The 288,358-nt window shown below is 45.9% G+C and overlaps 4 protein-coding genes and 1 pseudogene across 8 annotated transcripts; 1 reads left to right on the forward strand and 4 right to left on the reverse strand.

The window, feature by feature from the left end:
* Window positions 1-1,584: 1,584 nt before the first annotated feature.
* On the reverse strand, window positions 1,585-32,785 carry Impa2 (inositol monophosphatase 2). 2 transcript variants are annotated; one of them, XM_032885896.1, is made up of 8 exons: window positions 32,466-32,785; window positions 20,371-20,504; window positions 13,834-13,941; window positions 11,366-11,411; window positions 9,658-9,766; window positions 4,798-4,906; window positions 3,479-3,630; window positions 1,585-2,329 (listed from the first exon to the last, which is right to left on the reverse strand). In XM_032885896.1, the coding sequence occupies exons 1-8, from the start codon at window positions 32,565-32,567 to the stop codon at window positions 2,214-2,216; spliced, it is 876 nt and encodes a 291-aa protein (XP_032741787.1). In that variant the 5' UTR covers window positions 32,568-32,785; the 3' UTR covers window positions 1,585-2,213. The 2 variants fall into 2 exon arrangements, with proteins under 2 accessions (XP_032741787.1, XP_032741788.1); XM_032885897.1 differs by having other exon boundaries at window positions 13,834-13,938; window positions 32,466-32,784.
* A 50,215-nt stretch (window positions 32,786-83,000) lies between these two features.
* Window positions 83,001-96,300, forward strand: Mppe1 (metallophosphoesterase 1). 3 transcript variants are annotated; one of them, XM_032885818.1, is made up of 9 exons: window positions 83,001-83,281; window positions 87,328-87,436; window positions 91,104-91,207; window positions 92,009-92,083; window positions 93,710-93,818; window positions 93,953-94,021; window positions 94,099-94,221; window positions 94,897-95,037; window positions 95,944-96,300. In XM_032885818.1, exons 1-9 carry the CDS (start codon window positions 83,010-83,012, stop codon window positions 96,124-96,126), a joined length of 1,185 nt encoding a protein of 394 aa, XP_032741709.1. In that variant the 5' UTR covers window positions 83,001-83,009; the 3' UTR covers window positions 96,127-96,300. The 3 variants fall into 3 exon arrangements, with proteins under 3 accessions (XP_032741709.1, XP_032741710.1, XP_032741711.1); XM_032885819.1 differs by having other exon boundaries at window positions 93,956-94,021; XM_032885820.1 differs by lacking the exons at window positions 94,897-95,037; window positions 95,944-96,300 and having other exon boundaries at window positions 94,099-94,531.
* Window positions 96,301-97,658: 1,358 nt separating this feature from the next.
* Window positions 97,659-241,596, reverse strand: Gnal (G protein subunit alpha L). Of its 2 annotated transcripts, none has more exons than XM_032885456.1 (12): window positions 241,032-241,596; window positions 191,239-191,311; window positions 190,151-190,205; window positions 189,870-189,989; window positions 135,851-135,948; window positions 114,107-114,161; window positions 112,525-112,598; window positions 111,607-111,665; window positions 111,109-111,229; window positions 105,372-105,502; window positions 102,041-102,108; window positions 97,659-99,306 (listed from the first exon to the last, which is right to left on the reverse strand). In XM_032885456.1, the coding sequence occupies exons 1-12, from the start codon at window positions 241,387-241,389 to the stop codon at window positions 99,160-99,162; spliced, it is 1,359 nt and encodes a 452-aa protein (XP_032741347.1). In that variant the 5' UTR covers window positions 241,390-241,596; the 3' UTR covers window positions 97,659-99,159. The 2 variants fall into 2 exon arrangements, with proteins under 2 accessions (XP_032741347.1, XP_032741348.1); XM_032885457.1 differs by lacking the exon at window positions 241,032-241,596 and adding an exon at window positions 191,535-192,345.
* Window positions 117,092-119,789, reverse strand: Chmp1b (charged multivesicular body protein 1B). The gene has a single exon (XM_032885459.1). It carries the CDS (start codon window positions 119,484-119,486, stop codon window positions 118,896-118,898), a length of 591 nt encoding a protein of 196 aa, XP_032741350.1. The 5' UTR covers window positions 119,487-119,789; the 3' UTR covers window positions 117,092-118,895.
* Window positions 234,735-235,224, reverse strand: LOC116884325 (annotated as a pseudogene).
* Window positions 241,597-288,358: the final 46,762 nt, after the last annotated feature.

Here is a 288,358-nt window from a genome sequence, read left to right on the forward strand (position 1 = left end):
TGACTGACACTCCGCTAAGGATGGCAGGGTTTTATCATTTGGTTAATTGATAAAGACAGGTCTTTCCTTTACGGCAGTGGTTCTCAACCTTCCCAGTGCTGTGAACCTTTAATACAGTTCCTCAGGTTGACCCTGAAATTATTTCTGTTGCCATTTTATAACTGAGACTTGGTTACTGTTACAAACCATAGTATAAATGTGTGTTCTGATGGTCTCAGGTAACTCCCCCCAGAGGAGTCGTGATTCACAGGTTGAGAACCACTGCCCTACAGGATGCTATCAGCGAAGCTTTTGAGATAGAGAGGGGAGTTATGGGAAAGTGTGTGGAAGCTGATTAGAATTCTGAATCACTGACCACCAGGCAAGATGGATACTGTTTGAAACAGAAATAAAAATGTCCTGAGTGGGAGGTTGGGTGGGTGACCTGGAGCAGCACAGCTCTGTTCCTAGCAGGTCCCTCAAGGAATGAGTGAAGGCAAACAAGCAAGGGTCCCTGCCTGGCCCAACCTCAGGGCTTCCCTGTTCCCCAGAGCCCTCTCTTGGATTAGCGTAGACACAGCTTGTGTGAGTGCTCTGAGGACCCAAGGGCAGTTTGTTCCTGAGGATAATTTATTTGAAAATAACCCTCACAATCATTCAGCCCAATTCATAATTGTTGAAGGGTCTGAGGAATTTCTTGTGTATCTGTGCAATTGTTAAGTGCTGTTCTGAGGGGAAAAAAAAAAAAAAAGGCACAAATGCCGGCCTACTGGGGTAAATCAGGAAGCATCTTATTGGCAGGCACGGCAGCACATGTCTGTAATCTCAGCAGTGATGGGGAGGGAGGCAGGGTAGAGCCTGGAAGATCAGGAGTTCAAGGCCATTCTTGGTTACATAGAAAGTTCCAGGCCAGCCTGGGGTTCATGAAATTCCTTCTCATAGAAACAGAACAGTTCGCCCATGGAGAATGACTACGTATATACAATCCCATAAAGAAAGAAAGCGGTTTCTGGAGATGGACCCGACGGCCATCTCAAAGGGGCTCAGCTGCTTTTGGGTGCATTCAGTAGCTTGAAAAGACCAGGGCGACTGATCTCAGGAAGAAAATGGACGGAGAGCTCCGTGTGGCCGGTGCAGCCACAGGTGACAGACCGTTTCCTCAGAGAGAAAGGGTGCTTGACCAGCACAGAGCTCATGTTATAGCAGAACAAGGGAAACACGCAAACTTCCTACTAATTAAGAAAAATGCTTTTTTTAGCACAGAAGGGAGGAAGCGCTGTCTCCCTGACAGCCCCTGTGGCCTGGCAGGTGTAGAACTGACCGGGTTCTCAAGATAGAAAAGGCCCCAAGGCCTTGCTCGCCCAGATGTTTCAGAATCATCTGGGCCTTGTCTACCGTCACCCGGCTCAACGGTCGAGGGCCACAGCTTAACCTGGAACCAGAATTCTGGTCCCTCGTGCTAGGACCTCACTCAGTGGTATACAGTCTGTCTAATCTACACCAGGGCCTGAGTTCTACCCCAGCGACCCCCCCCCAAAAAAAACTTCATTGTTTAAAAAGTTGCAATTCCTAAAAGATTTTATGTTTATAAAAACGCTCGCCACAAAATATTTTAGCATTGTTTTTCAGTTTCTCATTTTTTCCATTTCAAAGGTCTGCACACAGCGTTTTAGTTTATACAGTACACGTACTCCCTGAAGGTCAACTGAAGGCGGTATAAAAAAAAAAAAAAAGGCTAGAGATTATCTCCATGTGGTTAAACAGAGCTTGTAGATCAGGAGACTGATATTTAGGGAAAGTTTTCACCGTTGCCACGGTCGGTCGGGGTTGCCAGACACCCAAGCTGAGCAAAGACCTGCAGGGTAACAGCAGGAGCAGCCCGGCCGGAGAACCAGGGGCTGGAGGAAGACCCAGAGCACGACACTAAAATTCTGATTTATTGCATTCTGTATCACCACGGGCAGGGGAGGGCCTGAGAGCTCGTTCTAAAGCTTTATTACCTGAGATTTGCATTCCGAACAACCAGGATGGGTGACTAACACACCTCACAAGATTTGGGTTTGGCTCTGATGAAAGACCATGTACCGACCTGGAAAGGGGCTACCCGAGATTAGAGAGGATCAGCTAAGCACCGAGGCCCGGGGACAGCTATGGTAGACTGTCCCGGAACTCAAGCCCCCGGGACAGCTCTTTCCCAGGGAGCTGCTCATGTCAGCCTTAGAGCTCTGTGCGGCTCACTTCTCATCGTCCCGGCCGTAGTTAATGGTTTGTAGGGCCTGAGCTATGAGCACTGCCATCTCTCTGGTGCCAGCAGCCACCACTCTGCACGACATGAGGTCAAGGGGTCCACCTGTGGACAGAGAGGAGGGCAGGCATCTGAGTTAGGGAAGCCTGTACGTCAGTCAGTCTTGCAGTCTTACACAGCAACTTCACATGTTCGTGCAGAGGAAAACAGTCCACAGGCGAAGGCGGGGTCCCTACCAGCAGCCAAGGAATAAAGCCGGCTGTGTGGGAGGCACGGTAACTCTTGATACCTACCCTGCCCTAGAGGGAACAGAGCCAGGGCTGCACTGAGCACTGAAGTTGACCCCCCCATCTTAGAGTTAGGATGGTTCTGTGAAATGTAAAACTGGGAAGAGACCAGGATGGGGGTGGAATATCCTGTATTTTGACACACATCAGAGGGATGATGCACTTCCCTGACTCAGTAAGCCTGGGAGGGCCACGCCTGTGTTCCCAGATGTCCCATGCCCCTTCCTGGGTGCACGATAAAAATGTGGATTTGGGCCTCAAGGTGCTTTTTAGTGTGAGCTCATCCTGTACAGTTCACTGCCAAAGGCCAGCACCACTTCGCTTCTGTACATCGCCAGGAGATTCAAGTCTCTCGAAAGAGAAATAGGACAGAGGTAGAAGCTAAACTGCAGGAGATCCACGTCCTACACCCAACAGTTAAAAGTGGGACATAGCATTTTCAGTAACAAACTCTAAAATCAAGAAGGGAAAACGAGTCTAAACATCTCTGTCAGAACTCAGGGGAGGAGGGTTTCGGGTCTTAAGTGGATGAGCAGACGCGAATGGGGCTCAGGTATGCTCTATAAAGACAGACCAGTGCCTGGGACTCGGAGGCACAAAGGCAGAAGAACAGGACAGTTCCTGCTGGGCACTGGGCTGTCCTGGCTCTGGGCTGAGATCGTGGGGAAGTGTCTGCTCTGTCTAACCCACGGGATTGTTGCAGAAGCCACGGGAAAGTGTGGGTGGTGGTGAGTGTGGAATGTGGCTGCTTCTGTTACTAGCCAAGTGTCGGAAGGGCAGAACCAAGGCCCACCATGGATGGCCACTGCTTGCCACGCACCCTGGTGTGGTCTCCATCTGCAGAATTCAGAGGAAGTGGAGGAATCCAATGTGGTTCTGACCTTGGGTACATTATTCAGTGTCACTTGCTTTGGTGTCTGCCACTGGGTACAGTGAGGGGAGGGTGGCCTAAGGCTATAGAGCTCACCTGAGGTGTCAATCACAATGCCACCTGCTTCTCTGATGATGACTGTGGCAGCTGCCAGATCCCAGCAGTGGAGGCCGAACTGGTAATAGGCATCAGCAGCCCCCGAGGCCAAGTAGCAGAGCGCCAAGGTGGAGCTGCCAATCACTCGGACCCTGGGGGGGGAGGGGAGGACAGATGCCGGTGAGTGAGGGGACACCCAGCAAGGCATGCTTGACCCTGACCCCTCACCCCTTGCTAGGCACATTCAGCTCTCAGGAATGAAGTCACGGGACTCTGCCAACAGCTCAGGCTGCAGAGAGCAGGCCTGGAGTGAACGGCCCGGGGCAGATGACCTTTCCACAACGACATTAGCATGTTGCATGCACTAAGACCCGGTCACGAGGGGCTCCTGAGTGTGAACTGTGGCCAGGGCAGCCAGAGAGGCCTGAAGTTCTTACTCTACTGAGTATTAGAAGGTTACACGCAGGGTCTTCAAGTGGCTGGTGGTTGCCACATAGATGAGGGGGAGAGGAGGGTGAAGTAATTTTGACCTAAGCACGTAGGAGAAATAAATAACCAGAAGTTTATCTAGCAGGCCTGCTCAACCTGCAGCCTGCAGATCCCATTAGTCCTAGGCTAGTTATGAATGTGACCCAACCTGTGTATAAACGGAACGCCAGACACAACCTCAAACGGTCAGACGCCGTGGTTTAAAGGAATGTGGCCCCCGGAGGCACGTCTATTTCAGTACGTGGTCCCCAGCTTGTGGGACTTTTGGAAAAGATTGGGAGGTGTGGCCTTGTTGGAGGGAGTCTGTCACCAGGGGCGAGCTGTGACGTTTCAAAAGCCTGCCCCATTCTCAGTTCTTTCTCTTGAGTTTCTCAGCTGTTGCTCCAGTGCCACATCTGCCTGCCGCCACGTTTCTCATCATGGCGGTCGTGGACTCTAATCCTCTGAAACTGTGAGCTCCAAATAAACCCTTCTGTAAGTTGCCTTGGTCATGGAGTCTGACCATAGCAATAGAGAGGTATCTAAGACAGACACCCGTGGTCCAGCACAAGGCCACTGAGGAACTCTAAAGATCCATAAGATTCACTGATCGAGGGACCCATGCTTCACTACTCAGCTTTCCAATACAGACTAGGACACAGGACCCATCCGTTTCCTGACACCTGACAGCCAGAGTGTTCCGTGGATGATGGTGCATGGCGTGCCTCAAGCCTGGTGCCAGCAGCCTCCTGTCCTACCTCTCGGTGCCTCCTCTTCACATGCCTTGGGAGTGTTTAGCCAAGAGCATAATTGGTTTTCAACCCACTGGCTACGGGACTGAGGACCTGTACCCATGAGCCTTGGCGTGCAGCAGCCGCTCCATGTTGCTCAGGAATACTTTCAGAGTATCGGGGTCACGTTTGGGCCCGATTTCTGTCAGAACCAAGGCCTTTGCGAGATCTGCAAGAAAGAAGTCCCCGTCAACGAGAAGCCCCGGTTCTAACGGAATCATCTGAGTTTTCTCAAGAGTGGCTGATTCTATGTGGTCTTTCTGCGGTGATGGGCAGAGGGTGGTCTAACCTGCTCTAATTCAAGTCGTCACTACCCCGGGGAGCTGTGTTGGTTTTGGATTGCCTGCTGAAGAACCCTTGCCAGTCTCCTCTCAGGGATGTTCCGCCATACAGAGGGACACAAAGACCTCAGGAGAATCCAGTGGTTATAAAAATAGCTGTCAAATGACCCCATAATGGCAGTATGCCGTGACTGAAGACGAGAAAACACCTCACCAGATAAATCTTGCTATGAGGGTTTAAAAACTTTTGTCTGTCCGCTCTGATCACAGAAATGGACATCTTCCGATGGAGAGGGTGAACGTGATCTGCCATGATCTGGACGAAGAGGGGCCGACATCTGGAAACTCATGGCTACCTTCACCAGGGGCCGTATAAGTGCTCGCGCCAACGACAGCTATGAGAAATATGAGGGGGTGACAAGCCTGGCTTGTGGGTCAGGAACATGGCTGAGGCTCCCTGTGGCAGGGTCAGGAGCAGCTTGTCCTTGCTTTGCTACAGATGCTAAGTTGGTTATACCTCAGAAGGTCACACCACGGGCAGGGTGGAGTCATAGGAGGTGTGCCCAGGTGAAAACCTCAGCTATCCCGTGACTAGGGGGAACCAGCCTCTACTATGGTATTGTACTTGGCAGCCCTTATTCAGTGCATATTCCAGAGCCCCTTGCCCCTTTGTATACAAGCAAACTCGTGTTTTACACTGCAATGAACTATGGTGAATCCCGCACACAACGATTCGGAGGGCAAACAAAACAGGCAGAGTAGGGTTGGATTTAGCTCAGTGGTAGAGCGCTTGCCTAGCAAGCACAAGGCCCTGGGTTCGGTCCCCAGCTCCGAAAAAAAAGAAAAAAAAAACAAAAAACAAAAAAACAGGCAGAGTAACATGTCGACAGTCAGTGGGCACTTGAAGACCTGCCCATGGAACAGAAAAAGCACGAAAAACAGCAAAACTCAAAACTAGAGGGTGCAGAGCTTAGGAAACAAACCTGAAAATATTTCAGATAGTAAATAAAGAAAACATAAACTAGGGGCTGAGGGGAGGATGGCTCAGCGGTTATACCTCCTGCTCTTCCCGGGCTATGGTTGGTTTCCAGTACCCACAATGGATAGCTCATAACTCCAGCCTCTGGGGACTAGATGCCCTCTTCTGGACTCTGAGAGCATCTGCCTGTTACAGATTTAAGTAAAGGACACCAACTTCCAATTATAGATGTCCCAAAAGACAGAACACGAAGCAATGAGCTAGGGAAAAAAAGTACTATGGATTATAATTAAAAAATAATTTTTTGAAAAGATAGGAAATGTTCAAAGAACTATGCCCCCAGGAGAACTGACTTGGTTCTGGAGTCTGGATACAAAAACAAACAAAAAACACTCCACAAAACAAGAAAACAAAACCTCAAACCCCTAAAACAAAACACCACAAGGTCCATGTGTGTCCAGAAGAAAAAGAAAATCCCTTACATGTGGAAGAAAACCGACCCATCTCAGGTATGGCTGCTCTTTTGTAATCCCAGCTCTCAGAAGGTGAGGCAGAAAGATTAGGGTTTTAAGGCCAGATGGGTTACACAGTGAGATCCAGTCGTAAAAAGAAAATCCGTCTTTTGAACAGTTCACTGTTCACCAACTCTGCCAGCACACGACAGGGACATTTTAGAGATTCTACACAAGAAGAGGTGACAAGTAGCAAGGACAACGATAATCTGTAGAGAACACAGGAATCGGGGCACGGTTCCCATGATTCTGCCCGGAGATGTCAACTAGGATTCTACTCTCATCACAAGTGCAACCCTCGACCCTCATCGCTTCCCCTGGGCAGCTCCATTAGGAGCACTTCCCCCATTAAATCAAGATACAATGTATCAATCCTCACTGCCCTGCGCATCCAGAAAACAGTAACAATGGGAGGTGGTGGTGTCTCCAGCAAGGTAACCGGTGACGTCACCATCCCAGCTGGCGCTAATAGGCAGGAAGTTCCTATGTAAGTCACAGGCAGCAGATGTCCTTCCCAATTAGGAAGCTATGAACATCATCAAATGCATTAATCCTTGAATTTGTGTGTGTGTGTGTGTGTGTGTGTGTGTGTGTGTGTGTGTGTGTGTGTGTGTGTGTGTGTGTAGATTTTTTTCTTTGGAAATAACCTTTACAGTAAGGAAACAGGTAGCCAAAGGATTTTGATAAACTAAGATTGTTAGGCCTCGAGTGTTTGGAAGCGAGAAAGAAAAAGACATAAACTCAAGTGGGGCTTACAACCCTGGAGAACTTGTGTCAGGGTAGGCAGTGCATGCCTGTGACCCGACACGGAAGAGGCAGAGAGAGAGAGGACGCTACCAGCTCAGGGTGAGCCTGGTCTATCAGTGAGAGCCCATTTCAAAAGCCAAGAGAACTTTGGAAAACTTGTATGTTTTCCAACAGCAAAGACTCCTGCTTCCACCCACCATGTGCTGGGATTATAGGCACACAGCACCACACCCCTGCCACCTATACAATCAGAGCACACTCTTTCTTTTCTTTTCTTTTAAAAGACAGGGTTTCTTTGCATAGCAGAACCCCGACTGTCCTGCCTTCACTTTGTAGACCAGGCTGACCTTGAATTCACAGAAAGCGCCCTCTTCTGCCTCCCAAGTGCTGGGATTAGAGGCGTGCCACACTCCCAGCTGATTGATTTTGAGACATGGTCTCTCTAGTATACAGCTCTGGCAGTCCTGGGGTTCACCATGCCGATTGGGATGGCTTTGAACTCACAGAGACCTCCTGCCTCTGTCTCCCAAGTACTGGATTATAGTCCTACAAGACCACGTCCCGCCTCTGTAACTAATTATCTCCCACCAGATGCTGCCTGCTCTATGAACAGCCTCAGGCATCAGAGTGGGGACCTGAAGCCAGTGCGAGCTCTGCCTGGAACACTCTGACATCTGTGACCAGAGGTGAGAACGGCTCACCGGACTCCAAGTCACAACCGTGCTTTGGTGAGGTAAGGACATAGTGTGGCAGAAGGGAGGCAGGTAACCAGTAGGGGCAGGAGCTTTAGAGACAGCAAGCAGCTTCTTTCTGCTCTGGGTGTTTCCTGGGGCCCAGGGAAGTCAGGCCAAGTCTCGCCCTTCTGGGGTTAGGAGCAAGCACAGCAAAGGTGGGTGGAGCCATCAGGGTGAGCCGTCACCACCTGACTGAGCTGTGAAGGCAGTCAACCAGGAAGCGGGCGTGTGAATAGTTTAGTGTCCTATCAAATGAAAACTGGAGCAAAGTTCACCCAGGCATGTTTAATGGCTGGCTTCCTCGCTGCCTTTCCCAGCTAGGCTTGGATGGATGCCTTTTGCCAGCATGGCTGGAATTAACATCACTCCACAGCCAAACTAAACACTCTGGCAGAAGGAGAAATGGGGCAAGGTGCTTTTCCTGGCCCGCTCCGGGCTCAGAGCGCTGGTTTGCCAATCGTCCTGCTGGGGTGTCTCATAGGTCTCCTGTGAGTTCTAGTCCCCCGATCTGGGTCCATGCGGGACTCTCACCAGCAACCTCTCCTCCCCAGGGGCCTATGAGCACATCCACACAGTGCCTTCACACAGTAAGTTGGATGCTCACAGGCTGGCTCAGCATGCCAGTGTTAACCAGGAAGCTACCCAGGAGGGAGATGAGAGGAAGGAACTGTGAAAAGATAAACCAACAACAGGCACAGAGAAATGGCTGGTAAAGAAAGTAGACGGGCTGAGAGTCAAGTGCTGACATCTTGGGACTGAGGCCAGTGTCAGCCAACAGAAAGCAGGGACTGAGGCTGGGACACTTTATGATATGCGGCCTCTGACACGTAAAGAGCAGAGGCTGCAATTGCCGTCCGTGTCCTGCTCAGAGCTGCAGAAGGAACTAGGGGATGCTAGGGGAGCCGCTCCACGGCCCATCCTCACTGCCTTTCCAAACTCAATTACGTGGCCACTCAGGGGCTTTTAAAGTCTTCCTCTTCCACAGCTGGCTGCTCTTCTAGGATCCCTTTTCTTCTCCTGACTCTGTTCACTGCCATGTCTCCACCTTGGCCAACATACACAAAAAACCCTGGCTTTATCTGTTGCCTACCACACCTATCCTATACACGATAAAAAAACAAACAAACCAAAACCAAACTACTAGTTTAATCATTGTGGGTTAAAGGGTGGAGGAGAGAGAACGCCCACACGGGCTACCTCCTGCAAGCAAACAATGTCCTTAGACCTCTACATTTAAGGAAAACAAAGGACAGACATAATCCTGGTGGCAGGCCCCGGGGCACGTTCAAACACTGTTCCTCTCCACCGTGCTTCCGCTTCCAACAGCCAGGTCAGAGACCAGATACATGCTGTGGTCATGGGTCCCCCACCAAGTTGTGCCTGGATGCTCTGCGGGCCCTTGGTCTAAGCCGCTCTCTTGGTCCCACCAGACCAAACTTTTCACCAGTAACTACCATTTTAAAGACAATAGACACAAGAGGCTCCGATAATGTATTCAAAGCTCCTGAGCACCTACACAGAATAAATGTTGTCGATTTCCACTAGGGACACTGCGTTCCTAAAAAAGAGCTAGCACTCTCTGTAGAAGATGGCCACCACTATGTGTAATAGTCCCCGGGTATCTAGCTCTATCTGGAATGACCCAAAAAGAGCTGGATGAAGCTCACCTGTCTCCCTGGAGACCTGGAGCCTCTGGCCATTGCAAAAGGCGCCCTGGCCCCTCCTGCCAGTGTACAGCCGCTCCTCCGTGCAGTGGTGAATCACTCCGAATTCCAGCTAGAGGGGGCAGGAAGAAAGTGGACGACGTCACTTCTTGACACAAAGGCAACAGTGATCTAAAGAGGAACAGTCCTCTTAGAGCAGGAACTAGCACTATGATAATGGGACAGAATTGTCTTCCAAAGAGGAATGGAGACAGGCAGACTTCGAACTACTTCTGGTCATGAAAGCGAGCTGTTTCATAAACGAACATATCAAAACTATATTAATACTAATAAGAGTATTAAAATTATCGTAATGAACTCTTTCCCCCCTCCACCCGTAATTGTGACTGAATAAAAAAAAAAACAAAAAAAACTCTTAGGTATCCTCCACGTTACTGGTAAGTAAAGAGCTGAGAGTGAATCCACAGACGTCCCCAGGGGCATGACCACTGCCTAGCAGAAGGAGGAAGAGGTCAACGTGGAAGGGATAAGCCTCGTGTCCAGCACTCCTGTCTCTCTCTGCCTGCTTCTCAGAACCCTGGGGTGAATATGTGTCTGTGCTTGGTACCATATGCCCATCTTCATGGCGGTCAGAAGGATGCTTAGCAGAGTCTTAGGCAGCCTTAGAATCTTCGCCACTCAGCCTATAGAACAGGTTGTATTTCTGGAAGGGGCTTCCCGACAGTCCGTGGCTCTCTAGCAATACTTACCTGCCCTACACCTAGCCCCACCCCTGGCCCCAACATGATATCCAGATCTAGGCGTCACCGAATTGTGTGGTCACCTGTGATGAGGCCCCATCATCAAGGGGAATTTCCTGTGAGCTGTGGGGAAGGGAGAGCTGCTTCCTGGATTGGACCATGACTGATTAGAAGTATTCCTGTGCTCTGGAACTAGAAACGCAGGACAGAATAGGACGGCCCAGCCAGGACAAGGACCCGTCTGAGCTTTATGGCCCCAGTTTTCTTTCCTGGCAGCCCTGACTCCTATTATGATAACCTGGTGGTTAGGAGAGCATTAATGCTCACGGATCTCCATGACGATGCAAAGAAACCGATGGCTCGTCAATTCCTTACCCAACTGGCAATATTGAAAAGTTTTACCAATACACCAAAAGTATATACTCTGAGGTATATGCAAATTTACTGTCCCCATGAGAGGAACATTCGTTGATATTGCTACGCTGCTCTGAATGGGGGCAGTTGTAGGAGACATGGTACCCCAACTCTGCTCATACGACTACAAGAAATGAAGGCTCTTGTCTTCCTGCATAAGCCTTCGCCCTCTGTCTGCCTTTCCTTTAGGTCTCACGCCATGGCTTAGTCCAGAAAGTCCCTGGGAATCCTGATAGGGCCACATTCTCATACTAATAGCCAGGAGGAAAAGAAGAATTAATGAAATATTGAGATGTCATCCAAAAATAGGAGTTCTCTTTTGTCTGTGACTAGATCACACGCTCTAGGGGTCAGATGGAGACTCATTCGGGCCATCTGCTCAGAACATTGCTTTCCACAGCAGCTATGACTGGACCACAGAAGAAGAAGAAAAAAAAGAGACAGTCCACCCCAGGAGACATAAGACCCAAACCCACACCCCGACACACTAGTCACGGTTACGGTAAGTGTCAAAGAGCAACACAGAAACTGAAACCGGGCAAGGAGGGCCGCATTACCTCCTGGTGAACAGCAAATCCGATGCTAACTGCCACAGTGGGGAATCTGTGAGGGAAGGCAGAATGGGTTACATAGAACACCGGCTCTCAAAAGCTCTGTGTGTAGCTGTGTGAAGGCTTCCCTCCCGCCCCACAAGGACCTTTCGGCACTCTGGCTAGGTTTGATTTTCAAAATGACTCTCCAGTTTCACTTACTGCTTCCAAAATAAACAGGCTCAGCTCGCCATGCTGTAAAATAGCAAACTTAAAGCAACCATGGTGCTCTGGGAGCTGTGGTAAGACTGAGGCAACTTAATGGCAACCACATAATACTAATCAACATGACTATAATAACCACAGTTCTGGTTCTCAGCAACCTAAGCAGGTAGAGAATTCGCGAAAGACCAACCCCAAATTCAGAATGTATGTGGAGGGCCCAGTAGATGATATCACAGACCCCGGACTGCAGCCACCACAACAGATGTGACCTTTCGACAATGCCAATAATATCCCCATCCCGTCTCCGGTTTGAGCTCCCAGAAGGCAACAGCAGGGTGAGCCAGCGGTAGAGGGATGGTTCTGATGCCACAGCCTGACCGTGGTTTTAGTTTCGCCAGTTTGTTGCTGTGTTTCAAAATAGTCTCTCCTTTGTGAGACTTAAAAAACAGGAAGGGGCCAGGAAAGACCAAGTACTGTGAACTGGCTGGGGAAAATATCAACCCAGACCACGAGTGGGCAGAACCCTGTGCAGAAACCCTCAAAGGCTGGGCCGAGTCTCCCTGCGTCCTAAGGCAGGCATCTCTCAGCTTTTCCTCAGCCTCATTGGCTGTGGCCCAGCACCGCAGCCTTTCTAATGGCTCAGGTCTCAGGCCCAGCTGTGGCCTGGATATACTGGAACTGTCAGGTCAATATTAGAGCCTGTTTCTCAGAGGACATTCTTTCCAGCCCCGGATTTCCCCGAGGGCTGCAGATCAGGAAGTACTGGAGATCCCAAGGACACCAGAGCCCTGAGACACCTTAACACGAACCATCATGGCCTTTAGCTGGAATGTGGTGTAGCCACTGCATCCCCGTTATGACCACCTTGGGTGACAAATGGTCCAGAGGTGAAAGGTGCCTCACTTAGCGAAGCGTGAAGTGACGGCCTGGTGGCAGCAGATGGCACTGCTCCGAAGCATCAAAAGGGTCCCCTTGTTCATGCATGACTGGGTTCTCAAGGTAACCGGCACTACAGTGGTCATGCTTACCGTGTGCTACTCAGCAGATAAGCACAGCACGGAGGCCAGAGAGCTAGGCGCCCCACACCCGGCTATGCTCACGTTACTTCCTCAACGTGCCCTATAGTAACTTTGAGTATGAGTGGGGAAGTGCTCGCAGCATAGAAATATCTGCAGAGAACGGCAAGCTAACATACCCACCCCCAGGGAAGCCATGACACCTATTGTGCCGATGGGTCTTTGGCTCCTTTTACGTGCCTTTCGGCAAGTATACATAGCTCTCATAGCTGTCACCGTTAGGGACTGGTAGGCCTTCAGGCTTACTCCTGTAAGCCCTATCTGCAGCCACAAGGTTGGCTCCTGAAAGAGTGACTCTCAAATCTCACTGGCATGTCTTGGTTCTGTACCTGAGGCCCAGGATTCCTGCGCCAACTCTACCCGTTTTCTAGGGGCAACTTCTTAAAGGAGCCGCAACACAATGGAATTAAGTGTCTTACAGCTGTAAACAGTCTCCCAAATTAGGTTCACTCATAGATAATTATGTTTTCAGTTTTTAAAGTACAGTAAAATATTTAAGTATAGGGAAAATTGATCTCAAACTTGTGATCCTATCTTGGCCTTTGTGTAGGTCAGGAGTAACCAAAAACACTTAAAGAAATAAAGAATCCCCCAAAACGTAGCTCAAGCTGGCCTTGAACTTCTGACTTTCTTATCTCCACCTCTCAAATGCTGGGATTACAGGCGCTTGCCACCATAAGTAGTCACCCCCTCAACACACACACATACACACACATGTACACATACACACACACACACAGTACACATACACACACGCACACATGTACACATACACACACACAGTACACATACACACACGCACACATGTACACATACACATGCACACACACACACACACGCACACATGCACACACATACACGAACACACACAAGGTCTTACTGTATGGACCTAGCCCACAAGGAACTCAGAAATCTACCTACCTCTGTTTCCCGAGTACTAAAATTAAAAGCCACATGCCAACATGCCTTGCCAAAAATTTTTCTAAGACAGATTTTCCTTACATATTCTTTAGAGTCATAAATAGAAAACCTTTTAAAAATATCAAGTTCTGATTTCCTCTTAACAAGATCAGAAATTTCAATATTTTACAATATTTTATGTTACATAAGTATTTTAGATGCTTATGCTATTGTAAAGAAAACCTAGGGGTCCCACAGAGCCCCGTAACTTCATGCTTCCCAGCTCCTGCTTACCTGTGCACAAAGTTGCAGGTGCCGTCGATGGGGTCGATGATCCAGGTCGGGCTGTGGGTGAGCACACACTTGGCCCCGGAGGCTGTGGCCTCTTCTGCAATGAACCTGCTGGGGCAGGGGGCTCAGCCTGAGTCAAGTCCAACACTCAGCAGACGAGCGTATGTAGCAGGCACAAGGCTCTGGGTTCCAGCCCCAGTACCAAAACACCCCCCACACCAGACTGACTCTCACAGCTGCAGTTTTGGAGGCACACAGGGGAAATGGAGCAGGCCAGGCAGAGATGCGGGAGTGCAGAGCACCTGAAAGAGCACAGAGGCAAGCAAAACTTGGTTCCCAGTTCAGCATGGAGCTAGAGGTGGAGGAGGCAGCAGAGGTCCAAGAGGTCTTGCTAGTGTGCAGAGCAGAACCTGGACCGTAGAAGGGAAACGGTCACCTACATCTCCCTTCCCCACTTGGACCCTTTACTCTTCCCTCCTTGGTCTCTGCTCCGCTTTGGGAGAAAATAAGGGCTGGACCAGGGAGCAGTAGAGTTAGCAGGATGCTTCATGTCCCCCTTGTCCTGAGTGTCAAAGCAGACCCTGTCCTCATAGTGTCACCTTGACATGCTCCTTCAGGGCTACTCTGGCTGTCTCCAGATCAGAGGTTCTTGGAAGGGGCTCTGGGCTGGCCCCTCCTTTGTTACAAGCCCCTATGTAAATAAGGCTCCCTTAACTTTCCTCAGGAGTGTGATCTCTATCCTACTAGGAGACAAAACCTTAAGCTGAATATTTGCAGGTGTCCTAGTTAGGGTTTCTGTCTGTGAAAAGACACTGTAACCAAGGCTACTCTTGTAAAGAACAACATTTAGTTGGAGCTGGCTTACAGTTTCAGTCATTCAGTCCATTATCATCATGGCGGCGACCAGGCAGACATGGTACTGGAAGAGGAGCTGAGAGTTCTACATCTTGACCTGAAGGAGCCAGGAGGAGGCTTTCTCCTCAGCACTGGGTGGAGCTTGAGCACTAGGAGCCTGCAAAGAGCCCGCCTACACAGTGATAGGCTTTTTCCAACAAGGCCGCACCTCCTAATAGTGCCACTTCCCATGGGCCAAGCGTATTCAAACCACCACAGAAGGGGATGTCATTAGTACAAGTGGGGCCAACAAGCACCAGCTGCCCAGGCCAAAGGTAGGGAAGCTCCTTCTACTTCTTTTCCACCCACATGTAGGCTCAGAGAGAACAGGCCCTCTTAGGTGACACCAAATGTGACAAATGTTCGGCCATAGGACAAAGACTTAAGAGTCATACCATTCCCAGAACTGTCTTCTGAAGGTACCTGATATTCCTAAAGTGTCCTAGAGTCACTTTTTTTTTTTTTTTGGTTCTTTTTTTTCGAGCTGGGGACCAACCCAGGGCCTTGTGCTTCCTAGGCAAGTGCTCTACCACTGAGCTAAATCCCCAACCCCTAGAGTCACTTTTTTAAAAAATTTTTTTCAACAAAAACGCATCATACTCTTCTACTTTTTAAAGACTTATTTATTTTATATGCACTGGTGTTTTGCCTACATATATAAATATCTATGTGAGGATGTTGGGTCCCCTGGAATTAGAGTTACAGACAGTTGTGAGCTGCCATGTGGGTTCTGGGAATTGAACCCAGGTCTTCTGGAAGAGCAGCCAATGCTGTTGTTCTTAGCCAATGAATCATCTTTCCAGGCCCCTCAAAACACACTGAACTCTTAAAAACATAAGGAATGGGTGCCAAAGCACCCTTGAATGGAGGACCAGGCAGATAGAAGTGGTGAAAAGACACACCTCAAGTCAAGAGGTAACAAGCTCCCCATGTGACTTGACCATTGGCTGCTTCTGAGACTTTCTTCTCTTTTGGCTCTTGAGTGTGGTGTTAAGTCAGTCACGACCGTCTCTTCAGTCCGTGAAGGAGCTGACTGATACCACCAGGTCCTCCCTTCCCAAGCTGCAGCTCTGCATCCACCAGCTGGCCCACAGGGTAAAGCCCAGCAGGAAGAGAATGGACGCGAATGTCCAGCTTGGGTGGCAGGGAAGGGCTTTCCTATGTCAAGGATGCTGCTTTATGTCCTGACTGACTTAAGCGTCCAACAGACATGGATAGCTCTGTGCTGAACACAGCACAGGGCACAGGCTACCATGACCTCAAGGGGGCAAAAGGGGGCAGAAGGCAGCAGGGCATACTGAGTGACTTTTCCCCAGCTTCAGACAACCTCACCATCTTGGATGCATCACTCAGGAGGATACCGATGACTATAAGTCACCAGAGTGAGTGAAAGAGACAAGGAGAAAACACAGAACCAAACAGACAGCTAGTTCTTTCAAGAAGATTAACAAAACTGACAAGCACCTATCCAAGCAAAAGGAAGAAATGCAAATTAATAAGACTAGAGATGAAAAAGGAGTTGTTAGAACAGACTCCAGTAAAATCCAGGAGACAACAGAATATTCCAGATTTTCATCTAAAAGAAATGCACAAATTTTCTAATTATAGACCCGCCCAAATTAAACCCAGAAGATATAAACAGTTCACACAGGCAGACAATGAGATTAGAGCAGTTTTCCACAAGTCCAGGATTGGACGAATCCACTACTGAATACCACTAAACCTTTAAGGAAGACCTAATGACAGCACTTTTCAACTATTCTAACAGAGCGGAGAGAGACCGACCGCTACCAAATTCATCCTACCAAGTCAATATTATCTAAATAATTAAATACAGTAGTATCTAAATACCCACACTGGATAAAGACTTAAAAAAACCAACACTACAAGATGCATACATTCACAACAAAGTGTCAGCAAATGGTTCGAGAACACATTAAGAAGGTCCTACCTCCAATGCCAACCAACCAGAGCTTCCAGGGACTAAGCCACTACCCAAAGACTATACATGAACTGACCCTGGGCTCCAACCTCATAGGTAGCATTGAATATCCTAGTAAGAGCACCAGTGGAAGGGGAAGCCCTTGGTCCTGCCAAGACTGAACCCCCAGTGAACGTGATTGTTGGGGGGAGGGCGGTAATGGGGGGAGGATGGGGAGGGGAACACCCATATAGAAGGGGAGTGGGAGAGGTTAGGGTGATGTTGACCCGAAACCGGGAAAGGGAATAACAATTGAAATGTAAATAAGAAATATCCAATTTAATAAAGATAAAAAAAAAAAAAAAAAAAAAAGGCCCTACCTCACCAACATGCTGGCTCCAGCCTAAGGATACAAAGTTGGTTCAATACTGTAAGTCATGGAATACTCCATATATAACTAGCCTTTAGGATGACACAAGTGTTATACATCACAGAGACAGACTTAAGGACGGAGACCATCTTGATAGGTGAAAAAGAGGCGTTTGGCAAAGTCCACCATGACGTCATGATGAAAGTCCAGAAGAAACTAGGAATAGATGAACCACAACCTCAAAGGAATAAAAAGTTAACCTGACAAACCTATAGGCAGGGGGGGATAAAAATTAAAAAAAAAACAAAAAACAACAACAAAAAAAACCCTATAGGCAGTTACATGTAACACTGAAACCTGAGCTTTTCCTCTAAAACTTGGAATAAGACAAGGACAGTGCCAATGTTCTCCATTCTTACCCAATGAAGCGTTCAGAGTCATATGCTGAACAATAAGATGAGAGCAGAATATAAAGGTTAAAAACAGGAAAGGAATGAAAGTGTGGTTTGCGTGACTCATACGTGAATGCTTGGTCATCAGAGAGCAGCACTATTGAAGAGGATCGGGAGGAAGCCTTGTTGGAGGTGGGCTTTGAGGTTTCCAAAGCTCAAGCCCGGCGTCTCTCTTCCTATTGTCTCTTGATCCATAGGTAGATTTCACAGCTCCTCCTCCAGCACCATGTCCACCATGCTCTACCATGACGATGGACTAAGCTTCTTAAACGGTAAGCCAGCTCCAACTAAATGTAAATTCTTTCATAAGAGTTGCCACGGTCATGGTGTCCCTTCAAGGCTGGTTGTACGCTGTATCATCCTCCCAACCCCCTGAGGATTTAGCTCGGTGGTTGAAAACTTGCTTAGGCCATGAGTTCAACTGATACTCCCCACCCTCCCAGTAAAAGAATGTATATATTTTAACCAAAACTTGTTCTTTAATTCATGTATTTTTCCACAGGGGAGAAAAATGGATGACACCTATCATGCTCCAAATAGACCTCGAGGAGACTACTATGTGTCACTCACGGCCACACAGATACACAGCCAGACTAGAATAATCAATACCCAGAACTCCAGGAACTGCTCCATGACCACACAGATACACAGCCAGACTAGAGCAATCAATACCCGGAACTCCAGGAACTGCTCTCCCAGTTTTAGAAGGGCAGCATCTTTACGAGACACCACACGAGGAAAGAGAGGGAGGTCCTGAATCCAAAGCCCTTTCTTCAAGATCTGTCATATAGAAACCAGGGTCCAGGGAGGGACTGCTCTACGGTCCTACTCTAGAGCCCATGGAACTTCTAGAGCTATGTGCAAAATGCCAAGCAAAGAGTTTAACTTTTCTAAGGTAAAGATGAATGTCTTATATTCAGTCTTGCACAAGATGGCCCAAGAAGACCAAAGAACTCTGGCCTTTGAAAAGAGACACCCTTGTGAAGGCCGGGGTCTACTTTGTCCCTAGCAAGGGGACTTACTGAACACTGGCAGTGAACAGAGTCTGACACAGCTCCCCTCTTACCCTGTGCTCTTAACATACGACCCTGGGTGGCAAGGACGGCACCACTAAGTTTTAGAAGTGGGGCAAACAACTTTCGCAGACCCCTCTGGAGGTCGAGGCAGGGAGGGTTTCTGGGCATGTGCTATTGAAAGCAGAACTTCTGACACACACAAACAGTGTGGTTGTTCGAATACGCTGGGCCCATGGAAAGTGACACTATTAGGAGTCACTTGTTGGAGGGAGTGTGTCACTGGATAGGCAGGCTTTTGGGGGCTCCTAGTGGTCAAGCTCCCCCCAGTGCAGAAGATAGTCTCCTGGCTGCCTTTAGATCAAGATGTAGACCTCTTGGCTCCTCCAGCACCATGCCTGCCTGGATGCTGCTGTGTTCCCACCATGATGATAATGGACTGAACCTCTGAAACTGTAAGCCAGCCCCAATTAAATGTTGTCCTTTATAAGAGTTGCCTTGGTCATGGTGTCTGTTCACAGCAGTAAAACCCTAACTGGGACACACCCACACACACACACACACACACACACACACACACACACACACACACACACACACATTTTTAAAAAACTAAATAAGATTAAATTAAAAACCCAGTGCTGGGATGGGTTCCCTCCTTATAAGGTGTGGCAGGGAGATCCCTGATGCCTTTAAAACAATACAGGCTATTGCCACTGTTACTGGTTGCCCACCAGACTCCATGGCAAACCCCTAAGGCTGGAGATACCACATGCTTTGGTTGAAGGACTTAAGAGAAACCAAGTTGAAACTGAGCTGGAAGCTGCCCTGTTGCCACCAGCTTTCACAGAGCTAGGAGGTGCAATGGAGGCTTCTGAGGGGAGAAATGTCAGTGGTCTTATTTGGCTGTAGACACTGTAAGCATCTTACCAACCTGCCAGGCAAGATGTGCACACTTTCTGACTGGATTTGAGGCCCATTGAACAGGAGGAAAAGTTACAAATAGTGTCACTGAATGTCACTTGGGCCATTGTAGTCCCAAGTAAAGAAGTTACCATTGTTTCAGTGAATGAGCATGATGTGCCTGTCAAATTGCCTTTTAAATGTTTATGTACGGGGCTGGAGAGATGGCTCAACGGTTAAGAGCACTGACTGCTCTTCCAAAGGTCCTGAGTTCAAATCCCAGCGACCACATGGTGGCTCACAACCAATGTGTAATGGGATCCGATGCCCCCTTCTGGTGTGTCTGAAGACAGTGACAGTGTACTCATAACATAAAAGAGTAAATAAATTTTAAAAAAGTTTACATATAAGTCCATAGAACTTTGAGGAGAGAGATTTCTTGTTGTAGTGGATGACAGTTACTGAGTCTAAGTGCTATTGTAAGTGAGAATAAGTGAGCATGTCCTAAATGTGGTTCATCATCCCCTCTAAGGCTCAGGGAACAGAAGAGGGAGCAGAATGAATTTCAAGGTCAGAGGAAGGGGCGGAGCTTGTGAAATTGCTATCTTCCAGGTATGACCTGGTTGATTTGTGTGTGTGTGTGTGTGTGTGTGTGTGTGTGTGCGCGTGTCACACACACACATACACACACACACAATTATGGAAAAGAAACCTACAGAATAGTCTAATAAAAAGATTACACATACATTATAAAAACGTGGAGGCTCTTCTGTATCCCTAAGGAGACATAAGAGCTGGGCGGTTGTTAAGTCACAGTGAAGAGAATTGAAGCAATCAACTCACATCCCTAAAAATAGAAAGATCTCTCTCTGGGCTTGGCAACTTGGGGTTCCCCACCTACCTGCCTCCCAGCAGGACTGTGATGTCCTTCCTGGCCTCCTCCCTGTGGTGAGTTACTGGGGTGTGCCTCCGGAAGAGAGCGCTCACCTGTGTGAAGGGAACCGCTTTCGCAACTCAGAAACAATTAAGTCTTCTACTCGGTGATCTGTTTCTGTCACAAGATCTGCAGCAGATGTTTTCGTCGAGACGTGTTTTTCCTCAGTGAGGGCCTTTCTGATGATCTGAAATAAACCACGGAAGGCAGTGAAGTCTGCAGGCCCCCTCACTGGTCTCAGCCTTCTCAGGGGACTGCCTGGCCTTGACCAGGGCCTGAACTTTCTCCCCTCCTCCTTCACTGACTCATGGCATCTCACCCGCTTCCCAGGGTTCTTCTAGGAACCTTAACCATCAGACCTCACTCCTCGGACTCCCCACCTGAAACTCTCTCTACATTCAAATTCCACTTGAAGCTCTACCTTTGAAACAAGTTTTCTCTGGAAGAGAAAAGATTTGAAAAAGGCTTGGGGTGTCATCAGCAGGAGCCCCCCGCCCCAAAAAAAGATGGCAGAACACAGGTTTGCTTTTGAGAATCCCATGATTTCACACACACACACACACACACACACACACACACACACACACACACACACACGCACACACACACACGCACACACAATATGCTTGTGAATACAGGCTACAAACATGCTCAGGAGAGCTGAGCTATGCCATAGGAATTGAGGCTGAGGCTTGCTGCCGTATGCAAAAGAGCACCAGCCACCTACAGGGGCACAGCAAAAGAAATGGACTGAAGGATTCTCAGGGACCACAAGTGCAGCCTCTACAGCTGGGCAGGCTGCCAGGACATCTGGATCGAACCCACTATGACTAAGGCCTAGGTTGGCACCATTTCTGCTGCCCTGGTGTAGTTCCAGGAACCCCTAGAGACCCAAACAGGAAACCAGAACATGGTCAAGCCATCACTGAATGCTTCAGGAGGATCAGTGACAGCTTGTGGAAGAAAATGACACCTCCGGTTCTGTCTGGGTTGTTTTCATGTTTGTCTGTCCATCCGTCCATCTGTCCAAATCTGGATAAAAGTGGTGAAGTCGGGGTACCTAAATAGAATTGACATATTCCCTCCAGAACCAGCTACCTCCCCAAATCACATCTCTCTCTCTCTAAAGAGTTATCAAGGACTGGCAAAGTTGGCTTAGGGGGTAAAGTGCCTGCCATTCAGGCTTGATGACTTGAGTCCAGTCTCCGGATTCTTCGTAAAGGTGGAAGGAGAAAAAATGATACACAAAGTTGTCCTTCTGTCCCCACGTGTGCATCATGGGACACGTCTGGCCCCACCATATGCACACACACACTAACTTCATAAAAAAGTATGACCCAGACTGGCTACGCAGACATGACACCCTTTGCCCACTGTGACACTTGGGGGGCATCTGAGCGGCACTACTTGGCCCTCAGTGTGTACTAAGGATGCCAAGGCGAAGAGGTCTTCAGTGGGAATGAGGGTTATAAACAGAACCCTTTGAGTTACAGTTTACTTCCACGTTCTGTGCTTGTCTGTCCATCTGTGCGGGCACGCATGAGCCACAGTGTATGTGGGGAAGTCAGAGGACAGTTTGTGGGAGTCGGTGTGTCCCAGATATAAACCCAGGCCCTCAGGGTCCACGGCAGGTACCTCTACCTGTTGACCCATCTATCTGGCCCACAAATGGAAGCTTAAAAAACAGAAACAAGACATCCAGCGGTCCCTACACTCCACATTCCCTGTTGGCATTTTGGCTAAGCTCCGCCCCACAGTTGTCTGGCAACAGCCAGGCACGCCTGACTATAAAGAGGCTGCTTGCCCCCTCCTCTTCCTCTTTGGTCTTCTCTGCTCTGCTCTCTTGTCCTCTTCCCTGTCCCTTCTCTCCCCATCTCCCCCTCCCCCCAATACACACACACACACACACACATACATACACACACACACACACACACACACACACACACGCACGCTCATGGCTGGCCTTTCCCCTCCTCTACTCTTCTCTCATTAAACCTCTCCACGTGGAACCATGTTGGCTGGGTGTGCTTTGTGCAGACTCGCGCAGAAGATTTCTACCCCAACATTCCCTGCGGCAGCTCTTTCCTGCTCAGCCTCAGTGTTCTTCCCAGACGAGCCTACCTAGGTGGTACTGTTTTTAATCTGGGCTGCAAAAGTAAACAGATATGTGGGACAGAGATTTGAAAATGATGGGTAATACAAAAGCCCAAGAGATCAGCCCCAGTCCATTCACTTCAGCTCACCCCTCCTGGTCACATCCTGCCAGCCCCCTCCTGCACTGCAGGGCTTCCTGTCTTGAATGTGCAATATCCTGCCCATTAGCATTATGTTAATTCTCTGACAACATCGATTTACACACAGCCTCGCTCGCCAAAGCCATCTCCACAGGTGCTCATAGATTCAACACTCCCAATGTCTCGCTCCCGGGAAGCCTGACATCCTTCAGGAATTTCAAGGTCTAGGCCAGTCCAGGCAGGCTACTTGGCACTGTTGTGTCTCTTACTCAGTGTATGGGTGCAGCAAGTGTAGCTGGGTAATGTGCACGCTGTGGTGGAGGAGGCAGGGTAGAGGGATCCATCTCAAGAGTCTGACAGGACGACACAGCTGCAGAGCTTCTGGAATCCTGTTCAAAGAAGGCCGGTCTCTAGGTTGGGGTCTGAGATCAACATTTCTGGCAAGCTCCACTGTGGTAAGAGGCCAGGGCAGTTTTCATACCTTGGAGCAAGGAGGGGCACCAGGAGGCTGGGACAGTCTTACACAGTCTTACTTGGCAAGTAATGTGTGTGTTCAAGTGTGTGTGCACATAACAGAAATCTCCATTTTGAACCAGTGCCTCCTGGGACCTGCTTAAGAGGAAGCAGACGCGGAAACCAGCTGGTTATCCCAATTGCACACCCCCGTGGCCTCCACACAGAAGCTGGATGGAGGATTTAAGACAAAGATTAGAAAACTTCTGAAGACTCCCCAGTGGCTTCCTACGGCTGCCCAAACCCCAGAATGCTGCACGGCTCATCCTGCACAGCCCAGCATACTTAAGTTGTTGTTCTTCATCCGTTTCAGATTTCCCTGCTGATCTGTTTCTATTCAGGGCCTCTCCACAGCCTGGCCCTCAATCCATCCCTCCTTCTCACCTTCTGCTGTCTTATATGGCTAGTACTTGGCTGTCTCTTCATTGCAGTATGAGCTCTTCGACAGTTTGTCTAGCTGCCTGTGTGGAGCTGCGCCTGGCGTACGCTAACTGCTGAGGAACATAAGGCACAGGGGCTGCTGGAGTGATTGTTGCGGCCTCTCTCCCAACAGGACCACCAATGTCTGCGTGGACACTAGCTACCCCGTGTCTGTTCTCTTGGCTCTTCCTCTGGTCATGCTAGTGAGGGTTCCAACATGCCCAGAACCTACTATCCTCTGGACTTTCCTAGAACATGGCCTCATCTACTACTATTCTGCTTTCAAAGCCATGCTCAGTCTGCCTTAGATACTCACCCCACCATAGTTGATCAGCTATTACCTCCATAACCACACATTTCCCCAGCATGAAGCATAGATGGCCCTCACTGCCCTGGGTGGTCAAGGTCCCAAGGGAGGCATGGGGCACCTTTCTGGACTTGGCCTTAGGCGTCTATCTCCCCCTTTTCCTTTTAGGAACAAAGCCCCCATGTTTCAGAATGGCCCACAGCTGCCTCCAGAGGTTACCCTAATTTCCCCCTTGTACTCCTGGGCGTGGTGAGCCCTGCTTCAGAGGTATGAATGGAGAACCTCTTATCTTTGGAGCTATGTCCTCGAACTTTCCCTTCAGTGCGTTTCCTCCTTTCCAGAGTTTGTGATCCTTGCTAATGACAGCCAGGGTGGTCACAGGAAGAGGCCCTAGGCATGGGACAGAGAACCTTAACTCCTGGGGGGGTTCCACAAGCAGAGCCACTCACTGGGCGGCCATGCACGAACTGCACATCACCCTGCTCTTGCTATAGGGGTCTGAAGAGCTTCAAGACCGGCAAGTGCCTTGTCTGTCATGTACACCCTCACTCCCGTGTTGTCACTCTAAGGGTGGTATCCTTCAATGAGGCTTTTTTTTTTTTGCCAGATGTTCCCATTTGTGGTGGCTCAAATGAGAACGGCCACCATAGGCTCCTATATTTGAATGCTTGGTCACCAAGGAGTGGAACTGTCTGAAAGATTAGAAGGATCAGGAGGTGTGGCCTTTTTGGAGTAGGTAGGTTTCGAAAGCCCAACAGTCCTAGTGTTTCTCTGTGTCTGTCCGTGGATCAGGTTGTAGCTAGCAGCTACTCTTCCGGTGATGCCGAAGCCTCTGGTACTGTAAGCAAGGCCCCCAGTTAAATGCTGTCTTTCATAAGAGTTGCTTTGGTCACGGCGTCTCTTCACAGCAATAGGTCAGTGACCAAGACATCCTTCTTCTCTCTGACTCAGCCAGAGAAGCACCCCTTCCACAAGGGGCCTCTCACAGAGACCAGCATTTGTTCCACAGCACTTCAGCACAACTCAGCCCAGGGGTTCTCCAGAGCACTTGGTGACTGGTGAGGACTCCTTCATTCTATGTCCACCGCCATACCTGAAGGTCTCCATGAACACTCGCTGAGGGAGCAGATAAAAATGTCTCGCTGTTGTACACTGAGCTGCCTGCTAACCATACCGGAAGACTTTAGTTAGAACACTTGGGATGCCATGCCTAGCCCCAGGGAAAGTTAACAAGCTTGGCTTTTCAGTCTAAAAGTCCTGCCCCCTGAGTGTGAAGCTCAGGGATCACTTGGGGTTGGTTCCTATGACCCAAAAGCCTCTATCCACACACCAGGCCTCACCTCACCACAGGTTCTATAAGAGGGGTACGATACTTTGTTGTGTTATTGTGGATGCCCTAGTGGATAGAGCATGCCTGTGCCTTCCAATAATGGGACAGGTATGTCCCCTTACCTAGTATATTCCTTCCATCAGGTCCTGGCTTCATACTAACCCTTGTATATGCCTTCTTCCTGCCCTGCCCTTGTTTTTGGAGACAGAGTCTTACTATGCAGTCTGGGCCAGCACTGAACCGTGCTCCTTCTGCTTCAACTTCTAGAACATGGGGATCTGGATGAAATTGGTGAGGTTACTAGCCTGTTGTTTCTTTCGTGGCAAGCCCTTCATAGCCAGCTTGAACTGCATTAGGCCGTGAGGCCACCCCAAGTCTCTCGCTGGTCCCTCCTGCATGCCTCCTCTCATCTGCCTCTCCAGACACAATGTCCTTTTCAGTTATAATGACACCCCTAGCTCCCCTGACCACAGGCTTGCTCTCCCAGTCACACCGTAGCACATTTAGGCCTTGGCTAAGCCTTCTTCTGAGTCAGTGGCTGGTAGCCATAGCATTTGACTACCAGGGGGAAGGGACACTGACTGTCTTGTCTCTTCCCAGGACTGTGTGCTTTTCAAGGCAGCGAGCGAGCCTTGCACCACAGCAGCTCCAGGATAAGCTCATGCTCCACAAGCAGGTAAAGCTCAGCAAGCATCATGTGGGCAGTGCCAGCCCTGTGGACCCACACCTGGGGCAGCTACACAAAGTCACGTACCTCAGCCAGTGAGTCAAGGACTGTGGGCTCAGCTACCTTCTTGCTCTCGCCCATTTCCTATTGCTGACAGAGTAGAGACCTTTCACAACCAGAGCTCTGAGTTCAACAGCCACTTGGGACCCAGAGCTCCTTGTCTACAGCAACAGTGTCCTCTGAGACATGGTGGCATTGCTTTCAGAGTTCAGGCCAGGCGCCTGTGCTGACTGGTAACACTCCAACTCCCACTACCCTGGCTTTCATTAGAACATAAATCTGACGAGATTTAATGGCTTATGACCAGACATTTCACATACACCATATGCAAATGTCAAACAGGAACCTAAACTCCAAGGTTGAGAAAATAATATCTACAAATAATTTATAAACTTATAAGTATATAAATAAGTTAAATATAGAAAAATAATATAATACATATAAAAATATATAAAAGTAATGATGTAGCTGGGACTAGCTCTATATATTAAAAGAAAAAGGGTGCAAAAGAATTTCAACTCTTAACTCTTAATCTTCACACACCGAGAGGAAAGGTGACAGAATGTTTTCGGCCAAGCGGTAAGATTTAAAAACCTGCCACCCTGCTCCGTAGTCATAGCTAAGCTGCAGTGGGATATGGGGGTGTGCATGCTGAGTACCAGCTAAAGCCCTTTCCCATGACTCATTCCCCCGTAATCTTAGAGACTTTAATGATTCTGCCAGCAACAGGTTAGTGTGTACTGTTATTTTCAAAGCCCTTTTCCGTGACTCTTTTCCCTTTACTCGTAAGATAGCTTAATAATTCTACCAGCAACAAGTTAGTGTGCACTTAAAAAAAAAACTCAGAGGTACTATCTACAGCACGTGATTCAGAGACCTTCTGGCATGACCTTCTCCCCTGTCCAAAGAGCCCTCGGTTAATATTTAATATATAAAATGTGTACCTAAGTCGCTGAAGTCTGAATCTAAACTCCAAAAAGAAAGGTTTGCATCTCCGCTAGTGTCAGACCACCTAAGCCGAGAGCCTCTTCTAGCCAACTGTGCACCTCCCTTTCTCACAGCCCGGCGGCTAACTGACACCCCTCCCCCACCCCAGTCTCACCTCAGGCTTAGGCTAAGGCTCTCAGCAGCTCCTGGATTCTTATCTATTTCAGCCATGCCATCTTCATATGCACCTTTGCCTGACCTTTTATGTCTTCTCCCCACCCCCACCCCCCCAGCCCATCCTCTTGAAGATGCAAATTAACTGTGAGTCTTTAAGGAAGCTGCCCCACCCCCCACCCTCCCACCCTGCCCCTCAGGCTCTCTTAGGACCTCCTCTGTGGTCTTAGGACACGCTTCTGTGACTAGTATCCATCCACAGCAGAGGGATATGGGGCAGTGCTCACCAGAGACTAGGAGTAAGCAGAGGCAGCCACATTGGGATTGCTGAGATCCTGAGACTGACTCAGTCTGTAGAAACCAAAGTCTCCCCTCAGCTGAAGTCCCTCCTTGACTCCAGGCTAGCTAAGAGTCAGGCCAGCTAAGGCTGGGCCAGGATCCCCTCTTCTGCACCCCACTTGGTTCCAGTGTTAGGATGAACTTAGAAGGGGAATGCCTGGAACTGGTTATCAACTTTTCACTCTTCCAGCTACATGGCCACGCCTTCCCCTGCCACGCCCTCCCCTGGCCCCAAGGACTTATCACTTTCACAAGGCAGAGCTTCCCCCCTTGGGTTAGCAAAGGACCACCTCACAGACTCAGGTATCAGAACCCGCTCTCCACCAGCTTTTCCTCAGGTGACACCAAAGAGGAATTCCACCAGGCTCTCTACTTGCCAGAAACCAAAGGCACCAGGCACAGACGTAAGTCTTTCTCTTCTTAAAGGTGCCCCATTCCCATTTGTCTCAGGAAGCTTTTGTTAGCAAAAGGAGCATGAGGAACATGAAGATGGGGATCCAAAGTTCCTGAGTCCCTTCCCCACTAGGGGGAAAAGAAACAAACAAAATTAAAGTTAAATAAAATCTGGGGCTGGGGTGAATGTTCAGTCAATGAAGTTGTTTGTAATATGAGTGTGATCACCTGAGTCTGCGTTTCCGCCTCGAACATACACACCTGGGATCCAAGAACCAGGAGACGAAGACAGGGGGGGGGGGTGGGGAGGTGGGAGGTGATGGTGGTGTGTGTGTGTGTGTGTGTGTGTGTGTGTGTGTGTGTGTGTGTGTGTGTGTGGTTCCTGAGGCTTGCTGGCCAGTCAGTCTAGCTTAGACACTGAGAAATTCTGTCTCAAAAAATACAAAAATACAACATTGGTAGTCCCCAGCTCAAAAAAAAAAAAAGAGACAGAGAGATGGCTCGGGAGTTTATAGCATTAACTGTTCTTCTGGCACAGGACCCAGGTTTGATTCCCAGCATCTACATGCAGTTAACCTCTGTAACTCCAGGTCCAGGGGATCCAGCGCCCTCTCCTGGCCTTCTTCCGCACTGCACTCGTGTGGTGCACACACATGCAGGCAAGACACTCAGGTATGGAAATAGAAAATCTTAAATAAATTACAGTGGGAGGCAGCAGAGAAAGACACCTGACATCAGCTTTCGCTTTCAAATACGTACACACATTTTTTTTTTCATTTAAAGAAAAACCTGAATAAAGGAAATGAACCAGAAGGAAAAGAACAAGGAGGAAGATGAAACTCAATACCGACACCGAGGGAATAAAGATCCTGAGGTCAAGACCAGCCTGGGCTACATAGTAAGACCTTGTCTCAAAAAAAAAAAAAAAAAAAAAAAAACCAAACCAAATATATGAAAAGAAACACACCCCCTTTATCATGACTTTGTATATAAGGGAAACAGCTGGCTTCGAGGGTGGGGTCAAGATACTGGAAAACCAGCACAGCCTCCACAGGGTGCCTGCCTGTCAGTGCTACTGACCTGTTGCTTCACAGGGACCCTTACCTACTGATGGCTCTACATGTGGTGCAAAAGTTTCATAGTTCCCCTCACAGGCTGGCTCCTGAGAAAACGGGGAATGGTGGGGTTGGGGGGCAGTTGTAGACAACTCAGGGGCTGACTGTGGAAGTGTGAGATCACTACCCTCTTTCTCCGTACTTTGTGGTAGATGTCTCCGTCCAGCCCGGGCAGGAGAACGGAGTCATCAGAGGAAGACTTCATACAGGGGCATTTGGGACTCTCCCAAAGAGAAGAGCAGGAGCCCAAGGCTGGGGTCATGGCATCCTGTGGGCTGCCAGCTGACCAGCTCCTCACATTCTACCTCTAATGCTTGGCTGGGAAATCCACTGGCCGTCCACGGGCCATAAGCTCAGAACGCTCCCATGCGTGCCGTACCTGCAGCTCACTTTCTCAAGACACCGTCCTGGGTGACCCCAATTCAGGCTCAAATCCCTGATATCGCTCTAGTACCATTCCCTCACGATCCACATCCAACCCAAACCGTCACGTCAGCTTTGAAATCAATCCTTTATCATCCATCACCTTTCTTTACCCAGCTCAGTCATATTCGGTAGGATCGACACAGCAGCCAGGTAGGCTGCGGCTGTTGAGTTTCAGACAGACAGGACTCGACACCGCATCTCACACATCACATTCAGAGTGAAGGCTACACACAGACCTTGAGTTGCTCAGCCGCTATTGCCTGGTGAACAAATTTCACCGATTTAGCACCACGGTTTAAAAACAAATCGTATGCAAAGAAGCAAATAAATATTGAAAAATCATTTTTTAACTATAGTCTTACCTCCCCAGAATCCCCTCCCCCCCCCTTTTTTTTTTGCAAGCGGGCAGAAGTCAGCTGTAGATCTGACCTTGTCTCCTGGATTCGCAACCCAGCCCCCGTCAGACCCGGCAACAGCTGGTACTGAAGTGGGTACAAACAATTTGGGCAAGAATCTAAGCACAGATATTTAGGTTACATGAGACCTATCTGTGGAGTGTACGAGCACAGCAGTCTGTAAGTTATTGTTAGCTAACCTATAAAGGGATGGCTCTCAGAAGTGTTCCTCCTGTCCCCCACACCGTTTGGCCTGGCCTGCTGCTACCAGCACTTGGCACAGAGAGAGGAATATGCCTGTATAGGACAGCTGGCAGCAAGAAGGGTACTGATAGGCTAGAGGAGAGGTTTTAAATGCATGCAGCCGAAATCGAAGCCTGCTTAACATCCTTCATGTTACATAAAACGTGGCCGCATTAAAGAAAATCCGAAGTTCTCAGTTGATGACAGCTGTGAAAATTTCAACTGTAGTGGCACAATTTTTCTAAACTATCGGGAATAAATTTCAGTTTTGCAATAGGAAACACTGTTTACCTTTCTATTCCCTCGTGGGAAACACTACAGTGTGCAGGCATTATGCTGTACGGCTATAATCCCAGTACTGGGGGAGGCAGAGCCAAGGGGATAATGAGGCCAACCTGAGCTAAATATGGAGACCCTGTGAGGAGGGAGAGAAGGAAAGAACAGAAGGAAAGAGGGAGAAAATAATGTAAGGACTAAGAGTGTATGTAGCTCTATGGTAGAGCATGTGCTAGAGGCCCTGGCTGGGGCCCCGGCAACACAGACAGACAGATGGATGGACAGACAGAGGCACTTCTGAAGGGAAGAATGACTCCAGCAGACTAGGGATAAAGGGAGAGTAGCTCAAAAAGAAGGTAAGGGGGAGAACAGGGAGATTGCAAGGCAAGGGGCACCCCTGAAACAGGAAGGTCTCTCATGATGGAGCAGATAGTGTGGTCCGGAGACACCAGGCATGCCTTGGGAGTTCCCTGACCTTTTATCGTTCGGCACCCAGACCCTCAGCTGGTAATTGTGAGCAGCCCACAATGAAATGGTAGGGCGTTGGCACAGGTGGAGCATCCGCTAAGGAGGGCGCAGAGAGGCCGCTCACCATCTCTCCCCCATCCGCAGGCTGCCTAGCTCAAGGCTGTTTTCTCCAGTCAGGACTGGTTTACTAAAGAGCATCATTTAAAGACTCTTACCCTCTTTTCACAGGTTACCATGACCTTGTGCGCCTTCGCTCACTCTCAGCCTTTCCCTCACTCAATGCCAGGCAGGCAGGAAGCTGCATAATTCCCTAGAGGGAGCCTAGAGCCCTGAGCTTCCTGACCAGACTCCTAATGTCAGAATCTTTATTTGACTGCCTTTTTTTTTTTTTTGAAGCTTTTTTTTTTGTGGTTGGGAAATTGCAAAACAATCTCTTTTAAGTTAGAATTTAGAAAACCCCTTGGGAACTGTGCGTGTGGCGCTGTGAGCTTCCAATGAGTGTCACTGAACACTGAAAATCACTCAAGCCTCTATTTCTTTAAAGATTTAAATCTGAGAGGCCAAGGACCTATAACTCCACTCACCAGCTTTTACACAGTAGTGCCTGAGTCCTAAATGTGCTTCTCAAAGGCACCAGGGGGGGGAACAACACAATGTTGTAGTGGAACCTTAAAGTTCCTGCACACACTGACAAGGCTCTCTAAAAGGATGCTCCTGAAGCAGGGAAGGCAAAGAGGGTTGTCAGTTCCAGCTGACAGAGGATCTACTTTCCAGGAAGACTATCTGCCCTGAGCTTCATGCTTTATCAGCTGTCAGGGAAGGGCCTTTTTCACTGCATATTGCACAGGGTAGTCTCAAAGCATTTGTTCTGCTTTTTGCTGTGTTGGGGATGTGCACATCTCTAGCTACCACTATACCACTGGGCTCCATCCCCAGCACCCTGACATTTTTAAATACAGGCATTTCTTTAGAGTCTCTTTAGATACACCTGAATATAATGCTTTTTAGATATAAGCCTTTTTCTGTCCACAGCACTATTGTAACTCCTGCCCCCTCCCCCAAGTCAGCAGAGCACAAACACATGTTCTAAGGAGCAGAGCACGGAACGAGCCCTCACTTAAACGGGGGCCTGCTCTGACGGTCTTGGGGACCTCTGCACATTTACTCCACTAATCTTGTAAATTCGGCGCTGCTTTTAGAGACGGAGGAACAGTGAGAGAGCGAGCACAAGAACGAAAAAGAAAAACAGAGGCGCCACAGTTAGTTTTCAAACCCAGTCTGGTTTTTTTCAGCTTTGCGCTGGTTTCCATCCTTCCGGCAGTCTAACGAGTTCCTCCTGAACTCGGGTCGGTGCCAGTCACTCCCTGGAGGCGCTCTCAGGCTGTGAGCCTAGGCTGTCTGGGCTCAGGATGCCTGGAGAAGGACAACCAGCTGCAACCCAGCCAGAGCTCCACGCGCCTGAGATTGAAGCAGGGAACACCCACAACTTGGCTGCAGGATTGATCCTTAAAAAGAAACTGCGGTATTCTAGCCTCGCAGGGACGTTTGTGATCCAGGTGACTCAAACGCCAAGGTCAAGAACCCAGCGCTTGGTCATTCCATTGCCCAATGATGGAAAGCCCTCATGCTTTCCCGATGGCTGCGCCCTCTTCCCTGTGGTGCTGACCCCCATTCTCCCCAAGCAAGCCTCCCTCCGCTGCAGGGGGTGAAGGGCCAGAGAAAGGTGAGTCCTGAAACAACACAGGCCCTGTCCTTGCAACTCACTCCGCTCCTGCCCACGTGCCCGCAGCACGCCCACGCCGCCCATCTAGGGTGTTCCTTGGAGCTCTGAGGGGCTGGACGCTGCCACCGCACTCACTTGTCCCGCACGCAACGCCAACTGCACGGCCACCTCGAAGCACTCGTCCCAGGGGCCCACGCCCTGCACCAACTCCTCCTCTTCCTCGCTGTTCGGCTTCATCGTGGTTTCGCCGGGCCCCGCCACCTTCTGCTCTGTTCCGCGTGCTGCGGCCGGACCCCGGCTCCCGAACTCGTTGCCGCCGCCAGCACCGGAGGCTCCGCACGGTCCCCTCGCCTTCCCGCCAAGCCGTGCGTCCTCCAGCGCGCCTTGCAGCAGGAAGGCCCGCAAGGGGCTGCAGCCCAAGTAGGCGCGCCTCGCGCCCCGCCCCGCCCCCGGCTCCCAATTCAAGCCCTTGCCCCGCCTTCCCTTTTCCCGACCACGCCCTTCACCACTAGCCCCGCCTTCCATAACAGGCCCCGCCCTGCGTTCTTTGCCCCACCCCCACTGCCTTCCCAGCCCAGGCCCTGCCCCGCCCCACCTCTGCGTCCAGTGTAGTGCTAGCCCCGCCCTTTCACCGCCTCCACTTCTCGCCCCGCCCCGTCCCGCTCCCCCTCCCTACTCCATGCTCGCCCCGCCCATCCACACGCCAATCCAGGCACACTTTCCAGCCGGTCCTGGCCAGGTGACTATTGGGAACCCTAGGTGGGCACCTTTAGTCCTCGGCGGCTGGCGATGGGCGGGCCTCGGAACTCACTCCTGCGGGCACGTATAACTGCCTTGTCCCCAGGTGTGAGGTGGGTGGGAACTGCAAGCCAAACAACAGGGGCCGTCCCTGGGTTTTGTAAACTGTTTAAACTCCAAACTTGTGTGGAGCCCTAGCTATGACTGTGATTGGAATTTCTATAGCGAGGAGTGACCTTTTTAACCTTGAAAAACGATTCCACGCCTATTGTGAAATACAAAATGCTAGGAAGGCATTTCCCCGGAGTGTTCAAGAGTTTAACCTTATGAGTCCCTCTATCCACCGCTTTTATAAAAATCGACCCATATAAAATTATTCCGGACTGTCACTTCTCAGTCTGGGAGGACTTTTGTGTAAAAACCTTGACGGGACTTTATTTTTCTAAGTTAACCTAAAGATGGAGGTAAGCCCTTTTAGCTAGGGTCAGCTTCACGACCTACCTCATCCTATGACACAGAAAGGAGGACCCAGGATTGCTGAGATCAGTATGTGGCCGCTAAAGGCATTTTCTCCTCCATCTTTGTCCATTTTTTCCCCCGTAATATTCAAGAGAAGAGGGTTGGACTACTGAAAACGCTTGAAACTGCGTTGAGTTGTTTCTTTTACAAACGAATCATGAGGCAGGTGAACATGGCTCCGAAAGTGTATGCTGCATAGCCCGATAAACTGAGCTCCATCCTTGGCATCTACAGGGGGGATGGGGGGAAGAACCCACCCTGAAAATTGTCCTCTGACCACATGCACAGTGGTGTGCCGTGTACACAGGTGTGTACAAAAATAAATACGCGTAGTTTTTAAAAAATTGTATAAAAAATGAGGACATGACCACCCCAAAGCGTGGTTCAAATGAGGGAGAGCACAGCCAGACTGAAGGAGGTGAGCAGACTGAACCAAGACGGTGTGGGGTGTGTTGGGAGTGAGAGCAAGGGGATCCCAGAAGAGCCAGCCAGGAGCAAAAAAACCCGGAGAGATCCTGTAGCCAAAATGACTGAGTTATATAGGGAAGAGAAGCTGGGGGAGGGGAAGCCAAAGCCCAGTCCCTGGAAGGGAGAGGTTTAGGGTAGCTGGTGGGGTGAGGACTGCTCAGAGGAGCCTCAGGTACTGAGTGAGACTTGTCCTGGTTTATTTGAAAACTAAACAAAATTTTAAAAAGTGGTAGGTGTTGCATTGCTAGTTTTCATTGGAGATTAAAAGGAGGGATAAGATTTGACTTTGGCTGGGGTTGGGATTTCTCCTCAGTGGTCCTCCGCTTGCCTACGGAAATCTGAAATGATTATAAGGCCCTATAAAAATTTTTTTTTTTTTGGAGGTCCCCAGCTCGAAAAAAAAGGCTCTAAAAAAAAAAAAAAAAACCCCCTTTAGTTCTTTTTTTTTTTTTTTTTTTTTTTTTTTTGGTTCTTTTTTTCTGAGCTCAATCTGGCGCTAGGCAAGTTATAACGGTATAAAATTTTAATTATAGATAGCAACCGTCCTGCAGAAAACATTGGTAACTAACCCGTCTAACTGGCAAATCTCTTAAGGTATAATAGTGTGTTTTGTGACAGGTAGGAACATTGGGCGACCAGCCAGGTCTCTCTCTTTTTCTTACCTCCATTCAAATACAGAATGGTCTTTGTGACTATGATTTGAGTTAGTGGCAGAACTCATGCCTAGCCTGTGAGGGGGGATTGGATTCTGTCCTTAGCACCAAATCAAAGAGATGATAGATAGATAGATAGATAGATAGATAGATAGATAATAGATAGATTCATTCATGCCCCAGCATAGCCTCAAGAGAGTAATATGCTGTGTGCCATATAATTGATATTTAATAAGTCTAAATTACTTGCCTTGGATGCTTGAGGCCCTAAATTCAATCCCTGGCATTACAAAAGTTAAATAAATTAGTAAAAAAAAAAAGGGGGGGGGCTGGAGAGATGGCTCAGTGGTTAAGAGCATTGACTACTCTTCCAGAGGTCCTGAGTTCAAATTCCAGCAACCACATGGTGGCTTGCAACCATCTGTAATGGGATCTGATGCCCTCTTCTGAGGTGTCTGAAGACAGCTACAGTGTACTTATACATAATAAATAAATAAATCTTTAAAAAAAATTAGTAAAAAAAATCCGTTACTCACTGAATACTGAAATTAACCTCTTATAACAAATAGCACACCCTTTCTGGGCCAGGCATTGTTGGTACATGTCTTTAAGGCAGACTTTTGTGAGTTGAGGCCAGCCTGGTCTACAGAAGTTCCAGGACAGCCAGGGCTACCCAGAGAAACCCGGTCTCGAAAAACCAAACCAAACCAAACAGACAAACAAAAGACCGCACCCCTTCCACGTCTAAATGACAGTCTCAGTGGACACGTGAGACAGCTCTCCACCTGCTTCCTGCTCATGTGTTGCCGAGTCCAGAGGCTAGAAGCCATGTTAATGTCAGCAAGCCACATGTGCTTGCCCTGTGCTCTGTCTTGAGAACCTTTTTCAACTTCCCTTTCCTTCGATGTCCCCAGGGCACACCCTTAAACGTGTGCTTTGGTCACCAGGAGGCCTCATGCAAAGTGCATGGCAGGAGCCCGAAAGCCCGGATAGCCGTGTGCAAGAACTCCCTTCCTGTTCTTTCTGAAGCAGAACAAAGGCTAAAGAAGTAAAATGCCAGGCGAAAGTTTCTTCTATCTCTTGACAGGTTACATTGAAACTAGATACTACCTTCCAGGGCTAAATAAATCAAAGAATCTGGCCTGTCCAGTATATTCATTTTTTAGTTGTTTTCATCTTCTTAACACATACCTAGAAGTGGACTCCTCATAATGTCTGACTATTAATAATCTTATGTGTACCAAGCCACGATCTGGGGCTGAATTGCAGGTTGTCTCCCCACACCTGCCGGTCTCCCACCACCACACTCACAAATCACCCAGGAGTTGGTGGTCCACGGCTTTAAGTCCAGCACTCAGGAAGCAGAGGCAGGAGGATCTCTGGGCTCGAGGCCAGCCTGGTCTACAGAGTGAGTTCCAGGACAGCCAGGGCTACACAGAGCAACCCTGTCTCACAGACATCTGTCTGCCTCCCAGAGCACTGGTGCCATTACCAGCCATCTGGAAACAGCTTTAAAGGGGTAATTCAGTTGAACTGGAACTGGCCAGGTGGGTCTTCGATAGGAACAAATCTTGGAGCCCCTTTGTAGCTCTTCCCTGGAAGAATCATGTGTTAAATAATTCTCCTAAGGGCTAGTTCATTTTTCTCACTTCTTTCTACTAGAAAACTAGAAGTATTTTTCTTCCGGGAAAAATTTCCCATATCGCTCCTTCCCCCAACATTTCAACACAGAAGAGGCCTAACATGGTCATCAGCCTCCTTCCTGGTGAGTGTAACCTCACCCAGGATTCTCCCCGAGAACTCAGTAACAAACCTTTCCTGGACTTGTCTTCCGCCTTTGCTCTGCCCTGCAGTCAGTCACTCCTCAGTCTTCCCAATCTAAAGCTCTTGGATGCTGTGAAATGGCCCTTCAATTGTGGTCACACCCACATTCTATTAAACTTGAACTATTAAGGCCTGAGTCCTCTAAACTTTTCATCTGTAATTGTTCATGATGACGTCAGTAGAAATTAACAATGCTAACGTTGCATTTGACACTCTGTGGTCCACAGACTCAGTTCAATGGCATTGTAGCTCTCTCTGTTTCCCCACAGTGAAGTTGACTTTCTTGCCTCCCTTTCTCCTGGTAGAATGAAAACAGTCTGCTTGCTCTCAAACAACTCAGGCATGTTCATGGAAAGCAAGAACTCTGTTTTAAAAGAAAAGTAGAGGGCTGGAGAGATGGCTCAGTGGTTAGGAGCACTGACTGCTCTTCCAGAAACCCTGAGTTCAATTCTCAGCAACCACATGGTGTTTCACAACCATCTGTAATAGGATCCGATGTCCTCTTCTGGTGTGTGTGAAGCTACAGTGTACTCATATAAATAAAAATATTTAAAAGGATAAATAAAAGAAAAGTAGAAAGTAGATTATTCTGACGAAATATGAATGACTAGACTGGTGTGTTAGTTTTTGTCAGTTTGACATAACCTAGAGTCTTCTGGAAGGACAGAACCTTAATTGGAAAATTCCCCCGTAAGACTGGCCTGCAGGCGAATCTGTGAGGCATTTTCTTGATTGGTGATTGATGTGTGTATTAGGGTTCTCTAGAGCAGTGGTTCTCAAGATGTGGGGTGCAACCCTTTGGGGTTGAACAACTCTTTCACAGGGGTCACCTAAGATTAGTGGAAAGCACAGATATGATTTATACCAGTAGCAAAATTAGAGTTATGAGGTAGCAACGAGAATAGTTTCATGGTTGGGAGTCACTACAATATAAAGAATTGTATTAAAGAGCTGAAGCATCAGGAAGGTTGAGAGCTAGTGATCTCTATGACTCTGGTCTCCTGTTCCACCCCTCAAGAGCCTGGGATGCCTGCCACACTCTTTGGGTGGGATATTCCACTTTGCTCTTCAACCTTTTCTCATGCAGACGTCCTGTTGATGGAAGCTAGGAGCTTGCTTCCCTAGTATCATAGACAGTCTTGAGACCTAACTATTTCCAGAAGAGCTATCCTGCACCGTAACACCTCTTTGCCTCCTGTAAGGGCAGGTTGCCTGGTTAGAGCCTCAGCCCAAAGCCTCTCTGGCTAAGTGATGGTCCTATATCTACCTCTTCTGACTCAGGGCCACTGGAGGAGAGGTCAGGTTGTGTCGCTACACCTCCCTCTGCTATTCTAAAGATGGGAGGAGAAAGACCACTGACCCAAATTATCATGGCCAAGTTAATTAAAGTAAGCTTTGTTAAATTAGTGTACATGGACTATGTTGGCATTCTGTCTAAGCTCCACCCCCACAGTTACCTGGCAACAGCCAGGTGTGCTCCGCCCCACGGTTACCTGGTAACAGCCAGCTATGCCCCATTATAAAAGGGCCTTCTTGCCCCCTCCTCACCCTCTTTGCTGTCTTCTCTTGCTCTCTTCCCTCTAGCTCTTCCTCTCTTCCCCTTTGTCCCTTCTCTCCCCACTTCCCTCCATGTGCTCATAGCTGGCCTTTACTCCTCTCCTCTTCTATTCTTCTTCTCTCATTAAACCTTTTCACATGGAACCATGTTGGCCTGCTGTGGTTTGTCCAGAGGCAAGCCAAGATTTCTACCCCAACAGGCTGCCTCCCCCTAAGGTGGAGTTTGGGAGGTCAGTATTGCATGTGAGGAAGACAAGACTTTTCTAGAGCTCAGGGGTAGGGGGATTTGACTGGTAAAATAGGCAGGTTTACAGGAGCAGAACATGGTAACAAGTTAGTCCTAAGGACCTCCTGAAACAAAGGTGGACTTAACAACAGGTAGTCATAACAAGGTACAAGGTAGTCATAACAACCCTTTTGAAACAAAGGTAGGGTTGCAAGATGATTATAAACTTTTTGAAACAAAGACACAGTTGCCATTCCTGGAAGAGGCAGTACAGACCACTTGTTGGTAAGGTTACAGCTGGGGCATAGTCCTATCCTTGAGAAACAGAGGTTTAATCATAAACAAAAACAAACCTAGTTTGCCTTTAGCTTACAATGGCTTTTTAGCCTAGAGTGGAGGCGAGGCAGTCTGGTTCTTCATCTCCATCCCAGATATGTTTTAATATCCTGTGGTGCTGGGAATAAAGCCAGGGTCTCATGTGTTCAAGGAAGATGCTTTCCTCTTGGATTTTTGTTGTTGTTGTTGTTTTCTTTTCTTGTTATAGGTTGACAACAAAATGAACAGGAAGGTTCAGAGAGCTCCCAGAGAGTTTCCCACACCGTCTCTTATCTTTGTCAGTTTGCTTATTATATTCTTTATCAGAGCTGTACTACAAGACTTGGCTCTGTTCGGAGTTGTTCCTCCAACCAATGCCTGCCCCACCCTGCAGGGTGGGTATGGTGGCTAATCTTGGTTATCAACTTGACCACATCTGGAATGGAATCAACTAAAACCTAAGCTGTAAAGGGAATCTCTCTCTCTCTCTCTCTCTCTCTCTCTCTCTCTCTCTCTCTCTCTCTCTTTCTCTCTCTCGTAACAGAGTTCCCCCGGTTGTCCTGGAACTCGATTTGTAAACCAGGCTAGCCTTGAACTCACAGATATCTGCCTGCCTCTGCTTCCCAAGCGCTAGGATCAAAGATGTGTGATCATGCCCAGCTGAGGAATTTTCTTAATTCGATCATTCATAAATTGGGGCCACACCTTCTGGTGGCAGCCTCCATAAAAGATCCAGGAAGAAGGAAGCTGTTGTTGTAAAGTTATAAATAATAAAAAGCTGTCTTTTATCCCCTACTAGGTCCGTTACCACAGCGCCCCAAGATATCTGCTAGATATCTTCGTCTCATTCAGCAAAGCCTCTCACCCGCTTTGCTCCATCCCATATCACACTGCCGAAGACCTACGCTCTGAGCCTGGCAGCAATCTCTCTACCTATCTAGTTCCCAAGGCAGGTCTCCATGCCAGAAACACACATCCCAATTCTGTGGCGGCTTAGTGTATCCAACCACCACACACTCGCTTAAACTCAATTAAACCACATATGAAAGAACACACACCACAATGACCTCTGATCCAATTGGTACAATTGATATAATTGCCCACCTAAACATACAAAGCCCTGTACACATCCATCTCTTAAGAGCATTCATAACAACCTGTAAAGGTACAGCGTGGAATCTTAATGTCAGCCTCCATGTTCTCTCTCTGTGGTGGCTTCTCTGCAGTCCCCTCCCCTTCCTTCAAACTTTTCTCCTGCCCATCCTTCCTTCTCGTTCAATGACAGGCCTCGTTCTACCCTGTATCTTCCTCACCTGTAACATCATCCCACAGGAAGCTTTTTTTTTCCCTCTTGCCCTCACTCTTGTAGGCAAAGCATTCTACTACTGAAGCATGCTTTTTTTCTTTTTCTTTTTCTTTTTAAATGATATTAGGACCTACTTCTTTTTTTTTTCTTTTTTTTTAAAGATTTATTTATTCCATGTATGTGAGTACACTGTCGCTGTCTTTGGACAGACCAGAAGAGGGCATCGGATCCCATTACAGATGGTTGTGAGCCACCACGTGGTTGCTGGGAATTGAACTCAGGTCCTTTGGAAGAGCAGTCAGTGCTCTTAACCGCTGAGTCATCTCTCCAGCCCTAGGGCCTACTTCTTAAGACTAGCTGAGACATCTAGCTCTGTGGACTGAATAGCTACTGGTTTCTTGGACTTCCTGTTGGTAGACAGTTATTGTTGGACTAGCTGGACCACACCGCAGCCTGTAAGCCACTCTAATAGCTCCCTCTCCCCTCTTTTTTAGTTTTTGTTTTTTTGAGACAGGGTTTCTCTGTATAATAGCCCTGGTAGTCCTAGAATTCACTTCGTAGAACAGGCTGGCCTCAATCTCACAGAGATCTGCCTGCCTCTGCTCCCAAGTGCTGGGATCAAAGGTGTGCACCACCCCGTCAGGCTATAAATCCCCTTTAATGTATATTTTGCAGCTAAAATGACTCCATTTTTGATTAAAGCAACCATCCAAAAGGTCTGAGACTGGAATGTCAGCAACTTGAGTCAGTTGAAAAGTCCAAGAATTCAAGGAATGCAAAGGACCCAGGGTTCATGTCCACAAGAATTGGAATCTGTGAAAGGCACAAATTTGCCTTTTTCCTTTAACACCCTCCCCCCCCCCCGCCCACACACACACACTCCACATGTGCTTGGTTCTAGCCAGGGCTGCAGTCCCAAATGTGACCAAGGGCTGATTAAAATCTCCATAGAGTCTTTCAGTGTTCTGGAACTCTAACACACACACACACACACACACACACACACACACACACACACACACGTCCAGCCTTGCATTTAAAGATATAAATGTAATCAAGGCCAGTTTGGTGGTGACTACCATTCATCCCAATCGGGAGGCAGAATCAGGTGGATTTCTGTGAGTTTAAATCCAGTCTGATTAATACTGCAAAACTAGCCTAGTTTTTTTCCAGCACATCAAGTGAAAAAACTTTAAGATACAGTTGTAGAAGATACATTTGTTCATACATAATTTGTTGTTTAAAATAATGGTTTTTTAAATGTTTGTTTATTTTATATGAGTGCACTGTAGCTGTTTTCAGACACACCAGAAGGGGGCATCGGACCCCATTACAGATGGTTGTGGGCCACCATGTGGTTGCTGGGAACTGAACTCAGGACCTCTGGAAGAGCAGTCAGTGCTCTTAACCACTGAACCATCTCTCTAGTCCTAAAATACTGTTTTCAATCAAGTTGTCCAAATGGTTTTGGTTCAAATTATGTGCCACAGAGAATATAGACAGAGAAATATGCAAGGCAAAACATTTCTTGAAGACTTAATAAATCAATAAACCAAAACTTCTGGAACCTGGACCACTGGCGAGGATCTTTTTTAACATGGCACTTCTCCCACTACCTGTACCTCCAGAAGATGGGGATGAGAGTGGGGAAGTGGGATAGGGTGGATGAGTCTATCACAAACAGAGCAGCCTGTCCAGCATGCAGCACCCCTGCTGTCGGTAAGGCCTGCACAGCTCCACACTGAGACTGAGGACCTAAAAGAAACCACTGACTGGATAGCACATCAGTTACTGCAGAAAGCACTATGAGGAAAGCCATTGATACAAAGTGGCAAAGGCCAAGAGGCTCCAAAGCACTTGCCTAGGACCTCAGCAAGTACACAGTCACCCAACAACCCCAGAAGATCGCTACTGTTACACACATTGTACTGAGAAGACCTGAGAGTAAGTAACTTGCTGGGTAATTTGTTGCCATGTGACATGTGTGAATAAACAGGGCAGTTTAAACATGACAAATTCTTGAGTCCCACATTCAATATTAAAAAGTGTGTAACAGGCTGGGCTGGGAATGTAGAGGAAACAGAGGATCATGGGAGGAAGTAACTGGCTTGGCTGTATTGGCCTAACACACACAAAACTGAGGTTTCTGCTTCCAGCACCACAAAAACCAGGCCTGGTGGCCTCCAGAACTTGAGGTGACAGTCTGTTCTCTAAGCCCTCCTCCCCAAAGATCTGACCTTTGTTAAAGGAGCCCAGACAAATTGACACAGTCACTGATTCTGTCACTTCTCCATCTTCCCAGTGACCTACCATTCTAATGTCACCAACCACCATGAAACAACCTCTCTCACAGAGCAGGCAGTAAGGCCACGGGGTGCCTGTCACCCTGCGTGGCTTCATGACACATTCACTGACCCACTGCCTGCACAGAGGCAGATGTGACATACGCCAGCTCAGGGTACCCTACAGCACAGCACTGAGAAACTGAGTTGGCACAGGTTGGGTGACGGTATTCCTGACTGCTCTGGTAAGATCGCATCCAAAGGGCTGTAATGTAAGTCTCTGTCACTGGTGAGCCTGCCAACTACTGGACTATGCCTGTGTAAATCCCGCAGCGCTGCCCATGTAACCAACACTGCAACCCAGAGCTTGGGCTGGGCTCATTAAAAACAAGGGCTGGCCTGGGGAAGCCACTCAATGGTCTGCTTAGCAGAGGTGAAGACCTGGGCTCAATGACCAGGACCACCAATAACAAAAGGCCAAAGGTCTGACTTACATTTCCCTTATGTTTCCCTGAAAGGGCCACCACTGGATACCGATAGGTGTCAAACATTGTGCTAAGTGGCGTGGTACTTATGAAATGGGAGGGTGTGTGCGAGGTCACAGGACAGCTTTGTGGACTCTTTCCCCTACTTTTATGTGGGTACCAAGGATAGTGCTCTGGCTGTCATGCTTGCATTCCAAGCACCTCCATTTACCAAGCCATTTTCCTGCCTCTAGATTGTTAAATGTCATGTGTCTTTTGTTTCCTGTAACTAACGTAAGAACCACTGATAAATCCAGTGCCATGAAAGTTTTGTGCTTTTTTTTTTCTTCTAATAGTCAAAGTCTTAGTTCTTTGATTTGAGTTAATTTTTCACATAGTTAAGTAAGGAATGTATATAGTTACATAAGGGGGTGAATATGATAAAATACATTTTATATATGTGTGAAATTGTCAAAGATTAATAAAATGCTATAATAATTTTTACTCAGTTATTCATTTAGTGTGTGTGTGTGCCCGTGTGTTGGAGAGTAGGTCAGAGAATAAATTTTGGGTGTTAGTTCTTCTTATTACGTAGGGCCTGGAGATTGAACTCTGGCCAGCTGACTTGGCGACAAATACCTTCAGGAGCTGCGTCTTTCTGTCCTGAACAGGGCGCTATAACTGTGTGAGAGGTGGGAGCAACTTCTCAGGGCCTGTGGGGAGGTGAGCAACCGCCAGGGACCTGCTGCTTCAATTTGGGGATTTTTCAGGAGCAGTTTAAAAATAGCCCGGTGAAAGCATGGGGAGCTCTAGAAAAGGCCGTCTGGTGAGTGTCGAGTGCGTGTTCAAGTTCAAGCGTGAGAACTGAGCGAACAGGTCCCCAAATGGCCAGGCTGCCTCACAGGCTGCCTCACAGGCTGCCAACCAGGTCATTACAAGTAGGGCAAAGGTCTCAAGAAGTGCTGCGCCCTGCCGCTTGGCTCCAGGCTCCTTGTCAGTGTCCAACCAGGGGCTTTCCTAGAGACACCAGAGGCTGGATTTACAATCAGGTGATTTGGCTCTGCGTCACCTTCTGGTTTTCCTCCAGGCACTAACGCCAAGGGTGGGGAGTGGGGAGGCTACTTAACCCCCAGCCACCGGATGCTGACCCTCAGATTACGTATTCACAGAGACCGTCCGTCTTCAGCCTCTGGGCTGCGCTTCTTTGGGGGCCTGAGGAGGTGGGAGAGGGGCCATCCATCCCTCTCTGGTGTTTACTTGAGTATCCCGTGCGCTAGCTGGGTCAGACAGCAGAGCCGCCATGCTATCACGGCTCTGTTCACACATCCTCGGCCCACCGCCCGTACTATTCCTGACAGCCGGCTCCTGCCACCGCCGCTGCCTCTCCCTTTGCCAGGGTATCCTTTATCCCTGCTCTTCATTTTTCATTTGAGCTTCACGTAAACAACCAGCTCCAATCAGCTCAAGCTACTGGCTACACGCACACGTCTTTCTCCGCCAACACCAGCCCATTCCCCTGCCTCAGCGCCACCAGGTGTCTGTGGTGGGGAACAACAGCTCTAGAAGCAGGAGGGAGACAAGCTAGGTTCCCCCTGTCAGCCAAGCATTCTGTTGTGACCTGCAGCGCCGCCTCTTCTTGTCCCAGGAGCTGGAGTCTCCTTGGTGTTTTTTCCAATACTAGCAGAACCTGCTTCAGTGTACCACGACAGTGGCCTTGTCTTCAAGCTTTAGTAGTCCCAACTGTTTTTCTTTCGTTTCACACCTGGCAGTGTGGTAGGGACATCTTTTTAATTTTTTAAAGTTCTTTTATTAATATATGTCTACTTAACGATTGCTCACGTAACACTCTGCACTGGATACATGGTGTGGTTTCTCCCCTTTTTGAACCGTGACTATAGAAACACTTGATATTCCTTTAAAAAAAAAACTCAGCTTCTTTGACTCAATTAGTGAGACTCTGATACTACTTTATTAACTACGATTCATTAATATTCATGACCGTTTTGTACTCCACTACACTCTTTTTTAAAATATTTATTTATTTATTTTTTCATGTATATGTGTACACTGTTGCTGTCTTCAGACACACCAGAAGAGGGCATCGGATCCCATTACAGATGGTTGTGAGCCACCATGTGGTTGCTGGGAATTGAATTCAGGACCTCTGGAAGAGCAGCTCTTAGCCGCTGAGCCATCTCTCCAGCCCCTCCACTACACTCTTTATCTATATATGTACTGTGGGTAAGCAGTGTTTCAAATACATGCATTGCTGTTTCAAATACTTTTGCACATCATTTTTTTTTTCTGGAGCTGAGGACCAAACCCAGGGCCTTGCGCTTCCTAGGCAAGCGCTCTACCACTGAGCTAAATCCCCAACCCCTTGTACATCAATTTTGCTGCACAGATGTGTGCATTTGTAGGTGCGCCTTTGGATTTATTTATTTATTTATTTATTTATTTATTTATTTATTTATTTATTTATTTATTTATTTATTTATTTGAGACAGGGTTTCCTGGACTAGCTTTGTAGATCAGGCAGGCCCGGAACTCCCAGAGATCCACCTGCCTCTGCCTCCCGAGGGCTGGAATTCAAGGCCTTGGAGAGGAATTTTTATTTCACAATGCAGGTTTATAGCTGACTGTAGTAGGTCATATCACATGGCTCCCAAGAGTGGGTGTAACCGTTAGACCTCACCAGCTGCAACTGAGCTCCTGCTCCCCACATACTAAGCTTTTATGATTGAGCTTGTGTGGCAGAAGTTCATGGTCTAAGTTCTGAACGTCTGTGCATTAAACTAGCTCCATTTCTTTGTTGTGGCCCGAACTCTTTAAGATCAAAGTTTGATGGGACAGGGAGGGGTTAGAGAATGGGAGAGGAATAGATTCTTGAAGAAGTAGCTTAAAACTTTCAAATTCCGGCTGGAGAGATGGCTCAGCGGTTAAGAGCACCCGACTGCTCTTCCAGAGGTCCTGAGTTCAATTCCCAGCAACCACATGGTGGCTCACAACCATCTGTAATGGGATCTGATGCCCTCTTCTGGTGTGTCTGAAGACAGCGACAGTGTACTCACATAAAATAAAAACTTAAAAAAAAAAAAACTTTCAAATACTAATATTTCAGCCAGCGACCCTCATCTACACCTCACTGTTTAGTTAAAAGGGAGCCAGAACGGAAGTGTGGGCTGTAAGACTCTGGTTAGGTGAACCAGCATCAGGAACCTGGCCACAAAGCCGCAGGTGAATGGGTTAGGCAAGCCGTGGGCATCAATTAACTCCTAATCCAAAGACAGCAAAGCTAAAAGGTAGCTATCACCTGTTTCAAAACCTTCAGCAGAGTGACTGTAGAGTGAAAATCATCAGATTTTTCACCCCAATGTCATCCTGGGCAAAATGGCTTCTCTGGTGTTATTGTTTGCTTAAACAAGACAACTGCACTTTATTAATTGCCTGGTATTTAGGGCCCAAGAGAAGAAAAGGTGCTTATGCTATAAGCGTGAATCTAAGTCCTTTTGGGGTAGGCAGACTTTGGCAAATACATCAAGATTGACATATGAGGGGGCTCAGCCCTTAAGAGTGCTTGCTGCTCTCAAAGAGGACTGGAGTTTGATTTCCAATACTCCGGTCAATCACTCACAGCTCCGGGGGACCTGACCACCTTTTCTAGTCTCTGAAGACACCGCCCACACACGTGTATGTGCATGCCACACGACAAACTTAAAGACTGATGGCGGAAAGAAGCCAGTTGACAGAGGAGCACTGCAAGTCCTTCCCCGTCTGGGCTGCATACAAGCAAAAGAGCGTGCAGGAGAAAAGCTCATGATCCACAGACTCGGGGGAGACAGGTACAGGTGATTGTAAAGGGTCATGAGCCTCAGGGCCCAGGACTTTTTGAGCTTTCCTCAGCTCACTAGTGATGGCTATTCTTGGATGTCACCTTTACTGCATGTGGAATTAATTAAAACCCAAGTGTCTGTGAGGGGTTTTTCTTAAATCACTTGAGGTGGGAAGACCCACTTTAAATCTGGGTCATTTTGTCTGGTGGCATCTTATAAAAGCAGCATGGAAGCAGGAAGCTTTTGCTCTTTGCCTGCTTGCCCTCACTCACCCTGGCAATTCACTCCTTCAGTGGAACGAACTTCTTCAGGATTCCAGTGTATACTGAAGATCAGCTGAAACATTTAGCCTCACGGACTGAACAGAATTCTTGGGCTTTCTGTTGAGAGACAGCCACTGTTGGGCTAGCTGGACCACAGCCTATAAGCCACTCTTATAAATCATATATATGATAAATATATAAATAATAAATCATATATAGGAACGAACACATAGATATATGTGTATATATTAATCCTATTATATATGTACATATCACATATACACACACACACACACACACACATATATGTATGTCTTAGTTAGGGTTTTACTGCTGTGAAGAAACACCACGGCCAAGGCAACTTTTTTTTTTTTTTTTTAAAGATTTATTCATTTATTAAAAATAAGTACACTGTAGCTGTCTTCAAATACACCAGAAGAGGGCATCGGATCCCATTACAGATGGTTGTGAGCCACCATGTGGTTGCTGGGAATTGAACTCAGGACCTCTGGAAGAGCAGTCGGGTGCTCTTAACCGCTGAGCCATCTCTCCAGCCCCCAAGGCAACTTTTATAAAGGACAACAATTAATTGGGGCTGGCTTACAGAGAATTCAGTCCATTATCATCAAGCCAGGAACATGGCAGCATCCAGGCAGGCAAAGAGCAGAAGGAGCTGAGAGTTCTACATCTTGCTCTGATGACAAACAGGAGAAGACTGGATTCTAGGCAGGCAGCTTGGACTAGGGTATTAAAGGCCATACCCACAGTGGCACACCTCCTAATAATGCCACACCCTGTTCAAGCATATACAAACCATCACAACACACATACACACACACACACACACACACTCATCCTATCAGTTCCATTCCTCTTGAAGCCTTGCTAATACACTAGTCCACTCCACTTCCTTGGGACTGTAATAATTATTGTTGGAGAACTTCACACATGCATCTAATGCCTTTTGATCAAATCAGTTCCCCACTCCTCCCATCATCTCCTCCTGTATCCCATCTTCCCACACCACTGTCCCCTTCCTTCTTGTATCCTGCTTTTTAAACCCACTGAGTCCACGTGGTGCTGACTGCATGCACATGGATGTAGGGCCATTGGTAGGGCCTGGGCTGTCAGGGCCTGTACCCCTGAAGAAAAATGACTCAGGCCCTGCCAGCATCCATCAGTTGCCAGTAGCTCCTTAGCTAGGTGTGGAGCTTTGGGTAAGGCCTCCCTTCCACCCAAGCTGGGTTATGACTGACTTGATCTTTGTTCAGGTCTTGTGCTAGTGGTTGCAGCTGCAGTGAGCTCGTGTGCAATGCTCCTTCAGAATAATCCTCCATTCCTTCAGACTCTTACAGTCTAAGATGATCCGTGAACCTTATAGGGAGGAGGAATGATATGGATGTTCCATTTAGGGCTAAAGCACTCTGTAGTCTGTTAGTCTCTGCATACTGTCAAGTTTGGGGAATTTGTATTAATCACCATATACCTGAGCTCACTGCATTTAATTGTCAAATGAGTCAATTAAAAAATGGGACATACAACAATGCCAAGCAACCAGAGCTTCCAGGGACTAAGCCACTACCTAAAGACTATACATGGACTGACCCTGGGCTCCAACCTCATAGGTAGCAATGAATAGCCTAGTAAGAGCACCAGTGGAAGGGGAAGCCCTGGGTCCTGCCAAGACTGAACCCCCCAGTGAACGTGATTGTTGGGGGAGGGCGGTAATGGGGGGAGGATGGGGAGGGGAACACCCAAATAAGGGAGGGGAGGGATTAGGGGGATGTTGGCCTGGAAACCGGGAAAGGGAATAACAATCGAAATGTAAATAAGAAATACTCAAGTTAATAAAGATGGAAAAAAAAATGGGACATAGAACTAAATAGAAAGTTCTCAAAAGATGGACTACAAATGTTCAAGAAACATTTTTTAAAAGATAATTCTATAGAAGCCTTTAAGACAGACGACTCAATAGGTAAAGGTTCTTGCCACCATGCCCGAGGATATGAATTCAATCCCCAGGCCCCACCTGGGTCTGGAAGCAGAGAACTGACTCCAGAAAGTTGTCCTCGGGCCTCCACCTACAATCCCACACAGTAAATGAAATAAACAAAAATGTAAAAAGTAGATAGGTGAGGTATTTAATGAGTGAGGGCGCATGGGGAGGTGGATGCTTCCAGTTTCCCTCATTAAGTTCTCCTCGTTAAGAAGAATGCACTGACTGAAAAAGACTGAACCTGTGAATAATAGGGATAGAGGAGGGAGAAGAAACCCAGGTCAAAGCCACAGAAAATATTTTTAACCTAGCATAAAAGATTTTCTCCAATCTATAAAGGAGGTGCCTGTCAAGGAGCAAGAGGCATACAGAATACCAAGTAGGACCAGAAAAGGAATTCCCCCACAACATATAATAATCAAAACAGTAAGCGTACAGAACAAAAACAGGGATACTAGCTGGGTGGTGGTGGCTTGTGTCTTTCATCCCAGCACTTCGGAGGCAGAGGTAGGTGGATTTCTGCGTTTGAGGCCAGGCTGGTCTACAGAGTGAACCCCAGGACAGCCAGGGCTATCCAGGGAAACCCTGTCTCAAAAACAAAACAAAACAAAACAAAACAAAACAAAACAAAACAAAACAAAACAAAACGCTAAAGGTTCAAGGTAAAAAGAGTAAGTGATATATGAAGGTAGGCCTGGGAAAAATATACTTAGAAATTGGTACCAGGAAGTGGGGTGTTTCTGCAACAGGCTTGACTATGCTGTTCATCAGCAGAATATGCCGTTGGGACTTTGGATTAGGAAATCACTTAAGTGGAGCTTAATGGGTCATACTAGTAGGATTGTGAAAGACAATGGTGTTGAAAACAATCTTTGTGCATAGATACAGATTTTTATGAATATTTATAAGGAATGGGTGTGTACAGGATTTTGTGCTGTCTAGATGGGCAGATTATATCTTATCAATTGGATCAGAGGTTATTGTGTGGTGTGTTCTTTCATGTGGCGACTTAATTGAGTTCAAGAGAAGGTGCGGTGGTGGGACGCACCAAACCCGCCATGGAATTGGGATGTGTATGTCTGGTGTGGTGACAACCTGCCAAAGGAACTGTGAGTGAAAGCAAAGGAGTGTGGTAAGGTGCCTGCTGGATCAGCTTGTGGACAGCCCAGGTTAGAGAGTACCATGGGGGCCAGCATGGAGCCACTAAGATAAATTAGTGCTAGTTCCTATGGCCTGCTGGAGCAGGAACTAGTGAGAGAGCGACCACCAGGTATGCGCAGGAACCGGGTCATGATGCTTGCTTGCTTTCTCTCTCTCTTTCTTTCCTTTCTTTCTTTCTTTCTTTCTTTCTTTCTTTCTTTCTTTCTTTCTTTCTTTCTTTCTTCCTTTCTCTACCTCAACAAGAAACCATTCTTGTGATATTTGGTAACAAATCTGACTGCTTTTTATCCTTGTCCAAAGAAGTCTGCTTGGGGCTAAATTGAAGAGTTTTGGATTAATAACATTGGCAGAGGAGATTTTAAGACAGCCTAGTATTGACTCTGTTGTGTGGTTATTAGTGGTCACTCTTATTCAATTTATAATAAGAAGGAACAAACTGAGTAAGGAAAAATATAAAATGTACAATTTGAGGAGAAAAGGAGCACCAGGAAGTGTAATACAATAAAAAGTTTAAAGAAAAGCCTGATGCTTAATGTAATGAAGGGAGTGGTGACTTCAGGGCAAGACCCCACCCAGCAAAACCTCCAACGTGTAAAAGGGGATTAAAGGAAAGTTTAAGCAGTGATGGAAACCATCAAAAAACAGAGAGCTGGTGAAAATATATTTGAACAAGGGGACCATGTTCCAGACACAGCAAGCAGAAGGACTTGGCTGCTTTGGCCATGTGGCTCTGGCTTTAAAATCAAGGATACAAGAAAATGGCTGTGGAATCTCCATCCATGGCTAAGGACTCACTGAGGCCAGGCCTGTGTCAGGGGTGTCCCTGCATGGAGGTCCAGAGAGGCCATTGGATGAAGCTGTGAAGGTGAACCTTGGATTGCTTTGGAGACTCCAAGACGTTATAGATGCCAGAGTTGTGGGTCACTTGTCAAGGAAAGCTGCTATCAGGGAGTGGAACCAGTCCAAGAGAGAGAAATTTTTACAGTCAACAAAGCTGAAAGGAGTTGGAGATCAGAAGAGCATTTAGACATTAGACCTGGAGAGGCAGAGTTTGGAGTTTGTCCAGCTGGACTTTGGTCTTGCTTTGATTCAGAATTCCCTCGTCCTGCCCCCTTTCTCCCTTTTGGAATGGTGATGCACATCCTGTGCCACTGTATCTTGGCAGTATGTGACCTGCTTTTCCATTTTAATTTTACAGGGGGTTACAGTTAAGAGATGGCCTTGAGTGTCTAAAGAGACTTTGGACTTTCAACTTTTACAGTGTCAAGATTGTTATAGACTGACTACAGGGACTTTTGAAGTTGGACCGAATGCATTTTTGTATTATGATATAGCTGCAAGCCTATGGGAGCCAGGGAGTGGAATGTGGTTCTTTGATTACAAGGTGTGGCCTTGTTGGAGGAAGTGTGGCATTGGGAGTAGGGAGGGCTGAGGTTTCAAATGCTCAAGCCAGGCCTAGTCTGTCTGTCTGTCTGTCTGTCTCTCTCTCTCTTTCTCCTTGCTGTCTGATGATCCCGATGCAGAACTCTCAGCTGCCTCTCCAGCTCCATGTATTGAACTGAAGAATCAGGCACAGAAGTTCATATACCCATGAACACATGATTTTTGACAAAGAAACTAAAAACACACACTGCATCTTTGACAAATGGTGCTAGTTAACAGGGTGTGGCTGCAAGTAGAAGGGTGAAAAGAGGTCTACTGTCCTGCACACGACTCAACTCCTCATGGAGGAATGACCTGAACCTGAGACCAGATGTCCTGAATCTTACAGAAGAGAAAGCTTGAACTCATTGGTACAGGAAAGGACTTTAGAGCAGAACACTAATAGTTCAGGTTGGATCAATAACTGATAAGTAGAGCCTTGAGAAATTGAAAAGCTTCTTCATGGCAAAGGACACCATCATTTGGGCAAAACATCAGCCTACAGAATGGGAAAGGACTTTTACTAATTTTATATCTGATAGAGATTTAGCATCTAAAACCAAACCAAACCAACCCCCCTGAACATCAAGAACACAAATAACACAATTAAAAAATGGATTATGAGGGCTGGAGAGATGGCTCAGTGGTTAAGAGCACTGACTGCTCTTCCAGAGGTTCTGAGTTCAAATCCCAGCACCCACATGGTGGCTCACAACCATCTGTAATGGGATCTGGTGCCCTCTTCTGGTGTGTCTGAAGATAGCAACAATGTACTCATAAATAAATAAATAAATAAATAAATAAATAAATAAATAAATAAAATGGATTATGAACTAGGCTGACAGTCTCTAAAGATGAAATACAAAATGGCTGAGAAACACTTAAAGAAATAAATGTTTACCATCCCTTGCTATCAGAGAAATGCAAATTAAACCCACGAGGAGATTTCATCTCAACCCAGTCAGAAGGGCCAAGGTCAATAAAACAAATGGCAAGGACGTTGGGGAAAGCAAAACCTTCTTCATTGCTGTTGGGAGTGCAGAGTGGCACAGGCACTCTAGAACTCAGATGGACGTCCTTCCAAAACCGGAAAATCAGTCTCTGCCAAGATCCAGCCATAGACCCAAAGGACTTTGCATCCAACTACGGAGGGAGACATTTGCTCATCCAGTTCATTCTGCTCTGTGCGTGACAGCCAGGCTCTGGAAACAGCCCACATGTCCATCCACAGAGGAATGGATGTGAAAACGTGGTGCATTTACACAATGGAATACTATTCAGCTGTTCCAATTTTTAAGACTCGCAGGTAAACAGATGGAACTAGAAGCAGTCATTCTGAGTGACGTAACCCAGACCCCAAAAGACGAATATTGAATGTTTTCTCTTATATGTGGATGCTAGCTTTTAAGCTTTTCTTTTTTTTTTTTCTTTCTTTCTTTTCTTTTTTTTTTTGGGGACCTCAACCCAGGGGAGCCTGACAAGTGCTCTAGGAGCCTAAACTCAACCCTTAAACTTTCGACAAAAAAAGGATTTTGAGGGGCTGGAGAGATGGCTTAGAGGTTAAGAGCACTGACTGCTCTTCCAGAGGACCTGAGTTCAATTCCCAGCAACCACATGGTGGCTCACAACCATCTGTAATGGGATCTGATGCCCTCTTCTGGTGTGCATAAAGACAGCTACAGTGTACTCATAGACATAAAATAAATAAAATCTTTAAAAAAAAAAAAAAAGGATTTTGATCAGAATAACCACAGAGATTAAGTAGCTAGTAAGGGACTTGGGGGAGGAAGGAATATAGTATTAAAAAAAAAACCACAGGAAAACTAGAATAGGAGGAGGAGGGGAGAGAAGGATACAGCAAGGAATAGGAGAGGAACAACTAACACCAAAGGCCATTTGAAAAGCATATGGGGGTTGGGGATTTGGCTCAGTGGTAGAGCACTTACCTAGGAAGCGCAAGGTCCTGGGTTCGGTCCCCAGCCCCGGAAAAAAAAAAAAAGAAAAGCATATGGAAAACTACTACTGTGGAAACTCCCTGAAATGCACACACAGAGGAAAGGGATCTAGGTAGGGTCACCAAATAACGGGAGACAATGCCACCAAGTAAAACCTCCAATGCCCGGGATGGGTTTACATCTTGTTGAATCATCATTCAAAGGGGACTCATGACCCCCCCCGCCCCCGCCCCCACCCTGGCCAAACACCAAAGCCAAGGCTGTTGGTTATGCTCTACAAGCTAACAATAGGCCTTATTTCCTTTTTGAAAATAATACATATTTAGTGTCATCCAACATGGAGAAACTGAGCTAGTGACCAAGTAGATGCTTCAGCTCTACTGACTAGAATTCACGGTGCTGGAAGGTATTTGAGAACATAAAGGAAGTCACTAATGTCACCCAGCTACAAGCCCCCGAGACCTACCACACCCACCTGCCTGCAAGAGATACTGGTTCACCGGTGACACAGCTATTATGAGAGCAACCATTCACTTTTTGATTGGACTTAAGGCTTACTCCACAAGATGAAACCCGTACAGGACACTGCTAAAGTGGTCAATAACCTGAGACTAGCTAGGTCACACGTTTGGGGGACATTTACTACTATTATTCTACCAAAGAAGCATAGCAATAAAATTACTCTCTATGATAGACCTCTTTACCCAGAGATCAATGCCTGTTCAACTCATATCAGAGAAAAATATTTACTTACTTAATTTAATGTGTGAGTGCCCTGCTGCATGTGCACCTGAACACCAGAAGAGGGCATCAGGTCCCTTTATAGATGGTCATGAGCCACCACTTGAGTGCTAGGAACTGAACTCAGGACCTCTGGAAGAACAGCCAGTTCTCTCTTTTTTTTTTTTGGTTCTTTTTTTTCCCCGGAGCTGGGGACCGAACCGGGGCCTTGCGCTTCCTAGGCAAGCGCTCTACCACTGAGCTAAATCCCCAACCCCTACAGCCAGTTCTCTTTTTTTTTTGGTTCTTTTTTTTTTTTTTCCGGAGCTGGGGACCGAACCCAGGGCCTTGCGCCTTTTAGGCAGCGCTCTACCACTGAGCTAAATCCCAACCCCAACAGCCAGTTCTCTTAACCACAGAGCCATCTCTCCAGTAGGTGGGAATTTAATACCGAGACTCACAACTGGAAAGTGTACAGAGTGAGAGACTTTAGATCACTCGTGCCTAAATGGGTTATTTTCACCAACCCTCCTCCCTTTGAGTCTCAGTGAGCTATGTAGTAGAGGAAGCTTAAAGATTAGAAGAGGTTGGGATTTAGGCTCAGCCATGGTAGGCGCTTGCCTAGTGAGCGCAAAGGCCCTGGGTTCGTCCCTAGCTCGAAAAAAAAAAAAAAAAAAAAAAAAAAAAAAAAAAAAAGATCGGAAGAGCCAGAGTGATGGATGTCTCCAAGTGTCCTCCAGACATAGCAAGACCGCGTGGTGCATGTATAAACTCACAGAGATCTGTGACAGTGCACACGAGCCTGCACAGGTTCAAGTCAAGTGGGGTCTCAGCACGGAGAGGGCTAAGTAGCACAGGGTCCCACTTCTATCCAAAAAGCTATTGCAACTGATACTTGTCGGCAAAGAGGAATTCGGTTTTCTCCATTGGAGCATCATTGAATGTATCAATCGTACTCTAGGGCAGGCTCCATGCCAGGTGTAGCTGAGAACTCAATGATATTTTTGTTTCATTTTTTTGGCTTTAATTCATTCATTAAGTAAGATTTGGTCTTGTGGCTTGCTCATTTTCTTTTCGGGAGAGTGTTGTTTCGAGAGAGCAAAAGAACATACAATTTGGTGGGTAGAGAGGTGGGAAGGATCTCAGAAGAACTGGGGGAGGCATAACATGATCAAAATATAGTGCATACATTTTTTTCAATTAAAAAAACTATAAACATAGTCTCCAAGCTGTTGAATGTCTTTGCGCAGCCGAAGGCAGTGTGCGCCACCTAGTGGGGACATTGCTGAATTGCTGCGTTCTCCAGCAGTCAGCAGTCTGTTGTGTGGCCCTCCAACCCTGACCACGGAGCACCCTCTTGTATCCCTTGTCGGGCTTCCTGGTTTGGGATTCCTTAGGTCCTTCCTAGGTTTTGCTGAACATTCATCTGTGTCTTGCTGGAGTAGGGCTTCTTATGAGTCGAGACCCTGGTCCCTAGCTGTCTTTGCTTACTTGAGGCTCGAGCCAGCTCGCAGTCAGACCCTCGCTTTCCCTTGGGATGTCACGGCAGTTTGTATTTACGATTCCAGCGAACATCTTCTCTTGCAGACATTTGAAAAATGTTCTTGGTTTAATATGAACTGGGAAGCCCCAGGACCTAATTCCATAAGCCTGTTTCGCTGTAGGAATGATTTGGAGTGATCTGTTGGAAAGGAGGAGGGAGAATTCAGGCAGGGGAAGGATACCTGAGCTGTGTCCCTGCTGAGCAACTTGGAGGCTCTAATATCAGCTTCCTGGGTACCAGCCCTGGGCTAACCTGATGTACCCTATGCCTGCCGAGTGCTAGATGTCATTCACATTTGGACATCTCCACTGTGTAAAAAGTAATCTTTGGCCTGGCGGCGGTGGTGCATGCCATTAAAATCCCATCACTCGGGAGGCAGTGGCAGGCGGATCTCTGTGAGTTCAAGGCCAGCCTGGTCTACAGGACAGCCAGGGATACGCACAAACAAAAAAACAAAACAAAACACAAACAGCAACAACAAAAACTTAGTCTTTGTCTTACCATTCTGTCGTGAAGTTATGACAACTTGAAATGGTTTCCACCTGAGACAATTTGTCCACAGGAGAAATTATTCCTATGTTTGTAAAGGCTCTGGCTTCATTATTTACCTGTACTGTGTTGTGAACCAAGTGTCCCAGCATTCGGTTCTGCTTGAGCGTTTGAGGACACGTGTGTACACATTCGTGTGTTACTGTGGGTGCATTTCCTTATCTAAGTTGCAGACAGTCCAATACCACTCGAACATATATATATATATATATCTATATACCACAAGCTGGAGTTATCACAGAGAAAGGAGCCTCAGTTGAGGAAATGCCTCCATGAGGTCCAGCTGTGAGGTATTTTCTCAATTAGAGATCAAAGTGGAAGAACCCAGCCCCTTGTGGGTGGTGCCATCCCTGGGCTGGTAGTCCTGGGTTCTATAAGAGACCAAGCTGAGCAAGCCAGGGGAAGCAAGCCTGTAAGTAACATCCCTCCATGGCCTCTGCATCAGCTCCTGCTTCCTGTCCCACTTGAGTTCCAGTCCTGACTTCCTTTGGTGATGAACAGCAGTGTGGAAGTATTAGCTGAATCAACCCTTTCCTCCCCAACTTGCTCCTTGGTCATGATGTTTGTGCAGGAATAGAAACCCTGACTAAGACACATGCCTTTCTCAACTTTAGTTTCTCATTTTATTTTAAAATACTGAGGAGAGTAGGTTCATTTCATTGGTTGCATTTTTCTCAGTTAACTACCTAAGTTGTCATCCTCTCCGTCTCCCTCTCCCTACTCCCCTCTCTCTTTCAAGACAGGAATTCATACTGTAGCCCAGGCTGGCCTGGAGCTCAACAATGTAGCCCAGGCTGGCCTAGAACTTGCCATAGCCTCCTGTGTCAGACTGGGAATATGGTTGATATGGAAGTGAGCCACCATGCTCGGCTTTTTCTGATCACCTTAAATGAGTTGGTATGGAGTAAGGAACATAGTGTGGTGGTGAATTTTTCAACTTTATTAGATTAAATAATGTCTAAGCACAGCTTTTATTGTGTCTAAGAGGATGTTTCTAGAGAGAATTATTTGAGGAGAAGACTTGCCCTGGCTGTAGGTGGCACCATTCCACGGCCTGGGACTCCAGATTGAGTGAAAAGGGGGAAAGGTTAGCTCCATGCCACATTGTCTGCTTCCTGCCCCCTCATCCTCCTGTCTGCTCCACAGCCTTTCTGAACCCTCAAACCCTGAGCCAACTTACTTCCTTGAGTTGCTTCTTTTTAAAAGCATCTTGGGGGCTGGAGAGATGGCTCAGTGGTCGAGAACACTGACTGCTCTTCCAGAGGTCCTGAGTTCAATTCCCAGCAACCACATGGTGGCTCACAACCATCTGCAATGAGATCTGATTCCCTCTTCTGTTGAGTCTGAGGACAGATACACACAGAATAAGTAAATAATTCATTTTATTTTTTAAAGAACAGCAAAAAAATCTTACAAATTATTTATTTTTATTTTATGAGCATTAGTGTTTTGCTTGCATGGATGTCTGTGTGAGGGTGTCAGATCCCCTGGAACTGGAATTACATATAATTGTGAACCTCCATGTGCGTGCTGGGAATTGAACCTGGGTCCTCTGGAAGGGCATCCATTGCTTTTAACCATTGAGTCATCTCTCCAGCTCCCTTGAGTTGCTTTTTATCAGGAATTTGGTCACAGCAATGAGAAAAGTGAATAATACAAAAAGGTATATAGTAGGTGCTGAATAGATGCCCCCTAAAACTAGAAGGAAATCACTTTTATTTCTGTACGTGTAGTGTGGGAACAAGCCATTCTACACCACAACTAAGTTCTTAGCCCCCTACACAATTGTCCTTGTGAACAGCATGATGTACGGAGTTGTGACATGTCATTTCTATAAGAGGTTATGACTTCTGGCTTCTTGGTTTTCCCACAATAGGGGAGATATTCAGGACACTAACCAGAAAGTCACCGTTGCAAACCATCAGTTCCAGCTAATAGCCAGTGAGGAAGTGAGTGCAGTCTCCAGCTCCAGGCCAGAACGAGCCTGCTTGATGGCTTTACTGCAACCTCCTAAGATATCCAGGTCATGTCTTCTAGCTAAGCACACTGGGATTCCTCAGCGCAGAGGTTGTGAGATGGGGCGTTGCCAAGTTCTGTAGTATCCATTGTGAGCCAAATCCTGAACCAGTGACTTGCATGTTAACACCCCAACCCCACTAGGCTGTAGGAAAATAATACTTCTTAATACTAGGTGGTAAGAAATTATCCATCTATCCTAAGACCTACACTGAAGTACATCTTATACAAGGTATATGTCATGTTTCTCCACTCTCTCCCTCCCTCCTTCCAGTGATCAGACTCAGGGTGTTATGCGTGCTGGTCAAGAGCTACAACCCAGCCCTTCTTTTCTTCATTATGCACCTAAAATAATTGTGTATCTCACAATGGACGGAGTCTCAGCTATGTGGAAATGTAGATTTCCTAAATAACCACAGGGCCATGATTCCTCTGTGGTGCAGAGTGCTAAAGATACCGAAGATGTTGAGAGTGGCACTGGCTGCTCTTCCAGAGGACTCAAGTTCAATTCCCAGTGCCACATGGCATCTGAAAATCTTCTGTAACTGGCCTTCGTGGGCATGCACATAGTTGTGGTGCACAGCCATGCATGCAAGCAAAACACCCATATACAAAAACAAAAACAAACAAACAAACAAAAACAAACGTCGAGAGTAGTTCAGGGGGCCTGACAACTCAGAAGGCTATAATTTAGACTCTCTCATTAATAATCTATAAAACACATAGATTACATATCATGTCATTATAACATATCATATATATATCATATATATATATATATATATATATATATATATTTGAGCAATTACTCCCATTCGAGTAAATTGGTGAGGTTAGCGATCTGAAACTGCCTGGTGAGATGGTACATCCGGTGAAAGGAGCTTGTTCTCAAGCCTTAGGGCCTGAGTTTGAATCCACGTGGTCAGGGGAGAGGACCAAGCCTGCAAGTTGTCCTTTGACTTCTGTATCTGTGCTAGGGGACACATTCTTCCTATCCCAAGGAGATAAACAAGTAAATGTAATTTTTAAAAGGACATATAAATAGCGACAATTATGGATGAATGTCCAGCATCAGTAATCATCAATTAGAAGACTGATATATGTGTGCATGTGTCTGTCTGTCCGTCTGTAGATGTAAGTGTGATGGTACATACTTATAATCACAACATTTGGAGGCAAGGGGATCAGAAGTTCAAGTCTCAGACACAAAGCATGTTCAGGATGAGCCTGGGCTACAGGAAACCCTATCCCTAGCACCCAATATTATAGTTAGTTAGTTTTTCCAGATAAAGGCTGTTTCTTAAAAGTCACCTGGGGCATGGGGACTTTACTCTTGCCTCTATCCATCGCCTGGTACCTGGGCTATTTAAGTCACAGATCAGACATTGTGAGAATGTCTGTGTCTCTGCCCCCCTCCCCACCTCCCACACAGCTGTCAGCCAGTGTCAGAAGTACTATGAGGTGAGAGAGGAGGAGGAAAGGAATAGGGGGGAGGTGCGTCCCATATCTCCATGGTAACAGAAAGGCACTTTGTCAGGAGGGGAAACTTGGATCTCTAGAATTAGACTGTGTGCTCCTGTGAGATCGACAGAGGTCACGAATATGCTCATGATGTGTCTTTCTCTAGGAATACTGTAGAATTAGTGTCTTACCTGTTAGGTATCATCTAGCACCAGGGTGCAACCCTATAATACAGTCCTTCGTGTTGTGATGACCTGCAAGGATAAAATTATTTTCATTGCTACTTCATATCTGTAAATTTTCTACCGTTATGAATTGTAATGTAAATACATGTGTTTTCCCCTATAAAAGGATCACTTGACCCCCAAAGAGGTCTTAACACACAAGTTGGGAACCACTGGTCTAGCAGAGAAACACAAGCTCCATGTGTATTCACAACTGTTATTTCCCTTTCTCCTCCCCCCTCTTTTCCTCTCTTGCTCCTTCCCTCATGTGAGACAGAAGTAACTGGCCAATGCTATAAAATAGTTCACTGTGGTAGAAAAGACAACCATGATTTCTTAGATCCACTGTGGTTCAGAAGCAGTAGGAGAGGCAGTAGAGAGAAGCTGTCTGGCCAGAAGCTTTCTAAGTGGCTGCTTTTATGGCTGGGGAACCCCTACCTGAACAACCAGGCAGTGTTTCAGTGCTACACGATCCTGTGACACTTATAGCTGGGGCTTGTTATGATTAACTCTCTGATGTTGGCCTTACTCTGAGCCCAGTTTGCCTTGAGCCAATAGCAGTCTTGTTCAGAGGCTGTAATAATTTAACACAGTCATCTGCCCCAGGATGATGTCATGTTCTTCTCATAGACACTCTCTCTCTCTCTCTCTCCCTCCCTCTCTCTCTGTCTCTGTCTCTGTCTCTCTCTCTCCCTCCCTCCCTGTCTCTGTGTCTCTGTCTCTGTCTCTAGGGGAAATTTAATTTTAGCCCAGTGTGACCATGGAGGGCTTCTGACCTTTGACAAAGTGGAGGGTACATTTATGTTTTTGTAGAATACCATCTGCATGATAATTGGCTACAGCAGCCATAAAAAAAAAAAAACCCCACAAACACTCCATTGTAATCTTCTTACCCACTTGTTTATTTTTGGTGTTGGGGATCTATTCCGGTTACATCTACACGGCAAGCAATTATTCTACCATTGAGCTTCATCCACACCCCATTGGTCTCATCCAAAGCCCTGTCTACTTACCTGAACACTACATCATTTTCTGTGCTTTGTTCTTTGCTTTCTAGTTAGAACAAACATGTCTTATACGTGTATTCCCAGCAAATCCCACTATTTGTGGATTTGGTGTTTGAGAATTTGCTTACTCATTAAAACTCACATGTAGTCTCAGAAGCCACCCGATAATGCCTTCAAAATAATTCACAGACATCTGCAAGTGAAAGCAGATTGAGTTTTTTTCAATATTCACATTGCTGGCTGATGTGACTTAACTTCAGGCCCTATGGCCAACATGTGACTTTTGCCGGAGGCTGTTTGAAGGGTGCTATGCACCTTCAAATACTGGTGCTTTTAGGGAGATAGCTCCGTTCATTCTCTTGAAAGGTTCCAACACAGAGCTACAGAGCAGGGGGGCTGCAGCGTGCCTGGTGGAGAGAACAGGTGTGCCACATGGGTGTCCCTGAAATGGGACTTTCAGTGCTGGGAGATGCTGGTCAATGTCAAGAAGTCACCCATATCCTGCAAGAAGAGGGTTCTCTAATCAGGATTGAGTAATGCATCGATCTATGAGTATAGAAATATTTCATGAGGAGTCATTTTGCTGCTATGTTCCTTTGGCAGAATAATAGTAATAGGTTTTCAACTAGGAGCCATGACCTATATCTAGTTTCCAGTTTTGGGGCATTTTAGTAGTGGTAGATATAGATTCACAGATATTAGCCTGCCTCTGCCTCCCAAGCTCTGGGATTAAAGGCATGTGCCACCATGCCCGGTGAAACTCCATATTCTTGTGTGCTTTCTGTTTTGTTATTTTCTGTATTTTTGGGTTTTTGTTTATTTGTTTTGACCTTTGACTTATGTCTGTTTTGAGAGAGAGAAGGAGAGGGAAAGAGTAAGAACATGAAGTTGAGGGAGAAAGGATCTTGGAGATATTTGGGGAGGGAAAATACCAAAATATACTGTATATAAATTTTTTTTTAATATATACTTTAAAATTTTTCCTATATATTGATTAAGGGATCATTAAACAGAAATGCAAGTCATACAAGTTTTTTCACCGGTGGGCTGTATCTCTCTTGGGTGGCAGTTTGGAATATTTATAACACAAGTGTCCCGACCATGGAGAAATGACTGGACATGTTTTAAATACCTTTAAAAATAATTTTATACTTTCTTGAGACTTTCATAAAATGTATTTTGATTGTATTCAACCTCTCCAACTCCCCCTAGATCTACTCTCTATACCCTTACTTCCTACCCACCCAACTTCAAACCTAGGGTAGAACTGGAGTTTTGTATCTCTTAATACAAGCTATTATACTGTTGGCACATAGAATGTACTTGCTAAGTTTTCCTGATCAATAGTGGGGGTAGAAAGGCCGGTGTGATGCTACAGGTCTCTAATTCTTCTTACTTGGGAAGCTGAGGCAGGGTGACAGCTTTGAAGGGTTTTTACAACTTAGGCTCAATTAAGAGTCAAGGACCACAGAAGACTTATTGGGTAAAAGCTTCTGTCACCAAGCCTGGTGACCTTAGTTTGACTTGGGAAACCATGTGATGGAAGCAGACTTTGCCCCCCTGGACCCACACGGGATCTTCAAGGGGAGAATTGATTCCACACAAGTGCACCTGATGTCTACATTCCTGCTGGGACAACCATGTTTAAGCACACGCATGGATGAGAACACACACGTGCAGGCACTAAAGAGATGTCATTTTTTTCTTTAAAAAAAAAGGAGGGGCTCAGTGCTTTGCTGAGGCTCTAGTTTTGATCTACAACCCTGAAGATAAAAGAGAGAAATACAGAAAAGTAACTTGTGGTGAAGTTAGGCAGCTGGTGTCCCGTGGTTTACATGGTCTGGAATGACATTTACTTGGCCATACATCAATAACCTTTCAGTTCTGGTTCATCTGACACTGAATAGAATGCCTCCAGGTGTGTGTCGTTTCCCTGGTAACCATGTATCTCCTGCCAACTGTGTATGAATAAAATTAGACTTTGTGTTTAAAAAAAAGGTGCTAAACTTTCTTAATTTGGCTGGAAAGAGGGGTTTTTCTCTTAACAAGCTCAGTAATCTTGAGAAAATATTAGTCAGGTGGTGGCGGCACATGCCTTTAATCCCAGGAGCACTAGGGAGACAGAAGCCAGTGGATTTCTGTGAGTTCAAGGCCAGCCTGGTCTACAGAGTGAGTTCCAGGACAGTCAGGGCTACATAGAGAAACTCTGTCTCAAAAAATTACAAATATTTTTTCATACATCATAGTTTAATCATACTGTTTCATTTTTCTAACTTTTTCCATATTCTCCCCACTTCCCTCCCTACTCAACCTCATTCCCCCCCCCGCCCCCGTCAAAAAAGGAAAACAGGGCTGGAGAGATGGCTCAGTGGTTAACAGCACTGCTGCTCTTCCAGAGGTCCTGAGTTCAAATCCCAGCAACCACATGGTGGCTCACAACCATCTGTAATAAATGTGATGCCCTCTTCTGGTGTGTCTGAAGACAGCTACAATGTAATTATATATAATAAATAAAAAAATAAATAAATAAAAAAAAAAAAAAAGAGAAAACAAAACAAAGCCACACAACAAAATAGGAAAAACAAATAAAGCTCCCACAAAATAGGATCAAATCGGACAAACAAATTAGAAGGAAAGAAAATCAATTAGAGAAAAACACCAAAAAGAAAACAAAAGTACCTGTTAGACTTGTGGGGGGGGGCATTTCTACAACTGTCTGATTAAAGCAAGCTGTATTTAGAAGTGCACAAAGAACTGGCCAGATGACTGCCTTTCCCTAAGTCAGGCTTTCAGAGAGTATCCCCTTATTGGCTTTTGAGGTCCCTTTTATAAGGCAGGGTCAGGGTTAATAAAACAAAACAAAACAAAACAAAAAAACAAAACAAAACAACAGCAACAGAAAACACTGGCTGTTAGCACCTGGACAAAAGAGTGGGGGACTCAGGGCTGAAGACTGCCTGTGGGGTAGATTAGAACAAGAATACATCAGAGGAAGGGGGGGTGGCATCTCAGGTATTCAAAGTTTAGCAAAGCAAAGGGGTGGTTTTACATCATGGGGTTACAAGTTCAGCTTAGGCTGAAAAACGTGGATGGCAGGATACTTTAGGTTTGGGAAACAAACTGATTCCTGTTAGGAATGGAGACTTAACAATATAACAATATGTAACAATGTGACTCCTTAATGACAACAATATGTAACAATGTGACTCCTTAATGACAACAATATGTAACAATGTGACTCCTTAATGACCTTAATGACGATGTGTAGCAATGTGGCTCCTTACTAACAACAATGTGTAACAATGTGACTCCTTAATGACAACAATGTGTAGCAATGTGGCTCCTTAACAACAGTGTAGCTCCTGTTTTGTTTCACACATCCATAAACCAACAAACTTGGCACTGGCTAGCTGCTTCTGGGTTTGGAGCCTGTCCTGGAGTGTGGTTGACACACCCAGTAACACTCTGGGCGAAATCTGACTTTCTCTTTCCCAGCAGGTATCAATTGCACATAGCTTCTTGCTTAGGGGTAGCGATGATTGTGGTTGCTTCCTTGTCTCAGTGCTGGGATTTGTGTCTGTTTTGATGCTGTTTGGGTCTTGTGTGTGCTGTCCCAGACTCTTTGATTTCATATGTGCATCAGTCCTACTGTCTTCTCTTCCACGTAGATCTCTGAGCCTAGAGAGAACAGCTTGGGCTAAAACATTCCATTTAGACCAGAGTGCTCCAAAGCCTCGGTCTCTGAACGCTTTCCAGTTGTGGATCTCTGTGCTAATTACTGCCTGGTGCGAGAAGCTTTCCTGATAAAGGTGGAGAGCGAAGTAATCTTACATTTTTCACTTTAAAGGAATGCTGCAAAACCGAGTCTCTGAGGTAGAGCTGGGGCCCCAGGCAAGAATGCGTGCTTAGCATACTGAAGGACTATGGTTTGAGCCCTGATCCCACAAACACCTTACTAAAACAATGAAGCACCTCATTCACTTCACGTTGTCTCTAAACTGTTCTTCCTAAGTTTACATGGTTATAGCTGGTTTAATGGTCAGTGCATTAGAACTATTAGCACATTGAAATTAAACAATTGAGTCAGTTGTGGCGATGCATATGTGTAATTCCAGCACTTGGCAGGAGAATCAAGAGTTTAAGGCCGCCTTGGTGCATAGTGAATTACAGGCCAGACCCCCCCAAAATTCATTTATAGTTAAGCAAGTTCATCTATATTTTTAAAATATTCAAGGGAAATACAAATCCCTACCTTCCTACATTTAAAAAGGAACACATTGGAAAGATGTGGAAAGATGCCTCAATGGTTAAGAGTGTCTGCTGCTCTTTGTAGCTTGGGTTCAGTTCCTAGCACCTACATAAAGCAACCATCTGTAACTCTAGTTCCAGGAGATCCAACACCCTCTTACACATGATACACTCTCTCTCTCTCTCTCTCTCTCTCTCTCTCTCTCTCTCTCTCTCTCTCCCAATGGTAGGGAAGTGTCTTAACATTGGGCTATATCTTAACCTGAAAAAGCTTAATAATAAAAATATAATTTGGGTGTGAGTGTGGGTTTGCATTCCTTTAATCCCAGCACTGCAGAGGCAGAGGCGGAGGCGGGGGGCGGGGGCGGGGGCGGGGGCAGGGGCAGGGGCAGGGGCAGGGGCAGGGGCAGAGGGCTCTCTGTATTCAAGGCCAGCCTGGTCTAGTGAGTTCCAGCTCAGTCAAGGATACATAGTGAGACCCTGTGTAAAATGAATTCTAAATTCTTGCTATAAAAGACATACAACCCAAGTATTTTATTTACAAGCTGTAAGCCTAGAGTGGGCAGGTTTTGAGCTATTCTAACTTATAATCCAGACACATGTCCCTTGTTACTTGCTGTTTCTCCTGGTCATATCCTCATGGTCCATGTCCTCTAATGGTCCCCCCCCGCCCTCATTTTCCCTTCTACCTGCAACCCCCAGACAGGAAACTGAAAACCTGCCTCTCTCTATCTATTGTCCAATGACAGGCTTTAGCCTTTTATTGACCAATTAACTTGGGAAGCAAGGTTATATAGCATCACTTGATATATGAGAGAATCTCCTTGTCAGGTTAACTAGATGTTCAGGGCCAGTATTTAGCATTTGAATACATAGTAGCATCAGATCATCCCCCTACATCCTATCTCAAAAACAAAACAAAACAAAACCTAAAAAATCAATGTTGGGAGTGTTGTCAGTGGTAGAGGGTTGCCTAGCCAATGTAAGGCCTTGGACTCAACCACGTCACTGAAAACTACAGCAGAAAGCTTACACTTTTTCTTTCAGTCTTGAATCATATTTTCAATATGTATGCTCATGCCAAAGAGCATTTCTTAATTTCTAACGTGCACAGACATGAGAATCAAGGATTCAGAAAGACAAAGCTGTAGCTGTTTAACAATTTCCTTCCCCATAGCCCAGAGCAAGGCTGAGGGGAAGATGTCTGTTCTTACGGAGAACATTCCTTCTTTGGGAAACACCGGAGAGAAGGTGGAGTGTCTGCAGAAGTGAACCACAAGTTCTTAAATGAGAGCAGCTGGATTTACTGCATGCACTGCTCTCCTAGGCACGGGTGGAGAAGCAGCGTCCTCGTCCTCAAATCCCCATCAAGATAAACTGCCAACTTTTTTTTTTTTCATGAAACATCTAAGTCCAGGTATCTGTTGAATAGTTATGCTCTGTTTGAGGCACTGTGCTGTGTATTTCAGATGTAGTGGTACATAAAGAATTTAACAGCGCTAGGCATGGTGATAGACATCTGTGATCCACATCTGGGGTGTGGAAGAGGAGCAGGAGGATCCAGAATTCAAGGCCCAACTAGGCTACATAATTCAGTTCAGTATCACACACACACACACACACACACACACACACACACACATACACACAGGCTCACACACACTGAAAAAACAATGTCCCCCCCTACAAATACCAACCCCCAAAGAAAAATCTCAAACAGAAACTAACCAATCAATGAACCAAATAAAAAAAATCTCCAACAGAGAAAAATAACACACTGTGTTCATCCCTTTTCTCCTGAATTCCTTAGACAGAATCTTACTATTATACAGCCAGGGATCCCTTTGAACATGTTATCCTCTATCCTCTGCCTCTGAAGTGCTGGGATTGTATGTAAATGCCATCATGCCTGGATTGGCTAGCATGATAATAGTTTTTTTTTAACTGAAAAAAAATGTAGCTTTCAATTATAGATCAAAAAGTTAAAACCAAGCAGTTTTGATACCTATTTAAAAATTTTTTACTGCATTATACATTGTATGTTGAGCATACCACCACATGCCTGTGACCCCTTTCCCTCTCCCCTAGCTCCTTTGTTCCCCTAGATGGTTTTACTTTTTTTTTTTTTTCTTCCAGACTGAGGACTGAACCCAGGGCCTTTAAACTTGCTAGGCAAAGCGCTCTACCACCCCTGAGTTAAATCCCCCCAACCCCATTGTTTTACTTTCTTGCCATATATACACGTGATTTTATGTAACTCTATAAACATCTGGGAACCACAAAGGAGAGAAAACATGTGACACTTGTTTGAGACTGGCTTAATTCGCTTTATATAATTGCTTCTTGCTGCATTCATTTTTCTGCAGATGACAAAACCCTGCTCTTATTTATGGCTGAGAAATCCCATCGTGCATGGGACCACATTCTCCTGACTTGTTCTTCTGCTGTTGGATCCTGAGGTTTAGTCTATAAATTATCTGCTCCAAACAGGGCTTAAAGCAGCAATTTTGACCCAATTGGCTGAACTAGTTTTATCGGCTTCATCCGTTTGATCCATTCGCTCTTGAGGTCACTCGACACTGTTGTAGGCAAGCACTTGGTATGGCAGATGCAGTACATTTGTAGTCTATCTGAGGAGCCAAAAGAGACCATTTGCTGTCTTTATGTGTGCACACGGGGAGGTTAGAAATTGGCGTTGGGATGTCTTCTGCTCTCAGCCTTATTTCTTGAGCCGGGTTCTTCTTTGAACCAGAAGCTCACTGTCCCATGAGACTGGTAGGCCAGCAAAGCACTGAGCTCTTCTTGTCTCTGTCCTTTCAGCCCCGAGGATGCAAGAACTACACCCCCACTGCCCTTTTTTTTTTTTTTTGGTTCTTTTTTTTGGACTGGGGACTGAACCCAGGGGCCTTGCGCTTCCTGAGTAGCGCTCTACCACAAAAAGCTAAATCCCCAGCCCCAGCACTGCCCAGCTTTTGTGTGGATGTTTAATATCTGAATCCAGGTCTTCCCTCTTGCACAGCAAGCATTCTATCCAACAGCGCATTTCCTCAGCCCCAGAATTTCCTTTCCTTTCCTTTCTTTCTCTCCCCTCCCCAACCCTCTTTCTTTTGGTTTTCCAAGATAGGGTTCTTCTGTGTAGCTCTGGCTGTCCTGGGGCTCACTCCATAGAACAGGCTGGCTTCAAAGAGACCTGCCTGACTCTGCTTCCCAGAGAGCTAGGACAAAGGTGTGCACCACCATGGCCTGCATAGGAGTGTAATTATATGTGTCATGACTTCATGACTGAATGGAAAAATAGAAATAAAGAGGGAAAGGAAAGAAGTGCCTTTAGCTATGGTAGGTGTCTTAGTCAGGGTTTCTATTCCTGCACAAAACATCATGACCAAGAGGCAAGTGGAGAGGGAAAGGGTTTATTCAATTTACACTTCCACATTGTTGTTCATCACCAAAGAAAGTCAGGACAGGAACTCACACAGGGCAGGAACTTTGAGGCAGGAGCTGGTGCAGAGGCCATGGGGTGGGGGTGCTGCTTGTTGCTGTAAAATTAAAATAAAATTGTTTCTTTTATCCCGCACTAGGTCTGGCACTGAAGTGCCCCAAGATCTACGTAATGACATCACCCTACAGCTGCTTACTGGCTTGCTTCCCCTGGCTTGCTCTCTTATAGAACCCAGGACGACCAGCCCAGGGATGGCACCACCCACAATGGGCTGGGCCTTCCCTCTTGATCACTAATTAAGAAAATGCCTTACAGCTGGGTCTCATGGAGGCATTTCCTCAAGGGAGGCTCCTTTCTCTGTGATAACTCCAGCTCGTGTCAAGTTGACACACAAAAGCAGTCAGAACAATGGGGGAGAATGCTTATTGTAGATAAAAAAAAAAAAAGCTTAGGCAGAGACAGGACATCTGGGAGAGTTCAGAGTAGACATGATCCTGAGTTGTGCCCTGTGAGGAGAAGGAGTAGGAAAAGGGATACCAGGTTCAGCAGCCTGGATGCTCAAAAGAGAGTAGGTTAAAAAGGATGAGGGTGGCTCAGTGGTTAAGAGCACTGACTGCTCTTCCAGAGGTCCTGAGTTCAATTCCCAGCAACCACATGGTGGCTCACAACCATCTTAATAAGATCTGATGCCCTCTTCTGGTGTGTCTGAAGACAGCTACAGTGTACTTATCTATAATAAATAAATCTTTAAAAAAAAAAAAAAAGGATGAGGGAAATAAAATGGCTGGATTATATAGAGAAGGGCAGCTGGGGAGGGGAGAGGAACTCCAGCCTCTGAGTTGGGGAAGTTTAGGGTAGGAGTGGGCTATGCCAGCTGTAACAGGTGAGGCTGTAACAGGTGAGGGATGCTGGGAGAACCTGGTCTGAGTTGATATGTTAAATAGCGATCTCAGTCATTTGTCCCAGGTTTGAAACTACCTGTATATGCATAATAATCGGTAAATCTGTAATTTCTTTAATGAATTGGGAATATATATTTGCTTATTCAAAATTTGTCCTTTCGTTGAGTGGCAGTGGCACGTGCCTTTAATTCCAGCCCTTGGGAAACAGAGGCAGATGGGTCTCTGAGTTCAAGGCCAGTCTGGTCTACTGAGTGAATTTCAGGACAGCCAGGACTACACCTGTCTCGAAAATATGAAAAAAAGATTCCAGAACTTATCAGTGGCCTGATTTTCAGTAAGGACGAGGGAATGGGAGGCCAGAGAGCCCATCATGAATGTGCATGTTCTTAGCCAGGAAGCAAGACTGAGCATACTTAAGTTCTGTCCTCGTACTCTCTGGGAGACGATTTTAGGGACAGTGGTACATGATCTTCGAGCAGATGGGTAGACCAAGGCTCAGGTGTGATGCAGGCAGTGCTTAGAGAGGAGACTGAGCACCGGCCAGTACCGAGGCTGAGTTGTCGGAAAATCACGAGTCACATTTAGAGGCTTGGGAAGCCAGTGAGTAGGCGGCAGACATCAGATCCTTGCTTTTCAGGTGAGGACTTGTTCTATGACAGCCGGGAGGAAGAGATGCCTTAAAAACAAAGCCAAACCTTGGGCAGTTTAGTCTTCTGCAGTTGACCTTGAAATGCAAGGTAGACTACCTCTTCCGAGATTTTATCCTCTCCCAGCCTATCGAAGCCATTCTTAACCTGACTTTATCACCCACTTACTGGCCTTCCTTCTGTGCTATATGGAAGTGCAACACACTTTTGCCAGCTAAGAACTGAATTTTTAGAATCTTATTCTTCTACTCAGTTCTAGAGCTCTGGGGGGAGGGGGGTGCCTGATAATGTCTGAGACACTGACACAGAATTCTTTGATCAGGGTTGGGGATTTAGCTCAGTGGTAGAGCGCTTGCCTAGCAAGTGCAAGGTCCAGCTCCGGAAAAAAGAAAAAAAGAAAAAAGAAAAAAAAAAAGAATTCTTTGATCAAGGTCAATGTTCTGGGCATAATCCCCCAGAGTGTGTGTGTGTGTGTGTGTGTGTGTGTGTGTGTGTGTGTGTGTGTGTGTGGTGTGTGTGTGCACATATGCCTTTTTGATGGTTGTGTTGGTAGGTGGGCATGTTATGACATGCTGTCATTGTAGGAAAGTTTCACAATCATATGTGTGTACATATGCATATGTGTGTGTGTGTGTGTGTGTGTAAGGTCAGCTTTGGTTACTGTTCCTCAGACATCACCCACATTTTAAGAATGTTGTTGTTTGACTGTTTAATATCTTTACATATGAATTTTTAGTGATTTTCCTTTCTGATGCCTCTCACACACACCCTCCCTCTCTGGCTGGCACACTTATTCTCCCTCTTATTTTTCTTTCTTCCTTTTGCATGTGGCCCACTAAGTTTAACCAGTCACTTGCCCGAGTGTGGGAAGGAGGTTATTCAAGAGCGTAGGGGTAGTTTTTCTGTCATCACACCACTGAGGAAAACGACACTTTCTCCCTCAGCAAATGTTAATTGCCAACGGTTTCAAGGGTTCCTCCCTCATCCATGGTGAAAGGTGAGCAGCCCTGACTTGTGTGCAAGTCACGCTTAGAAGCCATGGCCGCAGTGTTTCTGAGCACACAGGTGGTCTATCAAGAAGGTACCATTGCTACACTTACAGGATTTCCTGCTCCCGCTTCTCACGTGTTCCCTGATCCTTGGAGGAAGGGATACAGCTGTCCCATTTGGGGTTAGGCTTAAACATCACTTATTCTTTATTATTATTATTGTTGTTGTTATTATTATTATTATTATTATTATTATTATTATTATTATTATTATATCATTTCCAAGGTAGGGTTTCTCTGTGTAGCCCTGACAGCCCTGGGACTCCATATATAGACCAGGCTGGCCTCAAACTCAGAGATCCACCTGCTTCTGCCTTCTGAGTGCTGGGATTAAGTGTGCACCACCACACCAATCGTGTATTCTTGACTCCTTGGCCAGTCATGCATTTCTGCATTACCTTCAGCCTGAAGAAGTAAGAAACTCCTCTGAGGGAGACCGGGCACAGCGCTAATCTCAGAAGGCAAGCCTGGGCTGTGGGGTTTGTTCAAGGCAGGCTCTTCACAGGTGTGGAATTTCACAGGTAGGCTAGCCAAGCTGGCTAGCCAGGAAGCATTAGGAATCCTTTCATCTCTAATTCCCCAGCTCTGGGCTTACAAGCCTGAGCTATGATGTCCACCTGTTTGCTGTCAGATTGAAAGTTTAAACTCAGGTTCTCAAGCTTGTAAATCAAGCACTGTACACAACTGAGCCAGCTCCCTTGCTCGAAATATTGGGTACTCTACAAAATTTATAATGTGTGTGTGTGTGTGTATTTGTATGTGTGTGTGTGCTTCTGCATGTGAGCTCATGTGCAATGCATGTGTGTGTATTTGTATGTGTGTGTGTGTGCTTCTGCATGTGAGCTCACATGCACATGCATGTGTGTGTGCATTTGAGTGTGTGTATGTTGCAGTGAATTTTGTTCAGTGAGAGAAGGGGATTGAGTTCCGTTTTTGCATGTAGATATCCAGCACTATTTGCCTAATAAAGTGCCCTTTCTCTAGTGTTGACTTCGGCATATTTGACAAAAAATTTGCTAGCTGTAGTTTCATGGACAAATGTTCCCAAAGTCTGGAACATTCTAGGTTAATGCTAAGCTGTGCTCTCAGCAACTAGGAACCATTTAAGCTATTTCACTTTTACATGTTTTGGAGGTTTTAAAAATGTTTTAAAATGATTTTTCATTATGTGTTGCAGGCTGGCCTAAGTAGCTGAGGATTGCCCTGTAGCCCTGTAGTTCCAGGATGTCCTGGGACTTCTGACTCTCCTGCCTCCACCTCCTGGCACAGAGATTATAGACTTTTAGCAAACACATGTGTCTTTATGTGGTCGTAGGGGTTGAACCCAGGCTACCTGAGGCATGGAGGTAATATTCTTTAAAAATTTCTATAAATTCATTTATTTGTGTAATGTGTTTCTTTAAATTTATATATGCTAATGGGAAGAGAATTTTTGTAAATGTTGGCAGTAGTCTAAGAATTTATTGTGTCATCATTATTTATTTATTAATTTATTTGAGTCAGTTTCTTTCTTCTTGTGAACTTCAGGGATTAAACCATCTCAACAGTCCACGCCTTGTATTTTTCATTTTTCATTTTTATTATTTCATGCATATGAGTGTGCCTTGCTTGCAGGTATGTACGTGCCCACGGAAACCAGAAGAGGACATGGGGTTCCCTGGAATTGGAGTTATGAGCTACCATGTGGGTGCTGGGATTTGAACCTGGATCATCTGCAAGAATTAGTGCTCTAAACCATAGAGCGACATCTGCAGCCCCGTGTTAGCAGTCTTCAATATAGTATGAAGATTTTGACTGAAACCGGCCTAGACATCTTTTTTTGTTTTGTTTTGTTTTTGTTTTTTGTTTTTTTTCCGGGGCTGGGGACCCGAACCTTGCAGCTTCCTAGGCAAGCGCTCTACCACTGAGCCAAATCCCCAAGGCCTAGACATCTTAAGTAGAGTGTACTATGTTTCTAAGTGTTTGAAACTTTGGAAACAAATGTTATTTATTACTTATACTTTTTTTTTTTTTTTACAAAAGTATTATGGCATAAATTTCCCTTTCAAGTTAAATGTATCATACCCCATGCTAGGCCGGCCTATCCTTTAGGTAACAAGGAAATATTTTGGAAAATGTATTTCTTAGGTTGTTACAAAAAAAGAAGGTAGAAATACAGCAAATGCTGGTATGCATCTTTTTTTGCTGCTTTAGGTAAGGACTACTGTGGTGGTTTGAAGGGGAATTGTCCCGCACAGGCCTCAGGTATTCAAATAGTTGGTTCCCAATCGGCAGCACTGTTTGTGGAGGTTTAGGAAGTGAGCCCTTGCTGGAGGAAATGCGTCACTAGGGGTGGGCTTTGAGGGTCTGTAGCCATGCCCTACTTTCCAGTCTCTCTGGCTCTGGCTTGAAGCTGAGGTGGATTTGATCTATCTGCTTCCTCCGCCTTTGCCATTCCTGCCAATCCTATCCCCTTTGGAACCATAGCCAAAATAATTGTTTTCTCCCATAAGGTTGGCTTGACTGTGTTGTTTTTAAATTTTTATTTATTTATATTTATTTATTTAATCAGAGCAACCATAAGCTAACTACAGGGGTTGGGGATTTAGCTCAGTGGTAGAGCACTTGCCTAGTAAGCGCAAGGCCCTGGGTTCGGTCCCCAGCTCTGGAAAAAAAAAGTAAAAATAGAAAGCTAACTACGAATGCAATGACTTAAACAATACAGCCCCCCCCCCCCAAGTATCGGAGCGCAATTGAATCCAGGGGGTTCTGCCCATAGCCCTAAATGTCCTACTCCAAATAACACAAATTAATTATCTTACAGTCAGTTAAGTACACTTCTGTGGATTAGGACTCTAATACAAGTCCCATGGAGCTAAAGTGGTTGTAGGTCATATGGGCATTCAGCGATTCTTCATGTCCTTGCATTTTCCAGCTTTGAGGGGGGCTCTCCCAATCTTGTGGCTTGTATTAGTTTTTTTTTTTTTTTTCCAGCTTTGAGAAAGGGTGTGTGGTTTCTCCCAATCTTGTGGTTTTGTTTGTTTTTTTTTTTTTTTTTTTTTTTTTTTTTAGTTGGTTTTGTTTTTGTTTTTTGGCTTATGGTTCTGGAGGGGATATGGCCCACCCAGGTGGGGAAGGCATGGTCACATTTCATCATCACATAGGAAGCAGAGAGAGAAAAAAGAGGAAGTGAGACAGGCTGTAAAAACCTCGAATCCCTCCCCCAGTGATGTATTTCCTCCATCAGGGTTTGCCTCCTAAAGGTTGTGTGACCTTCTCAAACAGCAGCACCAACTGGGGGGCCAAGTATTCAGATATATGAGCCTCTAGGGGACACTTCAAACCGTATGGTTCTTACCCAACTCCAGTCTTGATTGGCTCAATTCATGACTCACCCCAATCTTGTTACCTTCCAGGACAGGATGTTGGAAGGTTTGAAGTCTCTCCTCTGGTGGTTGACTGAGACCAGTTGCTAGAGCGATCAGATAACCTCTAACTTTACTGTATTACCATCTGAATGCTACATACCAGTCCCTCTAGTGTAGTGTTAGTTGACAATTGCCACGACAATGACTTGAGAAAACGATAAAAAATGTGATGAGTCCCAGAAAAATATCTCTGCTCATCCTCAGAAAACACAGGAATGTTCCTCCCCTCTATTAGCCTATACCGAGCCCAAGTTTCTTCATCGGCTTGTTTCTCATTCCTCCTGTTCTCCAGGTTAGCCTGGACTTCTGTATGTGGTTGAAAATTAAAATATTCTGGATTTCCAGTTCCATGGGGCTACTAAGATAAGCTGTTCTTTTTATAAAAGACTTATTAGGAGCGATAATAATGCCGTAGCCAAGCAGGAACAGAGAGCCACATGGTGGGGCTTTGAAGAGACTTCAGGCCTGTGTGACAGAGAGTTGGAATGGGGTGTCCCTTCTTACAGGTTTTAGAGGAAGGCAGTGGAAAGGAGATAGGGAACTTGCCTTTTCTGGTCTGCTGTTGCTAGTGGTAACCAGTGGGTGGTCCTTTAGGGACTGTCAGGTAATAGATAAACATCTCTTTTGCTGACCACTACTGGGAGTCTGCAGGATGGGGATTCAATAATCTAGAGAAACAAGGTAGTGCTGAGAGCCAACTTTCTTTCAGTTGTCATCCTTTAATTACAATGGAGGTGCTTTACCTGATGGTACGGGCATATCTAACAAAGGTGACCCTGCATTCCTGATTGTCCTGCTGCCATCTCCTAGGTGCTGGGGTTACCAGTGTGCATGGCCATGCACAGCCCACTCGTCTTCTTCTTTTGTTGCAGGTGGTGCATGGAGATGAGTGTTCAGGTGCACATGTAGTCACAGAAGCCAGAGCCAGAAGCCAGTGTCTTTCTCTCTCACTGTCCTCCTTATGTTTTTCATTCAGGTCTCTTACTGATGCAGAATGTCATGATTTCGGTTACCAGTGAGCTCTTGGGATCTGCCTGTCCTGGTCCTCAGTGCTGGGGTTACAAGTATGAACAGCCATGCGTGAGATTTTAATGCTCTGCTGGGGATTCAAACTTAGGCCTCCTACTTGCACTGCACATCTCCCTAACTCCTTTCTCTTATTCTTCACTCAGAGTAAAAACGTCTCCTTTTGCTGCTTATTACAGGGACTGGGTCTTGTTACTGATTCCAGAATGCCAAGGAGAAAAAGGACCCAGCTTTGGACCAAAACTACTACACAACTTTTAGTTGTATTTTTAGGAAGATTGGCTGGACCAAATCTCAAATCTCCCTTTCCCCTCTTCCAATGTTGTTGTTACTGCCCTGTTCCTCACTGACCCTCATAAGACTGGAGAGGGTTCCTTTCTTGTGATTAGACCCCAAAGGATGGGATTGTGACCACTTAGTTAATTCAGGATGATTTCCACATCCCCTAGGCTTCCCCCCTTGACCGTATTATACCGGTCCCTTTGCCACAAAAGGTAGCATATCCATAGAGACTGGAATCCGGGCACCTTGTGGGGTCACAATTCCGCCACACAATGTCCACGCAGTCTTGTTGCTTCAGGGTTAAGCTTGGTACCTGTATTGTCTCCACTACTTTATCGTTCCCCGCTAAGGACAAATTCCAAAATTTGCTGTGAAACCAAACCTCAGAAATCCTATCACTTGCATGTAATTACTTCCGCATGCTTCTCTGATAGGGACTCTTAGGAAAACAAGACTGAAAACAGAGTGCACACCTGTGATTCTACCTTGCCTGAGGCTGAGGATTCTGAGTTCAAGGCCAGTCTGGACTAAAAAGCAAGACCCAGTCAACCAAAACAAAAACATGATCACAAAAGCATTCTCTAGCAAGATATGTCATTTAGCATTCAGTCTATGTTTCTATTTCTCAATCTGTTCACAATTTTTTTTAAAAAGAAATTTATTAGGGACCTCAGGATTGCTCAGTGGTTAAAGCACTTGTAGCCAAGTATGATGGCCTTCATTTGATCCCTGTAAGTCCTGTGGTAGAAGAGGAAGAGGAAGAGGAAGAGGAAGAGGAAGAGGAAGAGGACCACTGATAAGTTTCCTCTACTTTTGGATCAATGGTGTGCGGTGGTGTGCTCACATGCCCTCTGGTGGGGTACTCCCGCCCACCTATGCAGGAGGAGGGATAAATAAATGTAGTAAGAGTTTCTTTGTATCCAATCATCAAATAAATCTCACAAACTTCATTTTGCTAACTTGTATCTCAAGTCTCGTTCTAACAGCTCTCCCTCTAACCTTGCCCCCCCCTTCCTCTGGTGTCATTTAAAATTTTTAATTTAAATTAAGACAAACAATTGAGCCAGGGATGTTATATAACCAAGACTGTTTGGTGGACAACTATCTTGGCAGGGCTGAGACTCTAGAGTGTTCCAACTATCTTGACTTTTACTTTTGCTAAAAGGTTTATGGGCTGAGACTCAGTGGTTAGACTGCTCTTGTTCCATCAAATCCCAGCAACCACATGGTGGGCTGAAATGAGATCTGATGCCCTCTTTGGTGTTTGAATAAAGTAATCATAATATATAATAAATAAATAAAATATTTTTTTATGTCCTACAGGAGTTCTGCTTTCTGGTTCTGGCTGTTGGCTTCCATGTGTGTTATCCAGCGTGGTCATTAGACTCTATTTTTTCTTAAGCTCTTAAACTGACTGGATTTAGTCCCCCCCTACACCATCCCACGCCGGGATCTACACGCACTGCACCAGTTTCACCAGTTTGGGTGTATCTTACTTTGATCATTTTTTTTTAATTTATTCATTTATTATATATAAGTACACTGTAGCTGTCTTCAGACACACCAGAAGAGGGCATCGGATCTCTTTACAGATGGTTTTGAGCCACCATGTGGTTGCTGGGAATTGAACTCATGACCTCTGGAAGAGCAGTCGGGTGCTCTTAACCGCTGAGCCATCTCTCCAGCCCTACTTTGATCATGTTGAAAATTGCTCGCCTGGACAGAGTCGAAAAGTCTACAGTCATTTTTAGTAGCTAGCGAGCATTTACTGCATGCTTAAGGCATCCCAGGCATTTTGTTCAGATTTGTCACACCGCGGCTTACTCTAGAAACCAGATTTGCAGGACCCCGGACTGGCAATTTTCTGGCTGGAAGCCAGTACATAGTTTCTCAAGCCTGCACCAAATGTGCTGCTTGAAGAAGGGGTTAAAGACCCCGGTGCTTTTGTTTTTGTTTTTGTCCTTCTTCTTGCAGGGTTATTGTAAGAATGATTTCAAATAGCGGAAGTGCGAATACCCAAAGTTAAACATGCTACCTTTTGCTTGCTGAAAAGAAAACGAAACCCCCACAATACCCCCCCCCCCATAAGCCTCTGACCGGCTCATTTACACATGCTGCCTTCCTTGAGTACTTTTTCCAAAAAGACACCTCGTCAGGCTCAGGAGATGATAAAAGACAGAAGACCTAGAGGCCCGTGACTGCGGGCCGGAAGGACTCTTGCGGCTTCCTGGACTGATTCCCGAGAAGCTGCCACCGCGGTTGGGACTTTGGCCGCAGGGCGCGGGGCAGCGGGCGCCACGGTGGCCGCTGTGCAGCGCGCAGGCCCCGCGGTCTTTGGGCGCGCGGTTCAGTCCCCAACGAGCGGGTCCTCCATTCGCGCATCACCCACCCACGCCTGGCGGCTCCTTCCTGCCGCCGCCCTGTGCAGCTGCGACTTCCCGGAGGCGCCGCGGTCCCAGGCCCGGGGAAGGGCGCAGGCGTTCCCCGGAGGATGGCTCTCCCGAGCCGGCCGCCGCAGCCCCGCGTAGGTTTCCATCTTTATTTGCGTCTGCTCTTCCCAGGCACTGGCGGCGGAGCTTCCTGCAGCTGCCGTTCCAGGACACGGGGCTCCGGCTTTGGAGGGCTCCGGGTTTCTCAGATGATTGACACCCGGGCTCCACTGCTCAGTGCTGGGGCTGCAGCTCCAGCCGAGGTCCTTCATGGCCGCCATCGAGGTCCCAGGGCGGGTGACCTGGGGATCCTGGGGCTTCCCGAGTGTTTGCTTCCACGCTTTGCGCCCAGCAAAGCGCAGGGATAAAGTAAGGCGAAAGAGTGGGTTCTGCGGCCCTGCCATACGTACACTTAAAGGTCAATTGTGGTTTCTTTTTAAGTGTTCGAAACTTCATGGCTCTTGTATCTCAGCAAGTTAAATCTCTTAAATAACTGCTTTCTGGAAACATTCACAGGGAGGGGTGTAGGGGTATCTCAGTTACTCCTCAAATTGAAAAAAGACCCCCCCATCATTTAGATTACTTAATATATAAAATTTCACATGTAAATAGAGATTGATGAGATTGTGTTAATATATTTAAAATTATAAACAACTAGGAGAGGTGCATTGAAGTATTACTTTTTATGATCTTTTGGAGGCAGGTCTAAATATTTGATGATAGCTTTGCTGTTAAGAATCAGCCAACAAAGAAAACTATTTTGCTTACAGATGTAGATGGTGGCAATTAGTGTGTGTTGGGCAGTGTAGAACAGTGCCCTGCATGTCTCATAGAAGCATGATGGTTGTTCTTGTCACCTTGGCACAAACCTAGATATGTTTGGAAGGAGGGAAGCTCAATTGAGAAAGCGCGACACTGCCTCATCCCTGTCAGATTGGTCAGTAGCAAGTGGGGGGGGTATTTTTCTTGATTAATGATTGGTGGGGGAGGGCCCCACCCACGGAGGCACGCTGAGCAGGTGTATATAAAAGCAAAGTGAGCCTCTCCAGAGGGAGAAAAATCAGTTTTCCTCCATGGGTTCTGCTTCAGTTCCTGTCTCCGGGTAACCTTGAGTTCCTGACTTGTTTTTCCTCAGTGGATTGTAACCTGTCTCCTGTCTCCGGGTAACCTTGAGTTCCTGACTTGTTTTTCCTCAGTGGACTGTAACCTGAGCTATGTAAGCCAACTAAGGCCTTGCCTCCCAAGTTGCTTATGGCTATGGTGTTCACATAGGAACCAAACTAAGACGACTTCGTTGTGATATGAGGAACCAAAGGTGTTCTCCACTGAGCCACATTCACAGCCCTAGAAAGAATAGGTTGTGGACGACATAATGCCAGCCATTAAAAAAAAGAAAACATTGCTTCTCACTTGTACAGTCAGGTCGCTTGTTAATAGTTTACTAAATAAACTCTATTTTAGCATCAAACACAAAACAAACACATCAAAATACATTTTCTGTTTTATTTTAGATGTCCGTTGTCTGATTTTGGAATGCAGATGCCAACTTGGAGTCTTGGCACCCAATTCGGCCTAGGAGTAGCATTCTTTAAAAGGTGAGGTGGTTTGTTGACTCTCTGGGCAAGCAAGGAGCCTTCTCCCTCTCTCTCTCCCTCCTCTCTCTCTCTCTCTCTCTCTCTCTCTCTCTCTCTCTCCCTCTCTCCCTCTCTTTCTCTCCCTCTCTCTCCACTCTCTCCCCCTCCCTCTGTTTGCAGGGTTTGGTAGAGTACTTGCCTAGCATTTGAGGCCCTTAATTTTGAGGCCCTTAATTTCATCTTCGGGAAAAACACACACACACACACACACACACACACACACGAGTTAGGATTACGACCCTACCTGGTACAAACTAGGCACACACACACACTCTAACACTGACGAAAACCCACAGGCCTTTGCAAATTTTATTTTGAATCAGAGTTAGACCAAGTTGCTCAGGTTGACCTTGAACTTGTGGTTGCCCCAGCTTCCCGAGTACTGCTAGGATTATGGACACTTCTCTTTCCAGTTCTTGGACTTAAAAAGGCATAGTGGCCTTGGTGATGCTATGTCTAGGGAGAGAATGAAGTCTTCCCCCTTTCCACTATCTCTAATGACTGGGAAGCAGGGGCATCCTTTGCCTATAGTATTGTAGACAATACTGAAATAGGAGTTCAGGAAGTTTGAGTGTAGGAAGGGATTTAGTTTAAGGATCTAGTGTCTGAAGTCATCCAAGTGTATGTTTGTTCCTCTGTATCCCCAGCTGGCTTCACCACATCGTCCAGGAAATCCTTAGAGCAATCTTTCTGTCTCAGCCCCTCCAAAGTGCTAGAATTACAGCCACCAACCAAAGTTCCCCTCCCCAGCCTCCATGATCATATTATATTGGAGAGCTAATTTACACAGCCCTAAGCTTTTTCTCACAAGAATATGGAGCAGCAGTAGCATGCTAGTGGGCTCTCTGGTCCCTTTACATTTTCTATCTCCCCGTCCCTCTCTCTTTCCTTGCCTCTAAGCATCCTCCCATCAGATGGGTGTGAGTTTGTTTTTGTTGTTTTTTTTCCTCTGAGGAGAGAAGGTTAGACATTTGAAGGCAGGGTTAGAGTTTTCTCCTTTGCTGTGTTGTGTATTTGACCGCATTGAGAGCTCACAGGTTAGGACCTGCTGAGTGGGTTCACTGGATAGGTTGAGCTGGGTCAGCGCCTGTGTTGCGTTTGGCGCAGTGAAGCTGGAGGTCTGTGCCTTTGTGTCTGTCCTACACTGACACCTGCTCTCCCGACTTCTTCTCCATGCATGCTCCTACCCATAGCTCCTTAGTCACACCTGCTCAAACCGGGTTCTCTGGTGAGAGGAAGTGGGTGCCGTGGAGTAATTATCAAGTTGACGTTTAGGAATTTCATCATCTTGGGACACACGGAAGCTTTCTGAGGAGTGTCAGCCAGGTGAGACTCCACAGCAAGGCTCCACAGGTGCTGTTCCCTCAGTGTCCTTAGTCTTGAGTGTGACAGGCCAGAGGAATGGCAACGGATGGAGCCTGCTGCCCTCTCATTGTTGGCATCCACCGAGCACTAGCGACACAGGGAGGGCGTAGGTGGAGGATTGTTGCAGATCCTGTTTCCTAGGCTAGCCCTGGTTCATGTTGCTAACTGAAGTTCCCTGGGGTGGGGGTGGGGCCGGGGAGCCATCCCTACATTAAACATTCTACAGGTCTGATCCACAATCGTGGATAGTTGGAATATTACAGACCTAGAACCATATTATCTTAGTCCCTTAAATGTTTGCCCTAACAGCCTTTTGGCTCTCAGTTAAATCCCTTTGGAGTACATGGTAGTTCCCAGAGGCTCATATATTTGAATGTTCGGTCTCCAGCTAGTGGAAGTGTTTGGGAAAGGTAGGACAAGTGGCCTTGTTGGAGGAAGTGTGTCACTGGGGGTGGGATTTGAGGTTTCAGAGACCAGGCCAGGCCCAGTCTCTGCCTGCTGTCTGCCGATCAGAATGTAAAGTTCTCAGCTACTGCTCCAGTGCCATGCCTGTCAATTTCCCGCCATGGTGATCACGGGTTAATCCTTTAATAATGGGGGCTGGAGAGATAGATGGCTCAGTGGTTAAGAGCCCTGACCACTCTTCTTGAGTTCAATTCCCAGCAGCCACTTGGTGGCTTACAACCATCTGTAATGGGATCCATCGTAATGGCCTCTTCTGGTGGGTCTGAAGATAGCTATAGTGTACTCATATACATAAAATAAATAAATCTTTTTTTTTTTAAATCCTCTAACACTGCAAGCAAGCCTCTAATTAAATGCTTTCTTCTATAGGAGTTGTCTTGGTCATGGTGTCTCTTCACAGCAGCAGAACACCCAGATGTGCGTAAGAACAGACACCATGACTTCCAGGAACCCCAAAGCTAAGAATGTCATCAGATAACATATGAGCCCGACAGACAGAAGGGGTTCACTAGATTTTCAGCTGCCTACTTACCTGATGCTCCCACCGATGTATTTTAAAAGTGTCTTTGTTCTGTTTCTATAAAATCCTTTGTGAAACTGTCACCACGTCGGAATGTGGTATTTGGGGTTCCTGGGCTGTGGTCAGACATATTTGGCTTTAGAATAAGCTATCTCTTATTCCTCTCAATGTGAGAATTGTGTTGCTTTTCCTCATCCACATCCTGGCCTTGTCCCTGTTGTTATTCATGCTATTGTTCCACACCAAAAGATGTCCCTAGTTGAGACATAGAGTCTATGATGAGTCTGGTCCCTTGGCACTTGTAGTTTTGTCTTAGAGAGTTGAGGAGGATTATCAGTAAACGGGATAAGGGGGCAGGCGGCCATAGTGGGTTGCCCTCTGGTGACAATGATGCTGTGAGTTTTCTGAGAAAGGTTCCAGGAGGGGAAGTTGTCAACTGGGCTACTCGGATGTCTCAAAAACACACTGCTTCCTTCACAGGGTGCAAAGTTAGCCAAGATTCAGGATGAGCACAGAAACATTCTGAGCATCCTCCGGAAAAGCTCTGGCACATCAGGTCATCTGAAAGAAGAACATCTGGACTTTCAACACTAATTTGCAGGGCAAACCCATCTTGGTGGAAGCATGCACAATCAAATTTCTGTTTCCTGTTTCCTTGTAGGTACAGCTTGGGACTGGGCCCCGTCTCCACTACTAACCCCCTCAGACTTCCATGGTGGGTTCTTGATGGACTTGATTCTCTCTCCCTGTCCTGGGCAGGAGACATGGCTCTGGTCAGATGGGGGCTGAGAAGACAGAATTTCCATCTGTTGAGGAGGAGGAGAGTGTTGCTGTTGAAACTCACAGCCGTCGTCATCTCTGTGCTCCTGTTTTGTGAATATTTCATCTATTACCTGGTCCTCTTTCGGTGCCGTTGGCCTGAGGTGAAGATGCCAGCCCGTGGTGGTAGGCAGGAGCCTGTCCTGAAAGCCATGTTTCTGGCTGACACTCACTTACTTGGGGAGATAAGAGGCCACTGGTTGGACAAATTGCGAAGGTAAGGAGGAAGATGGGATCCCTCTGGAATTTGGTAGGCGGGAGGGAAGTCATGGCCCTCTCTCCATAGGTCAGCTTGGAAGCTTCCGGTTACAGCTACGCTTCCTTTTAAGGACATGTGGGGGTTTGGATTTTTCTCCTACTAATTTTTAAACATCTATCATATGCAGAGCCCTGTAATTACAGGTCTGGGCTGCTGACTGGTTCTGGGAGTTTGGTGAGTCTGTGAGTCCTGTCTCAGTGTCAGTTACTGTTTAGTACAGGAATCTGTAGCTGTGTGAGGAAGGTACCCACACTCCCTCTGGGATGAGCGAGTGGTCCCTGGGCAGGAGGATACAGATCTGTATTGGTGGTATGTGAGTTGAGCATATCAGGTTTTTTTTTTTTTTTTTGGCTCCTCTGCGTAGCCAGAGGCATGAGGCAGGTGTGTGCCTGTCTCCCTGAGAATGGGTGAGTCCTTGCCTCTTCAACTCTGACCTGCGGCGGCTTAATCTGTTTTTGCACTTGCTAGCTTTTCTTGTTCTGTACTTTGAACCAATGTAAAATGCACAGCACCTACTATCGCCATCGGGTTCTGCACTCAAAGTGGCATTTGCACGTTCAAATTCCTGCACAGCTGTTGCCACTACCCACCCCCCCAGATGATTTCCTTTTGAACAGCAACTGTCCCCACGGAGCACCAAGTTCTCACTTGCCTCTCTTCCCTTGTCCCTGGAAGCCACCACTGTGTTTCCTGCCTCGGTGAACCTGGCTACTACAGCCATTACATATAAGAGGAACCACACAGCCTTTCTTTCTGTGGGTGGCTGGCTTATATCAGGTCACTTAGCGTAACCCGACGTAAGTGAAAAGGAGAGACGTTTATGTTGGTTAATGGCTGCATTGGCTCAGATCAGCCATGCCTGCTTTCCTGTTTCTGGCCTTGAAGTGAGGCAGAGTGTCATGGGGTAGGAGTTTACAGAACAGAGTTGCTCAGTTCATTGTGGACAGGAAGCAGAAAGAGAGACAGGAAGGGGCCAAGAACAAGGTCTCTATTGGCCCATTCCTTCCTGCTAGGTCACACTTCCCAATAATTCCGTCATACTAGGAATCCACTCTGGACTTGCTATATTGGTGATACTCAAACCCTTAGGATCCAACCACTTCCAAAGTCCATCAGTGGGCGACCAGACCTGCCACATAGGCGCTCTCAGGGGACATTGAAGATCCAACTGTAACCCTCCTTACCAGGGCTCAGTTGTTTTCTAAAATGTGAGCAGAGGTGGTATCCTCTGAACGCTGCAGGTGCAGAACCTGAGGTTGGCAGAGTGTGCAGGAAGGATATAGATGTTCCCAGTGTGGGGAGAAAGAGGCACGAGGAGAGAAGAAGGGCGAGTGGCTTCCAGGCTCTTCTACAAAGAGCTCTGGTCAATGGGGATGTGAGTAGAGAAGGCCAGAGTGAGGCTGTACTTCCTGAGCTTTGACTGGGACTGGTGAGTTCAGTCCCTCCGGGTAGTTTTTTCCTTCTCATCTTCCAGTGCTGTGGCACTGATGTGTTGACACAGGGCCACCTCTGGCTCTGGAAGGACAAACCTTTAAGTAGTAATGTAGATCAAATACTCAGGGTCTCAAAGTTACTCTGATTAAAAACAGAAAGACCTTTCTTTTATTTCTGTAGGGTAGGGAATAGCATTCTTCTTTAGAGGAGCGACATCCTGGAGCAAAGCCTGTGCCAATGGGGGAGGGGATCCGTAGGACAGTGATTCTGGGGGAGTTGGCGAGGAAAGAGGAGGGGCAGACTGAGGAGCACGGTGCTCTCATGTGCCTGTGCCCTGCTGCCATTCTTTTTTTTTTTTTTTTTTTTTTTTTTTTTCCGGAGCTGGGGACGAACCCAGGGCCTTGTGCTTCCTAGGCAAGCGCTCTACCACTGAGCTAAATCCCCAGCCCCCTGTTGCCATTCTTTAAGCACCGCCTAATTTAATCCTCAAAAGTGGGTGCTTTCTATTTTTAGTAAAGAAATTAATTTTTTTGAAGACAGTCTTTCTATGTAGTTCATGTTAGTCTTGAACTCATGGTCTTCTCGCCATGACAGGAACCCACCCCCATGCTAGTAACAGTGCTTGCTTGCTTGCTTTCTTTCTTTCTTCCTTTCTTTTCTTTTCTTTCTTTCTTTTTCTTTCTTTCTTTCTTTCTTTCTTTTTTTCCTTCCTTCTTTCAAAACATTTATTTATTTTATGTATGTGAGTGCACTGTCACTGTCTTCAGTCACATGAGAAGGGGCTTCGGATCCCATTACAGATGGTTGTGAGCCACCACGTGGTTGCTGGGATTTGAACTCAGGACCTCTGGAAGAGCAGTCGGTGCTCTTAACCACTGAGCCATCTCTCCAGCCCCCTTCGTTTCTCTCTCTCTTTCTCTCTTTCTTTCTTCCTTCCTTCCTTCCTTCCTTCCTTCTTCCTTTTTCTTTTTAGTTTTTATTACTAAGGGAGAAATTGGGGATCAGAGTGCTAATATTCTCCAGTGCCACTTACCAACAGATGGTGCTGGGCGTGTAAGCCATTGCCTGTCAGACCAAACACCTTCTCATGTGCGTGTGAACTCACCTTCAGGGTGATCAATGGGTATCTGAAATGGACTGGATTTACTGTTGCAATTTCTTTCTTTGTTTCCCTGTAACACTGAGGTTGAGGTCTTTTTTTTTTTTTTTTTAATTGGATATTTCTTTATTTACATTCCAAATGTTATTCCCTTTCCCGGTTTCCTGTCCATAAGCCCCCTCTCCCTCCCCTCCCCGTCCACCCTCCCTTACGCCCCTACCCAACATTCCCTTACACTGAGGATCCAACTTCGGCAGGACCAAGGGCTTCTCCTTCCATTGGTGCCCAACAAACCATTGTCTGCTACCTATGCAGTTGGAGTCATGGGTCAGTCCATATATAGTCTTTGGGTAGTGGTTTAGTCCCTGGAAACTCTGGTTGGTTGGCATTGTTGTTCTTATGGGGTTGCAAATCCCTTAAGCTCTTTCAATCCCTTCTCTAACTCCTCCAATAGGGGTCCTATTCTCAGTTCTGTGGTTTGCTGCTAGCATTTGCCTCTGTATTTGACTGTATTGACTGTATTGCCTCTGTATTTGCTCTGGCTTTGTCTCTCAGGAGATGTCTATATCCGGTTCCTGTCAGCATGCACTTCTTAGCTTCATCCATCTTATCTAGTTTTGGTATATATGCCACATGTGGGGCAGGCTCTGAATGGCCATTCCTTCAGTCTCTGCTCTAAGGTAGAGGTCTTTTTAAGAAGCAAAGCTCAAGGGGTTGGGGATTTGGCTCAGTGGTAGAGCGCTTGCCTAGGAAGCGCAAGGTCCTGGGTTCGATCCCCAGCCCCGGAAAAAAAAAAAAGAAGCAAAGCTCAAGCTGAGTTTGTAGTTCCAGAGCCTGCATGCCTGAAAAAAACAAAAAAAGAAAGAAGCAAAACCTGCATGTCCAACACTATGTGAGTGTGTGCACGCGTGCATACACACACGCACACACACACACACACACACACACACACACGCACACACGCACACACCCCAGAAAAAAGAAAAAAGAATCTTAGACTGCAAGCCATCTTCTCGGTGTGGTGTAAACCAGGCCTCTCTGGAAGCTCTTGAGCCCTTTCAAATCCAGGGTTCTCTTGTCTGACTGATGGCTTCGGGGAAGGAAGATGGCTTGGGAGAAGGAAGCCTTAAAATTCCCTAAATTTGATCAGATGCAAATCTGTAGGTTGCTCCAAAGCCATGGAAGAAAAAGAATAAGAGCATTTAATTTGCTTTTTATTTGGCTTTGCTAGTTAATTAACTCACTTGTTTGTAACACACTCTTACTATGTAGTCATAGCTGCCCTGGAAGTTGCTATGCAGACAAGGCTGAACCCAAACCCACAGAGATCTGCTCGCCTCTGGAGCGCTGGGATTAAAGAACTGCACTCCCACACATCAGGTTAATTCACCTTCTAAATGGTCGAGGAGGCCCAAGTAGTTTCCTTTACCCAAGAAACAGACTTGGTTATTTTTTATTTTTTCCTCTCAAGGGAGTGGCAAATGGAGAGAGCTTTTCAGACAGCTCTGTGGCTGCTGCAACCAGAAGTAGTTTTCATTTTGGGAGACATCTTTGATGAAGGGAAGTGGAGCTCCGCCCAGGTAAGACCTGGGTTCTAATTCTGCCTTGGGGATTTTACTTTGGCAGTCCGTGACGCTCTAGTGGCTGGAGCTGGGAGTTTTTCTTAGTTCTGAAGACAGGAATGTATAGTCCTATGGTCAGGGATGTCACTCACTGGTGGGATAGGTGTTTAATATGTGTGAGGCCCTTTGTTTGCTCCCTAGGCCCCAAATACAGTCTATCTTGGAGATCTTTTTTCCTTTTTCTTTTTCTTTTTCTTTTTTTTTTTTATCTTTATTAACTTGAGTATTTCTTATTTACATTTCTATTGTTATTCCCCTTCCTGGTTTCCGGGCCAACGTCCCCCAACCCCTCCCCTTCCCCTTCTATATGGGCTTCCCCTCCCCATCCTCCCCCCATTACCGCCCTCCCCCCAACAATCATGTTCACTGGGGGTTCAGTCTTGGAATCTTGGAGTTTTTTTTTTTTTTTTTTTTTGGTTCTTTTTTTCGGCGCTGGGGACCGAACCCAGGGCCTTGCGCTTCCTAGGTAAGCGCTCTACCGCTGAGCTAAATCCCCAGCCCCGAATCTTGGAGATCTTTAGAGTTCCTGCTCAATGCTAGTCTTGTGTTAGGCCAGGTAAGCTTTTATTTATCTGTGTTGGAAATATGTAGTTAGGCTGACATTATTTATATAATTGGAATGTAGTCCAAAGACCTCCTAAGGAAAAGTAGAAATAGGCATAGGTGAGAGAGTAGTATTTCACCTGTAACATGTATACATGTTGAGAGGGACCGTTAACTTCATACACTTCTCTTCCTTTGGTGACACGGGAGATGGAACCCAGGGCCTTGAGCGTGCTAGGCAAGCACTCTACCACTGAGCTACGGTCCAGCCTCTAGCTTTATCCCCCTGTTTAGCTGTACGTTGTGGGAATTACTTGCCACTGTACAATGCTCTCCCTTCTTATGAGTGGGAGAGGCTGAAGGAGCCACAGGGAGGTTCCCCTGCATCTGGAGCCTGAGGCGGCTGCTAGATGTGGGGATGATGCACGGCGGGGATGATGCATGGCTTTGCACAAAGGAGAGAGCCATCCGAGTGTTCGGTCTTAAAACAAAGGAAAAAGACTGTTTTTCTGTTGATTTAAAAATGCCCAGCCACTGATTTTCTTTTAGGAAGGGGTTTTTAGTTGGGAAATATTCATGAATCCATTGGCATTTGCCAGAACAGTCTAAAAGCATTTAAAAGAAAATCTTTGGGGCTGAAAAGAGAGCTCAGTGGAGAAAGGTGTCCTGCTGCCTACAAGATGGAAAGAAAGAACCAACTCTGACACAAATAAGTAACTAAAACGTAAAATAATTTTTGAGAGGGCCTGGACTAGCTTTGCACCCATTGTCTTAACCATTGTAATGTTTCTTATAATTAAATATGTGGGAACATAAAAGCCAGTGGTTGTCATCTTTCCTAATGCTTTAACCTTTTAATACAATTTCTCATGTTGTGGTAGTCCCTAGTCATCGTGGTCATCGTTGTCATCATCATCATCATCATCATCATCATCATCATCATCATCATCATCATCATCATCATCACCTTTTCTTCTTCTCCTCCTCCCACCTCCTCCTCTTCCTTCTCCTCTTCTTCCTCTTCCTCCTCCTCCTTCCTTTTCTTCCTCTCTCCTCTTCCCCCTCCTTCCCTCTCCTCCCTCTTTCCTCTTCCTCCTCCTCCCTTTTAAAGATTTTATACGTATGAGCCTGCCTGCACCATGTGTGTGCAGTGCCCTTGGAGGCCAGGAGAGGATGCTAGATTGTAGGCGGTTGTAAGCTGCTACGGGGATTCTGGGAATCAAACCCAGGTCTCTGGAAGAGCAGCAGAGCCATCTCCTCAATAACCTCTTATGGACTGAGAGTCAAAAACTCAAAACTGACAAAACCAGGAAGGACTGTCAAAGAGATAAGACTTGTTTTCCCTGGAGCTCTCCAATGAGAATGTTAAACCAGTAAATGGACCATCCTTGCCTAGGGTCAGAATGTACTTGACCTATTCAATTAACCCTATGGTGCTGGCTAGGTTTTGAACCTTGACACAAACTATAGAGACATGTGGGAAGAGGGAACCTCACTTAAGATGTCATCTCAGGCCTGGAGAGATGGCTCAGTGGTTAAGAGCACTGACTGCTCTTCTAGAGGTTCCGAGTTCAATTCCCAGCAACCACATGGTGGCTCACAATCTGATGTCTTTTTTTCTAGTGTATCTGAAGGCAGCGATAGTGTACTCATATACATAAAATGAATAAATAAATCTTTAAAAGAAAAGACATTATCTCCATCAGATTGGCCCTGGGAACATTTTTCTTTATTGCTAATTAATTGATGGGGGGGGGACACTTGGGGCGGGGGTAGTTCACTGTGGGCAGAGCCACCGCTAGACAGGGGATCTTGGGTTGTATAAGAAAAGTAGCTGAGGGTGAGTTTGTGCTTGGAGGCAAACCAGGCATCATTGTTCCTGGGTGGTTGACTCCTCAGTTCCTGTCTCTGACGCAAGCTCCTGTCTTAGCTTCCCTTGATGAACAACTGTAACTTGTACACTGAAAAAAAAAAGCCCTTACCTTCCCAAGTTGCTTTTGGTCTTGTGTTTTATCCCGGTAGAAACAAACCAGGATACCAGCTTCTTCCTTTTATCACGGAACCTGAACACTAGTCTTCATAATCTACCTTATAATTTCATTCCCAAAAGGAAATTTCTGCTGTTTGTTTGTTTGTTTATTTATTTATTTATTAAGACAGGTCTAGCCCTGGCTGCTCTGAAATTCACTGTAAAAACATTTTAAGTTAGTTTTTTTTTTTTTTCTTTTTTTTTCCAGAGCTGAGGACCGAACCCAGGGCCTTGTGCTTGCTAGGCAAGCGCTCTACCACTGAGCTAAATCCCCAACCCCCTTTAAGTTAGTTTAATGGCTTAAAACATCAACTGACAGGTGATCTTCCCTAGTTAGTTTCTGGGATGTTGGAATTACAGCAGGCCCGTAACTGATATTGGAAATTCTTCCAGATGAGAACTGTGTAAATTAGCTCATGTTTATTTTTACCTAATTTAAAAACTTAATCTTTGAGCCTTGCTGCAAACTCCATTCTGTGTACAACGTGACTTCAAAAATAACAAAACCATGGCTTTCAAGTGTCTTGCAGGCCCTCTCCTCAGTGCCTTCTCTTCAATCTGTAATGCGGACACTAGTAAACCTCGTTCTGGCTCAGCAGTTAAAAGCACCGGCTGCTCTTCCCGAGGTCTAGAGTTCAACTCCCAGCAAACGCATGGCAGCTCACCACCAAATATAATGAGATCTGATGCCTTCCTCTGGCCTGTGGGCACATATGCAGATAGAACGCTATATAAAACAAATAAATGAATCTAAACATTTAAAAAGAATTAAACCTAGCCCTGCTTCCCATGATTCTTCCGGACATTCTTTTCCGTGCTTAAGTCACCCTCCTGGCTTCCCTGAGAACGGAGTCCCTAAGTGGAAAATTCCCCAACCTACGGTGGCAAACTCCACTCTGTTTACCACAGCTGCTAATGGGTGTCTTGGAAGAAAGAATTAAAACTTTGTCTTGAGGGTAGGGGCAGGTGTGCCTTCTCCAGTCAAGGCAGGGTCCTGTTTCTGGCGGAGGGGAGAGGGTGTAAAGTCCTCAGCTGTGGCTCCTGTCCCCTTAGGCCTGGGCCGACGACGTGCACAGGTTTCAGAGGATGTTCAGGCACGGCAGCCACGTGCAGCTCAAGGTGGTCATCGGCAACCATGACATTGGCTTCCACTACCAGTAAGTAGCGTGTGAAAAAGTGCGCCCGGAGGCCATTTGTTCAACCATCGGTATTTTAAAGTTGCTAAGACCTGGGGGAAGCCTTATTTGTGCTTTACTGAGGAAATCTGCTTTCCATCAAAGGTTTAAGTTCTGAAATGGAGGCTCCTTAAGGAATTGCAAAAATCTTGGCACCTTTAACAGATATCTGGCCTGAATGAGCTGTATGTACCATGAAGAGAACTAACTTAAAATGTAACGATTAATTGATTAACCAATTGTTTTTGAGACGGGGTCTCACCGTATAGTTCAGGCTGACTGAAACTCACTGTGTAGACCAGGCTGACCCCAAACTCTGCCTGCTTCTGTTCCCAAATGCCGGGATAAAGGTGTCACTTCCGCTGGCTATTTTGAGACTCAGTCTTACTATGTAGTTCAGGCCGGCCTCAAACTTGCAACCTCCCTGCCTTCAACCTCTGGATTAAAATGTATGTTTTGTGTCAGACTATTTTAGAAGTCAGACAACAAGTCCATATACCCTTTGCTAGCTCATACTGTGGTGTGCTAGGATGCTCATGTGACAGTCACCTTAAGTACTTTCTGTACCGTAACTCCTCCCTTTTTCCTGTGCTGTTACTTATTGTTCCCCAGGGGTCCCAGGGAGCTAAGTTACTTGCACCCTCCCTCGATAAACTGCAGACTTGACCTTCGACCCTCAGTTGCCTGGGTCCAGTTAATAACGCCAGATTATGGAAGCTATTTTTCGTGTTCTTGGTAACTCGGCTTGACCTGAAACGTGTTTCTTTGTATAATTGGATACAGGATGAGTGAATACAGGATAAATCGATTTGAGAAAGTGTTCGGCTCTGAAAGGCTGTTCTCTCTGAAAGGAGTTAAGTGAGTATTATCTATGAATTCAGATGAAACTTGGTTTTTTAGTGAGGTGCTGAGGGGTGAAGCTCAGAGCCTATGACCCTTCCACTGAACTATGCCATCTCAAATCTACTCTCATTCAAAGGTGGTTGACACACGGTCAGACCTGTGTTCTGTGTTAAAGCTAACCTTTAAAGCTACCTTACTTGCTGATTGATGGTCACTGTGGGAACTGATGGAAAAACCCAGAACACAATGAACCGGTCAGCCTGCCTCCACCCACTCAGTGTGGGCGTGGCACAACCCCGCCCACTCGGCGTGGGCGTGACGTTCTAACTATGTTGTCCCACATATCATACATTCAGCAGCCCACTCTAGATAAAGGTGCTTTTGTGACTCCTTTGGGTTTGTGTTTGCAGACAGGATCTTTCTATGTTGCCCTCGCAGTGGCAAACTCCAGAGATGGCACTCTAGGCACATGCCACTGTGTACATCCTGGAGCATCCATTCATTTAATCCAAATGTGTTTGGGCCATCTGTTTGAAAGTCACTCGGATAGGTATGGTATAGTGGCGTTTGGTACCAGGTGTATCTAGGTGTTTCTGTAGCTCTGTTTCCTAGTTCATCAGCCTTGACCTTTCGAAGAGAACAATCTACCCCTAGTCTGGTCATTGGATGCCCCCACCCCCATGAGATCATAAGCAGGGCCTCTCTGGACCTTTTTTGGCTGTGTGTTGGTTGTGTGCCTTGCCCTGGTCCACACAGCAGAGGCAACATCTTCTGTTTTAGTCCAAGAACTCTGCTGATTGTGCTGTAGTGAGACCTTCACTGTAAGATCTGGGGATGACTGTATCGCGGGTGTTTCCACCATCGGTCCGTTTTTGTAACCCTTCGGGGGTGGGGTGGGATAGAGGACAGGCTCTCCAGCAGTACCTTCCTTTCCCGCCTAGCCAAAGGACTGATGTCATTGAGTCACTTCTGCCTAACTGCAGTGCTCCAGAGTTTACACACCGGCCACTTCAGCTCCTTATACCAAAAATTGTGTACATTTTAAGCATGCCGAGGTACCTTTCTCATGCCTAGGTGGTTACAAGCACGGGAAATAAAAGCATATTTTCATGGGAGGGGTCCATAAAAATGTAACAAAGGTAACCTTACTCTCGATTACGGATTTTCCACGCCCACCTCAGCACCCATCGGCACTTAGCTGATGGTGTAGACTTTCTGGTTTTACCCACACCTACACAGGTGACATAGGCTCAGGAGCTTGCCCAAGGTTACATTTCTAACTGGATGCTGCATTGAGAGCTAGTCAGACCCCATGGCTTCTCATGTAGGATTTCCTAGCAGTTACAAGTTGGACCCATGTTTCCTCTGGAGTAACAGAACCGAGCGCAGCTTCGTCGTATCTTGGATATGACGCTATTTTGTTTCACCGGAATGAACTCACAGTTTAGCTGTGGTTCAGCTGTTCTTGGGCTTGTTTCATTACACTATGTATGCATGATATCCCCGTGGGGACAATGGGATGACGCTTACACGTACGTGGGGACAATGGGATGACGCTTACACGTACGTGGGGACAATGGGATGACGCTTACACGCACGTGTCCAAGTGGCCTGACCTCTGCCTGCTCCTGTCTGCCTCAGTTTTGTCATGGTCAACAGTGTCGCAATGGAAGGGGATGGTTGTACCATATGCTCTGAAGCAGAAGCTGAACTCAGAGAGATCTCTCGTAAACTGAATTGCTCCCAAGAGGTAGGGGACCTCTGCGCTCAAGTCTTCCAAAGGCTGCACGGTGAGGTGCACGGGCTGTTAGTCATCTAGCTCCTCCTCCCTCTGCCAGTGGTAACCACTGGAGTTGATGAGGTAACGAGGTGACTCCTGACCAGCAGGTGCAGGGATCCAGCCAGTGTGACCATAAGCCACGGCTCCCCTTGTCTGCCCCCGTGTTGCTGCAGGTGAGCAGGGGGAGGGGGCCAAGGGCGGCCACCCAGCGCTTCTGAGAACATCACTGATGTCAGCTTCATTTGGACAGCACTATCCGCTCTACCGGGCCAGCGATGCTAATTGTTCTGGTGAAGATGCAGCTCCTCCAGAGGAAAGGAGCGTCCCCTTTGAGGAGAAATATGACGTTCTTTCCCGGGAGGCCTCACAAAAGGTATGTGGTGATGTGACCTCATGCCAGTGTCACATGGGGACAGTGAGTGGACACACAGGGCCATTGTGGTTACCAGCTGCAGAGAGCGGGGGAGGGCTTTGACACCATCTCACATTTCTGCTCGGTCCGTTTGCTCCCTCTCCCTTCTTCCGCAGATCCACTATTTCCTAATCTCAGTGAAAATTACATTCTCGGCTAATCTTTACATTAGCAACTTAAAAATCGACTTAAATGCACTGAGTGGAAATGAAATCTAGAGTCTAATTTTGGGGATTTGATTAGAAATGTACTCTCTCAAATCATTATATTTAAGAAACATTATACAAAGGGTTGGGGATTTAGCTCAGTGGTAGAGCGCTTGCCTAGGGAGGCGCAAGGCCCTGGGTTCGTTCCCAACTCAAAAAAAAAAAAAAAAAAAAAAAAAAAAGAAACGTATACAAAACATAGAACATTTACGTATTATAATGTAGAAGTACACATTAAAGTGTAAATACATAATCTTAAATGTGGAAGTAAATCCTAAGGCTGCCTAGGAGTAAGGAACCTCAGGGAAAAGAAGCCTTAAGGATCAGTGTTTGAAGGGAACGACGGTGCAGGCCGTGGTCCGGCAAAGCCGTGGGTGTGTCACTGCCCATCAGAGCACTAACTGCCTACCTGCGTCTCCTTGGCTGCCAGCTGTTGTGGTGGCTGCGGCCTCGTCTGATTCTGAGTGGCCACACGCACAGTGCCTGCGAGGTGCTCCATCCCGGCGGAGCGCCCGAGGTGAGCGTCCCATCCTTCAATTGGAGGAACAGAAACAACCCAAGCTTCATCATGGTAACGTAAACCATTTTTCCTTTTACCTGAAAGCTCTCTTGGGTATTGAAATCCACCACGGTCATCAGCTACTTACTGGGTGCAATCCATACACACACGCAAAAGCCAGAAATAAATCGCCCTCTTTGCGCTCTGGGTGGATACACCCACTAACTATCTCTAGTTGTCCGACTGTCTGTCCGTCCATCTGTCTGTAGACCAATAGGCAGAATGTGGCTTCGGGGCTGAGACTCTGAGGAGCAGAGGTGGAGTCCAGCATGTGCCAGTTTGTTTCCAAGGAAACAGTTGTCTACTCATTAGCAGACCTGATTATAGCTAATCTAATTATAGATATAAGTGTGTCAGGCACATGGTACTACCGAGTCTCCAAGGTTGTGAAAGGTGTGGACGTGGTGGAACACCATCTTTATTACCATGGGTTCTGACACCCAGTCTTAGGGCTACTGTTCTTTCCTATAAAGAGGTGGGCTCTGCGTGCTTTCAAGTCCAAGTAGGTAAAAACATCTGCTACCTCGATCCCACGCTGCCTGCAATGACGAGCCCATGGAGGTACAGAGACACTTCTGGGCACAGGGTGACTGCCCTGATACCCCTTGGCAGGGAAACGTTCATTCTCTTGTTCCTCTGTTGCTTCTTGGTCTCCCTCCAGGGCTTCTCTACTGTGTGAGGATTTTAATGGAGGGGTCAGCATACTAGCCCTTCTTCCCAAGCCCGCCTATCTTTGGCTTCTTCCTTTTGCCAGTGCCTGTGTGGTCTGTGGTGATTGGCTGCTTGAAGCCCCTTGGTCCTGGGTAAAGAGGGCTCTTCCCTCCCAGACCCACACGAGGGAACCTAGAAGACAGCCTCTAGGTCAGACTCTTACCTGGGATTTACCCTGCAGCATAAACTTTCTATTTCTCCCCCCAGGGCAGCCTGACATCCAGAGATTACGCTCTCTCCAAGTGCTACCTCCCGTGCGAGGACACAGTGCTGACCATGTACTGCGCAGCCGCTGCCTTCCTCCTGGTCCTCATCTTAGTTCACTTTGAGCATCTGCCCTCATCTTTCCTGTTTGGTTGGAAACTGTGCAGGTCGCACCTGAGAAGGTGAGGAGTGGGCGACTGTCGAGTACGGTCATGGGAATCAAAGCCACAGGCGCAGGACTTCCAGCGGAGCTCCTGTGAGTCACGGAGCAGAGCAAACGTTGGTGGCTCTTATGGACATTGTGGGGATTCTGAACCACCGATGGCAGCGACTACAGAGTAAACGTTTGACCGTACTGTTCTCACGCTGTAAAGAGGAACGTGTACTCTGCAACACACCCATCTCTTCACTGTATGAAATGTGTGTATAATCAAAGGTTCCACCCGTATAGTATGTAAATATCATGGACTCCACCACTTGCACGTATGACACACAGGAAGGGACCGGCAGCTTTCGTGTACACTTGAAGCTGTGTGTGCTCCTAAAAGTTGGGTCGTCTCTGTTCTAGGCAAGCGCTCTACCACTGAGCTAAATCCCCAACCCCGTGTCTGTTCTTCTATGAAGTGACTCTCAGTTCCTTAGAGACCATGGAGTTATATGCTAAAAAGTACAGAGTCAGTGAGAGGCACCCAAGGAGGCTTTCACCTTTCTGTGCTAATGGAACCAGATTTTTAGGTACGTGTAACTTTCTTTCCAGGGAACCATGTTTATTGCATCCGAATTCGATGCCTGCTTCATGATTAAAACTTGAAAAAAAAAAAATCAGGGAGGACATGGATGTTTGAATTTAAAAAAACAAATGGTGTGATGATCCTGTCAGATAAAACACATTCTTTTTCTTACTTAAGGAGTCTGGCTCTTTTGTAATGATTTGATTTTATTTATATCTCGTTTCTCTTGATTGATCTCAGGTCTCACGCATGCTGAGCATGTGCTCCGTCAGAGTGACACATTCAGCCCCAACGAAACTCTTCAATAGTCATTCAGTCAGCAGGGAACTGTAGAGTAGTAATGCACACTGTGGTATAAAACCTCACACGTGTGTGTGTGTGTGTGTGTGTGTGTGTGTGTGTGTGTGTGTGTAAGTTTTTCTTCTTGCTTTGCTTTGAGACCAGAGGAGGGGTATTCTTAAAGCCGCTGTCATTTCAGGTGTTGGTTCAGTTAGTTTGTTTTGTTTGAGACAGGGTTTCTCTGTGAAGCACTAGGTGTCCTGGAACTCACTCTGTAGACCAGGCTGGCCTCGAACACTGAGATGCGCCTGTCTGTTTTCCCGAGTGCTGAGATTAAAGGTGTGTACCCTCATCGCCTGGCTTCAGAGGCAAGTTTTATGCAGTGCTAGGGAATGATACCAGAGGACAGTGGTGAGGAGCTGGGGAAAGTGCTGTACCCTTTCTCGGAAGAACATCTCGGCCAGGATGAGTTTTTAGAGAGTTCTACAATGCCGGTTTACGGAATAAACTTAAAGCAACAATAAGGAGAATTGCAGGCTGTCACTCCTTCCTATCTGTACTGTTAGAAACTTAACTTGGGACATCTTTACAGGTAACTTTAAGCCTAAGAGAATGACCCCCAAAGCCTCAGGCTTAGACAGTGTGAGCTGTGTCGTTTTCTAGGTGTCCTACCGTAACTTGAGGTTGTATTCGCAGATCTTACACATGTGAGGAGAAGCCATTTATTTTATCTTTATATTTAAAATAAAGGTTTTCGTGAGGGCTGGAGTTGTGGCTGGGGATATGGACTAGCTGTAGAGTGCTTGCCTAGCATGCACTAGGTGCTGGGCTCATCCCTAGCAAATAGAGAGACAGATAATAAATAAGTAGTTTTGTATATTTCATCTTCAGATGACGTCATCCTTATTGTCCTCAGCCGTATACAACATGGACACCCCTGTGCTTTCCTCTGACCACCAGTTTCTTGTTTGGTGGCCTGTGTGTAGAACTTAACTAAGGGATGGTTGGCCTGCTCCTGACTACAGAACTTGAAGGGGTCATCGAAAACAGATCATCTTGAGAGGGGAGTGGGGGGGAACCCCTTAGAACCCTGAAAAAAGAATTGATTGTAATTTATGCCTTGAAAGCGGGTCATCCCAATGTGTGCAGCAGCTCAGGTTTGGAGCAGTAAAAGCGGGTGGCTGCAACAGTTTCAGTATTGGGAAGATACTGCTGGTAAAGTGGATGATTCTAAAATCACCGAGTCTTCCATAAGTGCCAACCTGATAAAAATATCCTAAGATGGGCAGATACTACTGATTCCCCACTGTGAAGCAGCAGGCTGTGTGGACTGCAGGCTGCTTGGCACAGGAGGGACACGTTTCCTTACAGGTGTAGCCGCCACCAAGGCACGGAACTCTACAAGGAGGCTTCTGGAGTAGCCACAGAAAAGAGTAGTACATCTTGTGGTCTGTACAGTCTGGTAAAGCAACAACAGAAAGAAGACAGGAAGGACTATGCCCAGCTATCAGGAAGGTGTAGAGGACCCCTTGTTTATAGACAGGACACCATTAGTAGTGAATGTGGCCGGCTTTCTGCCCAAGTGTAAAAGGCTCCCAGAAGTGCTCTAACCCAAATGCCCAAGGCTTATAGCCATTGCAACTGTGGCTGAAAAAGGTCCTCGTCTTCTGTTGCTGACGTGGATCTGCTTTAAGCCCTGGGCCAATGCAGACCAGAAGGGGCAGACACTGGGTAGCCCGACCTTTTATAAAGGGAAAAACCAAGTGCGTGGCACTGTCCGGACAGTTTTGTGATCATGCTTGATAACTTGAAAACAATGTATTTCCCCCGTTCACCAAGCTGTCTTTGATGATTCAACCCATCAACCGTTCCATCAAAGAATAAATAGATTCCCACCCAGAGAAAATCCACTGCAGTACCACCCAGAGGGTGATACGGGGATACAAATTGGTGGTGGGAGGCTGTTTTGTCCAGTGAAAACAAAGTCACAGAACCAAACCTTGGGGAACAGAGGTAGCCAGAGGCTTGGTGGTCACACATAGGCATACCTAGGACAGGACAGACGGCAGTCTGATGACACTAGACACTCACTACTCCCTACCTTGGCTCGGGGGTGGACAGACACGAGGCTGGGGGATATGCTGCCTCATGGGGTGGTCAGAGGGAGGAGAGGCAGCAGTGAGGAGGAGGAGGGGTGGGTGGGTGGCCCTCACAAGAGTTCGTACTGCTTGAGGTGCATTCTCTGGATGATGTCACGACAATCGTTGAACACTCTGCGGATGTTCTCTGTGTCCACGGCGCAGGTGAAGTGAGGGTAGCAGTAATGTTTGCCATCACCCGTGGCTGTGCTGATCCTCTGTAAAAAGAATGTTATGTTTAGGATGACAGGGTCCAGTGCAATCAAATGGGATAGCTTAAGGGACACTTTATGTAGGGCCCAGAGAGAACCAAAGGCCGATGGGCTGCTGTCTTCCCAAACTCTCTAGATACCAAGCGTGTGCCAGGACAGACAAGATTGTCTTTGCCATAGGCACCGGATCTGAGCTGAAATGCAGTGTAGGCCTTGGGGAGGGCCAGGTAGGCTAAGATGTCCAGAACTGGCCTCTGTCTATGTTGCTCTAGTGAACATCACCCAGCTAGTGGAAATATAGCCTGTCCATTTATGTGGTAGCTACTGCAACTATTGCCTGCCATTGGGATAGGGGGAAGGAAGGAGCTGATCTCTAACTCAGTTTTAATTAATTTATATTTACTTTGAGGTATGGTCTAGCTATATTGCCCATGCCAGCCTTGAACTCCAGAGCTATAGCCATCCCCCTGCCTCACCACAGGCCTGTGCCACCTCATGCAACTAATTTATTTAAGTATCCACATGGGGTGGGCTGCAACTCAGTCATACGTCTTCCTTCTCCACACAGGTGACCCTGGCTGGCAGCAGAATATTAGAATATTGCCTGGTGTGTGTGTGTGTGTGTGTGTGTGTGTGTGTGTGTGTGTGTGTGTTGTCTTGGAGAAAAGTTAGTTGTCAGTTGTGGGAAACACATGGTCCATCTGTGAAGCTACATGGGACAGGCTAGAGAAAGGTATAGCTGAATGGCCTCTCGAAACTTCTATGTTGGATCCGAACCCTCCAGTACCTCAGGATGTGCCTACATTTGGTGATCTTTAAAGAGACAACTATGGTTAAATAAAGTCATTAGCTTGACCCTGAGTCCCACATAATTAGTGCTCCTGCGAGGGGAGGAGGTCAGGACAGACATGCAGATGTTGATCACGGGGACACAAAGTGAGGATGCCATCTATGGGCCAAGAAAAGCGGCCTGAGCATCAGAGCCAGGAAGAGGAGCTCGGGATTAGGTCCTCTGCTGGCACCTGCCTTCAAACATCCAGAGCTGTGAGGAAGCATTTCTATCCGTTAGGTCTCTCATCTGTGGGATGCTTGTCTACGGGAGGTGAGTTTGGCAGCTCCCCCAAAGCCCCAACAAATTCATGCACAACTTTCTAACTGTTCTAACTACACGCGGCCACTGGAAGGATTCCAGGGCCTCCTGCCCAACATCTTTTGTCTGCAAAGCATCCTGAGACAAAGAAAAGAGGGAGTTGTGAGGACAACGGCCAGAGTCTTTGGGGAAATGTTTACCTGGTTATGAAACTTCTCAGAGGGGTAAGAATAAATGCTAGGTATGTTTGTTGCTAGGGTGAAACGCAGAGCCTCAAACACTACAATATATTCTACCACTGAGCCATAGCCCTGGTCCAGTTTCTCATTTTTAGGCTTAGAGACAGACACGACTGTGTTTTAGCCCTTAAGTGCCAGGTATATATTTGGCCAGTATATATAGAACAAGTACACACAGAAGGGATAGAAACCGGTTTTCTTCTATAATTTATTGGCTTATGCCTGTTTGGGTCAACATACATTTAGGGAGTGAGTCACTATCAGACTGAATCTGCAAACTTCAAACAGCCTAGATCTCTCACTGAACCCGATCCATCTGCATCTGTTTTTCATTAAAAGCAAAACAAAAGGAGGGAATCGGTTGGTTGCATTGGCAAAGCCTGGTAAGATGCGTATGCCTGTAATCTCAGCTTTTGGTCCTCTCTAGGGACACAATTGGAGCTCGGGGCTCTATGCCCACTGCGTTAAGTGCAGTCTCGCTGAGCCACACCCAAGGCATGGAACCTGGACTCTTCAGGTAGTTACTCCTAACTCACCATAGAACTTTGGAAAAGAAACCCATCCCGGGGTGGTAAGAGGACAAAGGGAGACATATGGGAAGGTTATGCACCATCTCTGCACTGACCGAATGAAGATTCTCACTTATCCAAAACTGGACAAAAAGGACTCTGTGCTGCACAGAGTCTTAATAGAAACATACCTTTGGGGATGTCTTGGCCTTTCCCAGTTTTTAAAACTAGTAAAATATTTAAAGCCAGCTACACACAGTAGGATCCAAAACAGTAACAAGAAGTGCACAGGGCCTGCTGACAGGAACCTGTGATCCCAGAGGCAGAGGTAAGAGGAATAGAATAAGTTAGAGAGGCCAGCCTGGGCTGTACAGTGATTCTGAGGCCAGCCTGAGCTAATATACTCTATCTCAAGAAATCGAGGATGGGCATGCAGCTCAGTGATACAATGCTTGCCTAGCATAAGATACTGAAAAACAAAACACACCAATAAACCCATATATATATATATATATATATATATATATATATATATGCTGGCACTTTTGGATGGAGGAAGCAGACACTGGGGTTTGAATATGTGCACTTTAGACTTTGCAGAAGGACTTGCTTCTGTTTGGAAGACACATGTGAACGGTGTAACCCTGTTACCTGCTGGTCCCTTCCAGGTATGCTGGGAGCTTTATGGAACTGGGCGAGAGATCTGACCTTTCTGAAGTCTGTGCTCAGGTGGTGGGTAGAGGGTAGGGAGTAGGGGATAGTGGGTAGGGAAGGGTAGCCGTTTGTCTCTTGGCTCATGATTTTGGGGAACAGTGAGACTACAAAGGGATAATTAGAAAACTTCAGAGAACAAGGAAACTGTAAGGTGGCAGAAAACAAAAGGGCAGGAAAAATCTGCTTACCAAGAACAGATCCCGGATAAAGAACTTGGCTCTTGTAACTTTGGGATCTTCTCCTGCATCTGGTGTTGCTGTCAAAATTAAAAAATGAAATTTCATTTAGCTGATGGGAGGCAAAGGTATGGAAGTGTGGCAAGGTAGAAGGAATCAGCTATAGGGAGATGGGTCTATCCACGGGTCTATGCATGGAATTAGCATACATGTGTGACAGGGCAAAACTTGAATGTAATGTTTCTTTCTTTCCCCCAAAGCATTTTAATTCTCATAGAGCTCTGAGAAGACATCAGTTATCCTGTGCTGTGAACGCTGTGTGTTTTCTCCTCGGATTGCCTCCCTCATTGAAGAATCGGAAGTGAGGTGACCCCATTACAAGGGGTTCTGCCGAGAAGAGCGGGTACAGCACTGTAAGGAGACCTGGACGAGCTTGTTGGTGTCTTCCACCAGCTGAACACAGAGCTCAGCGAAGAGAGTGGGCCTCCTCAGACTCCAAATCTGCTAGTCTCATGTACTGGATTTCTCCGCCTCCACAACACGTTCGTTCTTTATAAGTCCCCCTCCCTGAGGACTTTTGTCACAGCAACCCAAACAGACAGGTTAGGGCAAGTACCACCTGCTCAACAAAGCCTCTAACTAAATCCTGACAAGATGAGTCCCCTCTCTCTTCGATTTCTTCTTTCAAGCTATAGTAGAGAGGAAGGCTGTGCTGTCCCGGATGCACTCAGCTTAAAAAAAAGTCTTGCTTTTACTTGCGTTACTCCACAGACTCACATTGGGGGCCCTGGGAGATCTACTGCAGCAGAATCTCTGACTTTCGACCCCAGCGTGTCCTGGTACCTCCGGGTCTGGTGACATTTCTACCTTTGGAGATACTCTGACCATTTATCTGCTGGGAACGGAGCACTGTTTTTATGGAGGGCTGACATATTTAAAATGTATTGATATATTCTGACATGTACTGGCCGATCAAATTATCACTATGATCAGAATAAGGGGTAGTCAAGATAACCACGTGTCAGCACCCTCAGATGTGCCCCCACTTCCCTCTGCAGCCCTTTCTTCCCATTCCCTAACATGCAAGTATGATTCCGGCACTGTGGACCCTGTATTTCCTGCACGTCGCACAGCTTGAGTCCTCCTGGCGCAGATTTCCTTCATTCTGTGTAATTATTGTGCATTTCACCTGTTCATGGATCCACACGTTCTTGCTTTTCTTGCTAAGACAGAGTTGAGGATCACCAAGCTGGAGGGTTGAGCCCAGGCTACTAGCAGTCATTACCCATGCCAGGGAGGGATAGGTGCCCTGGGAGTCACAGACAGACTGGAGTTATGGTACCAGGTGAGTACCAGTCATTGGGCCTGGCTCTGTGACGGGAACTAAGATCCCTTCAGCTATCACAGTGAATCCCTTTGGTGTTCCTTGGCTGACTGGGAAGCTCTACCACCTGGTGAAGAGCAGTGTGCCAATGGGGCTGGGGCCATCTGATGGGGCGTAAGAAGATGAATTTGTGCTTTAGAAAGATGGCTGTGCCAGAAATCCAAGGTTGCTCTGGGAAGGCAACACACACACACACACACACACACACACACACACACACACACACACACACACACACCACACGAGGGCATCAGTATGACGGCTGAGCTGAAAATGGAGTCACTGAAAAGAGGAATGGGTGAGGCCACACCTGGACATGTGATGTTTGGATGAGGTTCTACAGAGCTCATCTGTAGGCTGCACTAGAATGTAGTGAGAGGCAGGTGGTATCTGGAGAGAGAGCAAGACAATTTCCTGGGAAGACGGAGAAGCCAGCTACAGCAACTGAAGCCACGCCTGAAGCAGCTTTTCCAAGAGTTGTGTGGAAAAGCCTGTGACAGCAATCTGAGTAGGCCCTGAGTTCAAAAGCGCCTATAGCTGGGGTGGTGATGTGCTCCTTTAATCCTCGGAGAGTCAGGTGTGTCAGGGGTTTGTGTGTGTGTGTGTGTGTGTGTGTGTGTGTGTATGTTCTTGTGTCTTGTCTGTGTAGGGGTGTGTGTGTGTGTGTGTGTGTGTGTATGTTCTTGTGTCTTGTCTGTGTAGGGGGGGTGTGTGTGTGTGTGTGTGTGTGTGTATGTTCTTGTGTCTTGTCTGTGTGGGGGGTGTGTGTGTGTGTGTGGGTGTGTGTGTGGGGGTGTGGGGGGGGGGGGTGTGTGTGTGTGTGTGTGTGTGTGTGTGTGTGTGTATGTGTTCCTGTGTCTTGTCTGTGTAGGTGTGTGTGTGTGTGTGTGTGTGTATGTGTATGTGTGTGTGTGTGTGTGTGCATGAGCTTGTGAGCAAGTACTCCTGCATGTTTAGGAGTTAAAGGACAGACTGGACTATCTATATACTGAATTCCAGGCCAGCCACAGTTACATGGTAAGGCACTGTCTCAAAAGCAAAATAAGAGTAAACCTCCAAACTAACCAGAGAACCACATCGAACAAAACAGAAACGAAGTGGCGACAGTAAATATCTAATATGTAGGAAATCTGATATGTGACACATACACACCCCAAAGAGGTCACGACCCACAGGTTGAGAATCACTGTTCTATGGGAAAATTAACAGAAGCCACCACCTAGGGTTACTAGATGGGGTTTGAATGATATGCCTGGTCACAAAAGATCCAGCTGGTGGCACGAGAGAGCTTACCTAGGATGACACAGTCACACAACCAAACAGCCCTTCCTAGTGTGGCACAGCTTTGACGGAAAGATCAAAATCTGAACCACTTACAAGGAAAATCCCATGTAGGGTATTTGAATATTGACTAAGTAGCCCTAATTCGGAACACATTAAGATCTCAAATTTTCCACATCTGGTAACCTTTCATGTACTGAGATCAGACCACGAGGGGAAGCTCTCACAGCTGGCTTCACGTCACAGGCCAGTCAAGACCTTCATGCTACATATATGAGCTGAATACAAACACATTTCAACAGTCAATGTATTTTGGGCTTGGTGAAATATGGGTCGCATCTCCTCGCTAAGCAAACACTCCAAAATTCAAAAAAAAAATTAACTCCTTAACCCATTTTGGACAGGGTTTCTTACCCTGTGCTCTAGTACTTTGGGAGGGGCAGCAGAGAGGGGGATTTGATCTGAGGCATTTCTTAGATTCATTAGACATTTCTGATTCACAGTTACAGGACTATGAGAAAAGAACAGTTGGATCCTATAGTTGTAAGTGAGACTGTGTTTTGAAATTTTTTTTTTTGTCTTTTTTTTTTTCCTGGAGCTGAGGACCGAACCCAGGGCCTTGCACTTGCTAGGCAAGCGCTCTACCACTGAGCTAAATCCCCAATCTTGAAATCTTACCATCTTCAGGGACAGTATAGTTGGCATACTCCGGGAAATAGTCTTCAATTTTTGACTTCCCTGCCAAGACTTTTTCTGCCAGCATATCTTGTTTGTTCAAGAACAGGATGATGGAAATGGTTCGTAACCACCTAGAAAGAACAAAAATCCACACGGGTTTCACAATACTAGCATGTGGAAGTACTGACTGCAACGACGTGGCCAGCTTAAAAGGGAAGTTCAAATGATGGGCTTTATTGGCAGGTGCTTGCCCAGCTGAGGCCGGGAGTTCAACCCCCAGCTCTGCAAGACAGGCAAACAAAAAGGTGATGGGGGAGTGGGCGGAGGCTGTCCTCTTCTGGAACCTGACTAGCTATCATTTGATAAATACCATTATTTGCTCTCTCTGTACCAGCTCTACAATGCTCTACAATGTATCAGTTCACTCTTTTCTGATGAACCTCTGTGGGGACATACATTTATTGGTAACAAAGTGGACATCTAGGCACCTAATAAATACATTTGGACTTTTCTGCTGTAAGTGGGAGTCAACGGGCCAGAAAACTCCAGTGTTACAATGTTAAAAGTTAAAATGTTGCTAAAGTACCAAACGATCCAGTGTGGGTCTTTGTCTCAGCATTACCGGAAGAAGGGCAGAGCTGGACTCCGCCTGTGTTACATGAGAAGCTAAGGGATGAGGCCCAGGAACAGCAGTGGCAGGTGAGGAAAGCTGAAATGTAGCCAAAAGGCACTTTAGGCGCCAAATAAACAAAGCCCTATGAAATCCCGCAAGCTCCAAGGGATCAGTCCATTGGCTCCTGACCACAAATGTGAAGCAACCCATTTCCCGCTCAGATGTATTATTTCTGCTTTTTCTTCTACTTATGTAATTTTTTGTAGATACTATGCAAATGAGCTTAAGTTACAGAAAAATGTACATATATGCAAGACATCAAATGATAATCACTATTAGAAAATTTATAACTTTATGTCTAGATTTTTTATTCTCACGCATATTTATAAAGACAAGATTATAATTTTTTTCAGGATTGTGTATCAGACCCAGAATTTTGTGCACGAATGAAGACTCTATTACTGACTGAGCTATAGCCCTGGCGCCTGGTCCACCCTTCTCTTTCTCTGAGAGGGGCTTCCAATATTGAATTTACTGAATTCAGAGCAACACTGAATACTGCTCTGCTTCCTGCATGCTGGGCTTAGAACTTTTAATCTTTCTTTCAGACCACCATAAAGTGGATGTTTTGCTGTGGGTGTTCCTGGACAACACTCCAAAGCATACTCCTGTCTATCTGGTGCTTCCTGACTCTATTTTTCCCCATTAATTCTGATACCCTAGGGAGGATGGCAGTTGAATACTTGAAAGGTATTTATTCAACAATACAAAGCTTAAATTTAAGAATGCTTATTTAATGTGTGTGAATGTTTTGTTTGCATGTATATCAGTGTACCATGGCTTGGTGCCATCAGAGGCCAGAAGATCCTCTGGGACTAGAGTGACAATTACTAGAATTATAGTTCCTAATTGCCACGTGGGTCAAGGAAATCTTCCAGAGTCCTCTGGAAGAGCAGGCAGCGCTCTTCGCTGCAGAGCCATCTTGTTCAAATATTATTCAAGGTCAACTTTTATTTCCTTATTCCTTAGTGGTTTTTTCCTTAGTAATTTATGAGAACCTTGTTTTTAGATGCATGAGTCTGCAGGAGAGTGCATATTGAACATTCCTTTCTGACATAATCACTTCTGTCCCCTTTGGAGTCTCGGAATATCAAAGTTATGGTTTTGAGCTGTAGGGGTCGTAGAGTCCATTTAATTAGCTATCAGTGAACATTCCCAATTGGCTTCTTTTTTTTTAAAAAAAAAATTATTTTATTATTTTAATGGATGTTTTGCTTGTATATACGTCTATGCACCACATGTGTGCCCAATGCCCTTGGATTTCCTGGAACTACAGTTGTAGATGGTTGTGGATGGTGAGACTTGACCCTGGGTCCTCTGGAAGAGCATCCAGTGCACTTAACCTCTGAGTCAACTCTCTGACTCCCCCTCCCCCCAAATTGGGTTCTTAAAACAAGCAAACCAACCAGCCAGGCATGGTGGCACATATCTGAAATCCCAGTAACTCAGGAGGCTGAGGCTAGAGGACTGAGAGGTTAGAGCCAGCCTGGGTAATGTAGGGAGATACCGGGTCAACAAAACAGCAAACAAAACTAATTTTCAATTCCAGATATAACCTGAGACTTTTAGAACAGATTGAAATCATCCTAACCCAGCAGCTGTAAGAGCTCCACCAGAGAATACACCCCATGGTAAGTATGTCTATCAGACGGGATGAAAGACTTATTGAAATTTAAGAATTGTGATGGTTTGTATATGCTTGTCCCAGGGAGTGGCACTATTAGGAGGTGTGACCCTCTGGTCCCAGATGGAGTTTGAATGCTTGTCATAATCTGCCCATACTTGCCAGCCAATAGTTTCAAAGGTCAATATGCTTAGCTGATAAGTTTAAATTGTAGCCTTGCTGATGTAACCTGTACCCCTAAAAAGTATAAAAACTGCTTGTTATAGCCATTCGGGGTCACCTTCTAGTCACTCGCCACGAGGGGCTGATTGAAGGTTGTCCCCGATGCACTAGAAAATAAACCTCTTGGGTTTGCATTGAACTCCATTCTCAGGTCTCACTTGGGGGGGTCTCCTGGTAGTTTAGACTCACTTTGAGTCTTACAGACGCTGCCATGATCCCACCTTGATAATAATGGACTGAACCTCTGAACCTGTAAGCCAGCCCCAATTAAATGTTGTCTGTATAAGAGTTGCCTTGGTCATGATGTCTGTTCACAGAAGTAAAATGCTAAGACAGAAGTTGGTACCAGGGGCTGAGGTATTGCTGTGATAGGCCTGACCATGCTTTTGTTTAGAAGAGTGTGGATTTTGGGATTTTGGATTTGGAAAGCAGTGGGATGCTTTAAATGGGGCTTAATGGGCTATCACAGAAGGAATATGGAAGACTTTGGTGCTGCTCTGAGTGACTTGAACTGGGCAGACCTGGCTCAAGAGGTTTCCGTGGAGAAGACCTTCAATTTGTGGCCTAGAGACTGTTTTGTGTTATTTTGGTGAAGAATGTGGCTACTTTTTGTCCTTGTCTGAAGTCTGCCTGAAGCTAAGGTGATGAGACTCCGATTAATTGCAGTGACAAGGAAATCTGGGAAATACCCATCATAGACTTTTTTCTCTAGTTGTCTCATGAAGAGCATTTTAAACAAGTGTAGCAAGCTGAGAAAGGAAAAATATAAAATCTATTGGCACCAGGAAGTGAAATGGAGCTGAATCCTGTGTTCAAGGATATCAAATTAAGGTAGTAGTGACCTCGGGGCAAGACCCCACCCAGCTAAATGTAGATCTGAGCCTTTAACCCTAGGAGGCAAAGACAAACGGATCTCTTAGTTCAAGGCCAGCCTAGAACAGAGCAAATGCTAGGTGAAGAAAAGCTTAAATCCAGGCCTGGTGGACCACACCTTTAATCCCAGTGTTTAGGAAACAGGGATGGAGATCTCTGAGTTCAAAGTCAGTCTGCAGAGCAAGTTTCAAGACAGCCAAGCCTAGGCAGTGAAGGAGTTGGAAAACAGAAAGCTGGTGATAACGTAATAGAACAAGGGAGCCATGCTCCAGTCCCAGCAAACAGCAGAACTCAGTAGCTTCAGCCACGTGGCTCTAGCTTTAGAGTCAAGAATAGAAGGGACCACTGGGACAATTGATGCTGGTCAGCTGGAGCTAAGCAATTAGCGGTGCTTAAGAAGAGACCAGCATCACTGAAGTGAAATCTAAGGAGAAGTGTTTTCTGAGAGCACAAAGAAGCTGTGTTCCAGAGATAGCCAAGGCTGTACCTCAGGATGCATCTGTACTTGGTAATGTGCTGGTTTTGAAAGCATGGAGGGGTCATGAAGAGCAGCTGAGGCTTGGCGCTGTGAGAGGCCAGGGAAGGCCATTGGTGAAGGTGCAGCCTCAGTTGCAGCTGACAGCTCTGGACTAAAGGTGTCATATAAAGATGTTGAAGCTTAAGTACAAGAAGGGAGCCTATGAGAGGCTAATGGTGAAGCCTAGTTGCAGAGGAAGACCCCAGTGTATGGGAGATGTCAGGACCATGGGATGGTCACCAAGAACAGCAGCAGCAGTGGAGTGGATCAGCCTGGGCTTAGAGTGCCACAGAGGGCAGAGCTGGAGAAGTGACACCAGCCCTTTGGAGGAGGCCTGAAGATCATGTGTGGATCCCAGACATTGAAACAAGAATCTGTAACATTAAAGTTACTTTGGAGACCCCAAGATATTTGAGATGCCAGAGCCATGGGCTATCTGCTGAGGAAAGCGATTAACAGGGAGTGGAACCAATCCAGGAGAAAGAAGTTTGTTGCAGTCCACAAAGATGAAAAAGGAGTTGGAGATCTGAAAACTGCTTTGACATCAGCCACGGAGATGCAGGGTTTGGAGTTTGCCCAGCTGGTTTCCTGTCTGGCTTTGGGAATTACAGTTCAGTGATTGGATGAATCTCAGATGAGATTTTGAACTTCGGACTTTTAACATTGTTGAGACTGCTACAGACAATGGGAACTCTGGAAGTTGGACTAAATGTATTTTGCATTATGCTATGTTTAGTCGTGACCCCTATAGCCTCATGTGTTTGGACATCCCTATGGGGGCAGGGAGTGGAATACAATGGCTTCTATGTCCTCGGCCCAGGGAGTGGCACTATTAAAAGGTGTGATCCTGTTGGAGTAGGTGTGTCACTATGGGTGTGAGCTTTCAGACTCTTATCCTAGCTGTCTGGAAGCCAGTATTCTGCTAGCAGCTTTCAGATGAAGATGTAGCACTCTCAGCTCCTCCTGCACCTTGTCTCCTTGGACGCTGCCATATTCCCTCCTTGATGATAATGGACTGAACTTCTGAACTTGTAAGCCAGTCCCAATTGAATGTTGTCCATATAAGAGCTGCCTTGTCGGGCTGGAGAGATGGCTCAGTGGTTAAGAGCACTGCCTGCTCTTCCAGAGGTCCTGAGTTCAATTCCCAGCAACCACATGGTGGCTCACAACCATCTGTAAAGAGATCTGATGCCCTCTTCTGGTGTGTCTGAAGACAGCTACAGTGTACTTATCTATAATAAATAAATCTTAAAAAAAAAGAGTTGCCTTGGTCATGATGTCTGTTCACAGCATCATGTAATAAATGACAGGATATATTACTGTGTGTACATATGCTTGTGGGGGAATCTGGAAGCCAGAGGCTGATATCCAGATATTTTCCAAAATCATTCTCCATTTAGTTTTGAGATAGGGTCTCTTCCTTGAACTGTTGGCCATTTTGGCTAGGGTGAGTGGAAATCTGCTTGTCTCTGCCTCCCTGTTTTTGGACTATGGGTACTCATGGATATGTTCAGTGTTTTTTGTTTTGTTTGGTTTGGTTTTTGGGTGCTAGGGATCCAAATTCAAGTCTTCGTGCTTGCATAAGCATACAGTTTACTCAGTGAACCGTCTCCTCTGCTTCAGTTTTTGTTTACAAGGTCTAGCTCTGTAGCCCAGGCTGGCCTTGAACTCTGATCCTTTTGATTTAGCCTTCCTGTTTCAGGCGTGTGCTGACACACTTGGCTAACGTGGGTACTTTTAAGGACAACAATAGCAAAGCAACAATCTTCAGAAGATACTTTTAACCCAAGGTCTGCGCTCTATTGTTGAGTCTGAGTTTATTCATTACCTGTTATTCCAGATGCTTTCAAACAGGTCCAGCGACTCCCGGAGTCTGTTGGTGTTGTTATCTTCCCGGATCACCATGTTGTAGCTACTGCAGGCTGCCACATAGATGATGGCAGTGACATCTACGGTGGGGTAGAGAGGGAAAGGGGAGCACTTCAGACGGACAGTGTCAGTTGTGCTGGGGTTATGACTGCGCAGGTCCCAGACACTGACATTTGGGGATTGCATCTAGAATGCATTTAGAATATGGGCTGTATGCATAGCTGCGCATGGCCGCACTTGACCAGGGCTCTACCCAAAAAGATAACGGGAATGTGGGATGCCTAATTCCTGTTTTTTAGTATATGTGGTGCCGAAGCGAGCACGAGATTCGTGTTTAAGGAGACCGTGGTTATTTTTAACTATTCTTTACACACAGTTGGATTAGAGTTTGTCTGACTAAAATGCAGCTAGGCACAGGGGTGGGAGCCAGCATGCCGCTACAAAGCATGCGAATCACCGTTAAAACACTGGATCCATTTTCTTCTCTCATCTCTCTGGCCTCCAACGTCAAACATGCTGTGGAAGAGAAACAGAGAGATGCCAGTTATCCGGGGAAGCGGGGGTCAAGGGCACATGCTTTCGCCCTGAGAGATGTCAGTTATCTGGGGAAATTGAGGCAAAGGGCACATATTTTCATGCTTCTCCTTTATTGCCAGAATGGTCGTTCGTGATGCAACCCCTGTGTCCCGGCCCTTGGTCGTGAGCTACAAGTCCGGCTGCCTCTCCCAGCTTCTGCTTGTCCTCTTTTCATTCTACATTGTGGTTGTAGGAGTCAAAAGTATGGCAGAAAAACGGCTGGGATAGTGTCTAGGGATACATGGTAGGTGCCTAGTAGATGCAGTCCTTTCTAGTTTATATCCCATCTTGTACCAAGTGCATGCTAAGTCTGTGCTAGGGCAGGACCTTCTGATCACTTGTCTCAGCTTCAGAAGACTGTCTGCCCTGTGGAAGTGGGAGGGCTTCCTCCTGACCCAGCTATTCCCACAGCCCTCTCACTCAGCAGGTGCTTCTGTTCAGTGCCTGTCAGGAGGTGCCTATCACCTTCACTCGGGCAGATGGCACTGCTCTCCTTGAGGCTCTCCAGTTGTTTGACCCGGGCTCGGTTTATGCAGTTTTCTTAGTGTCCTCGTGGCTCATCAGGCGGGCCCTGGCCTTCCTCCTGCCCATGCCCCCTTTCCTGGAGCTATGCCTCCTAGTGTGTGAGCTTCTCAGTGCCCTTGTTGGAGTCCAGCTCACACAGTCTGCTCCTGAATCTCAATGCCAACCCCTTCAGCCCCCAGGCCTTGTGGCTCCTATTCTGCCCAGAGGCTGGCACCAGGCTGGGCCTCCCATCCCCTATCCCTGCCATGGACAGCCCTCTAAGCAATGTACTCACTGAAAGTTCACTTTGTCCACTTGGAATCGTGTCTCAAAGATCCCTGATGTCAGCACTCTGCATCTGAGCAGGTCCTGGAGCAAGAGGAGAGAAGTAAGGTATGCCCAGGGGTAGGTGTGGTGACTGAGAAATGGCAATGTTTATCATTAAAACAAGAAATAATTAAACACGAAAAAATGCTTTGTTGTAGACCCCCCCACCGCAGTGAATTAGTTTGGCCCTTCACACAGTACCTATGCTTTTGTGCCTCTCAGGTCTTTTTAGAAGTGCTTTATGGCCACGCCTGCTGTTATATGTCAGCCAAAGTTCAGTGCGGAGGATTCAGGGACAAAGTCTTGGCCTGGGCTCTGTAGCTACTCTTGGAAGTCTCTCCTGGCAAGGATCGGTAGGAAGCTTAACTCCCATTCACAAGTCAGGGACCTGAGGGCTGGCGGCCACTTCACTTTAGTGGGTTTCCTGTCACTTCTTCACATAGCTCTGCTCTCTAAGATTGAAGCTGATGTGTTGTTGAGGGTGTGGCAAAGCTAGGCAGTTTCACAAAGCTGATATCTCCATGTCCCGGGCAGGTGTCACTTTACTATTTATGAATCAGCCACTCTGGAAGATGAGTGGTGACCGTGACGTTTTATAATTGTATCATCACACCTGCATAGGTCGAGGGGTTTTCTTAATGCTAGGGGGCGTAGGCTACACTGTAGGATGTATTTTTATGAGTATTCATTAACTATACAGTATGACACGTGCATACATGTATAGAATTTATTTTGAGCACTTCCTCTATGACACATTCTTTCCTTCCTACCAATGACATTTCCTTCTTCCAAGTTGTCCCTTGTAGTTTTCGTGGTGAACATGGGTGAAGGGTTATTTACAGGAGTAGAGAAAAATGTCTCTACTTTCCCCAGAAATCACTGACCTCCTCAGAAATCTCATATGAGAGCCTCACACTGAAAGATTGTTTTGAGCTCTTTGAGTCTGCCATAGAGACAAAGACCCCAGAGGAGAGAAACTTTGATCTCCAGGGGACATGGAGGAGAGAGGGCCTTCAGGTGGCTCAGGGCTTAGGCCTCCAGGGGTTGCAAGCGTCTGACGTGAATTAGGAAGGCTAGAGTGAGTGAATGCTCCTTATCCTCGTTGTGGTCCACTAGCTCATTTTTCTCCTTTTGCTTTCTTTCCTTTCCCTTCCTTTCTCCTGTCTGGCTCAACCCAAGGGACACCCTTGTGGCATACCTGGATACGTGCTATGGTACTTGAGGCTCAAGCCTTCGGTCCAAAGCAGAGTGGACCCAGTGTACAAAACAGGGAACTGAAGGCCTGGTTTGCTCAATGATGGTCTTAGGAAGCCTGGGAATCACATATTCCTAGTTCACATGGATCTTCCTTCCATACCAGCAAGGGCTATAGGTTAGGCTTCAATGCACAAGATGGGAAATGAAGGCTCAGAACTTGGTGGCAGGGGCAACATGAGGGGCAGCATGACTAGGTGCAAGCAGCAGTGGTCACGAGTATGTTTTCCCGAATCTTCTAAGTTATCATTGAACCCTCCTGGCAGTCTATCTCGGAAGCCCTACTTTCACCGTACCTGGTCTGTGGGTGTGTAGTCAACCAGACTCACGCTGTCAATCCTTTCCAGGAAGCTGCAAGGGAAGCCAGCACAAGGTCAGACCTGTTCTCCGGTCATCCCAGTTATCCCAGGGCCAGGGCTACATTAATGGGACGTTTGCAGTGACGATGAGGACACGTCTAGGAGCTGATACATATCTGCCTCAAGGGAGGCCAAGGCCTGCCTTCCGTGTGACTTCGCTGGTCTGTCCTTTCACCTGCTTTCCTTTCTCCTCCCTCTTCCACAGTTCTGGAAGGTTTGTTAGGTGGTGGCTGCTCTGAAACTCAGAGGGGGAATGACTAGACCTTTCCAAGGCCAAACTGGTGGGAAAAGGAGCTGTAATGTTCCTACAAAACCGCAACGAAGTTCCCTGTAAAGAACCCAAAACCAGCATACGTATGAATGTTTGAGTGTGCCTGTATGTTGCATTTATGCTTGGCTGTGTTTGTGAGAATATGAGTGTGAGGTCTGAGAGGAGGTCAGTGTGAGCAATGGTGTGAGCAATGGCGTGCGCATAGGGTGAGGGTGTGGAAGGATGAGTGAGTGTGAGAGTATCCAAAGCGTTCTCAGTCCATGCCTAGCAGCAACTCTCAGTGTTAAGTCAGTTCCAGGACAGGATGACCAGATCTGTGTAGGGTGTGGCAGGTGAATCAGCCTGCTGTCATCTTTCAAGTGTCTTTCTGGGTCCTAAGTAGCAGGCCACCTCCCCCACCTCTCAGAGGTCAGAGCCTGTTTCAGACAGCCAAGAGGCCTGGCTTTCCAGGCCATGGGAAGGACCCAGAGTGCAGGTCTTTGTCTTGGGGACTCTGAAGTCCCCAGCACTTAGGGCAGTGCCGAGTCTTCAGGAAGCATTCATAGAAGGAGCACACACTCACCTCTCCTTCAACCGAGAGAGGCAGCGAGCAGGGCCTTGACAAGAAGGGCTAGGAGCGAAAGGTGAAATAGGAAGCTGGTGGCAGGAGTCAGAGTCAGCTGAGGAAGCAACCAATTTAAAGCAGGGTGCACACAGGGTGGAGGCAGGTGGGTGAATGTAACGTACTTGGATGATAATTATTGCAAAGTAGGAAGGCTGAGGAATGGCTGGCAGAGAGTACATCTGAGGTTCTCGAGGGATGAAATTCAACACTGCCTTCCAGAGGAAGTGGTGGGAGGGAAGTGGTAGGAACCTTCCTGAAGCCTGTTTGAGTTCTGAGACTGAGACGCCAAGGAAAGAGGCGAAGGAGATGAAGACACCCCCATGTCCCCCACTGTCCTTCCAAAGGCTTCCAAAATTCTGTCCCATTCTGACCCTTGGCCTAGGTCCTAGCAACCCACAGAAGCACTCCATCAAGTTGGGGCTCTCAACTAATGGGAGGGAGGATTTAGAAAGGTCTTCCAGAGTTGTAACATTCTCCTTTATCGGGATGTGACATGAAGCAGAAAACACTGGGACACGGAAGATTGTCCCTTTGTAGTTCAGAGTGCTATACAGAGCTGCAAAACCACAAAAGAACTTCAACCGTAAATAAAGAAAAAAGAAAGCAAGAAAAAACCAAAAACAAGAAACTTGTGTTGTTCGATACTAAAGGAGAATGAGCATGGTGCTGTAGGTTTCTATCTGTTACTAGGGAGGCTGTGGCAAAGAAATTCCAAGTTTAAGGTTTGCCTGATCTACAAAGTGGGTTAAAGACCAGCTTCCCCTCCCCACCCCACCCATTGACTTTGCTATTTTCCAGCATTTCCTGTTATCGCCGAAGGTATTTGTGCTTGCAACAGTGTTTCAACGAGGATAACTCAAAAGTCTGTGGCTATGAAGATGCTCAGGAAGTGGGGATAAGCTGGGACCTGATAGTCATGAACAGGCCATTAGATAGTTTTTGTAATGAGATGCTGGACCTGAGGAAAAGCACCAACTCCTTGTCATCAATTACATTTTAAATAATTTCTTTGTGGAAAAAGAGAGAGAGCAAGATGTAACTGTTAAGGAAAGTAAAAGTCTTCCTCTGAATCATAAGTACTTTTTGTAAGATAAGAAAGTACTGAAGAATATAAATATCCACTTGGTGAGAAAGCACTAGGACTCTGGCCTGAGCTCACTGCACTGGCCTTACCTGTCTGCCGGTGGTTATCAGGGAACACAAATACATGCAAGGCATGAGTGTCTGAGACACCACTACTGTATGACCAGATTCTGTCCGGTTCCGCTCCCTATGAGCCTGACAATGTATTGTAGAAAATGAACTTGGGGAGACTGGCTTACCAGCTCACTAGACTGGGCAGTGGAAGGAAGAAAGAAGAAAAGAAGTAAGACCATTCACCGGTTTGCTTAAGGTCCCTCACTTGGTAGGTTTTGCTGGTAGCTTTGAGTTATGTTTTGACAACAAATGCCCCAGGAGACTGTTGTTATGTATTGCAGGGAACTCCTTCACTAATGATTACATATAGACCAGGTTAATAAGGTCACCAGAGGAGACTGGAACTTACATGCGTTCCCCTTCCTCTGCCCCCCAAATCAAAGGTAGTAGGAAGAAAAGCAGTTTGGTTAGAGTGCTCTGGTAACACACTTCTGGGCCTTGCACTAAAGTAAACTAACACAAGAAAGTTGAGTTTGCACATCAGTCTGTCTGTTTTTTCTTCCCATTAATTCTAAAACTCCGTTTAGAAAAAAACGCTGTTTCCACAAAGAAACATTCAGATTAAGAAACAAGGCTCCCAGGGATGTATTAGAAAATGCCATGCTACCCAGATAAGATAATCCAGGACTGAGGACAACTTTTGAACCAAATCTATCCTGAGTTGTTTTTTCTCTAATATCTTAATAGTCACCCCTCCCCTCTTCTGTGGTGCTGGGAATCTGGCCCAAGGTCTCATGGATGCGGCATTCATTCTGTTTCTATGCTGAGATCCATTTATCCAGTTTTCATGATTTAAAAATTCAAAACTGCATCCATTCCAAAAGCGAGGAAATAACTCATGGGCCTGTAGTACTTTTGAAAATAATGTTTATGGATCATATAAATGTACATTCATGTGATATGAAATGAACATACTTCAAGAAAGTTTAAGCATATATAGCATACTTCAATCTCACAAAATATAATGTGATGGAGTTACTTGCAGTATAAAATTTACCAAGGAGTCAATCCTGAGCTATTTTTTTTAAAGCTGTAATTAACCAAGGTTTTCCAGGAAAGAGGATTAAGGCATACTGTATTCATTACACACCCGAGTTAGCATAACTGTGTATATAAGAAGTCACATGTCTGCTAAAGGACCACTGAGAGAGGACACTGGGCAGTTAGATGTCCCTTAGGGCAGACATGAAAAAATGTGTATATATGCATGTTCATGTACACACATACACACATACACCACACACACTCCTTAACTCTGAGAACCAATACTCATCAGTGTACACTTATACTTTTTTCATTAAACACTATTTACCTGGGAAACCATACTCTAATAATGAATTTTTCAGAGTTTTACAGAGGCTCTTTGTCTGAAACATTGCAATACTCTTAACGGAAAAAACGAAACAAAACGAAACTCAGGAAAAGGGGAAACTGGATAAAAGGGAACTTTGTAAGTACTTAACTTAGGTTAATATATATGTCAAGCAAACACAGGTTGTTCTCTGTGATTTGAGGACAGGAAGAAAGTAGGAGTTGCTTTGCTTCACACCCGAGGCTATAAAGGAAGGCAGATGCAGCTGGTGGCTTTCAGCCTCTCTTTCCTTCTAATCCCATCTCAATTCCTTTCTTCTAGACTTCTAGCTGGCTAAATGTACATTTAAGTTTTATATATCTATAGCATTAAGTTGTGCTTTTTGAGGTTTTAAAAGAGTTGTTTTAAGACAAAATAATGCAAATAGAACTTAAAAAATGCTGTTCTAATTTTATTTATATGTTTGGTTATCAAATAAAAACAAAACCTATTATTACAGTCCCAGGGCTTAGCCAGACCAAATCAGCAGTTCTTTGGCAATGTTTGGCATGTAATAGGACTGTCATGTTGATGAACATGATTTTGATCAGGAAACTATTAAAGGTTGACTTTTATTAGAAAACAACTAGAGATTATCTTAATTAGAAACTATCTTAAGCTGAAGTCTTCAGAACTCTTGGCTAGAGTTAAAGAATATAAACAAAAACATTTAATTTTTCCTGCTAATAAACGAAGTTACTTGGCATTTTTTCCCAGTTACACAAACTCCATTAATACATGAACTAACAGAATGTAAAGAGTATTCTGCAATAATCTTCTAAGATAACTTTAGTATAAGTTATGAGAATAAATTAAGTCAATTGCAGTCGTTCTTTGACGGCAAAAACAAAGAAAACCAAATGATATACAGAAAGTATTTCCCACCGAGTAAGTTGAAGAACGTGTTTACACATTTGTTACTAAACTAAGTACCGATTCCTCCTTTCATTTTTATGCGCCGCTTGTCAGTCTATGTATCATCAACCACACTAAACTTCAGTCTGATAATTCTAAGTGAAAACGGAATACACGAGAGCTAGAGTTCTGCTGATTTTTTCCCTAGATTTATGTAGAGCAAATGAACCAGTTCTGTTAAAAGGCAGCTATAAAAATACACATCATCATAAGCTATAAAGAGTTTTAAAATCCAGTTAGAAGTGGAGAAAAACTGGAATTTCTTAGCGTTATCTGGAGGGGGCTGTAGGTTCTTAGAAGACTGTTCGGCATTCTGGCACAATTCTAGGACATCTCTCTGTAAAACACAGAGAGCACGTCCACAGGAAATCTCGGACTCGTTCGGCGGTCAGACTTGATCCCGAAGGCGGGCCAATCTCTGGGACAGTTCATCTTGCTCAGCCGAAGCCACGCTCGTTCCCACGGAACCGGTCTGGCCCTGAGGCAGCTCCATGTTGAGATCGAGGCCCGCCTCATCTGCCATTTCCTGGAGCAGCATATCCACTTGGTTCTGGGGAGTGGTCAAAGTCGTCGTGTTGCTCATCGTGTCTTCCATTTGCTGAGTCTGGACGTCCAGGGTCTCAAACTGGTGTTCGAATTTGTCCATCAAAGCTGAGATCTTTTCCAGATTCATAGTTTTCAACGTCGCGTCCATCGACTTAACCACACCCGCCATGGACTTGGTCACTTTGCCCATCGTCACTGCAGTCTGGACTCTGGCAGCGACCGCATCCACTCGTGCACTCATTCTCAAGAAGTTCACCGCTTGATTCTTCTGGCGGATGGCATTTTCGGCGTGTATCCTCGCAACTTCCATGTTGCCCTTCTGAATGGCCTTTTTAATTTTGGCCTTTTCGGCCTTTTCTTCCTTGTCGCATTTTTTGGCACTCCTGTTCAGTTCTTTGGCCGCGAATTTCAGGTTGAACAGATGTTTCTCCATGTTGGAGAAGGTCGTGGGGTGGGCCGGAGCGAAGCAGCAAGTACACCGGCGCAAGGAGGTCCACTCCCGGCCGGCGCTTCTTTGTTTTGGTCTCACTTCCTGTATCTACGCTGTGCGGCGCAGACAGTGACGTCAAACTCTGCGCTGGGGCGAACTGATGGGAGGGCTGTGCCCGAGTGACGGACAGCCCCGGCCCCGCCCACCTAGGCGCCTGTTCCTTTTCTACCGGAATGCTGGCTTTTTCCGCGTAGTTTCTAAAGCAACTAAACTAGGAGCGAATTCACAAAACTTTTGTTTGGGAATGTAGCTACAGAAGAAGACGGAATGTGTCCAGATCTGTGTGTAAAAAATATCCAGGCTCCAAACTTGGGCAGTGTCTTAGTCAGGGTTCCCTAGAGTGTCAGACTTTATGGGTAGTCTCTATATAGTATGAGAATCGGTTGATGACTTACAGTCTGTAGTCCAACTCCCAACAATGATCAGCAGCAGCCGTGAATGGAAGTCCAAGGATCTAGCAGTGGCTCAGTCCCACGAGGCAGGCAGGCAGGCAGGAAGAAAAGAGAATCTTCCTTCTTCCAATGTCCTTATGTAAATCTCCAGCAGAAGGTGTGCCCCAGTTAAAGATGTGTACCACCCTGCTTGTTCATGGGGCTTGCTTTGTCCCAGGTGATCTTGAACTCAGAGATCTCCCTGCCTTAGGCTCCTGGGATTCATAGCCACTTTGCCTCAAGATCTCTATACCAAGATCCAGGTCAGAAACTTGTATCTCCCGGCTTCAAGGTTGGGATCAAAGGTGAGCATTCCAATTCTGGATTGTAGTTTATTCCAGATATCGTCAAGTTGACAACCAGGAATAGCCCCGACAGCCAGCTTTGGAGGGGTGTTTGGGTGCTGGGTTAAAAAGCTGCAAAGTAGCTACTTCCCCGGAACTCCTCCAGCCCCAGCTTTCTTTACGCATAAGGGTAACCCGAATCCATTCCAGAAGACAAAAGCTGTCCAGGGCCTGTGTCTTGGTCTTTGCTTGCAATATGTGCAGGAGCTCAGATGCCTCCTTCCTGATCTAACTCCTTGCCCTGGCTGTTTGCCCAGTTTACAGGAGAGCTGGCTGGCATTTGCCATCCCAATCCTTCCTGTTCCTGAGCAACGAAAGGACCCGTCTTTTGCTGGTACAGATTTATCTTTCTAGTGTTTTATAAATATCCAAGATGCTTTGCTCACATTGAGTTCTGACAGGTTATCCGCCATCTTAGATTATGCAGGAGCGAATGGCGAGGAGGGGCAGAGACCCACACACGGGCACACATCAAGCCCGTCACTGCCTGTGAGGAGCTTTAAAAATACATGTTGGCTTTCTGTGGCAGCGATATGTGCTGTAGCTTATCCTCTACAAACATCCCTCCCACACAGCCCTCACAAGACAGCAGAAGGCCCACTGCCCTCACGAGTTAGCAGAAGATACTGAGGAAGTGAGCAGATTCTGTTTAGAGATTATTTTAGTCCAGGGTCCTGCATCATTCATGTGATAGCTTGTCAATCAGTCAAAGTGGACCTGTGCCACAGGCATTTCCTCAGAACAAAGCTCTTGGCTATACCATCGCTGCCTGAGACAGGGCACACAGGCTTCTGTACTCCATAGGGCAGATTTTGTTTCTCTGCCCATCAAACCAGACTGCATAATGGAAACTGTTCAAGATTTGTGTCACCTGACTAAAGTAGAGATTGAGGGCAAGGGACTGCTTCCTCACGCTTGTTTCTACTGAGGCCTCCCTCCCCCATGGAGCCTTCTAAGGTCCCCTACTGTGGGGCAGCTGGATTCTGTAAGGTTGCTATAGCATGGAACATATGTCTGGTTCACATCTGTTATGACATTAACTACTGGATAGTAGGGAGGATTATTCTGCTGTACCATTGCAAGTGGGTACAGACAGTGTGTCTAAGGACGTTTTATGGACCCGGAGTGTGACTGAGGAGTTGGGACATTACCCTATACAGTAAACTTAGCACTCAGCTCCCATCCCAGCAAAGCTCTACCTCCAAGGGAAGCTTTTCTATGAATGTCATATATTAATGTATCCAACGTGAGAACAGAGGGTGTTTTGAGCTTCTCTACTCACCCTCAGCCTACTAGCTCCTCCCCCTTTAGATCTGGCCTTTCTGCACTCTTTCCCTTTTCTTTTTTCGTGATCATGGTGATGGAACCAAGGGCCTCATGAATACTAGGCAAACACTCTAAACTGAGCTACGTCCTAGCCAATAGCTTTCTTCATGACAAACTCTAATTAGGTGGGATGGTTTGGAATACAATCATGGCAAACTCTGACAGATGGAGCTAATGACAACCACTGCTTATTAAATTCGTAACTGCTAGGCATTGTTCAACACTTTCCATAAATAAGTTCATTTTACCCTCACACAGGAGTAGGGAGACTCTATTAATAGCTCCAGTATTCAGGCAAGGAAACCTAGGCATAACTTGGCAGAGACCACACCTTTGGTTAGGTGTTGACATCAGATTCCCTGGATACCCCAGAAGCAGTGACAGATCAATGGATAACAAGAACAAAGAAATCTTGGGGCTGAGGGTGCAGATCAGTTGTGACAATGCTTGCCTATCGTCCACAAGACCCTAGATTTGATCCCTAGCACCAAAACAAACAAACAAGCAGACTAGGTGCAGTGGTGTCCACCTGTAATGCCAGCACAGAGAAGGCTGAGGCCGGATGATACAAAACTCCAAGCCAGCCTGAGATGCTCAGTGAGACTCAGTGTCAAAAACCCAAACACAAGAGTAACAAAACAAATGGTCATTGCTTATCCTACCAATATAAATTGACCCCCTGAGCAATAGTCCCCTTGAGAAGACTGATGACTGGAACCAATTACAAGGTTAATGTAGGGTGTGGAACAGGCACTAAAAGTCACCTGCACTCAGTGAACCACGATTGGCCACTTCCCAGTGGGGGAGGAGTCCGGGGACCATCTACCCAGAGATAGCAGCTTGGCACAGGAAGAGAAGGCTGACTCTGTCCTTGGCAGGTGCTCTCCTCTCCTTGAGTACCCTGCTTCTTCTTTTCCATGGATACCCTCTAACCCAACATGACCTACAGCAAAACCTCCCAGGCACACCCTTGTGCAGCAAGTGTTTTAGTCTGTTCCTGAGACTGTCACACAGCTGCCTCCTTGGCAGTAGATAATCTGTGAAATAAGACCACCTCCGTCCTAATCCTTATTTACATACACCTCTGTCCACGTAGGTGTTCGAGTCAAGAGTCTCAGTAGTTACCTCTGAGGATGCTCTTACCATGTCTGCATCCGGCAATCCGTTCTTTACATTCCGCTCAAGGTCGTAGTCTCTAAGGTCTGTTTAGACCGGCATGTGTTCTTTCCTGTGCATCCAGTTGGGCAAAAGGGTGGGGCATTTAAAATATAATGTGTGCCTTCCTGTGAATGTGGTAGAGCTGTGCTGGAATCTTCTAGTCCATCTTGTATTCCACAAATATTTACTGATTCCATTTTGCAGCTTGGTACAGTTTAGTGTAACGGAAATTCAGTTGCTTCTCTGTGATTGACATGCTGGTCCATGTCTTTACTCCACATATGTTTCCTGAGCTCCAGGCTAAAAGAGCAGCAGAGGGGACAAGGATAGTAGGCAAACCCGAGCGATTCATGATATCTTCGTAAGTAGAATGTTTTATTTTCCATAGGGCTCAGGGGTGCTGGTCAAGCATTCTCAATGAACTTAGGGAGGGAGGCAGAAGTGTGGCCATTTCTCTCTGGGAACCACCAGGAAGAGCTCAGGGAAGTGATTTGAAGAAATAAATGGATCCTAGGTCCCAGCTAGTAATGGGACCTGGAGCTTAGTATAGTGTTGCTTAGTACCAGCAAAGTCCAGAAAATAAAAAAAGCAAGACCTGTCTCCCTGCACCTACACCAATGTCCCAAAAGCACCATTCACCAGTAAGTCACATGGAGAAAGTAGGTTTGCAGAAGTGATTAGGATGGGGAACAAAAAAGAAAAGTAATTGAATTTCCGTTAACACTAACCCAAACTGAAAAAAAAAATGTCAGTTCATTTACGTGAAGTGAAATAAGGAAACGGTGACAACAGTTTTTCATCGGCTCTGGCACCTTGGGGGATTTTTGTTCTGTTCTTTGTTAACAGTCCAGGACTGTCTACTACAGTTTCTCTTCCCAGAAGCCCCATCTGCTGGAAGGCTTCCCAGGTCTCTGAGAAGTAAGTGCATACTTCTGGAGGGAAATGGGTATCTTCTCTTTATCTTCAAATTCTCCACGTGTGCTTAAGCTGACTGAAGAGTGACAATATTTAATAAAAAAGAAAAGAAAAGAGTCTGGTCCAAACATGCATAGGCTTCTCTTATCTTCATTCCGTAACATCTCTGTGTAACCACTCTAAAAGCACCAATACCGTACAAACAGCACGAGTCGTCTGGGGAAGATTTAGCGCACAGGAGGATGTGTACATGTTCTGTGCAAACACTTCTGTCATCTTATGACTACATAAGGAACTTCAGTGGCCACAGAGCTGGACGTTTGTGGGACCCAGAACCAGCCACCTGAGCATTCAAAGGGATAGCCACAACTGTTCTGGTCACACCAGAGTGGGAAACTGACCCTGTCGTCAATGTTAACTTCATACTAGTTTCTCAAGAGATCTGAAACATGATTGAATGTATTTACTTGAAAACAATACAAAGTTACCTTTTTTGGCAAAATGATCTCTTGGGTCTTTTCTGTCTCGGAAGATATATTTAGTCCCTGTTCACCTCTTACTAGAAAGTCATAGCAAAGCACGGTTTCTTCCTTAGCAGTTGCTGCCTGTGAGAGGCAGCCAGATTAGGGATCTTACATTATTATTCCCCGAAATAATGCCAAGCAGTAAGTTTTTATTAATACCAATTAGGATGTGAAACCAGGACACCCATATAAACAGCGGGGTCCGTAAACAAATGAAAACTGTGTTCATATTCCATGATACCATTTTATTATCATAATGGAATAATATTTATTTCTCAAATGTTGACCACAGATAGGAAGGACCCCAGTTATCATGTGATCAATGGAATTTACTACAATAAAGTTACTTCTTTCGAATAACTGGCACACGTATCAGCCTAGGGAACCCCTCTTTCAGACGGCTTTCTTCAATGTGAAATTTTTAAAGAGCAGCTACCTTCCTTACATTCTGAAATCCACTCTCAATGCTCTAAATGCATAACTGGAAGGAAGGAATCTACTTACATAAGGGATCATTCCAGCTTCTCATTGTCCTGGAGGCAGTAAATACTTCTATTGTAAAGGAGGCCTTGTAGTATAACCTCATTCTTTTCTATTTTGTGGCACTAGGGGTTAGACCCTGCCCCATCCATGCTAAGCTCACTCCCTACCACCTAGATACCAGGAGCCCCTTCCCCACATGCCAGAAAGCCTCATTCTTTTTACTCCTGAATAATATTTCATTCCACGGACATAGTGTATTTTGTTAACCATTCACCAGTTGATGGACACTGTGATTGTTCTTCTTTTGAAGGACTTTGAATGATACTGTGAGCAGACATTGTGCCTTTAACTAGGTTAGAGTTATGGGAACATTACTTTTGTATATATGGACATGGTGGACTAAGATAGTGGGGAAGGAAGGAAAAAGACCTACGATACAAACAGCCATTCAGTTGAAAATATAGACTGCCGGTGATGTGCTAGGCCACGTTCTGGGCTGTGGCGAAACAGCAGGGCAACACTAGTCAGACTTGATTTGAATTAAACTGTAAGTTAAAATGGAGAACAAAAAATAGGGCGGGAGATGGGAGAGGGGTTTAGGGAGAGTTGGAGGGGGAGAGGAGAATAGCTGGGATCATGGTATATTGTATATATGTATGAAAATCTCAAAGAATAAAAAACATTGTTACTCCCACCCCCAGTAACCTCAAGTGAGGAGTTAACACACCTAGGCGATAGTCCATCTGTGTGGAAAAGAACTTATGGAATTTAGATATATTTTTTCATATTTTCATTATACAAAAGGGATGGAGTGTCTGCATACCACAGCGGCTTCTGCTAAGGAGAGGCGATCATGCAACTGAATGGAGAGCAGTTGCAAGCCCTAGGGAGAGGCGTGATGAGGGATTCCTTGCCAGCATCTTTTAGCGATTTCAAGACAAGCTTTCATTATGGAACTACATTTTCCAGCCTTTCCCTAATTCAACCACAGGGTACCCTGACTTCAGTCCAATGGTCGGGTGTAAATATCTGCATCTGTCTCAGTCAGCCGCTTGTTGGATCTCTCAGAGGACAGCCATGCTAGGCTCCTGTCTGTAAGCACACGATAGCATCAGTAATAGTGTCAGGCCCTGGAGCCTCCCCTTGAGATGGATTCCAAGTTGGAAGAAGCTGAGGAGGAGAGCGGCCCCATAGGAAGTCAAGCAGTCTCAACTAACCCAGACCCCTGAGATCTCTCAGACACTGAGTCACCAACCAGGCAGCGTACACGAGCTGGTTTGAGGCCCCCGACACATGTACAGCAAAGAACTGCCTGGTCTGGCCTCAGAGGGAGGAAATGTGGCTCACCCTCAAGAGACTTGAGGCCCCAGTGAGTGGGGAGGCCTGGCAGAGGTGGTGGTGGGGGACATCCTTTTAGAGATGGGAGAGGAGGAATGGGATGAGGAACTGTGGGAGGGGAAACCAGGAGGGGGGCAATGGCTAGATTGTAAAAAAAAAAAGTAATTAAGAAAGAAAGAAAGGAAAAGAAAGAAAGAAAGGAAGGAAGGAAGGAAGAAAGAAAGAGATGAACCAGTTCCCATGTGAGCAAGTAAGTGGTGAAGAGGAGGTTGTGCACCACACACTCCATCCAGCAGCAGACGAGCAGGAGGCCAGACTCTGGCCTAGGCTCTGCATGTAGGATAGCTGTCATGTCCTCAGTGGTCCTCAGTGAGGCAGAAGTTTTATTCTCCAGATATTCTATTAAGGAATGTGGCGTGTTGCCACGGACTATTTGGGATTAGAGTTGGAAGATGACTGAACTGTTTGCCTTGTCATACTTCTGCATGACTCTGTGTAAAATACTTCATATGATTATAAGGCAAACGCAAAGTGTATTGGTTTCCATTTGTAACCTTCGGTGGACACATACCAGAGTATTTCAGCACAGCCTCTCCCCTAGCAGGAAAGAACTGGACAACAAACCCAGTGAATGAATAAAGTCATCTTTTAACATGCATTGGTATTTTTGCCCGTGGATGTGTAGGATTCCCTGGAACTGGAGTTACAGACAGGTGTGAGCCACCATGTGGTTGCTGGGAATCGATCCCAGGTCCTCTGGAAGAGCAGCCAGTGTTCTTAACCACTGAGCCATCTCCCCAGCACCCATGAATTAAGTCACCTTTAATCACTGAGCTTCAACTTCGCTTTAAACAATGTTCACTTCTGGCTCATTGGTAGCGATTAAAGGCTATAAATGTAAACACGAGTAATAAATGCTCCTCCAGTGAAATCGCATTTTACTTTGGACCATTTGTTCTAGCAATTCGCCACTTCGCTTTGGTGCCTGGTGTCTGCTGCCTTCCCTCTCTTGTTATAAATCCTGAAAACTGGTACTGCTTTTGAAGTCATGACCTGGAGCCAACAAAGGGACACGAGGCAGTGCAGGAGTGGGGGAGGGCAGGTCCTTGGTCCTCACCACCAGCCACATCAGCTTCTTGGCTGCGCCTGGGTCTGTGGGACACACGGTTTCATTTCTAATGAATATTAACCATCATAGCTGTAAGTTATCAAAAAGAAACTCGTGTTTTATGTTACTGATCATTTGAAGGTCTTTTAGCACGATCACCATGAAATTCCAGCAGTGCAGAGCAAATGGCAAAGAGTTTTAGAAATTTGTGATCAGCCGGGAAGGGGCCTGGACCAGGGAACCCCACTGTCTTGTCATCTTGGCTTTTATACAAAGAGTGTCTATCAAATAGAGGGATGCATGAGAACCCACTGGAGATCTTCCTGCAAGGGAGTCCTTCTTCCCAGGTACTTTAAAACATTTTCTACACAAAATCATGTGGGCTGGGGCAATGGCGCAGAAGGTTAAAAGCCTTGTCATGCTAATGTAAGGACTGAGTTTTGGCCTTCAGAACAGACAGAAAGCCTGACATGGTAGTGTGCACACCTGTCTGTAATTCTAGGGATGGTGCTCAGGGTGGGAGAAGGCTTGGAAGCTCTTGTGCGTGCTAGCCTGGCATACACAGTGGGGGAAAAAGGTCTTGTCTCAAACAAGGTGGAAGGCATGAACTGACACCCAAGCCTTGTCTTCTGACTATAAATGTTCCCAGCAGGAACTGGGGAACTAGGGAACTTGCAAGCATACCCACACATGTGCATATAAATGTGAACACACTTCTACACATTGCACATAGACCCACACAAATCTAAAAAAGTAAATTAGTTAAAAATTTTTTTGATAGGCTATAAGGCAGACATTTACAAACAGTGATGGAAGAAATGATGGACTGGGGGTGGGCTGGAGCTGAGGGACTTCTGCTCAGGTTTTATTCATTTGTGTTCTCTCCAACACACTATCGTCTCCCACAGCAAAAGAGAAAGAAAGAAACAAACAAAAAACAACGGCCCATAAGCAGGAAGGACAGTCCTAGCGTTTCAGATCTATAAAATAAATCTGAAAAACAAATGTATCTAACAACGAAGTTGAAAAGGACAGTTAAGAATAACATGTTTATCAGGGGTTGGGGATTTAGCTCAGTGGTAGAGCGCTTGCCTAGTGAGCACAAGGCCCTGGGTTCGGGTCCCCAGCTCCGGAAAAAAAAAAAAAAAAAAAAAAAAAGAATAACATGTTTATCCATCTTGGTTACGGTTATAGTTTTTGATGACTTCAAATATATAGTGGTATAGTGTATGTAATACGTGTCTTCTAAATTTTTTGTTTTTTCATTTTAAAATTACCCACAAAAGGCCAGTTTTGAAGTTGAGCTTACATAAGTGCCAATCATTTCTAGATTATTCTAAGAGCGTAGTATTCCCAGGGCTTGGCAGCGAGCCGTACAGTTGAAGTCAGAATCAGAGATGGTAGACGGGGCTGGGGAAACTGCTGGCTGTTGAGGAAGGACAGAGTTGGACTGTAGGATAGGAGTTTCCTGATTCTTCTTTTCCTTTGATAGTCTAAGAGTCTTCTCAAGCCAATTACTGAAATGGATGTGCTTCTAAATGAGCTTATGTGTTGGTACAAAGCACAGGAGCCCGCACTGGGTGGTGTTGAAAGTTACATTAAGTGAAGTCTGATTTTACAGAGATCTTCCAAAGACTCAATTTTCTCTCTCCTAAAATAGCTGTTTCCATGGTTACTTAATCACTTATTATGAGGCCTTAGAGGAAATGCATGGGGGGGGGGTAATTCAGTAGACTGTGTTTAAATGTTCATAGCAGGAACCAGGGAACTTGGAATAAAATATAATCCTTGGTGATTTGCAGTTTGCTCGGTGCTAAAAAGACATTTGTGCCAGAGTGGGGCGTTTCAAACCCAGTGGGAACGCTGATTCCCGTTGTTCTCACCCCCAGGTAGGCATGCATCGTTGCTGGAAGTGGTAGTTCCTGCTCAGGGGACATAGAAGTGACTACAGACTTAGATTAGAGGAGCGAGTTCCAGTCACTGGCTAGAGGGACACGTTTGAGGCGGCCTGGGCTGGACACTATCTCTTCACTCCATCTGGAATTTGCTCTTCTAAAGGAAAGGTGGAAGAGACGAAAATGGGGAGGAATAAACTCAAGAGAAGCCAATGTACCTATTAACCCAAAGAGAAAGCACCTGCTCAGGGGCCTTCCCCAAAGGGCGACTGATTTGAAACCAGGACAAAGGCAACTTTGGAGAAACCCTCCTACCTCTCCGAGAAGTAGCCTGAGGACATTTCTACTTCTTGTGTGCCAAACAGCATAAAGCAGATCTCAGTAGCCTCACAAGCCTTACCCGTGTGGCGCATTTCAGAGGCGCCTCCCTCTCTTTATGTATTTCAGCTTCCAGGGTGCTTCTGGGGCACACTCTGCTGGTTGACTGAGTATGAAGAGGCAGGCCTTGCAAACATATGTGCATGTCTCTACTATGTTGTTATGAACCACTGACGCACGGAGGGCTGAAGGAGGAGGCTGTAGTCTGCTGTCACTGGGCCTGCATGGTGACTGTCTACACAGAGCCAGCCCTGATTACCATGTACCTGACACTTAAAAAAAACCATATTTTAAAAAAATATTCTATTTATTTACTTTTATCTCATTGCACTGGTGTTTTTAAGACATGTCTGTGTGAAGGTGTCAGATCTTGGAGTTGTAGACCATTGTGAGCTGTCATGTGGGTGCTGGGAACTGAACCTGGGTCCTCTGGAAGAGCAATCAGAGATCTTAACTGCCGAGCCATCTCTCTAGCCCCTCCCTGCCAACATTTTTTTCTGCTTTGCATTTCTCCATCCTCTTGTCATCTTTCTTTTTGCGATGTATATGTGTATGCGGATATGTTATGTAGTATATGTATATAAAGTGTCACCACTTTGAAGTGTAGAACCCAATGGTTTTAGTGTATTCACAAGTTTATATGGCCAGCATATTAGCCAATTCCAGAACATTCACCCTAATGGGAAATCGTAATTGTCAACTTGACTGTATTCAGAATCACCTAGGAGATTGGTGAGTCACACTTCTGGGTGTTTCTAGAGAGAATTAACTGAAGGGGTGACGGTAGGTAGCACTAACAATCCACAGGCTGACGTCTGTGCAGAAGAGACTGGAAAAAAACGAGAAAGTCAATAGAAAACTGATATTTCTCTCTCTGCTCCTCACCCGACAAAAGGTGAGTGTGCCGCTCCACTGTGCCCTGCTGGTCGTGATGACTGAACTCCTTGAAACCGTGAGCCAAAACAAATCCTTTCTCCTTTAAGTTGTTCCTGCCAGGGATTTTGTCATAGCAACACAAAAGCAACCCATGTACACATCATCCTAAGAGGGTCTGCTTACCCTGAGGAGTCTCACTTAAGTCTTTCTTCCCCTCATCCCCAGTACCACCTGCAGGTTTGTCATTCGTGGGCATTCTATATACCTGGATCATTTATTTGTGACCCTTTGGGTTTGGCTTCCATCACGTAGCTTAGTGTCTCTCAGGTCTGTCCATTTCCTACCCCTGCATTAGTACTGCCTTTCTCTCCTGTTGTTGAACACATCCCATTGCAAGGACATTGCACATCTATCTGTTGATGGGCGCTTGGGTTGCTTCTGATTTTGGCTATTATGGGTAAGGTTGCTATGAACACATGTTTGTATAGATGCATGTTTGTGCTTCTCTTGGGCATATAACTAAGAGCAAATAGCTGGAACTGTAGACCAAGCCTTTTATGAACTGGTAGATTCTCATGATATCACTTTTCCTACTCTGGTACTGAAAGTTAAACAGGGCTTCATTCATGCTAGGCAACCACTTAATTAAAGCCAGTGCCCTCATTAGAGTTTTGTTTTGAACTAGGCTTTCATTAAGCTGACCAAGCTGCCCTTGGGCTCATGCCCTAGCCCTGAAAAGGCCTTGAACTTGCTATCTTCTTGTCTCTACCACCCGAGTAGTTGGGATTGCAAGCTGGCAACACTAGGCCTGGCTTCTTAGGTCTTAGTGGACCACTCAGTCTTCTAAGGCCCTAACAGAATTTCAGCATCACCAAGGAACTCTCCTCTAGAGGGTTCTGAGAATTATGCATAGAAAGATGACTTTTACTCATGGGAGGAAATACAGGGACAAAGACTGGCACAGAGACTGAAGGAAAGGCCATCCAGACACTGCCCCACATGGGGATCCATCCCATATGCAGCCACCAAACCCAGTCACTATTCTGATGCTAAGAAGTGCTTGCTGACAGGAGCCTGATATAGATGTCTCCTAAGAGGCTTTGCTAGAGCCTTACTGATACAGATGATGATGTTTGCAGCCAATCATTGGACCGAGCATGGGAACCTCAATGGAGGAGTTAGGGAAAGGACTGAAGGAGCTGAAGGGGTTTGCAACCCCACAGGAAGAACAACAATATCAAGCAACCAGATCCCCCTCCCCTCCCTCCAGAGCTCCCAGGGACTAAATTGTCAACCAAAGAGTACACAAGGCTCCAGCCACATTTGTAGCAGAGGATGGCATTGTCTTGCATCAATAGGAGAAACCCTTGGTCCTGTGAAGGCTTGTTTTCCCAGTGTAGGGGGATGCCAGGGTGTTGAGGTAGGAGTGGGTGGGTGGGAGGAGGGCATTCTCATAGAAGCAGGGGGAGGGGGAATGGGAGAGGGGGGAACCAGGAAAGGGGATAACATTTGAAATGTAAATACATAAAACTATCCAATAAAAAAAATGCAATAATAGAGCTCCTAAGAAAAGAAAAAAAAAAAGTAAGCATTGGAGTTCAGAGTGCAGAACTGCCGGGTAGCATAGCACGGTGACTCAGAGTCACTCAAGACATTAGTCAGATCTGTTCCTAGCAATTTAGATGAGGGGAAAGCAAAGCAAAGGGAAGAAACTACGTCAAGATCTTGGGGCTTGGCAAGAGTAAGCTGTAGTGTATGAGAATCTAGGGTGTGGTGTGGACTTGTGAAGGAGTCAAGGGTCAGTGTCTCCAGTCAGCGGCACACTGAATACCAGACTCTTGCTTTGTTAGTTCAGTTACAATCCCATGTTGCACATGAAACTTCGATGTTCTCTGGATTGAGCATGTGATGGTAGTGTCTTAAGACTATATGGGGGGTTGGGGATTTAGCTCAGTGGTAGAGCGCTTGCCTAGGAAGTGCAAGGCCCTGGATTTGGTCCCCAGCTCCGGAAAAAAAGAACCAAAAAAAAAAAGACTATATGGAGCGGAATGATCCTGTTTCCCGGTCTTCCCAGCCGTCAGAATGTGCTACAGTGCATTTCCCTGGCATCTGTAGTGATGCTGGTATGAACCACACACTGGGCTGCCAGCCAGACAAAAGAACAGCCCACGAGTCACATGTAGCCCATCGTCCTTGATAAGGCAAGGAAACAATGATGTCATCAGTGCAGTATTTCCCATACGAATCTCTTTAAGTGTATGTGGTGTATGTGTGGGTGCCTGCTGAGGCCAACAGAGGGGATTGGATCCCCCCCAGATCTGTAGTTACAGGTGGTTGTGAGCTACCTGGGTTCTGGGAACTGCACTCCTGTCCTCTGGAAGAGCAGGGAGTCCTCTTAGCCTCTGAGCCATCTTCTAGTCCTTACTCTATCTCTCGTTTGCATCACTTCTTTTGTGTTTGACTTAATCCTGAGCTGTTTCATTCATCGAAGTCCTGGGAACGGTAGGCTAGGAAACATTTGTATGTGTCTCTATTTCCCTGGAGGGCTAAGTGCAATCTGGGTCTGCAGAAGCATGTATGCTCGGTGAAGTTTGTACAGTAATGGAACTGTCTCATGATACACTTTTCAGAGCATGATCATGTCAGCAGCAATGTTTGACTCTGTTACATACATGACTGACGGTGATGCCCGACTGAAACATGGCACAGGACCCATTCCCTGGAGAAGTTCAAAGCCTCATGAGTTGACAAACAGCACAGCATCACAGTCACACCCCGCTGCCAGTGCGATGCATATATGCACTTTCTTTTATGAAGCAACAGTGACGGGAGATGGTCGGAGCTTACATTTCCCAAGAATTTACATAGCCACTTAAAACGCTCTGGGTTCTCCATTCCCTTAGTCCCTGAACTGAGCATGGGAGTAAAACACGATCAGTCTTAGGAGACAAAGGTATTGAACTAACACGATCCTCACAAGTTAAGATGGATAAAATGTACAAGGGCAGGTATGAAGAATCGGATTCCCAAGTCTCCAAGGTGGCAGTTTCCTGTGACTTGGTCAGATCTGAGCGTAAGAAAGTTGGGCTTTATATTCTTAACAAGCCTGAAAGGGGAATCTCTGGCTGAGGCCAGGAGCCTCATTCATGAGGAACTTTCTCTTCAGGGCTTTCTGAGGTATTCAAGGACAGAAGTGAAGGAAACCAGAAATCTATTCCTATGGTTGCCTCTATTACTGGGAAACCGTGATTCTGGAATGCCTCTGTCTACCTCTTTGAGCCTCAGGATATCAGTCTCATAAGCAAGATTAATACTTACCAAGAGCTCAACTATATGGCAGGCACTATTCTCAGGGCTTTGGGTGTCTTAACTTATTTGTCCTATCACAACTCCACGGGCCTGGATGCCACTTTTTTTTCCCTCCCACTGAAATATTTTGTCCCAAGTCTCATGCAGCAGGTGGCGGCAGAACTATTACATCATCTGATTCTTGGTCTGTTCATGGCCAAACTTGTGTCACTTTAAAAAAAAAAGATTTATTTTTGTACAGTCTACTTGAAGCTAAATCATTAGCTCCCCACTCCGCTGACACAAGAGTAAGGTTTCCATTTTTGTTGTTTAAGAAATTAAATTCCTCGGGCTGGAGAGATGGCTCAGTGGTTAAGAGCACTGACTGCTCTTCCAGAGGTCCTGAGTTCAATTCCCAGCAACCATGTGGTGGCTCGAAACCATCTGGAATCTGACACCCTTTTCTGGTTTGTCTTAAGACAGCGACAGTGTACAGGGTACTTGCATAAAACAAATAAATAAATCTTGAAAAAAAAGAAATTAAATTCCTCAAGTGACAATGAGTGTCAACGCTGTGTCTACAAGGACACTGACACAAGGCAACAAAGCACACACTGCACCCCAACTTCCGGTGCAAACATAAGTGAATGTCATTGTGGTTTGACTACTCTGGAGATTCCTGATGCTGGCAATTTCTGCTTTAGCGTGTAGGTTGATAGAAGTTATATAACACAGGCAGACCTCAGACTCACGAGCTTCCTGCCTCAACTTTGTAATAAGCATAAAGATAACCACATGCTTTAAGAGTCAGACCCTGGTCATGACTCTGAAAACAGTTATTTTATTTTTCTCTCATACGACAACAGCTTTATTGTGAGTTTGACCTTCACAGAGAAATTTCCAGTGCACTTAGAATTCTCATTAAACTAGGACACTATAGAGCTGTGTTATTCCAAATTCTAGAAGGCATTTAAACAGGTGACTGATTGTCATCGTTGCTCGTGAGATGAACAGCAGTATAGTTGAATCTGGGTCCCAGACTAGCATGTACCACTTGCTTCTGTATCTCAGGGGACAAAAGGGTGTCTGAACAAAGGGATCGTTGATTAACCTTTTTTACTTTGCAAGGGAATCAACCAATGTTGGCCTAAGAACCCTCACTGAAGGAACTCACACCACACTCATTTATCCCACAAAACTCCAGAGAAGGTAGTTTAAGCCTCTTCACAAAACAAACTACCTGGCATCTGTGAGTGAGCTCCAACACTGGCCTGTATCTGATCTCAGACAATATGAAAACATCTCTTCCCTGGAACACAAATTCACCCCACAGGAAACAGCAGGATAACGAAAGTCGTTGTTGAAGCTCTGTACCCTAGTTACGGGGCAGTTGTATGACCAGGAGTATGTGGTCAACTCTCACTTCTGGGTCATAATCAATCTGCCTTCCTTTTCACGATCAGTCAATCAGAACACACTGAAGTCACTGCTGGTTCAAGTCCAGAACCGCTCCAAAACAGCAGAAGAAAGGAGCAAGAACCTGCCTGACATCAGTGTAAGCTTTATTATGCTGGACTCCAAAATGCAGCAGGGAAATAATAGGAAACAGGCTTTATTTTCTTTTAAATTAGATGCGTGTGCATATATCTCTGTGCATGCTAGTGCAGGTGCCCAAGGAGGCCAGCAGAGGGCACCAGATCCCCTGGAGGTGGAGTTACAGGCAGATATGAGCAGCCATGTGAGTGCTGGGAACTGAACTTAGGTCCTTTGGAAGAGCATCCAGTGCTCTTTAGATACCAATTTATGTCTCCAGTCCTACACATTTTGATATTAAAAAAAGTAATTTGAGGAACCTTGCTTCAAAATTAAAATATAATAGTGAATGTTTAGGTAATTATAATTCACAAATATGCCTTTAACACTGTGCAGAAAGGAAACGCATGAAAAGAACTTAGAAGAGGACAAAGGGAGTGAAACCTATTCTGGTTCTTCCGTGAAACAATGTTACTGAACACATCTCCTTCAGTAAAACAGTGTTACCAAACACATCCTCCTCAGCGAAACAATGTTACTGAATATACCTTCAGTGAAACAATGTTGCCAAAGCCACCTCCTTTAGAAAAGTTAACTTCCGAAGTCAAAGCTACTCTTGATTCCTGTTTTTAGGAAACCTCAGAGCTATAGTGGGCACAGCCAAGAATACAATCAGGCTTCAGAGAGGTCTGGCCTGGGCAGCAACTTACTATTGTGCACAGTCGATCAGCTGGTACTCGTTGGATCTCTCAAAGCAGGCCTTCACTCCCTCATCATCCCACAGCTTCTTCACATGGTCAAAGAACTCCTAAGGTTGGAAAGAGTGACAAGAAAACACAGGTCAGGATATTTTACAAAGTAGGAAGCAAAAGGAAACAGCAAGGCAGAAGAGAGGAAGGCAGGGCTTCTTTTGGTGGGAAAGTTCAGGCTCTACACAGTCATGGGTATCCACTGTTCAGCACAATGCAAGGCAAGGTGATTCGGCTCTCACCACTCCTGCAAACTACAGAATCTCCTTACTGCTCACAAAGCTCACCAGAATGAAAACTGTTAGTCAAAAATCAATGGCAGGCATCAATCACAAAACAAGAAGATGCTTGGTAAGGTTTTTGGCATTCAGTACTTTTGAGAGCCAAGTAACTGCCCCAGCCGATGGAGGGTATGAATTGTCTTGGGTCCACTTAACAGCTGTCTTTTGGCTTTTCAAGGTGACATGAGATCAAAATGAAGGGCTGGAGAGATGGCTCAGGGATTAAAAGTAGCACTTGTTGTTCTTACAGAGGACCCCAGTTTGACTCTCATCATTCAAATGGTGGTTCACAACCATCTGTAGTTCTAGCCCAAGGGGATTCAATACCCTCTTATGTCCTCCTTGGGCACCAGAAATGCATATGGTTCATACGAGGCAAAAGACTCATACACATAAAATAAAAAGATAATAAAAATAAAAAGGAACATATCAAGTAGATGGATTAAATTGGCTCATTAACATATAAAGGAAATCTATCATAGGGTCTCAGGTAGTCCAGGCTGGACTCAAACTTATGATCCTTCTGCTTCACCCTTCAGTACTATGCCTGCTCAGTGATGGACAGTTTACTATGAGGGTTTTATTTGTGTGTGTGTGAGTGTGTGTGTGTGTGTGTGTGTGTGTGTGTGTGTTTAAAGCAAACCATGAGTTCAATGTGAACTGTGAGTTTTGGTTCACCCAAGAGTCGTAAAGTCACTATGCTCAACCATTATGACAGCAGGGCCCTCTGAAAGAACCTTCCTTATACTAAGTCATGTCACTAGCTCTGGGGTACTTGATTCCTCTCCATGTAACAGGCTTAATGTAAGACTGATTTGAATATAGGAACCATTGATACTATACTATGTTTTATAAAGTCAACATAGTTCCTATTGGCAGCTTAAATGGTGCCCAGGATGGGTCTAAATATGGCTAATAAGCACAAAGAGTGGTGAGCTCTTTTTCTGGTTTCTTGGATTAAGAAAGGCCAATACAAACTAAGGAGGAAAACAGTTTGTAGGCTGCTGACTATCTCTGGCCCATGTAGCAGAGCAATGTGCTGGTCACAGCAGTTGGTCACATTGTGACCCCACACAGGTCAGACCCTGAACTAACTTGGATAAGGCTAGGGGCCAGAGACAAGAAGAGATTAGACGCTCAGGAGACCAAGCCATGGAAAGCTTGTCACGGGGACTGGATCTAGGGCAAGTGCAGAGGCACTGTGTGCCCTGCAGGACCTCTGGCAGGTGGCAGGGGAGAAGTAGGTGTTCTGATTGGACTCATTGCTATTCAGTCACTGACAGAAGGGCAGGAGCGTGCTGGACGGGTCAGGAGAAGGACAGGGTCATGGGGTGCTTGCATCACTTAGGCCCAAAGCTCTGAAGATCCCTGTGGAATCCACTGGGCTCCTCTCTACATCAATACCTATGTCCTGGCTCTTCAGCGCCATTAAAGATTGCATTCAGAGATGGAAGGCTAAGCAGAAATGTGACTGTATGACATGCCTTAATTTTTTTGTATTACTGAATGAGAAGCACCTTGGGATCTTTGTATGCTTAGGCAACCTAAAGGCCAAAGTCAAATACCTTGACTCTTTCCAAGGAGCTGAGCTGCGTTGTCTAAGGTAGTCATTGTACCACATGGAAAACTACTCTTCACGACAATGTTCTAGAGTTTCGAAAGCATAATTTTGTTAATTTTTTTTTGCACGTAGATGCATGTGTACTCGTGTTTGCACATGTGGCATCTGTGGTGGGGGTGTTCATGTATGCAACCCTGTGCAGACATCTGAGGCCGACACTGGGGGATCTTCCTTGATTTATCTCAAGCTTACTTGTTGAGGCAGGGTTTCTCAAAGGAATCTAGAGCTCACTGAAATGGATACTCTAACTAGCTTTCTCCATCCTGGAACCCTGTCCTCTACTTTCTGGTTGTTGTGACAGCAGGGCTGCCATACCCATCTGGCATTTATGTAGGTGCTGGGGATGGGAAACCAGATCCTCACACTGGCCCAGCAAGCACTTTATATGGTGAGCCATCTCCCTAGGGGCCATAAATTCAAGTAAACTTTAAAGTTAAAAAAAATGTTGGGGCTGGAGAGATGGGTTGAGCCACTCTTCCAGAGGTCCTGAGGCAACCACATGGTGGCTCAAACCATTTAATGCCCTCTTCTGGTGTGTTGAAGACAAAAAAAAAGTACTTATATATAATAAATGAATAAATCTTTTAAAAAAAGTTAAGTACTTAACCACTTCCTGTTGTTTTCACAACTATATTCTTCCACAACCTGGTATTGATAGCATAATAGAAAATAGCTTGAAATTCTCAGACAACGACCAGATTTTGTTCCTGCTATCGAATTCTTCGTAAGTCTTTTTAAAAAGGAAAACAAACAGATGACGAGAAACATAAAAATATAATTTCTATGCTAATGTACTCAAATCACTTCTGGGACACACACTTGGGACATATTTTCCAATTTGAAATGCAAATTGGAAGCATCTCTCTAATTTCTTGAGATGTGGGATGAACAACAGACCCCTGCACTCCATAGGGTGTGGCTGCTTAACTCTGACTAGTGGCAGCAGTCCCCAGCCAGCCCTGTTCTCAGGGGCTTGTTGAACTTGTCACTGGGTAGTGAGAAAATATTGCGCCTTACATTCAGTGCTTGATATTCTTTCAAAGATGACATAGAGAAAATATCTCTAATGTTAGTGTCAAGAGCCCTCCTGTAAAGACAGGTTATTTATATCTGTTATGTGTTTTTAATCTTACAGAACCTGACTTGATGACAATGATGATTCTCCTTCCTCTTTTTGAGACAAGATCTCATGTAGCCCAGGGTAGCCGTAAATTAGCTATGTGGCAGGGGGCGACCTTGAACTTGTGCTTCTCTTGCCTTCAATACTGAGTGCTGGGATTACAGGAGGGCACACTATGCCTGGCTTATGTAGTACTGAGGACCAAGTGCATGCTGGGAAAGCACTCTACCAACTGAGGTGCATCCTCCAGCCCCTTTCTAGGGGGTTATATAATATTAATAACATGTAAGAACTGTGTAAATAGTTGCTACATTGTGTCCTTAGGGAATAAAGACAGGAAGAAGTTTGTGCATGTTTAGAACCATTGCAGATTTCCCCAAAATATTTATGATTCTTGATTGGTTGGCATCTTAGGTTAAAAAAAAATACCGACCAATATGGAACGTCAACTGTAAGCCTAAAATTCTACTTAGGAACAGCTTTCAGAAACTATGCTAGGAAAAACCCCACTAACCCAGCCATTTGAATCACTGAGCAGTCTCAAACTCTTGCCTTCACTAGCATGAAGTATGACTATCAAAGACAGCATCAAAAATTGCTCAGTAAAAGGAGGTCATACCCCTCGCTCAGTGGATGCCTTTGTGCTCCAGGCAACTCTCTGGGGGGTCTTGGACACTAGGTCTTTTCTGTGTCTCAAATAGTCCATGAAATGGGTGATTCAGTTCTGGGTTCCAGAACTGACGTAGAGTGAGGACTACTGAGCCTACTTCCTTATCTTCACATCAACCTGGCTGGAAAGGGGCCAAGCCTGCCCTTAAAGCATGCTCTGAGTCCACCTAGCTCCTCTCTCTCTGGCCCGCAGCAGCTCCTTGGACTCAGGAAAGCTGTGAGGTCACGGGAGACAGCATGTACACACCTGTTTTTGCCTGTAGGACTTAGCCTACTAACCATTACCACCACAGCAGCAGCAGCAGCAGCAGCAGCAGCAGCAGCAGCAGCAGCAGCAGCAGCAGCAGCAGCAGCAGCAGCAGTCAGGTAGGATCATAGCACCATGTCAGAAGATATGATATTCACCCTTCTTATGGGTCTAAGACCTACCACTACCCCAGGGCCAGATGACTGCTTACTCTGTCACTATGGTATTGCCTTTTCTAAAAAACAAATTATACATATGAAATCATATACTCTTTTAGTTTCTTTCTCACTTAGAATAATGTATTTTAGATTAATTCACTTTTTTTTTTTCTTCCAGAGCTGGGGATCGAACCCAGGGCCTTGCGCTTCCTAGGCAAGCGCTCTACCACTGAGCTAAATCCCCAACCCGATTAATTCACTTTTTAATGCATATTACCAATGTGTTTCAGTGGATTCAGTATGCGGGCACAAGTGTACTATGGTGCCCTATGCAGAAGTCAGAGGACAACTTTTGGGGACTGGACCTCTTCCTCCACTGTGAGTTCTGGGGGGGTCAAATTCAGGTTATTGGGATTGTGTGCCAAGTACTTTTACCCTTTTAGCCATCTTCTGGGCCGTGTTTCCAGCTTTAAACAAATATAAAGAGTGCTGTGTTGTTTTTTATATGGCCTTTGGTTTTGCTGGATTACAAATAGGTGTAATAGGTGTGTAGCTGTTAAAAACAGCCAGTTTGCTTTGCACATTGGTTATACTACATTGGTTCCATTTTGCAGGGCAGGGGGCAGGGGCAGGGGCAGGGGCAGGGGCAGGGGCAGGGGCAGGGCAAGGGGCAGGGGGGCAGGGGCAGGGGGGGCAGGGGCAGGGGGCAGGGGGCAGGGGCAGGGCAGGAACAAAGCCTAGGACTTCCAGCTTCCCACAATTTTACTATTAATTTTTCTTTTTCTTTTCATCTCCTCCTTCCCTCCCCCCCTCCCTCCCTCCCTCTCCCTCTCTGGTTTTGCTGAGACAGTTTCTCTGTGTAACCATGGCTGTCTCAGAATTCAACTGTAGACCAGGCTAGCCTCAAATTCAGAGTTCCGCCTGCCTCTACCTCCTGAGTGCTGAGATTAAAGGCGTTTACCACTGCTGCCTGGCTCAGTTTTCTTATATCCTCACTGTGGTCTTAGCTTTCACTTCCTTAAGGACAAATACAGTGGAGGATCATTGCAGTGACATTTCCTCCTCCTTTCCCTCTCTTTCTTCCTCCTTCACACTCAGGCTGTCCTGGGGTTTACTATGTAGCCCAAGATGGCCTTGAATTATAATCCTCTTGTCTCTGCCTCCCAAGTGCTTGGATTACAGATGTCTGCTACTATGCCTGGATTCTTGCACATCTTCTTGTCTTCTGGCTATGGAATTTTTTTTTTTAAAGTAAATGATTTTTAAAATGTCAGCTGAAGTTAAAACCTTTTTTAGATACAGGCTTATGTATATCTTGGACTTCAGTTTTCTTAAGTTTCTTCTGTTGATGAACACAACGTAAAATTTTTGCTGATGTCCAATTAATCAGTTCCTTATCTTTCAGAGTTTATAGTTCTCTCTCTTTACCCCCTCCTCCGGTGTGTGTTCTGTCAGAGAACTCTCTGGATAATTTAAGATTAAATTTTCCCATGTTTTCTTATAAGTGTTATAATTTTAGTTCATACATTTGCATATTAACCCAATGAATTACTTTGGCATGGTGTAAAGAGACAGCCAATGCTTGCTTTTCCCACACGAATACCCACAATTTGCAGCCCATCTGGAGAAAAGGCTGCCCTTTCTCAGTTGAATTACCATGATTCTTCTGTTATATCTGACCAATGGACCTGGGTCTGTTTCTGGAGCTCTGGCAACCATTGACCTAGCACCCCTGTCCTCTTTATGCCCACACCAGACTGTCTCGATCACTGAGGATTCCTAGTGACCTTAAGATGAGTTTCCTTTTTTCTCTCCTTTTTGGTTCTGGAGTTGAATCCATAGTTTCTGTCATGCGAAGTCTAACACTAGCTTCACTTGGTTTCCAAGTTATGAAGCTTTACGTTCTCTATTTTTTTCTGCTACAACATTTTTAGAACGTCATTGTGGTTATCCTAAGGTCTTTTAAGTTTCACGTAACATTTCAGGATTGTGTTGCTTGTGTTTTTACTCATGTTTATATAGAGCTTTAAGTCACCAATGGAAGAATGGTATCTTAATCATGAATCTTCTGTGAACACCATATGCCAATTATGAACTGTTTCATACGGTTTTATAGTTTCCAATGTTCACATATTTTGTATCCTTTGTTAAATGTCTTCCTAAGTAAACTTTCTTACTTCTTTTGAATTCACTTATATTTAACTTTTATAAATCTTTCATTTTCTTGGTTAGACACCCCCTCCCTGAACAGTTCAGGACATGATTATATGTGTATATATATATATATATATATATATATATATATATATATATATGTAGTGGCTATTGTAAATGAGATCCCCCAATTTCTTCCTCAGTGTGTTTACAATCTGCATATAGGAAGGCTACTAATTTTTGTATCTTATTGTTATACTGAATGTATTTATCAGCTGTAGGAGGTTTGGGGCAGAGTCATTAGGATTTTATAACATACAGAATCCTTTCATCTGCAAATAAGAACATCTGACTTCTTCCTCTCCTATTTATATCCTTTTTATCTCCTTCATTTGTCTTATTTCTGTAGCTAATATTTCAAGTTTTGCTTTTTTTTTCTTGGTCTCACTACATAGCCCTGGCAATCTCTGCCTCTGCCTCTGCCTCTGCCCCTAAGTGTTGGGATTAAAGGCACGCTTCTCAATATGGCTGCCCTATGATTTCAACTACTATATTGAATAGGAATGAGGAGAGTTGGTGTACTTATCTTGTAGGTTTCAGTGGAGTTGGTCTGCATTTGCCCCTTGCATTTAGCAAGGTGCTGGCTATGGGATTGCCTCTATTATGCCAAGATAAGGCCTCTGTATTCTTAGATTCTTTAGATCTTTTATTAAGAAGGGATGTTGGGATCTGGTCAAGAGGTCTTTTCGGCATTCAGTGAGGTGTCGTGTGGTCCTAGAGTCCATTGTTTTATTTATGTTGAATTATCTCTGCATCTCTGAGATGGAGCCAACTTGATCATGGTGGACGATCTCTAATTGTGCTCTTAGATTCTGTTTGCAAGTATTTTTTTTAAAATAAAGTTCTTATCAGCCCTTTGGGATATAACTTCCAGAGGCTGCCAAAGTTATATATGTGGCTGTTCTAACTTTTTAAAAAAGTGTTTATTTTATGTATGTGTGTGTACTGTAGTTGTCTTCAGACACCAGAAGAGGGCATCCGATCTCATTACAGATGGTTGTGAGCCACCATGTGTTTGCTGGGAATTGAACTCAGGCCCTCTGGAAGGGCAGTCAGTGCTCTTAACTGCTGAGCCATCTCACCAGCCCATGTTTGCAAGTATTTTACCGAGAGGGTTTTTTTTTGGTTTTTGGTTTATTTGTTTGTCTTTTGTTCATTTCATTAGAGGTATTTATAGCTGTCCTATAAGTAGCTTTTCTTGTTGGTTTTCTGTCTGGTTTCAATATCAGGGTAGAGTAGAACTGGATCAGGGTAGTACAGGCTTTATAAAAAGAACTTAAAATATCCCTTCATTTTCTATTTTATGGAGTACTTTGAGGAGTACTGGCATTAGTTCTTAAATGGTTTGGTAGAATTCTTCACTGACTATATCCCATTTGTTTCAGTTGGGGTATTTTTTTAGGTACCATTTCTATGTCATTGGACTTTATGAGTCTATTTAAATTATTTATTTTATCTTGATTTAGCTGTGGTAGACCATATATATCTCAAAATTTATCCATTTCTTTTATAGTTTCCAGCTTGATATGATACATATTTTAAAACCGTGTCCTTATGAGTTTTGGAATTCCCCCAGGGTCTGTCATGATGCCACTCTTCGGTTTGTACTAATGTTATTCGATTGGGTTCTCACTCTATCTCTAAAACCTTGTCGGATATTTCATTTTTGGACATTCTGAGTAGCATACAAATTGGTATCTCTTTTAGTTTTATCTATTACAAACTTGCTATTTTTACCTATTAATTTATAAGGTTATAACTGGGACAGAATTGGGATTTAACGTAGATTGAAGATACAGGACGACTGAGAGGCATGGGACCTCTATAGCCACTACGTTAACCTTCATGGTTTTGGTGCTTTTATAGTGTGTGTGTGTGTGTGTGTGTGTGTGTGTGTGTGTGCATGCATGTACATGCAGAGGTCAGAAATTATAATTATTTTTAAAGGTATAGAAAATTCCAGCTCTTATTTCCAAATTCTACCTCACCTAACAATTGTCTTAAGCACAGAAGTTTAATAATCAGATCTGTGGCCCATAGTGGAGAATTAATTAAATATACCAGTTGGTGGTGGGAGTATAAATTTCTCTAATTACCTCTCCTCCCCACAAAAATAGTTCTCATGCTTTTGAGAATTTTCATAGTACTTCTACTCCTAAACTTCAGAGACTCCACAAACCCCAGCTCTCTGGGAAAAGTCGAAAGTGCGGCATGCCTTCAGCACAGAAACTTATTTGTGTGGGATCAGGAATAAAATAATTTGATATTTTCACTGGGAAAAAGAGACCTCAAGAATCACGACTTTAAGTCTGTGCTCTCAGACAATGCGCTGTTACTTGACAAGAATTCTCCTCAGAAGGGGGAAAAAAAAATCAAGCTCGAATTATGTAATCATTCTCGTCCTTGGCCTTCTGAGTCATTTCTGTCTACTGGGGCAGCACAGGGAATGGAGATCCCTTCTCTGGAGGAGTCAAGCTGAATTCAAAGCAGACCTCTGAAGGTAGGTCTGCTGCATTCCAAGCGACAACGATGGTAGAACCTGATAACATTTCTTTGGGAAAACTGCAGTGTAAGACACGCTAAGAGCTCTAATAAGGCCCATCAGATAATGACCCTGGTGGCTGTCCTCAGAGTTTAGCATCTGAGTCCTTGGGCTCAACCCCAGATGGTGGATTTTAGCTCTGACTACTGAAACTCACTTTCTCCAGCTATCTCATGGAATAGCTCAGTGGATACAGTATTTCTGGGCTAAGGGTGGCACCATATCCTGGATTGAACGGTACATGGCTCAAAGGTCAAGACCTGGAGGTCTAGAGAGTGTGGGATGAGAGGTAGGAATCTACAGGGGAGTCTGATAACCAACCTCTGGAAGGCCGGAGAGGGCCGGGCTGGCCCAGAGGTTGATCGTCAGAGTTGCCAATTTACTCTCCTTTCTACCTGATTCCGCTGTAATTATTTATCAGAGTCCTGGAATGGGACAACCTTAGGGGTGGGAGGCAATGGTAGGCAAACCAGGAAGTTTGCTTGACAAAGAAGCTGGCTTCTCTTTAAATAATAATGAAGGCTGCTGGAGAGACTCCTTGGGTGTTGATTCAGTGGTTGCTTTTTGATCCTCTCCTATCTAACTCACCAGCACTCACCATGGCTGACACTCCCTGCCCCACAGAGCACTGTCTCCTTGGGTTTTAAAGATGCTGCCATTACCACTGCTTGGCATCTTTTCCTCTGTTCTAAGTCTCTGAAACCTGGACGTTCTCAGGGCTCACTCTGCTGTCCGAGCTTAATCATTTCCTTTATAATCTTTTCCATTCTGTGCCTTAAATTTTATGACTATTCTATTAAATATGGATTTTTTTCACGCCATCCTAGACTTTCCCGTCATTCGGACAAGCACAACCAAATTGGCCTCACTGTTTGCATTCTACCAAGAGCTCAGTAAGTTCAAAGCGGCCGTAGTTTTCCTTCCCAACCTGCTATAGCTGAGGTATTTTTCTTCAGTGGTATAGACAAGTGATAAGTTGTCCATGCTCCAATAAACGCCAGCACATTGACTAAACTCAGTGGGTCATAAAATAAAAGATGTAAGTGTCAGAGGGGATTTGTTGGGAAGAATAAAATGTTCAGTGGAAGTGGAAGGGGATACGAGAGGGTAATGCATAAATACAACATGTATACATCGCCAAAGGATAAATTTAAAAAGTTAAAAAAAGATAAGTGTTCTAATCACAGTTAGAAGTTCCTATAGCTCTCCATAGATCCTTTCCCTCTCTGACATATCCTCCCTGTTCAACTCATTCCCTGCTTTGTTTACACATCGTAAGGAACATCGTGGACAAAGTACCTAGAATGAATTAGTGAGTTCTTAGTGGGAATGGATGGAATATTAAGAGTCCTGCTGAAGCAAATTCTGGCTTCTGCTTTAAGCACTCAGGCAGAGAGAGGAAGGAGAGGATCAGAAGGAAGCCAGTGTCTGAGGAGCACTTGGTGAGGAGAGCACTCCAAAGGAGATGGCCTCTGGAAGTCACGTGGGGCGGGCTCTCGGAGGGATTGTCAAGCCAAGTCTAGGAGGGATTACAATGGAAGGAAAGTTTGACTTAGAGTTGGAGGTGGAGACGGGGTACATTTGGAGTCAGGTCTATGGCGGCAGAGGATTCAACTTATAATGCCAAGTGAAGAGAAAGAGAGAAAAATTAATCAAAACAAACGGGATATTCCAGAACACCTGGATTTGGAAGAAGAGGAGAGTTAAAAGAGGAAACGAACATGCAGATCGAAATGAATGTGCTATTAAGAGGCGGAGCCAGGTGGGTGGCCTCGGTGGCTGCTTTCTGGAAGAGCCCACCTCCCCTGTGTCTTCCTCCCCTCCCCCACCTCTGCTTTCTGGCTGCTATGCGGTGAACAGTTTTGTTTTGCTGTACCTCCCTGTCACCAAGATGTTCCACCTCGCTGCAGGTCTTGTTCTAGTTACGTTTTGTCAACTTGACACAAGCTGGGGTCATCTGGGGAGAGAGAACCTCTGTTGAAAACATGCCTCTATCGGATTAGCTTGTAGGCAAGTCTGTGGGGGCATTTTTCTTGATTAACGGTGAATGTAGGAGGACCCAGCCAATGGGGGCAGTGTCACCCCTGGACACGTAGCTCCAGGTTGGATAATGCAGCAAGCTGAGCAAGCCACCGAGACTAAGCTAACCATCACCTTTGCTTCATGGTTCCTGACTCCACTCCTGCTTGGTTCCTTCCCTGACTTTTCTCAGTGATGGACTGGGACAGGGACACGTAAGCCAAAAAAAAATCCTTTCTTCCCCAAGTCGCTGTTTTTCAAGGTAGTCATTACAGCAAGAGAATGTGACTAGGACAGGCCCATGGCGATGTGTCCAGCTAACCGTGGGCTGAAACTGTGAACCCCAAGAAACCTTGCTCCCCCGTGTCCTGCAGCACTGTCTTAGTTTGGCTTTCACTGCTGTGAACAGACACCATGACCAAGGCAACTCATATAAAGGCAAACATTTAATTGGCACTGGCTTACAGTTTCAGGGATTCAGTCCATTGTCATCATGGCGGGAAGCATGACAGTGTGCAGGCAGACATGGTGGGGGAGGAGCTAAGGCTTCTGCACCTTGAGCTAAAGGCAGCGAGGAGACTGTCTTTTGCAGGCAGCCAGGAAAATGGTTTCTTCTGCCCTGAGTGGAGCTCGAGCACAGAACCTCAAAGCCCACCTCCACAGTGACGCACTACTTCCAACAAGGCCACACCTCCTAAAAGTGCCCCTTCTTATAGACCAACCATATTCAAACCACCATAACCAGGGCCTAAAAGAGTGGCTGGCATGAGATGGAATTCAACCATATCACTAAGAATAAAGCAAAGTACCATGGGTAATGAGTGAGACATACAACTTCCTTCACATGGTTCAGGTATCATCAGAACAGCTTAAAAGAATCCCCATGGCTCTACATAACAAAAGCAGCCCTCCAAATAGAATGTCTGGGTTTTTACCTGCTTGTCAGTCTACCAAGAGCAAATAACTGAAGGCATCTGAGACGTTACAGGAAGCAGAACTATTTATCTTGTCATATTTGTCTGAAATTATGTGTTCTTATAACAAAGAAAATGTCCTTGACTCCTCGGGGAAACAGGTAATCAAGTTGACATTTGAAAAATAAAAACTAGAAGTCTGTACGACGGTTGTGTAATGGAGCTGATTACTGCCTGGGGCCATTTTGGTTTGGGTATCCATTGCTCACTGGAGAAATACCACCTAAGTCTGATCCTGACACGCCTTTCTCAGAGAGCCTGACTTTCACGGATCGGGGAGAAGCGATCGTGGCAACCTTACTTGGTCATATCTGAACGTCCTACTCCATCTGCCCAGGGCTGGTTTGGTTAGTGACTAGACACACCTGCTCTGCCTGAGGTCTTTACACTCAGAGCTCATTCTGTTTTTTTTTTCCTTCAGTGGCTTACACTGAACCACGGTGCCATCCTGGGCATTTCTTCTACCCCACATCAAACTTGTCTCTCCAAGGCTCATTTGAAACTATCCAGTTTCGAGCGTCTTACCCTTCGTGGTGCTAACCACCAGTGTCTCCTACCAGGATGGCCACATTTGCCTCCTTGGTCCCCCTATCTCTATTCTGAGACAGTAGCTGGGACGAGGCTTTTCGGGCCTGCGTCAGCTCAGGCCATTCCTTGCCTCCATGTTCTCACAGGGGCCGTATTCACCCAGGGCTCCCGCAGCACTGCAAGACCACCTCCTTCTACCTGCACCATTGCTGTTTTCGTATCATCTACTTCTGTTCTGGTGTAGCCAACCAATCCCAAGTTCCCTGAGCCCCCTACCCCGTCAGGGGTCCCCCTCAGGGCTAGAGAGGCAGCAGTCTCTCCCCCATGCATCCCTGACTTGCTCACCTGTCTCTTCCTTCACTACCTGTTATGGTTGGTTTTAATGTCGACTTGCCAAATATTATAATCATCTCAACAGGGAGCCTCCCCTGAAGAACTGCCCCGATCATTCTGACTGATGTGGAAAGACACCGCCCTGACTGTGAGGAGTACCTTCTATTACCCGTCCAGATACAAAGGGCGTGGTAGAAGGATTATTTCATGCTTTGCTCCTTGGCCTTCCCTCTCGTAGTTGAGTTAATGTGCCCCATTGCTGCTGGAGCTGCTGATTCCTATGCTGGCTGCAGGACCAGCATTTCCAAGATTTCTCTGTGGACTAGAGGCCAGCAGCTCTCCAGGACGCTTCTGGCTTCTGGCATTAGAGGCACTGATTGGCCCTGCACAGTGAGCAGCAGCTGGGTATCAGGATGTCCCCACAGTGAGAGACATCCACTGTGGAACTCCTCCAACTGCCGAGGGACACAAGTTCAAGGTCTGAGCAACTACCAGGGTCTCAGCTCTCAGCTGTGATTCTGCTGGTATTAGTGTTTTGAGAGCTGATTTGGTAAGCTCTTAAGTGTATACATAAATGTATATATGTATATGGTATTTATATTTATGTATACATACGTATACACACACACATATATTCACACATACACATTCATCCATTGGTTGTATTCCTTTAGAGAACCCTAACACATTACCCCCCTTTTACAGTGCATCTCAGTGAGGGTCCCCTGATCACCCTCTGGCACAGGGCACCCTGTGACTCCAACATCTCTGGTTCACTCTAATTACCCCCTTTTCTGTAGAGCATGTTTGTTTCTACAATTCCTAGTTTTCTCTCTGCATCTCTGTTACAGGGATCTTTCTGGTTCGTTTGTTGACCTGTATCAAGCAGTTAACATTGTCCAAACACCTTCACTATCTCTGTGAGTGAATGAAGGAGTAAGCATTCTATAAATGTCCTGCTTCCTGTACCCTTTTACCTAGCCACAAAAGTTCTGTACGGTTAAACTTAAAGGCCACACAAATCACCTGTTAAAAACAGAATTGCAGGCTGGAGACATGGCTCAGAGGTTAGGAGCTCTGATTTCTCTTCCAGAGGCTCGGGGTTCAATTCTTAGCACCCATACGGCCGCTCACAACCATCTGTAATTCCAGTTTCAGGGGACTTGACACCCTCACACAGACATACATGCAGACAAAACCACCAATGCTCATAAAATAAATGTAAGTAAATTGTTTTAGGACCTGTGGATTGGTGGAAAGCTGGTTTGGGTCTACAGGGATTTGTGTGTGTGGCGTTTGCAGGCATGTTCATCCCGGTTCAACCTCGTGAATGGTTTAAAGTAACTCCTCAAACACAGAAAGTGGAGAATGGTACCGGCGTATACTGAGCAGCAGGTGCGAGGAGCTGTGTATTCCACGAGAGAGAAGCTGCTTCAGACCATGCTCCTCCACACTGGATGTCCTACTTCCTGGTCTCAGATGTTACGTGAGCCAGGAGGTGTGTACTTCTGGGGGCACAGTGTGGCTGAAGAGTTTTTTTTTTTGGTTTTTTCGGAGCTGGGGACCGAACCCCGGGCCTTGCGCTTCCTAGTTAAGCGCTCTACCACGGAGCTAAATCCCCAGCCCCTGTGGCTGAAGAGTTTAGGCCCTGGCTATGTGCTTTGACAAAGAACAGATTCAACATAGTCCCATGGCCTGAGAGAGAGTCTTCTGAGGAAGTAGCTTCCTTCTCTTTTTTGGCCTCTGCTAGGATTTATGCCTCTCCTCTCCTTTCAGTAAATGATGTTTCGATGTAGGAACAGAATTATCTTTGGGCACTCATATACCTTCCTCAGCCTATCATGAACTGTTATTTGTGTTTGTCTTAGTGTGACCAGCAATGGAGGGGCTGTGGTTGATTGAAATATTCATTCATATTTTCAATTTATATTTCCATGAACTCTGTAACATGATCCTTAGAAGACCTTTGGGTAACTGGCCTCATTGCGGGGCTAGTTCTTCCTGCTTGTTCTTTCTTCTGCTTCCTCTCTCTCTCTCTCTCCTCTCCTCCCTCTCTCTCTCTCTCTCTCTCTCTCTCTCTCTCTCTCTCTCTCTCTCTCTCTCTCTCTCTCATCATTATATCCATCTATGAGCCTACCCCATGGCTATCATCATCCATCACGTTTACATAGATATACATATACAAACATACAGATGTAGCTGTATTTCTGATACGGTACACAGCCATGGTTTCAGCTATCTTCAGAGAGAAAGTGACTACAATCACAGTGAACATATACAATATTTTTGTCATGATATCTTAAATAGTGCAGTGTATAGTTATTTATATCAAATTTGCATTGTGGATGAATGTAGGGGAAACTTACATTGTCTCAGGTATACGTCATCTAGAGAAAATTTAAAATATATGGGGATGCATGAATAGATTATATGGAAATACAATATTGATCTGTAGAAGAAATGAGTATCTGTGGCGTTTGGTTCCCCTGGGGGTACTGGGATCAATCACCTGAAGATGCCGAGGGATGGCTGTGTGTATAGGGCATGCGTTCACACAACTGTCATTTCTGTTGTAGACCGCTGATCCAGCAGGGAGAGGTCTGAACATGGGGTATCAGATCCAGTTCAGCAAGGCAAGTGATAAACAGTGATATTCAATAATGGCATTCAGCCCGTACAGAATAGGGGAACAGTAGGAAAATAGACAGACAGTCACACACAGACAGACAGACACACAGACAGACACACAGAGAGACAGACAGACACAGAGACAGACAGACACACAGAGAGACAGACAGACACACAGAGAGACAGACAGACACACAGACAGACACACACACACACACACACACACACACACACACGGATGGAAGATACTCTCAAATCAATTAGTGAGGGAACAGGAGAGAGGAAGAGAGGCAGAGAGAAAGCGAGTTCAGGAACAGACGCCCATTTGCTGGCCGACTGGGAAAAAGCAGGGCATTCTGAACATGGTGCCTCTGTCAAGAGTCTACAGCAAAGTAAAATAAAAAAATTTCCCCCTTAGGTGGGGGGTTTTACTATGTAGCCTAGGCTGGTCTTGAACTGAGTCTTCTAGCCTTAGCCTCCTGCATGCTGGGATTTCAGGGGTGTGCCACCACAGTCGGGTTCAACAGTTAATTCAAGACAAGCTATCTTCATTCTGTTCTCTTTTTCTTAGGGTACTGGAGACTGAACCCATTAAAAACTACATGAAAACCAATACTAACTGCAGGTGGTTTATTTGATGACACGCCACAGGTTACAACTTGTTGGGGCTGACAGCGACCCTATCAGAGACCACATTGTCATTGTTAAAGCACTGGCCTCAATGCTCAATCGTAGACAGAATACGACACTCGTGTTTAAGGTGAACCACATTTGCGACCCCAGTGCTCAGGACACTGAGACAGGAGTGTGAGTTTGAAACCAACCTAGGCCACAGCTTGAGTTTCAGGCCAGTTTGGGCAACAGTGCTCCTGAGGCTAGAAGTGTTGTCTGCTCTTCTAAGTGCCCTCAGGGGGCCTGAAGCTTACACAAGAACTACAGGCAATGACTGCTGAGGGCAAGAGAAACCGTCTTCTCCAGAGAAGAGTGTACCAATAGGTTGTCCAATACCAAATCGTCCTCTCTGAAAACGTACACACGAGTAACAGCAGACAGACGGAACAGGTTATATTTAGAAATATATGGGCATACACATATTCGCATGTAGTAACAATTAATAAAAGAAGTCATGAATTTGAAAGAGAGCAAGGAGGGGTATATAAAAGGATTTAGAGGGAGGGAAGGGAAAGGAGAAATGTAGTTATATTGTAGTCTTCAAAAAGAAAAAACAATAACCCTGTACTTGGAGAAAGAGAGAAAGAGAGAGAGAGAGAGAGAGAGAGAGAGAGAGAGAGAGAGAGAGAGAGAGAGAGAGAGAGCGAGCACAGCCTCATGGGGACGGATGAATTCTGTGTCTAGGGAACCAGGATAGGGACTGAGGGACTCATTAGTTTGAGGTTTAATTTCCAAAGGCATTGTTAAGAAAGTCTATTCATTTGAAACAGTTAGGTAACTCCAGTGCAACGCTTGAAGTTTAGGGACTCTCCATCTGTGTTTGTCTGTAAATCTTCAACCTCCCGCCAAAACACCGATAAAGAAGAGGAAAAAGTCTCTCACACAAAGTATTCAGTGACTCGCACAGTGATATCTGAGGTGGATAGTTCTGCTAGCATACATGTTAGCATCATGTATGTTTATGTTGTAAATAGAAACACAATTGCTGGATCTTTGAGGGATTAGATGAGGGTAAGTGGAGTTTTACTTAGGGCCTAAAGTTCTCTACTCAGCCCAGCCCTAGTAGTTGCCTTTAATGTCAGGATAAAAGAAGACAGGAAGCAGTTCAATAGTAATTTCTCTAAAGGTCTGGGGTGGGGGACACTGGAGCAATGGATGTACAGGTAATGGATCTCGCTACTCTTACAGAGGACATGGGCTTTGTTCCCAGCTCCCACAAGGCAGCTCAGAAACATCTGTAACTCCAGGTCCAGGGGAACTGATGCCCTCTTCTGGCCTCTTTGGGCACCAGGCAAGCAAGTGGCATGAAGACATATATGTCTGCGAAACACCCATACCCATAAGAATAAAACTCCCATACACATAAAATAAAGATTAAAAAATTAGAAAGTTGAAAGGCACAGGGAATAATAAAAACCAGCTTTGGTTGTAACGTGAAGACCCTGTGTGGCCGGTGCTCACAGCGGCCCTGAGTGATGAGTGAGGTAGGGTTTCTGCTTCTCCACAACTATTGTTTTGATCTTTGAGACAGGGCTTCTCTAGAACCCCAACTGTCCTGAACTGTCCCACAAATGTTATATAATATTATATACTCAAGACCAGGGTGGCCTTGAACTTGCAGAGATCTACCCTGTCTCTACCTCCCGAGTGCTGGGATTAACGGTGTGTGTTGCACCGCCGGGCTCATCCTGACTGTAGATGACACTAGGCTGTGGCTTCTGAAACGACTGTGAATGTTTAGTTTTGTCTCTTGCCCCGTGAGTCTGCGTAAAAAATAAATGCACATCGAATCCTGGCAGACTCCTTCCTCTCCTTCTGTGGTGCCGAAAATGGACCCTAGTGTCTCACACATGGCACAGCTGCACCAAGATGCTACATTTCCAGCCCCAGGTCCACTCAGAAACTCTACAGGAAGATGTTTCTTTGATAATATTGTCCAAAAGGAAAAAAAAAAAGAGAATATGAAGTAGTTGAGGCTAGTTATGTGCCATGCAAGACATTTTCGTCAAGCGTGGATTGAATATGTGATGGTTGTCCCATAGGCTAACATTGCCAGAGACGTCGCCGCGGCATCTTGGTTTGTGTAAGTACATTTTTAAAAAAGATTTATTTATTTATTATAGATGAGAACACTGTAGCTGTCTTCAGACGCTCCAGAAGAGGGCATCACATTCCATTACAGATGGTTGTGAGCCACCATGTGGTTGCTGGGATTTGAACTCAGGACCTCTGGAAGAGCAGTCAATGCTCTTAACCGCTGAGCCATCTCCTCCAGCCCCGTGTAAGTACATTTTATGATGTTCATGTGACAAGAAAACACCCGATGAAACACTTTCCTGAGGATATATCTTCATCCTCAAGTGATATAAGACTGGAATTTGGGATTAAACTGTGTACGAGAACATTTACTTTTTTCATGAACACGAAGAATCAGTCCCAAAGTATATTAAAAAAAATATAATGACCAGGCATGGGGGTACAAGCCTTTAATCCTAGCACTCAGGTAAAGACAGGAGGATCTCTGAGACTTCCAGGCCAGTTTGGATTATATAATAAATTTGAGGCCATCCATGGCAACATAATAAGACCTTGTCCCAAAACAAAACCAAACCAACTACAGACAACAACAAAATATACCGAACCAAACATCACAATACAAAGTCATCTTTCAGTTCTATCTAACATGGTCAAGGGTGCAGACACGAGACCAGGCTAGCCTCAGACTCAGACGCCATTCTGCAAATCTCTAAGTCATGGCCATAAGTTTGCACATGGTGACGAGGGCTCAAAACTGGACGAGACATGTGGTTTCAAGAAAACATGTATATAAGAAGGTCCCAGGTGAACTTTCACTGTGGCATTATGATATTTTAGCCATAACGCTTTTAGGGCATCCACCTTTCTGTCAATCCTCTGAACCCCACCATAGAAGACACCTGGTGAAACTGCTTTATGAATAACGTCGTTCTGTTTCATCAAAGGAAAATTTAGGCCAGTGGTTTTTCTCGACGACAAGAACAGATATTGTTAGATGCCTGTTTACGTATCCCTCTAAAAATGTATGTGTGCACATTTTAAAATGAGGTGAGGGGTTGGGGATTTAGCTCAGTGGTAGAGCGCTTGCCTAGCAAGCGCAAGGCCCTAGGTTCAGCCCCCAGTTCTGAAAAAAAGAAAAAAAAAGAGAGTAAAATGAAGCGAGATTCAGAAAACATAAAATTAACCGCCGTAAAGCATGCAGCTCAGTGGCATCAGCACACACAGCCACAGCATGGTCACAGCCTCTCTTTCATTCAGTTTTATCAGTCCAGAGGAAAACCCACTCTCCTGGCTGCCTCTTCCCTCCCACAGGTGGCAGTCATCAACTGGCTTTATGTTGCCATGGATTTGCCCAACTTGGACATTTCCTATAAATAGGATAACACGACAAATGACTTCTCCCATTTAGCACATTTGGAAGGCTTGCCCACACTGTGGCCTGTAGGTGCACACCATTCTTTTTCATGGTTAGGTGGTCATCCATTGTGTATTTTATTAAGTGCCTTTTGCCTATTCATTTCCTGATGGGAATTTGCTTTGTTCTCGCTCTTTGTCTGCTGTGAGCAGTAACTGGCAACAGTGATGTAAAAACAATTGGCCTCTCTGCTTTCGATGACTGGAATTGTTAGTGGATACAGTACTGCTGCTTAACACGGGAGGGGACAGCCAGTACCCAGCTTCTCTGCTAACGGTATTTGGCTGCTGTGGGCTTGGAAATCCTATTGGTTATGAATTAACACTGCCTTGGAAAACTTCTCATGAACTTTATTCTCCAGCTCTGTGTCCTCTTTGGAAAAATGTCTATTCTGGCCCTTTGTCCTTTCTTAATTAAATTATCTTTTTTGTTAAGTGTTAAAGATTCCTTATGGCTCTGGGTTTTAGATCCACATGAAGTACAATTTGTGAGTATGCCCCTCCTCCCCGGGAAATGTACTTCTGCTTCCTTGATCAAGTCACTGGTGTTGGAGGATTTTACATTTTGATGAAATGTGACTTACTCCCTCATGGCAAGCCTTAAGTCTATGTCCAGGAAATCACAACCAAATCTGGCATTGTGGAGCGTTGTTGCTGTGTTTTCTTCTAGGGGTTTTGCTGTTTTAGCCCTTGTTAGCTTAGGCAATCAATTTTGAGTTAACTATGTAGGGTGTGGCGATATACGTGATTAGAGTCGGTTCAATCTCAGTTATCTAATTCACACCGATTTCTAACTGGAACCTGGCACTTATTATTCAAGTCCATGAGCACACTAGCTCCATGCAGGAATTCTATACTACCCTTTGCAGAGCACAAGGAATCCCTCAGTAGAATCCTATGGCTATGTCGCCGGGCTGGCAATTTGTCAAGATGCTTGAAAGAAATGGCTTTTCTTTTCTCTCCAGCAGTGTCACCATCGCTCGGCTCTTCCCAGTCGCTGGTAAATTTTACCAGGCGCTCACTGAACTCAAGCTCTGGAAGAACTGGGGATGCTGTGACGAATGAGAGAGAGAACCCTGTCTTTGAGGAGTTCTTACTTCACAGAGTATGTGTCCATCCACCAGGCGGGGTGCTGGGGGGGTGGGGATGGAACACAAGAAGAATCGCAACTGTGTTCTCAAGAAGGTAACCATTTAGAAGAGAGTCCATGGCCAAGGCACAGCGAGCAGGCAGGAAAGAATACGTTGTATCAAGTAGGAACAGGACAAGCTAAGCAATGGTGCCGTTCACAAAGCCATAGGGATCCACACTGAAGGGACTCAGGACAGAAGGGGAATGTCTCCAAAGGAGATGGCTTGACCCCAGAGAAATGAGCCGGGAATGACAATGTTAACTGCCATTACGAAAGTGATACTAGTCATTGAGACCACCGGCTTCGTAGGGCAGGGTAAATGCTTATATTCTCCTAAGCCACATGGGCTGAGACTGATGGTTGAGCCAGGCAGGCAGGAGGCCCCGAGAATTCTGGATTCTTGGAAGAGCAAATCTGTTCCAATGGAACCGAAATCTTGGCGTGTGTGTGTGTGTGTGTGTGTGTGTGTGTGTGTGTAGCTGTCTAGTTCAGGTGATGGCCCTGGGCTAACCTGGTGACCCTCCAACACCAATTCTTACCCTGAATGTATTGTTTGTTTGTTTTTGTTTTTTTTTTTCCGGGGCTGGGGACCGAACCCAGGACCTTGCGCTTCCTAGGCAAGCGCTCTACCACTGAGCCAAATCCCCAACCCCTAACCCTGAATGTATTGTATAGGGGGTGATTTTTTGTTGTTGTCGTTATTTTTGTAGACCTCAGTATCTTATTCAGACACGGTTGAGCTGATGATAGGGCTGTCTTCATTTTCCTTCTGAAAGTATTTATGATGTTTTACCAGGAAAAACACCCAGGAGAGAAGTCAGCTCATTTGTTTCAAACAAACAAGCCTAATCTCTTGATAATCAACCTTCTGTTTAGAAGGCAAATGGTGTCCCTCGTGGGCTTCTCTGACCTCAGCTGTGGGCCTAAGTGTCTCCGTGGCCCCGTGGGAGCCTGCCCTGCTGTAGCTACAGAAAAACACCAGTGGGTCCTGCTCTTGCTCCTGTTGCTGGCAACACAGACACGCAGGTGGGAAACTGAGACATGACTGTGGCCAGCGGGTCTCTTCAGGGCTTCCGCATCATGTGGGAGCCTTCGTCAGGACCCGGCAAGGCTGCAAGAACCCACACTACCCGCTTGGTCATGGTCCTCACCATAGGTGGCACTCAGCAAAGTTGTTAAGGCTTTCCTCCACAGCTACGAGAGAAAAGTCACTCTGGGAAACTAATAAGATCTCTTTCCCCAAATCTCCCTATCTGGCTCTGGAAGCCTGATTGGTAATTTTGCTTTTTAAATTAAGCATTAAGATAGTTTTGATAGAAAGACACAGGTTTTACCTCAAGTGTCAAAGGCAACGATCAAGCATGTTAGCAGCCCCCTTTCCAGTACTACCTCCCTCCAGCCCCCTCTGGAGTACTGAGCATTCTGAATTAACATAAGATTTTATGCCAATCAAGAAAAAAAATGATTAAAACAATAAAGGCTGGATGATTCCATGTTTAATACAATCTACTTCAGTGCGATGCTGTGCTACCGTCAACAACACTTCCCTGAGGATTCAGTGATGCCAGTGATCAAAGCTGGGGGACCGGTGACAAGGTGACAAAGGCCTTGGAGAACGTGTCTGTTGCAACACTGGTGTGTATGGTCCCAGGGAAGCTTGTGGCCCCTAAGGGCCACGTGCTCAAAGGACATACTTCTGCTTTGGAAGAATGACTTGAGTAACTGACCTCCATAGCAGTGGTCCAGACCCCTGGATCACCAAGAGACAAGGTCACCATTGAGAGACAAGTGTTCTCAGTCTACAAAGAGCTTCTTGCCCAGCCTGCAAACTTCGGAGAATGTTCTTTTTTTACTCCTCCGCAATGACCAGAGTCCTCCCTTCAAGTCCTTCTCTGTTACAAGTCACCAGATTCGTGATTTATTCTACTTCAAATACAAATTTGCCTGCATCTGAGCGTTCTCTGAAGCACAATCCAACGAATGTGTCTCAGGCCATGTCTGGATGCCACGAATCCACCCGCCCACCCTCTGAAAGCCAGATGACTGTTTCTAAATTATGACGAGTTCCAAGATAAACGGGGAATAAGCCTTAGGGAGACCTTATAAAGAGAGATCCTTAGGTAATTTATTGAAATGTCCCACTTGAAAGACTATCCTACTTCCTTTTAATGCATAAAATGCGTGACTTTATTATTCGGTGCCTGGTTAACTACGCACACCTTTCCGCACCATAACATGCCACCACCTTCTGTTACCTGTGCACACAGTCACCCCAGTGAGCCAGGAAGTGGGACGAACACGCTTACAGTGGGCTTGGAGCAACCTTTAACCAGCACTTCCTTGGGAAGAGCCTATCACAACCTGTAAAACCACTAAGTTAAAAGAAAATCTTTTTGCTTGTGGTACCGAGGACTGGATCTTGGGCCTCGCACGTGGTGAGCACGTGTTCTACCGACTCAGCTAGGTCTATAGCCTCTTGCTTTTTTAATTTTGAGATTTCCATGAACTCCTCAGGTTCTTGTTCTGAAGCCTAGCCAGATCTTGGACTTGTGATTCTCTGCCCTAGCCTTCTGGGTAGATGGGATTGCAGGCATATCCTACCGGGCCAGACTTAAAACCCATTCCAAATTTCTTTTATCACTGCTATTTACCCAGGCTGACATATGGAGGACTTGGAAATCATCGTGAAACAAGAGGGGTGATTTGAGCAGATGCTACTCTGACCCTGGGGGGATTGGGGGGAGGGGGGACAGCCTGGGCAAACCTGCTGGCAAGCCAAAGCTACATAACTACAGAGAGTGGTTTATAGACCCAGTCCTCCTGTGAACTGGTGTGTGAGGTGTTGGGGGCTAGCATGACCAACTGAAGTCCATAGGCTGCCATACAGCTGGGGGACCAGTAAGAGCTGGGGGAGGCCCCAGATTCAAGGAGAGTTCAGAGAAGATACCTGTGGTGCTAAGTCGTCACTGTACCCAGTGTTTACATTTGTCGTACACATTCTCCTAAGGAAAAACAATACCGCGGTTGAGGATTTAGCTCAGTGGTAGAGCGCTTGCCTAGCAAGCACAAGGCCCTGGGTTCAGTCCTCAGCTCCGGGGTGGGGGTTAGGGAAAGGAAAAACAATACCAAGAACTCTACATAAATCAAGATGTGCGACAATTGGAAGTACAGGGTAAGCAGTGTTTGTCGCATGGTTGTGGGGTGCAGAGAAGGCAGGGAGCAAGGGGGCTCAGGAACACAGGGAGGCACTGCACTGTCATCCCCTCGTGGAAGAATTAGGAAGAGATAAAGTTCCATCTAAGTTTCTGACCACATCCTGACTTTTGCTAACGCTGGCAGCCAATTGCTGGTCATTAGGGTCAAACTTGATAGTGGTTTAAGAACCTTCGGGGAGATTTTCAAACAGATCTTACCTAAGAATTCTTGAACCAAACCTCAAAGGGTGGGCTTAGGACCTCTAGGATGGTCTAAAGCACAGCCAACCCTGGGAATGAAACACACCCCAAGCTGAGCTCATGTTCTCCAAAGCTTGCTTTGATGATGCTAGTGACTTCAGGAAGAAGAAACACAGGGGAGGGGTGTGGAAGGAAATGGTTACTCCTGATCCCGCTAGGCAGACAGTTCACCAAGCACATGGAAGTTCCCCAGGTAAAGTCATGGAGGCAGGCAGGTAGATCTCAAATCCTGGGACGCATCAGATGGCTGTCAAATCGTCATTTGATTTCAAAGACAGTCTGAAGTGTTCTTTATCTATACTTGTATCACGGCTACAGGAAGTCACTAAATGATACCATTATGATACTGGTATCAAATGTTAAGTGCTGCATCGATCCACATCATCCACAATTCCATTGTGACCTCCAGGCACAATGGCTGCTGCCAGAAAAGGGCTGTGTCATTAGCAGAGACCACAGTTTAAACATCTTAACATGAGAAAGAGACGCGAACGCCTGTTGTCTTGAAACGAATGCTGGACAGACCTGGGCTACAGTCAGATCCTTGCCTTCCTTTCTGTTTGTCTGGGGCTAAGTCCTGTAATTGATTTAGCTTTTCACAAGTGTTGGGTTCACCCTCCTGGTTAGAGCAGAAACCCCAGCCCAGGGATTACTTAACAAATCTTATTCATCCCTACCTGGGTCCAGCGCCTCCTTGGTGTCTGCCCCAGAGTCCCAGGGCAGGGCTATGGGAACTAAACACAGACTGAGCCAATAGTCTCGACCTCTTGGGGTGTGGAATGATAATTTGAATTAATGGGCAGGATGGAACAATTCTCCTAAAATACGCAAAGACCTAAATGGAAGTTTGTGAACATCCATCCCATGACACAACTCTTTAGCCACATGAAAGGCAACAGCTGACAAACGCAATTTCCCACTCAGACCTGATGCTCCCCTCCCAGAACTCCCAGAATAGATTCATTTTCAACACAAGCCCTGCTTCAAGGAAATCCAATATTGGCAGTAGACACTCTTGTCTATGTTCCAGGACCTTCAGGGTCTTTGGAGAAAGCTGCTTCGTAAGGACCCAATCCTACTGACCACACGTCCCGTCCCGGTGTTGTGCAGATCCCAAGTCAGAACAAAGGCTGTGCTGCAAACTGGGTGACATCTCCCATCCTCAGGGGACAGCTTCCCCTCCTTTTGCTTCTGAGAGTCAGAATCCCTCTTCCTGCCTCTGACAATACCCTTCACAGGTAAGGAAGGGGGAAAAAAAAGGAGGGGCAGGCCCTGCTCCCCTTCTCTCTCCTTTTTAGAACAGGGAACAGTCATTTTCTTTCATTTTAATAATTTCCTCCCTTGCTAGAGGAATTCAAATGTCTTTCACTTGCCAGGAGAGTGGGAGGTAGTGGGTGGAAGCCTTTAAAGACCTTCAATAACAGCTTGACACTCGCTGAGCTGCGATCTGCAGCTTAACCCTTTCAGACCCTTCTCGGCAGGAGGTGGGGAGGAAAAATAGGTGTCAGATCAAAAGGGTCCCTTCTGCCTTTTTCTTGCACTAGCAGGACCCACATTATGAAAGGCACGTTCTACACACACACACACACACACACACACACACCACACAATTCCATGGCACTGTTATTCCTTTAGCCTATGCTACTGGACTGAATGCTAGAGAGAGGAAACAGAAACTCTGGCTAGGGTTAGATAGGACATTCTTTAGGGCCTCTTGTTTCTGAAGACAGTGGTAGGGACCGCACAGGAACAGGGAGAGCATCTGTCTTTCGGGACACCAGTGTTAGCAAGGCCAAACACTGCCCAGCATCTTCCTTATTCCTCTCTGATATCTATGCAGAACCATGTCTGCATTCATGGGTCTGATTAAAATATAAAGATCGGAGCACCTGGGTTCTATGCAACATGATGCCATTTCACATAAAGGACTTGAACACTGTAGAATCTGGCAACTTCAGGGGTTCGCTGAAACCAAGCTCCTGTGGGCATCAAGGGACAACTGTACCTCCTGGGGTCTTTCTCATTGGATGCTTCTGGGTACACAGCCATGTTGCTGCGCATTTCTTACCCTCTGCTCTGTAGATATCCATTCTACATTTGTAGAGATCCTCCCCAGGCTGACCTCTTGGGAACAAGTATATGCTTGACTCTTAGCTACCTCAACTTTCCCTTACCTTCCAGTCTTTGAGCTTCTTAGAGTTCTTGCCAAACCTCACTGGGGTGAATTCTTATGCAAACTTCTTTGGAAGATTTTTCTACACAATGAAGCTGGGAGAAGCCTCCATTTTATTGGCTATAGAGGATGGACACAGTGCGGTCTGATAAAAGTAGGAGTCAGTAACTGCAGACTCTGGAGAAACTGAAAACACTACATTATCTGGAACTTTCTTTGAGCACCCATGTGCTAATTGTCTTTCTAGTTTTAAATAGTAGTGACTGCGTAATTCCTCTTGTTTATTCCCATTACTCGAGTTCTCTGTACAGTGTGAATCATATATTTCCTCCCACTTTTCTGACTTCCTTATGTACAGCGTAGCCGGGTCTGTGCAGATTTCCCAGGATCCAACAGGCTATGCAAAGCAGATTCCTATCAGACAGGATTCAATATGGCTTGCTAATTTGTCCCGCCACGTTCCAAAGAGGCTACAAGGATCTGTCTTCATGTATCCTGTTCAGAATCACGGTGCAATGGTTTTTAACACATACAGACAGGGCAAAAGCAGCTTTCTTGGCTCAGAAACACAATGTTAATTTGTATTTTGAGTGAATTACTAAGTGCCCTAAAAAGCGCATGCATAAAACAAAAGAACAAGATCATACAATCTGTTCCTGCCTGAGCCGCACACAGCCAAATGGCTCCGTTAGGAAAGGCACCCAGACTATTTAAACAGACTGTGTGGGGCTCGGGGACAAAATATTTTCCCCGTTTGTTCAAGGACCTAGGTTTGAGCTCCACTCCTGAAGATAAGATTAAAAAGTACAGCATTAGGCTTTGAAGAGAACCGGGATGTCACGAAAGCGTTGACAGGGAAGGATGATGGAATTCATCTCTTGTTGCCATGGCAAAAGCCCCTCGCCAAAGGAACTTAAGGAAGAGTTACTTTTAGTTCACAGTTTTGAAGGGAGGTTTACCATGACAGGGAAGCACAACCTCAGAAGCAGGAAGGAGTGTGCGAGCTACATTGTGTTCAGTCAAACATTTAGGGCGGGCCTTCCTATCTCAGTTGGATTGTAACTGCAGCCCACAGGCAATAGCCTGAGGGTGAGATCAGCTTTCCATACACTGTAGGTATGGGACCTTTATGTGGTCGATAGGGAAGGGCCTCTATGGTGAAGCCGCAGTGTTGACAGAGGACAGAATTTCCAGCTGGATTAGGACTCATGGCCAATCAGTAAGGCATACACCTCATTCACTAACCAAGACACAAGAAAGTGTTACACAAAAGTCTCTAAGAGTAGCTAGGAAATGGGGGTGAACTCAGTCGATTCCAGCATCCAAGAGGCAGAGGGGCCAAGCTTCTGCTGGGCCCTGTGGAAATATGGATGCATTTTCAGGCTGCAGACACCAGTGGGGACTATCACATTACAGTCTGTCAGGGCGGTGAGCACCACAGATGGAACGTTCCTTCTCCTACACCATAAAAACTGAGACCGAGAAAGAAATCATCATGGCTAACCCTTGGAACTGGGGAGACACTGGTTCAAGGACTCTTTCCAAGTGTCAAAACTTGATGCTCAAGTCCTTTATGTAAAGGGGGCATTGTGTTTTTAGGGCACCCATATGTATTCTCCGGTTTGCTTCAAGTCACCCTGCCTAACTTACAAGGCCAAGTGCTGGGTAGAGAGTTGTGATGTTCTTTCTACTGCTTAGGGACTAACGATAAGACAAGGACTGTACCTAGTTGGTGGAGAAGCCTGTTTTGCAATTCTTTTCTGTGTTTGGTTGAACACAAGGTTGTGGAGATCGAGGAGACAGAAGGCAGGCTTTCCCCTTCCTCCAGCCCCGCTGGCTGCACTTGCTTTACTTTCTGTAGCTTCTAGCAACAGGGTGGCCCCTGAGCAATTGCAATGAGAGACCCTCAAGTTGAGATGTGCTGGGCGTGTAAAATACACACGGGGCTAAATGATGCATGGCAACAAAGAGTGTCAAACCACTCACTGGTAATCGTTTTGGACATATTGTGTTAAGTAAAATGCATCCTTTAAATATTTATATTATTTTTACTTTGAAAAGGGGTTGGGGATTTGGCTCAGTGGTAGAGCGCTTGCCTAGGAAGCGCAAGGCCCTGGGTTCGGTCCCCAGCTCTGAAAAAAAGAACCAAAAAAAAAAAAAAAAAAAAAAAAAAAACATAGTTGTTAGAAAATGCAAAACTAAGCTGGGCAATGAGTGGTGCACACCTTTGATCCCAGCAGTCAGGAGGCAGAGGCAGGCGGATCTCTGAGTCTGAGGCCAGCCTGGTCTACAGAGTGAGTTCCAGGATACCCAGGGTTACACAGAAAAACCCTAACTTGAAAAACAAAACAAAATGTAAAAAATTACTAATGCAGTTTACACTTATGTTCCATGTTAGTTTTCTGGTGGTTTCTGGTGTGTGTGTGTGTGTGTGTGTGTGTGTGTGTTTGGTGTGTGTTTGGAATCAAGTTTGACTGTGGTCTTGGACATCAGTGGCCTTGCAAACACTGAAGTTCTCTTTCACAGTGAACACTTATCAGTCACTATGTATGAAACTGTGAGCTTAACCTCTAGTCCACACAGCAGGGCAAGTGCTACCTCTGTGCCCATCTCAGAGGAGAGTTGCATCCTAGCTGGGGTCAGGGTCTGGTGCACTGCAAAAACCTGCAGCTAGAAATGTGTGGAATGTCATCAAGTCACCTTTGCAAACGCTAGCTTAGTTATTCTTTTGTTTTGTTGTTGTTGTTGGTTTTCTTTCTTTTCTTTTTTTTAGTTTTTCTTTTTTCTCTCCCCTCGACACAGTCTCTTTTCACAGATGAAACCATTAACCATTGCAATAAAAACAAAGCTCTGATACAATTCTTTTTTGTGTATGTTTATGTATTTTTTGATGTGTGAGATTATTTGGGCACATACGTGTGTGTGTGTGTGTGTGTGTGTGTGTGTGTGTGTGTGTGTGTGTTGGGGGGCATGGGTAGAAGTCAGGTGCCCTGCTAATTGATCTTCACTCTATCTATCTATCTATCTATCTATCTATCTATCTATCTATCTATCTATCTATCTTTGAGACAGGGTCTTTTCAAAGATTCTGAAGTTTGCTCATTAAGCTAGACCAGCTGGCCAGCAAGCCCTAGGGAGCCTCTTGTATCTACCAGGATCACAGACACATTTTATAGCATCCAGCTTACCACATGGGTGCTGGGGATTTGAACTCAGGTCCTTAAGTTTGTGCAGCACACACTTTCCCCAATGAGCCATCTCTTCCAGCCTCTAAGTATAGTCCAGGAGATTCAGGCTTCTCCTTTTGCGTGCTATGTTCACAGAGCCTATTCAACATTGACTATGTAAACATTTCCTTTAAAAGAAGACTCCACAAGGCATGCAGTAAATGTTTACATTGACTTATGTATATTAGAGGTATTTTTAGGTAGATAGTTAATAGTATGATGACTTTTGTTTGTTTGAGACAGGGTTTCTCTCTGTAGCCTTGGCTGTCCTGGGACTCAGTCTGTAGACCAGGCTGGCCTTGAACTCTGAGATCTACCCATCTCTGCCTCCCAAGTGCTGGAATATAACGTGTGTGCCCCCATGCCTGGTTTCTTACGACTGTTCAGATATTAGTTATGTTACCCCCTTCATCTTTGTATATTAATGTCCCTCTCCCTCCCCTCCCCCCTTTCCCATTCTCCTGATCAGATCACCTGTATCCTGCTCCCCCCACCCCTATTGACCCTATCTGCAGGAGCAATGGTCTCTGGGTCTCGGTAGTTATCCCAGGTTATTTACTCACATAAGGAGATTGGAACTAGGAGACTCAGATGAGAGAGAACACATGACATTTGTCTTTCTATGTCTGGGTTACCTTAATAATGAGCTTGTGTCTTCTAGCAACATCAGAAGCTATACCAATAAAATATCACCCACACGAGTGACTAACCACAAACAACAATAAATGTGCTAACCGGGATGGAGGAAAGCCTGTGAGGCCTCAACCCTACAGGCAACTAAGGAATGCCAAGAGCAGTATTCTTCCCCGGGGAAGAGCACACCAATTGCTTTGCCAATATAAAATGTTCAGTCCTGAAAACACGAATACAAGTAACATTAGACAGACTGAGAAGGTTGTATTTGTGTACTTAGGAATATGTCTGTCTATAATAACAATGAATGAGAAAGGAGGTCTGAAGGAGAGTGAGGACACGTCTGTGAGGTTTGAGGGGAGGGGAAAGGGATGGAGAATGATGGAATTATATCATAAACTCAGAATGTGAAAGAAGTAAGAATAAAGGCTGAGCCCAGCTAGGCATGGGCTCATGCCTGCATTCCCAGTACTGAAGAGATAGAGGCAGAGGGGTCTTGAGTTTGAGGCTGGCCTAGGTTACATAGTGAAACTCTTAAAGAAAAAAAAAAGAAAGAAAGAAGAGAGAAAAGGAAAAAGACACAAAGACTTCCCAGGTTGCCGATACGACAGCTCATCCACTTTTATGGAAGGCTTCCACACATCATGAGGTCATTGTCCTACTGTCAGCCATTTTAGAAGTCTCTGTTTCTGCCCCTCCCCCATCCTTATGAATAGTTTCCCTATGAGTGTTCTAGAACAGGTTTCCTGTGATGTCTTCGTCCTGGTATCCATCACAACCCCGGCCTCCCTGGAAGCCCTGATCCCTAAGTTTTCCTGAGAAGGGGCAGAGTAGCCAGCCGTGTCAGCGTGGCGACTCTGCTGAGGGGCTCACAGCACCCTCTCTGCATTGCTCTGGGAAGCCCGGATGCACAGTGCAGGGTACACTCTCCACTAAAGGAAAGGGGCGGAGTCTTCAGAGAGCTCAGTGTCTTGGTAATTTACACCTCGTGTTAAATGACTTTTTGGAAAATAATTATGCAATTAGGGAAACGTCTACAACTTTTTTTTGTAAAAAAAAAAAGAGCAACATATTAAATTTTCTATAGAATGCTATATTTTCCCCATCTTTGATGCGGCACTGCTTTGATAATAGATTTTTGACGGTGTGGGTGTATGGGAGGAGAAATCAATCACGGTCGAATCTACCACCTATTATAAGATGCAGAAGTCACGCATTGCTAAAGACACAACTGAAGCTCGCTCAGCCCAGGTTTATCCTGGGTAACCCCAAGGACCACTCAGAGTCTTTCAGACACACAGATCAGTAGCTAGGCTTTAAGATTAATTGTTTTATTTATGATCTGAGGAATGCTACAATTGCAGCTTCCGCACAAGCCGCACATGGAAAGATGCACGAAAGTTAAAGTATGTAACGAGAGAACAAAGCACCCTTGCCTTACACTTGAAGTCCTAATTCCTAACGGCTCAGAAAATGTCGCCATGGCTTGGCCATTTCTCTCCTCATTCGCTGGTTGACAATTTTTCTCTTATAGAATACCTTTTAGTTAAAAGCTCTTATCAATGATCTATTTGATGGATTAATAGGTTACACAATCTCTTGTCACTCATTTATACGTTAGTGTGGTATAATTTAAGGCCTTGCCTTAAAATTGATTTCTAGGGATGGGAACCTGTCAGCAGTTAAGCGTATCAGAGCTGTCTCTGTTTGTGGGTAATTTTCAACATAAATCTTGTCTCTTTCTGGTCTAGGATTTGAAAGGATCAAAAGTGATAAAACTAAAATTTATATTTAATTCTCTTTAAACCTTATCAAGCTGTGGTCCAATCATCACTTGCTGTGACTCTTTAGCGCTTGTTGTCATAGCCCCACTAACGGCGGGGGACACTCGAAGGCGGGCTGTTGGGGACTGAAATTGGGTGTTGGATGAGCAGACGCTATTGTCTCTGTCCCACTGTGGCAGGCTCCGCTAGAATTGACTATTCCACTTATGACTCAAATATTTTTATTTAAGGCACCAAAGAGGCTCTCATTGTAAAACTACAAACATTTATTTATTTATTTATTTATTTATTTGGAAGACCTTAAGCTAAGGCTCAGAATTGGCGTGCTTTAAACTAAATAGAAGTCTATCTTTTTAAAAAAAAAGAGGAGGAGAGATAATTTAAATATCAGATATTGTTCTGAAGGACAGCTGTGTGTTAGGAATGGAGCCCGGAAGCACAGCTCACGGATAGATTTCCGTGTAAGACAGCATGGAGATGCCTGCCTAGAAACAGCTTTTCCTTCAGAGAGACTGCTTTCAAGTCCCTACGTGTAGAATCGTTTTAGGTCACAGCACATAAGAAAGGAGGCTAAGAAAAAAAAGATACGAATGCGGCTGGCAGGCAGATACTTTTGTTTTACATCTGAGAAGTCCAACTCGAGCCACCAGAGAGCCAACAGCAGGGTCAGTGTGTAAAACCCAGGGCTCGGCTGGGGTAACTGAGATGCAGATCCAAGTTCAGGGGCAACAACACTGTTACTGGGTATTTTCAAGTGAGTGGAAAAAAAACAAGGTAGGTTGTATTTTCCATGCCCATATTTGTTAGCAATAGCACCATGGAGGTTCGTACAGCATGACGCAAGGGAACGAATGGAATCTACGAGAGTCCTCAAGGGAAAATGGCTGACTTTTACCATGTGGTGGACGATGTGTGTTCTTTGGGGGGGGGCTATGTTTGGTTGCTGTGATGGCCACTGGCCTGCATGAATTTAGGGTATCCACTTCACCTGCATGAATGGTCTAGTACGGTCTACCATTTTGCTCTCTTCTCTTTGCAACCTCAATGTCCTCTAGGGATGTCTGTTAGAGCTAACTTAGCAGGACAGTGAGGAATCTTCTGGAACTGAAAGATGCCAGAAAAAGGAATTCCAGCCCATTACACCAGGGCATTGGCACCTTTCAGGCTGCTCTGTTAACCCTCAACTTGCCTTTCACCCTGTCAGTAAGTCCGTCCTTGTTTGTAAGAGAGCCTGTCCTTTAACCTCACAGAAAGTCATCGAATCAGTTGACTCATTTGTCAACCATTTTCTCTTGAGGACTCTCGTAGATTCCATTCGTTCCCTTGCATCATGCTGTACGAACCTCCATAGTGTGACTGGGTCCCTCCATCATTGTCACCATGCACGTGAGTGCTAGTTAGATTTTTATCAACTTGCCACAAGTGAGGGCTGGCTAGGAGAGGAAGCCTCAGTTGAGAAAATGCTTCTGCTAGACCATCTGTAGGCAAGTCTGCAGTGCACTTTCTTGACCAATGATAGATTGGTTGATGTGGAAGGGGCCAGCACACATTGTGAGTGATACCATCCCTAGATATAGAGTCTCTGGGTACATGAGAAACCAAAACGAGCAAGCCAGGGGAAGCAAATCAGTAAGCAGCATTCCTCTGAAGCGACTGCTTCACTTGCTGTCTTGGCTTCTTTCAATGGTCTGTGTGACTTGGCATATCTAAGCCAAGTAAATCCTTTCCTCCCCAAGTTGCTCTTGGTCACGGTGTTTTATCACAGCAATAGCAACCCTAATTAAGATAACAAGTGAAGGGCAGTTGTGGACTGGGGTGCACACAACACAGTTTGCAACCCATGGGGAGGAATCCAAGAATGGGAGTTCTAGACACAGCGATAAGGTGCTAGCGGGGTGTGGAGCTAGCGTCTGAGGAAACTGCTTTTGTTGTAATGACTGCTCATAACTGCTTGCCTTCCAATATGTCCTTCTCCAACATATCCTTCAAATCCCAATGCATTTTCCTCTACTTCACGAATGCTGTAGTTAGTGGAGTAGGGGGACTTGCCTCCACTTCTTCCAATAGCCCCTCAACTCTTCTCTTACAACACATGTCAGAATCCATGATGGAAATCAGAGGTGAGGGTTTCATTTACTCCAGGGCTCATCAGTGTGCCCACTGCAGGAAGTGTGCCCACTGCAGGAAGTGTACCCACTGCAGGAAGTGTGCCCACTGCATGAGATGTGACCACTGCATGGGTCATGCTCCCTGCAGGAGGTGTGCCCACTGCAAGAGATGGACTTTTATCATGGTGCCATTGAGCCCCGCTTACTGCTGTAAGTCTCATCTTGCCAAAACTCACTTAAAAAAAAAAAAGATAGCATTATGCACAAAAGGCTCTTTGCAAACCTCTGGTGATCCTCCTGCCTCAGCCTCTTAAGTGCTGGGACTACAGATGTATGTTACCATGTCTGACCCAGAATTCACTTTCACAGAGAATACAACTAAATCCTGAGATTTCCCAAGGTTCCATGGCTAACCCTGGGGAGGGGCAGAGAAACGAAATTCTCCCTGTCGTGTTCTCCTCGCATGCCTCTCTGCAGATGTTTCTTTAGATCCGAATGAGGACCTAGGGATGCTCAGTCTGAACTCTCTCAGTCTGAACTTGACATAGTTATTGAGAAAATGACTAAAGGCTGGGGATGTAAATGGCATGGACAGGCTTGTGAGGAATTGTATCGACAGACATGACTAGGTCACAGTTCAGATGACTGAGAAAACTGAACTTCCCTTTGACGTTGGACTATGGTTCTCTGCATCAAAGGTGAACACCATTAGGGGTTAAGCAGAGATCTTTTCAACTCTTAAGGTTAGAAACCAAAAAGCAGCCACTTCAGGCACAGTTCACTGTACATGTGAGGGAGAAATATGGGGGCTCCTTAGCCAGATAGCACTGGCTCGCAGGACATAAAAGTAGCTTCAGGAAGACAGCTAGCCCAGGTATGGGACTTTTGGCACTAGACTGGCTGGTAGAAAGGTGCGGATTCTGCTCCCAGATGAGGCCCAGTGAGAGGACACACACCTCAGAACTAGACTCTGGGGTTCTCAGTCTGGCGAGCTAGTGACTTTCACCTCCACACTCAAGTTCCCATCCCCCTACAAAGGTCGCATGAGCTCATAGTTGTCGGTGCCCCATGCCCGCACTGACAAATGGAGGTCCCACCGAGATTTGAACTTTGAATCCAGTGATCCGAGATCGGGAAAGACAAGGTCCCCTGACTGGACGTCCCGGGAGCCGGTGTAGAAGCAGGGACGTATTGGGGTAAGATGGGCTAGAAAAGGCCTTGATGATTTGGGTTAGCGTGAGTAAAACTTGTAATAAGAAAGGGACAAGGTAATGGTAAAGTGGTTTTGCGTATGTGTTCTTTTAGAGTTATGTTTTAGTCTTTGGACCCTGACTAGAGATAGTTTACGCTCTAGATATGAGAGAGAATGAATGGGTTTAAGAGAAACAGTCCTCCCGGACTCTCTGCAGATGCTTTGGAACTTTTTCAGAGCTCTCCTAGGAACAGAAGGAAGGCAGGAGACGTCCTGCCTCTCTGCTGGCTCCTATTGGAGAAATGCTTATTTCTGGTTCTGGGTTCCATAGGTAGGATATGTGGGTCCCTTCGGTGGGACACCATCTAGTTTTCTCCCTCTCTTCCTCTTCTGGCTTGACACGAATAACCTGTGTGTGTGTGTGTTTCTTTAATCCCGCAGGCTTTCGCCTGATTCTCGGTACCGTGTCGGTGCGGGCATGGGGCACCGACACATAGTCAAAGCCTGCAGCAAGTGCTGAGTGTTATGCACTGGTCTGTCCTTCAGAGTATACTCTATAGCCTTCAAATACACATACGGACCATGTGCGGGGTATAGCCACAAGAAGGGCATGAGAAGTGGTATTAAGAAAGGCATATCCTGGGGAACGAGCGTCTTGCTACATTGCTCAGGCTAGTCTCACATTTTAGGCTCCAAACTCATGATTTTCTGCCTCTGCCCCCTGTGTAGCTTGGAGTGCAGGTGTCTGCCTTGTATTCTTTTTAAATTCTAAATTCACAGGACAGTGGTAACTTCTCATTATACACAGCAGTGCTGTCCTCTGTGAAGCTTAAACCTTCCTTTCATTAATATGCTTTTACAGAAAATTTGTTTTACAGACTTATTTTTTTAAATTATATGGAGACTCTGTCTCCAGATGCAGCCCAGTGGGAGGGGAAGAATACCCAGGAATGGAAACCGTTGATGTACAGGTATCCAGGAGATGACACTGAGCGCAGACAATGAATGAACAGATTATAAGTGACCTCTCTTTAGGAACTGTCGTCGCCAGATCAGCAGGCATCTCAGAGGAGGAGGGGTCACCAAGCTGACCAACATACCATAGAGATTTCTACACAATTATGTGCTTAGCTCTGGCACCAATATCTCTCCTGTCAGGCCTTGAGTGCCCATATTGCTGGGCTATTTTATACATCTTTAACTTCTTAAAAATTACTGAATGTCAGGAGAGAACACTCAGCAATTAATAGCACTCTTGAAGAGGACCCAGATTTGCTTCCCAGAAGTCGCATGGTGGCCCACAACACCCACAACTCCATTTCTAGGGGATCCAGTGCTTGCTTCTGACTTCCAGATGTGCCTTCAAGCTGAATGCTTCCAAGGATAGTTTTGTCTTGAGTCCTTGATGTACATTTATTATTTATGGAAAGTCATGTGTAACACAAGAGAAACTGAGTGAACAGCTGCCAGGTATATGATGACTAAGACTACAATGGAGGGCTGGTGATGTAGCTCAGTGGGCAGAGCTGTACCTAGCATGAGCAAAGCTCTGGGTCTGATCCTCAGCCAAATCCGAACTGGGTGGGCTAGCACACAACTGTAATCCTAGCACTCAGGAGGTAGAGGCAGGAGGACCAAAAGTTGAAGGTCATCTTTGGTTACATAGTGAGTTTGAGGCCTCCTTGGGCTATATGAGACCCTAGCTCAAAAAGAAACAAACACGTACATGGTTACAATGTAACTAAATAGTTGTCTGGCAGCAGGAAAGCCCCTTAACACTGTAGCACAATGTACTGCTATAGACAAGCAGCTGTGCAGTCAGCCGCAGTGCAGTGCGGTCCACTATGGACAGTCATTGGTGATACAACTCGTTCCTTTTTTCCTATGGAGTTTACCTTGGAGGCTGGCCCACTGCATGTCAACTTTGGTAAGCGTACTCTGTGATGTTGGCACACCCAGCAGGGCATGTCTCTGAGTGATATCTGTCCTTAACTGATGTATAGCTATGCGTTTCTTCGCTGTTCTTCATTTCTAATGTGTCACAGGGCTAGAATCTGGCTGGAGCCTTTGACATCATAGCTAAGAGGTAGGATTTAGTGCCAGCTTCACTGTGTGATATCTGTGTTATCATCAACGGTGTGACAAGAGGGCAGGCAGTTCGCCTGGCCTTTCTCATCTATTTTATGGGGACTGTCACAGGCTGTTTCACAGGGGTATGTTATGTGCACATACACATGTGATATAGGTATCCCAGGTAAGGCTTCTGAGTAGTAAGTATGTACAACTAAGTACTATCCTCAAAATGGTTGTCTAAAAATATTCTCATAAATGAAAGTTTGTATGTGCACAGACTTGGAGCCCAACTCGCTGGGCCAAACCCTCTCCTTCTCCTCTCCCTCCATCCTGCAAACTGAATTTCTCCTGGGGGTTATCAGTGCTCAGAATAAAGGATTCTAATTAGGTCCCCCTGGAGCTGCTGATTAGAGGTTTGGAAATGCAACACAGTGATTCTTTCGATGGTTGCCTTGTCTGAGTCAAAAGCCACACACAGAGTTGGTCAAGGAGAAGTCCACTGAGGCATAGCCATTTGGCCCGTCAGCTGCAGGGACTCTGTATTTCAGAAGAGGCAGATGTGACACAGGTGGAGGCGAGCCCCACCCATGCTCACTTGCATTGCTCAGGAGGTGAGATGAAGGATCACACTCATAGACTAGGAGAAATTCCCACCAACCCGAACTCTGAAAATAAAATCAAAACGAAGGACAGTGAGGTGAACTGGACAAGTTGCCAATTGACTGGGGTACCACATGGACCCAGGAAGGCCTCATGGCAGTGCCCAAGAAGGACAAGCTCTGAGGTCAGACTGCCTAGGCTCAAATTTTGGAAAATTCCCCATATTACCCGTGTTGACCTGAGGTAGCCCACACCCTCCTGGGTCTTGTTTTCTCATAAGTGGACTCAGGGCTCTGGATACACTGCTATGTGAACATCATATATTGCTAACCTCAGACCACTTTACCAACATCAAAAACTCACCCCAAACCAGAGGACTCGATTGTGCTTTTCTTTACATTCCTATTGGAACTATCTAATTTATTTCAGACTGACCTGTTTTCTGCCAAGTATAGCATTTTGGCTATTTTTATGTTACACCGAACTGTGAAAGGCACAGAAGGTGGAGATTCCCTGAAAACATCGAAGACTGACAGTGTATTCAGGAGAAACCTTATTCTTGGGTGGTACCAAGAAGTATGCGTCACTTTGGGTGCCTGTGTGTGGCCTCCAGCCACCTGTTGGTGGAGGCATTAGATACAGGAGTCACAGGCTGCTGTCCAGTCTTCATGGCAGCCATGCTGCTTGCTTTGGGGAATCTAGTGGGGATGCAAAAATGAGAGAGGACCCACATGCCTCCAGGATTCAGCTGGGCTCTTTGCATTCTCCTGGTAGAAGGCATTTGATAGCAAAGCTCCCAAATGGGGTGTGCAAAGCAACGTCTTGAAAGGCAAACTTCACACATCAGCAAGATTGTACTAAATGCTGAGGAAAAGGAACAGGGCAGACACTCATTGTCTGCAATGCGCCAGGCACAGTCAAGTACTTCAGACCTAGGTACTGTATTTGATCCCCCAAAAGCTTAACGAGAGAGGCATTACACTTAGCATTTCCATTTCACAGATGAAAATATTGAGTCAAGAGATGCCAGGGACGAGGTGTACAGATATGAAGTAGAGATGAGAGGAACTATGAAGCCTGTACTCCTGACTGGTGTTGGCATGCTCCTATTCTAGCTACCAAAATCACTCAGGTACAATTTTGTATGAACTATATGTACAACTAGTTTTAGGGATATGATCTATCTATCTATCTATCCTCTATCTATCTATCTATCTATCTATCTATCTATCTATCTATCTATCTATCTATCTAGTAAAAGAAGCTCAAGAAGCAAGAACAAGGTGATTATGGGAATGATTTCAGAGTCTGGTTGCCCAGGGTGCCATCTTATCTATTGGCAACTTAAGCACACACTGTAGAGCTGTCAGGGTGATTTTACACAAGGTCCTTTAGACAGACCATAGAATTCTAATTGCTACAGTTGTTGATAAGCAACCAGGGACTTAGTCACCAAATGGTATCTAGGAGGTGGGGAGTGGAGATGTGGCGTGCAGGACCTGGTAAGGGGATACCTCGACTGGGTAGGCAATATAACTTTTGGCAGATTTTCCCATGTCACCTCACTGGTAGAATATAGCTCCAGCTGGGACAAGCTTGGAAATGAGGATGAGGGAGAGTGACTGACTGACTGAACTGAACGGAAAGGTGGGCAGGGATGAGGCACAGGAAGGGAAGGCCCTACTCATGGCAGGGAGGCTGTCAATGGTTCCTTCACCAGTCACTGGCAAGGTTACTTTCCAGAATCAGGGGACAAAAAGGACCATGTCAAAAGACTGATTGGTGAAACTCATGCAGCCTATAAGGTCAAACCATGCAAAACTGCCACAAAGTAGCTAAAATAGTTAATATGTTACAATTTTATAGTCTAATCTAACAGATTTAAACCAAATCTAAAACACACAGGAAGAATGGTAACAGCAAGAGACCTCCAAGGTAGACCAGATGACTCTTCGGCCAAGACTACACAATGGGTGGTCCCACCCAGGCTATACACAGCCTTGCTCTCACTCCTTGCTCACCTGAATTGTGGGTTCACAATCCACACAGCACATTCCATCATTGTCCCGAGAAACAGAGCTGAATGACCACTTAGAAAATACCGTTAGTGTTCAATGAAGGACATTAGTCTCCAGTCACAGGAATCCAAATATGACATGATGTGCCTCTCATTACTTTATTTCTTTTCTGTGCACACTCCATATACTCTAGGCAAGTGCTCTGCCATACAGTTTACCCCAGCAAGTATAAGGTTCATCTTGAGAAATAAGAAACAATGATGATGGATTTTACTGGCTTGGCTCTCTTAGGCACTTACCAATGACAGAAGTGCCATTTTTCGTTGGTTTTTAATTACACAGTTTAAGAAGAAATAATACAAAGGGGTTGGGGATTTAGCTCAGTAGTAGAGTGCTTGCCTAGCAAGCACAAGGCCCTGGGTTTGGTCCCCAGCTCCGGAAAAAAGAAAAAAAAAAGAAGAAATAATAAAGAAAGTAAATATAAATATAAATAAATATAAACTAAACTAAACCATTTAGGAGCATTTTTTAAAATATAAGAAGTTCTTAAAAAAAATATCTTGGGATTGGGGCGTAGACCACTGGAAGAGAGCTCTCTAAATGTGTGCTCAGGGCCCTGGTTTCATCCCCAGCACTGTGTGTAAAGCAACAGGACATTCAGATAACGTTTAGGAGCTCAGGTAAGGAGCATAGCCTTGTGGAGGAGAGTTGAGGAGCCTTGAGTATGTTCTCAAATGAAATGACTTATTCTAGTCCCATAAGGGTTACTTTGTAGGTTGGTGACACATGATAAAAAACAAAAACTCATAACAATTGTCATTTTTGGACAAATGTTAGCCAAAATTTTCTCACTTGGTTGACATTGAGTGGCTGGTTCTATAGTCAAAACATGGTTGGTAGAACTCATGTTCCTCTTGGGTGGTGGCGAGAGGGAAGTGAATCGAAAATGTGAGTCCCCGTTTTAGAGACGATGCTGAACACACTGTAGCGAACACCGCCTTTGTTTCTCTTAGATGCTTTTTGAAGAACAGTCATGGAACTAAGTGAGGCATCTTGAGAATATCTTTAAAACAATGCTTGTGTTTTCAGTAACATTTCTGTGATTGAGCCTCTCTGCGTGCATATTTATACACACACGTGTTATAGATACCCACGTGGATGAGGAGGTAAAGTCATGAGTGGAGAAGACTGTGGTGAAGTTTATTCTAAAATGTTTCTTGGGATGAAAAAGTTTAAGTGGAGATAAGGAAACCAATATTCACTTATGCCTCTTTTCCTCGATGAACGTGCTCTGTAATATAAAGCAGATCTAACACAATGTGCCTGCGTGTATTTTCACTAATAATAGTTCTGTCTTGTCTCTTTCCTTCCTTCCTTCCTTCCTTCCTTCCTTCCTTCCTTCCTTCCTTCCTTCCTCCTTCCTTCCCTTCTTCCTTCCTTCTCCTTCTCCTCCTCCTCTCCCTCCTCCTCCTCCTCCTTAGAGACAGAGTCTCTATGTATTTCTGGCTGTCCTGAAATTTTCTGTGTTGAACAGGCTGGCCTTGAACTCACAGAGATTCTCCTGCTTCTGCCTCCTGAGTGCTGGGATTAAAGGGGCCACCACACCTGGCCTTATTAACATTTCTTTAAACACTGAGTCACCATGTGGTGTGTACCGAATTGACAGTCACCTACTGTGGAAGAAGCCCTGTGGAAGAAGTGTGCGGACTCAGGCTCAGCCTGAGTTCTTATCAAAGCTCATCACCCCTAGAGCAGAGGGGTCAAACTGCTGTGCTAGGCACACTCTTAACTTCTGATGGGGAGTGGAGTCCTGGACTGGTGGATCAAGGACTCTACAGGTTTCCTTCTCAAAAGATTTTGCCTTTTTGTCCCAAGTGATCACATCTTGAACCTAGGACATTCTCATAGTACTTAAAAAAATGCCTATGAATGAGTGTTCTACCTGCATGGATGCCTGCATGCCAGGAGAGGGCATCAGATCCCAGTACAGCTGGCTGTGAGCCACCATGTGATGGCAGGGAAGTGAACTCAGGACCTCCGGAAGAGCAGACAGTGCTCTTAACCCCTGAGCCATCTCTCCAGCCCCAACACATGTCACTTCTCAACTAGAAAATTTCAGGTGGAACTGGCAGTTTACATCCCATCTCTCTGAGTCTCAATATTTTTTTTATAACCCACTTCCCATCTTAATGGAAGTGGGTTCTTTCCGTCATGGCCAAGACCTCTTCACGGCTCTGCTGGTGAAATTTTCTCAGCTAGGAAACTCTTTCCGCCAGGTGCTGTCTGTCATGACGCCTTTGCTCTGAGTTCATGTACCACTAATAGTCACTGGATGACTATGGAGGTCAAGTCCCCAGTAAGGAAGTCACTATGGAATCACACTATTCTTATTGGCCACTATTTTATCTTACACATAAATGTTTCTAACAACCTGCTTCTTCACTGAGCCAACATTTTTGGAGGTTAGGGCTTGGGCTTTCTTGTGTAGTTCTTGGTCCCAAGCACAATACAGAGCAGAGCCTAAGCTACACACTGGTTTTAGCAGTTACTGATCATAACAGTTGCCAAATGCCTCATCCCAAGCACAGACAGCTGCCTCACCCCCCCAGTGTGGGCACAGTGGCGAACTCAACACGGTTAAGCTGACCTGCAGAGGGCTGGAGAGATGGCTCAGTGGTTAAGAGCACTGACTGCTCTTCCAGAGGCCCTGAGTTCAAATCCCAGCAACCACATGGTGGCTCACAACCATTTGTAGTGAGATCTGATACCCTCTTCTGGTGTGTCTGAAGACAGCTACAGTGTACATATATAAATATGATAAATAAATAAATCTTAAAAAAAAAGACTGACCTGTAGAAATTAAAGGGCAGTATGCAAACAAAACACTTTGTATTACAGCAAATCAATCAATTTCCTAAAAAAGATGGCCCTCGCTGCTGGGAGGAGTCGGAAGTGGGGCAGACAACCTGCTTCCTTAGGGCTTTGATCATTTGGCATTAAGTGAGTACTTGTAAGTGGTCAAAGTCATTACGACTGAAGTCTTAAATCAGAGAGTAAATAAGGGCACCCGGGCAACACGCAAAGGCAGTTGTGGAAGACATGGCTTTGTTTGTTTGTTTTGTTTTCTTGTTGTTTTTTTTTTTTCAGATGAATCAGACTTTGAGGAAGGGATAACACAACTGGTAGGAAGAGGGTCAAGTGTCAGGGGTAAGAGGAAAGCAGGGTGGTACTCAGGGGATGGTAGAGACTCATTCTTTGATGGAGATGTCAGACTAGGCTGAGAAACAGAAGCCAGCAGGCACGGGTTGAATGGGCCACTCCCGTGAGAGGGATGGGTCTAAAAGGACAATCAATGAGCCAAACTCGTCAAAGTGCTCTCCTCAACGGGCAGTCACCTGCCTGAAACCTCATGATCAAATGGCCTCCAAGTGTCCTGCCTGGAATTCTCTAATGCATGATTTCCCTCAGGGTGATGAAGGCTGTGGCTGATATATTTAACACAGCAACAGTGAATGTGTAGCTGAAAAAAAAATCATTGCTCTGTATTTTTATAACCAAACACTCTGGCATTTTGTCTCAGTCCCCAAGATGGTTTCTACACAATTCACCTCAGGATCAAATTTTGTTGAAAAAGACACTCCCTTGCAAGTTCAGGTTAGGCAATTGTTATACTAAGAAGGTTGATCACAGTTTGTGCCTACAGCTTATAACAATTTGTGCATACATTTCCACACACACTTAACAAGGAAGAAACTGGAAAGGGAGAATTTGGGAATGGATAAAGAAAAGACAAGGAAGGGTGAACGCAATGCAATTTATCTCAGTTAAAAATAAAATTTAAATAAAAACACCACCAGATAGGTGGCCCAGTGGTAGAGCACATTTTTGTATGCTGTGCTCAAAGCTCTGATTTAGATCCAGCACGAGGGGGAAAAGCCTGCTATGACACTTGCTACTCAGTTACTCAGAGTCAGTGCTGCCCTGACCACTCTGGTGATTGACAGGTCACATGCTACATGTGGATGGGAATCCGGGAGAAGGTCCAATGAGAGAATCTGTTTCCTACTCATATCTTTCAGATTTTTGCTTCATATACAAATATGTCCTAAACAAGAAAACAAAAATTTAAAAAAATGAAGCTGCTTTGTGTAGAGAGACTATCACACAGAAAGCTGCATTAGTTCAATCCGCAGGCCATGGCATATATAATAAAAGTACACAATTATTTTAAGAGGTAAAGGAACAATCCCCACACGTTCATGGACGATATCCCTGTGAGTGTGCTGGTTAAATAGTCATTTGGGAAAAGGAAGCTCCAATTGAGGAATTGCCCCAATCACACTGACCTGTCAGACATTCTATTAGCTAATAATGATGAGGGAGGACTGAGCCCACAGTGGGCGGTGCTACCCCTAGGAAGGCAGACTTGGGTTTTACAAGAGCACAGGGTGAGCAAGCCATGGGGACAAGACAGTAAGCTACATTCTTCCATGGGTTTTGTCTCCAGGCGCTTGCCTTGACCTCCCTGGATGGTGAACTGTAACCTGCAAGCCAATTAAACCGCTTCCTCCCCAAGTTGCTTTTGGTCACCGTTAGATTAAAGAGAAGTGGACTAGGACCAGACACCATGCAAAACCAAAAAAAAAAAAAAAAAAAATTTAAAAAAGTCACAAATGCTTGAAGAATCCTTTTAGGAACACCCCCACTCTCCTGCCTCACCAAACCTTGGTGTGCGTTTCTCAGAAGCCACAAGTGTTGACTCACTTAAGGCTTAATTTGCCTTAAGAATAGCCTACTTACTGTTCCTTCTGCCATTCCCCAAAGAGATGGCTGAAAAGTTCAAAATATTTCCTCTCAGTTACATAAAGCTAGCGATGACAAGGACTAAGGAGGGTGCCAAGGCGCTCCCTCCCCGGGCTTTGCTTCTCTCTGATAAGCCCAGAAGCTAGCTTCGAGGAAAAAGTAACCAGAGGCGAACTTCATGTCAGAAGTCTTTTTTTGTTTAAGTCTTTTCATAGAACTTGAGATTTCAATGACATCCTTCCTATCCAAGGAATTTTTTAAAAGTTGCCTTGCTTTATTTATTTTCTCTAAGAACAAACTCTTTACATAAGAGTCACATGGCTCAACTCCTAGTGTTTTTGGTGCGTGTTATGTAGGAAAGGTAGACAGGAGTCTGCTGTCAAAAACGTTCTTCATTCCGTTAATAATGGGTAAGTTAAGTCTCGGATGCTACTGGATAAATCTCCCTCCTCCTTCCCATTTTTGAGACAAGGTCTTACCATGTAGCATTGGCTGGTCTGAAAATGTAGACTTCTATGTAGATCAGGCTAGCCTCCAACTCACAGAGGTATGCTTGGCTCTGCTCTCTGAGTGCTGGGATTAGAGTCGGTCACCACCACGCCCAGCTACCTTGTTCTTACACAAATATTTCCATGATAGTTTCAGGACACGGGCCCATCTAAGTCACAGTAGTTTTTACTGGGAGGCACATACAACAACATGCCTTGTCATGTGTAAAGCACAGTGGTCTCCATTCTGCCCTGTTTCCTCTAGAGTACTTTATCTACAGCATTGGGAATCAAACCCAAGGCCTTACTCATGCTCAACAAAGGTTTTGCTGCTGAGCTCTATGTTCCCAGCTCATTGTAGGATTTATAAGTCTGAAGATTCTAGCAACAATTTTCCTCTTACTCACTGTGGTTCAAACATGTGCTAAATAAAACTAGCAAGCGAACATATTGATAATAAAACACACACACACACACACACACACACACACACACACACACACACACACACACACACACTACAGTCTTAGGAGACATCTCTAAACCTTATATATGAATTACCAAAGGATGGTTCATCCTTCCTTAGGATTCGACATAAGTCCTGTGAGGCCCAGGTGAAAATTTCTGGTAGAAGAAATACCATTTTCCCATGCCAACCCCTCAGAACATCATTCTACTGAAGACCTAAGAGTTGAATTCCAGAGTCATTTTTCCAAAAGGAACCTACACTTCCCTTCTGGTGAGAACCACTGTGAAGCCTGAGGAGTGACAGTCCTGTAGTTGGCACAAGTGGCCTGTCCTTGCCCTCTTCCCAGGTGTGGTTAATGCCCTCAGCCTCTGTCACAAGGAGCCACTTTCTGCCTCTGCTCTGTCCACATCGATGCAGAGATTCCAGCTGGGAGGGATTTCTCTTCACCTCAGGAAGGAAGGCATCCTTCACATACTCCTAATACCTGTGAACCTCCCATGCTTGCCAAATGCCAACATGTGAGACTGAGCAAAGTGCGGCCCCTGTTCACCTCTGTACCTCCAGACACTTCCTGTCTCTACTGAAAAGCCAGCAAAGAAGCAGGCTCAGCTCATATGACCCCTCTTCCATCTTGCTACCCACTGTCTAGGGTAGAGCCATTGGACTAATGCTATCTTCACTTGCTGGCCAAACAGACTTCTTCCATGTTGGCCAAGGGCCACATGCTCCCCGGATGGCTAGAAACACTAAACTCACATGCCAGGGACTTCGCTTCTTCAGCTGAAGCTGTCAAATGTTTCCAGCTCTCAGCACGCACCAGTGTTTTCATTCCAGGTATGATTTCTGTTATGCTCTATGGAACCAATATGGCTGTCCCAGTTCTAAGAATGTTTGCCACTGTCATCAAACACTAGAAATAAATTAAAAAAACAAACCAAACCAAACCAACAACCCAGAGGTGCAAATTTAGAGGAAGCTCGTTCATTTACTATTTTATTATTATTATTTTGTTGAGGTAGTGTCTAGATTAGCCTCAAACTCAAGAGTCCTTTGCCTTGGCCCCCAAAGTCTCACTCCATTTCAGAAGGAACGTTTTCTAGAACTTTTTAAAAGAGCAGAGTGTACACCCCGGGACACCAAAAATATTTTATTACAAAAATTTTGAATGCTGACACCTTGACTATCAAAGAGTTTGTCAATCAGAATGTGAAGTACTCGGAGTTATCTCCCTGCCTCAGGCGGAGGTTCAGGAGAGCCCCCGCCTTTCACTGGATACAGGAGGACTGCTAGGGTTAGTCAGGACTTTTGAAATTTTGGGTAAAAACATGGACAGACATTTTTACCTAATGGAACATCATTTTAATTAAAATATTTAATAAGATTAAGTAGCAACCCCCATCCCAATCCAGCAAGGCCTGGTTAGTTCCAGGCAGCTTCGGAAACCACGGGGTCAGACAGCAGGATGGAGGTGGGCGGAAATCAGTAAGAGGGACTGACCGTGGTGGTTTGTGAAAACCCAAGTGAAGGGTCTTTTTCAGAGCTCAGTTGGTAGCATGCTTGTTTAGCGTGCATGAGGGTTCTGGGCACAAACCCTAGCATCCCATGAACAGCATAACAGCACTACCCTTAATCGCCATACTCAGAAGGCAGAGGTAGGAAATCAGATCAAGGTCATCTTTTGCCACATACTGAGTTTGAGGCCAGCCTGGGCTACATGAGACTGTATCTCCAACAAAAAACCGGCAAAGCAAAACAAAACAAATCATTTCCCCCAAACAAAGAAATTAAGAAAAGGGAAAATTAAAAATGTTAAAATACTGTAGAGGGTGGGACCCGAGGTAGCTGGCGACAGAGACAGAGATGGAGTCAATCAGCCATGGTACTCGGAGGACTCATGAAATCTGTCTTCTGAGATGGCCAGAGGTTAGAGGTCAGAGGTCAGAGGTCTTTTGCTTGTCTCCATTGTGATACTTAGGAGTGAGGTCCCTTAGGAGTGTTATGAGGTTTAGGGGACACTGGCTCTTGGCTTGGGACAAAAGAGACTGCTTGTGAATGATGCCCACGGCAGGGTGGGACAGCTCTGGGGTCTGTTAGCTCCCTACGGATCGAAGGAAGAGCTGGCTGTGAAGTGGTATCTCCTTAGACCACCGGGACCTCTGGGATGATTGACATGAGGAGAGGATGAGGGCCGTAGCCTGAGGTGGAATCAGAAGACACCATATACCCGACTCTCCCTGATCTCTCTCACACAGAGCAAGAACACTCATAGTAAAGGTGTACCTTTCCTGAGCTGGCTGCCTCCTGGGTGTCACTATATTTTTTTTTTTTTTTTTTTGGTTCTTTTTTTCGGAGCTGGGGACCGAACCCAGGGCCTTGCGCTTCCTAGGTAAGCGCTCTACCACTGAGCTAAATCCCCAGCCCCGGGGTGTCACTATATTTAACCCTGTCACAGCCACATGGAGTAGCACGATCCCCTCTGCTGCACTGTTGAGAAATTATAGGAGAAGAATGGTCTTGAAGTCACACGGCAAGCACTTGGTCTGCCTGGGGTATGAGCACAGTGGTCCTGTGTGATGCCCCTTAGACAGACGGCTCCCTCTCCTGCTTCCTTCCTCAGTGAGAATGCTGGGATGTGACCACACTTCAATCTCCTTGATAGTGCTGAAGCAGCCCAGGCCCATAGTCCTTCATTGTTGCGGGTCCTGCAAGGCAGCCATTCTCTCCTACCCAGCCCGGGAACAGCCAGTCCCTAAGAGTACCCCATAGAGTGTTTTCTGTTTATCCCTCAACCCTGGCCATAGCTGAGACGAGAGCATCTCAGTTCCCTAAGGGAAGTGATAGTTTTCACCTTCGGCTGCACCAGTCCTCAGGTTTTGATGTGCACTTCTTGCACATGCTAGGCAAGTGCTTCGTCACCGAGCCGCACCTCCAGCCTCTCTTCGGTTTCTTTTAAAACAGGCACATGGCTTCATCAGTTCAAAGAGGATGGGATAGCTGCTTGGGAAAATGATTCCCAGTGCTTTGAATTAAAGGGTGGGCTAGCATTTAGCTGTACGCACTAGAATGTTTCCTTAATAGCCCGATATCTCATCAACCCGTCTGCCGGCATCTCACGCTCACTGTCCTGGATGACCCTGATACAAAATGATCTGTCACACCGTGGATTAACAGGTTTTCTGTGTGCATATCACAAGGCTGGATTCTGCTGTGAGCTGTGGGGAGGAGCACAGCAGGAGATTGGCTACCTCCTCAGCTGTGTTTCAAGGAGCACCAGCAGCCATGGTGATGGAGGTTGGGAGACCCGAGGCTGTGATACTGAGGCTGGAGAATCCTAGTATAACCATAGCTCGGGCTTGGTGGAACAGCTCACTACCCCTGGCTTACACAGTAGGCTTCAGACTAATTAATCACAAGCTTACTACCCCCTGACACCCCCTTCCCCCACCACACACACAAATTACAGTAGTGCAGTGCTTACGTGTCAAGCTAGCATTTATGAGGTCCTGGGTTGGGTCCCTAGTACCTCTTTTACAAAAAGTATAGCTTACGCCTGACGTAATGTCCAGGCCTGAAATCTCTGTACAGGGGAGGAGAGAGGAAGGACCCTGTGTTCGAGGCTAGCCGGGACTACATAGATTTGAGGCTAGCCAGGACTACACAGACTTGCTATCGCAAAAGCAGAAGAGAAATTACACAGGTAGCTAAGACTCAAGATGTTTGGGACCTCAGATCTACTCCAGCTTTGATCTGGACGCACTCAGGGAGTTGTGGAGGCCCCAGTGTGGAGACTACACCAGTCAAAGACACTTGGTGAAGGCAACGTTTAAACAGCGTGGAAAGTCTATCTCCTGGCCCCCTGTCCACCTTCTACCTACATGCTGACTGAGTTCACGATAGCTGTGGAGGCCTCACTGACCCACCCTCATGGAGGGAGGGAAAACCACAACCCCTGCTCCCTTGTTTTATGTTGGTAATGGACTTGTGATGGACTTGACATCTTAGGGTGGTCAGGTGGTGACTATGCCAAAGAGTTGACAGACTGCATTCCTTCTCTGTTCCTTTTATTCCCTTTCCCTGTTTTGAGCCAGAATCTTGACCACTCTGGAACTTGCTATGCAGGCCAGGCTGCCCTTGAGCTTGCGATCTTCCTGCCTCAGCCTCCTGAATGGCAGGATGACAGCTATACCAACTACCTACCCCACACCAGCTCTGCTTTTGCATTCTCCGTAAGACCTTCTTTGTCTTGAAAGTGTCTTAACAATGCACATTTTAGAAAGAGCTAATATGCCACACATGTTTGAGAAAATGACTCAAGTGGAGAAGTCACCTCACCCTTGGCTTTGTCTGGTGCTAGGTTGACAGATTTGGGGGGGCGAGAGGCAACCATAACATTCTCCTAGTTAGTGATCAACCAATCTGTTCACATTTGTCTTGCTTAACTTCTTTGTCCAGTCTGTTTCCCATCTCTTCCTTTGCAGATGTGCAGGTTGCTATACAAAATCTGATTGCAAGTACGTGGTACCCACTAATGAAATGATTCTTGTGTAGACCGATTCTCAAACCAAGATGACATAAGATCTAGATATATCCATGAAAAACAAAAACCTGTAACTATGCAACTGTTTATTAATTATTTGTGCTTAAAGGACACACCTTTCCTGTCCAATATAATTTATATTTTTCAGAGGATGTTTGCATTTGTTTAGTTGATGTTAAAATTTAGCATACTGTGCTTGCCTGTCTCCCCAAATTTCATGTTTTTGACAGCAGATAGCTTGTTAGGTAGCTAGAGGGACAATTGGAGTTTTTGCTTCTGACGTCTGGTATGAAATCTCCTTTTGTGCTTTCTGGTTTGTGAAAGGAATCGTGGTATCACTTGGGCTCAAGGGCATAACCTTTATCTCCTAGTATGCATTGCTCATATAACCACGAAAATAATACCACTAATATTCCCAAACCAGATAATCATTTTTAAGGACATTTGCCAATTTGCTTTAACAGTTGTTTTAAGAGGTTTTTGCAAGCTAACCTTTATTCCCTTTCCTGTCCCACATCTACCGTCTTACCTAGGTTTATGCCTGTCCTTGCCCTCCCTCATATTCAAGAACAGTCTCTTTGAAGTCTGGCCTACCATCTTCTTACTCTGTGAGATTCCAGGCTCCACCCATAATCAATCTCTCTCTCTCTCTCTCTCTCTCTCTCTCTCTCTCTCTCTCTCTCTCTCTCTCTCTCTCTCTCTCGGCTTTGCCAATAGCCTCTTTCTGTCAATAGCCCCTTTCCTTTGCACTGCCATTTTTTCCCTCTCTTTGCTAAAGAACACGTCACATGCGTTGAGATGTGATTTTATATTTTTTATTCTAAAAGTGATCTCTCTGGAAACTGACTCCGCACAGCCGGACCTTCTCTGCACCACGATAGGCACACGCCCCCACATCTCTCTCTGTCTCCTATTCTCTCTTTCTCTCTCATCCACATGTAAATGAAACAAAGCTTTTTCTTTTCCTTTGTCTGTAACCCCTCTAAGCCTTTTCTGTCCCTTGGGTCCGTGCTTCCTGAATTTTCTTAGAGACTGAGTGCATGGCAAACCCGGATTTTTCTGTGCCTTTCATATCCTTCCTAGTCTCTGCTTCTTGGCTTTTCTTCACAGCAGAGCCTGTGGAAAGCCCAGGATACTCTTGCTGCTTCCAGTCAGCATCCTCTTCTCAGCATACCAGCTGATCTTTGTCAAGTCACTCCTGACTTTCAGGCTACAAAAGCCACGCCCCCTGAATGCCAATTAGATCTACCTTCCCCACACTTCCTGTGGTGGAGGTCTCTTTCAATCTTGAATGGCTCATCTTAGTGCCCCTCACCTGATTGCCCTGGTTCATAGTGTCCTGCCATGGTATCCTAGACAGCTACTTGCATGCAACCCAGCCATCTCCTCAGGGTTTCTCCAGAGTTTTCCCAATCGGCCTACCCCGCCTCACAATCTCTGTGCAGAGGACCCCCAGCTTTCAGCCTCTGCACTCCAAACCCTCACATCAGGCCCTTCGTGCCCACACCTGGATGTCTTAATGGTGGTCTCCAGTTTCTCAGGAAAATAACACTTCTCATCTTCCCACTCCTTTCCCAACCTGTTTCTATTTTCTGTGCAGAAATCTAGGCTCAGTACCCACATACAAAGAATAGTCCAATCAATGGCTCCATTCCCAAAAATGTAACAAAACCCAGGAACTTTCCATTTGTCTCCAATGAAAGGCACCCCATACCACAACACCACATCACCCCGCCATCTCATGTCGGTATAATTTCAGTCAGCTCCAAATCTACACTTGCCTTCTACAAGCCATTCTTCACATCTAGCCTGCATCCTGAATTCCACTCAGCATCCTCCAAATTCTATAAAATGCCATCTCAGAAGAGTGAATGTATATCAAACAAGAGATAGCATTATCAGAAACAATGTTTTCTATTAGTATTAAATTCTTATTTTTATAAGTCTAGATTTTTTTAAATAAACAAAACACTCCCCTATTATGTGAGCACAGATATGCAAAAACACAGAATGCTAGGACAGGAAAATTTGAAAACCCAACAGGACAGCCCCTACAAGAGTTTTCCTCCACACTGTATTTTAATTACATTGGTATGAGTTGCTATCAAACCCTTTTTTACTTAATGGATAATTAAATATGGCTTACGATAATTTTATGAAAGCTTATGTGTATGTAGAAAATGGTTCCTCAAGTTTTATGTTTTGATTAAAATATGTAAGACTTAACCCAAAAGGCACATTCACAGTTCACGAGGATGCCTGAGACAGCACGGGAGAATTTTAGAAAGAAAGAAATCAGCCATGGGTGTTGATAAGCAGGGAGGAAACAGCAGAATGGAGCACTCGGTCTTAACGTCTCATATGCTGACAGTGACATTCTAAGGGCAAATGTTCTGGGGATGTAAGGAATCTTTTATAACGACTCTGGGAAACCCTGACAGGACGGCCCACACCTGGCGCAGAATGAGAATGCCACTCTCGATTTCAGATTGGACGACTTCCTCAATGCACAAAATGCCACAGAGAACAGAGTAGAAGCCCCACAGCTCCAGCTGGATGTAGGAAGGGCTTCTGGATGTGACAGAAGCACCTGCTACCTTTCACCCACCTTCCCATCTCCTTATCCTGCTCCCAGTTATCCATAAGTAAAGACACAGTTCAGAGCCAATGTGTCTTGTGCCGGACGCCAAACTTCTTTTACTCACGGCGTCACTTGCACCTGCTTTTCAGAGATTGTATAGCTAGTTCTGGCTATATTTTGATGCTTATCAAATATGTTTGAAGCAAACATATATTAAAGGATGAAAATATAATGGTTATTTATAGATACAGAATAAGAAAAAAAAGTAATCCATACTAAAGGATGAAAATAATTTTAAAAGGACATTGGTAGCCAGATGTAGTGGTGTTTACTTTTAATTCCAGCACTAGAGGGGCAGAGGCAGGCAGATCTCTATGAGTTCAAGGCCAGCCTGGTCTATATAATAAGTTCCAGGACAGTCAGGGCTATACAAAAACCACAACAAAACAAAACAAAAACCCTGTCTCAAAAACAAAACCAAAAAGCAACAAGTTATCTGTTAACTGATACAGAGCCTACAGAATGGCACTTTATGGGAAGGAAGGGGGGGGATGAGAGGAGTAGCAAAGCTCCAGGCCTCTGGGTGGGGGGTGGGGGTGGGAGGGTAGGGGGTGGGGGGCCCGGCAGCGGCAAAAATGTCTTTCTCAGAAACTTAGTATACAGTTTGATTCAAATCTGTTACATTGCAGTAGTAAAGGATATTTTAAAGACATGCAAATCAAACAAGGAACAACTCCTACTGGCTGGTCTCCCTCTGGCACTAGCAATGCTGGCACAAGGATGATGGGTAGCAGCTGTCAGTGCGGCAGATGTGAACCTCACTGTAGCTTGCTTGATATAACACACAGAATGCTGGTTTGTGTTACTTACATCACGCAAGCTCTCATCTTGCAACCAGAAAAACTGTTTTTAAAAACATTTCCACAGAGGCAGTTATGCACCATAAGCTTTTCTCTCTGCTCGTGTAATTTATGTTTCTGTTGTGTGTGACAGCGCTTTAAAAACATACGAGGAAAAGCACCACCAGCATGTCTGAAAAACAAGCTGCCTTGCTGATGATCAGCCATCTAGATGTCCATAAGAGCATTTCTTACAAGACTATTATTATTATTGTTGTTGTTGTTAATAATAATAATTATTATTTTACTATTTTTAACAAGCACAAGGGTTAGAGAATTCGTGCTGCTCCTCAGTAGGCAACCTCACTAGAAGTGGATCCACCTTTTAATATTTCAGGAAAGGTTTTCTTACCTGGGAATATTCAAAGTCAGTGATAGGGGCTATGCTCTTGATGTAATCTGACCGAAACTGGTTCTCAGGGTTGGCCAGTGGAACTGGAGGTATTATGGTACTCATTGCTGAAACGATTGTCTAAAGTAGGAGGAAGGAGGGAAACAAAACAGAGAGAGAGAGATAGAACAGGTAAGGATCCCAGGAATGGTAATCAGAGATACATTCTTCCTGTTCACCCAGTCTGAGTCTAGCAAAACTTACAACGCTTTAGGTGATCAGACATTAAGGGAAGTCCTTACCACGATAGCATCTTTGACATTTTTCCTGATGTCCAGAATTTTCTGCTTCTTTTCCCTGCGTTGAAAGAGAAGTTGTTACTAATTTCATTCACCCCCTCACTGATAGAAGCCAATTAAGATTTTAAATTTCCAGCGAGGGCAGCATCAGGTAGATCTGGTGTCACCAGAGGTCAGCACCAACCCCCAACGCATCTGCCAAGTTTTTAACCCCAGAAATAAAAACCGCACCCCCTCTCCAATTTGTGCCCTAAACAAATCGAATGTTACTGCTTAAAAACAAAACAAAACAGAAAACAAAAACAAACAAACAAAAAAACCCAAAAAGCAAAAAGCAAAATGACTACAGTTCAAACAAATGTCAGGGTCACAGAATCTGAATAATTACTACGGATGGTGCATACAAATATGACTCTACAGTTATATTCCGGTCTATCCCTTATGTTGAGAGAAAATGAAGTAGATGTAAGTTGGTGTACTACAGGGTGTATTGCCATATAGTATAGTTAGTTTACTATAGGCAGGTCTACACTGGTGGATTCAACTAGTTCAAAAAAACGTTTGGCACAAAACCAACTAAACAAGAAACCCGTATCTGCACTGCATATGTGTGGATAGTTTTCCTTGTAACTGTCCCCTAAACCATCCAACGCGACACAGTGGCTGCTTTTCTTAACACATCGCAGTAGGTACTGTGAATCATCGGGAGGCCATTCGGAGTGAACTGAAGAATGCTCCTAGAGGTTTCCCAACTAAAACGCCACTTTAAGCAACATATTCCAATATTCTTGGATTTCAAGGGCTCTCCTCTTCAGATACTAAGGGATCAAGGATCAATGTATTGGCTGAGGGGTCAGCGCCACACCAATATTAAAGACCAATTCCCCCAAGAATTCCTAACAAATAGTACTTTGGCAAGCACTTTACTTTTTAAGCTAGACATTGCCAAAGAAGGGTTTTGCCCAAATGGAGCAAATTCAATGCTAGATTTGTACCTCTCCACCACCTAGATCTATTACATTATGAACAGAACCGCGGAGAAAGTACTTCTGTGAAGTGACGCAGTTGACAGAGAATTTGGGTATCCTTACTCGGGGTTGAAGCCATTGACGTGCAGGATCCTCATCTGTTTGACTATAGTGCTTTTCCCGGACTCACCAGCCCCTGTGAACAAACAGAAAGAAGGTGGTTATCCATGTCCTCCTAACGGGCCATCCTGTCGCTATCCAACGTCTCTTACGTAGGGGCTCTCGCAGTAGTTCGTTCGCCCTGGCCAGGCTCCGGCGCCCAGCGTTGCTCAGTGTGCCGGTGCCCGTGAGGCCAGGACTGTGCACTCTGGGACACGGAGAGCCGCTGGGATCGGAGCTACCACGCACCCCGGCCTTACCCAGAAGCAGCAGGCGGTGGGTCGCTTTGTAAGCCAGGCGCTCTTTCTGCAACTGCTTCTCGATCTTTTTGTTGGCCTCACGGCGTTCCTTTTCATCCACGCCCTGATCTTCCGCGGTCTTGCTGCTGTTGCCCAAACACCCCATGCCTGCTGGCTCGCACTCCGATCAGGCGAGTAGGAAGGCGCCCCAGAGCCAGCGAGACCCCGAGAAGTGCGCTCCCGCGACGGCTTCTCTGCTGTCTGATACTGAAAGAGACGGCCAGGTCTCCCGGGGATCTACGATCGCACCGGCTTCTCCCTCCCTTGCCCACCGCACGTTCCCGGCTAACGGCGCCGGGAGGCAGGCGCGCCCAGGGAAACGCTCCTTAAAGGCAGGTCGTCTTAGGAACCTGCTGGGGAAACAGCGCACAGCGCACGGAACCCCCCTGGCGCCGGGTTCTGCTGGAGACAGCCGGGTGGCGCTGTGCCCGGGCTCAGCCAACTCCTGGCTCAGCACCGCCCCACGGAGATGCTGAGGGGGAGTTGGTGCGCAACCAAAAGCGGGGTCCTGCCCCTCGTAGTGGCTAAGCACAGCACCAAGGGCCAGAGTTCGTACCAAAGGGTCCCAGCAAGGCGACTGTGGGCCGACTGGTTGCTTTGCTGTCTGATGTGCGCGCGCCCTGCGGGTCCCGCTCTCCTGGAAGGAGATGGGGACTGGGGTAGGGGTTGGCTTGGGGGCTCAGAGGAGCGTTTCCCTAACCTGATGAGTCAGAGGAGGGACAGGGGCGCCTGCTTACACGCTGACCCGCGTGGCTTTCTCGCACCCCGCGCCCCAGTGCGTCTGGGCACGCGCTCCTCGCACAGCTCCGACGCCTCCAGGCTCCCAGGCGAGTGAGGACTCGGATCACGCATATTCTATCAGGGAGGAGGATCGCTAGGAGGCTCACCAGTCACATCGCGTTTGCTCTCTTCAGCTTCTAGACTATTCCAGCTCGCCCCCGCCACCACCTTTCCAGCCCGTCTTTACCTCCAGCCCCCGTTTTTCTTTGCAATTCTGTCGAACACTGCTTTTCTAGAACACACTCTGGTTTTGAACTTGACCTTAGAGCTGAGGAATGGGGGATGAACAGGACACTGGCACCTCCTGGTCCCTTATTGTGCCAGAGAATTAGAGCCCTTAGTTTTGCTGAACTCTGAGTTTTGTGTTCACAGTGCAAGTACAGGGGATCAGCAGGACAAAAGAGGTGACTGGGCCAGGTATTTGACTCCAGCACTGAGACCTGAAGTCCTAGAGATCACAAGAAATCGATGATTTTCAGTGTGGCGACATTTGTGTACTGCGCACCAAGTCGTACAAGCCTTTGCTCTGCTTTTTCCAGGCCCCACACTCCCCCTTGCAATCAGCATGACCTGGCCTGTGTCCCAAAGAGCAGATACTGAGTTTCTTTATCCTGTAGTCAGACCGTGCCCTCTTGATCCCTCTGTTTGTCACATCTCTTCTGCCTGCCTCTAGCTTTCTCCACTTGCTCCAGTCTCCCTCCCACCCCCCCTTCTCCTGATGGGGCCTATTTTCCTAAAGCATGCAAACACACTCCCACACTGCCGTGGGAGCCCTTCAGTCTCCCCTCTCATGGGTTCCACCAATCCTTCTTCCGGGGTTCCAATCCTGCTTACCTCTCCTGCCTCCTGAAACTTCAGCCCCAGTAGCCTGACATGGCCCGAACAGAGAATACCAGACTTACCAGTAGATTTGGGGAGGTCTGGTCTCTGTCCTCTCAGGAAAGTCAGTCCAGTCAGATCCTCTCCTTGAATCTTGGCCTTTAATTGCCACACACCACCACCTGAGTTTTGCTCGTCTCTGCCTAGTGGATCTCAGCTCGTCCTTTCTCCCCAGACATAAAGATTGGCCACCGTGACTATCCACACCTCCCACTGTTCCTTCTCCCTACTTTCTCTGGATTTTCTAAACCATGCGGAATGGGAGTGATCCTGTTTTGTTCTTCCTTGTAAACCCAAAAAGTTCATGTGTCCTGTTGGGTGTTTCCTAAATATGCGCCCTGTCCTCTACCGCCACTATCGTCTTTGATCACTAATTCTAAGCACAATTTCAGCAGTAGAGGCCCGTTTCCATCGTCCCCAGCCTGACTGGCGTTGCCCTTGAATTGCTCGTCTGACTAGACCACTGCAAACTCCTTCCCTGGTTCTTCTAGGCCTCTACTTTCAACACCACTTCTCCCCCCTCCCTCTCCCTCCTTCCTAACAAGGTAGGTTCGGGTGCACAGTTGATCTTCTCCGGGAGTATCTTATGGCTCCTTCTCTGGGCGAACTCCTAGTTATTTTCTTTGGCTTCAATGTCTCCCTTGTAGCCACACTGTAGGAGTAAGGGTTCTCCAGGAACAGAATGGACACATGACTAGATACTGACAGGGCTTTATTAGATTGGCTTTCATGACCCGGTTTGGGCAGCTTGTAATGGACACATGATTATAGACTAACAGGGCTTTATTAGGTTGGGTTTTGTGACCTGGTTTGGGTAGTTTGGCAATGGCAGTCTGACCCTGAGAGGTTGAGAATCTGTTACTTGCTCAGTCCATGAGACTGGCTATTTCATCAGTGCCAGTCACGTGCTGGCACTCTGAAGAACTGGGGAGCTACTGGGTTTCAGTTTACTTTAGAAAACATGTGTTTTTTTTTTTTTTTTTCGGAGCTGGGGACCGAACCCAGGGCCTTGCGCTTCCTAGGCAAGCGCTCTACCGCTGAGCTAAATCCCCAACCCCGAAAACATGTGTTCTAATATCAGCAAAGGAAAGCTTCAAGAATGGGATAAATGGACTTGTCAGTGAGAGCGAAGGCAAGCAGACAGAGAACAAAGCTTCTTTCTTACCTGTCCTTTTCTCTGAGCTGCCACCTGAAGGTACCGCCCACATTTAGGGTGGGACTTCCTGCTTCAAGCAATCTGATTAAGAAAGCCCCTCGCAGGAGTGCCCAATGGCTTGCCGTTTAGTAGATTCCAGATTCAGTCAAGTCGATGACGAGAATTAGCCATCACACATCCCTAGAATCTTCTCTTTGTATCTCGCAGAGTCCGAGATCTTCCTCTCTTCTATCACATCTGATGCATCACAACGTCATTAGACCGTGGGTGCCTTGAGGGCCAGGCTGGGCACCTCCTGCACCTGTCCCCACAGCAGTGTTTGAGCCAGAGATTCACCGTGGATTCTTTATGGAATGCGGGAAGAATTCACAAATGCCAGAGACAATCTTGGCTGAGGCATGGGCTGTTGTGGCAGGAATTTCATAACCACATTCTAGACTCATAAAGTATTTCTCCAGTGTAGCATTATAATGAAAATAAAAACACTTTCCCCCCTAAAAATAGAAGCAACAACTTCTTGACATAGGTAGATATAAACACACACAGCCGCATTCCATTCAATGCTCTGGTTTTATAGAAAACTTTAGCACAGCTGAGACATTTGTTGAGTGTCCTAACTCAGGGATCAACCCAGAAGACACCATAGCTATTAGGACAGGAAGGAAGTCAGGATGGACTATAGCAGCAAAACCTTGTGTGGGTAGCTTTGTAAGGGTTTGCCGTCTTTAAATGCCAAGACGTCTATACATTGTTAAAAAGAGGTGGAAACAAAGCAGATGCCACAAAAAAAGTTATAAAGGGGATTTAGATCAGAAACTCCCAAACACATATTTAAAGTAGTATGATACTCAGTGACTCTAAAAGTATAGCAAAAGGTTGTACTTTGATCAGATATATTAATTAGGGTTCTAGTCAAACTGTCACACGAGTGCCCTTCCATTGAGTTCCACCCTTGACCCCTAAACTTCAAAAGTTTTAAACTGGATAATCTGCCTTTTGCTCTTATACCCACATCCATGTTTCCAAAATTTTGAACCAGAATCTAAACTACTCACAGTGTATTGTAACATTGTGGTTTCTGTTTTTGAGAGTGTCTGGAGTTGCTATTTTTACGAGTAACAAAGGAGAAACATTTAAAGAGAGGTCAAGACATGACTCCAGTGGGGTGCTTTTAACATGCAAATGTCTGAGGTTTCTTGGCTTGCTTTCTTCCTTACACTCTGCACCCCCACACCCCCTTTGGTAAAACTTGAAAATAGGAAGCAAAAACCCACCACTGCTGTAAATCATGCAATTAAGGTTGATTTCTTATAAATATGAACTTTGGATCACTGTACAGACTGTTAAATTTGATTCCACATTACCTATTGCAAAATAAACTGTGAGACAGAAATAAATTAGGGTTATAAAATTTAAGGATTAAATACGCTGGTGCAGTGAAAAACAGACCACACTGCACCCAGAAAGTTAGTAGACATCAATATTATGATAACACACACATCGGAAAAGCAGCTTCTGACTGTTGAGACACGGCTGGTACTGGCCTAAGTCCTGTCTCTAGGAAAAATTTTTTAGTACAAAACATAGGAATTATTGACACCGTCATTTTAAGAGCTCAGAGTGGTGACTTAGAAGGGGGACCGTCTGGCTCAAAATCTGCCCAATGCACCAGGACACTGTGCTAACTTGTACATCCCATAGTCTAAATCGTGATGGCGCCTGCTTTGTTAAGTGATTTTAGTGAAAAATGTAAAGCCATCTCAGCCAGTTATTAGGTTCAAGGCTTCCCTTCCCCTCTTCTTCCCTCCCTCCCTCTCTCCCTCTCTCCCTCCCTCTCTCTTCTTCCCTTCCCACCTCCTCTTCCTCCTCCTCCTTGTCTTTGGAACCAAGCCCAGAGACTTGTGCTCACAAGTGCCTTTCCATTGAGTTACACCCTTTGTCCCCAAACCTCAAAAGTTTTAAACCCAGTAATCTGCCTTTTGCTCTTATACCCACATCCATGTTTCCAAAATTTGAACCAGTCCAAACCATCTGAAGCCAGGGAACAGAGCTGTAGGGTTACCCAGAAAACCAATTTGTGGCCAGAACAACGAAAGCATCTGTTGCTAGGCAACCTGAACAAGGCAGCACCAAGGGGCTCCACAGGCAAGACACTTAGTACCTGCAGGGTCTACGGGCAGCTCTATGAGCCTTACCAGCAGAGGGCGCCAGCATACGCGGTCAGGGAAAAGAGAAAAGGGGAAGGCTCTGGGATGTGAAAGAAAAGGCCTTTGAGATCAGTGGGGTTTGAATGGAAATGGCCCCCACAGGCCCATAGCCAGTGGCACTCTTAGGAAATGTGGCCTTGTTGGAGGTGTGTCACTGGGGGTGAGTTCGAGATTTCAGAATTTAAAGCCAAGCCTAGTGTCTCTCTCTTCCTGCTACCTGCCTACATTCAGGTGTAGAACTTTCGGCTCCTTCTCCAGCACCATGATTGCCTGTGTGCTGCCGTGCTTCCGGCCATGATGATAATGGATTAAACCTCTGAACTGTAAGCCAGCCCTAGTTAAATGTTTCCTTTTATAAGAGTTGCCTTGGTTATGTGTTAGGTGTTTATTGCTTCACAGCAATAAAATCCTAATTAAGACAAGGTCCAAAGACGAAGGTAACCAACTGGGGTTCCCCTTATACCGAGGATAAAGACAGGTGGAGTGTTTCAAAAGTCTGATGTCAGTCTCTTGCATTTTTGTTTTACAAATTTAAAATAAAGACTTAAAAGTTTGTTTGCTTTAGCCCCTCTGACTGAAGATCGGGAACACTGGAGAGAGTCACAGCTTCTCTCTGGTGAACTGGGAACGAAGTTCGGGAAAGGAAGAAGGTTTTGCACCTTCTTTTCAGGCAGTTCCCTGGAAAAAAATTAATTAGCAAGTAGATGACATCCAGGACGGCTGTTTCAATTAGAGACGGTCCCAGATTCAGGAAATGAGATCAAATCTGAAAAAAACGAGCCAGCCGATATTAGGCGCTAAATGTGAATGAAAAAAAAATTCGGCTTGTTCTTCTGCTGTGTTGGTGCTTTTGATGATATTAAAGACTAAAGCTGCAGTAAGGCCTTTGGTGTGGGCTCATCAAATGCCCTAGGAACAGGACAATTGTGGAAGCTGAGGACTCGCTAATTTCAGAGCGAGAACAGTGGTTGAGAAGCTGCAGGCAGCTGGCAGCCCACAAACTCGGCCATGTGGCGAGCATAGGCTGTCCCGTGCAGGGCTCTCTGCCGGCCACTTGGAGTCTTGGTGGAAACATGAAAATAGGCTGTCATTCACTTTCAGCAGCCAATATCACTGTATGACCTAATTATAATACACATAGCAAGTATTATGGTACATTTAAACTTTTTTTTTAAACAGAAAAGCAGAGAAATAGCTTCACGTTTCCTTTTCTGTACATACTCTGAGATCAAATATTTTAAAACTTATTGAAATGATGTGTCTCCTTTTTTTTTTTCTCTTACTCCTACAACAGAAGTAGCTGTGAAAGGCGCCATCCACAAAGGATCAGGAACTGACAGCTTTAAACCCCAAAATAGCATCACATCAGTAGGGGAAGGATGCTAAATGTCACTGACTTCTCTTTGTGTCCTAAGCCCAGGATTGCAGTGTCCCCGCGGCACAGACAGATTCTATCAACTGTGCGTGACATGGGGTGGGAGACCACCGAAGACATCAGAAAAAACAAACCCAAAACAACACCAATATCCTGCATGCCGTCGAAGGGAAGCAGAATGGAGCCGTCAATGTTCCCAGTCCAGAAGTGCGGGGAAAGCCATCAAACTGGACCCAGCCCTGTCATGTTTGAGTGAGTGTATTCTAAAGTCTCTGTGTTGGTAAGACCTTGGTTTCCAGGCCGGAGGACTAGTGCCAAGTGGCAGAACTTTCAAGAAGTGGAGACTAGTGGGGAAGGAGTTTGTCACCATTCTGGTCATTGAAGCTCTGCTCCCAAAGGGACATTGAGACTCTAGCCAAGATGTGCGCATGCGTGCGTGCGTGCGTGCGTGCGTGCGTGCGTGCGTGCGTGTGTGTGAGATGGCTCAGGCCTTCTATCTTCCCTTGACTATGAGTGTGTGTGTGTGTGTGTGTGTGTACATCTGTCTGTCTGTCTGTCTGTCCCCTTCTCTCTTTCTCTGGGGGGACGGCAGTCTGCCGAGTGGTGTCACCAATGGAAGGAGACACCGATGGCCTAAAACACTCACAGCTCTAAGAAAAGTAAAGCCGAGACCCGCACAGTCTGTTTCTGTAACCGATTCTGACAAACACCAACTCTGAAGCAGAGGCGGTTGGCAGAGGCACATCTAGGGACTGGAGTATTTTAGGAAAAGCTGCATGTATCGCGGTGACATCTGAAACACATTTTACAAGCCACACATAAAACAAAAGGGCTCGGCGACGGAGCAGAAGGCCGCACCAGAACGATGTCAACCAGAACGATGTCAACCAGCACTCTGGCGGTTTCATTCTGCTCTTTAACCTTAAGGAGTCAAGCGAACTTTCGGGCTCCAGCAGATGTCCAATACGAGTTGTTTAATAAAAATATCGAAACACTAATGTGAAGTTTAAAAAAAAAAAGCAGTCTTCCAAGATTGAATGGTAATCTTTCTTCACTGATTAACAATGGTCATATGAAGCAAAATTAAAAAAAAAATTGTAAACCAATATAAGCTACATGAATAAAGACTATATTTTAAGGAATATCTTATGGTTACAAAAAAAATTGCTTCATTATTTAGAGATGGTTCTAGTTCGAGTATTTCTATTTCCAAAACTATTTTCTTGTAAAGTGAATCCAATTCTACAAAGTCATTGGATGGGGGAGCAGGGTGTATCTTGCATTTTAAATGCTAGATGCTGTTTTTGTGTCTTGTGTTGGTGACAGCTCGTATGAGTCTCAGAACTGTGAGAGATGTCACAGCACAGATCCCAGCAGTAACGTACTGACTCTGTTCTGGACTTCAGGGCTGTTTACCTGCATACATCTGTTCTTGTATGTTAGTGGATCACATGACAGTAGACGTCGAGGAAAGCTGGCTAACAGCATCCCCATTCATACGAGCACAATAGAGGCTCATATGATGGAACTTGTGTCTTTTTCCCATGTGCCATGTATCAGGACAAGCCAGGCATGGTGACTTATGTCTGCAAGTCTCAGCACTTAGGAGGCCGAGGCAGGAGGATGACATGGATTTCAGGTTAGTGTGGGCTGGACAACACAATTCCTAGGTGAGCCTGAGCTTCAGAGTGAGATTTTCTTTTGTCTCAAAAACTTGAATGAACGAATGAATGAATAAAGAATGTAGGGGGTGGCTCTTATGCTAAAGTCCTGTTCCCCAATTGGTTCTTGATCTATAAACAAAGATGCCAAGGACTGACTACTGGATGGAAGGAAAGAGGGGGGACTTCTGGGTCCCTGCAGGCAGGCTGAGGGAAACAGGAAGGGAAAGGGAGATTCTGCCATGCTTCTGAAGGAGAAATGATGGTGAGCCATGTAAGATCTCAGGCAGAGTGGCCATAGGCTTCTTGCTCCCCCAGGTGGGAGATTAGAAATGAAATTAAATGGAGGGCAGTTTTGGGTTGCTGAACAAGGAGAAGGTGACTGAGCCACTATAGTTGAGGGCAGATTTAGGGCGAGGGTCTGGGAGTGAAAAGAAAGGGGTGAGATAGGTGAGATAGCCAAGGGAGGTTTAGAAGAGCCCAGCAAATGAGCCAATAAGGCAGGTTGAAAAATAAGCTAATATGAGTGTGTGTGTGTGTCTGTGGTGTGTGTGTGTCTGTGTGTCTGTGTGGTGTGTTTATGTGTGTGTGTGCGTTTAGCACAGTCTACCCAGAGCATAAAGTGGGGCAGTAAAGACTACAAGCTACAAAACTAGAAGAGCAGTTTTTTATACTCATGAACAGCTAAGCTATAAGGAAGTACTATGGTAAGTTATAAGTAAGATGAGCTATAGGTGAAGTACTTCTAACTCGCAAAGCTAAACCTAACATCGTATGAAATCTTAAGGTTTTCCGGAGGCTGACGTGATCACCCAGTGGAAAATTCCCCCACCTGACCTCAAGTGACAGGTTGAACTCGAAGCACAGGTGCACTAAAGATACAGCACAAAGTTACCTTCAGGCTGTGTGGGTAAGGTGTGCACATAACAGGTTAACTTGGTATTAAGGCTGGAGTCTTACCTGAAAGGTAGTATTATCTCATGACGTGCATGTGTGTCCTAGTCTGCATTAGTTGTCAACCTGACACAGTCCATATCGAGTGAGAAAAGTCTCAGCTGAGTAATTGTCTTTATTAGGCTGGTCTGTGAAGGGTTGTTTGGACTGCCTTACCTAATGTAGGAGGGCCCAGCCCACTGTGGGCGGCACCATTCTCTGGGCAGGTAGTCTTAGGCTGTAAAAGAAAGCTAGCCTATCATGGGTCTGTGAGTGAGTCAGCAAGCAACATTCCTCCTTACATATTGCTTCAAGTTCTTGCTTGAATTCCTGCCCTGACTTCCCTCGCTGATGGATTGTGACCTGGAAGTGTAAGTCATATAAACCCCTTTCTTCCCAAGCTGCTTTTGGTCAGAGTGTTTTTATCAGGGCAACAGAAAGGAAGTCAGAACAGTACATACATATTCCAAAATCTAAAACCTTCCAAATCTGGAAGGCGTTTTGAACAGGCAACATGCAACAGGCATTCAAAGAGCCAAGTGTGACAGTTTGTAGGCACTGATGGATGAATAGTGCCAAATAGCCTCTATGTGGGAGGATCTGGAGAACTGGGAACCTTCATGGGGAAAGAGAGACCAGGGCACTGCTTGAACAAGCTTGGCAGGCAAGGAAGAAGTAGACGTGCAAATGTGAGAGCAAAGGTAAGGACATGGGGTTGCCCGAAACAAGATGGACAGAAGTGAAGTCCAAGTCAAGGTTGGCTGAACCAGGGAGACTTAAGGAAATATACATTGCCAGCATGGCAACTTTTCCTAAGCTGTAATCTCTTCAGTGGAGTGTCTATTGGCAAGAACATTCAAAATCCTTTTCCATGCTGTGACTACCCTGCAAATGGCTGAGGGCGACGGGACCAAGCCCATAGGGTTGTGATGAGAACAGTTTGAATGAAACCGTTTTTCACAGCGTGTACTAGATGGTAATTTCTCAATAAACCTAGTAAATATTATCACTTAGTATCCATTGGACAGACACCTATCTATTTTAGTCTTCCAGAGAAGGCAACATGCCGATATCCTTAAAGATGTCCTTTTTACGTACTAGGGCAGACTCATTCAAAGTGAGTTATCACACATTCGACAGAGATTTCCTGAGGACCTTCACAGAGCTGAGGACATAAAGGCAGTGAGACAAGCATCTATGACAGATGCTCAGTAAGAGGATGTGACCCGTACAGAATGGAGGAAGAGTCGGCCTTAGGATGGAAAGGAACTGACATGAACTAGAACGTAGACGGATCTTGAAGATATCACGTGAAGAGGACCAACCTGTCACAGAAGGACAAATGCCACGTCATTTCATGCATCCGCACATACAGTCAGCAAATAAAGAAAATGGAATTGTGGTGGCCGGGTGCTGGGAGGAGGGGATGAGGACGTAAGGTTTAATGAAGGCAGGGTTTCAGTTGTGGGGATGGTTTATAATGACATAAATGTGCTTAGCGCCACTGAGTGGGACAGTGGCAAGTGGTTAAAATGGCACATGATATAAATAATTTATTAAAATGAAATTAAGAGCAGAACAAGCACAATCTTCAGCTTGGTATCAGTAGAAGAGAGACATTCTTCTGGAGCGAGAACACAGGTTTATAGTTTCGGAGAGGGTTTCTCCCAACTTAATCCTGCCCCTCCAAAAAGAACGGGCTCTTCTCCACAGCACAGACTGACCTGAAATTCATGGTCCTCCTGCCTCAGCCTTTTGAGCTCCGCCCCACAGTTACCTGGCAACAACCAGGTGTGCCTGCCTCACTGTAAAGGGGTTTGCTTCAACTCCTCTCTCCCTCTCGCTCCCTCTCCCTCCCTCTCACCCTCCTCCTCCCTCCTCCCTCCTCCTCCCTCCATCTTGCTCTCATTCTGTCCTCTCATCCCCTTCCTCCTCTTGCCCCAGTCCCCTTTCCCCCTCTCTCCACATGCTCATGTCAGGCCCCCCCCTCCTTCCTTCCTTCCCTCCTCCTCCTCCTCCTTTTCTTCTTCTCCTCCTCCTTCTGCTTCTCCTCCTCCTCCTCCTCCTCTTCTTCTCCACCCCCTCTTTCTCCCTCTCTCTCCCTCTCAACTTCCCTCCCCATGCCCTGAATAAACTCTATTCTATACTATATGTGGCTGGCCCCCGGTGGGGGTGATGCGTCAACATGGGCTGTGGAGGCACCCCCTTCCCCCATATCTTACCATACCTCCACCAAACATATTCCTTCTCTCTTTATCTTTTTATAAAACACAACAATCATTCTGGCTTCTGAAGAGCTTCCTTCTCCTTGGGCACTTTTATTCCAGTGTTCGGTCCTCACTAGAGGGTTTCAATGTACAGAATGAGGGGCAGCTATAGGCCGCACAGGTCCTTTAAAGCGCACCCTCTCAGGAAGCGCATTTGTAAAATTAGATTTTATTTCTACAGAGCTGAGGATCAAACCTAGCTCTTTCCACGCTAGGGAAGTGTTTCCTCACTGAGATGCACCCATAGCCCCACAAAAGCATGTAAGAAATATGTTCTATACCCTTGGAGCACTGCTGGGCCTTGTGATTTATGGGTGTTGATAAATGTTACCTCTGACTTCAGATATCACAATAGTATTGTCAAGTAGAATAGACTGGCATCAGATTCTGTGATTCCTATCTAGCGGGAACGCGTAGGAATATGTGTGCTCAATTCTAAACACTTAGAAAACAAAACCCTTGCTTTCCTAGAGAAATTTCCACTAAGCTGTGTGAGCCGCTGTTCACCTTAGGTTTAAAAAGAAGGGGAAAAGACTTCCCACACCATATTTGAGCCTAACAAGACGCATTACTGTCCACAGTTCTGTCTGAAGGTAACAGGAGGGACTGGGCCGTGGGGAGAGCCTCCCTCCCAGGAGGACCTGGAACCTGGCTCCTTATACACTGCAAGAAGCCACAGCATTTTCTTTCCCGCTGTTGCAGAACCAGGCTGAACAAGCCTGCCTCCCCTCCCACTCATTAGGGAGATTAATCTGCATATAATGACGGTTGAATTAATTATCTCTCTGCCCAGTTGCCTTAGCAACTGGTTTCTTTTAGAATTTTGGTTCAGTTGCAGAGTTGAGAGCCGCCATATTCCACACGATTGAGTATCAGGTTAAATAGGAAATTAAACAGAACATAAACTCATTTTATCCCAGGCGCCAACTACACCCCTTTCTCGGGAAACTCAGTATCCTCAAACTCGCAGGGCAACTGGTGACACATCAGTGGGGGAGAGCCTAAGAGCCATCTGTGCGTCCTGGAGGTCGCACATTGATGCTTTGCATCTCGTGTTTTGCATTTCTTTCCAAGACTTTAAACTCCAGTTAGGGCTGGGGTTTGTGGTTCAGAGACAGGAGGCTTTTCTTGTATGAGGCGGGGTGGGGAGGGGGGTTCAGTCCCCAACTCTAGAATAAATAGAGAGAAGGAAGATAAATGAAGAAATCACAAAGGTTCACATCCAAGAGGGATTCTCTCATTCCAGAAAAAATCCTAAACAAAGATAGGTAAGCCACCGGGTGAGCAAATGCAGGGGTGTTGTTGACCCTGTGGTTGACAGGAAGTGGCAACACATAGATGTGGAATTGGAGGAGCAAAAACAAAGACAAAAACAAAGCACAGGGCTCATAGGAACAGTAGGAGGCCACGCTCATCACTAGGTCGGCTCAGGCCTCTGTATGTCTCTGTGTCCTGTGTGTGTATTGATCACTCTGTCTGCTGAGAAGAGCCAGGAAGTTACAATTTCCCTGTAACTGCAGACATACTCACGTGTGAGAGAGAAACCTCTTTGGAGTGACAGCACAGATTTGCGGTCCCAGGAGAGTGGCCATCCTTTTGAACAGGGTCTCATGGGGTAGGCAGGGACAAGTGGGCACCTCATGCAGCCAGCTGTGCCCACATTGCAACACTGACTTGGCAGTATAGGCTGCAAATGGCCGGCAGTCAGAGGTACAAATACCCTGCAAGCTACACCATTGGGAGATTTGAACTCCAGGCTAAGAGGCAGGCAGAGGCTCTGCCCTGAGCTGCAGCAGGTTCTGGAGGTGTCACCTCCACCTCTTCTGCATCTCCAGAGAGCTGCCCCTGTGTGCTAAAAGGCTCCCCCTGGCTCCCTGGGATGGCTCTGGGACTGCAGAAGGCTCAGTGGTGGAGACGAAGCTCAGGGCACTTTCTCAAAGCCATTTCTGATCAATGTGGCACAGAGGGGCTCCGTGTTTCACTGGCTCTGACACATCCCTGCCACCCAGTGGTTTTCTGAGCCCTCCCCCTCACTTTTATAAATAACCCTTTGCTAAACTGGTTTAGATAGTTTGTTATTTTCCCCCCAGGATCCCCACCGAACAGTGCCTTTCTCTGTGCTGATGGCACTAGGCGCGGCTTGTGACAAAGACTTGGTTCTCAGTCCCCAGTCCTAATCTGTCAGTCAGCGCCTTTGTTTAGTTGAGAACCTGTACAACTGTACAGATAGTCTTGGCTCTGTGGTCTCGAGAGGAGGATGAACCAGTGGGCTCGAAATATGCAAAGAGTAATCCAGAGAGCCCAAGGCCCAGCATCACGCTGAAGAGAACACAGTTCAAAAGGCAGGAGGAACATTATGGCCAAGTTGCAAGACCTTGTTGTTGATAAGTCAGAGCGAAGGAGGTGAAAAATGACTGGAGATTATTAGAAACGGACCCCAAATAGATACATCCAGTTTAAAGCATGCATATGTCACGACTGTTTGGAAGAAAGCTATTTTTTTTCTCACCTGGAGAGATTTTAAAAATCACACAGACGACTGGTCAGCAACAAACACATGCATTTTAAATGTGAAATAATAATAATGTCAAGCTTACGGGGACGCTGCAAGGAGTGTGGAGGGCTTTCCTGCACCCAGCGTCTGCATGCCCAGACTGTCAGTATTTTGAGGCACTCTGTTTTCATAATCGCTCATCTCCCCCTAAAAGGATGCTGCGACATCGTGCCTCTCTCAATGTCTACCTGCTAGGGACAAGTGACTCTTACGTGGTGACAGGGCTCTGGTAACTCATCTAGCCTGAAGCTAGCCAGGATGCTCTGAATGTGCCCCTGACCAAGGCTCACGCCACTTGGTGTGGGTGTGTGAGAGGTGGCAGACCTTTAAGAGGTGGAGGAGTTGGGTGGAGGGTCACTGGTGGCATGGAGGGGATTCTGAAGCAGCTCTCGTGGGACTCCAGTCAGTTTTCACGAAACTGAAGAATCAGAGAAGGGCTTCCCTGTTCTTCCTGGTCCTCTGTAGCTTTCTTTCTCCTCGCTGTGATCTTTCCCTTCCTCACATTCTTCCGTCACGATGCCCTCATCACAACGCCCTCACTTCCAGGTGGCATCGTGCTACTGGGACTTTCAGCCTCCGAAACCGTGGCCTAAATAAAACTTAAAAGTTACCTAGCTTCAAGGATTCAGTTCCAGGGATGAAATCTAGGCGAATCCATGTCTTAGAGGAGTCACCACCATCCTTCTAAGAGTCAGCCCTGGTTTCAAGAATGTTTCGTTTTTTTTAGGTTCTTTTTTTAATAGCTGGGAACTCCACACTTTGTAGTTGTCATAGAAAAATCATTGTGGAGGGTGCTTTTCATGTTTGATAGGTGGCGACCATCACGTCAGTAGCTGCTGGTTGCACAGCAGGAAGGGAACCCTTGAGTCCAGCATGATCCATGAAATGAAGGCTCTCATCCTGGCTGCCTGTCCTTCTCCAGGCTCTAGCGTTCGAGCATTGAATTGTATTGCTTTCCCTTAACGGAACCAACAAATAACTCGCATGAAAACAATCTGTCCTTTAGTCAGTGGCCCTTTCTATTCGACCAGCTTACTGTTGGCACCACTTTTTTAATATCTTATAAAATACTGCATGCTGGCCAACTGTTCCTCCTACCTTTCTTGGTTCACAAGACTTAGAGCACCTTCTGCTGTTCTCACATACCCTGGAATCTTGGTTGTCTTGGTCATTGTGAAGAGACACCATGACCAGGTTAGCTCTTATAAAAGAAAGCATTTGATTAGGGCTTGCTTACAGTTTCAGAGGTTTGGTTCATTATCATGGTGGGGAGCATGCAGGCAGACATGGTGCTGGAGAAAGAGTTAGGAATTCTACATCTGAAGGTGCAGACAGCAGAGAGAGATACTGTTAGCATTCTGTCTAAGCTCCACCCCCACAGTTACCTGGCAACAGCCCGGTATGCCTGACACCATGAAAGGGGCTGCTTGCCCCTCTCACTCTCTTCCTCCCTCTTGCTCTTGCTCTCTTGCTCTCACCCTCTTCCCATTTTGTCCCTTCTGTCCATGTGCTCATGGCTGGCCTCTACTCTACGCTTCTATTTCTCTACTTCTCCCTCTCTTTCTTTGCCCTACTACCCTCTTAACTCCCCTCCCCATGCCTTGAATAAACTCTGTCCTATACTATATTCCATGTGGCTGATTCCACAGCAGGAAGGAATGCCTCAGCGTGGGCCTGCTGAGGCACTCCCTTTCCTCAGACCTCCATAGAACATATCCCCCCTCTCTTTATCTTCTTATAAATACAACAGATACCGGGCCTGGCTTGAGCTTTTGACTTGACACCTACTCCAAGCCATATACTTTGTCCAACAACAACACCTACTCCAAAAAGGCCACACCTCTGGATCTTTTTTAAGTAGTACCGCTCCCTGATGGCCAAGCACTCAAACATATGAGTCTACGGGAGCCATTCCTATTCCAACCACCTCACTGGCTGTGTTGTGTTTACTTGCTACTTCCTCCCTTAGTGCAACGGTTCTTTTTGAATGCCTGGTCTTTCTCCCAGAATGAGTTCCTCTTCCCTGTTCATCTCTCAGGAGCCAGTCAGATCACTGATGATTGCTAGTGAACGAGAGGACTCCAGCAACACCCATTCAGTCAGGTGCGTTCCCCTTGAAACCCAACCCCCACCTATTGAACATGCAACAGGATCATAAGCTTGCCGAGTCTCTGCACACAGGATGAAAGCCGTTCCAACTGCTCCCAGAGTTCATTGCTCTCTGAGAGGAGCTCACTTTGGCCAGGCCTCCCAGCTCTAGCTCTGGGCCTCAGACCCAGAGTGATTGGATTGACTTAACTCATACTCTGTGATTTGACCAATTCATGCAGGGACACGATGGTTTCTTTTTCCTAAATCACAAGTACCAGGAGACCACAGAGCCTCTAGAAAGAGGTCTGTCCCTTGAGCAAATACTTGAGAATACTGAGGTGATCTTCCTCCCCATCCTTGTGTATGGGGCTGAGAGCCTCTTCCAGGACATATGTGTTTGTAGGGTGGACCAGAATGTCTAGGAACGTGTATAACCATGTGGATACATATCTTGTGCCTCTCCCCTCCCCTCATTTCTCCTCCCCTCCTTCTCTCCTTCCCTTCTTCCTTTTTAGAAAGACATGTACAAGAGAAAGAGCTCAGGGAGGACAGGGAGCCCCCAGTGAGCGACCTGCCACTTGCCTAGCCCCAGCATTTGTCTCGTCCATCTGGGTGCAGCCACCTGGCTCAGCATTCCTCATGTTCCTCAGAGGAAGCACTTCAGATGTGAAGCAATTCCTTTTGTGACAGAGCTGGAGAGCTAGTTTACACCTGTTATGGTTTGATTACAAAATGTCCCACAGACTTCTGGGTTTGAAGACTCAGTCCCTAGCTAAAGGCACTTTTTTTTTTCTGTAGGTAACTGGAACTTTAGGATATGGGGGCTAGCTGAAGGAAGTGGATTACAAGGGGACAAGTCCTCAGAGGTATCTTGCCCCTGCCCCTTCCTGTGTCCCTGTGTCTTTGCTGTGATTTTCCTGAGGTGAGGGTCTCCGCTCCACTCAGCCCTTGTGTCACTGTGCTCTCTCCTCATCTAAGGCTTTGAAACACAGCCAGTCAACCACAGACTGAAGCCTGTTTATGTGCCAAAATAAACCTATCGTCCCTTAAGTTGATTTTCTCAGGTATTTGCCACAGTGATAAGCACCTGTCAGCCCCTCAGACAGAGCATGAACCTGCATGGGCAGCCACCTGACAAGGCTGGACCACACCAAGGTCCTGGTACAGTTGGTAGAATGTGAAGTCTTAGCTGGAGGAGCGCAGTAGGGTTGTTTCTCTGTGCAACACTGCCACCTGGTGGTGCCTTGAGGGATAACTCACTTGTGAGCCCAGACGCTGAGCATCTCCCTAGAACACCCTACAGAGCGGAAGGCAGAGGGGGGACCTCCAGGTCTCTTTTTCAGCAGTCTCTCACCTTCCCGACACCACTTCCTGCTATTTCTGCTAAAAACTTAATTATTAATCAACTTGTTCTTTGAGAAATTTATGCTTATTATAAACTCTTGTCACACCCCCTATCCTTAATGTCCCTCTCCCACCCCCACCAGTCCCCTTCTTTCCATGGAATCCCCATCTCACAGTGCTTCGTTCTTGCTTTGTGACCCACTGGAATTAACCAGGGCCCCTTACTTGGGCATGAGTTTGAAGCTACCCACAGGAGCGTGAATAACTCACCAGTGGCTACTTCACTAAAGACAAAGACTTCCTCTCCCCCAGCAGCGGTCAACGACCATTCATGCCCTTAGGCATGACCCTCAGACTGTTCCTCATCTAGGAACCATGTTTGTGGGTTCAGTCTAGTGCAGGCTGTATGCAGGCAGACACAGCTGTCGTGAGTTCATGAGCCACTCAGCCATGCCGTGTCTGTAAGATAGCATCTCATGGCCTTTCTTCCCACTCTCTCTGCTGCAATGTTCCCTGAGGAGGTGACACGGCTGTCACTTTTTAGGGCTAAGCACTCAAAAGTCACTTGCTCTTAACCCCTTGAGCAGCCACGAGTCTCTCTAGTAACTCTTACTTGCTGCAAAGAGAAGTTTCTTTGACCAAGACTGAGGTATAACTATACATTTGACAACTTGTCACTTCAGAAAAAAAAAAAAAAAAGGTATAGGTTCAGCCCCTCAGGCTTACAGCCTTGCAAGTCATGGGCCAGGTCCTCAGGATTGGTACTGAATCTTCTTCTCTGGAGCAGATCTCAGATCTGGGTTTTAAAGATGATTTGGTTCACAGATGCAGAACATTTATAGGGAAAACTGTGTTTTCCTTGACGTGCACAGCCCCCTTCCTACCCAAACTTGAGATCTCTGAGAGATGCAGGTTTTTCTTCATTTCATAGAGCAGGAAACTGGAGCTCCGATAAAGGCTGCTCCTTTAGGTCATGCCAGTAGAATGTGGACAAGTGTGGATCCAAACCTCATTCCTCTGGTTCTTAACACACTGTCCTTACCCACGTGCCTCTAATGACTGGAGCCTCTTATTCCAGGGAAATTGTTCCTGCCCAAACCGCATCCCTCACCCTGCCTTACCCCCACCCCACTTTGTAAAGCATATTGTATTTGTAATTAGAATTACATCCATTGCCTTTGGAATTTACCTTCTTTCTCGTGCTTGGGGCAGGGACCCTCCCAACAGCCCGTCCTCACTCAGACCAACATGGGGGAGGGGAACTTAAATGGTGTTGCCTATGCATGTGGAATTTGTAGCTTTAGTCTCTTGTAACAAAAGCTAACAGCACTCACTTAAGTGCTGACTCAGAACGCTATTCTGTAAGGTTTAGGTCTAGGTCAGCAGTTTGTGTGTGTGTGAGAAGGAGCTTCTTCTGTTGCTTTTGTTTTTTAACTCACTTTTGTGTTATAGTTAGTTCTTCTCATTCCTCCTCCAATACCTGCCACCTTTGTTTTAAATAAACGGTCCTTACACACACACACACACACACACACACACACACACACCAAACACATGCACATACACACACACTACACATGCATACATACACACACATGCACACACACCATTCATTCACATGCACACACACCACACCTCATACACACACCACACATCACACACATACACACACATGCACACATGCATACATACACACACATTCACATGTGCACACACATGCACACATGCATACATACATACACATTCACATATGCACACACACACCACATGCACACACACCACACATGCACATGCACACACACTACACATTACACACACATATACACACATGCACACATGCATACACACACATGCACATATGCAAACACATACACACACCACCCACACACCACATACATGCATACACACATAACACACACACACACACACACACACACACAATCAGTTGTTCACCCCTACAACGGTTGTGCCACACTCCTATGCCAGTCAGTGACTCTTGTCTGCCAAGTTGGTATTGCAGCACTCAAGCCCCAGAGGTAAGGACTTTTTTCCCCTCGGCTCCCTGACCAGTCATTCTGGCCTTGGAAAGACTGGCCAGCATCTCTTCCTACTCCAGGCTCAGTTCCAACACAGTTGCTCGGTATTCTGCAGCCAAGGAACGCTGTGTCTTCAGCAACAGGGCCTTACCAATTCCGGGGGTGAGGGGGGCCACCAAAGGCAACGGCATACATAACTTGTATAGCTTGTGGGGTGGGGCTGTGAGCTCACTCTAGCCAACTCCTGGGGAGCTGTTCCAAGCCTGATACTAGAGTTTTCAGTAACCTAGGGCTTCTGGGATTGATGTTACTCACCCATGCAGGACGCTCCATGTCAAGTCCCCACCCCTTTGAGACAGGGCATCATTGCATATCCCTGGCTAGCCTTAAACTCAGAGCTCTGCCTGCCTCTGCCTCCCAAGTGCTGGGATTAAAGGTGTGCACCACATCCCCAGCCAAACTTGTAACGTTTTAAAGTTATATTTTAAAGTAGCTTATAAATTAGTAGATTTCTATATGACTTCTTTGATATATCTCACTGGGTAGACCCTATATCCTATTCCTTACTCACCCATTTAAACTGTTTCACCCCCACCCACCAGGGTCCATCCCCACTTAAGGCCTCTTTTACCGCTATGCTCCCCTGTCATTTCCAGCTATCTACAGACATTTCAAGTTAAATAAACAAATATAAAAGATGGACGGTACGCTCCACATGTAAGCGAGGATATGTAGTGTTTGACTTTCTGGCTGTGGGTTACCTCAGGCAGTACGGTATTTTCCAATTCCACCCATTTTCTTACAGGTTTCTTAAGTTCACTCTTCATTGCCACTGAGTGGAATTCTCTGGGGTAGATGAACCACATTTTTAACATTGTTCTTCAGCTGACGGGCATCTAAGCTGACGCCATTTGCTCCTCATTGTGTGTAGGGCAGCACTGAACACCAGTGAGCAAGTTTCTCTGTAGTGGGGTTGAGCTTGAACCCAGGAGCAACACAGCTGGGTCACGTTAGGTTTTTGGAAAACCTCCAAACTGATTCCAAGAAGGCCCCACTACTTCACATCTCACCAGCGGTGTACTGGGGTTTCTCCTTTTCAGATCCATGATGACGCCCCTTGTCATCTGTGTTCTCGGCGATGGTCATTCAGACGTGGGTGAGGTGGTTTTAATGTGCATTTCCCTGATAGGTAAGGATGTTTTGATCACATTTTAAATGTTTACTACCTGTAAACACTTTCTTCTTTTGAGAATTTCATTTAACTACACAGTCAAGTTTCAAGCTAGTAGCTTTCTCTCTTGATTAAAATAATGATAAAGTTCTTTTCATAGTCTAAGCCCTAATTCTTTGTCAGATGCACAGCTGACAATGTCTTTTCTTCTCATTTCATGGGCTGCCTCTTCACTCAGTTGACAGTTTCCTATGTCGTCGAGAGGCCTTTTAGCTTCATGGGGTCCTCGTCTGCTGAATGAAGTCTCCTCTTCAGAAAATGCTAACCCCATGCCTACATGTGGACACGCTTTGTCCTCTAACACTTTCAGGGCATTGTATGTCATGTTGAGGTCTTTGATCCCTTTGGGGCTGTTTTACACAAGCTGACGATAAGGATCTGCTTTAACATTCCACTTGCTGATGTCCAGGTTCCCAACACCACAGGTTGAGATATTGACTCTCCTCCACCATATGCTTTTGTACTTCTGTAAAAAAATATGAGGTAGCTGAAGAAGTGAGGACTTAGATCTGTGTTTTCTGTTCTATTCCATTTATCTGCAGGTCCGTTTTTGTGACATATACTGTATTTTTTAATTTATGGTTCTTATACTATGGTAGTATAACTTGAAATCAGGCATGGTGCTCCCTTTTGCTGTATTATTATTATTATTATTATTATTATTATTATTATTATTATCCAGGATTGCTTTGGCCACCATTAGTCTTTGTGCTTCCATATAAAAGTTAAAATTACTTTTCCTATGTCTATGAAGAACAGTCCTGGAACTCTGATTGGGAATCACATGGGGACTGTTGGTTGCTTTCGGTAGGATGGCCATTTTCACAGCGGTAATCCTTCTGATCTCTGAGCACGGGGCCTCTTTCCATCTTCTCTACGCTCTTCAGTGTCTCAGATTTTTCACTGTAGAGGTCTTTCATTCCCATGGTTCAGTTTATTCCAGGTGTCTTACCTTTTTACTGCTGTCAATGTGAATGGGATTGTTCCCTGGATTTCCTTTTCAGTATGTTTGTCTGGTTTAGAGGGAGGCAGTGGGTTTTTTTGTATGTTAATCTTGTACCTTGCCACTTTGCCAAAAGTGTTCATCAGTTCAGAGATCTTTTGGTGTTACCATTAGAGTCTCCTAGGTACCCCGTGTGTGGAGTTTTATTATCCACAAAAAGAGATATAGGATTTCTTTCTTTAAATCTATATTCTTTTTTTGTCCTCTTCTCTTATTGCTCTCACCAAGACTTCAAGCACTGTACTCAACAGGAATGGGGAGAGAGGGCACCTTTGTCTTTCATCATGGTATCAGTGGGGACATTGGGAATTTTCTCTTACACACTATGTTGGCTCTAGATTTGTCATATAGAGCATTTTTATGTTGATGTATGTTCCCTATATGCCTAGTCTCTCTGTGACTTCCATGCTGGATTTTGTCTGTAAGAAGGAACTAAACTGAAGCCATTTTGAATAAAACTTCCATCTTAAATAGGAGTCAAAGTGTAAATCCCCAAGCCCTCCCTGAGAATTGACGTCCTGCTTGGGAGAAAGAGACATGCATGTAGGTAACTGACATCCTGGTTGGCAAGTTGAGACATGAATGCTAGGCAAGTCCCCCTGCCACAGTTGACTAACCCAACCAATGGGAACAGAATAAGTGTACCACAAAGACATGTTCCCAAGGATGTCCCTAGCCCTAAATTCTGATTGGTGGGAAACTTGAAACTTGGCAAAGGTGTTTGCAGTTTTCAAGCTTAATAGCACTGTAGCATTCTGTCTCAGGGTTGTGGTTCAGCTCCAGAGCCTGCTCTGTGTCCTGATCTGTCAATAGTGGTTTGATTGCAATACATTTCTGTCATCTGCATAGACCTGGTGTTTGAGTTATGTCGAATGTAAGTGGACCCCACACCATGTCAATGGTCTTTCTATGTCTATGGTCATGACCTCGTGATTTTTGTCTTTGAGTCCATTTATGTGACAAATTACATTTATTGATTTATTTATGCTAAGTCATCCTTTGCATCTATAGAATGAAGTCAACCTGATTCTGATGAATAATACCTTTGCTGTTAACTGAACCTGGCTTGCCTTTTAAGACAGGAGCTACGATTAGCCTGGAACTTCCTGTGTAGACCTGGGTGGCCACAGACTCACAGAGATCTCCTTGCCTCTGCCTCCTGAGTGCTAGAATTAAAGTTGCTCAGCACCAGGTGCAGCCCATTTTTCCTTTTTTGTTGTATTGATCTGGTTTTGGCATCTGGGTGATGCTAGCTTCATTAAAATGAACTTGAAAACTTCCTTTTCTTTTCTATTTTATGGAATGATTTGAGTGGCATTGGTATTAGTTCTTTCAAAGTTTGCTGGAATCCTTCATTTTTGAAAATTACTGTTTCTGTATCATTGATGGCTGTAGATCTGCCAAAGTCACATATTTTATATTGCTTTAATTTTTATAGGTAGGTCAGAAGCATTTAGAAATTCATTCATGTATTTTAGACTTTTCAAATTTAGTGAAATACAAGTTTTTAAGGTATGTCCCTATAACTCCCCGAATTTCCTTGTTATCCGCTATGTCTTCTTTTTAATTTCTAATTCCTCCAATTTGGGTCTTTTCTCTCTTTTTGAGTAATTTGTCTAAGGGTTTGCCAATTTTATGTATTTTTTTTCAAAGAACCATCTCTTCATTTCACTTCATTTCGTTGACTCTTTGTGAGACTTCTTGTTTCTATTTCATTAATGTTTACACTGGTCTTAGTTCTCTCTCTCTCTCTCTCTCTCTCTCTCTCTCTCTCTTCCTTCCTTCCTTCCTTTTTTCTTTTAAAGATTTATTTATTTTATTTATATGAGTACACTGCAGTTGTCTTCAGACACACAAAAGAAGGCATCTGGTCCTATTACAGATGGTTGTGAGCCACCATGTGCTTGCTGGGAATTGAACTCAGGACCTCAGGAAGAACAGTCAGTGCTCTTAACTGCTGAGCCATTTATATTATTATTATTATTATTATTATTATTATTATTATTATTATTATTATGCTATCATTAATTTATCTGTGTGTGATGTGTGGTGTTTGGGGCCCACATGTGCTCTGGCATGCATCTGGAAACCTGACAATGAGTTTGTGCTGTTGCTTCTCCCTTACCTGTATCTGTATTTCAGAGCCTTGATTCAAGTCATCAAACTTATCTGGTAAACACTTTACTCACAGAGCCATCCCTCTCACCCTCACTGCTTTTCTGACATAAGCACTTAAAGCCATAAACATTCCTCTTAGCGTTGCCTTTTTATGTCCCTACAGTTTAGGATGCTGTGTTTTCTATTCCATTCTAGGAACTTAAATCTTCCTACTTGATTTCCTTGGCATGCATGTGGAAACTCAGTCACCATTCAACAACGTGTTGTTCGGTTTTTGTGCTTTCTGTAGCCTTTCTTGCTGTCAATATCTAGCTTTATCTCAATTTGGTTGGACAGAATACAAGATGTTACTTTAATCTTACACTTGTCAAGACTTGCTCATGTCTTACGTGATCTATCTGAGGAAAGCTCTTTGAGCTGCCGAGAACGATGTGTGCTCTTTTGTGTTTGGGTAGAAGGTTCTATATATCTGTTAGCCCATTTGAGCAATGGAGTCATCTAATGCTAATGTTTCTCTGTTTCCTTTTTGTCTAGATACGCTCTCTATTGGGACGGTAGGGTGTTGAAATCACCTACTATTACTGAGTTGGGGCTAATCTGTGACTTGACATGTATTAGTACTTGTGTTAATGAAGTTGGATACACATGCATTGGGTGTGCAAGCATTTAGAATTGTAATATTCTCTTGAAGCGTTGTTCCCTTAATGAGTATGAAGTGACTTTCTTTGTCTCTTCTGTACAGTTGGGTTTGAAGTCTGTTTTGTCAAATATTAGAATAGCTCAGCCTGTATTTTTGCCGGTTGTATTTGCTTGGATAACCAGTCTATCCTTTCACCTTAAGGTGGTGTCTATCTTTGGTTGTGGTGGCTTAAAGGACACAGGTTGCCCATAGTCTCAGGTATTTGAACACTTGGTTTCTAGTTGGTCGCATCGTTTGGGGGTAGCTTTAGGTGATGTAGTATTGTTGGAGGAAGTGCATCACTCGGGGTGGGCTTTGCTGTTCAACATCTTGAGTCATTTCCAGTTCTCTCTGCTTCCCTCTTGAATTTAATGATGTGAGCTCTCAGTTTCCTACTCCTGCTGCCGTGCCTGCTGCTTACTGCCTTGCATTCTAGTCATAATGGAGGCACCCACCTATAATCCCAAATAAAAGTCTTCTTTCTAGAAATTGCCTTGGCTGTGGTGTTTTAGCAGAGCCATAGAAGGGAAAGTAATATGAGGGTTTTGAGATGACTCTAAAAACTCATCACCCACTTTACTAAAGAAACATTTGGCCATACCTGGTTACAGTCAAGGCAAGTTTGCATTTAGGGTGACTTGTAGGACTTGAAGTAGAGAGGCCAAGAGTGGTTACTGTCAGCAGAATCAAGCTATCTTCTCTGATACTGTGGTCCAGGGTGAGGCCTCACTGCATCCACCCCTAGAAAGGATCTCCTTTCCTCGGCCACAGGGGACAAAGGTTCCATGCACAGAGAGCTACACAATGTGTCGCCTGCATGTCAGATTGTTGATACTTGCCCTCCAGGCCTTGCCCTTCCCTTACCGAAGCCCCAATACCAGTGGCTTTACTTCTGAGAAGCCATCACCAGGCCAAAGGAGAGAAATGAAGAGACTCTTAAATAAGCCTGTCCATTAGGCACAGCAGAGCAGATTGGGTAAATTGCCCATATATAAGCCTTTTAGTTCCGTGTGAGGAAGCCAATGTTCAGTATGCTCTCATATCAGAAATGGCTCTGAAGCAAAACATCAGTTAAAGAACTCCGGGGGGGGGGAACTCCACAGCCACCCCTCCATGTTACAGGAATGAAGGGACATCACCTGGCTGTGACGCCTCACAGTTTAACTTGCTCTTTGTGGAATGAAAATTCATCACAGCCAAATGCATTTTCTATACTTCTCAAAGAGCAGAGACGCCCTCACTCACCACATGAGTCAACGAGAGGCACTTTGCATGGGTTCTAACAGACTGAACATATGTAGAATTTAGTTAAAATTGCAGACAAGGTATTTCGTATTTGTTCTAGATGGAACCTCAATTTGCGACTTTACAAGGATAGGGGGAAACCTATTGTTTTAAAAACTTCAGTATGGTCCACATTTAATTAAATTAATTAATTAATTAATTAATTTTTTTAGTGAGTTCCTCAAAAGATGCCTTTTGGGTATCAGGCTCTGCTAGTGTCTGTACAAAGGCTCCTCCCACTTGCCTCTCTGATTGTTGGTCCTCTGTGCCTACTAGGTGCTAGTTTATACTGTGTAGCATAAACTATAGTACTATATATAGAGAATATACTATATATCTATTATATATAGTAGAATAGTCTCCTCCATTAGCAAGTTCCTTTTCTATCTACTCAGGTAGCCCTGGTTAACTAAGATCTAAACATATTCAATGAAGAATTCCAGAATACATAATTTAAAAACAGCTTTTTATTACACTATATCATAATGCTTCTAGGTAGTAGTCTAGGTATATAAATTAATATCATTTACTGTACTTAGTGTATAGATTAAACTTTGTCATGGCTATGCACGCATAAAGCACAGCATAATGTCTATAGGGCCCGGCTCAATCTTTTGGGCATTGCGGAATTCATCCCCCTAGGATAAAGAGAGCTGCTGTATGCCACAGCTGGCTATGTCACTTGTCTCCTGCCGGAGGCCATGAGCTGATGAGGACAAGTCTGGAAGCAGAGTCTCAGAATCTGGGACACGTGACTACTGAATCCCAATTACGGCTAGTCAACAGTGAGTAGGTCAGAGCACAGCTCAATATCTGTGCTCAAACATATATTGTCCCACACATTCAGTGGCTGATTGATTTGTGACAGCCACTCATTCTTTAGGGCTATGCTGGTTTTGGCTGTATCCCAGGTTTCTGTCCCAGGGTAAGTGTAAGCTTGTGGTTTGTCTCCTCTGGCCTCTGCGGGGCACTGCTCTGTCCTGCTGTGGTGTTTCACTCCAGTGCTGGTGAGAAGCACACTTACACATCTGTGCAGGTCACGTACTTCCAGGGAGCTCTCTCTTTCCAGGAGAGAAGGATGATGGCATCTAAGTGACCATGGGCTTCTATGGCTCAGACTCTGACCTGATTTTTTCTTGTTGCTTTTCTAGGAGTCTCCAGAACACACCATCTGCTTTCAGAAGGGCCTATAAAATACATCTTCTCCAGCAGTCAGGTTTGAATCAGTGACTGCCCATCTTTCTTGTAATGACTCCCTTCCAGCTGCCAACACAAGAGTTAATCAGAACTCTTGTCTTTTGTGGTAATGTCTTACGCTATATATTCTCTCTCTCTCTGTCTCTCTTGTCTCTTTCTCTCTCTCTGTCTGTCTCTGTCTGTCTCTCTCTGTCTGTCTCTCTCTCTGTCTCTTTCTCTCTGTCTGTCTCTGTCTCTCTGTCTGTCTCTCTGTCTGTCTCTCTCTGTCTCTTTCTCTCTCTGTCTCTGTCTGTCTCTGTCTGTCTCTCTGTCTCTGTCTCTCTCTGTCTCTCTCTGTCTCTCTGTCTCTCTCTGTCTCTCTGTCTCTCTGTCTCTCTCTCTCTCTCTCTCTCTCTCTCCCCTTTAGTTCCGTTCCTCTAAAGAATCCCGACTAACTTAGGGGTGACGGAGATGCAGATTTTGAAGGAAGCAGGGGTAGAACGCATGTGATGGAGGGGGAAGGGGAAGTGAAGGGTTAAGATGGATAAGTGGGCTGGGGATGTGAAGGCAGAGAGGAGGAGGAGGTAAGAGGAGGGATAAGGCTGTGGATTGCTGTTTGCATTTTCTGTTCCCCCAGGAGGGGTGCCCCGAGGAGTAGATCACATACACAAGTAATGTTGGTAAAGTCTTGATTAGTCAAATGAAGGCTAGAGCCTGTGATTGGGCAGTGGAAGGAAAAGGCAGAGCTGAGAGTTTTAGAGAAGAGAGAAAAGGAAAAAGAAGAGAGAAAAGTACAAGGATGGAGGAGTAGCGGATGGAGGAAGAAGAGGTTGAAGATGGAGCCGACCCACATGGCCTGAAGGAGCCCCAGTAGCCAGAGATTTCACAGCTGGGCAATGGAGCGGTGTAGTAGTGTATTTGTCCAATCTACGTGTGCAGCCTGTAATTATATTATTGAGTCGTGTGTTCTTTTCATGGGCATTTTGGGGTTGGAGATTTACCGTTATAAATCAGGCCGGTATAATAGAAGTTTTTGGTGTTTTCATTTCACTGGGCTAAGGGGAGCTGAGGGAGTGAGCAGTACTGGTGTTCCAGGGGCCAGCCATTACAGGAAAAACTGGTTTGGTTAGCTTAGTAAGCTAGCAGCAGGAACCAGGGAAGAGAGCCACAGAGAGCTAGCCATGGGGGGGGGGGGGGGGCGGGCGATGGAGGAGCAGAGAAACTACCGATGGGTCCTTTTTAAAACTACGCGATACACTACAGGATAACACTAAGGACTTTGAAAATACTGTTATTATAGACACTTCTCAAAATACATATACATAGAAGAGGAGTTTAAGTGGAGTTACCCTGTGACTCTGCAATGCCTCTCCCAGACACCACAAGCTATTAAGTAACTCTTTCTGAGTTGTTGGTCAGTGGTGTCCTACCAACCTCCACAAATCCTGTACTCTCTTGCCATTGCCCTCCAGAACTTTTTGGTAAAACCCTATTGCTGAAGACAGACACTGTACTTGAGTCACAGGACATGGTGAAATCAAATCGAACAACCCAGAAGGCTTATCTGTAATGGGTAGCTTTCACAGTGCTGGGACGTTCTATGCATACTGCTGGGGAGAAAAGCTGTCGCCAATCTTAGGTAGCTGTGACTCCTGTTAACTACAGTTATGACGAAGCTGCCAAGGGGTGGCCATTGGTGAAATCATGGCACAAATATTATGTAACCATCCATCTCCTGATTGTATTTAAGGGCAACTCCATGAGAAAGAATTCATTCCTGGCACTCATACTGGAGACAACATCCCTGGTTGGCCACAAACCATTAGAGAATACAGTTATTTGACCAAATGGACATAATAATAAACTGTCTCCTGAGTTATCTTTGTAACCATAGACTTGTTCACCTCTCAGCCTACATCAGAGAAGTTCCTTTCTGTAGTGGACAGTTATTAATATAGAGACCCACACGTGAAGGATAAACTTTCATCTTTTTCCTTTATATCTGTTTTTGGACAACAATCTCCAAGCACTCTTGGTGGTGTGGTTTATTAAAAAATAAAAGTTCCTAACGTCAGCTTGTGAAACAGTCTGATTTGATATGATAAATGTGCAATCCCCAGGAGATGCTCCAGCAAGATACTCATGCCGTCTTGACCTCCATAGATCACTGGGTCACTCTGGCTGATCATGAGCTCTGGGTCCAGGAGCCATGGGTACTTGAGGGTTCTTCCAGTGGCTGCCAGTGAAGAAACACGGCAGGCTCATCATGGCCTCTACAGACAGTGTGCATCCAGGGCCGACAACAGCTCTATGCATTGATTTGCCAGCATCAAAACTACAGCAGTGATTGTTCCCGTGTTCCCGTGTTCCCCGACTAATATGATACACTAGGGAGGGGAACTCCTGCTATCTCATCTTTGCAGTACTGAAGATTGAACGTAGTCGGGGCTTGTGAATCCTAGCTAAGTGCTTCACCACAGTGCTATATATCAGCTTTAAAATTTTAAAAGAGTTTCGAGATTAAAATATAATTATATAATTCCCCTTCTCTTTGTCCCCGCCTCCCCATGTCTTTCAGTCCAATAATATTTGTTCGTATGTGATTACAGAGCTGACTGCTTGGTATTAGATAATGGGTTGAGGGGGTCTTCTCTGGGGAAAACTATTCCTCCCGCTCTCAGCGTTCCTTAGCTGCCCGGTCTTCTTGTCCAGGGTTGAAGACCCATGAGATCTCCCCCTTCCATGTTTGCGTGTCTGTCGGGGCATTGTCTTTGCTCAGGTTTTGTTTGGGCAGCCATGTTGACGAGGCTTCGTGGGTGCATCCTCTCTGACATTCTTATGGAACGCAGCAAACTCCCTGGTTCCCTGGCTCTTAAAACCTTTTTGCACCCTCTTCTGCTGTGATTCCTGGGTACGGGAATTTCGTTGCAGATGTATCAGCTGGGCCTGGGCACCTGTCTTAGTTTTCTGTGCTGTGATTAGATATTATGACCAAGGCAACTTCAAAAAGGGAAAATTTATTGGGGGCTTACAATTTCAGAGGGGGAGAGAATGACCATTGTGGTGGGGAGCGTGGTTAAAGACAGGAGGGCATGGTGCTGCAGCAGTAGCTAAGACCTTCTATCTTGAGATAAAAACCATCGACAGAGGGGCAAGAGAGAGGATGGAGAGGAGGAGAGAGAGGGAGAGGAGGAGAGAGATTGGAATGGCATGGACTTTTGAAACCAGCCTGTCCCTACTGATACACCTCCTCTAATATGACCACACCCCCTAATCCTTCCTAAACAGTTCCATGAAGTGGGGATGAGTATTCAGTGTGAGCCTATGGGGAGACATTCTCATTCAAACCACATGGTCACTTGTTCTCTGCATTTTGACTTGTGCTTTTCTCTAATTGTCTGTCTGTTGCCAAGGGGCTTCTTTGATGAAGGGCGATGCCTAGACTTGTTTGTGGTTATAAGGTTATTTATAACATGTAAATGTGTTCTGAGAAGTGGGGGGCAGGCAGAAGAGGGCACAGGATCCCCTGGAACTAGAGTCACACATGGCTGTCAGGTGCTGGAAACCAAACCTGGGTTCTGTGCAAGAGGAGTCAGTGCTGTTAACCACCGAGCCACCTCTCTAGCCTAGGAGAGAGCTTTCAACGATGATTTTCCTATTCACAAGCTATGGCTTTCAACAGCAGGTCACTGTGTCTCTTGGCTTGGCTTAAATTAATTTACCCGGTCTCTTTAAGAGGATAAGCTTCTGCTTGTGTCTCTGAAGCAGGCTGTTCAGAGTAAGTCAGACCTCCATGTTCTAGCCACTCCATTTCCTCTTCCTTCTCACTAACTCCTTTGCTCTGGATCCCAATCTAAGGACATAACCCAGGGCGGATTGTTTATCTTGGCAGATTTATGCCTTTGGAGGCATTCTGGTCCACAGCAAAGCTGAGCAGGAGGTACAGAGATTCTCCATCTGTCCCTTGCCCTCCATGTCCCACACAGCCTCCCTTGTCATCATTCCCCATGGCACCATGGATGAAGCAGTCAGACACATCACTGTCATTGGGTCTGCAATCAGAGCGCAACGTTTTGCTGGGCACTCAGTGGTTTTGGATGAACGAGCAGTCGTAACCCGTCCTCCCTGGCTGAGATGGATAGGTCAGCTTCCCAGCCCTAAAGATGCCCTGGCTCCTCCTAGCCCGACCAAGGGGACCTGGAACACCAGACAGTTTCACTGGCCCCTAAACACAGAGTCATTTCCCCGTGGATAGGATCTCATTTCCATGCTTTTTCAGAGGAAGCATTGATGGCAGTTAGAGGCCACTCTTTCCTGTTCGGATGCTGTCAGTACCTTTAGCACTGTGAGTGCCCAGACAGTTAGTGCTGTGAAGTAACCATTCCTTGTGGGCTCTTTTCTTTTAAAAACATTTTTAAAGACTAACTTAATATTAATTTTAAGTGTACAAGTGCTTTGTTTGCACGTGTGTCACATTCATGCCTAGTGGCCACAGAGGTCAGAAGAGGGTGTTAGATCCCTGAAATTATATGTGGTTGAGAATCAGCATGTGGGTGCTGGGAACTGGACCCCGGTCTTCTGCAAGAGCAATTGTTCTCTTTTTTTTTTTTTTTTTGGTTCTTTTTTTTTCGGAGCTGGGGACCGAACCCAGGGCCTTGCGCTTCCTAGGCAAGCGCTCTACCACTGAGCTAAATCCCCAACCCCTGTTCTCTTTTTTTAAAAGATGTATTTATTTATTTATTTATTTATTTATTTATTATTAATTATAACTACACTGTAGCTGTCTTCAGACACACCAGAAGAGGGCATCAGATCCCATTACAGATGGTTGTGAGCCACCATGTGGTTGCTGGGATTTGAACTCAGGACCTCTGGAAGAGCAGTCAGTGCTCTTAGCCGCTGCTGTCTCTCCAGTGCGCCCCCTCCCCCCCATTTTTAAGAGCAATTGTTCTTTTCGGGTGGGATTGGAAGGCAGGGCGGGAAGTAAAATATATTATTTATTTTTATAGAAAAAAAAAGTACTTTATACACTGGAGATACAAAATTAGAAACAGTTTGTAAATTTGACCCTAGATCTCATTATTCAGTAGTTTTTCTACTGGGGGGAAGGTAGGACAGGGTAAAAGTTATGTGCCTATTCCATTTGTTTCTCTTTTAAGTTTTTATTGGTTCTTTGTAAATTCCACCTTATGCACATGCATTTCCCCAACCCCTTGTACCGGATCTCTTCCCCTGCGACCTTCCCCCGAAAGGAAAAAAAAAAAAACAAAAAACAAAACAACAAAACAAAAAAACCCCAAAACTTCATTGTGGAAGCTGTAGCGTGTCACAGTGTGCCCAAGAGTGAACCCTTTAGTCCACACATCTTAGAGCAAGTCTTCTTGACCACAGAGCCAGCTCTTCATCCCCCAACCCCTCCCCATTCTCACTTAATTCCGTCGTGGAACTCTGGTTCTAGGTTCACCACTGCTCCTCCTCCCATGGCCAGTGCTGGGGACTGACGTGGGGGCCTCCTGCACGTTAGCGCTAGGCCAGCGCTCTGCCGCGTGGAGCTACACCACAAGCCCCTGTATTGGAGCATCCCCTGCTGATTGTTTTCAGTGTCAACATCCGCTGCTGCTGTCCGACCTCAGAGCTCGTCTTATCTTTGAAGACGGACGTGTTTAAAAACGTTTCACAGATGGAGTTGGTCAGCATATTCTCTCTTGCTCGCTCCTAAATCAGCTTTGCTCTAAATTGCAGTTCTGTTAGGTGGTGCCAGCAGGGGAGTTTGCCTGCAGTAGGGGGACAGAGGCTTGAGTCCACACACCTACTGCTCCCTCCGTGGTTACAGAAACCACGGAGCAGAGGAAACCATTGTCTGAGCCAAGACAGGCAGACTCTGTGTCCACCAGTGGAGACGGTTAATTTTCCCAACCTTTGGTCCTTTACTGACGAGTTCATTCGTGCTTTCCAAACTGCCTTCTTCCCTGCCCAGCGTGGGACGAGCAGTACTGAACTTAATGGTCTCCTTTGGGGCTATTATCTCTCCGTGTCCCTTTCAATCTTCTGTTTACCAACCCCGTGAACCCCTGTCTCCTTTTCCATCCTCATTATCCCTGACCTTTCTCAACTGCTGAGTGTTCTTCTTTCCCAAATTTTTTTTCCTCCCGGGGGCGGGGGGGGGGGTGAGCTGCCCATTCTACTATTACCGTCATAATGCCTGGTCCTTCCTCTCTCCTCCACACGTCTTCTGTGTTCGCTTCATACCTCTTGTTTGGAGCACGTTTTTGGCCAGTAACCGGTTGTGCTGCCACCTTCCAGGCTTGTATATCGATCGGTTCAGACAGCCTGAATTGGCAGCTTTCTCTGTCACATGGCGGCTGCATAAATGTGGGACATTCTAGGATGTGTGATGTTGCTCGACCAAGTTCAAAATCAAAGGTTTAATCACCATGCTAAATGAAACTAATCCAGATGGAACAGGAGCAGATACATGCTGTCTTCATTAGGGTTTCTATTGGTGCATTAAAACACCACGCCCACAAGCGCCTTGAAGAGGAGAGTTTATTTTAATCTCATAGCTTGTAGTCCATCATTCGGGGAAGTCAGAGCAGGAACCTGGAGGCAGGAATTGATGCAGAGGCCATGGAGGCGCATTACTTAACGTTGATCCTCGTGGCTTGCTCAGACTACTTTCTTTTCTCTTTTTCTTTTTTTTTTGTTTCTTAAGACAGGGTTTCTCTGGGTAGCCCTGGCTATCCTGAAATACACTTTGTAGACCAGGCTGGCCTCGAACTCTGAGATTGGCCTGTCTCTGTCTCCAGAGTGCTGGGATTAAAGGGGTGTTGCACCATCACCTGGCCAGCCCGCTTTCATATACAACCCAGGACCACTGTCCAGGAGTGGCACTGCCCACAGTGTGTTGGGCCCTCCCACACTGACCATCAGTCAGGAAAATGCCCTACAGACTAGCCAATCCTATGGAGGCATTTTCTGATTAAGATTTCTTCTTCCCAGATGGTCCTAGCTTGTGCTGACATAAAATTGACCCCTTCTCAGCCTGACACACAAACACGTCACTTATTAAGCCACAACATTTTTTGTTGTCCCCAGGATGTCATGTTAATATGACAATATAAAACATTATTATTTAATAAAAATCCCACTGTTTTTAAACGTTCCAACACTTTAGAAGTTCAGTCTCTTTAAAATATCCATCCAAAGTGCAGGGTTTCTATAAAATTCCATCCCTTTAAAATTTCAAACTATGGATGCCTGTTAACTATAAAGCAGGTAAGTATGTTCTTTCTCCGGGATGGAAGAATCAGGGCACAGTTACACTCAAACTAAACCAGACCAAAGTTCAACAGTATAAAAAGTTCAGGTTTGATATCTGGGACTCACTCACAATCCCCTGGGCTCACAGCTCCATTTTTTCCCCCATCTTTATTAAATTGGGTAATTTTTTTTTTTTTTTTTGGTTCTCTTTTTCAGAGCTGGGGACCGAACCCAGGGCCTTGTGCTTCCTAGGCAAGCACTCTACCACTGAGCTAAATCCCCAACCCCAAATTGGGTATTTCTTATTTACATCTCAAATGTTATTCCCTTTCCCGGTTTCCATGCCAACATCCCCCTAGCCCCTCCCCCTCCCATTCTGTATAGGTGTTCCCCTCCCAATCCTCCCCCCATTACCGCCCTCCCCACAAGAATCCCGTTCACTAACAGCTCCATTTTTTTAGCTCTGCCACCTACATCACATACAACTTGTTTCACAGGTTTGGGCTGGCTCCACTCCACATCTGCCCCTGTCTTGGCAGCCATGACACTGCCTCCCCAAAATGCTGGGGTCTCTGCAACTGGGCTACACCGTTACCAATGCCCTTTCCTAGGCTCTCTCTCTGATCCCATCACATGGTGCCAAGCCTCAGTGTCTCTCCGTGACTCCTTCAAAAGATGGAGTTCTACTGTAACTGAGGGTGCACCTTCACCCACGGCCTCTCCCAGCCTCTTTGCAGGGATGCTAGCCAAGCCACACTGTACCAATCCTTTGTGCCTTATCATGACTTCTTCATGCTTTCAAAAACCAGTGCCACGTAGAAAACTCTTACACATTACCAAGTTCAGCTGTCAGCACAAGGTACAGCCTCGGCGGCCCCCTCTGGAACACAGCTTCTGTGTACTGACCTTGGGTAAAGGGAACACTTTCCAGAAGATTTCGCCTCAATGATACTGCGGTCTTCGTAAATCACAGCTGATTCTAAGCCTCAGTTGACCAGTGTTGATTGTCTCAGCAAAGAAAATGTTTCACTTTAGTGGGTCCGGTCTCTTGTTAATTATGGCTGACCAAAGGTGGGCACTCCTGAGACTGCAGAGCGGAAGAGACCACCAACACTGCCCACCCCTGCCCACATCCCTGGCCCAAGAGGAAACTGTATAAGGCCTCTGGGCTCCCGTGGGAGAGGGCCCAGGAGAGGCAGGAGCCCTGCCTGAGACACCGCCGGAACCTGAAGGAAACAGACCGGATAAACAGTTCTCTGCACCCAAATCCCGTGGGAGGGAGAGCTAAACCTTCAGAGAGGCAGACACGCCTGAGAAACCAGAAGAGACTGCTCTCTGCACACATTACTGATTCCAGAGGAAAACACTGGAGGCCATCTGGAACCCTGGTGCACGGAGGCTCCCGGAAGAGGCGGCGCAGATCTTCCCGGTTGCTGCCACCGCAGAGAGCCCGTGGGCAGCACCCCGCGAGCGAACTTGAGCCTCGGGACCACAGGTAAGACTAACTTATCTGCTGCAAGTGACCTGCCTGGTGAACTCAAGGCACAGGTCCACAGGAACAGCTGAAAACCTGTAGAGGGACAAAACTACACACACGAAAGCAGAACACTCTGTCCCCATAACTGGCTGAAAGAAAACAGGAAAACAGGTCTACAGCACTCCTGACACACAGGCTTATAGGACAGTCTAGCCACTGTCAGAAATAGCAGAACAAAGTAACACTAGAGATAATCTGATGGCGAGAGGCAAGCGCAGGAACACAAGCAACAGAAACCAAGACTACATGGCATCATCGGAGCCCAATTCTCCCACCAAAACAAGCATGGAATATCCAAACACACCAGAAAAGCAAGATCTAGATTCAAAATCATATTTGATCATGATGCTGGAGGACTTCAAGAAAGACATGAAGAACTCCCTTAGAGAACAAGTAGAAGCCTACAGAGAGGAATGTAAAAATCCTGAAAGAATTCCAGGAAAACACAATCAAACAGTTGAAGGAATTAAAAATGGAAATAGAAGCAATCAAGAAAGAACACATGGAAATAACCCTGGATATAGAAAACCAAAAGAAGAGACAAGGAGCTGTAGATACAAGCTTCACCAACAGAATACAAGAGATGGAAGAGAGAATCTCAGGAGCAGAAGATTCCATAGAAATCATTGACTCAACTGTCAAAGATAATGTAAAGCGGAAAAAGCTACTGGTCCAAAACATACAGGAAATCCAGGACTCAATGAGAAGATCAAACCTAAGGATAATAGGTATAGAAGAGAGTGAAGACTCCCAGCTCAAAGGACCAGTAAATATCTTCAACAAAATCATAGAAGAAAACTTCCCTAACCTAAAAAAGAGATACCCATAGGCATACAAAAAGCCTACAGAACTCCAAATAGATTGGACCAGAAAAGAAACACCTCCCGTCACATAATAGTCAAAACACTAAACGCTCAAAATAAAGAAAGAATATTAAAAGCAGTAAGGGAAAAAGGTCAAGTAACATATAAAGGCAGACCTATCAGAATCACACCAGACTTCTCGCTAGAAACTATGAAGGCCAGAAGATCCTGGACTGATGTCATACAGACCCTAAGAGAACACAAATGCCAGCCCAGGCTACTGTATCCTGCAAAACTCTCAATTAACATAGATGGAGAAACCAAGATATTCCATGACAAAACCAAATTTACACAATATCTTTCTACAAATCCAGCACTACAAAGGATAATAAATGGTAAAGCCCAACATAAGGAGGCAAGCTATACCCTAGAAGAGGCAAGAAACTAATCGTCTTGGCAACAAAACAAAGAGAAGAAAGCACACAAACACAACCTCACATCCAAATATGAATATAACAGGAAGCAATAATCACTATTCCTTAATATCTCTCAACATCAATGGCCTCAACTCCCCAATAAAAAAGACATAGATTAGCAAACTGGATACATAGCGAGGACCCTGCATTCTGCTGCCTACAGGAAACACACCTCAGAGACAAAGACAGACACTACCTCAGAGTGAAAGGCTGGGAAACAACTTTCAAGCAAATGGTCAGAAGAAGCAAGCTGGAGTAGCCATTCTAATATCAAATAAAATCAATTTTCAACTAAAAGTCATCAAAAAAAAGATAAGGAAGGACACTTTATATTCATCAAAAGGAAAAATCCACCAAGATGAACTCTCAATCCTAAATATCTATGCCCCAAATACAAGGGCACCTACATACGTAAAAGAAACCTTACTAAAGCTCAAAAAACACATTGCACCTCACACAATAATAGTAGGAGATTTCAACACCCCACTCTCATCAATGGACAGATCATGGAAACAGAAATTAAACAGAGGCGTAGACAGTCTAAGAGAACTCATGAGCCAAATGGACTTAACGGATATTTATAGAGCGTTCTACCCTAAAAGCAAAAGGATATACCTTCTTCTCAGCTCCTCATGGTACTTTCTCCAAAATTGACCATATAATTGGTCAAAAACGGGCCTCAACAGGTACAGAAAGATAGAAATAATCCCATCGTGCTATCGGACCACCACGGCCTAAAGCTGGTCTTCAATAACAATAAGGGAAGAATGCCCACATATCGTGGGAAATTGAACAATGCTCTACTCAATGATAACCTGGTCAAGGAAGAAATAAAGAAAGAAATTAAAAACTTTTTTAGAATTTAATGAAAATGAAGGTACAACATACCCAAACTTATGGGACACAATGAAAGCTGTGCTAAGAGGAAAACTCATAGCGCTGAGTGCCTGCAGAAAGAAACAGGAAAAGAGCATATGTCAGCAGCTTGACAGCACACCTAAAAAGCTCTAGAACAAAAAAGAAGCAAATACACCCAGGAGGAGTAGAAGGCAGGGAAATAATCAAACTCAGAGCTGAAATCAACCAAGTAGAAACAAAAAGGACCATAGAAAGAATCAACAGAACCAAAAGTTGGTTCTTTGAGAAAATCAACAAGATAGATAAACCCCTAGCCAGACTAACGAGAGGACACAGAGAGTGTGTCCAAATTAACAAAATCAGAAATGAAAAGGGAGACATAACTACAGATTCAGAGGAAATTCAAAAAATCATCAGATCTTACTATAAAAGCCTATATTCAACAAAACTTGAAAATCTGCAGGAAATGGATAACTTCCTAGACAGATACCAGGTACCGAAGTTAAATCAGGAACAGATAAACCAGTTAAACAACCCCATAACTCCTAAGGAAATAGAAGCAGTCATTAAAGGTCTCCCAACCAAAAAGAGCCCAGGTCCAGACGGGTTTAGTGCAGAATTCTATCAGACTTTCAGAGAAGACCTCATACCAATATTATCCAAACTATTCCACAAAATTGAAACAGATGGAGCACTACCCGAATTCCTTCTATGAAGCCACAATTACTCTTATACCTAAACACACAAAGACCCAACAAAGAAAGAGAACTTCAGACCAATTTCCCTTATGAACATCGACTTAAAAATACTCAACAAAATTCTGGCAAACCGAATCCAAGAGCACATCAAAACAATCATCCACCATGATCAAGTAGGCTTCATCCCAGGCATGCAGGGATGGTTTAATATACGGAAAACCATCAACGTGATCCATTATATAAACAAACTGAAAGAACAAAACCACATGATCATTTCATTAGATGCTGAGAAAGCATTTGACAAAATTCAACACCCCTTCATGATAAAAGTCCTGGAAAGAATAGGAATCCGAGGCCCATACCTAAACATAGTAAAAGCCATATACAGCAAACCAGTGGCTAACATTAAACTAAATGGAGAGAAACTTGAAGCAATCCCACTAAAATCAGGGACTAGACAAGGCTGCCCACTCTCTCCCTACTTATTCAATATAGTCCTTGAAGTTCTAGCCAGAGCAATCAGACAACAAAAGGAGGTCAAGGGGATACAGATCGGAAAAGAAGAAGTCAAAATATCACTATTTGCAGATGATATGATAGTATATTTAAGTGATCCCAAAAGTTCCACCAGAGAACTACTAAAGCTGATAAACAACTTCAGCAAAGTGGCTGGGTATAAAATTAACTCAAATAAATCAGTAGCCTTCCTCTACACAAAAGAGAAACAAGCCGAGAAAGAAATTAGGGAAACGACACCCTTCATAATAGACCCAAATAATATAAAGTACCTCGGTGTGACTTTAACCAAGCAAGTAAAAGATCTGTACAATAAGAACTTCAAGACACTGAAGAAAGAAATTGAAGAAGACCTCAGAAGGTGGAAAGATCTCCCATGCTCATGGATTGGCAGGATTAATATAGTAAAAATGGCCATTTTACCAAAAAGCGATCTACAGATTCAATGCAATCCCCATCAAAATACCAATCCAATTCTTCAAAGAGTTAGACAGAACAATTTGCAAATTCATCTGGAATAACAAAAGACCCAGGATAGCTAAAACTATCCTCATCAATAAAAGGACTTCAGGGGAATCACTATCCCTGAACTCAAGCAGTATTACAGAGCAATAGTGATAAAAACTGCATGGTATTGGTACAGAGACAGACAGATAGACCAATGGAACAGAATTGAAGACCAGAAATGAACCCACACACCTATGGTCACTTGATTTTTGACAAAGGAGCCAAATCCATCCAATGGAAAAAAAGATAGCATTTTCAGCAAATGGTGCTGGTTCAACTGGAGGTCAACATGTAGAAGAATGCAGATCGATCCATGCTTATCACCCTGTACAAAGCTTAAGTCCAAGTGGATCAAGGCCCTCCACATCAAACCAGACACACTCAAACTAATAGAAGAAAAAATAGGGAAGCATCTGGAACACATGGGCACTGGAAAAAATTTCCTGAACAAAACACCAATGGCTTATGCTCTAAGATCAAGAATCGACAAATGGGATCTCATAAAACTGCAAAGCTTCTGTAAGGCAAAAGGACACTGTGGTTAGGACAAACGGCAACCAACAGATTGGGAAAAGATCTTTACCAATCCTACAACAGATAGAGGCCTTATATCCAAAATATACACAAAGAACTCAAAAAAGTTAGACCGTAGGGAGACAAATAACCTATTAAAAAATGGGGTTCAGAGCTAAACAAAGAATTCACAGCTGAGGAATGCCGAATGGCTGAGAAACACCTAAAGAAATGTTCAACATCTTTAGTCATCAGGGAAATGCAAATCAAAACAACCCTGAGATTTCACCTCACACCAGTGAGAATGGCTAAGATCAAAAACTCAGGTGACAGCAAATGCTGGCGAGGATGTGGAGAAAGAGGAACACTCCTCCATTGTTGGTGGGATTGCAGACTGGTACAACCATTCTGGAAATCAGTCTGGAGGTTCCTCAGAAAATTGGACATTGAACTGCCTGAGGATCCAGCTATACCTCTCTTGGGCATATACCCAAAAGATGCCCCAACATATAAAAAAGACACGTGCTCCACTATGTTCATCGCAGCCTTATTTATAATAGCCAGAAGCTGGAAAGAACCCAGATGCCCTTCAACAGAGGAATGGATACAGAAAATGTGGTACATCTACACAATGGAATATTACTCAGCTATAAAAAACAACGACTTTTATGAAATTCAGAGGCAAATGGTTGGAACTGGAAAATATCATCCTGAGTGAGCTAACCTAATCACAGAAAGACATACATGGTATGCACTCATTGATAAGTGGCTATTAGCCCAAATGCCTGAATTACCCTAGATGCCTAGAACAAATGAAACTCAAGACGGATGATCAAAATGTGAATGCTTCACTCCTTCTTTAAAAGGGGAACAAGAATACCCTTGGCAGGGAAGAGAGAGGCAAAGATTAAAACAGAGACTGAAGGGACACCCATTCAGAGCCTGCCCCACATGTGGCCCATATATATACAGCCACCCAATTAGATAAGATGGATGAAGCAAAGAAGTGCAGAAGTGTAGATCGCTCCTGAGAGACACAGCCAGAATACAGCAAATACAGAGGCGAATGTCAGCAGCAAACCACTGAACTGAGAATAGGACCCCCGTTGAAGGAATCAGAGAAAGAACTGGAAGAGCTTGAAGGGGCTCGAGACCCCATATGTACAACAATGCTAAGCAACCAGAGCTTCCAGGGACTAAGCCACTACCTAAAGACTATACATGGACTGACCCTGGACTCTGACCTCATAGGTAGCAATGAATATCCTAGTAAGAGCACCAGTGGAAGAGGAAGCCCTGGGTCCTGCTAAGACTGAACCCCCAGTGAACTAGACAGTTGGGGGGAGGGCGGCAATGGGGGGAGGGTTGGGAGGGGAACACCCATAAGGAAGGGGAGGGGGGAGGGGGATGTTTGCCCGGAAACCGGGAAAGGGAATAACACTCGAAATGTATATAAGAAATATTCAAGTTAATAATAAAAAAAAAAATTATGGCTGACCAAAACCAGAGATTCTTAATACCAAATAGCAAATGGCTTGGATAATCTTTAAAGGACCCTCAAACTTCCCTCTGAAACTTCATATCTATGTCCCCATTGACTGCATTTTGATCAATTCTGTTACTTTGGAAGCACCTGGAGAAAGCCCACTGAGCCTAAAGTTCCAAGCTCCTTCTGCAATCCTCTCCCAAACACACAGTCAGGTCTGTTAAAGCAATTCCATGCAACTTGGCTCCAATTTCTGCCTTAGATTTTTTATAGCTGGAATAAAACACCATGGTCAAAAGCAGCTTGTGGAGGAAAGGGTTTCATTTTACAGTTTACAATTCGCCATCCAGGGAAGTCACAGCAGGGACCTAGAGCTGATGCAGAGGCCATGGAGGAGTGCTTCTTACTGACTTAATCCTCATGGCTTGCCCAGGCTGCTTTCCTATAGGACTCAGGACTACCTGCCCAGGGGCAACACTTTCCACAGTGTTGGAAAGTGAGCCCTCCTCCCACATCAACCACCAATCAAGAAAATACCCCACAGACTAATCTACAGGCCAATCCTACTGAGGCATTTTCTTGATTAAGATCTCATCTTCCCAGATGATCCTAGCTTGTGCCAAGTTGACATCGAAACTAGCCAGCACAAACATACAGATCAAAAATAGACTTAAAACAACAACAACAATGAAAACAACAACGACAACAACAACAATAACAACAACAACAACAAAAACAGGTGACTAACTCCACAGGCTGGTGAAAAATTCTCGTGGACTTCACCTTGTGCTTCTAAAGACACGAGTTAAAGTCGCACCTGGATTCTGGTTAAAAAACAAAAACAAAAACAGTAGTGACTGCCCCAAAGACATTGCTCTTTATGATATATATTACTCTACTCCCTTCCTTCTGGGTTCTCTCTCTCTCTCTCTCTCTCTCTCTCTCTCTCTCTCTCTCTCTCTCTCTCCCTTCTCTCTCTCTCTCTCTCTCTCTCTCTCTCTCTCTCTCTCTCTCTCTCTCTCTCTCTCTCTCTCTCTCTCTCTCTCTCTCTCTCTCTCTCTCCTGAGACAGGGTTTTGCTATTTGGTACTGACTGGAATTCACTTTATTGCCCAGGCTGGCCTCAAACTCATGGTAATCCTGCCTCAGGTTCCCCAAAGGCTGGTATTATATGTGTATTGCCTTTGTACCATAAGCTTCATGTGTTGAGCTTAGTTGAGAATTGGAGGTATTAAGAGAGTAGACACTTAATCCAAATCTTGTGTCTAGAGGTTGTGCCTTTAGGAGCTGTTTAGAATTTAGATGAGGTCATTAGGGTGGATTTTCATGATCGAATAACCAAGGGCTTTATAAGAAGAGGGAGAGAGACCGGGACATCTGCTCTTCTTTTCTCTCTTCTTCTCTTCTTTTCTTTCTCTCTTTTCTCCTCTTCTTTCTCCCTCCCCCTCTTGGATGTCAGAACTGCACCACCTTGAGACTAAGAGACCACCAAGAGGATAACAGACAATCACCACTTGCAAGCCCTTCAATATTGGTTTTCCGAAGTACAAGCCATAGTAAACCTCTCTTTGTTATAAAGTTCCTTGGCCCCAGGTATTTCATTATAGTTGCAAAATGAACTGATACACCTCATCAAGCCAATTATGCTTTTAATTAGTAGAGATCCAGGCTTGCCATTAATGGGCCTTCTCAGTGTGGACTGGGGGAAATCAGAGACAAGCATTAGCTAACCATGGATTGGTCGTGTAGACTCACAAAAATATGATCTAATGATGCTTAAGAAACAGCCTTTTTTTCCCCCACTGGCAAACAATTTTATTTCCCGATGGATGACAGAGACTTCTTGATCTTCTTGGTCATTGTTGGCATGTGGTCATCCACACACTTGGCCACACACCTGAAGCTCCTTACTTCCTGGTTCCATTGAGTCTTTGGCTTTGTCATTGCAACGCATGGTGTGCTAGGCCAGATGGTCCTGGAACCTTTCCAGCTCGCTGGTGACCAGGCCCTGGGCTTGAGCCAGAGGTGCATGGCAGCGCTCTATGCATTGGTGCACCTGCTGCATAGACGCGTGGGTGTCTTCACAGCGGTTGGCACTGCACCGGAACACGAGGCCCTGCATCTTCCGGATGTTCTCTCTCTCCACACTTTTCACCATGGCGTCCACAGCCTCCTGTACTTGGAGTTGCTGCACCTCCGCCATGGCGACCCTGAGCTGCTCAAGAAATAGTCTTGCTGGATGTGGTAGCACATGCCTTTGATCCCAGCAATTGGGAGGTAGCAGGTGGATCTCTGAGTTGGAGGAAAGACAGAGGGACACAATAGACCCTGCCTAGAAAAATTAGTCTTTAGGGGAAAACTGGTATTTCTATCTTACTCTAGGAAGTCAATAACACCTGGCCACTGTGGGAACCACAGCGTACGTTCTCACAAGACGTCAAGGAAATGGAGCTGCCTCTTGCAAGACAGGGCATGCACTCTCTGCTTTAATTGCTGGTTAGGACACAACTTTACATTTGCAATTCAATGTATGAGTTATATATTGAATTCTAATGCTTGACATTATTTTGCCACAGAGCCTAAGGAGGTCACCAAGGTGAAATAAGGCAGATTCTAATCTGATAGAGCTGGTGTCCTCATAAGAGGAAAAACAGCAGAGAGCCCCTCACCTACACACACAGAAAACATTTTAACAGCAAATGTGAAAGATGCTGACTGCAAGCCCAGGAATTCCACACCAGAAAACAGACTTGTTGGCACCTCCATCACAGACTTCCTGCTTACCAAACAGAGTTATCTCAGACCCCTCCCTGCTCCCTGTGATAGTCACTAACCCCTTCCCCAAGGCCACACCTCCCAACTCTTACCATGCTGCTCAAATTTGACTCCATCCCATTCATAGCCATCCCTGAATATGATAATATCCTGTATTCCTGAAAGATGCTCCCCCTATCGACTATCCCATCAAGGGTCCTCACTGTTCCAGTGAGGCTCTCAGACAATCCTCGGAGAAATAACTTGTATGTTTTATTCCACGTGGACAGGGGCTATATAAACATTGAGGAGTGGGGTGGAATTTAGGGGTAGGTGTTTGTGGTCTTATTGGGGAATGTTGCTGAGTGATATATGGCAGAGGGTCTGATCCACCTTATGGTAGAGCTGGACCTAGGGTTGACATCTGGCTAGTAGTTATTGTGGGTGGGGATGAGAGCATCCTTAACATAGAGGGGCACAGAAGCAAGTGTAGCTTTTCTGAGTAAGTTTGTGAACTTTGTCTCTGTCTTAGTTAGGGTTTCATTGCTTGACCAAGGCAGCTCTTATAAAGGACAACATTGAATTTGGGACTGGCTTACAGTTTCAGAGGTTCAGTCCATTGTCACCATGGCAGGAAGCATGGCAGCCTGCAGGCAGACCCGGTGCTGGAGAAGGGGCTGGGAGTTCTATGTCTTGATCTGAAGGCAGCCAGGAAGAGTGTCTCTCTTTGGCATTGGCAGAGTCTGAGCATAGGAGAAGACCTCCAAAGCCCACCCTACTGTAGGGCAAGTTGGCTGTGCCACCGGACAGGAGAACTGGTAAGGTTGAGTGAGCTCAGACCTTGGGAAGCCCAGACACTTGAGATGAGCAGGAGTAGAGTCACTCCCTACCCATTTCTGTATTTGCTCTGAAATAGGTAACCACGGCACCCCATTGAGAGGACCATAGGTAGTCAGTCATATATTGCAGCCTCTGGAATCCTCCCTATGCAAATAGAGCATCACTAACATCTCAAACTGAGCCAATAGGAAACACTTACCCTTAAAACCCACCCCACTCCTGAATGTTTTTGTAGTCCCTGGAATAAAGCACAGAAGTTATATCACAGAGGACTGTCTGAGAGTGGCCATTTTTCCTGAGCTGTAACACATGGAGAGGAGTTCTTTCCCCTGATGAAGATCCTGGATCTTGGGTCTGCCTGGTTGGCCAGGCTCATGCTGCCTCCGATGATACTGTGGTAGTGATGAGAGACTCGGGACCTGTGCTACCTGCAGGCCACCCAAACCTTCTCACTTCTCTTCTAAGAGCTGTTAACACTCCTAGCATTCCCTGCCAGACCAGAGCCTTATGGAACGTGTTCATTGCTGGTGGACGGCAGACACCCCACAAGGACATACTTCCTCCAACAAGACTGCACCTTCTCTGATGAGGCCACCTCCTAATAGTGCCACTTCCCATGGGCCAAGAATGTTCAAACCAGTACAGTTGCTAATGTAGGCTCACAATTTAGGATCATTAAAGGAATGGACAAGCAAATCACTGGCAAACATAGGAGCAAGAGAAGTAGTCAATCTAAGATCAAGGATCTACAAGTCTGATCCACGACTTTTGGTCAATGCCTTTTTAAATTGTAGCAAATGTCAACAACCTTTTTATATATAACCAAAATCTACACAAAATATGTAAGCCCTATCAGCCTGATATGACAGGTTTTTTTTAAAAATTATTATTGTGATTTATTTGTGTTTTTCAAAATTGGTGCTGGAAACTCAGGGTCAAGTACCTGCTAACATTGAACTAATCTTAGACCCGGGTTTTGCTGTTGATAGTCTTGGGTAGAAGATACAATGTAATCCACAAAATGAGTCATTTGAGCTAATGCCACTCACAACAGATGTCTATGTACAAACCGTATTACACTATGAGGTAATGTCTTTAAAGAGAATAACCATCAAAAATGTGCTAAAAATGTGCTTCTCTTTTACTCCTTCTTTATCATAAATCAAATGCTTTTTGCTTCATCTATTTCTGATGGTGGTGCTTCTGGGGTTGAACCAAAAGCCTTACACTTACTAGGCCTCATTTCTATTAATTTTAGGAGTTATGTCTGACTAGTCAATCACACTGAAAAACCTTATGCCAGGGGCTGGAGAAATGGTTCAGTGGTTAAGAGCATTTGGTGTTCTGATAGCAGACTTGAGTTTGATTCCCAGCACCCACAGGGGAGTTTGTAGCTGTCTATAATTCCAGTTCCAAATTAGCTGGCCATCTCCTTGCCTCCAAGGACACTGGATGCACATGGTGCACAGAAATATATGCAGACAGAACTCCACACATAGAAAAGAAAACAAAAACCTTGTTAAAAATAACTCATGGCCTTACCATACTAACCTATTTCTTGAGACCATAATCCTTCTCCCTTTGAGCTTTGAAAATATGATTCATAAAACAAATTGGAAGTATGTGTGAACTTTGAGCTCTTGTTATTTCAAACATGAGGTAGCAAACAAACTATATCAGGCTAGGAGACAATATCTTTGAAGAATACAGTCATTCAAAATTTGTTTCAAGCAGTTGAAATTTATTTTGCCTTTTGAAAATGTAGTTAGTGCCCATGCCTGCCACTATGGTTCAAAATAGGCATGAAAGTCTAGAGATGTAATTTTGTATCCTCAGGCCCTTTTGAAACATTTGCTTCAGTATATTCTAGAAGTTGGCATGGAGAGCAGAACTCTGATGCTTTCTGCTCTCCTCTTTTGAAGCAACTGCTGTATTTCTTTTTGGTATACGGTAATTAACTCTATCTGAAGTTGACCAAGATTAACAGTGGTTAGAAAATACTAAATGAAAAATTTCAGAAATAAACTACTTATAAATTTTCAATGACCCTTGCAATTAACACAGCGAAATCCCGTTCTGAGCACTCCCTGCTCCCCTGCCCAGGAGGTGAATCCTCCTTTGTACAGAGTAGCCAGACTATAGGCTACCTGCTTGCTGGTCTCTTAGTAGTTTCCTAGTTTTGATACACTTTGGTATTTTCAAGTAGCTTTAATACTAGTGTGTTATTGATAGGGGGTGTGAGGATGGGCTTGGGTACTTTCTGTATTCTGTAACATGGGAAGAAATCTGCATATACACTCTATTAATGACCTGCTTGTTCTAAAGACTGCAAAGACTTGACATTAACCAGATCCAGAGTCCAAGAAGAGTCTCACCTCAGATGTTCATAACAATTATAATGAAAGGCAAGTGGGAAGGCTGATAATGAAGGAGGCATGCTCACCACGAGTGCCAAATCTTTACAACAATATAAAGGCTACATAGGAAAAAATTTCCTCTCTATTACAACTGTTGGCTGGGATTGAAGTGTAGAGACGGTTTCCTTAGGTGCTAACTTGCCAGTGACACTGGTCCTCTGAATAAGCTACATTGGAAACATCCATGTGTCTGGTTACATTCCTCTGCTGAGGCATAGGACACAAATGGTGCTCTAGCATTCCAGATACACAGAAACTCCAGTGCCATTCGCCTTGATTTCATCGCTAAGATTCTGAAGTACCTGACAGCACCATAAGAAGGGCCAGTATAGCAGCACAAGATTTGGAGACAAACCATATTCGTATGGCATTTATTACAGGCTATTGTTTGTAAGTATTCTATTAATTGTTGGTCTCGGTTGTGTTGGTCTAAATAAGTTGTTGTTAGATTAGGTTATGCCCAATTTACATATTAAGCACCACAGTAGTTATGCATACATGGGCAAAGCAGAGTATGCGGAGGGTTCCATACATGATTTCCATCATCCCTAGCGATCTGGAAATGTTATCTCCTGAAGTAAAGGTAAGGCTCTCAAGTTTGTATTTTGTCTTTTGTTTCAAAAGAAAATTCCCTTTGTTTTAGAATTCACATAATCCACCGTGATACAGTAGCTAGTTTTGTTTTGCAATTATTCATTCTTAAAGCGGGCAAATCCATTTAAACTTAATGTTTGTTCTTGAGATTTTGAGAGCTGTGTACATTTGTAAACCAGATTTTATTCTCATGGCATAGCCCCCTCCATATAGCCGAGCTCAGATGCTAGCCGTTCCACCTGATAGCCCACAAAATTGGATCAGACTCTGACACCTTCATTTCCCCCGGAAATCTAAAAGGCAACAAATAGAACAAAAAAAATTTACGATTCACGGCCAGTACTTGTCAGCCCGAGTACTTGAGTTCCAAGCCTGGGAACCACAAGTTGGTAGGAGAGAACAGACTCACGTTAAGTTGTCCTCTGACCTCCATACACGTGTGCTAACACACCCAAATAAACATGAGAAAGATGTAAAACAAAGCAAACCATTTATGGCTTAGAGGATGGAGAGACGGTCCTTGATGCTCACGCATGAGGACCTGCGTTTGGATCCCAGCATCAGGGAAGCCCTGCAACCTCAGGGCTTGGTGGTTACAAATCTTGGTCCAGGTTCAACGATGTCTCTGAGGAACAAGGACAAAACTGATAGAGCAGGACTCCCAATGTCCTCCTCTGGTCTCTGCTATGTGCAGACACACTATGTACACCGACACAAGGAATCCATGACCTGTTTCCCTTTCCATCGCACACTGGACCGTACAGAAAATGTTTTGTAGTTGTTAGTTAATAAGAGCATACTTATGCGAAAAGTCTGAAAAATACCAGTGGACCTCCGAGCGCTGGCAGGTTTGTGTCCCCTTTATCACAGTTGGTAAGCGACTATTGAGGCTGGGGGCGGGGCACAGGGTGGGAGCAGACAGGCCAGGTTGCAGGTTCTGAGAAGAGCAAACACTGGTACTTACAACACTAGGCGGACAAAGAAGCTGTTTCTCAGCAGCCAGCACCCTACACCTAACCCAGCTATGCTCCAAGACTGTGCTTTCAATAAAAGCTTTGTGGTCTAGCTAAAAGGCTTTCTAAGTCTCCTATCATTGGCGTTCTTAGAGCGAACAAAGCTGCCTGGACTGTGGCAGGAAATGGAAGGCTAGGATGAGACGTCCCGGTGGAGTTCACGCTGCGGAAATCAATGGATCAAGGGCGGAAATTTCCCAGAGAGGCTCATTAATTAGTAATCGGTGAGCTACTGGCCCTCGGTCACAAGGCATGGAAGAGAGCGAAATCACCCAGGAGCGTTCTGGCGACGAAGCCATTTAAATGTCAGGCTGAAAGTCATTCTGTGGGCAGTGTCCACGCCTGACATTTTTTCCCCAAGGCAGGGTCCCGCCCGAATCCCCCAGCTCCCGCGCCCATCCGTGCAGACCTACCCAAGAGCAGGAGCCGGTGCGTCTGCTGCAGGTCGCGCTTCTGTTCGCGCAGCATGCGGTCGATGCCCCGGCTTACTTTCCTCGCCTCCTTAGCCGCCTCGCGCTCCTCGGCTCGCAGTTGCTCCTGTCGCCGGCGGTTCTGCAGCTCGACTGGCGACCTCGCGCTTGCGGGGATCCGGCCGCCGCCTCGCCGGAGCAGGGTCCCCACCGGAGCCGGGGCTGGGATTGGGGCAGGGGCAGGGCCCGGGGCCGGGGCGGCGCTGGGCTGAGCGTCCTCAGCGCACGGCTCAGAGTCCTCACAGGGGGCGTCCCCCGAGCTCCCGAAGAGCAGCGGCCGTAGGCTGTAGCACAGGCCCATCGAGGCGCGGGGCGCGGGCAAGTCCCCGCGGGTCAGACCGGAGCTCTGGCCGACTCGGGAGGCAGCGCTGCACTCGGACCCCGGGGGTCCGGCTGCGGGGCGTGGCTGCGGTAGGTCCGGCTCCGGGGCCACGGCCCCTCACTGCCCCGAGGGGCCATTGTGCATCCTCCGAACGTCCCAGGCGCGAGCTCGCACCTGAGAGCGCGGCGAGCAGGCGGAGCTGACCCAGCAGCCCGGCCTTGGCCAGCCCGGCCCCCCGTTACCGTAAATGCCGCCGCGCATCAGCTCCCGTTACCGTAAATACCGCTTCCTATGGCAAGTATTGGTACTCTATCCGCCTAACTCAAGTACTGGGCAGAACTCCTTGCCCTGTTGCAGGGATGATTAGGTTACCACTAGCTGGAGCTGAGACAGAGACCAAGAGACCAAGAGACCCCAGGGTGCTGGGGCAGGATGGAGAATTTTAAACGCTGTTGAAAATGTTATTTGGTAGAACTTTCTACGAATGAGCAAAACAACCAAGAGTGGGTTGATGAGACCTTTGAGTAGCAAAGGATAGATCCTTCCCTTAAGCTTGGCAGCTTGGAGTTGGGAAGATATTAAACAGTAGCCCTTCTGATTGCCAGCCTGTTCTGTACACTTGAAAGCCCCGTGACACACACCAGCTGAACGGATAACGGCGACGGAAGCAATGACTTCCGATCCAGAAGGCCTTGCTCCAGCCGTGACCACCGCACACAACCCTTGCCAGCTTTGGAAGACAGTATCTCCAGCAAGACAGGCTTTGGTGACTGTTAGATGACCTGGAAGCTCTTCTCATTTAAGGCAGGAGGGGAAGCAGTAAGAAGCCAGTGCTGTGAAATTGGAGGCTGTGCTGGGATCGGTGCAAACACAATTCTTCACTTACATGATGCATCCTAACCACGTCCTTCTCCGGGCTATATAAATAGATGATTCGGCTACTTTTCTTGTTGCCCCCATGGTATTGCAACATTAGGTCTAATAAAAAGGATTCCCGAATGGTTGTTTCTTGCCTGCATTTGATCTTTATCATGGGTGCAGCCATCTTGGCTGGAAACAGTGGCAACGACCAGCTGTGGCAAAGAAGACAGCCGGAGGCTTAGGGGAGCAACCACCAGCAGCTCCTTAGGTCCAGCGACAAGTGACAGGGGAAGGGCAGTGGCAGAAGGAAGGCAGAGATGGAAAGCCAGGGTTGGAAGGAGGAAGCTATGAAAAATTAGAGGCTTTGAGCCGTCCCCCACCAGGGCTGAGGGCCCTGATACGCCAGGCCAGCTTCAGATCTACACGCTCACGGTAGGAGTGGGAAGACTCAAGTACTCGAGCATCCTGATACTAGCTGGCCCTAACCGCTGCTGGCCGTGGCTGTTGTCACTTAAAAGCAGAGTGTTTCGCTGGATGCAGAGTGCCCGGCTGCTGGCCATTGAACCCTGGAGGGGCAGCAAGGGCACCTGGAGACAAAAGTCTCTGACGTCTAAGGCCTGGGGTGGTAGCTCAAATGTAGAAGAAGGCTAGAGGCTTTGTAAAGGGTGAAGGCTTCTTTTATGGGGAGAGAGGGAGGGAGGATTATTTTAAAAAAATAGAGTGGTTACATCATTTCCCTTCTCTTTCCTCCTTCCATGAATTTATGGCCTCTCTCTCTCTCTCTCTCTCTCTCTCTCTCACACACACACACACACACACACACACACACACACACACACACCCCTAAATATAACTCTCTCAGTTCTCCAGTAGCATGCTTAGCACCTTTCCATGAAAGCTAGCCAATAGAGACGAAGCTTCCATCCAGGTCAGGAGTACCAGCTCCATTTCTTCCAGTCCTATGACTCAAGTCTATGACGTCTTCAGCGATAGGATCTTACCATCAAGTCTGGAGGGGTAGCCATGAGCGACAATAATAGCTTGTAAAGTCTGGAGCGCTTTTGGGACTTCGGGTTCGGGGACCAACAATTCCAGAAGTAACGTACTGCTGGCATTAGGCTTTCTGTTCACCTGCTAGATAGATGACCGGAAACAGATTGCCTTGTCATAGGTAGCTCTTTGTAAATACATTAAAAAATGCTTTTGCGTATGCATTTATGAGTGTGCACGAATGTGCCTCTTTGCCATGACGTGCATGTAGAGAACAGAGCACAATGTTTGGAAGCTGGTTCTCTTCTTCCACCGAATGATAACAAAAATCATTCTGATCAGGCTTGGCAAATAATGCCTTTTCTTACTGTGCCTTCTCCTCCACCAAGATATGGTAGTTTCTTTTTTAGTGTTTTGTTTTGAGGACCCACCCTACTGTATCTTATGTCCCAAAATTCTTGAAGGAGTACTTGTTAAGTAGTCCCTTCAACATAAAACTCACTAGATCATGCCTATGCTTTATTTAATCCATGCACGATGTCAATACACATCAAACATTACATCATACCCTTAAATATATATTTGATCAGTTACAAATAATTTGAATACAGCTAATTTAATTTCTAACTATAAAGCTACTTTTACTGCTTTTCTGTTGTGATAGAAACACTAGGACTTATAAACGAGAATGACTGGGCTTACATTTCCAGAGAGTTAATGACTGTGGTAAAAGTGTATGGTTCACAGGCAGCTGAGAGCTCACTCACATATCGATCCACAAGCGGGAGGCAGAGAGAGTGCCCTGGGGATCACAGGAGGCCTTGGCGTGCTCAAGTGTGCCACCGGTGAAGTTTCAAGAGATGGAACACAATTTCAGGCTAGTTTTACTTCCTGTTTGTGGTTTGAGATGTGAGCACTCAGCTTTCCTACTGCCACACACCCTAACCTGTTGAAACTGTGAGCCCAAGAAAAGTCTTTTATAAGTTGTTTGGTTACAGTGTTTTTTGTCACAGCAGTAGAAAAGTAACTAAGACAGTGTGACACCTGGTATATGGACCAGACTCCAGGGTAGACAACACACTTGTCGGCTGACATTAAACATTTATTTTGTTACAAAATTATTTTATGGTGACTGAAGGGATGGTTCAGTGGTTAAGAGCATGGCTGTTCTTCCATAGGTCCTGAGTTCAATTCCCAGCGACCACGTGGTGGCTAATAACCATCTGAATTGGGATCTGATTCCCTTTCTGGTGTGCGTGAAGACAGAACACTCATATATGTAAAATAAATAAGTAAATAAATATTTTATTCTTAGGCTGGAGAGATGGCTCAGCAGTTCATAGCACTTGCTGCTCATGCAGTAGCCTGGGTTCCCAGGCCCCACATTTTGGCTTACAACCATTTGTAACTCCAATTACAGGGGATCTGATTCCCTCTTCTGGCTTCTGCAGGCATCAGGCATGCACGTGGGGACCATACATACAGGCCGACGTGCATGTGGGGCGCATACATACATGCCAACAAGACCTGTACACACAAAAGAAAAATAAATCTTAAAAACTATTGAAAAGAACTTCAGCGTGTATGCATGGAACTGTGGGTTGGCATTGTGGGCGTGTCTGCTGTGTGGGCGTGTCTGCTGTGGGCATCAGATCCTTCAACACTGGAGCTACCAGCAGTTGTAAGCTACCCATTGGGTGCTAGAAACCAAACTCGGGTTTTCTCCCAGAACGGCTCAGGCTCAGCCTCTGGGTCATCTCCCCAGCCTCAAATACTTAGCTTTTATTGAAGCATTTAAATTTTGAGTGTTAGTGGATTTTGTAAGGACTCTGTCCTCCTCTGGTGTCTATAACCTCATTTCTTGATTTCAGAGAATCAATGTTTCATACTGTGGGCCTTGATGCTAGCCGTCCTGCTGAGTTAGTTCGTTCTTTCTTTCTTTCTTTCTTTCTTTCTTTCTTTCTTTCTTTCTTTCTTTCTTTCTTTTTTCTTTCTTTCTTTCCTTCCTTTTTTGAGACAGGGTTCCTCTGGGTAGCTCCAGCTGTCCTAGATTCATTCTGTGGACCAGGATGGCCTCAAGCTACCATGTCCCTTTTTTAGGCTTCATCTCTTGGTTTCCTACAGTGTAGAAACTCGTTTTGGTGCCAACGGTGAAACTGGGATGGAAAATCCTAAATAAGCTCTGCTAGCACTCTCTCTCTCTCTCTCTCTCTCTCTCTCTCTCTCTCTCTCTCTCTCTCTCTCTCCTCTCTCTCATTTAGTGTTTCTGGAGGTCACACAGCTGGCCATGTGTCATCTTTGTGGTTTTGTTGACAACACCTCCGGTGACCAGAACACTGGAGTTTGTAATACCCATCAACATGAATGCACAGAGACGGGGCTGAAAAACTCCCATTAGTCTGAGGGTTTGCGACCCTAGAAAACTTAGGTCTCATGTCCAGACAGCGAAAGGGCACATGCGACAGTCAGCCGCTCCAGAATCCAGTCTTGCTCCTCTGGACAGATGGTCAGCCCTACCCGAGGTCTGTGGTGTTGGTGCCTCTCTCCTTCTTTTCTAGATGCACTGTATCCCGAGTTACAGGTATCAGAACAGCTCACAGGTATATCATCGTTTCACAGTAAGCTGTAGCGCCGTAGGCCCTGCCACCTGCCAAGAGGAAGACAGACGATATAGATGAACATGGACCCATGTGCCTCAGGACCGGATGTGAAGGTACGTTCATCTCCACGGAAGGCAGAGGTCAGAAGGATTCAATATGCTTTCTGCCAAGTACGTCAGGCTGTTTTCGTTTAGGTTAAGTGGTATGTTTGCTTCCCCGAAGGACGGAGGACTAAACATTAAGAACACAAACATCTCTGGCCCACTTCATAGAGCAGTGGCTCTCAACCTGCGGGTCCAGACCCCCGTGGAGGTTGACCAACCCTTTCATAGGGGCCTAAGACCATCTGAAAACACAGATTTCTGAGGTCTTAGGAAGCGATACTCTGCTCCTCTGTCCGTCTCCAGGAGGGTCCACGCACATTCAGATATTCCCACGTACAGCGCTCAGGACTGTATTAAAGGGTCAGAGCTTTAAATCCCATTTGGCTAGCTAATAATCTTTAGACATCTTTACACCTCCTTTCCCCTTGTGTAGAGCATCCAAGGCTTCTCTCTAGCTATCGTTGCTGCTGTTGGTGCCTCCAGAAGCATGGCCCGTGGGTCCGTCTATGCCTTGTACAATCCATCTCCCGGTGGTCTTGCTTTGTATCTTATGTCCTAGTTAGAAGGAGTGCACAGACCTTTGAGGGCAAAATCCTAGGACATGCATGCATTTCCCTAGCACATGCATAAGTTTCAGCTTATGGCTCAAGAATCTGTCCTGGGTTGCACACATATAATACTTATTTTTGAATTCTGAATTTATTAAGAGTATGACCCATTTTAAGGGTTGTCTAGAGTGGTTGCACCAACAGTGGGACTAAAGAAACATTGTTTATCCCATGGATTTTCTCATGCTGACAGAAATCAGCAGTGCGATTCTGCTTCCTGACCCTGGCCACCAAGAAAATTGTTTCTCTTCGTTTCTTCTCCATGAGCATTAGTTTTTCTGTGAGATGAGCTCTCGGATCTGGGTTTACTAGAAGAAATAGGTGTTCTAGTCAGGGAATAGACTAATAGGTGGTAGGGTTTTCTTTATTCTTTTTTCTTTTTCAAGCTCACCCAAGCTAAAAGCCTCTGGGAAAAGGGAGCCTCTGTTGAGAAAATTCCTTCATCAGATTGGTCTGGAGGCAAATCTGTGGTGTTTTTTTCCTGATTAGTGATTGATTCCCCACTGTGGGCAGTTCACAGCCAGGGCAGGTGTGGTCCTCAGTTGTATAAGAAAGTAAGCCAATAAGAGTGTTCCCCTGTAGTCTCTGCTTCAGTTCCTGCCTTGAGCCTTTATCTTGGCTCTCCTCAATGATAGGCTATGTAGGCTGTAAGAGAAAAGAAACCCTTTCTTCTCTAAGTTACTTTTTGGTCATGGACTTTATCCCAGCGATAGAAAGCAAACTAGAACAAGAGGAAAGGGCTAAATAAAGTTTTTTACTCTGAGATTGCCGTTCCTTGTAAGAGAACCTGTTTTAAGGCCTTGCTTTGTTTCTCCTCAGGCAATTAGAATCAACAAGAAGAACAGAGGCGTCATTTTCTGGTAGTCAGTATTCCAGTCCATTTTTATCTATGTTGTCTGTCTTAGGGTTTGTACTGCTGTGAACAGACACCATGACCAAGGCAACTCTTATAAGGATAGCATTTAATTGGGACTACCTTACAGGTTCAGAGGTTCGGTCAGTCCATTATCATCAAGGTGGGAGCATGGCAGCATCCAGGCAGGCATGGTGCAGGAGATGCTAAGAGTAGTTCTACATCTTTATCTGAAACCTGCTTTTTTATCTGAACACTGGCTTCCAGGAAGCTAGGACGAGGGTCTTAAAACCCACACCCATAGTGACACACCTACTCCAACAAGGCCACGCCTACTCCAACAGGACCACACCCTTTAATAGTGCCCCTCACTGGGCTGAGCATATACAAACCGTAACATTGTCTGTCTTCCTCTTGCTCCTATTAAAGGCTGGTCTCTCCCATCTTTCAGGGCCCTTGTCTCTGTCCTTCTTCTCCCTTCTGTCTGCCCACAGTCCTTGATCTCCACTGAATCATTCCCAGCAGGAATTCAAGTCCTGTTGATTCCTCAGCCTCTTTTCCTTCAGGTACCATCAGAAATAGCTTAGGTCGTGCCATGTCCCCAGCTGTCAGAGCCAGTGGCTACTTCTGGAGCATTCTCGAGCTCAGCTGCGTTTGGTCGGTTCTTGGGACTTGTCTTTGTAATGTTCTCTGGGAATGGTCTCTCCTGAGCCTTTTCTTCTCACAGCCCTTCCTGGTCACCTGGATGGCCTCTGCTTTTGTCGCTTTATCTCTGAGTGAATCCCATAGCTTAGCTCTTAGCTCCCTTATGTTTCCAAGTTGTAGTTTAAATTAGGCCATAGGGAGGAATCCTGCCCATGTAGTCCTTACCTGGGGCTCTGGTTCTGGACTTCTATAACAGATGGTTTGACATCGACCCTGATCATCTAGTGATCACCTCATTTTCATACATTCAAACTCATGCTCCCTTTGTACAGCTTCTTTCCCTCTCTTCAGCAGCTCAGATGGGGAGAGCAGCATGCTGGGAGTAGAAGCTCCCAACTTCTGCCTCCTTTGCTTCTCTCCTTTTCATGCTCCCTGTCAATCAGATGAGCATCCACAGGCTGTTGTTACTTTACTCCTGGCACATATTTCAAGTCCGTCTGTCTCCACTGCCTTATTAGTAACTCAACTGATTATCGTCTTGTGCTTGGAAGGTGCCCAGTTGAAGAATTTTGCTGCTCCCACTACAGTGCGGTTTCATAGACATTTTAAAAAGGAAGCCAGTGTGTTGCTCTGTTTGTTTGTATAGTGGGGTTTTCCTTTCACAGTCAAAGCAAGCATCATCTCTGAAGAGACTCTGGCCAGCTCTAGCAAGCGAAACCAGCTCTGTCAGGCTCTGCCCTTTTCCCATTCCCCCTGCCTTGCTAAAACCATTAGGTGACCTTCCTAGAGCTAGCCAACAAGGTCTGTCCCCGTATTTGTCCACTTCCTCCTCCTGAGGCTGACTGTCGAGGTCCAGCTCTCAAAGTACTGAAGTCCAGCAATGGAAAGCCCCCTTTGGCTCACCTAATTAACATGGCCGATTAAAATTAAACACCTTGTCCTATAAGCGGGTTTCCCCCTTTTTCTTTATAAGCCACCATTTGCCTATGAGTCACATCTGTCTCCTCTCTATTCAGAGCCAGTCCTTTGTCCCCCTTCTAGACAAACATCCCTGCTCCCTCTCCCTTGCTCTCTTCCCCTTCTTCCTCGTCCTCTATCTCCTGTCTTTGTCTCTTATTCCCTCATCTCCGTCCCTCTGGAGAAAATAAATCTTTGTGCTTAGAATTTGGTCTCAGGGGTTCTGAGCCGATTATCTTTTCTTTTGGTCTCTCTTTGACCTGGTTAGACGTCCTGAATGATCTAGATTCCTAGTTGACCTCTGCCAGTTTCCCTTCACATGTGTTGGTCACACTCATAGACTTTCCTTTTAGTCCTTAGATACTGGATTCCTTTTTGTCTTTGGAACCTTTGAAATTGTCTCTCCCTTGGCCTGGAAACTTTTTCAAGTAGCTTCCGGGGAAAGCGAGCGGAATAGCTCCAAACATAGCGAATGACTATCAGCAAGGGAGTGGCTTCCGGTGTAAGCTCTATGGAACCGGAAGTGTAGTTTCTCCAACGTTCTGGGCTCTCAGTGTCGATCTCAGTAAATGAATACATGGAGAGTCTTTTAGACATGGTATCCCCAAGAAAAAAGAGATTGAAGAAAAAGATGAGAAAACTGAGATGGATACACAGAGCAAGGAGAGTGTTTCCTCCACACCCGTCTCACATCCTGTGCCAAGAGCAGACTCTCCACGGTTGAGGAAGGAGAAAGGATTAGGCTTAAGTGCTTTTTGTTTCTTATTTCATGTACTTTGGTGTTTTGCTTGCATGCACGTGTGAGGGAATCAGATCCCACGGAACAGGAGTTACAGTTGTGAGCTGCCATGTGGGTACTGGGAATTGAACTCGGGTCCTCTGGAAGGGCAGTCAGTGCTCTTAACTGGCTGAACCATCTCTCCAGCCCCAGCTTATGTTCGTTTTGATTCCAGGTCGAGGCGCCAATGTTGCAGCAAGACCCAGACGTAGAAATTAAGGAGGTGAAGAGAAGTATGGGTGTGAAAGTTGGCTCATCCATATATAGCTCACTTGGGAAAAGTGGCAGGTCATGTCATCCGATCAAGGGAACCACACAACAGTGCACGCAAACAGTCTCTGCAGATAGGCGACTCAGGGCTGCAGAGCCACCACAGGTAAAGCAACTCAACTTATAACCCAGTTATGTGGAGAAAAACCCAAGGAACAGGCTGGGAATGGGGGTGGGGGTGGGGGTGGGGATACTGTTCTGGCTGCTTAGATTGTGAGAGCCTGTGACACACATTCTACATTTCCCTGGTCACATACCTTGCTCAGTGATATCATAGTGGTAGCTATGGTGGGACTATGTATACTAGAGGAATTCTTTTTTCACTTCTCAGAGGTCCTGACTTTACCAGCACAAAAATGGTGGCAGACCTGTAACTTGCTAAACAGTCTGGATAGTCTCCAAATAGAAATAGAGCTAATAGGAAATACATCTTATTTTCTTTAAAAAGATTTATTTATTTAATGTATATGAGTAAACTGTAGCTGTCTTCAGACACACCAGAAGAGGGTATTGGATCCCATTACAGATGGTCGTGAGCTACCATGTGGTTGCTGGGAATTGAACTCAGGACCTCTGGAAGAGCAGTCAATGCTCTTAACCACTGAACCATCTCTCTGGCCCCACATCTTATTTTCTTACTGTTTTATCCATCCTCCCCTCTTGAGTGTTTCTTTAGGGCAAGACCGAAGCTTACTATGACGACGGACATGAGTCCAGGGGATGGAGTTTACTTACAATGCTTGTGAGGCACTGGTATCATAAGTCAAGTTCTAGAACGGCACCTCTCTCTATCTGGCTGTGAGACGAGAGGCAGGGTTCCGCTTCTGCTTCCTGGGAAGGCAAGCCATGCACTGCTCCAAACCTGGACCTAGGTTAACTCCAGAGATGGGGCCACCTGCACCAGAAGTGTGCTTTTTCAGAATCCTTGCAGCTGTCAGGGTAGAGTTTCTATTTCATGTCCTTGGCAGTGCATGTTCTCTGTGGAAGTCGGGTCTGGCTATGGCCAGGAGGATTACCACCACCGTTTATGGTAGCAGCACCCTTTACTTAAGGAACTGACTGTAGGGAAACACTATTAGGAAGAGCTCAGAAGACGTTCTGAGGGATGGGGCTAACAGCTCCACCAGATGAGTCATTAAGCCCAAGTAGGAAGCCAGACGGCAGGGAGGAGGCCAGAAGCAGGGGGTAACTACCACTGAACAGGGCAGATACTTAGAACGATTTTGAGCTAAGGTTTTCCAGGAGTACTGTTGTCAAAAATGAGGGACTAAGTTGGTTGGGACTTCCTGTCAGGGACAGAGAGCTTAGTAACTAAGCAATGAGGGTCAGTTCAAAACCTGTACAGGGCAGCAACTGTTCGCTGACTGCTGGGATTGGAGTTACCTAGCTCAAAAGGGGTGTGCTTTGGCTGGCACCTCGGTCTTGCAGGACCATCATGCTCGTCCTGATGAACTGTGAGTGTCATGCAAATGCAGACAGTAGATCGGCCAGGAGACTAGGAATCACTATGCAGACAGAAGGAAGAAAGAAAAAGAAAGAAAGAAAGAAAGGAAGAAAGAAAGAGCGAGCGAGCTTCTCAGAGGAATAGAGGTAAGAAATGGTGAATTCTCTGGGCTTTCTAGCTGTTATCTTGGCTTTGAAGTCTTGTAGGAGCACAATTTTTTTATTGTTTTTACTTGGTTACTTCTTCTTCATTCTTCTCCTTGCTTCCTTTGAACCTGAGGCCTCTGCTGTATACCCCAGAGAGTTAATTCTATTTCCTTCGTTCTTTCAATGTTAGGAAGGGGCCATGTCCAAATTGTCTCCATAGTCCCATTGTTCATCCTGAAAATGTCAGGGGCTCAGAGTTGTAAGACACAGTGGCTACAGAAACTGCATTAATGACTTGGATTAAAGAGCGGTGATACAGGAGAGACGGCTCAGTGGTTTAAAACACTGACTGCTCTTCCAGAGACCTGGGTTCAATACCCAGCGCCCACATGGCAGCTCACAACTGCTCTAACTCCTGTTTCAGAGGACCTGACACTCTCACATAGACATGCAGGCAAAACACCAATCAATGCTCATAAAATAAAAATAAATAAAAAAGTGTTGAGGAGGAAGAGGAGGAGGAGGATGAAGAAGAGGAGGAGGAGGAAGAGGAAAATAGACAGACTTCTACGAAATTGGGTTTTGATGGGAAAAGTGTGCAATGATTCAGTTGTAATGATTCAGCCTGACAGGAGGGCCCAGGCCAGGACAGTGTTTATGTTTCCTGGTCTGATCAAGGATGGGGCTTGGCTACAGTAGCCCAGGTCTGACTGTTCAAGTCAGATTTAAACGGTAGACTTCTGGGCATTGAATCCAAATATTCTTTGGATGTGTACCAGGGTATGCTTTCTTTCTTTTTTCTTTTAAGAAATAGTTATGTGATCTCCAGCTGCTTTAGACATATATCCTTATGCAGGCCCTCAAAGGGCCTGTGTGTTGAGAAGGCACAGTGTCCCATAGGGTAATGATCGCTAGACCCCAGCTCCACTGAGAAAATAGGAAGTAGTGTTTAAATGACAAAGTAAAAAGAGAGGGCACGTTGGCTCCTAAGGGACTGAGGTCTTTATTATAGAGATAAGGGAAAAACAGTCAGAGACATCAGTAAGAGTTCAGAGTGAAAGTGGCCAGACTGAGCAGGGCCATGTGGAGAGAGAGAGAGAGAGAGAGAGAGAGAGAGAGAGAGAGAGAGAGAGAGAGAGAGAGAGACACAGAGAGAGACAGAGAGAGAGAGAGACAGAGAGAAAAAGGAGCTGCCGACCAAGACGAGCAGGCAGCTTGGAGCAACAGACTGGCATAGTCAAAATGGCTGAGCTATGTCTGAGCCAGGGATGCTGGGACAACCTGGCAGCCAGCGTCAGCTTTGATACATTAATAAGCCCCTTAGTTAGCTGCTTGTCTAGGGTTTGAGACCTATTGGTGTCTTAACCCTGGAGTCAACACCGAAGGGACCACAAGAGGGATGTGGTACCATGCCCCACAGTGGCACTGAGTGGCAGTTACTTGGGGGCAGTTGATGGGCAGCAGTTAGAACCTGAGGCAGTTGGGAAAGGTCGTTCCACGGAACAGCTGGGGATGATCCCAGCAAGTAAGGCTTTTATACTCTGGCAGACGTGTGGGTCACAGGCTGGGGCTGAGGGAGGCTCACAGAGCCTGCCATGCGTTAAGAAGCACACGTCGCTTTATGCTCTTAAGTATGTGTCGATGAGTTTGGGATCAAGTCCTGTGAACAGCTGGAAGAATGAGCCCCAGGAGCAGCGGGGTGTGGCAGGGAGGGGCTGGCGAAGGGTCTGGCCTCAGAGGACAAGCCGTGCTCTTCTACCTCCAATGACAGGGCTGCTTGGGTGTATCTGAAGCCTAAATCAGAGCTTGGTGGCCTGGCTGTCGCCAGATGCAGCCAGGGGAGGCCAACACGGTGTTACCAACAAGCCAAGAAGCAGATGGGTGGACAGAGTAATTTCTAGAGCAGTATCTTAATGGGGGAGCAGGGTCTGGCCACGTGGGTTGGACATGACAATAATTGTGGCTTCTGTTTCCCAGAGGCTTACTGAAATGTGAAGAGAAGGACGGAAGCTTCTCAACACCTGGTGGATCCAGTGGGCAGCAGCCACACTGCTTTCCTTGGTTGTTTGCCTGACTCCAAGCTACTCACCATAAAGCATTTAGCGTTGGTCCCTTTGATGTCCTCTTCTGACCTCCAGACCAGTTCCAGCCTTGCTTACTGAAGGGGGCTTTTCCTCACCTCACTCAAAGGCTTCCCTAGGACTCAGCAGAAGAGTCGCATCCTAGGTTTCCCAAGATCCCAGGGCCTCCCTACTGCACTGTCCCTGCTTCCTGTCACTTTGTTCATAGTCTTTAATCACAAGGACTTTTCTAGCTGGGTGCGGTTCCCCACAGCAGATCCCCCTGTCGGAGCCTTCGTCCTGCCACAGCTTGGCGTGTACACATACTTGTGTATACGGCGCAGACAAATGGGGCACAGCGGAGTCTCTCCCCTTTCCGGCTTTCTGCCAGGAGGAAAATGGCGCCAGAGCAGTTCTGAGGTTTCTAGCCTGAAGCTGCAGAGTCTCAAAACAGATTTTGCGGGACTCCAAGAAACTTTTACAACACTGGCCAAGTGGTTTCTCAAAATAACCAGCTCTTTGTGCAGTGTCCTTTGATTTCTTTTCCCACACTGGACACACTGCTCTCAACTTTCTCCCTTAATGTTCCCCTCTGTTTTCTCTTCCTCTAAGTTATTTGCAGGATTTATTTTGTGATTAATCTTTTGCCACCTGATTGATAATCGAGGTGGTGTTTTGAAGTTTTTTTTTTTCCTCTAATGTGTGCATTTTTTTCCTCTTACTATTTATGTTCTTTAAGGGATTAAAAAAAAACAAAACACATTGTGGACTTTGTACTTCTCCACAGCACCTCATAAACAGAAATAAAACAAAACCAATAAAATTCTACTAAAGCGGCCGATGAAAAGGATTCATGTATATTGGTTCTTATAATGGATCGCATGTAGCTGTGCTTTTTTTTTTTTTTTTTAAACCATTTTAATGACTCATGTCCTTAAATCCTTGAGTTCACACCTGGACTGTTAAGAGATTTGATCTTTTAAGACGGAATAGGATAAACATAAGCTAATCCTAATTAATCCACGGCACGGTTAGATGCTCCAGTAAATAGCAAAACAAGGGAGCAGGGAATAAGGAATTAACATTTTTTGGCTGACTTGTGCATCCTTGAATCCGACCAATGGATGGATTCGCCATTGCACCGCAGGTTTTCAATGGGGGAAGTACTATTTGGATTATAGAAATTTATATCACGGTCAAGCATTTCATTTCAGGCATGTCAGGTCTCAGACCTGGGACAAAGGGCTAACTGAGGTGCTACTAACATTACCAAAGCAGAGAAAGCCTGGGAGGTTTGCTCAGTATCCCTCAACTCCTACCTGTTGTGGGGTCCTCCTGGCTGTCGTACCCTGACTCCGACCCTAACTTTCTCCAGCCTAGGGACTGGGCTGCCCTTTCCCCTGCTAAGCTGTCCTTCCCTATATAGCCTAGCCATTTTTGCTACGCTGGTCCTTTTGCCCTTTTGGTCTCCTGGCTCACAGATCCCCGCTCCTTGCTCTCCCCTCTGTCCTCAACATGGCCCTGCTCAGTCTGTTGGTCATGTCCACTCTGGACTCGTCCACATGTCTGTCTCTCCCTCTCTAAGTGCTCTCCCTCATATCTACAATAAACCACCTCCTCCGCCATACCTAGGAGCAGTCATGTCCTTCTTTAATTGAATTCACTGGATACGGTCCTGAGGCAGGCATAGTAGCACCCACTGAAACTAATTTGCAACAAGAGTAATGCAAAGTAGGAGGAGGGGCTTGTTCCTGATTTCTATTATTAACAACAGGAGTGACTTTCAACCAAGCACTCCTCCAGGGCCTCCTAGACTCGGTCTATAGACAATGAGTTCTGTCAGGTTTCTTCCAGTTTTAATACTGGGAGATTTACTTCCTGATCATTGATCATGGTGGTGCACCTGAAGGTCACTGTGATGAAGTGGGAAATGACCTGTGAGAAACTTGGGTTGGGGGTGGGGGTGGGGCAGTAAAATATATAATAAGAAACTTAAGCTTAACCTCAGAAATTTACAAGTATCACACAGAGCTTTAAAAAAAATGTGTTAACCTTTGCTATATCAAGTAGAGGGTCTTTAGAGCCGAGGACCAGTGCTTAGCTTTGAGATCCATCATTGTGTACAGAAAGATTTGGTCTCCAAGGATTTGGGGGAGACAATGTATGAAAAGAACGGGCTAAAAGCATCTTCAAAAACAGGTGGTAGGATTATCAGGAAGATAAGGTACCTTAAATTCACTTTTAATATGGTGACAATTTCACCATTAACTTTATAGCATTGGGCTAAATACTTGCCAAAGACACTTAGAAAGGACATTTCTGGATCTCATTTTCTGTAGAATAGAGTTGAAGTCGATGATCCTTGACTCCCTCCCAGCCTTGGCAACATGCGATTTAATTTGGAATCCCTGAATCATTGAGGACTTCCCGACTCGATCCTCTCGCCTCTTTGGTTTACTGACTTTTTCTCTGGGGTTAGAAGGGCCTAAGGCTAAGAATGGCTGCAACGGACACCAGCTCCCAAGAAATGCTGCTCAAATGAATTCTGTCATTTCTCCAGCCAGGGACTTCCTCTGCCAATGCTGATGGGTCCAAAGAGAAAACCTCACACAGTTAGAGCACTAACAGCCAGTTACTAGTGGAATAAACCAGCAGTTTCTTGGAACGTTTCTCAAGATCTTTGCTCCTTAAGTCTCCTACTCACAATGGCAGATTTCCTCATTCGTGACTGTCCTTTCAAGTGAAGAAAAATGTCTCTCTTCTACCTGGGTTGTTTCCTTCCTCTCATGAGCTGGACGATTGTTCAAGAGGGTGACCTTTTGTTTGTGTGGTCCAGTAGTCTGAAGCATTGAGACGTGCTTTTGTTGGCTATTGCCTTCTCATATTGACCAATGAAGGAGTTCTTATAGATGACCGAAACTGATAATGATCAGTGTGATTACCAATGACTGTAATGTCTCTCGGGACTCTCAGACACGCTGTGCCTATCTGCACATGTCTGTGAGGGTTTTAAGAGTAAACGTAATACACGTGATGTCTTCTGATCACTGCTCATCTCTGTCAAGGTGTGTGGTACCACATCAAACTTATTTAAGCAAAACTGAAAATTGGACAAGATAATTCAGCAGCCTTGAAATATGACAGCTCCAGTGTTGATTATACCCAGGGGCTTAATTAAATATGATCAAGATTCTCACTTAATTAAATATGATCAAGACAGCTTCCCTGTCTCTCTGTGTTGACACCCCCCCATTCATGGTGGCAAATGTGGCTTATGTCATAGTTCTCTGAGACTCAGAAAAAAAAAAAAAAGACCTTTATTTCTTTGTTCCAGTTAATGTTTTGTTAACAGGTCTGCCTGGGCAAACATGGATCACAGCTTTCTTTTGCTGAAGTTACGTAGAACCGTGGAGAGAAGACCCCCAAAAAGCCTGGCCAGGGGGGTACCCCAGGCATTAGCACTGTGTATGAATGGGGAGGGAGGTACCACATAGGTGTTATTTGACTGTGGTTCCTCGATAGTTAAGGGCACCGTTCGAGGAGAATCCGAGAGGCCCTTAGACCACATTGTTGTATGTCAATGCTTCCTGTACAGTTGCTTGATGCCCAGTGCCTTCTGCTAAGCTTCCACAAGGAAGCTTGATTTATTCACTTCCTAAAGTGTTTTTTGCTGTGATACGGTGACTCACTGGGCAAGGAATTGTTTACCACTGGAGTTGTCGCTTTTCTTAGACGTATTTAAGCATGACCTCTGCCACCCAAAGATTTCCAAGCAAAGTGGGGACAGTCTAGACTCCCACATCAGGGGCCCTGGATTCAAATTTAAGCTCATTTTCTGAACTTAAAATTCCCATATCACCCCAGCTTCCTGATTGGTGCAAAAACCATCACTTTAGTGTTCTAACTGTAGAGGGCTTTTTGGGGGAGGGTAGCTGTCTAAGGAGACTATGAATGGAGGGCACCTCTGTAAAAATCCAAGTTGTATCTAGAACAAAGGTCATGTGCCCTATGCTTTAATACCCCACAGAAATTTGACTGAGCAAGTTTTAAATGTTTCCCCTTTATTAAAGTTTCCATTTATGCTCAGTCAAGACAGAACTGCCTGCTTTTGCTTCCACTGTGTGTTATAGCCTCATGGGTCTACGCAAGGCCCTGAGTGGCCCCGGCGAGAGACGGAGAGCCAACTTTATTTCACGGGCACTAGTGAGCCCCGCTGTCTTCCCTTCCTCCGGGATCTTGTGTTAGAAGACAGTATGGTTCTGGGTACCCGCGTGATGTGAAATGCACGCGCCTCGCACGGCGGAGTGTTTATGGGCTGTGATCGTCATGTGCCCTCAGACACTCTTAGGGAATGCTGCCATTTGAAGACATACGTGATTGTCTTCTGTTTAAAGGATTTTTTTTTTTTTAAAAAAAAGATGATTTCTATGATTTCTATGAGCAAAGCAAGTCCTGGGCTAGAGTTCCCTATATACTTGTAAGGTTTGACCCAGGGTGGGGATGCCATGCCCTAGGATACAGCCTCAGGCCTGAGCCGGTTAGAAGAGGAGCTATGGGACCCAGAATAAACTGAGAGGGACAACTGCCATTCTCTCTTATTTGCCTTGTGGGGCTCCTAAAGCTTGAACTATAATTCAGAAACAAAGTATCCCTACTGTGGCCTACCTTCTGTCAAAAGCCAAGGGGGAGAAAAAAAGATCTCTCTTATCTCCTTAAGGGGAAACATTAAGTAAAACACCATGTGTGATAATCAAGTAGACAGCTTATTTGAGAAAGTCCTGCTAATGTTCCCGAAGACACAGAACACACCCTCTTATGACTGGATTCCAGTGTAAACACATCACAAGGCTCCTCCTGCCTTACCCTTGCTCTGATTAGGGCTGTGAGTATGCGTGCACCGGCCAATCTAAACTGTTGGGCAGTTGTGATACCTGTGCCCCAGGCCAGGTCGAAGCCAGCCAGCCAGGATGTGTTATTTGATTAACGCAGTGTTTTAGGAAAGCTCACATTGGCCATAGATGTCAAAAATAAGCCGTGAGTTTCCCAGAGCTGGAGACTGCTTCTCTTGAACCGCCCCACCCCCACCCCCCAAATAAAACAACCTAGAAGACCAGGCATATGGTCAGAGCTGGCTCTGAGATGACATTGTAGATAAAATGGTTAAAATTGGGCTCTGCCCCTCGTGGGGAGCCTCACGCTGTAATGTTACTGCAGAAGGAAGGCAACCCTTCCTTCCAAACTTGCCTTCTGCTCTCCCTTGCTTTATCCAGGCAAATCCTTTCTGAGGGAAGTTGTCTAGCTCTTCTCAGGCACAACGCTCACCCTGTGGAGGGGAGCAGGCAGACCTCTAGGCAGACTTGGTGCATTTCCTTCCAACAATTGTTTGGACCCAATTGTGATATGACCAAAGCCATGCTGAAATTCAAAGGGAGATGAGTTTCTCCTCCTACCCCCACCCTCCAACTTTTTGTCACTTCTCTTTCTCCTAGGTCAAACCCACTAGTTTTTCTTTCTGTCTCACTTTTCAAAATCTCCCGAAGATGTACGCATTCTTGAGGAATGGCGGCTCTAAAGTTCGCCGAACGGCATTTGTCGCAAGCTCTGGCCAACAGAAAGCTTTAGAGTGGCTTGATTTTGAACCTCTAAGTCATTTCTTTCTCTTCCCCCTCCCCGTCGTCTTCCCCCTCCATCCCCCTCTCTTTCTTTCTCTGGAACACACAGGCAGTGGGATAGACTTTGAGAAAGAGGAAAAAAAAGCTCGCTTTCTAGGTCTAACCAGAAACAAAAAGTAATTTGAGAAATATGAAGCACCTCATCTGCCATGTGTGAACACAGCTGTATAGCTATTTGCTATGGCAAGATAGGATGACCAGTCCTGACGTTTGAAAGGGAGCCATAGTGTCAGAATGGGAAGTGCGAGTTGTTCTGACTTTGGGGGTGGTAGAAAGGGGAGAACATTGGAGCCATTACCCTGGCTGTTGGGGGACGGGTGAGGTGGGGAGGAGTGTGGGCACCTTCTCCCAAAGAGGAAGCACTGGATGGATGCCCAGGTCTCCTGCTGTGGCAACCCGGGGTGGGCATTCTATTCCGGGTTAGCAGAGCATAATCTGGAAAGTCCACGTTTTTTGCCAACGGCTTCTGTGCAAGTTTGCTTTTTTGGGGAAACTGGAAGAGGAGGTTAATTTTCGTGGCTCCCAGGGTGTGGAAGTGATGGCAGCCGGGTGGGAGGCCTGTGTGTGTGTGTGTGTGTGTGTGTGTGTGTGTGTGTGTGTGGGTGTGTGTGTGTGGAGGGTGGGAGGCGAGGCGAGGCGAGACCCATAGTGTCATTGGGTACGCACAGAAATGCCGGGGTCACCCTCATTTTCTCCTGGTTTTCAGGGAGGGAGGCTGGGTGGCAGGTTCCAAGATGCTTCTGTGTGGTCCACTTCTCAGAACCAAGTTGGGCAGGGTTCTATGGGGGCAAGTGCAGCTCTCTCTTAGTGACTCGTTTAAGCTCACTATTGGTTTCCAAGGACTGGAAAAAAAAGAAAAAAAGCCAGAAGGTGGTTAGCAAAGATACTAGAAAAGGACAGATAAAGGGAGTGAGGCGGCTCTGGTTGAAGGTGCCAGTATATCTAGGATATTCTGAGATCCTTTTGCTTTTCAGCTGTCTTGCTCCCCCCAACGTTAAATGAACAATTAAGATGTTATGAAATTTTTTCCTAAAATTTGGTGATGAACGCACCCTAGCTCTTAGTACAGTTATGCAAAACATGGTGACAGCCCTGCAGACTTGTGTCCTGCATAGCCCTTCCTTTCCTGTGTCTGTAAACTGGAGGTAATGGCAGCCTCTGTCTACTATGCGGGACAGGAGGGGGTCTGGAGACAGGAAGCTCAGAGCACTCAGACCTGAAGCCCCTTCAACCCCCACCCCCACCCCCACCCCCACCCCGCCCCATACCCAGTATGTGTGGCTGTTTTACTTTGAATGGCCCTGTAAGGGACCCTCACATGTTCTATGGGGTGCACCGATGACCCCTTTGTCTCCTTAGCTAGGGTCTCCTTGATTTTAACCTGAATCATAGCTTCCGTCCCGGTGGAAACCCACTCCATCCACAGGAGACAGTGAGAACTGGAGTATTGCTTGGGGGCCCAGGGCCTTGCTGAGCTTCCCCGGCCCCCTCCTGCTCTGGCTCTCTGAGTTAGGCCAGTCCTTCTTCTGCTCTGTAACTCTGATTCCTCCCCCCCACCCCCAGAGCAGCACAGGACCCCTCCCCTTAGGATGTATTGTGCACATCCTTCCTGTGTCCGAGAGGGATTTCCTTCTCAGCTGAGGAGGCAGCCACGTCTTTCAGGTGCTGGTACCTCCAACAGGCACATTAAGGTCCTCCAACCCATACAGCCATTAAACATGAGCAAGTGACCTTGGGACACGAGGTTGTCTTTCTTTTAAGGACAGGGACAAGCAAAAATGTGTGCTTGGCCCACTTCCAAAGAGACAGGCTTTCAGCATCAGCAGGCATTCCGCTGTGGTAGCTCCCTGCTGATGTACTCTCAGAGCAGCTGTCTGGTGTGGGAGCGACAGACCCTTTGCCACTGTCCCTTACAGTCCTGCTTTCTGGCCCTCTTTGCCACATCGGTGTCTCCCATGGACGTGGTACTCACTCCTCACCATGGAGAGATGACTCCAATTATGTCCCTAGCTTGGGGACCATAGTCCTACTTGATGCCTCTCACCGACATACAAGCCCCTTCCCCTCTGAGGACAAAGTGAAAAATCCCTTGTTTTGACCCAGAAGGCTCTGCATAATTCCGGTGCACAGCTCTGAACTCCTCCTACACTATTTCTCTCCTGGGTTGTCTACTTTTTTGGCCCTAGGTCTGTGGAGGGGGCACCCCACTCCTCACTCCAGGAAAGCGTTCCTCCCTGTCTTTGCAGAGTTATTTCTGCGGGAGACACAGCTCAACAATGACACTTCCGAGAAGACAGGGTTCAGCTCCCCCGCCCCCTTTTGTCTCCGTGGCTTTGATGATCTGCACCTGCACTCTCCTTCGTTCATCTGCCTGCTTTGCTGCCCGTTTTCCCTCGCTGGCGCTGGTCTGTGAGGCTTCCTGTTTCACTGACACCCACAGTGGTACCTGGCATGTAGTTGCTCAATGATGCCTGGGATAAATGTCTTGCTTTTTGATCTGGCTTGTGTACCTAACACCAGGTGAAACGGTGGCCTCAGTTTTACTTTTGTTCGGTCTTTAAAGTACCTGGGATATAAAAAAGTGCCGGGCGGATGGCCCCTGGCTTAGTGTTTGAATGTGATTGGAAAGGAAGACTCACGGAATAACGGTTTCCGAGCAGTGCCGGGAGTGGGTCTTCTTTTACGTGCCGTGTAAAACTTGAGGGTATGTGGCAGGGCGAGCGACCTGTGATTTGGGCTCCCTTCTACCGCTGCTGCTAAGTAGCTGTGGCCTCTTAGGACAGGCAGTTTATGTGTTCTCCAGAGGAGCAAATCACCACGCAACCCCTACATTTCTTGTTTCTCATACCTGTGGCCACAAGAAGTCCACCGGGGCCGTTTGGGGGATCTCTCCCACTTCTAGATCCCAGACCCGGGTCCTGCGCAACTGTGTTATTTCCATATTGGCCATGGGAGCCCAGAGCGATGCCGCTCAGAAGCTGAGCGTTATACTTTCCACCAGGGGGAAGAGACACAGCAAAGGGACAGTCTTAGTGAGAAGCAGAGAGAAGCTGGGAAAGAGGAGAGCATCTGGAGAGCTGGGGTTTTGTGCCGTGCTGGGCCCGGGGGTCTGTGCCGGGGCTCCTTATGCACTGAGGCACCTTGCTCGTGAGTGATGGGATCTGGAATGGCTCACTGCTGATTGGAGAAAGAAGAGCTATCCACGGGTCCAAGTCCGTAACGGCCTAGGCATGGCCCACAATTTCCGTTTAGTCTCATGGAGGACAACTTGCTGCTTGATGACAGTTCCTGTGCTGTGGCGGGGGACGGTTTCAGGGTCTTTAGGAAGTTGGACTTTCTGGGTGAATGGAAGAAGTTTCTGTCTGCGAATAGACACAGACTCGTGAGTAAAACGAGCAGTTCAAGGGCACACCAATTGCACCTGGAGGTAAAGGTGCTCAGCTGTCTCACGTTTATTGGGGTTCACTGGCCTTTTTGTTGCTTCTGTGTATTGCTCTCTCCTCTGTTTCCTAGCACATAAAGCATTAAGGCCGGCGAATGTCAGAAGCCCTGGTTTTTAGCTGTCCAGGGCTAGCTAGATTTGTAGTTACGATTTTTCACACTTGGTGTGACAGGGGCCTACCTGAATACTTGCTGAAAGTGGAGAGATAAGTTTGCGTCCGCACTTATTGCCAGTTCTGTCCTTCCACTTTGCCTGAGTGGGATCCTGCCTCATCTAGTGTCCCCGCCCCCCCACCCCCCCTCCAAGCCTTGCTGGCATCAGGTTGAGCGCTGAGCACACCGAACCCCTTACTGACTCTCTGCTTCTCTCAATGGAAGTATGTTCACTTTCCCTGAAGATTCTGGAAACAGCCCTGCCACGAGGAAGACCTTACAAAGTTGTCTTTGATAGATCAGGCACCCCCCTCCCCATGCCCCACCACAAACCCCCTTCGCCAATAGCACAGTGCTGCTTTGTACCCTGGACCAGCACTGCTCACTGCCGGACCATGCTCACCCTTGGGGGTTGGGAATGAGAGTGGCGTGGAATCAATGAATCAATAGCTCAGTCTCAGGTGAGAATTCTGCAGCAAGCTCTTTTATTGATCCTGGGGGGGGGGAAGGGGGTGCACCCTTCCACCTGTGTCCCATTGGCCCCAAGTAAGCATGTCTTCCAAGTGGCAGTTCCCCATTGGCTGGCATTGTCTGCGTCACCAATCTTTAGGCTCTCAGTTTTCAATTAGGTCCTCATAGGAGTTGCCTCCGAGGCTGTGTGACCTCGAGGTCTATGCAGAGGCGGCCACCGCTTTGTCAGGGAGGCCTGCAACACAGCAATCCATTTTTAGTACCAAGAATCTCAGGATACCATATCCTAGCACCAAAGCATGGTCCAAGGTCAATGAGACGCCATGTCTGGGGCCGCACCAAGGATCCCGTGAAGTGACAAAGTTTTTAGCAGTATTCTCCTGACTGGCTGCTGGGTGGAACATATAGGAAGCCTAAGGGGGCTCTTGGGAGGCCTTGGATAACAGAAGTCATGGTTATTTTGGTTGAGGGAGAAGTGGACGTGGAGCTGATATGTATTCAGCAGTAGAGTTTGCAGAACTCAGCCCTTGTTTGGTTGGGTGGAGGCAGGAGGTAAGAAGTGGAAGGTGACCCCGTGTCTTTGTCACCAGTGGCTTCTTTATTGACATGCCATTTGGCAAGAGGAGACCCTCAGGAAGGAGGAACTGCATGGCGGCAGGAGTAGGTGGGGGGAAGGAGGAGAGTCTGTGTCAGGAGGGAGGACTGTGCCAGGAAGAGGCAGATTCTGGGTGGTTCTTGGCCCTGCTGAGGTGGGCCTTATTGAAACCTTTATGTAGAGACGGGGAGTGGGACAGGAACTCTGAGCAGAGCTGCACTCTGGGGGTAGGAATCTCAGGAATGGATTCAAGCCACAGTAGTGGGTAAGGCCTTTGGAAGGGAGTTTCTGGTATGAAAGTTAAAGCAAAGTTTGAGTTTAGATCAGTTCCTTTGTGGAGAAGGCTGGTGATAAGAGTAGGAACTCCTAAAGGAGAGCTTAAGTAATCTGGCCAGAAAGGGTCCGAAGGTGAGCAGAGAGCCAGCAGGGGCCCTGGTAAATGGACTCTGGAACAAGCATCACGGTAGTTCACAGCAGTCAAGGCTTCTTGAAAAAAAAAAAAGAGAGAGAGAAGCAGGCATATGACTGGCCAGGTTGCTGGGGACTTAGAGAAGTGTCCTTTTGGGGGTACCAACTCAGATTGGAAGTGTTAAGAAGTGAGAGGAGCTGACTGGGGGTGTGCCAATGGGCAGATGGGTCAAAGGAGGCTCTGGAATGGGAAGAGGGAGAGAGGTGGCTGGGCGGGCACCTGGGAGAGAACTCCTCAGGGAGAGAGGAGTGCTTTTAAGTATCGAGGCAGAGCCTTGCACAGAGAAGCTGTCCAAGGGGCTGACATTGGGGACGGAAGCCTGAGAATCTGTGTAGAGCTGGCATGAGAAGCATCGACCATAGATCTTGCTCCGTTGAGGGCAGAGGAGATGCTTCAACAGGATAGAGCTTCCTGGCTGCCTTTTGGATGGAGCGATGCCAGGATGTGACTGGAATCCCTGCCTCGTGGCTTCCTGTTTTCTCCAAAACGCTTTAGATGAGCTCATAGTGCCCATGGGACAGCAAAGGAGCTAGAGGTTAGAGAAGCCCATATGCAGCTGTCATGGTGGAGAGGGAGGGAAGGGGGTGCCTGTGACTCCATGGCGAGGGTAGGGGGAGTGCTCGTTTTCATCTGATGTTAGTAAGTTTCCATCAGATGGAAATAAAGTAACTTTTATCTCTTGTCTTAGTGGACTCGGTTGGGGTGAGTTGGGTGAGTGATAGGGAGACATAGGTTTCATTGTCACAAGTCAGCCCTGCAGTGCCTGAGGCTGGAGGTGACAATGGCCCCTGTCCTCTGAACTTGGCATTGCCACCCTTAGCTGGGGAAGCAGTGATCAGCTCTGCAGGAGCCCACCCTGAGGCTAATGCCTGCCGCTGGGTACTAGAATCTTTCTCAAAGACACCGCACTGCCTGGAGAAACCTCGAGAGTACAAGAGACTTTAGAATCTGAAGTAACACTGTTTTACTCGCCTCACTTTTGATTTTTGTGCCCGGCTCAGTGTCTTCTGGGAAGGCTAGGGTGACAGACAGGAGCCGTGTGTCAGTGGCATGGGATTTGGTGAGTTACTTCATCAGGAATCTAGGCTTGCACCCCGAAGTTAAGATTGCATACTAGAGAGAGAGTCACTTTCCCAGAAAGTTAAAGCGGCACGGGGGTGGGGGGGTGCTCTCTTGCTCTCTGAGGTCCTCCACCCTGGCTGTGAGACCACAGTGGCTGTGGACTGTTGGGTTGTCTCACCCAGACCTCTGAGGAAGGTGGGATGGGCTCGTGTCCCACATTTTTAGTGTTTTGCCGGCAGTCAGTTTGTTAACTGGTACTTACTCTGTTTGTTAGCTTTCTTTTCTCTTTAAAGTTTTATTCTTTACGTTTTGTCTTTGGTGTCTCTTCCATAGATCGTACCTTGATCACAGTTTCCCCTCCCTCTACTCTTCCCAGCTCTCCTATTCCACATCCACTTCTCTGTTTCCCCTCTGTTTCCCCTCAGAGAAGAGCAGGCTTCCCAGAGCTATCTACAGAACACGGCTTAACAAGTTACCATAAGACTGGGCCCAAACCTTCACGTCAGGACTGGCTGAGGCTACCCAGTAGGAGGAAAAGGGTCCCAGGTGCAGGCAGAAGACTTGGAAATACCCCCACTTCCATTGTTGGGAGTCCCATAAAACAAGTCACACAATCATAGATATATGAAGAGGACCCAGCTTAGACCCATTTAGGGTCTGTGTTTGCTGCTTTAGTGTTTGTGATCCCCTATGAGGCCTCTTTAGTTGATTCTGTGGGCTGTGTTCTTGTGGTGTCCTCAACCCCTTTGATTCCTATAGTCTTCCTTCCCTTCTTTGGTGGGGTTCCCCTGCCTCCGCCTAGTGTTTGGGTGTCTCTGCATCTGTTCTCGTCAGCTTCTGGATAATGCCCCTCTGATGACAATTGGGCTAGGCACCAATTTATGAGCATAGCAGATAATTATTAGGAATGATTTCAAAGATCCATCCATCCATCCATCCATCCATCCATCCATCCATCCATCCATCCATCTATCCATCTACCAACCAGTCATGTTTGGTTCTATCCTAAGTCTCTGTGCTATCCAGCTTCTGGTTCCTGCCCATCCTGTGGTGTCAGGCTCTCTCTTGTAGTGTGGGCCTCAAGTTGGACCAGTCCTAGGTTGGCCACTCCCCCAGGTTCCGCAACACCATAACCCCAGCATATCATGCAGGCAGGACAGAGTGTAGGTCGAAGGTTTTGTGATTAGGTGAGTGTGTCCCCCAAGTCCCACTGCTTGGAGCCTTGCCTGGTTATAGAAGATGGCCAGTTTGGGTAAAGCACCCCCCCAATACTAGGAGAATTTGCGAGGGTCACTCTCGTAGATTCCAGGGAGTTTCCACTGCACTAGTATTCTATATCACGTCCCCCCCACCCCGCGCCCCCCAATTCCAGTTGTCTGTCTCCCAGTACTCTCACCCTCTGTCCTTCCCATCCCCTGCTTGGTCCTTCCTGTTCCCATCCTCACCCATCTCCAGTCCACACACAAAATCTATTTCCCCTTACCAGGGAGATCAATGTGTACCCACCCTGCTTGAGCCCTCCTGGTTACTTAGCTTCTCTGGGTCTGTGGATTGTTAGTTCTCAACCCTAGACAATGAGTTTGCTATGTACATTCTTAAAGTTGGAACATGTTTTTCTTTTTGCTGTGATATCAGAATTATATTTTCCAGTCTGCACCATGGAAACCTTTGGTCTCCTGTTTTGTTTATTTTCTCCCTTCCATTGTGCTGAACTTTGTTTCCCAGAGCCAGATACCACTCTGTCTTCTGACCTCTCTATTGGGATGAAGGGAGTTAAGCGCCTGAACCATTTGAAAGTGTTGGTATTTATTAGTAGGGAGATACCAAAGCCTGGTTTTGCCACGGTAAACCCACGTTGTGCTGGGAAAAGAGTGGAGCAGCACGCCCTCTGCTGGCTTAGCTCAGAATGCTGCTGCTTACGTACACTTCTAAGGAAGAAATCATTTTGCCCAAACCTAGGGATTCGGCTTCTTCCAAATCCAAAGGTGCCATTGTTCTTCATATAGACCTCTGGGCTCTAAGTTTTGTCAGTAAATAGGCATGTTGTTTAAAAAAAGAATTCAAGTGTTTCTACTAGGCTGCTCTACCTATGTCAGGTTCTAAAGAAGCTGGTAAGGTAGCCCAAGGCACAGGGTGTGTGCCTTTACCCCCACTGAGTTGACCACTTCAGTCATGAAGTATAAGCTCAGGATATCTGCCTTTGAATTCAGGCTGTTTGTCTTGCATTAGAGTTTTCCTATGGGACAATTGGGTGTTTGGCTAATTGATTTCTAAGGACCTTTCCAGCTATCTGTTACAGGCAATACCATCCTGCCTCTCAGGGGCTGGGGATGCAGCATCTTTATTTGAGCTACTGGAGCCCATGTGGTAAATGCAGGCATCCAGGATTGGCTGACATAGCAAGTTGCCAGACATGATAGCCAATTTGCTGCCTTTGTAAAACTAGGACCTGGTGACTGGGTTTGCTCAGCAATGCATAGCGTGCACGCGCACACACACAAGACCTTCTAGGCTACAGTCCCCCTAAATTCGCCTTGGTCAAAGTCATCTGGGCATCCAGTGTCATGTATGTTCTGTTCTGTATTGCTTGCTATGCAGTCCAGAAGCCATTAATAATCTTGGCTCCTTCTCAGGTCAGCCTGCTAGATACTTCTGCCACTGAGGCTGCCACAGTCGGAGCCAGTGACTCGCCTCTCTCTTGAACAGAGGAAGATGAGCTGTGGTGTCTGTCTGTATGTGCAGCTCGTCTCTCCCCATCCTCTCTTTTACAGCCAAGTTTCTTGAAAACAGTGCCTACATCTATGGCTTCCCTTCCCTATGGCTCCCTTCCCATGCTATGCTACAACTGTTTGGCTCTCTGAATTGTGTGTACTCTGGAAACCAGCCTCAACCTGCATGTGACCAAGGCCTGAGGCCAGTTGGTAGCTCTGCCCTTCCCAATCCTCCTGGTCTCTACACAACGCTGTTTTCGTTATTTAGGTGAGCGCTAAGGATTCTTCTGCTTTTGTTGTTCCTTTGGGCCCTGTCCCAGATACCTTTTTACTTTGTTATGTTCTATGGAACTTGACACAGAAGGCCATGGTGGGGGGCCGGGGGAGGGGGTTGGGAGGGAGTGCTTGTATGGACTGGTTTAAATTTCTCTGGTGGAGGGTGGAGGTGATGCAGTCTCCTTGCCCTTAGGAATTTCCAGGAGGTGGGGCAGGGAGGAAGGAAGGGAAATGAAGCACCAGTTTATGTAATGTTGAAGCAGCATTGAGTCCACGTTAGAGCCAGTGCTGAGATGCAGGGTTGACCCTGCACCTTTGTTGAGAGCTTGTCCCAGAAGCTGCCAAGTATCCTGGATCTGTGATGGGGTGAGCATTTTACTGCAACAAGGAGAGACCCAGCTGGCTCCCAGCTCTAGCAGGAGCTAGGGAAGGCTGTCAGTGAGGGCAGGTGGTAGAGCTCTTTGGGAGGACCTCTCATAGCGAGGGCTTGTGGGGGGGTGGGATCAGAACACTTCACCAAGAGAATCAGCTGCGTGCATCCAGGATCTGCCTTAGCATCGAGACCTGGGGAACTTGGTTGGCCTTTCATGCCCTGGGGGACCTGGCATCCCTCACCAGACCCCAGAGGAGGAGAGAAGAGTTGGAAGGGAGAAGATGTTCATTTCTAGAAGTTCATCCAAAAGATCTCACTTACTGGGGTGAGAGCTGTCATCGAGTGTAATATCATGTTCACATGTTCCCTGCCCCATTTCTCAGGGAGTGGTGGACTCAAAAAAATGTTCAAGTAGCTACAGGGGATAAAACCCCATGTTTTCCTCGTCCCTCTGATGATACATTTTCTCAGGAACCTGCAGACACTGTTGAGGATGGGTTAATAGAGACATAAAAGAATAAAATCCGGTCAGCTGTAATAGCAAGTGGGCCCCGAGAAATTGAATGCTGGGAAAAGAGCTTGAGGTAAGGTGGGACGAGTCACTGTGGGAGAGGTACGCGGGTCGATGAACTAAAACTAAAACCCTGCCGATGTCGACAACGCTGGGGCTGGACAACAAGGTCAACTGTTCTCTACATTTTGACCAGTTGCGGCTTTCTGAAACAGGCTCTGTCTGTTCTAGATGATTAACAGCCGCCCATGGGAGGGACGAGTCCCTCAGGGATAAACCCCTAATTGGTTGTTAAACACCAAGTGGTTAGCCCTAAAAACATATACATACAAACAACATTAAATGGACTCAGCAGGTTGAATTTACATATTAATTTATATATATGTAAAATAACAATATTCCAAAAGAAGTAATGCATTTGAGAAGGAGCAGGGAACATGGGAAGGGTTGGAGAGAGAAGAAGGGGGGGATGATGTAATTATATTTTAATTAAAAATAAACTTAAAGAAAAGCCTTTCACTTTGCTGTTATTAAAATGGAATAATAACCAAGTCCATTTTATTGCAGTATATATGATAGAGAGTGGAGTAATATTTTCATTTTCCCCCCATGTGGCTACATCTGCTTTACATTTTCCCTCTCACCAGAAGTGTTTTTCTTTGGGAACCACACATAAAAAGTCCAGTGGTGACCCTTGAAAAAAAAAGATCTCTCTTTAAAGAAAAAAAAAAAAGAAGCGGGACGGACTGATCGTTTACTTTTGCCCCCCAAAGCCTTATACATTTTAAGTTTTAAAGCAAGATTTTTTTTTTTGAGTGGGGGATTCATTATGACCTCACCATGTCAAACGATCTGCAGCTCAGAAGCCCAAGTGGCTTCTCAGCACCAAATCCCTTAGAAGTTTCCTCCCAGCCTGTGTGCTTCAAGACACGTCTGTCTTCTGCAGAAGATTTGTAAGGAAATGTGTTCAGGTCCCATGGCTGTGAAAAAAAGGAGAGCTTTGTATCTGCTTGGAGGTGGGGGTGGAGACGAGAGTAGAGTTAGAGGGGAGACGTGTTGACTCCCACCCACTGTCAAATCCACAGCCCCTCCCATTTCCCATCTTTGGTTTTGGTGACCTTTTGCTCCACATTTTAAACTCTATCACACATCTGCCATGACACAACACACCCCGTGTACTTGGTGGGTGTTTAAAACAATGTCAAAATGTCTCACGTGCCAGGAAGGTTGAGACCAGCTGGCCAGTGGCCAGAGCCCTTGCTAACTGTGTTGTTACTCCCTCGCTTGTGGGGGTCGCTGAGATTGCTGGCATGTCCCAGTTTTGAGAGAATGGGTAATCCAAGAAAGCACGGCTATAGGTGACAATGTCTGTTGTCCGACCCCGCGTCTGTTGAAGAATCCCACTGGGTCTGAATACCAGCAACTCAGGAAAATTGGGGTCATCTTTGAGACTGGTACCCTAACTCACCTTTCCGCCCCTAGTGCTTTCCACGGGTACAATGGAATATTTTTTTTAACCCAACCTCCCCTTCCTTCATGAGTTTCATCTCACAAAAATCCTCACCCAGGCAACTCCAGGGTGACGTCACGTGATTAGGCTGCTGGGGTCAAGTTCTTCACGTCGGAGTGTTTGCAGAGGACAGGCAGAAGATAACTGCCACAGGCCCTCTCTGTCCACACCCAGATAGTTGTTCCAAAGCCTGCACAGGACACGTTTTTAAAATGCACCCGGAAGAAGACTTCTCTTCTCGTTCACCGGAAGCAGCTCTCTACTCGCTTGCCCATTGTCTCTATCTTTGCATGATTCTCATTGGTGGTTTGCACCTTGTCTTGTGATTTTCCAGGTATCTTGCCGGAAGATGTCTGAAAGTTCAGAGACCATTTTTCATTTGGTATCCTCTCTGTCGCTTGTAGTCCGAGGAGCTGGGGGTGGGGTGGGGTAGGGTGGGGTGGGGCGGGGCGGGGCTGGAGGCTGATTCAGCCCTGTGAATCTCCTGCTTAAATGGGCAAGTTCTGTAGGACAGACGTCATGTTTACAAGGTCTTCAGAATAAGCCTCTCTTCACTCCAGACAGCTGCTAAGCCTGGAAGAGGGCAGTGCCTTTGTAACCCAAGGGAGCTTCCTGCTGTTTGCCTCCGGGCGGTTCTCAGAGATGCTGGCAGAAGGGTGTGGGGGTGGGGACGGGGGTGGCTGTTTGTAAATGCAGTCGGGGAGGCTTCCGAGTGGGCTCCCGGAAAGATCTCTAAGGTCTCTGCTCAAGAACCATTTCTGCAGTTTCCTTCACAAACTTGGAAAGGCCGGAGATTTTACAAACATAACGGTCTCTGAATCCTTCACACAGCTTTTCCTTCAGCGTGTCTCTGCCCCACCAGCTAGATGTGTTAGTGATTCAAACTCCAGCTGCTTACCTTAGTATATTCGTGATTTCTTGGGGGGACATGACGATGTGGTTAGGCTTTCTGCCTCTACACAGTTTCCTAAATAGTCTCTCTTCAGCTCCCATGTGTCCTTACTGGCGACTTTTCAAACATCACCAAAGCTTTGCAACCACCCCAAAGCCCGTGAGCTCCAGCCCTCGGACGTCTGCCTTGGCATCTGCCTGCTGTTCGATCAGTAGGGTGTAGGTGTGGTCAGCTTTCTGTCACTGGGATAAAAAAATCCCAGAGATAGGATGATGAAATTTATGAGGCGGAAAGATTTATTTTGGCTCAGAATTTCAGAAGCTTCAGTCTGTGGCTGCCTGGCCCCGTCGTTTGTGGGCCTGTGGCAATGCAGAAAACGTCAGGACAAGTTGCTTGTGGCAGAGATTAGCTGTGGCCCTACCTTATGTGGGCGAGAGGTAGGAGGGAGGGTTAGGTCTAAGTTCCTCTATCCCCTTCAGTTGCATGCACCTCAGTGAGATGACTTTTTTTCACTCGGCGGCACCTGCAACCTACAAGTTTCCCAAAAGTGTAACTAACACGTTGTTGACTAAGTCATCCCTTCAGCACATGGAGACTCACGATCTACATCAGAGTGCCCACTTTAGGCTTTTTTTTTTTTTTTTTCTTGGCAGTAGCATCCCACTTGTGAGACTTATTTCTTATTTTGACAACAGTTACCTAAAGTTCGGTGCTCCCCCATGAGAAGAGTCGCTTATTGTCGTTAGGTGTCCTTGGTGTGCCTGGAATTAAAGACTTGTGGACTGTGTGGTGCTGTCTGTTTGTGAACACTTCCTGAAGTTTAAGGCATCAGCTGAGGCAGTGATGTGAACATCTGTGTGGGACACCCACATCCGTTTTCCAGATCATCTGGAAACTGGTCCTAGCTGTCCCAGGAACCCTTAGCTCCTTGACTCCTGGGTCTCTCCACAGGGCTGCTGCTCAGAGAGCCTCACAGCACAGCAGAGGTGATTTGATTTGTATGACCTGAACTTGACCTGGAAACCACACACTGTCATTTCTGGCCCTTAGTGAAGGACAGGGTGGCACCGTGACACAAATGGCAGAGCACAGGAACACTTGGGCTGTATTGTGTGTGTGTGCACACACACATCAGGGAAGGAGAGAAGGAAAACATAGTCTCAGTCACATGTGGACATAGAGAATTGCCCAAAACCTCGAGTGTCTAAGCCTTTGCTCCCTGTTCATTCCTGAAATGGGTAGGAACTGAATTTTGGGGTTACACCTGGTCAGCTTTTGCTATGTTTTTTGTTTGTTTGTTTGTTTTGAGGGTTAATATTCAAAATATTTAACAACTGGTGTGACATGGGCACAGATGTAGCAAATGGGACAAGGCCACCAGAAGTGTCATATAACACTTGGCTCTTACACTTGGGCTTGTGCTTGTGACAATATACTGCTTAGTTTTTGAGGGCGAAAGTTTTTTCATGAATAGTCTTAGAGATGTCACACTTATGCCAGTGGCCACTGCTCATTGTTCCTGCTCTGTATGTTCTCTGACAATAATTTGCTTACAAATCCTTCTGGCAATGGCCGACAGGATGAAGGATATCCTTCCCTTCCCTTCCCTTTCCTTTCCTTTTTTTTTTTTTTTTTTTTTGCTATTAAAAATGTTGCTGGGAAATTACACATGCCTTTTTCTTAGTGGGGTTGTGCAAGAAATACAAGGGCAGAACAGTTCTTGAATACCAGAGTGTGCAGGTTTTCAATTTTAGAAAGAAATGCAAATTCTTTTTTCAGATAGACACAAACTTAGATCCCCTACTGTGTAAAATAATTTTCATTGCTCAATGTCAATTTAATTTTTCCTAAGTAGATTTACCACAGCATCTTGTGTTTTCTTTTAATTTTTAATTCTTGAATTTTTAGTGAGGATGATCATTTTGATAAATTTGGTTTTGCTCCATCTTTCTTCCTTTTTTTGAATGCCCGTTTGCGTCTTTGATCTATTTTTCCATTGTTATTTCGTCTCCCCTCCTGACCTACAGCCTGTGCATGTTATTTTATTGGCCTAGATAACTCTCAAAACCAAACTCAGATGATTCCATGGCAACTTCAAATCCTACTACGAGAGTGACAAGATTTATCATTACAGCCATCCCCCCCTCCCACCCTTACTTGTTCCAACAACATCTAATGGTTAATTGGGTGTTTATTTACATTTAATGTGATGATGTTAGTCTTTTTGTCTAATCTAGACAAGAGTTCCTCTTCCGATTTTTGGTCTTTATTAATTTAGCTGAGGATTTAAAACAGAAACAAAGATCTTCAACCTTCAGGCTTGTGTGATCAGCATTATTTTGGCTAGTGCTTATGGTTTATCTTATACTAGTCTACCCGTCAAACAACACGGAACCTTCATGCATTCAGCAACAACCCTTGCAGACCTCTTGTCTCCCACTCCATCTGGTAGAGCGCTAACCACAAATGTGATGGGAAGTAACTTGGGATCGGTGAGCTCATGGTGGTGGAACTATCGGGATGGGGTTAGTGTCCTTACAAGATGCCAGAGAGCTTGCTGGCTCTCACAGAACTTCCTGGAGAAGTCGCAGGCTCTTCCTACAGAGAGGAGTTGGCTGCCTGCAGGCCAGGAAGGGGCCCTCAGCAGGACCCAGACCTCTAATATTCTGATTATGGATTTCTAGCCTCCAGAAATTTAAGAAAAATAAGTCTCTGCTGTTGAAATTCAGCCTGCCTACTCTGGTTTGTGAGCAGATGATGCAGACAACTGCATCCTGACACTTTTTTTTTTTTTGTCTTCAGTTTTTTTCTGCCATCATGGTAGATTCGATGATTGGGGATGCTCTAAGTTTTACAGTGAGTCCTATTTCTGCTTTGAACACTCAGTTATTTTCCAGGGAGCTGACAAACCTGGGAAATCATGTCACATGAAGCTAGAGGCTTTGCAATTTATTTTTGGTCTTCGTTGCTTCAGTGTAGAGCCAGGTTCCTACAACCGTGCCATTGCCCTTCTGACTAGAGGAATTTATCTTGTCTATCAGATTGCTCTGGTGATCAATTCCTTCGGCTTTGTTTTTTAAATTTTATTTTTTTTCTCGGATATTTTACGTATTTACACTTCAAATGTTATCCCGGTTCCCCCTTCTCCCCCTGCTCCTGTGAGGACGCTTCCCCTCCCACCCACCCGCTCCCACCTCAACTCCCTGACATTCCCCTACCCTGGGGAAACGAGCCTTCGCAGAACCAAGGGCTTCCCCTCCTATTGATGCTGGACAATGCCATCCTCTGCCACATATGTGGCTGGAGCCATGGGTTGCTCCATGTGTACTCATTGGTTGGTGGTTTAGTCCCTGGGAGCTCTTGGGGGGAGGGTCTGGTTGGTTGATATTGTTGTTCTTCCTATGGGGTTGCAAATCCCTTCAGCTCCTTCAGTCTTTTCTCAAATTCTCTAAGGGGGACCTCATTCTCAGTTCCAATGGTTAGCTGCAAGCATCCTCATCTGTATCAGTAGGGCTCTGGCAGAGCCTCCCAGGAGACACCTATAATCAGGCTCCTGTCAGCATGCCCTTCTTGGCATCAGCAATAGTGACTGGGATTGGTGTCTGCATATGGGATGGATCCCCGGGTGGGGCAGTCTCTGGAAGACCTTTCCTTCAGTCTCTGCTTCACTCATTGTACCTCTTTCAGCATTTTTTTGTTTCTTTAAGCTGTTGTATGACTTAAAACATCTCCACTTTGCCTTTGGTTTTGAAAGATACTTGCTGTGGAGGGAGCAAGGTGGACTACATCTTTGCCCTCTGCCTGAATGTAACTGTTCTGCAGGCTTTCCTAGCGAGTTGCTGGGCACTTATGTTTTTATGAGTCGGGCTCCTTTTAGAGCAGTCTGTTACTGGCTTTGAGACATTTGAGGGTGCTGTGGTGATGAAGAGGTCAGTCGAGCTTCTTAGCTCTGTGAGTTGAGTGGTTTTCATGAAAATTGGAAAACATTTTGGCCATCATTTCCTCATTGTGTGTGTGTGTGTGTGTGTGTGAGAGAGAGAGAGAGAGAGAGAGAGAGAGAGAGAGAGAGGAGGAAGGGAGAGAGAGGGAGGAAGGAGAGAGAGGAGGAAGGGAGAGAGGAGGAAGGGAGAGAGAGAGAGAGAGAGAGAGAGAGAGAGAGAGAGAGAGAGAGAGAGAGAGAGAGAAACTTATTGGGACTCTGCTTAGCTTTGTTTGTCTTTTTGTGTCTTTGTGTCCTTTATTTATCAAAGCCCACTGATGTTGTTTGTGGCAATGGCTCACTGGTGGTCTATATGTTTTAGTTGAAAATGTACTTGGTGATTATAGAACCCCGTGATGTTGTGAATCACGGCTGATTATCCCCATACTTTGTTCAGTGCTCAACAATGGCAACATCTTAATAGATGACAGTCTAGAACCCCAAGTGACACGGACAGAGACACAACTCCTACCTAGTGGTCTTCAGAGTTCTCCCCCCACCCCCCGACCCCGTCAGGGGGCTGCTTGTGTTCCATTTTTATCTTTTCTCTATGGCTTCAGATTTCCCAAGCCCAAGCCCTAGAAACCACTCTTCTGGGATTCTGTCATTTCAGGGTGTTTTGTTCATGCAGCCGACACATTCACGCCATGGTACTTGGAGACTAGCCATTGCGCTCAGCGTAACTGCCTGGAAAGTCTCCTTGGCTAGCTGCAACTCAGAGTTCTTTTTGTTTTCTTTTGAGAGAGGGTCTCATGTAGCCCAGGCTGACCTCCATCTTGCTATGTAGCTGAGGCTGACCGTGAGCTTCCCATCCTCCTGCCTCTACCTACCAAGTGCTGAGATTGCTGGCATGTACCACCAGGCCTCGTTTCTGTGGTACTGTTTGTTTTTTTTTTTTTTTAAACATGATGCCCAAACACTTTACCAACTGAGCTACATCCCCACCTCCTACCGAGGATGCTTTAACCTCAGGCGCTATAAATTTTCAGCTATAGAAAAAAAATTCCATATGAACCTTTTGAAAATATTTTTTGTGTTTTCTTTTTTTAGTATCCATTTTCAATCCTTGTCAAATACTGACTGACTTTATAATTAAAAGTCCGAATTACTGGTAATAAGAGGAACCGAAGCTAAGGAGAAAGAATGTTTTACTCCCATGCTGGCATGGGTTAGAGAAGTATCCGGTGCTAAGAGCTGGTGCGGGAGGGACATGGGGGTTGTGGCTGGAGAGGAGACGCTGACTCGGTTATAACGGAAGCAATGTGGCAGTGCTGCTTCTGACTCAAAGAGCTTTCAACTGTTCATTCTGTGGCAGGAGGTGTGTTGGGACAGTTTCCTGAAGCGCTGTTGTAGGAGTCGGGGTTGAGGCCAGCTTGGTACCTGCTTGGCCTACTGGGTGAGTGTCATGAATGGCTGAGCCACCGTGGTGTCCTTGTGAATTCCTTAGATGGGGGTTAGAGGGATGCATAATGTGGATATAAAAGCATTAGAACTCAGGGGAAAAATGGGGGGAATGGGACCCATCACATAATATCCCTGAAGAATATGTCGGAGGATAAAAAACACATCAAAGGGACTCTCAGTTACTTGTCAAAGAATTTGTTGACTTGGTCCACTGATGCCCCTGAGCTGGAACCTAAGACCCAGAAATCTAACTGGATGGATAGCAAGTCTTAGCAGGAGTCTGTGGGTAACCGACTCTCTTGGGTCAGAAGGATATAAGGTGGGTGCTCTGAAGTGATGTAGCCTTAGGAGTTTTTACCATGGCCATCCACACTCTGTTCAGGTGACGAGGACATGTTGATTTTCTTCCCTTTTTCTGCCCCTGATAGTTTCCCTTTCTCCACGTTGCCTGCTCTGTCTTCCTGGCTTGTCATTGAGGTGGACAAATTGTGCTTGACTCTCTGAAGGGAGAGTCAAGCACAATTCCTACCTAATCCTCTGAGCAACAGAGCAAAAGCAATGGCACCCTGCAGAGCTCGCTCCCTGGTTTATTTCGCTTCTATGAAGCATCTCTTAGAGCAATTTTATCAAAGAAAAAAAAAAGTATACGGGGCAGTGCATTGAGGCTCTCAGAGTTGATTTTGTGCATATTCTGGAGTAGTGGAGTATTCTAAGACGGAGTGGTAAGCATTTTGGACACATTGCCCCACTCACCGACTTCCAGCAGTCAGCACTGTTGAAAGGGTTATATTTAGTGACCTTACTTAAAGAAAATTAAAAAATGAAAACTGTGAGCTTTGGAAGAATCTTAGGCTTACATGCATATTTGAAAGAAGAGTTTCTATACATCCTTCGTTCGGTTGTCCCAAGCGCTAACGTTTTACATTTCCCAAGTTTAGGTTCTGACCTGAGTATCTTGCTGCTCACCCCAGGCTTTGTTTAGATGCTACCAGGGTGTTCTGTTAATGTCCCTTTTCTGTTTCAGTGTCCCACCCGTGGGCACCGGGTGGAGTTATTTGTCATATCTTTTGTGACCCTGCAAACATAGGCACTTTTTCAGTTTTTATCTCTTTAATGACCCTGTCAGTCTTGGAGAACAAATAGTCCAGGCTTCCTGTAGGCTGCCCCCCACTCTTGGCTTTTGTTCATAACCTGGACTCAGGTTATGGGTATTTCCAAAGGGATGCATGTAACAGGGATGAAGTGTCATAGTCCAAGACCAAGGACATCCGTGTATACCTTTTTGGCCGAATAAGATATTTTCGTTTCTCCCGAGTCCTTCTCTAGAAAGGAAGATTGCGGGTCCTACAGGAGTTGTGTTGTTCGTTATGAGGAGCCACCAAGCTGTTCTCTCTGCTGTCCTGCCACCAACGACGCGCACAGGTTCCAGTTTCTCTACAGCTTGCTTGATGTTGTCACCTTCGTTGAATGACAGCTGTCCCAGTGGGTGGCCGAGTACCATGTTTTTGCTTTTGTCTCCTGTTGCTAAAGGCACTGAACAGCGGTTACTGGGACCATTGGCCACTTGCAGATCTTCTTAGCAGGTACACTGTCACCCAGGCACTTTGGCTGTTTGAGAACTGGGCTGTTACTAAGTTGTATGAATTCTTTAAAATAGCCTAGACGCAAGCACCTTTCGAGAGAAATGCTTGTTCCGTCTCGGTCCCTCGGTCGCAGCTTTACATGTTAAGCTTGCATTCTTGTGCACTGGTTGAATTCAGGTTTTTTTTTTCTCTTCTCCTTTTTCCTACCATGTGTGCTTTGGATACTGTACCAGAAGTTGCTGAGTTTTGCTGCTGCGCTGGCTTCTAGGAGCTTCCTACATCCAGGAGACCCGTTTAAGTGGGCTTTCGAAGAGGACCCAGTGTCCACTTGGCGTTGGCTTTTGCATATTGTGTAAAACTGGGACCCAGGTTCATCTTTCCGTGTGCTTTCCTTGCACGTGGGTGCCGCTCCTGGGCGGTTCAACCTCAGCCTCTTAAACACTGCCCCTGTGAAAGCTCTAGATTTTCCTGACTGTGCGCTCTGCTCTGGCCGGCTTGGCAGGCTATTTGGACATTCCCGTTGGGGTTTGTCTTCCTCACGTACTTCCTTCCCCACTTGTATGCAGTGTTAATCTTCATTTTCCAGTATTTGGAGCCGGCGATGCCGTGGCTTTCTGCTTGAGGTTTAGTTTCTTTGTGCTGCGTAGGCCCTCGCGCGCACCGGCAGCGAATCGTGTCGATGTAGCTCTTACCTCACATGTCTGGCTTCTTTCAGGGATCAAGTCATCTCTATTTTTTGCCTCCTTTTTGGGGGTGTTCATTCTATATTTTCCTTCAGAACATTTTATTTTTCATTTTTAAAGAATATAAAGGCTATAATCTCAGCTCCAGGGCTGGTAAAAAAAACAAAAACAAAAACAAAAAACAAAAAACAAACAAACAAAAAAACAAAAACAAACAAACCACTACCAGCCTCAGAGAGACACTGTCACCTTTCATAGGATTTTATTTCACAATGATAATTTTCTCAGTATTGTTTTTGGGGGAAATTGTCTCAAACTTCCATTCGTGTTTCAGTGCGCTCATAATAACTCTCTTCGTTGAAATGCTACTATAGAGTTGTAAACGTCTCTGTTCAGGGCGAACGCGTCTGGCTGCCACCTCACCGCCACCTGCTCGTGTGTCCTCTGTCTTAGTCTGAAAGTCTGAAATGAACTTTTATGTTCCTGGGCCAGCTGGACAGTATTCATCCTTAGCCTTGGGATTTCTGTCATGTTTCAATGCCCTGGTCACCGATGACCCAAACTCCCCTTTCTTTTGACTTGCTTCCTCTGTTGTACAAAGAACAGCCTGCTCCATAGTTCTGTGGTAATTGGTCCAGAGTAGGAAGAATATCTGAGGTCTTACAAAGATTCTCAGAGGATGTCTTTCCTTCTGGGCAGCCAGAAAGATTAAATGATTTGGGACCATTGTCCCGAGTATTTTGTGTTGTCACTTTGTCTTGTAGAAACTGGTGGGTTTTTATTTTGTTTTGTTTAGGACCTTGATAAGTGATTATTCTTGATTATTCTTTCCCCTGGGGTGGGGTGGGGGACTTCAGATTTGTGTGAAATTTTGAAATCCTGTGATTTCTAGTTGTTCATTTTTTGCTCTCTGTGTCATGTAGCCATTTCCCCATGCCCTCTCACTGTTCCTGGCAGGGTCACTGCCGCTTGGCAATTTTTTTTTTTCTTCTGTCAGTTTGGTGGTGCTAATTTCTTTTTCTTTTTCTCTCACAGCCTGTCGATTTCATTCGAGCAATTTGCTCTTGTGCTGTATCGGTGTAGCGCTTTGCGGCCCTGGGACCCTTCGCCCGCTTTCTCTGCAGCGGGGGCAGACGGTTCTAGGTCTCTGCGGTTTACTATGCGCAGGGCGCTGCCCTGAAGAAGTTCTTCCTTGTTTAGTTCTGCTTTCTTATCCGGCATGTAATAAACAGACATTGCTGGCTTTTCTTGTATGAAGGATGGTTTTGCTTGTTCTTCTCGGCAAGCATTATCTAGCGCCCTGGTTAGACCTGTCTGCCGCTCAGTGCTACTTTCTCTGGATTTGTATCGCCAGGGCTCGTCCTCACCTTCTTTCAGGTGGTTTGTTGTTCTGTACTTGTGGTTGGCTGTTTCATGTCTCTGGTTGATTGTTCTGCTGCCAGTGTCTTGTGTACGAGAAAAACTTCTATTTCCCCTTTCTTGCCATGTCTTTGGCTGTCTGGGTATTAGGTAATGATGGATTCCCACTTTGAGTTCAAAAGGAGTCCCCTTTGCTACTATTTGCTGAAGGAATTATGGAAAATTGGTGTCATGGCCTCCTTAAATTTTTGGAAGATTTCACCAGTGGGTATGCATGCTTTCTGTTTTACAGGGCCTATTAGTTGTTGATTTCTGCTTCTTTAATTGACAAGGGACCTGTTTTTTTTTTTTTTAATTCATAAATATCTCTAGATTGTGCTTTTCAAGGAATTGGTCTATTTCTCTTGGGCATAGACTTGTTCAGTCCTTCATCCAACCCTGTTTTCTCTTTGTAGTGCTGGAGATGGAATCCAGGGGAGCATCACACACGAAAATTGAGCGCTCCGTCTCTGAGCTATAATTCTAGTCCTTCATTATCCTCGTGATGCTCATGGCGTCAGTACTGATGTCTTCCTTTTTCATTTCTGATATCAGCGATTCGTGTCTTAAGACAGCCTGTGAGAGGCTTAAGTTAGCTTGCGAGAGGCTCGTCAGTTTCATCGATTTCTTTAACAAACCCAACGTTTTTTGTGTGTGGTTGTCTCTCTCGGGCACTGGTTTGTGATATCCGGCTTCGTTAACTTCTGCTCTCACTTGGTTTTCCTCTGATGGCTTTGGAAGAAGGAAACAAGTGATCTTTGTTGTTTGCAAGATATACATTGAATGTATGCGTGGCTCCACTATAGCCTGTAATTTAATAGATTGTGTTTTTTAGTTTGTTGAAAACATAGAGCTCCCTTTTGGGATTTTCTTTTTAACCCACGTGTTATTGTGCTTTTATTTCCATGTGTATGGTCCTGGGACTTGGATCCAGAGCCTTACACATGCTAGACAGGCAATCTACCACTGAGCTGCAGCTCAGCCCTGTGCCATGCATTATACTTTTGGATTTCCTAAATGCATTTGGATTCTTGATCATTATATTAACTCTGTTGTCTGAGGACAGACATATGATCTATGACTTTGAACTTTGCCTAAGGTAGGTTTTATAGTTCAGAAAGCGGCCTCGCTTGGTGACTGTCCCTTCTGAGTTTAAGAGCACTGTGCTCTCTGCTGATGGATAAAGATTTCTGTAAATGTCAGTTGGATCCGGTTGATTGAAATTACGATTTAATTCCACTGAATTCTGATCTACTCCTGATTATTATGTTCAGTTAGTAGTGTGAAGACCATCGATGTCTCCCACCGTACAAGTAGGTTCAGACTTGCCTTCCGGTATACCCGCTCTTTATTTTTTTGAGACAGGGTCTTGCTATGTAGCCCAGGCTAACCTGGAACTCACTATGTAGCCTAGGCTGGCCAAAGATCCTCCCCTCCCCCATCTTCCTGCATGCTGGGATTACAGGTGTGCACCATAATGCCCCAAACAGCTTCCTATCCATCTTAACCTTCTGTATTCTGACGTTTTTTTCATTATACTGATGGACACAAAAGACTGTCTTGTTGAACTTCGTCTTTTATTACTATAGAATGCTCCACTTTGTCACTGACAACTTTCTTTGCTTTGAAGCCAGCTTTGAAGTTAATTCAGCAACTCCAGCCCTCTCTTGAATAGTGCAATCGCCACAAATCAGTTTTAGCCTTACCATATCTATGCCCTTGTTAAAGGAGACTTTGTGAGTATGTGTGTGTGTTTTGCTGATACTAAGTCTTGGTCTCTGTGTCTTTGTCACTGTGTATCTCTGTGTCTCTCTCTCTCTCTCTCTAGCATTGGTTGATAGAGATTTCAGTAATACCAACTAACTTCAGGATCTGGACTCAGCTCTCCTCTGACTCCAGATCTTACGACTTGTCTTTCCCGAGCTCTTGGAAGTAAGGGTTCTGTAAGGGATGATCCAGGTCAGGTTGAATCACTGGAGCTTTACACACTGTTGTGGCTGCACTTTCTCTCTTGCTCCAAAAGTGCGCCGCTAAGGAGAGATTTGGAAATGCTTGTGGGGTCTAATGTCATAGAATCACTGTGCTTTATAGCGCCAATAAATTCAAACCATTCTCCTAGACCCTTCTTGAGATCCCTCTCTGTCGAGAGGAAAGGCGGTATCTCATTTGCAGCCTGCGGTAAGGCTGTCGTCCTAGCCATACATCGGTCCAGGTGTTGTTTAATCATCATGTAGGCGAGCATTTGGGCATATGATGCCACCATACGAAGGTCTTTACCAGGGGATTTAAACTGAGTTGACAAGAGGCCAAGGAGCAGACTTACACCCCAAGGCTGTGAGTTGAGCCAGTGCACAGAGGCACTGGGCCGAGACATGCTAAGGTGAGTTGCAGATTCCCCATGACCGGATTTCCCTAACGTCACCACGAGAGTCTTGAATCTGCGGTCAGTTTGCTTGGAGCCACTGTGAACCATCTTTTCAGATGACTCGATAGCTAATCCAATCACTAGCGTGCGACCGTGGCCGAGCATTGGGAAACAACTCGAGTGAAGCGACTGTTCGCTCCTTGATCCCATCCACACGGGAAGCACTGCAGTCTCACCAGCCAAGCTGTCTTTCGTCTGAACACTCCTGCAGCGGATAACGCCTCCTGCAAGCCTGGAATCAGATAGCACACGAAGAGTAGGCTGGTAGGAGCCGGGTGGAGTTTTGCCCCATGTTCACGGTTGAGCAAGGACAATGCATTGATCTCAGGGCCTCTTTTCTTTCCAATGCCTGGATGAGGATCCGTCGACTCCTTAGGAAGCTGTCGGAAGCTGTCGCTTAGTTTGAGCTCCGAAGTTAGTTCAACATCGGCTAGCTTGTCATCTGTAATTTCCACGTCCTCTCCAGGAAGAGCTGTCTGTGCTGGGTCAGGCTTCTTTCTCTTTCCTGGTTCAGATATTGTGGGCTGTTCCCTGGGTGTCTTTCTCAGTTGTTCTCTACCTTATTTTTGAAAGGTCAGGATTCAGTTAGACTGGTGCTGGCAAGTGCCTGTCATCCTTCTGCCTCAGCTTTCTCAGTGCTGGGATTATAAGATTGCCCATTATGCCTGGATTTTTAACTTAGGTGTTGGGGATCCAAACTCGGGTCCTCAGGCTTGTGTAGTGAGTGCCTTACTGAGTCATCATCCCAGCGTTTTTTTTTTTTGTTTGTTTGTTTTTTTGTTTTGTTTTTTGTTTTTTTTTTTGTTCCAGCATTTTTTTGAGTTGAAATTGAGTTTGTTAAACTCAATTTTATTATAGATTTCACTATAGATTCAAGCACAGGTATTAAGGGAGAGAGAGGTGCTTAGGAAAAGGGTAATACACAAGACATGGCTGTGGGCTTGTTAAAAAGATCAAGCCACCTACAGTGGGTCTTTCCAGGTAATGAGCCATTGAATTGTTTTAGAAAAATCCACTTTGATAGTAATTTAGACTATTGGTGTTTAAGTTAGACATAGTCATTAAAAGAGACTTTTGTTTTTAGCTAACTTCTCTCGGTTCTTTGTTTCCCCTTTCTGCCCATTTCTTCCTTTCTTTGATTTAAGGTGAGCTTTTCTGTAATTGCTGTAGTTTCATTTTTTAAAAAAATGTATCAAGTATACTTTACATTTTAAAGTTGGTTGCCCTACAGTTTGCAACCTGTGACTCTCACTAATTCAAAGCCACATCCAAAGAAGGTTGTACTATTTTTAAAACATTTATTTATTTGAGTACACTGTAACTATCTTCAGACACACCAGAAGAGGACATCGGATCCCATTACAGATGGTTGTGAGCCACCATGTGGTTGCTGGGAATTGAACTCAGGACCTCTGGAAGAGCAGTCAGTGCTCTTAACCACTGAGCCATCTCTCCAGCCCTGACTGTACTGTAATTTTTTAGTTAGCAATAGAATTCTCCAAATCACTCCCCTTTCCTTAGAGAAATCTTGAATCTGAATGGCTCATTTCACACGAAGTGGTGTCACTTTGTCTGCCTTTCAATATCTTTGGCTACCCTCATGTACTCAGTTTGTGCCGGGTACCGAGCTAAATCCTTTACACGGATTACCTCACTCAGACTTTGCAGGTACAACTATTCTTATTGTGTGTTACATGGGGAGTTGGGGGTTGGTGAGGGATTTTGCAGAGGTAAGGCAACACTGGCAGTCACACAGCCAGTCAGGGGACAGCCTCGACTGGACTCAGGTGCTTAGCTCAACACACAGCCTCTCTGGGATATATCTCTCCATTCCCATGAAGAGCCGATACTATAGATAGATAATTCTAGAATAAAATAGAGTGTGCTGCCCAAAGTGGCTCTTCGCTCTCGTTATCCTGCTTTGTGTATACTGTTCATCTGCGAAGCCATGATACCTCATGTTTGTGATCTGTCTTCCCTGTTTGTCTTGGATTTAGCTGTGAAGCTTCCAATGTTGACAACTGTGTGGTTTTTGAATCAATAGAGAGATGCGGAAAACTAGACATACCATATAGTGTTTGAAGGTATAAGATTGATTGTTCAGAGGACAGCAAAAGATGTGTTCGGGGTTTTCTTTTTGGGGGGGGGTTAATTGGCTTCCTGTTTTAATGTGTTTCCCTTATTTGACATGTGCCTTCTGTGTTATGGTCCATTCCAATTTCCCACGCATCTTTAGCTGCTGAAGAAGCCACCAGCCCTTGTATATTAACTGCAAATAAGAAGACTGATCTCGAGAAAGGGTGAGAAAAGCAAGAGAATCTCTTTTTTTTGTAAAGGGCATTTTCTATTGCTGGATGGGGTGCAGAGCCATCTGGAACATTACAATACAGTGCTCTGGCTTGAAGAGTGAAGATTTCCTTATTTGAATAAAGCTTGATCCCACTGCAGCTCTCTGTGTGTCAAAGAAAATCTTCCAAGTGTCTGTGAGGCAGACGCATTCTCGTGCTTCTCTCCAGCAGCTTTGCAGTCTCAGCTGCTAAGGGCTTATGCACTAGGGACTGAATATCTTTAAGTTTATTTTCTTAAATTGGGGAATATTCTTTTGCTCCTCCCCTCACCCCAAGGCCTATAATTTGAGTGTATTCAAACTTGTATCAATAACACTGCAGCTGATAAGTCTCTAGGGAGAGAGCTGCCATTCTCAAATGCCTGAGAAAGGAACTCCCAACTCTTTTGGTCAGGGTACCCTAATTTAATTGCAGGACTGAAGTCAAGAAAATTGAGTTCCTATGGTAGGCTTGAAAGCCTTTCATGTGACTGAGTGAGAAGGGTCTCCTGCTTCACTGAGCTCACGGCATGTGCACACCGCCAGGCTAACATTGGGAGGGTTGTGGCCATTGATCCGCAAACCTAATGTCCCAGGTTCTCCTTTCCCTTGCTGATTAGTTCAAGGTTTCCAGGTTTTGGCTAAACCTCAAACTCTTTACTGAGAAGATGTAGATGACCAGGGCTTTGGAGTTCCCCATGCTTGGATTACTTAGAACATTGGTACTGCGGTCATAGGTAGCATGCAACCTGAGAACAGATTACATCACACCTGTGGATCACTTAGTGGCTATCACTGGCTACTGGATCCTTCAGGCATACCTTTGGCTTTGTTTAGTCTTCTTGAGAACAAGAGGGATCTCCCTTGAAAGTCTTTTCTACTGATGGGAGTAAGTACTCTAGTTAAAAAAACAAACACCCCCCCCTCCAAAAAAATAGGGCAAAGATATCCAGAGGAAACTACAAATGTCCAGGTACAGCTAGGAAACTTGGGAAATATTACCCGGAGAATGCAAAAGCGAGTCACAGGATAGCCATCAAGCAAATATGATTTCCTTTGAGTAGAATGGCAGGGAAGGGGAAAACACGGGACACAAATTAGAAGTATGATGGCGGTAAGATGGCATCGGGCCGGTTTCTGTCTTAGAAGCAGAGGTAAAAATATGTTGGTGCTCAGAGAGCATGCGTGAGATGGACCTCGGTCCTCTGTGCTGTTGTGCAGCTGGGTCTTCATGGGGGACTCCTAAAGCCAGAGCAGGGCTGTCTCTGACTACTTTGCCTGCCTTTGGATCCCTTTCCCCTAACTGGGTTGCCTTGTCTAGCCTCGATGGAAGATAAACTTGCTACAACTTGACATGGCAAGGCTGACTGATATCCGTGGGAGGCCTGCCCTTTTCTGAAGAGAAAGGGGAGGAGGGGATGTGTGGTGTGTGTGGAGGTGAGGGGCAAGAGGGAGAGACTGGTAGGAGAGGAGGGATGGGGAAGCTTTGATCAGGATGTAAATAAAGAAGTGATGGTTTTAATTAGAACTGTGTCTGTGCTGGACCGGGGCCTCATAATTGGACTCTTGGTCCCATTTGAGGCTGTTTCCTCTATGCTTGTTGGCCATGCAGTGTTTCTGTGAAGGCCATTTTCCTTCAACCGAGGCTTCCTTCCTCTGAATCCATTGCCAATGCCTGAGTTTTCCTTCCCTCGAGTCTGAAGCCTGTGTGTCTGTTTCTTTTTCATACTCTGCTCCATCTCCTTAAATTTCTGATAGTAAATTTGTGAGGTTCTGCCAGGGCAGACAAAACCCTGGTTGTCCTGGGTGAGCACGACACTATGGTGGGTGAGTAGCTTGCCTTGCTTGTCTGCATGCAGAATGTCTTAACTCCTCTCACAGGGGTTGAGGTCACTGGAAGGCTGCAGTGTTGTTGGAGCTGAGGTGGTCAGCAAGCTGCTTTCCACATAGAAGAAGGGTCAGCGTATCCAGGGGCTGGAAGAGGACCTTCCAGAGCCCGGCCTTTGCCGATCCTGTTCCACAGAGATCTTTGAACCTGTATGTTTATCTGTTGGAGAACAATGTTAACACTTTATCGGACAATTTTTCTTTGGGTAATTTACGTGACAGGTTGAGGAGAAGAAATGACCTGGGTCCCTGACTCTGCACAGAAGCGACGGGATCCTTTGGTTCCAAGTGTTTAGCACTTTAAATTTGTAATCTTGCATGTGGATGGTGGATGGCAGGTGTTTTTGCCTCAGTAAATCCTCTAATATTTGTGACATTTTTTTTCCAGTCCAGGATTCATGTCTATGCTGGGCATCCCAGGGGACTAGGGGACATTCCCCATAGATGGCTGTAGTCAGAGGGCCTGCAGAGAATGGGCAGAAATATATGCTGTGACTGGAAAGGCGAGATAGCAGAATACTGTCAAGTGAGGGGCACTGAACGATGAATCCAGATGCTTGACTACTTAAATACTTGGGCAGCTTTCTCTGATGTTTGGCAAGGTAGTTTTAGGTGCGGGGTGGTGATAAGTAGGCCTTGGCTGAGCTTGAAATTAGACACTAGAGAACCTTGATTGAGTTTGTGGAACAGATTTCGGGTTGGAGCTGTCTGCGGTGGGTTTCTTTAGGACCGCATACATTGACTACACTTCCTGCTGCTGTTACTAAATATTGGATAAGCAGTTTCTAGCAAGGCATGGTTTGTTTTGACT

Source organism: Rattus rattus, chromosome 15 (assembly GCF_011064425.1).
Source record: "Rattus rattus isolate New Zealand chromosome 15, Rrattus_CSIRO_v1, whole genome shotgun sequence".
Classification (NCBI taxonomy): Eukaryota; Metazoa; Chordata; class Mammalia; order Rodentia; family Muridae; genus Rattus; species Rattus rattus.

What these genes read in the sequence shown, in the direction of transcription:
- Impa2 (XM_032885896.1), bottom strand. Translation starts at nt 32,567, where the DNA reads ATGAAGCCGAACAGCGAGGAAGAGGAGGAGTTGGTGCAGGGCGTGGGC. An exon ending in AAGCGGTTCCCTTCACACAG is followed by an intron (nt 13,942 to 20,370) that starts GTGAGCGCTCTC and finishes CCCCTGCCCCAG; the next exon opens with CAGGTTCATTGCAGAAGAGG. An exon ending in GATTTGCTGTTCACCAGGAG is followed by an intron (nt 9,767 to 11,365) that starts GTAATGCGGCCC and finishes TGCCCCCTCTAG; the next exon opens with CTGGAATTCGGAGTGATTCA.
- Mppe1 (XM_032885818.1), top strand. Translation starts at nt 83,010, where the DNA reads ATGGCTCTGGTCAGATGGGGGCTGAGAAGACAGAATTTCCATCTGTTG. An exon ending in AACTGAATTGCTCCCAAGAG is followed by an intron (nt 93,819 to 93,952) that starts GTAGGGGACCTC and finishes ACTCCTGACCAG; the next exon opens with CAGGTGCAGGGATCCAGCCA. An exon ending in ACAACCCAAGCTTCATCATG is followed by an intron (nt 95,038 to 95,943) that starts GTAACGTAAACC and finishes TTCTCCCCCCAG; the next exon opens with GGCAGCCTGACATCCAGAGA.
- Chmp1b (XM_032885459.1), bottom strand. Translation starts at nt 119,486, where the DNA reads ATGGAGAAACATCTGTTCAACCTGAAATTCGCGGCCAAAGAACTGAAC.
- Gnal (XM_032885456.1), bottom strand. Translation starts at nt 241,389, where the DNA reads ATGGGCCTGTGCTACAGCCTACGGCCGCTGCTCTTCGGGAGCTCGGGG. An exon ending in GTCAATGGCTTCAACCCCGA is followed by an intron (nt 190,206 to 191,238) that starts GTAAGGATACCC and finishes CTTTCAACGCAG; the next exon opens with GGAAAAGAAGCAGAAAATTC. An exon ending in CTGACTTTGAATATTCCCAG is followed by an intron (nt 135,949 to 189,869) that starts GTAAGAAAACCT and finishes TTCCAACCTTAG; the next exon opens with GAGTTCTTTGACCATGTGAA.